Genomic DNA, 222,594 nt, shown 5'->3' with positions numbered 1-222,594 from the left:
CTATAGGGTGTCTGGAACGTTGGAAGAGTTTGTTTTGATCATCCAACCTGGTTACTAATGGGTTAACTTTAAGAACGGACATTAACTCAAGGTGGGGAATCCTGGGCTCCTGAGTTGTCTCATCCATTTGCGGGTGAGTTATAGTCTTAATTCCAGACCGAGTTCTAGAGAAACCTGTTTAAAGAGTGAAATGGGGTTAGAGCTACAGTTGCATGAAAAGTTTTGAGAGCTGAGTTTTATACACTATCAGGTAGACGCGGGTAATCAACTATTCTAACAGTTTATGAAGCGGAAGCATGCGCAGTGTGGTGGCGTAGGGATAACACTTGGCATTCCAGACCCAGCTAGTCGTCTAGCCCTGGGATCTGCATCGTCAGAAGCTACAAAAATCAGATTCCGGGACCGGTAGGTAGGGAGGGGGCCTTTCGCAGTCGGGCGCGCTCCGCCCCGCGCTCCGTCCCGCCCCTTGCCCCGGCCCCGGCTTCCTCGTGACCCCCGCGCCCCGCCCCCCGGTCGGGAGCACCCCCGGCTGATTGGCCCTCCGCGGCGTATCCTCCGGCTGGCAGCCAGGCCGGCGTGTCACGTGGCCGAGCGGCGTCCGGGGCGCGGAGCTGCGGGCCGTTGGGCATGGACTCTCAGATCGCCGGGGCCCCGGCGCTGGGGGCGGCGGAGCCGCCGCCGGGTCTGCCGGTGCTGAGCACGCGGGAGGCGCCCCCCCGCTTGGGGGTGAGCGCGGCGCGGGTCCTGGGCGCGGCTACCACCTGCGGCCCGGGGCGGGAAGTTGCGGGGCTCGCGGGGCGGGCTGGGCGGGGGCCGCGGGGAGCCGGGGAAGCGCCTCGGACCCGCCTTCTGCAGCCCCGACGTTTGGGAGCGCGCCCGAGCTGGAAACGGCCGGGCTGTGGGGCGCGGCACCCCGAGGACGTGGGTGGGCGCGCCGGGCCGGGAGGGCTGGCTGTCGGCCGCAGGGCGCCTGTGCGTCCTTGCTAAATGGGAGGTGATGCTGCTGACCCAGAGCTGGAGACGCTGGGGGGCCTGGGCTGGGGCCAGGTGAGGGCAGCGAGGAGAGTGACTTTCCCTGAAGGGTCCGTGTCCCTTGGTGGGGATGCTCAGCTAAGCCTGCGCACCAGATGATGTCTCATGCGCTCTCGCCTTTTCTCTTCACTGAAACCAAAAGGCCGCGTTTGACGCAGGGTTCCAGAAACGTGTTTTCATTTGCGCGCCAGACAGCTCCTGGCTTTTCAGAGACCGTTATTACAGTCATCTGCCCTTGTTTACAGTCAGCAATCCGTGTTAGAGGGTGAGCTCCTTGAGGATAGGAACCCTCTGTTTACTGCTGTAAACCCGGCGCCTAGCATAGTGCCTGGCACCGTAGACGCACATATTAATTTGATGGAGGAATGGAATGCTTGTCTAAGCATCAAAGATATCATATCTTAACCATAATATGAAAAATGTAGTGATAAGCTTATAAGGAAAATTACTTTGGGGTGCGGGTAGGATAAAACTAATTTTGTCAGAGCAGAGCAGGAAGGTTTGTGCACTTTCTCTCCAAGATGAGACGATGGTGGTCCTGGCAAAGGTGTGGAGATGAGGAAATGCGGGGCAAATGGCTGAGAGCTTGGGTCCCTGAGCTGGGAGAGAGAACTATGCTGCACAGGTTGATGGAGCGTGAGGTGGAGGTGTGGATGCCACGGCGAATTTTGTGCTCCAGCAGTGGAGGCCTGTTGAGTTTTTCATCAGAGGAGTCATTAAGCGTGTAAGGCTGTGCAAGATGGGTGAGTGGGAAGTCAGTTAGGGAGCTCTTGCGGTGGAAGAGATGAGAGGTCCCACTACTGGTCAGCAGGAGTGACCAGGAGTTGTCGCTGACTACAGGAGATGGAAGTGACTCATTAAATCCAGGTAGGACTAGATCATGAACTAATTGGGGCAGATGCCAAACGCAGTTTAGATGTAGGGGCAAAGAAGGTGGATTTCAATTCAACAGATGTTATATTCCTGCTGTGTTTTCATAAATATTATCTCATTATAAACCTCCTGCAAGGTCAGAACAGTCACCCCCAATTTCCAGAGAAGGAAACCCAGGTGTGGTGGCTGAAGTGATGTGTCCAGGGTACACACTGAATGAATGGGATTGAAATCAGGTCTTCTCATGCAGGCTGTGAACATTTCTCATCCCACTTAGAAAGAGGTCTTAACAGGTGATAGGATTTCAGAAACTTTTGAGTGATGGGAGCAGAGAAGCATATGGGTGGCTATGGGAGAAGACAATTTCCCTTCAACAACTAAAGCTCTGTTGTCCCCATGTGTCAGTCAGGAGACAGAGAATTTGATAAAGGAGCTGTTAACTAGACAAAAAGTTAAGTAACTGAAAAGCTAAAAACAGGGAGGTAGCCACTGCGGGGAAACAGCGGAACAAAGGGGTGAGTTTGGAATGACTGAAATGTACAAGCTCAGAGGAGAGGCTTTGCAGGGAGCTGAAATTCCAACCTCTGAGGAGGGGGCACTGTCCCGGCTAGTGCTAGAGTCTCCGAGCTTGGAGGAGGGGTCCTGAGGCCCGAGACTGAGACTTCTCAAGACAGGGCTCGAGAGGAGGCTGGCTCTGCACGTGCTGGCAAACTGTGCACTGGATTCAGTGGCCACTCTAGGAAGACAGGCGATCCTGCTGGCAGGGGTGATGCTGACAGGAAGAGGAAGCAGCAAGGCCCAGTCGAACAGGGCACAGCAGAAATGTGGGTGGCAGAGTCCCTGCCCCAGCCTCACAAAGGAGGGTATGGAAGGGTGGGTGTGGGGCTGAAATACTGGCCGTACCCGAGATGTCCAAGTCCTGGGTAATTGTTTCTTCTTCCCGCAGGCTGCCTTTGCCCCAGCTGGCCGCTCCGGTCAGGAGAGAGAGACCGAGAAGGCTGCGGATCGACTAGGCGAGTAGGCAGCAGAGCCTGGGGTGGGTGTTGGGAGAGACCAAGGAGGTCTGTATTGTGAAAGCTTGTCATCTCCCAGAGGCCCTTTGCCTCAGTGGCATTTAAACTACCTGAAAACATAAACTGTGCCTGCCTTCTCATGTGAATGAAAAGAGCTGGTAATTAATGGCCTTATTTAAGGCAAAACATCTTATTGAAAGTAAATGATCAACCCTACTTCTAAAACTGGAAACAGAACAACAGTTTTTAATAAGTGCTCCGGCGGCTGAGGAACTCTGCACACTTGTTACTGCTGCCCTCTTAGTAAGTCTGCCAAAAATCTCCCGGGTGCACGACTGGCCCTCTCTGGTCTGCCAGTTATTTTAAGACCTCCTTCCTTTTGTCGATTTCTTAGCCAGCGGAGCACAGAGCATCCCTCATGATAGTCCTGCCCACGGTGAGGGCAGCCATTGTGAAGAGGAAGGCTTTGCTGTGGATGACGAGGATTCCGATGGGGAACCGAACCCCTGGGAGCTGTCAGAAGGGGTGTCCGGCTGTCCACCCAGGGAACAGGCTGCTGATCTTTTTAACGAGGACTGGGACTTGGAGTTGAAAGAAGATCTAGGGAATCCATATGGTAGGTGTGGGGTTTTGGGGGTCCTAGGCCAGGCTTCTGAGACCCTCCTACACATGAACCCCGAAACAGTTTGGAAGAGGGACCCACATCCATGAGCTTAGCCTGATAGCTCTCATAGGTCTGAAATTTCTGTGACATCTCCTCTTTCATATGGGGGGGAAAAAGTTACAGTTTTGCATTTTATTATATAATGTATTGGTCAGTTGTAACATTGAAACAGTGTTACCATCTCCAAATATCTTTGTGTGAATCGAGCGGCTGTAGACAGAAGTGCTCTGTTCACCAGTTGCTTCCTCTGCGCTGCTAGGAACCGGTGTCTGAGAAGCAGGACTGTGGGTGGCGTCAGAATGAAGGTGCTTGGGATTCTCCACGAAAGGAGGACTGTGTGTGTGTGTGTGTGTGTGTGTGTGTGTGTCTGTCTGTCTGTCTGTCTGTCTGTCTGTGTCTGTGTGCGTGTACGTGCATGTGTTTAAGCAAAGACAGTGCAAGTGTCTGTCCCGTAGACATTTTTGGCTCTCTCTTTTCACTCTCCCTCCTTCCTTTAATCTGTCTTTTAAAACTGCCTGCAGATGCTGACGACATCCAGGGCTGCCTTTCTCAAGAGGTCAGACCCTGGGTGTGCTGTGCCCCGCAAGGAGACATGATCTATGACCCCAGTTGGCACCATCCACCTCCACTGATACCCCATTATTCCAAGATGGTCTTTGAAACGGGACAGTTTGATGATGCCGAAGACTGAGGGCATAGCTTTTGCCTGGTGAGTGGGTGGGCCCTCCAGGTCAACGTCTCCTTTCTTTGAGGTGAGATGTCATATCTGAGGAAACATTCCCAGTGAATCCCGAGTCGGGCACACAGACTGGTGTTAAATAAGGCCCTCTGTCCCCCAGTTCTGTTGTTGTTGTTGTTTTTAATGAGCTCCTCCTTGGAATGTGTGAGTGTTTATGTCTGTGTCGGGAAGGAATGGTGTTCTTTATAAATAAAAGTAGAAAAAAAAAACCAGCCTGGTTTTGCCTACTTTTTTCCCCCCCTTTTTCATTAGAAACTTCTGAGCAAAGCCTCACTCCTTCATTTAAAGCCCCTCACTTACATTTTCAGGATTGATGTTGTCTGAGATGAAACTACTCTGTGAAAGAAAACGATACATTAGTTTTTGCCTCTTTAGATCCGGCCCTATTGACCAGAGATTGGAACCCAAGAGACACTGGTGACTTTGCGGCTGACTGCTATTCCTGGTGATGGAAAATTGACCATTTACTTAGTTAACAAGGACTTTCTGTAGGCTGGAAAATGAAATGGCAAATTAATTAAACCAGCAGTTGTACAGCCCTCAATTGGCATGAAAGGATTTTACACTCTACTTTCCTTTTAATCCTTACAATTACTTACGTGTCACTTAAATTTTTTTTTTAACCTCATTTGGGAGATGAGGAAAATAAGGCTCAAAATGTTTTGACCTCACCCAGATCACACAGCCAGGAAACAGCAGAAATGTGACCTGAACCCTCACATGACTCTGAAGTCTGTTCCCATGGTTGCCCGTGTGTGTGTGTGTGTGTGTGTGTGTGTGTGTGTGTGTGTGTGTGTGTGTGTGTGTGTGTGAGTGAGCCTGGACGTGGGACCTGGGGGCCACACCTCGGTGGGTCTGTGACACACCAGACCATGTCACCGTTGCCTCTTGGGCAGGTTGGGGATTGCTTCTTACCTCCCTGCCTCCGTATTGAAGCTGAATCAAGAAAAAGTTTCAGACCTGCAATCCACGGCAGTTGGATGAACAACTAACCGTTTAAGCTATTTTTCAGAGACCCCATAAAATGTGTGAATAAGGCAGCACCTTATGAGGGAGGGCAGTAGCTTTGGCCGTGAGGAGCCCTCATGGCCAAGGTTGTCCTAGGGAGAAAAACATGGTCCCTTCCGCTGTCCTTGCTGGAGAGACAGTCGTAGACCACATCCCCACACCACTCTTGCTTTACTCCTCCCGGTGCCATGGCTGATTAGACCACGAGTGTGTCGGACGCGAAAAGGGGAACTTGAGAAATTGAGCTAAGAAACACTGAGGGCTTGAGGAGCGTGGCAGGGCTGCCAAATAGAAAGGTGGTGTTATGGACAGGCTACGTGGGCCCATGTGCAATTGTGAGGCAGCTGAAACCGAGTAAAAGAAGTCATGAGGTGGGGAGATGACACCTAGGTCAGAGGGAGGGACGGAAGAAAGAGTAAGGAAAGTACACGTGCATGAGTATCTGAGCAAAGAAAATTTACAAGCTGCCGCTGCTGGGATCCATGGAATGGTTGTGAATTTAGACTCTCCTGCTTTTCAAAAGTTACTCTTTGCAGTTCCTCCCGGTTCTTTGCAGCAATATTCTGTTAGAGTTAAAGACATCAGAATGGCTTTCACAGCCAAAAGTTGTGTGTGTCAGGAGAACAAGAAAAGTGGGGAGGGGCTAGTCAATTGTTCTGATTTAGGTAGCGTTCTGGTGCCCCTCCTAGGATGGATCAAACAGAGAAGGATGGAGATGGGTAACTCCCCAGGCTGTGAACACTGGTTCACAGCCTGGGGAGTTAAGTGGGGTGAAGTGCAAGTAAGAAAAAGAAAGTAGAGATGTGGAAAAATACTAATGATATAATAAGTGAAAATATAGACTATAAAACCACTCTGATAATATTGGAAACATGAAAAAATGGCATATGTAAGTGATAAGGATTAATATGGACAAATGGAAAGAATTTGATGAGACGGTGGAGGTGTTGGCAGTTTGCTTGTATATTTTTGTTATTTTAATATAGATTTTGCAATGAGGTATTTAAAGACAAGCTGTTATCCTAAAACAGAGTTGCCTCCTCTGCCTAGTCTTCCCCATTCTCTCTGACAAATACCCAACACTTGCCTCCCTTTGCTGCAATCACCGGCTTACGGGTCCACCTCCCTCCTTAGGGTGAGTGCTCCTTGAAGGCGGGACCACATCTTACTCCTCAGCACCCCTGTTTCGTTGGAGCCCAGCATGAAAACATTCAGTAAATACTGGCACAAAGTCAGTCTTCTTCAGCCATGATGCAGTATTTGCCCAGGCTGTGTTTAGGGTTGACTGACAACATCCCAAGCTGGTGATGAAAGAACAAGGTAGGGACTTCCCTGGAGGTCCAGGGGTTATGACTCCATGCTTCCATTGCAGGGGGCACAGTTTTGATCCCTGGTTGGGGAACTAAGATCCCGCGTGCCGCACGGCATGGCCAAAAATTAAAATAATTACCTCAGAAGGAGCCCATTCATTGCTGGCTAGTGCTACTTGTTGGAAGAGTCTCTCTTGTATGGAGTTGGAGTCTACCCATTTGGTGGTCGTGGTCTGCTCTGTGGTCCTGACACTCTTTCCAGTGTAGGAAATGAGCACTCTTATCCTCTCTCTGGCTTTTCCTTTTCTAGGCCGTTGTAAACATGTGTCTGGAATCAGGGGGCGGGGGGAGGGGGAAGGAGGGGGAAGGGGAAGGGAGAGGGGACTGTTTGGGGGATTTTTGAGGTTTTGGCAGGCGTTGCAGCGTTGAGAGAGGTTGAACTTGTTCAGCGAGGGCTTGTGGAATAGAAGAGGGCCAAGGACAGCGCCCTGGGGAGAGTTAGCGATTTACAGGGTAAACGGAAGAATCGGATCCCAAGGGCAGGCTGTGGCAGAGGAGGAGGAAAACCAGGTGAGTGTAGGCACCACTCAAGCCAAATCTAAGGAGAAGAGAGTTTTAAGGAAGAGGGAGTGGCCATCTCTTCTAGAGAGACGCAAAGTAAGATGCAGGCTGAAAAGGTATTTTGGGATGTGGGGATCAGAAAGTGCTCAGAGAATGTATTGACCTGGGGCAGGTGCAGGGATGCGGACAGGGCATTGCAGGCTAACACATGTTGGGGGATGCACCTGAGCCTTTGGTGCTAGTGTTTCTCTTGGCTGGGGGGCAGTGGTGACTTCCGGCCAGCTTCTCTCAGAATGCACAAGCCAGGCTGGAAGAGGCAGCCATGGGACAGAAAAGGAGGGACCAGGGAAAGGGACAGAAGTGGGCAGAGGCTGCTGGAGAAATAGAGGCACAAAGGGACTGTTCGGAGCGACAGAAGAGAAACTCTTATTCTGGCGTTTCTTTCAGACAATATCATTTACCAGGAAAGAAACCACAGCCGACCACTTTAAAAATCTTGGGTGATGGAAAAGAGAGGAAAAACGTGTTTACCGTGTGGCTGGATGACATTTCAGATATACCCTCATTTCTCTCCTGCCCTCTCTCCATGCAAGCAGGCTCATTGCCTTAGTGGAGGCATGTGACAGAGTCGAAAACAGCCAAGAAATGTTTTTAGTTTTGGTTTTACAAAAAGGGATTTTTAAATTAAAAAAAAAATTTTTTTGGTAAGGAGGCAAGGGAGTTTGGGGCCAACAGACTATGAATCTTGTAGACATTTGGGAAGAAAGAATTTTCCCCAGGCCAAAAAAAAAAAAAAAAAAAAAAAAATCCCTGGGCTATGAGAAGGAAGATGGAGAGAAGAGAGAGAGAGATCTGGAGACGCTAAGAGCAGATGGAATGATGAGCTCTGCTTCTTGGTGTGTCACTGGGGAGTTAGGTCCCCAGAGACTGATAGATGTTGGTTCTTCTAGGCGGTCAGGACCATCTGGCAAAAGGTGCCCAGGCCTTGATCATGCAGAGAACCTGATGGACCCAGAGGGGCCGTGGGACAAGGAGGACCCGTGAAGATGGATATTGGATGACGTCATGCACTGCTTGAGGAAGTGAGAACCCCAGAAGGCCCAGATGGAAGCTCGGGGTCGGAAATTGGGATGGTCAGAGAGACAACAGTTTTGCTTCTTGAACCCCCAAGATGCAGGAGATGCAGAGTTAACAGAAGCCTAGATGAGAACGACTTACTGCTGGGGGCAGGGGACCAGGCCATCAGGTAGGTAGAGAATGGCGTATTGAAAGTATCATCATGGGTTGATTCATATCAGAGTGCTGATAATTTTTTCTTCGTTTTTATTTTCTATCTGGATGAAAAACTTGCCATTTTTGTACTGTGGCAGAACAAACAGAATTGTGCCATTCACAATTTGTATAAGTGGTTTTGTGTATTATTATTTTTTTAAGTTACAAATGCATTGGAAATTTCCTGGGTACTCTTTTTTTTTAAATTTTATTTATTTTTATTTTTGGCTGCGTTGGGTCTTTGTTGCTGCGCACGGGCTTTAGCTGCGGCGAGCGGGGGCTACTCTTCGTTGTGGTGCACAGGCTTCTCATTGCGGTGGCTTCTCGTTGTGGAGCACGGGCTCTAGGCGCGTGGACTTCAGTAGTTGTGGCACGTGGGCTCAGTAGCTGTGGCACATGGGCTTACTTGCTCCCCGGCATGTGGGACCTTCCCGGACCAAGGCTCGAACCCGTGTCCCCAGCATTGGCAGGCGGATTCTTAACAACTGCGCCACCAGGGAAGTCCCAGTTTTGTGTATTTTTGATGGCTCTGGCGTGTTTCTGTCTGTTATAGCTTTCTTCCCTTTGGGAAGGTCTGGGGGAATGTACCCTTTCACCCCACCCCTAAATTAGTTTGGTGCTGTTTATAGTGGGGACAGTTTGGTCATCCTGAGACCCCAGGGCGGGGATGGTAGATGGTGCTTCCCCTAGCTTTCTCTCAGATGCCTGGATGGCAGGGTGGGTTGACTGTGAAGGCTGCAGGGACCATTCTCTTTATATAAAGAAGCAGCTGGCTGGACTCTGCAAGGCTCCAGTGCCCTGAGGAAATCTGAGACTGTCTTCCAGGGAGACGGAAGCACACTCACTGGCTAAGTAAATATCTTGGCGCTGCACTGCCCTTGGTTTTCCGGAGTTTGCATTCTTGGGCCCAGCTTTTCACAGGATGGTTGGAATATGGAGAAAGAGGAAAAAACACAAAAAACACAAAAAACAACTCAATACTCTGGCTGCAGCCCATCTGGATTCTGCGTCCCAGTTCTCCCAGAGCAGATTCCCCACCCAAATAGCAGAACACTGGATCTGGAGCATTCTGTGTGAGCGTGCACACGTGTGTGTGTGAGTGTGGCAGGCCCAGGAGAAGTTGGAGGGTGTAACAGGAGGGCAAGCAGCACGGCTGGCTCCCACTTTGTTGACTTAGCGAGTCTGGCTGCAAAGCCAAGGCCTTTGGAAAGAACGGCCTCCCAGCTTCCGGCAGTTTCTGTTGTGCTGGTTCCAGGACTGAGCTAGATCCTGCAGGTGCTGATGGGCAGGAGGAGAGTTCAGCTGGGCTCCAGGGCACCAAGGTTTGGAGAGTTCCACCAGGATTTGTGCTTGCTGCGGGCCTGGGGAATAAAACACAGCCACAGGGCTTCCCTGGTGGCACAGTGGATGAGGGTCCGCCTGCCGATGCAGGGGATGCGGGTTCGTGCCCCGGTCCGGGAGGATCTCACATGCTGCGGAGTGGCTGGGCCCGTGAGCCATGGCCGCTTAGCCTGTGCATCCGGAGCCTGTGCTCCGCAGTGGGAGAGGCCACAGCAGTGAGAGGCCCATGTACCGCAAAAAAAAAAAAAAACACACCAAAACAAAAAAACAAACAGCCACAGTTTCAGAAGGAGATATTTCTCTCCAACTTACAGGATTCTCTGGTCCTCCCCTTTGAGTCAGAGAGAGAAATTTCCCCAGGAGGCATGCTCCCATTTTCTGACCATTGCAAGGTACAGTTTGGCTTTCCTTTTTTTCTTTTTCTTCCCCCCCACCCCGTTTTCTGGTGAGGTGATTTTGATTTCAAAAGCCATTTCCTCTGACAGCTTCTCATTAGCTGTTGAACAAATGTGGCAGATATAAGTCAGAGCCATGTGTTTGGCAACTCAAGGCAGGCACCTGAATTTCTCCTGGCTGCCGCCTGTAGCGTTATTCCATTCGTCCAGCAGGTGGCAGTAAAGACCCATCGCCGCTCTGTCTCCTGCGTGACCCACGGGGAGGGAAGAGTGAGGGGCCCTGGAGGAGATGCTGAGCTTGCTCAGGGTTACCTTCCTGTCATTGGGCTTCCTACTGGTTGGCAAGCTCACCTGTGAATTCATGGCAGGATTTACTCCTGATTTTATAGATGGGTTTTCTCAGAAAGTTACTGTGAAATTTAGGGTAAGAGTCCTCATTATCCCCCTCTCCCCTCCCCCAGCACCTACCCCAGAGTCTGGCATATAGTAAGTGCTTAATGTACACTTGCTGTGTAGATTTGATCTTTAGTCGTCAGTTTATTTCTGAACACCTGCTATATACTACGTACTCAGGATGGACCTGGTTCCTGCTTTCAGGGAGCTCAGAGTCTAGGGGGAAGTTGATGACACATAAATGGACCCTTACGTTAGCACAGGAGAGCTACAAAAGCCCAGGGTATGGTGGGAACCCAGAAGAAGGGACCCCTCAAAGCAGACAGCCTAGAAGCTGAGTCCTGGAGGACTTGGCCAGGAAGTGGGATGGGGGATCACCCAGGCAGAGGGAGCTGTGTGTGCAAAGGCCCCCGGGTGTGAGAGGTCTTGTGTGTTTGGGGACATGGTGAGGGATGGTCAGGTAAGCAAGAGTCCTTGGAAGCTATGCCAAGGGGCTTTCAGGGTTCTTAGCAGGAACGTGTCCTGGGCAGATTTTCACTTTCGGAAGAACTTTCCAGTTCCTGGCGGAGACCGGTGGGAGGAGGCTGAGACTCAAGCCAGGGAGGTCAGTCTGGGGGCTGTAATCTGGTAAGAGAGGATGGGGACCTAAACTAGGGTGACAGCTATGGAGATGGAGGGGAACGAACAGATTGGGACTCTTTATAGAAGTGGGGACAGATTGGCTGTAAGGGTAGAGCAAGAGACAGGAAAGAGTCTGGGAGGAGCTTGAGGTCTGTCCTGGCTTGGGCAACCAGGTGGATGAAACAGCCTCTTACGAATGAATGATCTTTAGATTCATCTTTAGATTCAAGACCTTTCACAGCCAGTATTGTAAGAGGAATGTGCTCCCTGTTCCGGACGTTCAGCTTTGCTCTCAGGGTTTGGAGGACTCCCCAGGGCTGTGTAGCCCTCCACCTTGCACTTCACCTGTGAAGCTCACACGTCCAGGGCACCCTCTGTCTTTCCTATGCTCGGATAGCAGATGCTCAGGAGATGAAACCTTCTTGCCCATGGTGTGTGGGGTGGACACTCTGACTGCCTCCCTGACACCCGTTGCCCTCCTCTTGATGATCACCCCTTTCTCGTGTCTCTCATGGACCTTGGGGAAAGCTAACCCCACCCCCGGGTGTGGGGGTGGGGCATGGGGGTCAGGTCGAAGTTGACCTGTATATCTCATCTTCTGTATGAGTCTCCTAGGCCTGCTTAACAAATAACCAGGACTCGGTGGCTTAAGACCACAGAAACTTATCTTCTCGCAGGTCTGGAGTCCAGAAGTTCAAAATCAGGTTATCGGCAGGGCTGTGCCCCCCCCAGAGGCTCTAGGGGAGATTCTGTTCCTTAACCCCTTCAGCTTCCGGTGGCTGCCGGAGTCCTTGGCTTGTAGCTGCTCAGCCCAGGCGCTGCCTCGCCTTCACAAGCCTCTCCTATTCTCTTCTGTCTCTTGTAAGGATACTTGTCATCGGATGTAGGGCCTACCTGGGTTATCCAGGATGATCTCATCACAAGATCCTTAACTTAATTGCATCTACAAACACCATTTTTCCAAATAAGGTCACATTCACAGGTCCAGGGATCAGGAGAGAGACATATCTTTTGGGGGGCTGCCATTCAACCCTCTACAGCCTCTGTGGTTGGCAAGACAATGAAATTGGGACCATGATGACATCATTGAGCCCCTATGGGCCAACCCCGGAAGCCTGCCTGCTCCAGGACTTGCAGTTATGTCATTCAATAAATCCTCCTTATTGCTTTGACGTGACTTTCCCCCGTCTCCTGCTGCTGAATGCCTCCTGACGGATATATGTGCCCATTGGAGTCCTGCATGCAGGCAGTTGGGTGTGGGGAGGGATCACAGCGATTGGAATTCTCCTCTGCTGGGCTCTATTGTTGACACTCTGTGTGACCTTGGGCAGACCACAGGCTCCCTGACCATCGGTTTGAATGCATAAATGGGGCCCTTGTCCCTGCGAAAGGCTCTTCAAAATGGAAGCCACTGTGGTTTCTGTTGTTATGGCCTCTGCATTCCAAGAAAGACGTAATAGAACTGGAAAGGGGCCAAACAATGGAGTGATGAAGGGCTTTTTACCATCAGGGCAAGCTCCACAGTGAGAATTCTCCAGCCGGGAAAGATGGAGGCTGAGGAGGGGACAGAACTAAAGTCCTTTGTATGATAAGGCATGTCCACAAGGCGGAACACACTTGTTCCTCAAATCCCAGAGTCCTTAGAAGTCTAGGGGGGGTACTTCTGAAACTCTGAGGAGTTGTTTCAGGGCAAATGATAGGAAGCGCTCTTTTCAACGGTGGGAAGGTGGACTGGAGGCATGCGGGCAGCGCGGTGTCCTGCGCGCGGCATTGGGGAGACCTGGGTTCCACTCCTGGCCCCAGTGGTGTGATGGGGAGCAATCCTCCTTTCTCCCTGAGTCTCAGAGTGCTCGCTGGTAAATTGAGGGGCAATAAACCTGGCAATAAGCCAGGAGTGAACTTCTACAGACTCACCACTGCTCTCCCCAACCCCCAGCGTTGACACCCCTGAGATCAGCTTCCTGCTTGTTACCAGTTTCTATCGTGGGCTCACTGCAGAACCCCTGTGCATGCATGAGATCTTCTCTCCTCTCCCTTACTCCGAACCACGGAAGCAATTCTCTCCTACCTTTCCTACATCATCTATTTCGCCCTCCTTACCACTCTCATTTCTCCCATCTGAAAACAACCCTCCCGTAATCCCACTTCTCTCTCTAGCTCCTGCCCACTTTCTCAGCCCTACTCTGCAGCAAAACACCTTGCAAGAATTGTCTGTACTTGTCTCTTTTGCTCAATGAATCTTTACAAAATGAACACACTCATGTAACTACCATCTAGGTTTTCGAAAAAAAAGGAGTATTGTCAGTACCTCAGAAGCCCTGTCCTCCTCCCCATCACTTACCCCTCTCTGCACCCCAAAATAACAACTATCCCGATTTATAACACCAGAGATGAGTTTTATCTTTTTTTTTTTTTTTTTTTTTTTGCGGTACGGGGGCCCCTCACTGTTGTGGCCTCTCCCGTTGCAGAGCACAGGCTCCGGACGCGCAGGCTCAGCGGCCATGGCTCACGGGCCCAGCCGCTCCGCGGCATGTGGGATCTTCCCAGACCGGGGCACGAACCCGTGTCCCCTGCATCGGCAGGCGGACTCTGAACCACTGCGCCACCAGGGAAGCCCGAGTTTTATCTTTCTTATCTTATTGCAGTAAAATACTTAAATTTATCATCTTAAACATTTCAAAGCATACAATTCAGTGGCATTTAGTACACTCACAGTGTTGTGCAACCATCCCCAGGACCTAGTTTCAGAACATTTTCATCACTTCAAAAGGAAACCCCACACCTATTAGCAGTCATTCCCCATCCCCGCTTCTCCTCAGCCCCTGGCAACCACGAATCTGCTTTATGTCTCTATGGACCTGCCAATTCTGGACATTTCATATAAATGGAATCACACAATATATGGCCTTTTGTGTCTGGTGTCTCTCACTTAGCAAAATGTTTTCAAGGTTCATCCGTGTTGTAGCATGTGTCAGTACTTCATTCCTTCTTTACGGCTGAATAACATTCCATTGTATTTCTACAACACACTTCTGTATCCATTCATCAGTTGATGGACATTTGGGTTGTTTCCACCTTTTGGCGATCACGAATAGTGCTGCTATGAACATTCATGTACAGATTTTTGTTTGAACACCAATTTTCTCTGTTTTCAAACTTTAAAATTGGCCACATGATTCATATTCTTTTTTAAAAAATTAATTAATTATTTTAAATTGAAGTATAGTTTACTTACAATGTTTCAGGTGTATAGCAAAGTGATCCAGTTATATGGATGTATTCTTTTTCAGATTCTTTTCCATTATAGGTTATTACAGGATACTGAATATAGTTCCCTGTGCTATACAGTAGGTCCTTGTTGTTCATCTATTTTATATTGTAGTGTGTATCTGTTAATCCCAAACTCCTACTTTGTCCCTTCCCCCGCTTTTCCTCTTTGGTAACCATTTGTTTGTTTTCTATGCCTGTGAATCTATTTCTGTTTTATAAATAAGTTCATTTGTATCATTTTTTTTAGATTCCACATATAAATGATATCATATGATATTTGTCTTTCTCTATCTGCCTTACTTCACTTAGCTGCAAATGGCATTATTTCATTCTCTTTTTATGGCTGAGTAGTATTCCGTTGTACATGTATACCCCATTTTCTTCTTTTTTTTTTTTTTTTGCTGTACGCGGGCCTTTCACTGCTGTGGCCTCTCCCGTTGCGGAGCACAGGCTCCGGACGCGCAGGCTCAGCGGCCATGGCTCACGGGCCCAGCCGCTCCGCGGCATGTGGGATCTTCCCGGACCGGGGCACGAACCCGTGTCCCCTGCATCGGCAGGCAGACTCTCAACCACTGCGCCACCAGGGAAGCCCCCACATTTTCTTTATCCATTCGTCTGTCGATGGGCATTTAGGTTGCTTCCACGTCTTGGCTATTGTAAATAGTGCTGCTATGAATATTGGGACGCATGTATCTTTTCAAATTAGAGTTTTCATTTTTTCCAGATATATGCCCAGGAGTGGGTTTGCTGGGTCAGATTCATCTTCTTTTTCTGTCTGACTTTGTACTTTGTGGAGATTATATTCTCTAATGAGAGATTCATCCACATTCTCTCCGGTTTCCTGCTTTCCCTTCCCTTCTGTTCTTTACTTCCGGCTTCAATTACTGCATAGCAGTAGCTCGCTCATTCGCATTGCTCGATAAAATGTCATTATGTGAATATATCACTTTTATCTAATCTATTGTTGATGGGTCATGTCCAGTTCTGGGTTGTTGCAAAGAATGCTGTTAGGAACGTTCTCGTTCATGTCTTTTGGTGAACACATGTAGAGATTTGCTATCGGACATATACCTGGGAATGGAATCACCGGGTCATAGATGCTGCCAAAGGGTTTTCCAAGGTTGTTGCAATTTTCACTCCCCCACAAGCGTGTGAAAGTTTTACTTGCTCCACAGCTTCACTAACACGTGACATTTCCACCCGAATGTTTAATAGGTATCTCAAACCCAGTAAGTCCCAAACTTAACTCTTACGTTCTCCTATAAACCTGCTCCCTCTTTAGTCGATGGCAACTTTGTCCTTCCAGTTGCTCAGGCCAGAAGCCTTGGAGTCACCACGATCTTCCCTTTTTTGATACCTTACATCCAACACATCCAAAATATGACCTCATCCTTTATCCTGCTGCCATCCTTGCTGGAGCCATCATTTCTCACCTAGATTCCTGGAATGTCTTCCTGTGTGGTGTTCCAGCTTCCATTCCACGTATGAGCACAGCAACTGCCAGGGTGATCTCTTTAAAAAAAATTGTGGTAAAATATACATACCATAAAAGTTACCATTTTAACGTGTATGGTTCAGTGGCGTTAAGTACGTTCACGTTGTGGTGCTGCCATCACCACAGGGTGATCCCTGTAGTGCATGAGGTTGACCATTTTCATCCTCTGCTGAAACTCCTTCAATGGACCCATACTCTGGAGGAAGAGTCCAAGGTCTTATAACAGCATGCCAGCCAGGCCTTGGCCCACCTGGTCTCCTGTTATTCCTGTGATTTCATCTCCTTCTACTTCTCCTTGGCTCTCTCTACCCCAGCCCCTTGGGCCTTCTCGTGTTCCTGGAACAAGCCTGGCATGACTCTGCCTTAGGGCCTTTGAGTTGGCGATCACCTCTGCCTGCCCGGAATGCTCTGTCCCAGAGAGTCTACGGCTGACTCTCTTGCCTCCCTCACCGCCCCACCCCCGCCACCCCCCAGGATCTTGCTCAATCAGCTTGAGGATTTTTGCCCACTATCTCTGAATTTACATATAAGAGCTGGGACTTCCCTGGCGGTCCAGTGGTTAAGACTCTGCGCTTCCAGTGCAGGGGGCACGGGTTCAATCCCTGGTCGGGGAACTAAGATCCCACGTGCTGTGCGGTGCAGCCGAAAAAAAAAAGGAGTTATTAAAAAAAAAAAATATATATATATATATATATATATATATATATATATATATATATATATATAAAAGAGCTGGCTTTGTGGTTAAAGAATTCTCACGGTAAAGGTGTTTTTTTTTGTTTGTTTTCCTTCCCACCTGCTTCCAATGTTTAACATGGGCAATTTTCCTTGCTCCTCTGGGGGGAAAAGGAGTTTATTTCTCGCCCACTCTTGTACTGAAGATGGGGCCCAGCCTTATGGGAAGCTCTCCATTTAATTCTTCACCTTGACCGGGCCGGGGTTTGTCTCCTTGTTCCACGCACTCTATAAGGCCTTGAAAACCAGTGCTCAAGATCACGTGGGTTTGACACAGGTCCTCAGGGAGAAAGCCAGCTTCTACATTCTCTCCGGTTTCCTGCTTTCCCTTCCTCTTTGGCCTCTGACTATTCTTAACCCTTTATGCCAGCTCAGTTGGTTTAAAGGCATTTAAAGCACTGAAAATGTTTTGTCCAGCCTTTTGACTGTTTCAGCAGGAAGTAGTTTGGGGTGTCTAGTCGGCTCTGTGGCCAGAATCAGAAGTCTGTTCTACGTCAGCTTTAGGGAGACAGCACATTGTAGGAGAAAAGACTGGGGTTCAGGAATCCTTGGTCCCAGTCCTAGCCCTGCCTTCAAACTAGCTGTGATTTTAGACCAGTCACATCACACGGACCCCCGGGCCTCAGCTTCTCACCTGATAAAATAAGGGCTTAGGGGCGGGTGGCCTCAAAGATTCTGTGCTTCCACATTAACTGACAGACCATCTCTGTTTTGGTGGCGCTCATGACTGAGAGGGGAGAAAGCTCCCCGTTCAGGTGGCCTTTCTGTGTGCTCTCAATGATCTGCCAGGCCCTGGGTCTGGTTTGGGAGAGGAGATGACAAATGTGGAATGCCAGTGGTAAGAAATATGAAATGAAGGGCAATTTATCAATTCCCCAGAGACTGGGGGAGGGGCATGGAGGAGGGAAGAGACTGACATCGCACACGGGAAAAGGGCCACGGATGCTGGGTGGGTAGTGGAGACAAGAGTATGGACATGGTGAGTCTGTGGGTGAGGATCTGCCCTTGTGCTGGTAACTTGGGTCCCCAAAAGAAGGTCCTGAAGACAGAGGCTTAGGGCTTGGCCAACACCCCCCCTTCCCCTTTCCTCCTTCCCAATCAATACATTGTTTAGTCTGGAGAGTTTTTTGGACTTCTATTAAATGAAACCACACCGTATATATTATATTGTGATTTCCCATATTTGTTTAACATTGTGTTTATGGGATTCACTCATGAAGTTATAGCATATTTATTTTTATGGCCATGTAGTATTCCCTTGTATGAATAGAGAATAATATATATTTTTTAATTTTTATTTTATTTATTTATTTATTTTTGCGGTACGTGGGCCCCTCACTGCTGTGGCCTCCCCCGTTGCAGAGCACAGGCTCCGGGCACGCAGGCTCAGCAGCCATGGCTCACAGGCCCAGCTGCTCCGCGGCATGTGGGATCCTCCCGGACCAGGGCATGAACCCGTGTCCCCTGCATTGGCAGGCGGACTCTCAACCACCGCGCCACCAGGGAAGCCCTATTTTTATTTTTTAATTAAAGTTTAGTTGATTTACAAAGTGTTACTTTCTGCTGTACAGCAAAGTGACTCAGTTATGCACATATATACATTCTTTTTTATGTTCTTTTCCGTTATGGTTTATCCCAGGATATTGAATATAGTTCCCTGTGCTATACAGTAGGACCTTGTTGTGTATCCATCTTATATGTAATAGTTTGCATCTACTAACCGCAACTCCCAGTTCATCCCTCCCCCACCCACCTCCCCCTTAGCAACCACAAGTCTGTTCTTGAATAGAGAATGTATGTATATTAACCCATTCTCATGTGCACGGGTGTTTGGGCTGTTTGCAGCTTTTGTTTCTTATGAGCAGTGCTGCTATGAACATCCTGGGGGCCCATGTGGTGGAAGAGATTCTCCAGATGCATTATGACAAGTAGAACTACCTGGTCGTAGAGTGTGTGTGTACTGGGTAATGCCAACCTATCTTCCAAATACTTGGGTCCACTACTCCTCCCAGCAGTCTATCAGTGTTCCTAACACTCTGTATCCTCAGAGCTCTCCTCAGTGCTGGTCTGTCCACTCAGCTGTGTCCACATCTCAGAGGCCCCTTGGTCTCACTTGGCCTCTGGCCTGAGTCCCTCTGGTTTGGTCCCCCCTCCCTCCACCCCCAGGCTGACCTGAACTTCCTGTTTCCCAGAGAGTTGGAGCCCTGGCTCATATTGTTGGCTCAGCCTCTGGGTCCAGGCCTAGGGCCCTCTGGCTCCTGGGGGTCAAGGAGGCTAGACATCACTTTCTCTTGCCAAGCCAGGTGGCCCTGGAATTTTCCACCGTGGAGGAGGTGGTGTTGTCTCCCCACACCTCCCAGAACCAGGAAACCTTAAAGACAGCTTCAAGGGCTTTTCTTGAGGCCCTTGGGCAGATTAGCACCAGCCTTGTCAGCGCTGGCAGGAGGACGTGACATGTGTGCTGGCTGCAGGCCAGGCCACACGGATGTCTGTGCACAGCGCCAGCTCATGCAGCCGGGGTCCTCAGGTGTGCAGTGTGTGTCAGAGGCGGCCCTGCCCAGCGGGGGAGCCCCGGGAGCCTACCTCCTCCTGTTGCATTCACCTTCCTGCCAGGTGCTTCCTTTTCGACAGTGGCTGCACCAGGGCTGGTGCCCTGCGTCCTGGGCTCGGAGGGTTTGGGTTTTTCCTTGTTGTGGGAAGGCACGACAGTGTCATGGTTCCCAACACGGGCCAACTTGGGTTAGAATCCCGGTTCTGGGACCTCCCTGGCGGTCCAGTGGTTAAGACTTTGCGCTTCCACTGCAGGGGGCGTGGGTTCGATCCTTGGTTGGGGTACTAAGATCCCATATGCCCTGCAGCGCTGCCAAAAAATATATTTAAAAAAAAATGATTCTACCTCTTACCAGCTGTACTGGTGACTTAACCTCCCTCAGCCACAAATGAGGATACCAACTACATCTACAGTGTTATTAAATGAGAGAATGTGTGTAAAGCATTAGTACTGTCCCTGGCATACCCTGGACCCTGAGAACTGTTTTGGGTAGTTATTGTGACAATATAATGGTGGAAAGAACTGAGTTTAAAGCTAGAAGGATGTGGGTTTGAATCCTGATGCTGTCACCTCTTGCTTGTGTCATTTAGCCAGTCTGAGCCTCAGTTTTCCCCATCTGCAAAATGGTATATAATAAAAATTTCTACTTCACTGAAGTCATTGAACTAAAATGTGTAAAGAGCTTGGCAGAAAGTAGTTGCGTAATAAATATCAGTGACCATTATTATTACATGAGAGGAAGGAGTTTTATTTTCAGTTAAGGGAATTAGAGACATGATAACATAGAGAGACATTATTTCCTGTGGAACAGCCCAGACTTCAAATTTTTACATATTTGAAAATATATTATTAAAAATACATTATAAACATTTTGGAAAAGAGAAAAGGAGAAAAATATCAAGAATTCCTCCAAGGTCCCACCACCTGAACATAAGCACCGTGACCATGTTGGTGTAAAACTCTTCTGGGATTTTTTCACACGTATTTTATGAAGCAGTTGTAATAGTAGGATATACACTTTTCTGTATTCTTTTTCCTTCACTTAACGCTGTATCATAAACATTTCCCCATGTTGCTACACGTTATTCGTAATTGTAATTTTTTATGATTGCATACCATTCTTAATTAAGACCTTTATGTGTAAACGTCTCCGGTATTTCAGGTTTTTTCCTTAAGATTCCGGAAGTCAAATTACTGGGTCACGGGGCATAAACACTCTGTATAGCTTCAGATTCATGTAGCCAAGTTGCTTTCCAGAAAGATGGTATCAATTTGAATGCAGTAATGTCTGAAAAAGCTCATCCAACTGCATGTCCATTGGTACTGGGTATTATAAATACAGTTTTCTTGAGACTGATTTATGAACTAGGTCTTGTCTTTATCAGCAGCAGTGGCCAAGCCCAAAAAAGTGAAAAGGAGTCAATAAACCACAGCAAACTTCATTAATGCAGAATCATGGAGTTGAAAAGTTAATACCTCTTGTCTCACCTGATTTTACCTTCTGCATTTAGACTATAAAGATGGATGGATACTATATTTTAATTTAACACAATTTTTTAAAGTTTATTTTTTTCTGTTATAAGAGTAAAAGGTGATTATTAAACACATTTTGGACACGACAGAAAAAGTTGAAAGATAAATCGCTCTTAGTTTCAAGGGTAACATTTTAGTACATTTCCTTATTTTCTTCTAAACATGTTTCTCTTTTCACATAACTGAATATACTCTATGAATAATTTTAATTTCTTTTTTTGCTTGTTATAATATAGATATTTATTTATATAACTGTAAACATATATAGACATCCTTTTTTAGCCTATGTATTGTATTATTTTTATTGTCTTTTTTTTTTTGAAAAGGAAATACATACTCATGATTTTAAAAAATTCGAATAGGGCAGTGTGTACAATAAAAAGTCTCTTTCCCACCCTTGACCTCAGTCATCCTCTCCAGAGGAACCATTGTCATAATTTTCTTGTGTATCCAGAGAAATTCTATGCATATTCAAACATAAATGGGCTTTCTACACAAATAATAGAGTGTCAGACATACTAGTTTGCACCTTGCTTTCTTTCTGTTTCACTTAATGTATCTTGGAAGTCATCCCACAAAAGCACATATGATCTTGACGTGGTCTTTTTAATGGCTGATAAAATATATTTCATGGAAGTACCATAATATATTATCCAGTCTCCTACTGAAGCCTATTCCTTTCTTTAGTTCCTATAGACAATGTTTCAGGCAACAGTGCTGCCCTTCATGCACGTGTCAGTAACATCTGTAGGATAAATTTGTAGCAGTGAAATTTTCCTAGGGCAGCTGATGCATTTTAAAATGTACACCCGTTAAATTTTGATAGACACCATCAGATTGCCTTCTATAGGACTTGTACCCAATTAAACTCTACCCAGTAACATATAAAAGTTCCCGTTTCGGGGCTTCCCTGGTGGTGCAGTGATTAAGAATCCTCCTGCCAATGCAGGGGACACGGGTTTGAGCCCTGGTCTGGGAAGATCCCACATGCCGCGAAGCAGCTAAGCTCGTGCAGCACAACTACTGAGCCTGCACGCTAGAGTCTGTGAGCCACAACTACTGAGCCTTCGTGCCACAACTAGTGAAGTGTGCACGCCTAGAGCCTGTGCTCCGCAACAAGAGAAGCCACCGCAATGAGAGGCCCGCGCACCGCAACTAGGAGTAGCCCCCACTCTCCACAACTAGAGAAAGCCTGCACGCAGCAAGGAAGACCCAACACAGCCAAAAATAAATTAAAAAAAAAAAAAAAAGGTTCCTGTTTCCGGGCTTCCCTGGTGGCGCAGTGATTAAGAATCCGCCTGCCAATGCAGGGGACATGGGTTTGAGCCCTTGCCCGGGAAGATCCCACATGCCGCAGAGCAACCTAAGCCCGTGTGCCGCAACTACTGAGCCTGTGCTCTAGAGCCCGTGAGCCACAACTACTGAGCCCATGTGCCATAACTACTAAAGCCCGTGTGCCTAGAGCCCATGCTCCGCAACAAGAGAAGCCACAGTAATGAGAAGCCCACCCACCACAATGAAGAGTAGTCCTCGCTGGCCGCAACTAGAGAAAGCCTGTGCGCAACAATGAACACCCAATGCAGCAAAAATAAAAATTAAAAAAAAAAAGGGCTTCCCTGGTGGTGCAGTGGTTAAGAATCTGCCTGTCAATGCAGGGAACACGGGTTCGAGCCCTGGTCTGGGAAGATCCCACATGCCACGGAGCAACTAAGCCCGTGAACCACAACTACTGAGCCTGTGCTCTGGAGCCCACGAGCCACAACTACTGAAGCCCGTGTGCCACAACTACTGAAGCCCGTGCACCAGAGCCTGTGCTCCACAACAAGAGAGGCCACCGCGATGAGAAGCCCTCGCACCGCAACGAAGAGTAGCCCCCACTCGCCACAACTAGAGAAAGCCTGTATGCACAGCAACAAAGACCCAACGCAGCCAAAAAAATAAATTAAATAAATAAGTTAAAAAAAAAAAAAGTTCCTGTTTCTCCATACCATCACCAGCACAGAGTGTTGACAAACTGAAAGGTAAAAATTACACTTTTAACATAATTTTTTTTCCATGAGAAAGGCTGAATAATCTTCTTTTATAAATTTATTTATTTTATTTATTTTTATTTTTGGCTGCGTTGGGTCTTTATTGCTGTGCTCGGGCTTTCTCTAGTTGCGGCCAGCAGGGGCTACTCTTTGTTGCGGTGCGTGGGCTTCTCATTGCCATGGCTCCTCTTGTTACGGAGCACGGGCTCTAGGCTCGTGGGCTTCAGTAGTTGTGGCGTGTGGGCTCAGTAGTTGTGGCTCGCGGGCTCTAGAATGCAGGCTTAGTAGTTGTGGTGCACGGGCTCAGTTGCTCCATGGCATGCGTGATCCTCCTGGACTAGGGATTGAACCCATGTCCCCTGCATTGGCAGGTGGATTCTTAACCACTGTGCCACCAGGGAAGCCCTGAATAATCTTTCAAAGCCACTTATATTTTGTTTTCTGTGAACTGACTAGACTTCGTTTTTAATGACTGAGAAATATCCCATGGGGAGGATTTACCATAATGTATCTAACTGTTCCTTTATATTGTTTCTAAACTTTAACTGTTATAAATAATAAGCATAGTGAACATCTTTTTTGTATAAAGCGTCTTTAGCACTTTGTATTGTTTACTTGGAGTGGATTCTTGAAAATGAAATTTGTGGGTCAAAGGGTATTGGCATTTTAGAGACAGGATTGCCAAATTGCTCTTGGAAAGGCTTATACTAGTTTACAGTCCCACCAACAATGTACACGTGTGCCCAATTCACTTTTCCATTGCCAGCATTGGCTTGTTGTATTTAAAGATCCCCCAGGACGCAGCTTCTGCAGACTTATTTTGTACTCTAAACCAGTGTTAGCCTAACCTTTAAAGCCAGCAGACTTTCCTTCTTCGCATCACAGACCCCAGTACTTCCTGTCCAACTGAGGCTCAGCTTTGTTCTGGGAGGACTCACAGTTTCGCATCAGAGATGTCAGTGTCTATTTTCCTCTCTCTGTAAAACCCCACTGCCAAGTTTGTACAGATCACTGTAGTAGAAAAACATTCCCATTGTTCCAAGAAGAGCTCAAATGCTCCTCTCCTGGATTACCAATCAGAATAGGTTACCTATGGCCCCGGAGATGTAGGGCAGCACAGGATGCCGGGCTCTTTCTTGGGGGGCGGTGTCATCCGATTCATTCCTGCTGGGATGTGGCAAAGTCAGTGAATATGACACTGGGGAAGGTGCCCTGTGTGCTGGGTTCCATCAGCGCAGGTGTTACCTGGAAGAGTAGACATTTGTTTTTATCTGCTCAGTACCTCTTTCCTCTTCTGATAATAGGGGCTTCTCTTGCTATTGCAAACTGCTGTATCATGACCTAGCCCTGGCCTAGTGGAATCTCCTTTCCTCTTGGCCAGAGTGACCGACTCATGGGCAAACACTTGACCCAAGAAAGACCAGTCACAGTCCTTCCTGGAATTTGACCTATGGGTGCTGGGAGAACGAAGTTTGTTTGGTAAGCTGGGATGATTTAGGCTTAAGGCTGTGGTGGTCCTCTTCCCCTCCATGTGGAAAATTCTGTCTGCAGTAGAAGTCTGGGAATGTGGAGCTAAGGAAAGACCCACAGAGATGAGGCAGGAAACGTGGAAAGAGACTGTCTTCATGCCGGCTATTTGAGTGCTTGTCTGAAATGGATGACTCAGCCCTTGTCATCAGAAAGATTTATATTCAAACAAAAGTGGAATACTATTTTTACCTTTCAGTCTGTCAAAGATCAAAGACATGGTTAAGACTGTGCTGATGGTGGTATGGGGAAACAGGTTCTTTTATATGTTATTGGGTAGAGTTTAATCTGGTACAAGTCCTATAGAAGACCATCTGATGGTGTCTATCAAAATTTAAAGTGTACGTTTTAAAACACGTCAGCGGCCCTAGCAAAATTTCACTGCTAGGAATAGATCCTACCGATATTACTGACACATGTGCATGAAGGGCACTTACAATGCAAAAGTCTAGTTCACCTGGAGTGGTCAGAGAACTTGCACCTTTGAGGTGAGTGCAGGGAGTTCTGGAAAGAGAGAGCCAAGGGTTGGTACTAGAGGAAAATACCAGGCATCAGATTCAAACATTTCAGATGTTTGAGATGATAGTCAGGAGGGGGCAAGGTAGGGGTTGGTGGCTGGGAATATGAGAAGCAAGTCATTGTATAGATGTGGTCCATATATACAATGAATATTACTCAGCCGTTAAAAAGAATGAAATAATGCCATTTGCAGCAACATGGATAACCCTGGAGATTGTCATACTAAGTGAAATAAGTCAGACAGAGAAAGACAAATATCATATGATATTGCTTTTATGCAGAATCTAAAAAAAAGATACAAATGAACTTATTTACAAAGCAGAAACAGACTCACAGACTTAGAGAACAAACTTACGGTTACCAGGAGGGAAGGGTGCGGGGGAGGGATTTATTGGGTGTTTGGGATTGACATGTACACACTGCTATATTTAAAGTAGATAACCAACAAGAACCTACTGTAAAAAAGAAAAAGTAAAAAGAACCATAGATGAGGAAAAGGCCATTAAAATAAATAAAAATGGATGCAGAAGAGTATTAGAGTCTAACTGTTTTGGACTGGGAACAAGGATGTACTCATATTTTTTAACATAATATAGATGGAGCAAAGTCTTATGCAAACTCTATACTGATAAAACCATACTCTGAGAATCATATTCATTTATAAGTGCTGTAATTGAAGAGGGTGTTTGCCAATCCAAAGCACATAAAAGGAGAACAGGTTGGATCATTAAAGAGATTCAAAATGCTTTACATGTAAAATAACTGATATGATTGGAGCTATTTAGAAAAGATCAAGAAAGCAATTACAACTGTTTGAAAAGTTCTTTAGTAAATGTGATGTACAATAGGGATGCTTGTCAATTTCTGAGGAAAAAGTGGATTAAACTAGGACCAAAGAATGAATGTGAAAAAAAAAAAGAAGCGAGTCAGGAAGTACAAAGTCAAAGGTAAGAGAGTCGATTGCATCCATCTGGGCACAAGATAATCTTGAGCTATGCTGGCAGTGGACATGGTGAGGAAGAAAGCAAGAATTGCAAAGATAAGAATTGACAGGATTTAGTGACTGGCTGGCTAACTGTATTACAGTAGTCTGCTCGTGCTGTCGTAACAAAATACCACAGACTCGGTAGCTTAAACAACAGAAATGTATCTCCTCATAGCTCTGGAGGCTGGGAGTCCAAGATCAAGGTGTAGGTGGTATTAGTTTCTGGTGAGGCCTCTCTCCCCAGCTTGTACATGGTGCCTTCCTGCTCTGTGCTCTCATGGCCTTTTCTTTGTTTGTGTGCACAGGGAGAACTCTGGTGTTCTAACCCTTCTTATAAGGTCAGCAGTCCTATAGGATCAGGGCCCCACCCTCATGGCCTCATCTAACCTTAATTACCTCTTTAAAGGCCCTATCTCCAATACAGTTACACTGGGGGTCAGGGCTTCAACATACAAATTTTAGGCGGGGGGAACACAGTTCACTCCATAACACTAACTGAGTAGAAATAAGATTTTGGGATAGGATGATTCACTTAATTTGTTTGGGCGTATTTTTTCTGGGGCTTTAAAAAGAGATTTGTAATCAATAGGTACGTGTGAATGTAAAAATTCTGGTCCTTTCACTTATCCTTTTAAGCATTTCCTTGAATTGCTATGTATTGTTCATAACTATCATTTTTAGAGGCTACATTGCATTCCTGGTAGTACCCTAGTATTATTCCTGGTCTTAATCCTAACTAGTTTCCCTTGGCTGGCTAAACGTCTGCAAGCCCTATCCATCCTTTCTTTGCCAAGCTCATTGTAACCGTTCCTTTCTCCCTATGTGATGGCCAACACCCACCATAAGGCCACGTCATTGTGTGCCATGGGCTTCCTCACTGGTCCACTGGTCATCTTGTCATTGGTTGTGTCTACTGCATTCACCCAACACAGAGGAGACAAATGAATCTTAAGGCTGTTTGTCACTCCTCTACCTTACCATTAACTGGAAGAGAAAGTCCAAACTCCTTTAACTAGGCCTTAGAAGTCCTCCACATTCCAATATTAAGCTAACTTGGTTACTACTCACCCATGCTGTTTCTGTGTGTTTCTTTTCTAGAGTCTGATAGGCCCCTCACTATACTTCCAACATGCCCCATCACTCCCAGGTCATTAACTTTGCTTCATTTAGATGTCCTTCTTGATCATCTAGTTTTATCCAACTTGAGTTATCAAGACACATCTATGTGCATATTTGACTTTCCCAGTAGACCATGACTCACTTCTACAACTTTGGCACTGGCTTATGGCCCAATGTGTAGACCCAAGTTTCTCCAGATTCACCCAAGTTTCTCCAGATTCATATCCTAGCTCTGTCATGTACAAATTTTATGACCCTGGATAAGTCACTTAACATCAAGCCTCTGTTTCCTCATCTGTAAAATTGGGAAAATACTAGTACCCCATTCATCTGACTGTTGTGTATAACATGTATTGTACATGGTTATATGTAAAAGTCACCTCACCAGGTCCTGGGACATAAGTGCTTCATAAATCTTAGCTATTTTGATGATGATGACCACGATTAGCACTCTGGAAATATTTGTTGAATGAATTTCAGCTTTGCTATGAACAGACAGAAAGGAGAAATGGCTTTTCTGTCTCCTTTCTGTGATCCCCAGCCTCGTCTCTAGAACCTCCTGCAACCAACGCCCGTCTTCCAGCCCTGACTCAACATAGCCCCAGAGTGAGAGGCTTTGAATGCTTGTTTCCCTTTTGCAGCTTGAGTAGGTTTGACCTGAATGTCCACTAGCTTCCTCCCAGGAACAAGCTTCATGGAGTTTGATTGACGTTTCCAAACAGGACAGATATCCTGACTCACCTGGGCTGGCGCCCGCTGAGACAGTCTGCGGAAACCATAAATGGGTTCCTTGCCCACAGCCAGGACCACCGCAGTGCCTCTCATCAGGCCTGCTCCTAATGTCAGAGGATCCCATGACAAGAAGGCAAAAGGAGGCTCACATGCCATCTGTCCAAATATTTAAAAGTTGTGAATCAGGCCAACAAAGTGCTATATGCATTCCATCCTTCTACCTTGACAAACGCACCTTTTTAATGGCAAGATCAAAAAATACATATGTGTAAATGTGTATAAAACTATGTGTACAGCTATGTAATTCCTGTTACTGAAATTGGCAATGTAGTAAATATGACCGAATTTAATCATAATTGTTTCTGGATACCCTGTAGATGGGCCAGCGATGTTTGAATGAATATAATAAAATATTTAAAAATTAAAATAGTTTTTATATGTTTCCAAAGAGTTAATTTTGAGCATTTTAGAAGAAAAGTATGTTAAAATTAAAAAGTACCCATGAACCTCCCTCCCCATTTATTTAAATCTTTAATGTTTTTCAAAAGAGTTTTATAATTTTCTCCATAAAGCACTTACATAGTTTTTGTTAGATTTATTCATTTCAGTTTATATTTTTGCATGATTATCTTTTTAATAATTACTTTTTTATTTGTTACTGATTGTAGAAAGTCATTGACTTTTGTGTATTAATTTCTTATTCAGCCACCTTGCGGACTATTAAAACTGCTATAGATTTTTATGTTTTCCATGTAGCGATAATATATATGAATATTGAATGTTTGATTTATTGTTTTCAAATCCTTATACCTTTAGTTCTCTTTAATACAGTGCTGAATGAAAATGTTAGCAGACATTCTTTTTTTGGCCTCAAAGGGAAAACATTCAATGTTTCACATTAAATAGGATTTTTGTTGCCAGTTTTCTGTAGATACTCTTTAGGGGTTGAGGAAATTCTACTAGATTTCTAAGGATTTTTTTTATATTTATTTTTTTCATGAATGAATATTTAAATTTATCAAAAATTTTCCATTTACTGAGATGATCATGTCATTTTTCTCCTTAAATCTTTGAATTATATGAATTGGTCTTCGAACATTAAAACAGTCTTGGATTCCTGCAATAAGCTGAACTTGGTCAAGATTGTTTTATACGTTGCTGGAATTGTTTGCTGATTTTTTAAGAAGAGTTTTGTGTCTATGTTCGTCAGTGAAATTGTCTCATAATTTTTCTTTCGTGCACTGTTCATATCAGTTTTGGTATTAATTTTAGTATAAAATAAATTAGGGAGTGTTTCTTCCTTTACTATAATTTTAAAGAGTTAAAATTGGAGTTAAATATTGGAGTTATTGGGCTTCCCTGGTGGCGCAGTGGTTGAGAGTCCTCCTGCCGATGCAGTGGACACGGGTTCGTGCCCCGGTCCAGGAAGATCCCATATGCCGCAGAGTGGCTAGGCCTGTGAGCCATGGCCGCTTAGCCCGTGCGTCCGGAGCCTGTGCTCCGCAACGGGAGAGGCCACAACAGTGAGAGGCCCGCGTACCACAAAAAAAAAAAAAAAAAAAAAAAATTTGGAGTTATTTGTTCCTTGAATGATAGAAGTTACTAATAAAACCGTCTGGACCTGGCGTTTTCTTCGTGGTGAGATTTTAAACTACTGATTCAATTTCTTTCTTCTTTTTAAAAAATATTTATTATTTATTTATTTTAGCTGTGCCGGGTCTTAGTTGCGGCATGCGGGATCTTTTAGTTGCAGCATGCAGACTTCTTAGTTGCGGCATGCGTGCTTCTTAGTTGCAGCATGCATGCAGGATCTAGTTCCCTGACCAGGGATCGAACCCAGGCCCCCTGCATTGGGAGCACGGAATCTTACCACTGGGCCACCAGGGAAGTCCCTGATTCAATTTCTTTAATGGTTATAGGATTATTCAGATTTTAAATTTCTTCTTGTGTCAGCTTATTTTTCTAGGAATTTGTCCATATGTTTCTGTTTTCAAACTTATTGGCATAAAATTGTATATAATATTCTCCATCTTTTCAATCTATGTGGCACCTGCAGTTATATACCATTTTTCATTCCTAATATTATGCCTTCTGTTATTTTTTTCTTGATCAATTTTGACAGAGGTTTGTTAGTGTTATTAATCTTTTAAAATAACATAATTTTGGGACTTCCCTGGTGGTCCAGTGCTTAAGACTTTGTGCTTCCAATGCAAGGGGAGCAGGTTCAATCCCTGGCTGGGGAACTAAGATCCCACATGCCACGCAACTAAGATCCCGGATCCAATATGCCACACAGTGTGACCAAGAAAAAAGGAAAAAAACAACCCATACTTTTGGTTTTGTTGATCCTTCTGTGTATGTTTATTTTATATTTCATTATTCTCTGATCTTATTTATATAATTCCCTTTCTTCCAACTTTCTTTGGGTTTGTTCTACTATTAGTTTTTCTGTCTATTTTTAAAAACTCATTATGTAATAGAAACATAAAAGTATACATTTCCTACTAGCACAGTAATGCTTTAGGTAAACTCTGTAAGTTTTAACATGTAGTACTGTTGTTATTGTAGAATTCTAAGTATTTTTAAAATTTCCACTGATTTATTATTTAACCCATGACTTTAAAAAATACGCCTCTTAATTTCCAAACACGTTTATTCCCCCTAGTTTTCTGTTTGTAATTGAGTTCAAATTTAATTGTACTGTTGTCAGAAAAAGTGGTCTACAGGATATCAAACTTTTGAAATTTGTTAAGACCTGAATATAATTAAATTTCTTAAATGTTCCGTGCATTTCTGAAAAAATGTATACTCTAAAATAGTTGGGGGGACTTCCCTGGTAGTGCAGTGGTTAAGAATCTGCCTGCCAATGAAGGGGACACAGGTTCGATCCCTGGTCCAGGAAGATCCCACATGCCGCGGAGAAACTAAGCTGGTGCGCCACTACTGAAGCCCGCGCACCTAGAGCCCGTGCTCCGCAACAAGAGAAGTCACCTTAATGAGAAGCCCACGCACCGCAACAAAGAGTAGCCCCCGCTCGCTGCAATTAGAGAAAGCCCGCGCACAGCAACAAAGACCCAACACAGCCAAAAGAATAATAATAAAAATAAAATAGTTGGGTCCAGTGGTATACGTAACTTTAAAAAGTTAAACACCTTATGGATAAGAAAACTTCCAAACTGTTTTCTAGAGAGTTTGTACCATTTTACATTCTGACTGGCCTTGCATGTGAGTTCCAGTAGCTCCACATCCTTGCCGACATTTGGGATACTCAGTCTTCTTAATTTTAGCCATTCTAGTGGTGTATAGTGGGATCTAATTGTGGTTTTAGTTTGAGTTTCCCTGACGACCAATGATGTTGAGCATCTTTTCATCTTTTCATGTGTTTATTTGCCATCTGTATATCTTCTTTGATGAGGTGTCTATTCAAATCTTTTGCTGTTTTCTAACTCAATTGTTTGTCTTATTGAATTATGAGTTCTTTATATATTCTGAGTTTAAATTCTTTTTTTTTTTTTTTTTTTGCGTTACGCGGGCCTCTCACTGTTGTGGCCTCTCCCGCTGTAGAGCACAGGCTCCGGACGCGCAGGCTCAGCAGCCATGGCTCACGGGCCCAGCCGCTCCACCGGCATGTGGGATCTTCCCGGACTGGGGCACGAACCCGTGTCCCCTGCATCAGCAGGCGGACTCTCAACCACTGCGCCACCAGGGAAGCCCTAAATTCTATATATTATTATGTATAATATATCCTTCATAATATATTTAACATATTCTAGACACTGAACTTTAAAGAACTTCATCAAATGTATTTGTTGCAAATATTTTCTCCCAGTCTTACTTCCACTGTAGCCATGTGACTTGTTCCCATCAATGACATGTGAGTGGAAGTGACGTGTGATGCTTGTGGGTCACCTTTTAAGAAGCAATGAAGCTTTTCCACTTTTTTGTTTTCTTTCCACTTGCCATAAAGAGGCCCCAGGGGATGGTAGGGCCACAAGATGGAAGGAGCTTGGGTTCCTGTGTCACCACATGGAGAAAAGCTGCCTGTCCACCAGGAACACTGAGATTTACTGAGGTGAGAAATAAATTCCTACCATACTCTGGAGTTCATCTATTATAGCAACTAGTGTTCCTCTAACTAATATCTGCCTGCCTTGATTGAATTGGAGACTAAAAGTGAATTTCTAATCAGAATGATATATGTGCCTCCTCTTCAATTTTTGTGTCAAGACCGTCTGAAGCTATTTCCAAAATCTGTTCTTCTAGCCAGGTCAATTTATTTGTTATGGAATGATTGCTAATGTGGTTTGAGAAACTACTTAAGTGAACCTTTTATTAAGTCTTTCCAGTGTTTCTTTACAATGTTAAAATAATTTTGGTGAGTTCTTCACTTGAGTTCACAACCAGGTCCACAGTGGAAAGGTTTTCAGTATTGGTTGGTTGGTTGGTTGGGTCAATGAAGTTGCTTCCGGGGCTTTAGGAGGGCTGTGTCTGATACGGCCTCCATTTAGCGAGGGCTCCATGCCAAGCACTTTGCATGGTTTCTCTTTCAGGCCTCATAACACCATCAGGAGGTAGGAAGTATGACTCCTATTTTAAGAACAAGGAAATTGAGGCTCAGATGAAAGCAAGTCACTTGCTTAAGGCTGCACTGAGACTCGAACATGGGTGTGTCCAGCCCCAGACTTGCATTCTGCTGTCCTGGTGGGAATCAAACTGAACAGGAGGCCATAGATCCACCTTATTTTTCCCAGAGCACCCTATCCTGGGCTCCTTGCAGAGGGTCTCAGCCATCAGCCAGATTGTCCTCGTGACCAGGGCCTGGGGCTAGCTCAACAACCGGTTCCTTTTTCCTTTTGCGCTTCAACCTGCCACAGAGCCACAGGGATGTTATAGACCCTCAGCAGGGGGAGAACCTGTGTGTGCTCGTGTACATGTGCGCATGCATGTACACGTGTGCCAATGACCTGTGGAATCGTAGACAGCCATTAGCCTTCTCTCTTCCTACTCTCCCTCCCCTCTGCCACCATCCCAGCTCTTCACATCCACTGGAGAACGGATGCTTCCTACTCTGGGGGAAGCATGGCTGAGCATCCCAAGAGAAATCACAGTGTCAGTCTTGCTCTGGGCATTGCCAAGGAGGTTTCTGGAAATATGACTCCTATTTTAAAGCTAAGGAAATTGAGGCTCAGATGAAAGACGTTTCTGGAAGTCACTTTTGGGACTCGTCCAAACACTATGGTTACAACTAGGTCTAAAAATAAAATCCTGTAAAGAAGAAAAGAAATGGGATTATGAGTTTTTTCTTTAGTTTCAAATTTTTGTGTGATGTGGTTTTATTTTTATAATTACAAGTGATGAAAAATGCAATGAATTGCACAAGCTGTATGTTGCTTCTCCATGGGAGAAACACCTGCAGGCAGCTCAGCTTTGCTCCCTGCCTGGGTTTAAGTAGTAACACTGCATTGACAAGGAGGTTTTAGAAATTCTTTGTTATTGTGGTAAAATCTCTGGAACGTAAAATTTACCACTGTAACATTTTTAAGTGTACAGTTCAGTGGCATCAAGTACATTCACACTGTTGTGCAGCCATCGCCGCCATCCATTTCCAGAACGTTTTCATCATCCCAAACTGAAGCTCTGTGCCCATTAAATGCTAACTCCCCATTCCCTCCTCCTTCCGGCCCTTGGTAACCTCTATTCTACTTTTGGTCCCTGTGAACTTGACTATTCTAGGTACCTCATATAAGTGAAATCATATAGTATTTGTCCTTTTGTGTCTGGCTTATTTCACTTAGCATGATGTCTTCAAGGTTCATCTGTGTTACAGTGTATACTCGATTCTCCTTTTTTTTCGGCTTGAATAATATTCCATAGTATGTATGTACCACATTTTGCTTACCCATTCATCTGTTAATGGCCATTTGGGTTGTTTCTACCTTTTGGCTATTGTGAATAATGCTGCTGTATTATTGACCTGTGAGTGGAAGTGTATACACATGGGTGTATAAATACATGTTTGAGTCTCTACTTTGAATTCTTAGGCATGTATACCTAGAAGTGCTGTCAAGGAGGCTTTTAGTTTTTTAAATTTATTTATTTATTTATGCTTGCATTGGGTCGTGCGGGCTTTTTTCTACGCTTCATGGCGTGTGGGATCCTCCCGGACCAGGGATCGAACCCATGACGCCTGCCTCAGCAGGTGGATTCTTAACCACTGCACCACCAGGGAAGCCCCTCGAGGAGGTTTTTAGAACTCATTTTGAGGACTTTCCCAGGAAAGTAGTTTGGATTTCCTCAGCTATGGCCACTCTTTGTCCTTTGAATGTGGATTTTTAGAAATTTCTAGCAGTTTGGGAAGGCTTAAACATCGATTTAAAAATGCTTTATTAAAGCAAAGCTGAGAAGTAAGGACACGTGTCTGCCTTTCTTGGTGAAGGCTGAGAGGGGGTGAGGGCCTGCCCAGAGTTCAGAGTAGTAGTCACAGGGCCAGGGTTCAAGCTCAGATCTGTCTGAGCTCAAAGCTATGCCTGGTCTATTATCACGTTCTCCTGTGTGAAAGCAATTTGTTGGGCTGTCAAATTGGGGGATGCCATTTTGGATCAAAAAGGTATGATATGGAGACTAATTTTAAAATGTTCATTATATTTTCCAATCAAAAAGAAAAATAAATGATCAAGGTCTAAAATTTGGAACATAGAGAAAAGCAGAAAGAAAACAGTTACCCGTGGCTCTGCCACTGACTGTCAACTGTATCTCTCTGTACAACGTTTAATTGCATTTTCCCCACAGTTCAGATGGGCACGGTGTTTACTTGATCACGCCAGGCCGAGAAAAGACAAGCATTTAATAACCTTAACGAAGCTGAGCCTTTCATTTATAAAGGCTTGCATTGTCAGGAGATGGGAGGGGGCGTGGCAGCTGCGGAGAAGCAGTGCTTGGATCTCCCTACGAGAAAGAACTTGTGAAGTTCTTTCAGCTGCGAAGAATGAGCTTAGCTGATCGCCTCCAGCTGCAGCACTTAAGCCAGCTTCGCTCGTCCCTGGCGGCTCCCAAGCCAAAGACTGAGTGTGGCGGAGACACCGGCACCCACCATTTCTGCCCGTTGGGAGACCCCTCTAATGGGCAACTTTGCTTCACTCCCCACTGGGTTGCCCAAGACTTTGCATGATCTGCACTGTGGTCTGAGATGTTCCCGGCCCTATTTTTCTTCCTCTTGCATTTCTTTTCACAGGATAGGATCTGCATGGCCCTCTGAAGGCTTTCCCTGCCCAGTCCTGCCTCCTCAGCCTTTATCTTTCATAGTTATGGCCCTCCACCAAATCTTTCACTCCTAACGCCAGCTCTGCCTCTAAGTCCAGCATCTGCTTCCTCGACGACCCATATCGACATAGGTGGTGACAATGAGAAGTTCTATGCATGTTTCTGAGCTTTCAGTCATTCTACATAAAAGCCAAGCATAGGATTTCTACCTCAAGTAATGTTCGACACACCACCAACTTCGGACTTGACACAACACTTGAAAGTATAAGAATTGAGTTTACGACAAGATGGCCGCCACGTGCCTCGAGCCCCAGAGTCCGAGCTCAGCGGCCTGAGAGCCACGATCCCAGGAGCCTTAGATGCAACCTGAGGCGGATCAAGGAAGGGACCTGAGCAGGGGAGCGGGCCAGGTGAGGCTTAGGGGTGGTGGTGGTGGTGGTATATAGGGCTCTGCCCCTGGGGGCGGTGCTTCTCGGGTCGGGAGAGTGGTAGGGCTTAGGGAGGAGCCTGTGACGGTGGAGGGGCGGGGCCTGGGTAGAGGAGGAGCCTGAGGAGGGGTTTGGGCGGAACATCTGAGCTGGAGGTGGGTCCAGGGATTGAGTTTGTCTAATAAGGAGGCGGAGCCTTTAGAGGGCAGGGCCTCAGGAATTCTAGGGCTATTGAACTTGGGTGGAAGGTTGAGAAGGTGACCCTGAAAGACAAGGGTGTGGAGTTATGGTTGGGGCACGCACGTTGGGGTGGGGAGATAAAAGAAAAAAGAATTGAGTTTTCTGAGTATTTTCCTCAATTAAGTCTTATGTCTTAACATTTCAAGAAGCACAAAATGGTGGAAGAGTCTGTAAGAACTCTGAGAAATCATAGAGGAAAGACTAATGAAAGACGGGAGACGAAAGAGAAAGCAACATGGAAAGCACGTCCTATAGTAACAAAGATGGCCAGATAACACTGAAAAAAGAAGGGGATGATTGGAAACAAGACGACTGCTTTCTAGAAGTCATGGCGGTTAGTAATCAATAAAGTCTGATGAATGTGGAAAAACAGTCCACAGTAAAAATGCGTTACAGCTGAGTGTCTTGCAATGCAAGCGAGTGTGAATTAAGTGCTAAACACATAAATATATGAAAGTAGTTGTGTCTGTTGTAACTCACGCCACTACAGGAACTTTTAAGAGTTGCTAATAAAATAATAATGCATTTTATTTATCTGACTCTGTTTGGAAACACAACAGACCGTTTCCAGGTGGCCATGCAGCTTGCCTCCCATGATCGGGAAGGCCAGTCCAGAGCTGGAGTCACACCTTTCTTTCTCATGTGCCTGGTGAACAGCTCTTGCAGTAAACCGTGTCTCAGGCTGATGGAAGCATGTTTGTCCTGACTGCGTGTCTGAGGTCTTGCCTGTGAAACCTGCAGCTGCCCGGTAAGAGGCAGGGGCTCTGTCCTGTTCCTGTCATGAGTGCCCGGGGCTTGCGTCTAGGGCCTTAGGGACCACAGCCCTGGACATTCTCCTCCTCACTGGTGCGTTTACTTCCGTGACACAGAAAAACCCCACTCACACTCCCTCCTCCTCCCATACCCCAGTTCGCCCAAGAACTGCATCTTTGCTTAGCTTGGGGGTTCTCAACCTGGCTGCCCCATGCACTGACGCCCAGGCTGCATGCCTGACCATTGAACTCAGAACCTCTGGGGCTGGGGCCAGGTGGCAGCATTTTTAAAGCTCCCCAGGTGATAACAATGTGTGGCCAAGGTTAAGAATCACTGGCTTAGCTAAACCCATTTCCCTGGTGGAAGAAGACAGGAAGGGTACCCTTGCTACAACTTTGCCCCAGGCCCATTCACCGGCCACATCACTGCCCTTGAGGGCAGAGCCGGGTCCCCCTCGTCTTGCCCCATTCTTCAGTACCTGCCATAGTTCTTCACATGGAGCAGATGCACACAGCCTTGTCCTCAATGAAATAAAATTGAATTTCTTATGGAAGACACTTAGATTTAGTCCTCCCCACGTTCCCACCCAAACCCTCAAATGGGCCAGACAGATGCATGGAATGTGGGGTAAAAAACCCAGGGTCAAGATCTGTCTTTGATAGCAAATGGCCATGTAACCCTAATCGTGTTCCTAATCCATGAGGCTGAGAGTTTCCCTCTGAAAATGTGTATAACTTTTGCTCACTAATGCTCTTTTATTGGGGCCCTGGCATTGAGCTAAGACTTGACATGCATCATTTCCAATCCTCTCAATTACCCCGTAGGGTGTTACTTGCGGGAAAATAGACTCAACAAGCTAAACAAACTTGCTCGGGTCCCACAGCTAGTTACAGGAATCTGGATCTATTCTTGGTGATTAAGGGTGTGGGCTTTGGAATTACACTAGGTTCAAATCCCCGCTCCACCTCTTGCTAGCTGGCAGTCTTGGGTGGGTATTTAACCTCTCCAATCTTCAGTTTGAATTATAACCCTATGAACTCTCTGTCCTACTCCCCAAATCTCTTTGGGGCAGACTCCAGCTGGGTGGTAGTAGGGGGTCAGGAGAACAGTGTAAGTAGAGGGCTGCTGCAGCTGCCCAGTCCCAAACTGGGGAGTGAACTTCTACCCTTTTCCCGTCTGGAGTTTTCTCCAGGCAGAGATGCCAGGGAGGAACACGTGAGGCCATTGGGATGAGCACACACACAATTGATTAGTCACACAGACTTTGATCAACCTCAGTGGCAGAAGCAACAGGTACGGGCTGGACCCATATGTTGCCTTGAGTGTGTTGTTCAAGTTAATCCTTTATCATGCACGATTCAGATGATATCTCTCTTGACCTCAACTTATGGCACAAACTCCTCTCAATTTCCTCCCAGAACTTTCCTTAGGGTAGAGCCAGCTGGACTCTATGTGGCCCTGTCTGGGATGACTGTTTACTTTCTTCATACGTGGCTTTTCTCATTAGAACATCATGCCTGTAAGAGTGGGGGCCTGTTGCCAGGGGTACTGGATCTATGCCATTTTAGCCTGATCCTATTTGGTTACACTTCTCCTGTGTTCCAGACTCTTCTAGGCCCCTCGCTTTTGTGGTCCCCCCCAAACATAAACAGGCTGACGTTTCTCTCTTCTTATTTTCTCTGTTTCTCTACAGGTTCTTCTAGATCTTTGCACTGACTTCACTGAGTTCACTTTCTATTTCTGTTGGCTGATACCCTCTTCCTCCTCCAGTATAAATGACTCTCTGAGCAATGCAGTCACCCGTCACCCACCTCACCGTTTATTGTGAGGATTAATTGAGATAACGTGTGTAAGCACCCAGCATGTTGCAAATACTTATGCAAATTCTTATGCAAATTAGCCATAATTATGTAAACAACAGTCATCCTGTGTGGTATGAGCATTGATAACAGGAAGCACAAAGTACACTAAAAAATGCTCAGGAAACTGAGAAATGTTAAACAGTGACTGGTGACAACTACTGTGTGTCTGGGAGTCCAGCATCCCCACCTAATACCTTTACTTACTTATGCACTAAGTGTTTATTGAGATCAGGGGTGGCCATTGGTCATATTCACAGCTGCCCAGTGTCTTTTTTTTTTTTTTAGTTAACTTAAAAATTTTTTTAAAACTGTGGCAAAATACATATAAAATTTACCATCTTAACTGTTTTTTTTTTTTTTTTTTTTTGGCCGCACCGCGCAGGGATCTTAGTTTCCCGACCAGGGATCAAACTTGTGACCCCTGCAGTGGAAGCACGGAGTCTTAACCACTAGACAGCCAGGGAAGTCCCCATCTTAACCATTTTTAAGTGTACAGCTCAGTGGCATTGAGTACATTCACGTTGTTGTACAACCAGCACCACCATCCATCCACAGAACTCTTTTCATCTTGTGGGGCCCCATGTCTTTTGAACTGTCTTTGTGTGTCTGGGGAAATTCCTCTTCTGTCTTCCCAGTGGGGAAGTCAGAACCCACATTCCCACATGCCCTGGGACTGGGATGCAGGCCTGTGACCAGGCTCCACAAATCAGATGCGTCCATGCCGACCTTTTGCTTCAGATGGGAGCCACAGGAAGAAACAGGCTTGGGTGAAGCCGCCGCGTTTGCTGGTGTGGATGGCAGCAGAGGTGCCCAGCTTTTGGTGGCGACAGCTGCTGTGGTGGTGGTTCCCAGGGGTAGCGAGGTCAAGTTCCTGATGCAGAGGTGAAAACAGTGCTGGCTGCGGTAGTGGTTGCAGCAGGGCTGGTTCTTGTCGCTTAGAGTTTGGCATGCGTGGTCGTTTCCTTATCGGGCCATGGTTTGGGGTGTTACTTCTCGATGTTTTGTCTCAAGTCTACTCCTGAATAAATTTTCTTTTTCTGTTTAGCCAGCTGGGCAGTTAGAACCATGCCAGTCCCTTTCATCAGAAGGACTGCAGAGAACAGTGAGACCAAGGTTGCCCGAACCTTCTTGCTTTTGGATGCTGTTGGCAGAGCTGCCTGACCTTGGACTTCCTTCAGATGAACTGGTCGGGCCCCAGCTCTTTCGTTGTCTCTCTTTGACTTCAGTCCAGGCAGGGATGGCTCTGGGATGCAGTAGTTCCTCGTGATTGCTGCAGTACCTGGGAGAGGAGTCATTTTCAGGTCACTGCTGGGAAAGGGAGGCCCTGGTGGTCTGGCCCTGCCCGGGGGTTTGCTGTTGGTGATTTTTCTTCTTCATCCACAGAATGTTTTACCTGGACACGGGCTTACCACGAACTACTCCCTGTTATACTTTTCTGCTTGTTTTCCACACTGTTTCTCTGCAAGGCAAATTCCGTCAAGAGGCATATTTGAGGATGGGAGGGACCACCTCTTTCTATGGGGGAGTACAGAGAAAAAACATCATCCGAGATTCCCCACGGTTGCCCTGTGCCCCTCGGTGGTCTGATACCCTTGTGCCTCAGTTTTCCTCTCTGCAGGATTAGGCTTGGCTTCCCAGGTCCTCCACTGTGTGATTACTGAGGCCCTTCTCTGTGCCAGGATCATTCTGGAGACAAAAAGACGAGTAAGAGGTCTGGCTCTCAGGAACTCGCAGCCCAGCAGAAGTGAGCAAACAGGTCCAGGCCACAGCCAGTAGCTACTGAGAGAGGTCACTTTATCATTTAGCATCCATATTATTGTCCCTTTAGCTGCATCTTGCTGGTCTCCTCTCTGAGTATTTTCTGTGACCCTCTGGGGGGTGATTCCATGTTCCGTCTTGGTTGTCACTTGCCACCCCGGCGATTCTGGACAAGATACAGGTCAGAGGGCATGTCACAGAGCCTGGCATTCTTCTGCCCAGATTTTTTTTTGTCCTATACTCCTGCAGGTTCACGGAGGAGGAGAAATTTCTTCTCCTTTTAGGTGGGCACTGGCAGCCCTCGTGTTTATTTTATGTTGCAGGATGACTTCTTCCAGGGATGAGTGATGGGGGTGCGGATATCCATTCCTGGTAGGGGAGCAACTCCACTCCTTGCTTGGTGTGTTTCTGCACTGAGAGCACAACACGACTATACCTCCAAACCCAATGAGTCAGCTCCAGCCCCAGCGGCCTTGGTCTTGAATGACATCATGAGGGGGACATTGACAATTCAGCCCAGGTTCTTTTTACAGTCTCTTCTCTAGTTCTCAGTGAAGACTAGGCCTCAGTTTCTCATCTTCTGTGAGTGTTGCCTGCATAAGACCGTACAGCTTCCTAAGGATAAAAAATGGTTTCATTGCCCAGGACGGTCACATCCATGGCTAGTGCAAGAAGCTTTTCTCTCCTGGTCTGCAGGGTACCACTCTGCTTACACAGATTACCTTTCCCTGCATCTCATGGATTCGTTTGGTTCCCTGGCATCACGGCTGTCTCCACCATCTCCATAGCTACGGGAGTGTTTGCTTTATGTCTTCACGACTGTGAGACACAGAGTGGATTTGTCCTCAAATAAAAAGCTGTCTTCTCTAGAGGCGAATTCAACTCTGGTACAATTGAGACTTGCTTGAAGCTTTGAGAATATAGGCTCCCTCCTACTCTCAACTTCTGCCTTTCCTATTGAAATTTCAAGGATCTTGGGACTTTTAGCCAGCATTTAATCTCAGAGTATCCTGTGTTTTCCCTCTGTTATAGGTTGAATTGTCTTTCCCAAGATTCAGATGTTGAAGTCCCAACTCCAAATAAACTCAGAATGTGACTGCATTTGGAGACAGGGTCTTTAAAGAGGTGATTAAGTTAAATGAGATCATATGGGTGGGCCCTACCTCCATATGATTGTTGTCCTGATAAGAAGAGGCGATCAGGACACAGACACACACAGAAGGAAGAGTCTGTGAAGACACAGGGAGGAGATCGCCATCTACAAGCCAAGGAGTGAGGCTTCAGAAGGAAGCAACCCTGCCAACACCTTGATCTTGGACTTCCAGCCTCCACAGTTGTAAGAAAACAAATTTCTGTTGTTTAAGCCACCCAGTCTGTGGTGCTCTGTTATGGCAGCCCGAGCAGACTAATACACCCTCCCCCTTAGCAGTCTTTGCAAGAAGCCACTCTTCTTTTAATACAGAGCACACACTCCTCTGCACGTGGGCCATGAGGACTGGTTTGGAGAGTCTAGATGGGAGAACACCATGTCTGTACCATTTCTCTGTGCGCAAGGGCATCTTCATCAAGTGTGTTTCTTGCTTCAGGAGGGGCGTGGGAGGGCAGTGAGGACAGAAGGGGACACCATTCTAGCCAGCCACTCTGGCTATGGATAAGGCAGGGATATTTGTCTCTTTCATGTCTGCAAGGCAGGCCACCAAATCACACACTTTAAAGCTACACTGTCCAGTGTGGGAGCCACCAGCCATATGTGGCTATCAGGCACCTGAAATGTGGTTTGTCTGAATTGAGATGTGCTGTAAATAAAAAATACATAGACCTAGTTGAAAAAAATTGCAAAAACTCTTATTAATAATTTTTACATAGATTGAATATTGAAGTATATTTTGGATAGATTGAGTTAAATATATCTATAAAGTTAATTTCACCTGTTTCTTTTTAAAGTGGTTACTAGAAAATTTAAGATTACTTAGGGGCTTCCCTGGTGGCGCAGCGGTTGAGAGTCCGCCTGCCGATGCAAGGGATACGGGTTCGTGCCCCGGTCCGGGAAGATCCCACATGCCGCGGAGCGGCTGGGCCCGTGAGCCATGGCCGCTGGGCCTGCGCGTCCGGAGCCTGTGCTCCGCAACGGGAGAGGCCGCATACCGCAAAAAAAAAAAAAAAAAAAAAGGAAAAGATTACTTAGGTGGCTTGTTTCGTATTTCTAGTGGACAGTGCTGCTATAAAGAGGGCCTGGGCCCTGCCACCCAGCTAGTAGCCAGCTCTCCTGTGTTGTAATAAGCCATCACAACATATTTAGGGCATAGAGTAAAGAGGAGACTTGGCCCCGGCCCTTGAGGGGAATCTAAGTCTCCAGCCCCTGTTGCAGGAATACCCTGGTGAATGCCCAGCTTGTCTCTCATCCTCAGATGACCTCTAAGCCCTGACTGTTATACTTTTGTCCTTTTGTGTTGCCGTGATCATTAGCTACTTTCAGACCTCTGCCCCTGCCCCATGGCTGGTTAGTACTCTTACCTCACTCCCCCTTGGCTCGGGAATTTCAAGAACAGACTTTAAAATTTTTTTTTAGTTGAAGTATAGTTGATTTACAATGTTGTGTTAATTACTGCTGTATAGCAAAGTGACTCAGTTATACATATATATATATATACATTCTTTTTCATATTCTTTTCCCTTATGGTTTATCACAGGATATTGAATATAGTTCCCTGTGCTATACAAGAGGACCTTGTTTATTCATTCTATATATACCAGGTTGCATCTGCTAATCCCAAACTCCCCATCCATCCCTCTCCCTCCCCCTCCCCCTTGGCAACCACCGGTCTATTCTCTATGTCCGTGATTCTGTTTCTGTTTCATAGATAGATTCATTTGTGTCCTAGTTTAGATTTCACACATAAGTGATATCACATGGTATTTGTCTTTCTCTTTCTGATTGAGTTCACTTAGTAGGATAATCTCTAGTTGCATCCATGTTGCTGCAAATGGCATTATTTCATTCTTTTTAATGGCTGAGTAGTATTCCCTTGTATATTTGTACCACATCTTCTTTATCCATTCATCTGTCAATGGACATTTAGGTAGTTTCCATGTCTTGGCTATTGTGAATAGTGCTACTATGAACATGGAGGTGCATGTATCTTTTTGAATTATAGTTTTGTCTGGATATATGCCCAGGAGTGGGATTGCTGGATCATATGGTAGTTCTATTTTTAGCTTTCTGAGGAACCTCCGTACTGTTTTCCACAGTGACTGCACCAACTTACATTCCTACCAACAGTATAGGAGGCAAGAACAGACTTTTTAAAAAAAATTTTATTTATGATTTATTTATTTTTATTTTTGGCTGCGTTGGGTCTTCATTGCTGTGCACAGGCTTTTCTCCAGTTGCGGCGAGCGGGAGCTTCTCTTGTTGCGGAGCACGGGCTGTAGGCACGTGGGCTCAGCAGTTGTGGCTCATGGGCTCCAGAGCGCAGGCTCAGTAGTTGTGGCTCACGGGCTTAGTTGCTCCACGGCATGTGGGATCTTCCCGGACCAGGGCTCGAACCCATGTGCCCTGCATTGGCAGATGGATTCTTAACCACTGCGCCACCAGGGAAGTCCAAAAGCAGACTTCTGATTCCTTCTCCCTAGGCTCTCCTGAACCCAGGGCTGCCCCACACGCTCACGGCCCCCCGCCAACCCCAGCCACCTCCACTAGACTTCACCCAGGACTGACCCTGGAGGTCTGGACACAGGTCACCTGGTGTTCATTGAGCTCTTGTTCAGAGCACATGACGGTGGCCTCAGCCCTTGGGATCAGGAGAAAAGACCAGGAAAAAAGAAGTCCCCTTCTTTGGAAGAACTGTGGCCGATTTTGAACTCATCCCACAGGCATAGCATGGAGGGTCCCGCCTCCCCAACTAGACCCTGTTTGGCCACCTCCGGACCTTGCATATGAAGTTCTGCCAAACTATTGTTCAACACAGATAACAGCTTTTATGTGATGCATTTCTGAGGCCCAGGGGGAATGTTGTAGATACGGGGAATGTGTGAATTGATGAAATCGAATTAATTAAGAAATATAAATCAAGAAAATGTGGAAATAGCAGACAAAGGGAGGCCAGACTCTTTTGGTGGCCACTCTGGGGAGCCGTGGAGATGAGGGAGGCCTGGCGTCCCTTCAGACTCCTGTCTGTGACTTTCCAACTCCCAGACACTCTGCTCTGAGGCTGTGTGTCATGCCGTCTCATCTCTAGACCCTCCTAAACGTGCCTTCCTGTTCCTGCCTTTATACCTTTGCTCACACTGTCCCCCCCTCCTGGAATGCCTTACCATTCCATGTCTGCTCGTTCAGATATACAAGTCCTCCCTTTCAGTCTAAGTTCAAATACTACTTCTCCTTGAAGCATTTCCTGATTAGTAGCCAGAAATGGTATGTCCTTTTGGGGGACACCTTGTTTCTGATCACCTAGTGTCCCTTCCCTTTGGCCTTATATCGTGGTTTTTGCTTTCCACTTCTCTTCCTAGACTGGGGGGCTCCTGGGGGCAGGACTGTGCTTTAGCCCTCTCTCTGTCGCCTGGAGGGTCAAGCACACTGTCTGGCCCTGGTGCCTGCATTTTCATTTTAAATAGTTACCTCTATGATAGCAATTCCTGCTCTATGTGTATGTGTCTTTCTGCCCTGATAAACTATAGGTCTCCATTGAGTGTCTACCAGGTACAAGCTACTGGGGTTGCAAATAAACCAGCCACAGTCTCAGTCCTTCAAGAGAGCTCGGACTAGAGGTACAGACAAGTAATGGCCAGCATTGTTGTAAATGGGCCGGCAGATGTGCGTCTAGGGTTGGGGGTGGAACAAAGGGCAGAGGTCAATTTTACTCTTCAGCAGAACTTAGCTCAGAGCAGGTCTAGAAGAGCAAGGAGAGTTGTGAGAGGGTTGGATTCTTGGGGCAGGAACCGGAGATGGCCTGCAGGGTGAGGCGGACCACTCCATGTAGTTGGAGAAAAGATGGGGGTGTGTATCTTATCACCTTGTATCCCAATCCTTGCTGTGGAGCAGACAGGTAGAAAAGGTTGATGGACTCGTGGTCTGACCGACTGAATGAATGAACTCAGAGCTCTCTGTAGGTGGGGAAATACACTGACTCATTTATCGCTTTGTTAATTTGAGATGAGGTCTCGGGGTTCACGATATCTTGCCTCAATTTTTCCACATATGCCTCGTCCTAGAATCACCTGGGTTGCTTGTTATACAGGAAGTTCTTGGGTCCCTCTCCTAAAGATGCATGTTCAGTGGGTCCGGTGTGGGATTCAGAATCTCTGTTTCACAAGTATTCTAGGAAATCCTTACAATCGGGCAAGTTTGGGAGACTGCTACTAGTAAGAGTGACCTCGGTGCTTATTAAAAGGAAGGTAAGAATGACCTGGGTGTTTATTAAAAGTATTTCCTCCTGGAACCCACCCAGACTTCATGTAGAATCTTCAGGGCAGGATCTGGTTTGTTTAACAAGCCCCAGATGAGTCTCACTCTCACACACACCGGGGGACGCACTGCTTTAGCCCAGTGGGTCAACCCTGGCTGCTTAATAGAATCACCTGGGAGCTTTTCAAAAGTCTGGGGCAGGGCCCCCTATCTGTTCCTCTTAAAAGCTCTCAGGATAATTCTGGTAGGTACTTTGAGTGGAGAGCTGCGTTGAGGACCTCTGATTACGGCCCTCTGGCACCTAGTAGGTATGTCAGCCCAGGTGGGATTCTCAGCATCCCTCACGTCACCTCTTGCAGGTCAGTGTTTCTCACATCTAACTGTGCATTAGTCACCTGGGGGTGGAGGGTGTTTAAACTTCCGTTACCCAAACCAAGACCAATTAAATCAGAAGCCAACTGGGGGAGGAGGGGAGTGGAGAAGCTGGGCCTGGTTATTTTAAAAAGTCTTCCTAGATGTTTCTAATAGCAGGGGTGGGGCCTCTGGAGCACGTGTGGATGGGAAGCCGAGCAGTGCCGATGCATTCAGAGCTGAAGCAGTTGTAAACCTCCAGCAATATGTGGAAGAACAGCCTTTTTCACAGCCTCAGCCCTGAGAGTCAGGATTTAGCACACCTGCCCGGTTCAGTAAACCTGTGTTTCTGCTTTTAAAAACGGCTGCATGAGCCCTCCTTGCCAGAGGCTCTCCCTGGACCATCTTTTTTTGTTTGTTTGTTTGTGGTACGCAGGCCTCTCACTGCTGTGGCCTCTCCCGTTGCGGAGCACAGGCTCCGGACGCACAGGCTCAGCGGCCATGGCTCACGGGCCCAGCCGCTCCGCGGCATGTGGGATCCTCCCGGACCGGGGCACGAACCCGCGTCCCCTGCATCGGCAGGCGGACTCTCAACCACTGCGCCACCAGAGAAGCCCCTGGACCATCATTTCATTATTTATTCAGTATTTTCATAACTGATCCGTCAGCCCAACTGTAAAAGTGCCGAGGAGAAAACTTCGTTTTTAATGATTATGCATCCCTTTGGCTTTGTTACCATAATTTCTGGGGGAGCAACAATTACTTCGTGTCTGGCTGACCTGCCTCTGAGTGCAGCGTCCTTCCCGTTGGTTTAGAGGGGCCATCCTTCTCTGGGACTGTCGCCTACTGCGTGCTGAAGTCCGGCCTCTGCCTGGGATTTAGGACCTCAGGCGGAATGTCTGGTTGAGTTTGCTCATCCGTGCATTCTGTGAATCTCTATCGAGCACCTTCTGTGTGCTGGGCCCCGTACTGGGGGCTAGAGATACGTGTGGCAAATGTCTCTTTGGAGAGATGTACAAAAGCTAAAGAACTGAGAAGTGAGTGATTAGTTCTGGGGTGTGTGTGTGTTGGCCTGGGAAGCCTTCTCCGAGGAGGTGACATTTGCCCTGGGTGTTGAAGAATAAATAGGAGTCTTGCTGAAAAGGTTGCATAACCTTAGGGCAGGCATCAACCTGGCCAGATGATTAGAATCATCAGGGGATCCCAGGCTACACTCCAGACCGTCAAATAAGAACCTGATAAAGGAGGCAAGAATATACAGTGGAGAAAGGACAGCCTCTTCAATAAGTGGTGCTGGGAAAAGTGGACAGCTCCATGTAAAAGTATGAGATTAGAACACTCCCTAACACCATACACAAAAATAAGCTCAAAATGGATTAAAGACCTAAATGTAAGGCCAGAAACTATCAAACGCTTAGAGGAAAACATAGACAGAACACTCTATGACATAAATCACAGCAAGATCCTTTTTGACCCACCTCCTAGAGAAATGGAAATAAAAACAAAAATAAACAAATGGGACCTAATGAAACTTAAAAGCTTTTGCACAGCAAAGGAAACCATAAACAAGACCAAAAGACAACCCTCAGAATGGGAGAAAATATTTGCAAATGAAGCAACTGACAAAGGATTAATCGCCAAAATATACAAGCAGCACATGCAGCTCAATATGAAAAAAACAAACAACCCAATCCAAAAACGGGCAGAAGACCTAAATAGACATTTCTCCAAAGAAGATATACAGACTGCCAACAAACACATGAAAGAATGCTCAACATCACTAATCATTAGAGAAATGCAAATCAAAACTACAATGAGATATCATCTCACACCGGTCAGAATGGCCATCATCAAAAAATCTAGAAACAATAAATGCTGGAGAGGGTGTGGAGAAAAGGGAACCCTCTTGCTCTGTTGGTGGGAATGTAAATTGATACAGCCACTATGGAGAACAGTATGGAGGTTCCTTAAAAAACTACAAATAGAACTATGATACAACCCAGCAATCCCACTACTGGGCATATACCCAGAGAAAACCAAAATTCAAAAAGAGTCATGTACCACAATGTTCATTGCAGCTCTACTTACAATAGCCAGGAGATGGAAGCAACCTAAGTGTCCATCATCAGGTGAATGGATAAAGAAGATGTGGCACATATATACAATGGAATATTAGCCATAAAAAGAAACGAAATTGAGTTATTTGTAATGAGGTGGATGGACCTAGAGTCTGTCATACAGAGTGAAGTAAGTCAGAAAGAGAAAAACAAATACCGTATGCTAACGCATATATATGGAATCTAAGAAAAAAAAACGGTCATGAAGAATCTAGGGGTAAGACGGGAATAAAGACGCAGACCTACTAGAGAATGGACTTGAGGATATGGGGAGGGGGAAGGGTAAACTGTGACAAAGTGAGAGAGTGGCATGGACATATATACGCTACCAAACGTAAAATAGATGGCTGGTGTGAAGCAGCTGCATAGCACAGGGAGATCAGCTCTGTGCTTTGTGACCACCTAGAGGGGTGGGATAGGGAGGGTGGGAGGGAGGGAGATGCAAGAGGGAAGAGATATGGGAACATATGTGTATGTATAACTGATTCACTTTGTTATAAACCAGAAACTGACACACCATTGTAGAGCAATTATACTCCAATAAAGATGTTAAAAAAAAAAAAAAAAGAACCTCTGGGGGTGAGACCCAGGCATCAGTAATTTTTAAAGCTCCCCAGGTGATTTCAAAATGCAGCCAAGGCTGGAAACCATGCATTAAGGGGATGGGTAAAGGGGATGGAGGTGGAGGCCACCTAGGAATTAAAAAATAAATTAACATAGCCTTGAAGTTAACCTTCCAAAGGTGGTCAGTTCTTAAACTTCTCTCCAGCCTTTCCCAAGTGTTCCAGAGAAATGAAAGGTTGGGGGCTTTGGATCTTCTTTGGACATCAAATGTGTTCCTTAAAATGTGAGGATATATGTTATCTGTCACTTTCTGCTTTTAGTCTTTAACTGAAAAATTGAGACTACAGGAAAGTTCCATCCAACTTCCTATTATAGCTGTACAGCCAAGCAAATTGGTGCTTCCAGCCCTGTCCAAGGCAGGAGGAGGTGAGATACTAGTAGTTAGTACTGGTCATTTGGACAGAAATAACCCAGGAATGTAGAAAAAAACAGAGTAATTTAACATAACAAGTGCCAATCATACACCTGATGTGTGTCAGGCACTGTCATAAGTGCTGTGAGGATGCACCAGTGAAAGACATGGTCCTGTCCTCGGGGCAAGGAGACAGGCACATACAGGACCAGCCATCATACAATGTTGGTTTTGGTGTGTGCAGGTGGCTAAGAGCAAATGAAACACCATAGGGACCAGGGAAGGGAGGAATGACTAGGATGGAGGGTGGGGTTGGGCAGGGTGGTGGTTCAGGTTACGAATGGCAGACGTGGCTGACTGTCCATGAGAAATGTGTGCTTCCCATCCCACAGGGTAGAGCCCGGGGATGACATTTCCTCCTTGCATCCCAAGTGGCCACACCACTGTTCTTGCCGATAAAACGTGAAGCGCTTCCAGTCTGGAGCTTTTAAGGATGAGTGTGGCTTGTCTACTTGCTCCTTTCTTGGCTGGAAGAAGAGGATGCTGAAGGGAGAACCACCAGACAGCAGGAGCCTGGGTTCCTGAAATCACCCCAACGAGTAAAGGCACCTGCCAACCAAGAATACCTACCTCGGTCTGTTACTTGAGGGGAAAGTAAACTTCTATTACGGTAAGGCACTGACAGTTTGGGATTGTTAAGAGTTAGAATTACCCTAATGAATACGGAAGATTTAGTGGACAAAGTAGCATTTGAATTGGGCATTAAATAGCATGTAGGATTTGGCACTGAATCTGCCAGTGCCTTTATCTCGGACTTTGCAGCCTCCAGAGCTATGAGAAATACATTTCTGTTGCTTAAGTCATACAATCTATGGCATTTTTGTTATAGCAGCCTGAATGGACTGAGTACTTTTTAACCTTATTCTACAGATAGAGAAACTGAGGCTCAGCCCGCAATTTAGGTCAAAGTAGTTCATTGGATGTTTCCTGGGAAAATTTGGCTTCGATTCATGGTTCAGGAAAAAAAAATTGTATTTGGATTTTCATTTCAGGGTTCAGAGAATCGACTTGGTTCTTTCTCGTTGGGGTTCAAAATTTAGTTTGAATCCTTGGCCCTAGGGGTCTCTGGTTCTTCATAAGTATTTATTAATTTATTTATTTTTGGCTGTGTTGGGTCTTTGTTGCTGCGCGCGGGCTTTCTCTAGTTGCGGCGAGCGGGGGCTACTCTGCATTGCGGTGCGTGGGCCTCTCATCGCGGTGGCTTCTTTTGTTGCAGAGCACGGGCTCTAGGCACGCGGGCTTCGGTAGTTGTGGTGTGCGGGCTCAGTAGTTGTGGCTCGCGGGCTCTAGAGCGCAGGCTCAGTAGTTGTGGCGCACAGGCTTAGTTGCTCCGCAGCATGTGGGATCTTCCTGGACCAGGGCTCGAACCCATGTCTCCTGCATTGGCAGGCAGATCCTTAACCACTGCACCACCAGGGAAGCCCCTTCATAAGTATTTAAATAAGTTAAAAGCCATAAAATTGATGTGACAGATGTACTTGGGCATCCAGAGGTGGTGAGCTTTTTCTCTGACCTGTGGTTCTGGGTGGGTGGTGGCTGGTGTCCACCGAGATGGATGATGGCCGTGGGATGTGAACACTGAGTGATGACTAATATTAAAGTGGATATGGGTAAACAGAAATGAATTCTGCTTGGACTCATTTTTTTTTTTTTTTGCAGTACACGGGCCTCTCACTGTTGCAGCTTCTCCCGTTGCGGAGCACAGGCTCCGGACGCGCAGGCTCAGCGGCCATGGCTCACGGGCCCAGCCGCTCCACGGCATGTGGGATCTTCCCGGACCGGGGCACAAACCCGTGTCCCCTGCATCAGCAGGCGGACTCTCAACCACTGAGCCACCAGGGAAGCCCTGGACTCATTTTTATCAGGCAGGTTCCCGGGCAGAGTGATGGTCTGCAGACTGGGCCCCAGTGGGTGCTGGGTGGCCAACAGCTGTGTCTTCTCTGCTCTTCCCAGTCCCGGGGCGAGGGCTGTGCCAGGAGACGCTCCTTGGTCAGTCCCACCTAGGCACCTCCAAAGGTCTGACTCAGAAAGTGGGGAGAAATGCCAGAGGCGGAGCCAGGCACAGGCCCGGGCAGAAACGTGTGAGGCTGAGTGTTTATAACAGTGAGAAACTGGCCGTGACCCAAATGCTCAATGGTCAGAGGGGAAAGGGAGGGTGAGAGCATTCCAGCACCTACTCTGTGCCTCGTTGTGTGGAATCACAAGGCTACTGAGCTCTAATTTATGGATGAGAAACATAGTTGGGGGTGGCGGTGGGGCCTCTCCAAAAGGAGATCAAGCCTTCTTGTCTAGGGCAGCTTTGGCTAGAACACATCTCCAAAACGGCTTGCCCTGCTTTCCTTCACGTGCCAGGCCTGTTCTGAGAAATTTACAGGCTATTTTATTTAATCTTCAACAACCTCTAGAGAAGTAGACATGAACACCCCCATTTTTGGAGAAACTCGGGCTTTTTTTTTTAGGGAGACACTGAGGCTCAAAGATAAATGATTTTCTTAACGTCACATGTGTGAAGTGGCAGAGCCAGCATTTTTTTTTTTTTTTTTGCAGTACGCAGGCCTCTCCCTGTTGTGGTCTCTCCTGTTGCAGAGCACAGGCTCCGGACGCGCAGGCTCAGCGGCCATGGCTCACGGGCCCAGCCGCTCCGCGGCATGTGGGATCTTCCTGGACCGGGGCACGAACCCACGTCCCCTGCATCGGCAGGCGGACTCTCAACCACTGCGCCACCAGGGAAGCCCAGAGCCAGAATTTAAACTGAAATTTTGTAAAACTCCAAACCCTGGGCTCTGGCACCAGACTATACGGGTTCAGAGCCCAGGTCCTCCACTTACTAGATGTGTGTACCTAGGGAAATTCCTGAATCTCTTTCATCTTTGTAAAATGGGGGTGATAAAAATTCTTGCCTTTCGGGGCTGTTAGGAGGACCAAAGGAGTTAAGACAAGTATAACACGGTGTGCTGGGCACACTCGATAAGTCAGCTATTGTTATTTTTATCATTATTATTGCTACCACTTCTCTAAGACACTTATATGGCTCTAGGGATAATCTTTACATTGATGGAAACAGACCAGGATTGAATGCTTCCTCGTCTTAGAAGCCTTGGGCCAATGTGGTAACAACAGCCTTTGCACATTCCAAACTGGAGAAGTATCTAGAATAAAACTCCCAAACAGGACAGTGGAGGCTCTGTTTATCCAGGCCAGTGTTGACTTGGGGATCAGCGCAAAGGCGAGATGAGGGTGCTTGCTGATGAGACGATTGGGTCACATAGGTCTCGTGTCATCTCTGAAAGAAATGAGAGGGAAGTTGGACTTGACCTGGTGGGTCTTGAGAAAGAGCTCTGCTTGTGGTTTAAAATTGTGTCTCATTTTCATTTGTCCATTGCTTTGTGCTCTTTATGGCTGGTTTGATGAGGTCCTACTGAGAGGCGGGGGAATGAACTGGAGGTTTGAGCCCTGCATCCTTTCTCCTCCATTTCCCTGATGCTTCAGAATAATAACCCATTTCATGTAATAGTGGGTTCAGATGGCAGATTACAGACTCACGTATTGTAGAGGGACCCATCAGTGTGGCCACGGCTTGACCCTGGTAGAAGGCCGTAACCCTGATTGCAAAGACTTGAGCCTTCCAACTCAGTCAGGGGGTCCCTGCCTCCTCCCAACTCCTCTAAAATTTCCCCAGTGACAGGAAATCAGGATCTGTGTAGACACTCAGCTTGCACCAATGTCCAGTTTTCCTTCCCTCTGGGCACTCAGGAGACTATACATCAGTTGCACGGGGCCACATGGTTCTGGCCAATGGGCTGTGAGAGGAAAGGACACATGTCCCTTCTGGGCTGAGGCATCCAGGTGCATGGCAACTGAGGAGACCGTGTTACCTGTGGAGCAGCTCCAGGAGAGAGCAGCCTCCTTCCGCCTGGTCCCCAGTGCCTGAATGGGGCAGAGCCCTGCCACTCCCCAGTCCTCATGGGACAGGAACGTGAGTGAGAAAGAAACTTGTGTTGTGTGAAGCCACTGAGATTCTGGTTGTGTTTCCATAGCCTAACCCAGCCCACTTAACCAATCCAGGGTCCCTCCCCTGGAGGACAGCCTCAGGTGTTCCGGCTGTGCCTGGCCCAGGGATGCCTCTGCAAGGTGTGGCAAGAATCAGACGTGGTGTGCCTTTTGCTAGGCACACCGTGCCTCTGGGATTCTGCTTTGTGCCTCCACCGTGTCATACCTGGTGTTTGTCCTTGCCCTCTGCTCACTAGGGAAGCAATAACATTACCTTTCTTTGTTTTTTCCTTTTTCAAAATTATTATTATTATTTTTTGGCCACACTGCGCGGCATGCAGGATCTTAGCGCAGCATGTGGGATCCCCAACCAGTGATCAAACCTGTGCCCCTCACAGTGGAAGCGTGGAGTCTTAACCACTGGACCACCAGGGAAGTTCCTAAAAATTAATTTTCTATTTTTATCAAGGTAACATGGGTAGCTGGTTAAAAAATTAAAGCAGGCAGGATCACACCCTGCGCCTGAATCCAACTCTCTAGGGTCAACCTTTGTAAACTCTAAGTCTTCCTTTCGGCATTTTCTACCATATTTCTAAATAATCTGTTTATGATGCTATTGCTTTTTCCCCCAGTTTTACTGTGATATAGTGGCATACATCACTGTGTAAGTTTAAGGTGTGCACCATAATGGTTTGACTTAGATATATTATGAAATGTATACTCAATTACATTTTTTTCTATATTATCTACTGACCTCCTACTAAAAAAGATTTTGCTCTCTTTCCCCAACCTGGCAACTCCTCCTGCAACCACTTCTGCTCTCTTTATTCTCCTAACATAGTTATACTGTGATTTTTGGTTGAACCAATATCTGGTGTTTGCCTTACTGTGACAATGTAAATATCGTCCATGACTGAGTCACAAGAGGTGCAATGATTACAGCTTATTTCTTATACAGTATAGTAGAAACAATGTTATGTGTTCACCCCCTGTTTTCTATTCCTGAGAACACAGGAGATTACATTTCCCAGCCTCCTTTGTGTTCAGCTGGGACCACGTGACTATGTTCTGGCCAATGGAAATGCAAGGGGAATTGATTGATACAGCCCTTTCAGCCCCAGGCAGTCCAAGACCTTCTTCACACTCCAGGCAGCCTGAGTGAAGGGCACTGAAATGGTAGAGTTGCAAGAGGGAAGGAGGCTGGGTTCCTGAGTCACCACCTGGAGGAGAGCCGCCGACCAGCGTCAGCCTGTGATGCGGATGAGATATAGATCTTTCTGTCTGAAGCCACTGAGATTTTAAGATGGGTCTGTTACGGCAGCTACCATTAATACCTAATACTTTCAGCCATTTTTTTTTTATTGTTCTCCAGTTTGCTTAGGATCTTTTTAATCATCCTGATTCACTCCCAGACTCTCCCACAGAATTAAAAACCTCCTCTCAGTAAGGTCAAACCCCCAGGCTCTTCAATTGTGCTCTCTGCCTTTCCCCCCGCCCCCAACTAACCCTTGTGCCTAGTTGATGGGACTTCAGGCTTTTCTCTGCCTGACAGGGAGGAAGGAGGCTGGTTGGAAGGGGAAATAGGCTATATTTAAGGAGAGGTGGTCTCACTTAATGGTTAAGAGCTCAAAGTTTTCAAATTTAGTAGCTCTTTGACTTTGGGCAATTTTCTTTTTTTTTAAATTAATTTATTTATTTTTGGCTGAGTTGGGTCTTCGTTGCTGTGTGCAGGCTTTCTCTTGTTGTGGCGAGCAGGGGCTATTCTTCGTCATGGTGCAGAGCCCCACGTCGTTGTTGGAGCACGGGCTCTAGGCACACGGGCTTCAGTAGTTGTGGCACATGGGCTCAGTAGTTGTGGCTTGCAGGCTCTAGAGCGCAGGCTCAGTATTGTAGCGCACGGGCTTAGTTGCTCCACAGCATGTGGAATCTTCCTGGACCAGGGCTCGAACCCGTGTCCCCTGCATTGGCAGGTGGATTCTTAACCACTGTGCCACCAGGGATGTCATGGGCAATTTTCTTAACTTTTCTGGAACTTAGCATCCTCATCTGAAAAAATGGGGATAATTGTAACCTCAACGTCATAGGACTGTTGTGAGGATTAAATGAGATATTCTTGTAAAGTGCTCTCAGCAGGATTTCTGGCGTATTGCATGTGCTGATAAATGCTAGTTATTATTGTAATTAAGATGAAAAAGCTCTGGGGAATGACTGCACTCCCCAAGCGTCAGGGAATATAACGTGAGAGTGAGTTTTCTGCCTTGCTTCTGACTATAGGTAGCTGTTCCCCAACTCTAGAGACCATCAGAAGGACCAACTTGGGGAGGTGTGTCCCAAGGTGTGACAGCAGCCTCTCCAGGGATGGGGACCATGTGCCTGGAATCTTCCTTTATGTCCTCAGCATGGGCTGAGCTGGCCTGAGCTGGGACTCCCTGAAGGTCCTTGGCTTCCCCACTTCAGGTGCTCCCTCCCTCCACCCTCGGGCTACCGGGCAGTGCTGCTCAGTCTTCTTCCTTCCCTTTGATTGGAGATGGGTGCCAATTAGCTTCATAGCAAATATTTATTGAGTATCTGCTGCGTGCCAGGCACTGTGCTAGGCAATGGATTATAAGAGTTAACAAATAGAAAGACTTCGCCATTAAAGAGTTTAGAATTAAGTGGGAGAGGCACATGGTGAAGAAATGAATGTATAATTATACACTGTAGGCCAGGCTGGAAAGGAAAACATCGAGTCCTGGGAGGGAGTATCCAGGGTGACTTCACCCTTGGGGCAGTGAACTCTCGCAGTCGGCAGGGAAACTCATGCAGGATCTAAGAGACCACGAGAAGGAGTTTGTATTTTATTTTAATTGGAAAGCAGAGGAGCCCTGACTAGTTTAGAGCAGGGGATTGACACGATCAGATTTGTGTTTTAAAGAGGTCACTTTATCAACCACTTGCTCCGTGCCTCAACTATCATGGGAAACCACGGTTGGAGGAGCAGAAAGGGGAAGGGAAGGACCACGAGGGAGGATGAGACCTTAGTAATCTGACTGCGGTCGATTTCAGTTGCTGCATTTTTTGGTCCTATCCTGGATAGTGGGTGTCACCATGGCAACCTAAGTGGACGAATGTTTCAGGCTTTAACAAATGTCGATGGTTGTCAAATGTCAACCATGCAGGTCTGTGTCAACGCAATACAAATGTCTTCCCCACCAAACCTCCTCTCCCCACACACCCAGAGGCATTTCTGATTTTGAAGCTTAGTTGGTTTCTGTTTGTTGGAGAACTATGTCTTGTGAGGGCAAGCAATAATTAGACCTTGAGACTCCTTTCCCGCTTAACGCCCAGAAGAATGTTTGCATCAGACTAAACCAAACCCAACATGGTAGTGGGATAAACAGAGCCGGAAGTGCAAAGCCGAAGGCACTTTGATGCTAGTGCCTCTTTTATCAGAGGGGCACACAAATCCGGTCAGTAAGAAACATCTTCCCCGTCCACCTCCCAGGCACTGCAGCGTTCATGTTCCCTCCTTGGAGTTTCCATTATACCTTGAACATATCTGTATTACGGCTTTTATCACGCTTTACTCATCTGTTGGTTCATTCACCACATATTAAACGTCCAGTGGTCAGGTATTGTGCCAGGTGCTGGGGACAGAGTATCGAACAAGACAGGCCCCGTTTGCATGGACTTACATTGTAGTTGCGGTAGATGGACAATAGTCCAGCCAACAGAGTGCTGAGTAAGATCACTGCAGACAGTATTAGGTTCTCAAGCAATTAGAGGAGATTAGGCTTTAGTGGTTAGTAGTGAAGGACTCTTGCTATTTCTTGGATATGCTGCCTTCATTCCCTCATCAGTGCCTTTTGACTTGCTGTTCCCTCTCTGGAAGGTTCTCCTGCACTTTCCCACGGCGGCTTCCTTTGGCTCATTTTGGTCTCAGCTCAAAAGTCACCTCCTCCGAGAGGGCCCCTCTGACCACCCCAACCAGAGTAGCCCTTATTTATGCCTTTCATTGTTTGTGACCTGCCTCAGCCCACTAGAAGTACAAGCTCTCCTGCGGACAGGTTCTTAGATTTGTGGGCTGTTGGTTTCGGCCATGGTCTGGTCGGGAAAACAGACGCTACTCTCTGGATTCCACGTGTGAAGGAATTAAGATGGGGGGAGCCTTGGGTGGGGAGGGGGAAAGTGAGGGGTTCTCAAGAGCTCACCGGGAGGCCACTGTGAATTTTGAGAAATGCTGGAACTGGTTGTCAGTGATTTCAGTCTGCTGCAATAAGGAAAGTCGTTTTCAAGAGTCTGCCCAGAAGCTGCTGCGAATCTTAAAATCTTCCAGGAAGCCTCTGCTTGCTAGCTCACTTGCCGGCAAGTAGTGATTTGCAGGTACTTACCTGGAAGTTGCTGCAGACTTCACATCCATCATTTTGAATCCATCTCCATGACAGCCTAGAACCCAGAAACGTACAGGGGAGATTCTGGGAAATGTGGTTCTTGGCTTTCCCTTCGTAGAGCAGACTATGGAAGTGGGAGGCAATGTTGCCAAGTTGAAAACACAATCCGACATGCCATTGTATCTCCAGTCTCTAGAACAGTACTTGACACATAGCGGGTGCTCTGGTGGGAGTTGAATGATTGATAGAATCATCCTCAACTGGCTGACTCCAAAGCCCATGCAGTCCCATTCCAAAACCAGCTGAACAAGCTATGATCTTGACCCTGGAGCCCCGGCTGGAACTGCTGACCAGTAAGTCCCAGACAGGGTCTGTGCCACACGTATGCCCACAGAATTGTGCATATTAGGGACAGGAGCAGTGAGGGAGGCTGGAGTGCCCAGGGAGTTTATGAGAGGATAGGCTGAAAAAGGGACCTCCAACCCTCTGTGATCAGTCCTTCCTGGAGGTGGTGGCATCTCTCTCAATCACTAGATTGAGAGAGAAATACTGCTGCCCCAGGGTAGCCATCCCTGATGGCAGAGGAGATGCGTAGCCCTTGAGGGCCTGGGCATTTGGCCATGAGTAACCCCTCTGATGTTAAAAGATATGGGAAGTCTCTTGTTTTACCTTTTAAATTAATGTGAATTTTGTGTGCTCTCCTATAACGTGTATGATTGCTTTCATATGAAAATAAGCCTATTCTCCCCCGTTTTGGAGTCACACTGATGCTCCACGTGGTGTGTTGGATTTAGTAGGGGGTAGGGGTGGAAGCCGCAGGTGTACCAGGCCCCAGGACCAGCGACTGCGAGGCCTGGTGCAAAATGAAAATGTGGGGTCCCTTGTTCAAAAATTAGAATTTCAAGACTGTACCAGCAGAACATTTTTTCTTTTAAACATTTTTTCTTTCTTTAATGTTGTATCTATTTTGTTTATTTTGGGCTGCATTGGGTCTTTGTTGCTGCACGCAGGCTCCCTCTAGTTGCAGTGAGCGGGGGCTACTCCCCGTTGCAATGTGCGGGCTTCTCACTGCGGTGGCTTCTCTTGTTGCAGAGCACGGGCTCTAGGTGTGTGGGCTCAGTGGTTGTGGCACAGGGGCTCAGTAGTTGTGGCTCGCGGGCTGTAGCGCGCAGGCTCAGTAGTTATGGCGCACGGGCTTAGTTGCTCCGCAGCATGTGGGATCTTCCCGGGCCAGGGCTCGAACCCGGGTCTCCTGCATTGGCAGGTGGATTCTTAACCACTGCGCCACCAGGGAAGCCCCCCAGCAGAGCATTAAACCAAGTGTGGGGCCCTTCTGAGCACAAGCCCTGTGGGACTGGTAACAAATGACCACAAACTAAGTGGCTTAAAACAATACAGTAGGGGACTTCCCTGGCGGTCCAGTGGTTAAGACTCCATGCTTCCAATGCAGGGGGTGCGGGTTCGATCCATGCTGGGGAACTAAGATCCTACATGCCGTGAGGAGCGGCCAAAATAAAAACCCCAAAAAACAAATTAATTTTCTCCCAGTTCTGGAGGCCAGAAATCTGAAATGGGTCTCACTGGCTGAAATCAAGTTGTTGGCAGGACCACCCTTCCTCCTGAGGCTCTAGGGGAGGCTGGATTTCCTTGCCTCCTGCAACTTGTGAAGGCTGCCTGCGTGCCTTGGCTTGGGACCCCCTTCCTGACATCACTTCAACCTCTTGCTTCTGTTGTCACATCTCCTACTTCCTCTGTCGTCAAATCTTCGCCGCCCTCTTGTATGAAGATTGCATTTAGGGTCCGTGCTGGATAATCCAGGATAATCTCGAAATTATTAGTCACATCTGCAAAGTCCCTTATGCCATGGAAGGTAACATTCACAGGTTCTGGGGATTAAGACCTGGTTAACTTTTGGGGCCATTATTCTGCCGACCCTACATGCCCTTGAAGTGGGCCCTGCCAGGCTCACAGCTGAATCCTCTGGTTTGAAAGAGGCAGCCTTTTGAGGCTCAGAGCAGAAAGGCGAGTGGGACAGACGTGTGAAGGAGTCGGGGAAAGGATGCCTTCTTCACCTGGATCCTCCATGCTGGCCCCAGTGGGAGGAGGCTGTGTCCAGCGCCCAGGGGCGTCCAGAGGTTCATGGCTTTTGTGTCGCCCCCTGATTAGAGTTGCCAGATTTAGCAAATAGAATTGCAGGACCCACATCACGTGGGATCTTCCCACATCGGGGCTCAAACGCGTGTCCCCTGCATTGACAGGCGGATTTTTAACCACTGTGCCACCAGCGTATTTTATTTGGCTACCCTGTCCCTGATTCTTACAGCCACACTGTGTTGCCTTCCTCCAATGGCTGTGCTCAGTCTCAGCCTCTGGGGCTTTGGTGAGACCCCCATCGCTCTCCTTCTAGCAGGGTTTCAGGCGTGCGGCCAGAATAAGAGAAGCTGGGCCTGAGGGTTCACAGGCAGGAAGAGGGTTGACAGGGAGAGAGCCTCAGGGTGGCTGGGGAGGAGGCCTGGGTTTGTTGATCTTAAGGAAAACAGCAACACTTCCTTACTGGGAGGGCAGAGCATTTCCAAGGTGATTGCTAACTGCCCCCCACACCCTCACGAAGACGTTGTGTCCCAGCCCTGGAGGGCCATGGGCCTTGAGTCCCTGTGGCCCCCCGAGGGTCACAGGCAGCTCCTAAGTGCAGGATGCAGGGCTCATGGAATAAACACCACATTTCACTTCCTTTGCAAACATCGCACATCTGAGAAACTAATTTCCTTTTCTGAGACACGTCTTTCCCAGCTGTGCAGGCCCTGGGCAGGCTGGGGTCAGACAATAAAATAGAAGTGGTTGGGGCAGCAGGCTGGTGGAGTTAATGCCCCCCCAGTATTGCAGTCAGGAGGTCCCTGTGCTCTGTGAGGATGCGGATCTGTCCAAGTTCACTTCCCTGAGACGGACCACAGAGAAACAGACCACGTGGCTCTTGTTCTCCTATTGACAGTATTCCATAGACCCCAAGCTCTGATGATGATTGTAAGAAGCATTGTTATTTTATGTGCTGACAGCGAAAGAACGCTGCCAGCTATGTTATACTGTTAATTGAAACGTGCACCCCAATTTCAGAGTTGTGAAATTGTGAAAAGATGGGCATCTTAAGAATCAATGACATCGTGTTAGGTTTACTGTCAGCTCCAAGCTAGTGGAATGGAGCCATGGAATAAATAATCATAACAATGACAATGATTTATTTATTAATTATTGATAATGTCTGTGTTTGAGTCATGCGGCATCACTCTTCTCCTTAACAGTTAAGAAAAACTGGTTCCCAGTCAAACGTGCGCATGGTGGGTCTACTGAAGCCCCCACCCCATGTCTGGGTTTCTCTTCAGGACCTCCTGCTTTGATTTCCTTAATCCACTGAATCCTCCTCTGCCCCCCTCCCCCCCACCATGTACATAATTTCCACTTTTTAAAAAGACTGTGAGGGCTTCCCTGGTGGTGCAGTGGTTAAGAATCTACCTGTCAATGCAGGAGACACAGGTTTGATCCCTGGTCCAGGAAGATCCCACATGCCACGGAGCAACTAAGCCCGTGTGCCACAACTACTGAGCCTGTGCTCTAGAGCCCGTGAGCCACAACTACTGAAGCCCGCGCACCTAGAGCCCGTGCTCCGCAACAAGAGAAGCCACCGCAATGAGAAGCCCGCGCACCGCAACGAAGAGTAGCCCCCACTCGCTGCAACTAGAGAAAGCCCACGTGCAGCAAAGAAGACCCAACGCAGCCCAAAATAAATTAATTAATTAAAAAAAGAAAAGATTGTGATAAGATACACAGAAAATTTATCATTCGAACCATATTAAAGTGTACAGTTCAGTGGCATTTAGTACATTTCCACTGAATTCTTGCTCTCGCTACGTCTTTCTTCCAGAGCATGGTTTTTTTTCTCAGCCCTGTGTGGAGTTCACAGAAGAACCTAGTATTTTCCTCTTGATTCTCCAGGTCAGCCGCCAACACAGGCTGTGGGCTATTAGCCGATGATTACTGAAACCTTGAAGGAGTCAGAAGGGGTATAGCCCGCCCAGCCCAGCCTTAACTCTAACACGCTCTCTTCTTGCAGCCTCTGCGAGACATTGGCTGCCTCTTGGCCTCGAATCTGCCTCCCAAGGTGTTTCCCAGCTTTCTCTCCTCCCCTCCCTCTCAGTCTTTTCTGCCAGCTCCTTGCTGGGCTGCCAAACTCCTGACTTTATCACAAGGAGCCATTTTGCTCTCTCTTCTCCCTGACTTCCTTCCTACCATCCAGAGTTTGCACCTTTCACAGGTGTTCTCTATACAAAGACCGCCTGGCCCCAAGAGAGCTTATCTCCCCAGTCAGGGAGAAACCTGCCCAGCTGTCAGAGATTTGCCATCTCGCCGATTGCTTTAGATGCGGCCAGGCTGCTGTCTCTACACCTCGTAGAGCTCAGGCTCTGCAGCCGTGGGCAGACGCGTGCAAAGCCAAGTCCGTGTGGTAACTGTCATGCTCTGATAAGGGGGCACTCCGAGCCTTTTGGAGCAGAGAGGAGGGGGTCCTAACTCAGTGAAGGCGGCTGCTGCAGTATGTTATTGCCGAGTTCCCGTTTCTCCATCTGGTATTTGCTCCCAAAGTCCCTTCGGGAATCCCAGTTCCTGTTCTCACTCCATTTGGTTGGGGGCAGGCTGACCCCATCCCCAGGCTCCAGGGATGGACACATGCCCCCGGGCTGTCCGGCCCACTGGGACATTGCTGGCAAGAGTGACTTGTTCAGAGATAGGCGTGGGACCCAATCCAGGCCAGTGAAAGCAACCCTAGGCCTTGTCCTGGAACTACTGAGTCAGAGACACTCCCATGCTGCTGGGGCTGCTCACTGGTAGGCCAGGAGCCTGGAGATGCTGGTGGTAATCTGGTCGCCACATGGAGCGGGGCTGCTGGAGAGTGAAGACAAGTCGGGGGAAACCAGCATTAAGAACAGGAGAGCGATGACTGGATACCAGGTAGGAAAGCCGAACACGTCACTTTTCTGCATAATGAAGCTTGAGTTAGGCTTTTGTGGACTCTAAGAACCCTGATTAACAGTCCTGGAAGGCTGCAAAGCAGGGGGATGATGATTGCGTAGGGCTTTGAATGATAAGTAGGAGTTTCCGGGCAGCAAATGTGAAGAGCATGTTCTAGGCAGAGTGGGTAGCACGTGTGCAGGTGAGAAGGCAGGGACCGGGTGGTGGGTGGCGGCTGGATGACGGAAAGCCTTAAGTGTCATCCTCGGGGATTTAGACGTGGTCCCGGAGCTGGCTGCCGTGCTGGGGTTTTACTCCCACGAGCTTATGCTTCCCCATACTGCAGATGAAGGAACTGAGTCTAGGAGGTGCGAGGCAGAAAGTTTGCAGTTCAGTGACCCCACCGGGAGTGCCACACAGGTTACGAGGCTAAGCCCCTCGAGGGATGCAGAGAGGTTGGCCTTGGCATCCACGGGGCCGATAGGTCAGGCAATGAAGGGACAAGGAGCTGCCTTTGACCGGGTATGTGCTCAGACCCAGGCCCCCTTATGTGTCCTTCTAGCTTAGTTTTCTGAGACCATGGAGGGTGAGAGACTCAGGTGAGTAGGGATCGCCTGGGGGTTCTCGCCCTGGTTGCACTTGAGAATCCCCCTGAGGGGTGGGGAGTTAAACCTACAGGTACTGGGCCAGCACAGACCTGACTGTTGGTACGTTTCAAAGCCTTTTTAGGTGATTTTAATGGACATCAGGGTTAAGGGCCATTGGCCTGGGTCAGTGGTTCTCAATCACTCGGTGAGATTAATTAAGGGAAAGTTAAGAGGGTAGGGGAGAGAAAGAATACTCCCTGGGCTTCATTGATAGACTAGGTCCTGTGCTGGGTACCTGACAAGCAGTGTCTTGTTTAATCCTCCCTACAGCTTTGCCGTGATATCCCCATTTTACAGACGTGCTCACTGAGGCTTGGAGAGGTGTAGCAAACTGCCAAGGCCATAGAACTAGTCTGCAGGGGGGCTGGGTTTTCAACCCAGGCCTCTGTGACTCTGCACACACATGCTCCCTCCTGCCAGCTGCCTGGCATCCTGAGAGGTTGCCCAGTCCATCTGGGCAGGCCCCACCTAGGCTGAAGCCATTATGGGGTGCTCTTCCATAAGTGAGGGTCCCAGTCCTTGTGAACCGGGAAACAGGAGGAGGCGGCTGTGCTTGGAAGCCTGGCACCTACGTCCTCCTCTGCAATGCTGAGGGGCCTGGGCCAAGTCACTGCCTCTGTCTGGGCCACTGTGTTAGTCAGGGTTTTCCAGAGAAACAAGCAACAGGGTGTGTGTGTGTAAAGTGATTTATTACAAGGAGTTGGCTTATGTAATTATGGAGGCTGACAAGTCCTAAGATCTGCAGGTGAGTCGGTGAGCTAGAGAACCCAGGAGAACTGATGATATAGTTCCATTCTGAGCCTGAAGGCCGGAGAGCCAATGGTGTTGTTTCACTGAGAAAGCCTGCGGGCCTGAGGCCAAACTGATGTCTCTCTTTTTTTTTTAATTTTTATTGGAGTATAGTTGATTTACAATGTGTTAATTCTTCTGTACAGCAGCAAAGTGACTCATATATATATGTTTTTTCATATTCTTTTCCATTATGGTTTATCACTGGATACTGAATACAGTTCTCTGTGCTACACAATAGGACCTTGTTGTTTACCCATCCTATATATAATAGCTTGCATCTGCTAATCCCAAACTCCCAACCTTTTTCTCCCCTACCCCATCTCCCCCCTTGGCAACCACAAGTCTGTTCTCTACATCTGAGTCTGTTTTTGTTTATAGGTATGTTGATTTGTGTCATATTTTAGATTCCACGTGTTAAGTGGTGTGTGGTATTTGTCTTTCTCTTTCTGACTTGCTTAGTATGATAATCTCTGGGTCCATCCATGTTGCTTCAAATGGCATTATTTCACTGTGTTTTCTTATGGCTGAGTAATATTCCATTGAATGTATATACACCACATCTTCTTTATCCATTCATCTGTCGATGGACATTTAGGTTGCTTCCATGTCTTGGCTATCGTACATAGTGCTGCTATGAACATAGGGGTGCACGTATCTTTTCAAATTATAGTTTGGGTATATGCCCAGGAGTGATATTGCTGGATCATATGGTAGTTCTATTTTTAGGTTTTCAAGGAACCTTCATACCGTTTTTTCCATAGTGGCTACACCAATTTATATTCCCACCAGCAGAGTAGGAGGGCGCCCTTTCCTCCACACCCTCATGTTTCAGTTTGATTCCAAAAGCAAGAAAAAGCCAGTGTCCCAGTTTGATGGCAGTCAGGCCGGAGGAATTCCTCCTTACTCACAGACCACCAGGCTTTTTGTTCCGTTAGGGCCTTCAAGTGGTTGCGTGACGCCCACCCACATTAGGGAGGGCAATCTGCTTTGCCCAGTCCACAGATTCAAATGTTAACCTCATTCAAAAACACCCTGGCTGGAACATCTAGAATAACATTTGACTAAGATCTGGGCACCCTGTGGCCCAGTCAAATCGACACCTAAAATTAACAATTAAAGTTACTTGGGGAAAAGTAGAGGGGTTGGTAAGCTGGCAGCAGGTCAGTGCCCAGGCTGAGGGGTGCGTGTGAGTCATTTAACCTCTCCCAGCCTGGTACACATGGTCCTGGGGGAGTCACATGACGTTATTTTTCACAGCTGAAAGCCATTTGAGCTTCTTGCTGGCCATGGCTGTTCTCACTGGTACTACTAACCAGCTTGCAACCCTGTGCTCCACTTGGACTGTTCTGTTGGGACCCAGGACGGGTGTGAAATGAGGCCCAGACAAAGCTGGCCAGTTGGGGAGATAAGTGACAGTCTCCGCTTGCTCTTGGCTTCCCTTCCTGGCTGAGTGTGGCTGGGAGACAGCATGGGAGCTGGGGCTGGATCTGCCTTTAGAGCTTCCTGAACAGAGGAGAGTCTTGCCCTGCATGTGGGCTCTCACTCTGGCCAGGAACAATGGACTGGGGCCCAGTGTATCCGAGGACTGGAGGACGCCTGTGGCCCTGCCCTGGGGGAGGCCAGGTGCTGCCCGGAGGGTGACCTTTGCTGTGCGGGGTGGCTTGTGGGTGGAGGGGAATTAGTAACCCTCTGGCTACTTCTGTATAGGGTGTCCTAAGGTGCCCACCCCTGCCCTTAGATCCTGACTCCAGAACCTGCCTTTTCTTGCTGTTTGCTGCTACCATCTTTCTGAAGCTTTTCTGCTTATCCATAAACGACACTTTGACATTCAAGCTTTCTAAGGAAAGAGCTCCTCTTATCAGCGCAGACCTGTGTGTCCTTTATGCTTGCTCCCACACGCTCACTGGGTTTGACATGGTTTAGTTTCTTCAGTGCTGGGTCTGTGAGGATGAGAAAGAGGAGGAGTGGGTTGTGGGACCCACCCTCCAGATCGAAGGTGCTCCATGGGTGATGATCTGTGAAAGGCCTCAGGGTCCCTGCCAGGGGGCTGGCTGGTCTCTAGAGAGGCAGAGCGACCCTTAGAAGGGCCACATCCCTGGAAGTTGCTGCCTGGAGTGGGGGTAGGTGCAGAGGGAGCATGGGGGCGGAGACAAGGAGGCCCACGGCGGAGGGGTTGTTATAACAATTCTAACACCATACACTTGATAGTATTCCTACACCTCCTACACCTGCTGGGGATGCAAGCCGGAACCACGGGAGACGGTACGCAGCCTCCTCAGGAGAGCAGCAGGTGTTACATCTTAAATGGCTTTCACATTTTTTCTTTTTCTTTTTTTTTTTTTTTCGGCCATGTGGCATGCGGGATCTTAGTTCTCGGACCAGGGATCAAACCCAGAGGCCCTTGGCAGTGAAAGCACCAAGTCCTAACCACTGGACTGCCAGGGAATTCCTTTTCACGTTAAAATATTAAAAGAAAAAGAAAAAAGGTGGGGGGATTTCCCTGGTGGTCCAGTGGTTAACACTTGGCCTTCCAATGCAGGGGGTGCAGGTTCGATCCCTGGTTGGGATCTGCTTTGCTCAGTCCACAGATTCAAATGTTAACCTCATTCAAAAACACCCTGACTGGAACATCTAGACTAGACCCTGACTGCCCCACTGCCAAAAAACCAAACCATGAAGCAGGAACAATGTTGTGATGAATCCAATAAGGACTTTGGGAGCGGTCCACATCAAAAAAAAATCTTTAAAAAAAAAAAAAAAGGTGGGGCTTGACAATACATAAAGGCAATATTTTGCAGAAGTATTGGCGTGCCTGGTGTCTGAGGAGGTGGGGCAGGCACAGGGGCAGTGGGCAGAGAAGGCAGCTGGTGTGGTGGGGAGACTGCTTACCTTGAGCAAATAAATGAATAAGTTGAGGCTGATGGGGGCCAAGTTTCTTACAGTTGTGTGATTTGCAAACATGGAAAGGGGGATGTCTAGAAAGAACCCTGAGGTGTGACCTCACTGACATATGCATACTTATACACACATTAAAACCATGAATTTTATGTATGTATGTGCAGATTTATAGCTATATAAATAGTTATAGGTGTTTGTACCTGTATACGTGCATGCATTTCTTAGTTTGTAGATGGCCTAGAAGCGATAGCATTCTAATGTGGTGGTGAACACACCAAGCTCCCAGATCTTGGTTTCTAATCACCATTCTCCACTAATATGAACCAGGGCTTCTTGGAAAAGTGGCGGCTTCTAGAGATGGAGCAGGGAAAGGACAAGGTGAGTCTGGAACATCTTGTGCCAGAAAGGAAGGAAGTGCTCAAAGAATGATGACATAAAAAAAGGTTATAGGGATCAGCTAGAAAGGGGGTCTTATTGATCAAATCTGGGCAATTTGGACATCAACATTAATAATGATAGTACTGGATAAAACTTGTTGAATAAAATAGGAATCCATGAGACCATACTGATGTAGTTAAGTAAGTGAATAAATTAATAGGAGAGAAGGGTAAGCTCTTTCTTGCAAGAGATTGTCAATTAATGATGGAAATAGGAAAGAAAAATCCACATTAGGCAACCATCGCAGTGATAGCTGATTCAGGCTGGACTTGTCAATGATGCTGAGACTGGCAGGTGAATGTTTGAAGAACAGACTATGGGTGTAATGCTGCAGTGTATCTCCAGAAAATATTTACCAATTACAAAGGGAAAAATGGTGATTTTCTGGTAGAAAAACCTGGCAGACACCAACCTGAGCAAGTGATCAAAATGAACCTCACCAGGGCTGGGTAAGTTGACATCATGGGCCTCCTTAGATGAATGAAGCCTCATTTCTGTGCTATTCCTGCCAAGAATGCATGGCCTGAGTCTCATCACAAGGAAACAACAGTCAGCCTCAGGTCAGCAGTACCCTATAAAATGAAAGATCTACACTCTTTAAAAAAACAGCTGTCAAAGAAAGACACGAGGGTCTTCCCTGGTGGCGCAGTGGTTGAGAGACCACCTGCCGATGCAGGGGACACAGGTTCGTGCTCCGGTCCGGGAAGATCCCACATGCCGTGGAGCGGCTGGGCCCGTGAGCCATGGCTGCTGAGCCTGTGCATCCGGAGCCTGTGCTCCACAACGGGAGAGGCCACAGCAGTGAGAGGCCCGCGTACCACAAAAAAAAAAAAAAAAAAAGACCTGGAAAGAGAGGGGAAATGGTACAGTTTGGAGGAGACTGGAGAAACATGACAACTAAATGCAAGGTGTAGTCCTAGATTGGATCCTGGACCAGAAAGGGAAAAGGAAAAAGAAACATTGGGACAGTTGATGAAATGTGAATGGGGTGCAGATTGAATGGTGATGCTGTGCCAGTGTTGATTTCCCTATCGGGAAGGTTATGTTGCAGAGCGTTTTGCTTTTAGGACATATACTCTGGAGTATTTAGCGGTACTGAGACATCCTATCTGCAGCTTGCCCTCAAATGTTTCAGAAAAAGACTGATGATTGTAGATATTGTGTGTGTGTGTAAAGAAAGATTGTGTGCACACATGCGTGCAATAAAGCAAATGTGCAAAAACATTAACACTTGGGAAACCTGACTAAAAGGAATAGGGCAGTTCTTTTTATTTTTCTTACAGTTTTTCTGTAAATCTGAAATTACTTCAAAATAAATTATTTTTTAAAAGATAAACCCATTCATAGCCCAACCAATCCACAGGGAGCTATATAAAGTTTTAGAGCATTTCTTCCTGGTTTCTGTGGACTTTTATGTAGTTAAAATCATGTTCTATATACAGTTTTATATCCTACTGTATCATTTAACATGGTAACAAACATTTCCCTGTGTGTTTGTTATAAAGGGTCCATAAACATTGTTTTTAATGGCTACATAATGCCCCACTGAGAGGTTGTATCAAAAATTACCATTCTAGGGCTTCCCTGGTGGCGCAGTGGTTGGGAGTCCGCCTGCTGATGTAGGGGACGCGGGTTCGTGCCCCGGTCCGGGAGGATCCTGAGCGCCGCGGGGTGGCTGGGCCCGTGAGCCATGGCCGCTGGGCCTGCGCGTCCGGAGCCTGTGCTCCGCAGCAGGAGGGGCCCCGGCGGTGAGAGGCCCGTGTACCGCAAAAAAAAAAAAAAAAAAAAAAATTACCATTCTAACTATTGTTGGACAGTATTCAGGTTATTTCCTTTTTAAAAAATTACAAATCACACTGCAATGACTATCTTTGATAATAAAGCATTTTATGTTTGTCTTAGGATAGACTTCTAGGGATGGAATTATGAAAGGATGTGAATATCTTACGACGATTGGTACCAACTGCCGTGTTGCTTTTCAAAAGCACTGAGTAACATCATAATTCCCAACAGCAGTGAGTGAGCGCTAGTCCCCATACACCCTCCCCAGCATTTTAAAATTCTTTATTCTTTTGTTAGGTGGAGAGTGACGACATTGTTTCATTATGTTTTCCTCTGATTTCTAGAGACATTGCAAATTATACTATCGGTTTGTTCTTCACTCATGTCACCATGCTTTTCTTTGGCTCTTCTAGACTGGCCACTTCTCCAAGGACTGGGTCCAAGCGACCTTTGTATCTAGGGTAGAGCTCTTACCTCCTAGGATCGCTGGCCCCTGGTGCACGTCTGCCTCTCTCTGGAGCCTCGTGACTTCGAAGTTGCTCATGTGCCTGGCTCCTTCTCCTCGGGGACTGTTAGGGGAGCCGGGACTGTCTAGGTCAGCCCGTGCCCTTTCCCAATTAGTTCTTCTGGTTCCTTCCAGCTCCCAGGCCTGTGAGCAACTCTCACCCACTTTCATTTTACTAGACTTTTCCCCTCCTTTATCATTTTTGAAAAATAAAAATCGGATTATTGATTTTTTTCTCCCCATTATAAAAGCAATATAGAATCACTATAAAAGTTCAGATGTTACAGAAAGGTGTGAAAAGAGAAGACCAACCCCTCCACAGTCATATAACTCAGAGCTATCTGGCATTCATATTCGGAATTTTTAAACAATTTTTTTCTATGTATGTAGGTATAGACTAATTTTTTGTAAAAATGAGCTCACTTTTTAACAGTAAAAAAAAAAACCCTTTTAAGGTTTATTTTTAAAAGTTGGCAGTAGACCTCAGATTTACATATACAGTTTGCATTCAGTACTTTTTTGGGTAACACAAACCTGAACATGGCCAAGCATCTGTTAACTTTCGTGTTAAAAACAAATTTCTATTTGTAACGTGCAACATTCCTGAACCAGTGTAGAGACTTTGCTTGGAAGTTGCGTGTGCATGTGTGTGTTTAAGAAAACATAATTTAACAAGTGCTATCTTAAGCCTCGAAGACATGTTCTGAAACAGTAAGAAAGTTGGGAGGAAAACTTCAGGTCATATCTAGTCCTTAAAACTTTTAGGGATCAGCCTCCAATTACCACTGTGCCATGTTGATTACCAATCCATTCACCTAACTAAGCATTTGCATATGGCTTGAGCTATCCTTTTCATTTGTAAAATTATTGTTTTTACTGTAATTGTAGGTTTTGATTAATTTTAACATGGCAACATATTAACAAATCACTACTGATAACAGGCTTTTCGGTTTGCGCAGGATTATGAATTGTAAGTAAAATGAAACAGCATCTCCAGCTGACAGATGGATACCCAGGTCACACGATGTCTCTTAAAGTAAGCTTGTGACATTCCAACCAGGGAACTGTAGCAATGAGGAAACTGTTGACAAAGAACAACCAGGGAATATTTATCTCAGTACAGGCTGGAATCTGTACTTAAGAAAGTGGATGATTATATCTGAAGTAGTACAAATTGTAACCAGCAAGAATGTTTTCTCAGAGCTCCCAGTAGAATTAATCAGTCAGATGAAAAGGAAAGTATGGAATAGCCTTGTTCATTTAGGAAATTGTCCTAACAGCCAGTGCAAAGGTAGTAACTTCTGACCGAGAGTTTATGGGTCTTATAAGTCATTAACTTATAAACGCTTTTTAAAAATTATTTATTTATTTTTGTCTGTGTTGGGTCTTCATTGCTGTGTGCAGAGTTTCTCTCGTTGTGGCGAGCAGGGGCTATTCGTTGTGGTGCGTGGGCTTCTCATTGTGGTGGCTTCTCTTGTGGAGCATGGGCTCTAGGCGCACAGGCTTCAGTAGTTGTGGCATGTGGGCTCAGTAGTTGTGGCTTGCAGGCTCTAGAGCACAGGCTCAGTAGTTGTGGCGCACTGGCTTAGTTGCTCCGCGGCATGTGGGATCTTCCCGGACCAGGGATCGAATCCGTGTCCCCTGCATTGGCAGGTGGATTCTTAACCACTGTGCCACGAGGGAAGTCCCATAAGTCATTAACTTATAATGCTGACTTATAAAGGACATTGATGAGGATAAAAAGTTCTCTGTTAAGGCTTTAGACAGCTGGATCTCCAAAATCTAAGACCTGAAATCCAAATTAATGTTACAGTAAATAAACACATTAATTTTTGGCACATATGGAAGCTTGGGGTTTTAGAGAAATTCAGGTAATAATTTGAACAAGCTCTTCTGAAATTGAGAATAAAAACCCCTGTAAATAAGGAAAATAACTTGAGAAAATAGACATATAGTATTTATTAAATCTAATGCCCCAATTTCAAAATCCCTGAAATAGGATATAAAGTTTACCAAAAGTTAAAGATTGATGGATGCTAGTGAATTATAAAATACTCTCTAAAATGGTGATCGTCTTTTTACCTCATTCCTTGTGTGAGAATACTGAATAATCTTTTCCTTGCTCCAGCAAGGCAGATAGCTACCACCTGAGGGCTGGTTTGTTTGTGATAACTAGGACCGCAGAGGCCAGTTCTGTGAAGAATGAGCAGCCATATTTTATAGTTAATTTCAGACAATCCGCGCAAACACACGTGAGAAAGACGTGCTTCTTTGATTTCCTGTCCCTGCCTTTTCCAGTGTTTCTTTCTTGGCTGACTGTTGTCTTCCGGTTTCGTTTTGTTTTATAGCCTCCAATTAGCTTCTTACTGATTCCTTTTCACACTCGATTGGCACAAGTGTGGGCCCAATCTGGGCTGTATCTTGCCTGTAGGACTACCTCTGCAGACGTCCTCGGTGTGGTCACCCCCAGATTTCAGGGACAGTCTGATGGCCACCGCCCCACGTCACCAGAGGGACTTCGGCTCAGCGTGTGCTCGGCCATCCTGGTGGGCCAGTGGGACCAGTGGTCTCATTTTGTAGCTTGGTTGTGCTTATGTGAGCTTTTTCCCCTGGAAGAGTATCTTGCTCCATCCACTCTTAGTGCAAAGTAACGGAAGCCCAGGTTTGTTGGGTGCCAGGCATTCTGCTAAGTGCCCCCAGATGCAATATAATTAGTTACTCCTGTGAGGTAGGTGCTGTTATTATGATCCCCACCTTCCAGACTGAGAAACTGAGTCTCATAGAGGTTGATGTCCCCAGTGTTACATGTTAGTAAGTGTAGAGATGGGACTTGAGCCCAGGTCGGTCTGCACTCCCAGCCACTGAGCTAGGTGGCCTTTCCTTTGGGTGTGCGCCTTCTCAAGTTGCTTACACACCATCTCACACGCACACGATCTCTCTCACACACAGACACACACTCACACCGTCTCTTGTGCACATGCAGAACATCTCTCCTTCACCCTCACCACCTGTCGCCACCCCTCCATTTGTTGGCCACCTGCCCGATCTCTCATTCACCCCCCCCCCGTCTTCCTCTTTTATCCCGACACAATCTCTCTGCTGCCCCTACAATCTCTCTCTCTTACTCCCTCACATCTATTGCTCTCTTACTTTCCCACTCTCTCACCCCCTCTTACAATCTCTTTCACCCCAAATTTCTCTCTCACCCCACGATATCTTTCTTCCTCTGCCCACAATATGTCTCTCTCTCTGGCCCCTCTCCCCGCAATCTTTGTCTCTCTCTTCTCTTTCACCCCTGCAATCTCTCTCACCCCTACAGTATCTCTCTCTGTCACCCCTTCTACTCTCTCTCTCTCTCTCTCTCTCTCTCCTTCATACACATGCACCCCACCCACACTCCTATACCCACCCCAGCACCCACAGAATCCATCCATCTCTGTCGCGCACACACAGTCTCACTCACACAGAGAGTCTTTTTATTACTCTGGAATAATATTATATGTTTATGCTGTTTTGAGGCCTGCTTTTTTCACTAACTCACTTTAAGAAGGGCCAGGAAGGGACTTCCCTGGCAGTCCAGTGGTTAAGACTCTGAGCTTCCAATGCAGGGGGTATGGGTTTAACCTCTGGTCGGGAAACTAGGATCCCACATGCCGTGTGGTGTGGCCCAAAAAGTTAAAAATAAGAAAAGAAAAAAGAAGGGCCAAGAAGAACAAAACAGATTCTCTCCCATCCTGAGTCCCTCTCAGCAGAGCCTCCAGGCCTCCTTTCCCCCAGTGGAGCCTGGAGCCCAAGTCACAGTGGAAAGGCCTAGAGCACCGGCTCTGTGGTGACTCTGCAGGCCACAGGCTGGGCCTTGTGTGAGCCTGGATCTCGCTCCTGGGAGCCCCTGAAGGGGTGCTGGGGACTCACACCCTGATGAAGCCTCAGATGGGGCAGAGATGCGGAAGCCCCGGTGGACCCAGTGAACAGCTCTCCACAGTTTCTTCATTCCATGGAAGGGATTCCAACCATGCGCTTCATGGCCCTTTGTTTTTCCTTTCCCTGGAGTCAGTTTTCCTCCAGTTATTACGGGAATGAAAATCATTCTAGAAAATGAGAAAAGCAATGGGGGAAAAGCCCCAAAGCACCCATGCCGTACGAGAGCTGCCAACCATTCATCTCCAATGGCTGCTTCCTAGACCACAGAGATGCTGTACCGTCATTTACTCACCCATTTCCCCATTGTTGGTATGTCATTAGTTCCTTCAATCTATACCATGCTTTGTGTGCACAGATTTTAATGGCAATCTGGATTGTTTACTTACATATATTCTTAGAAGTGGAATTCTTAGAAGAGGATTCTTCTTAGAAGTAGCATTACTGGGTTAAGGGTTTTGAGACCTTCAACCAAATGCAATGTTTTGCTCTTGCATTTAAAAAGGACAAGCTTAATTTTTCAGAAGTGCAACTACTGGGCAAAACAAGAAAAGGTTATACTTCGTGCTGTTCGTAATTTTTATAAGAGTGGACCATAATTTTGGAAAATTACAGCCTGAACGGTGATGATGTTTATGGTATTTGCGTCACCAGCACATCTATACCTACCTGTGTCTGTCGCTGTTGATTCGTGGTGTGATATACACATGTATACACACACATACACACGCGCACGCACGATAGATGGATTTAGTTTGCTTGTATTTAGAATGTCAAATATTAGGTTGAATCATGTGAAATTCCATTTTCATAGATCAAAAACAGTTCCATATCAGTAATTTCACATGGTTCAGCTTAATATTAAATATCGTCCAAGTTCTGAATCCAAACTTACTTCTTCTTAGCCTATGCAAGCAATCTCCCTACCTCATGCCCAAGTACTCACATGTTGAAATATTATCTTATTGCATTTCTTTTATTTTGCACTTAAATTGCAAGTCGAGTATTAAGTCTTTTCAGTTTGTGTGTAAATGGGTCATTTTTATCACCAAGTTTCATTTAAGAAAGGCAAAGGAAGCATTAAAACTCTTTATGAAAAGGGAGTATTGGGTCTGATAGGGCTGAGAAATACCAGGTTTGGTGTTGGCCTTCTTAAAACAGGACCCATAACATTGTATTCTATACAAGGGTGCTGCTTGAAAGAATTTCAACATCGTAGTTACCAAGTCATCTTATAATTGTCAAGTCAGTCTCCCTACTGAGTTCCTTAAGGGTGTCTTAACAACAGCGGAGGGAAACCAACATTAGAAGTGCCCGTCTACCATGTGCCCATAGTAAGAGACATCATCTCATCTAATCCTCACAGCAACTCCGTGAGGAAGTAGGACTGGCCATGGTTTACAGACAAGGAAACTGAGGCGTAGAGAGGTAAGGATTCTTGCCCACGATTACATGGTCAATAGCAGAGCAGGAATTTGGACTAAGTTCTATGGAATTCTAAGGCAGAGTTGCCAGATAAAATACAAGATGCTCAGATAAGTTTGAGTTTCAGATAAACAGTGACTCTGAATGTTATAGTGTAAGTGTGCCCCAAACATTGCATGGGACATGTTTATACTAAAATGGGACTTCTTGTTTCTCTAAGTTTCGAAATCAACTGATTGTTCTGCATTATTGTTAAGTCTGGCAACCTTACTCTTTCCCCCTCTGTCACTTCCCTTGCTTTTCTTACTCAGAATGTTGCTCCCTAGATTTTTATTCCAAAAATGTCTTTCAGGCCCCAGTGTGAGTCACTGGAGAGGCAGCAAGAAGTAACAGAGAGCCTTTCACGGGGATTGTGAGGCCCTGGGGCCTGGCCCTGATCGTGGGAAAGACACACCTTCTGGAACAGTTTTCTCATTTGTGAACTGGAGAGTTGAACTACACCATCTCAAGGGTCAGAAAATATTTACTGGGCTCTGACCGTGTGCCAGGCACTGTTCTGGGCTCTTGGACTCCATCAAAAACCAAAACTGACAAAGTTCCCTGTCCTCAGAGAGCTAACATTCTAATGGGGGAGAGACAGACAATAAACAGGTAGTAATAATGCCGGCTACCCTTTTCTCAGGTAGTATTGGGTCAGGCCCGCTGCTGGGGACTTCACAGGCCTAGGCTCCTCTGGTGTCCCTTTGTGCCCACCCCATCGGACATCCAGGGCAGAGTGTGGTGCTGCCACACTGTGGTAGCCGGGGTGGGTCCAGGTTTTGTGAGGCTGGGGACTCTCTTTAAGAAAAGCATATAACATTACCAGACTCCTCCCAGGATCCTAGAAAGAGCCTGTGCAGGAGAGGCTGCGAAACGGAAGCTTCAATAGCGTCCCCGTAAATACGGCCCTGGGCTCAGTTGGTGATTGTTGAACGAACAAACAACCTTGTAACGTAGCTTCCCCATTTATGACTGTGGATACTGAGGTCCAGAAAGGTGCAGGGACTTGCTCAAGTTCATAGAGCCGGTAAGTGGCAGCGCTGGTGCTGATAGGGTTCAGTAGGGAGAGAACGTGGCAGTGGAAAGCTCCTAGGCTTTGGATCATGAAAGGCCTGGATTTAAATTTGACCCTTGTGTGGACTTGCTGGGTAACTTTGGCCAAGTGTCTTAACCTCTCTGTGCCTTTGTGTCCTCATCAGTAAAATGGAGAAAGCAGTACTGCTCCTGTAGGGTAGCTGGAGATGATCAATTAATGCTCATTTGGAGGAAGGATCATTCCCTGCTCGAGGGGAGGCCTGGGGCTCCACTAATGCTCCTGGGAGTGCCCCCGCCTGCCTTGGGACTTTGGAACCCACACTTAGGACCAATGGGGGTGGGATTGGCGCAGGCAGCCAAGAAGCACATTTTTGGAATGACTCATCTATAGCCTCCTTCCTGGAGGGTTCAGCCTGACGGGTTTCTCTCCAGAAGCCCCTGTTGGTGTGGGTAGGAGGGGAAGCACAGGAAGGGCCAGAGGTTCCTGCCAATGCTGGCTGTGTCCAACCCGGATATTTAGAGAAGAACTCAGGACAAATATCCATTAACAGTTTCTTTGAGTCTCACACAGGAGGGCAACTGGAGGGACAAGGAAGGGGAAACTACCATTGGTGAGCCCCCTACCACATTGCCAGAGTTTTATGTACAATTTGTAACAGTTACCAAAAACTTATATATATATATATATATATATATATATATATAAAATAACTTCTTGTGTGCACTGTGCTCAGTGTATTAACTCATTTAAACCTTACAACAGCCCGTTAAGGTAATAACTACCCCCATTTTTTGGATGAGGAAAACTGAGGCATAGAGAAGTTAAGTAATTTATTCTAGTTCATACACCTAGGGAAACAGGATTTAAAGCCAGGTGGTTTGGCTCCACAGTTTACGTGAGGGTGGCCCTTATAAAGTAAGTACTACATGCCCCTTTGACAGGTGAGAAAACTGAGGCTTGCCTGAGGACAAGCCTAGATCACACCGTAAGTAGCAGAGTTTGATTTCAAACCCAGGGCTATCGGACTCCAGAGCCCATGCATTTTCTATTCCGCCAAGGTGTCTGCCAGTCCAGGGCAGAGTTTGAACCTGTATCCCTCTGCTCTTGTGGGATGTCTGGGATTCATTTCCTGAGATGCTCAAGGTTAAATTCTGGTCTCACCTTGACCCTAGCCCAAATCTCCTTCATGCTAGCTTGTTGCAGCTCCCAATTTCTGTAGAAATCAGGCCAGGTAATGTCAGAGGTAGAATGTCGCTCGCTCTGTGTTAAGATTCTGACGGTGGGAAGTAAGATGGGGAGTGGTCCCTCAGCCTCCAGCTGTCCTAATTGTCAGGGGCTGTGTCCCCTTTGCTGCCATCTCCTCTGTTGAGTCCAGAGGAGGTGCTCAGTGATGCAAAGTGAATGAGCTGTGGGGACCGGGCCTTCCCAATGCTTCCTGCCTGTGACAGTGTTTGGATGGCTGGTGCCCTGGAGGACACAGACCTGGGTTTGAGTCCCCGTCTACCACCGTCTGGCTTGGTGACACCGCACAAGGCACTCTCTGAACCTCAGTTTAATAACAATTCCTACTTGAAAGGGTCATTTTGAGAACTAAATGAAATGGCACATGTGAAGAGCCCATCCAGCACCAGGCTTGGCATCTTATAGATCCTTAATACATATTCCCTCTCCCCTGCCCAGGGCCTGAGGGGCTCTCCTTTCTTGCCCTATCTGCCTCTTTTTCTTAAAAAAATTGTGGTAAAATATATATAACTCTATATAAGTTTGATAAACGTACCATTTGAACAACTTTAAAATATACAATTCAGTGGCATTGAGTACCCTCACTTGGTTGGGCGACCATCAACACCATCTATCGCCAGAACTTTTTCATCATCTCAAACCGAAACTCTGGACCCGTTAAACAGTATTTTCCCATGCCCCTCTCCCCTCAGCCCTTGGTAATCTCTATTCTTCTTTCTCCATGAATTTGCCTGTTCTAGGTACCTCGTAAATGGAGTTATACAATATTTATCCTTTTGTGTCTGGCTTATTTCACTTAGTATCATGTCTTCCAAGTTATCTGTGTTGTAGTGTGTGTCAGAATTTCCTTCCTTTTTAAAGCTGAATAATATTCTGTTGTATGTTTTTGCCACATTTTGTTTATCCATTCATCTGTCGACGGACCCTTGGGTTGCTTCCACATTTTGACTATTGTGAATAATGTTGCAGCGGACAGGGGTGAGCAAGTCTCCGTTTTAATCCCTGCTTTCAATTCTTTTCAGTATATACCCAGAAGTAGGCTTGCTGGACCATATGGTAATTCTATGTTTAATTTTTTTGATGCCCCTCCCTTCTTTTTTTTCTTTTCTCTTGTTAATCTGTCTTTTATTTTTTAATTGAAGTATAGTTAATTTACAATGTTGTGTTAGTTTCAAGTGTACAGCAAACTGATTCAGTTACACACATGCACACACACATTCTTTTTCAGATCCTTTTCCGTTATACTTTATTACAAGATATTGAATATAGTTCCCTGTGCTACACAGTAGGACCTTGTTGTTTATTTTATATATAGTAGTGTGCATCTGTTATCCCAAACTCCTAATTTATCCCTCCCTCACGCCTTCCCCCTTTGGTAACCATAAATTTGTTTTCTATGTCTGTGAGTCTTTCTGTTTTGTAAATATAGTTCACTTGTATCATTTTTTTTTTTTTAGATTCCACATATAAGTGATGTCATTTCATACTTTCTCTGTCTGGTTTCACTTAGTATGATGATCTCTAGGTCCATCCATGTTGCTGCAAATGGCGTTCCTTCGTTCTTTTTTATGGCTGAGTAATATTCCATTGTATTCCACATCTTCTTTATCCATTCATCTGTCGACGGACATTTAGGTTGCTTCCATGTCTTTGATGCCCCTCCCTTCTTAAACATTCTCTCTCCCCCTCCCCTTCTCCTACCTAGCTCTTACCATTTGACCTTCATGCTGGGAAGTCCTCTTGGTGTGTTATTTCTTTTCGACCTGGTTTGACTTTGGTAAGGGGCAACTTGGGAAGCTTTGAGATACTACTAGCCACCGAGTCTGGCCTCTCTCTGTCTAGACCCCTCCTTGCCAGAGCTGGTCAGCTACTCTATGACCTGGAACCCATCTGGTTGGAACTGGTAAGCCGGTGGCTCTCAGAGCAGCCACACAGGCCCCAGAGAGACCCCTCTCTGAGGGTGGGGGAAGCAGGACTTTTCGTCTGACTACGCCTGCTTATTGCTGTGACTCAGGACAGGCTGTGGACCTCAGGGCATCTCTGAGCAGAGCCGCTCAAACCTGACAAGATCACCCAGCAGCTTCCCCCTCTACCTACCAGTTAGACTCAAAGGTGATTCTTCCATGAGACAGACTGGTGTCTGGGAAGAAACTTGGCCTTGGGAGTCAGAGACCTCACACTGAATCCCTACTCTGTCTCTTCCTTGTGTCACCCCTTGGCAAGCTACTCAAACTCCCTGAGCCTCGGTTTCCACATCTGTCAAATGGGAATAACAGTAGGCTGTACCTCGGTGGGCTGTCGTGGGCACTACGCACGTGCAGCTCTCGGCCCCACGGAAGGGCTACGGTTACCCTCCTTGGTGACAGCTCAGAAAGCTAGCAGGGACTGCTGCAGGCCAAAGACCCCTGCGCGAGTCCTGTTCACTGCTCTCCATCTCTGCCCCTTTCATCCTATGTCTGGTCTTTCCAGCGCTGAAATGGCTCTTCAAGTTATTTTAACAAGGAATAAAATATCTTCTGGGAAATCAGCAGAAGGATGGCCTTTGGAACACTCTCTGCATTGCATCTGTTCCTCAGGCTTGACCCAAGAATAACAGCTACACTATGCCAGCTTGACGGGCCTCTCTGGGCCTCTGGAAGGTCCTCCTGCTACTCTTGAGGTGTTTTCCAGCTCCTGATGCTTGCTCAAGCCTGGCGTGCGTGCGTGCATGTGTGTATCTGTGTGTCTGTGTGTGTGTGTGTCTGTGTGTCTGTGTGTGTGTGTGTAGGGGTAGAGCCTTGCCCATCTATCAGTTTTTTTTCTTTTAAGCCTCCCTGTTGATCCATGAGGAAGGCACAGATCTCTCTTGGAAGGTATTTTAAATGTAATGAATTTACTGAAAAAGATTGAGGGTGGGAATGGTGGCTGGAGGAGGGTTAACAGTCCAGATAGACCTGCTCTTGTGTCTCAGACTTGAGCACGGGCACACACCACCTGGGGATCTGATTCAGGAGGTCTGCGGTGAGGCCTGAGATTGTCTATTTCTGACCGGTGGTACCAATGCGGCTGGTCTGGGGTCCATTCCGTGAGCAGCTGTGCTAGGCCTGCTTGTTCTTCTAAGCTCTGTGGCCCCTGCGGTTTTCCACAGGTCGCTTGCCTCTGCTTTGTGCCCAGTCTCACACCACACCCTGGGCTCTTTTTCCCGAATTTCAATCCTTCCTCTCAACCTTTTCCTCACGCTATGCGGCCTGATTCAGGTTTCTGTAGCAACTACTCCCAAAGCTTGCCTCTGGCCCTCAGCTGGGTTTCCAAACTCAATTACTTTCTGAGAAATAAGGCTTTTTCATTTAATGATAATAAGAGCAATATTCACCCGTTACAGGAATCTTGGAAATTACTGAAAAATGTTTGGGAGCAAATGAAAAGTTATCCAGAATCCTGTAGGCCTAAGAGAATTATTGATGAGTTTTTTTTTTTAACCATTTTTAAAATTTACAATGTTGTGTTAGTTTCAGGTATACAGCACAGGGATTCAGTTATATATCTATTCTTTTTCAGATTCTTTTCCATTATAGATTATTATAAGATATTGACTATAGTATAGTTCCCTGTGCTGTATATTGATGAGGTTTTGATTCACACCTTTCAGTCCCCTTTTTTTCTTGTGCATCTCTATATGTTAAAACTTAACTGAAATAATACAAAAGAAAGAAATTCGGACATTGCTATAGGCTCCTTTCCTGTTTTATGACTGGTTCTTTGAAAACATACAAAAATGACTCAATAACCCCTAGATACTGACAATTGCTATTGTTTGAGTCCTTAAGATGTGAGGCCATGGGGTAAATACCTGTTCGTTGTCTCAGTAAAATAATCCATCATTTGTTTAACTGGTTTTCTGTATAAATAATACTGTGATGAACATCTCTGTGCATACATTTTAGTCTAGCTTTCTGATTATTTCTTTAGATCTGGAGTTGGCAAACTTTTGGTAAAGGGACAGATAATAACTATTTTAGGTTTGGTGGGCCATATAGTCTCTGCCATAACTACTCAACTCTCCGTTGTAGCACAAAAGCAACCATAAACTCTAAACAAATGAGTGTGGATGTGTTCCAATACAATTTTATTTACAAAAACAGGTGGCTGGTTGGATGTGGTCCACAGACCATAGTTTGCCAACCTTCCTTTAGACTAGAATCAGTCAAGGGTGTGCAAATTTTTTTTCAATAAAAGGCAAAAAATGGATTTAGTTGTACCCAATAGTTTCTGTCACTGCTGTTTCTTCTCCCCTCCCTCTCCCTCCCCCTCCCTCCCCCTCCCCCTCCCCCCCTCCTCCCTCCCCCTCCCCCCCTCCCCCTCCCCCTCCCCCTCCCCCCCCCCCCTCCCCCCTCCCCCTCCCCCTCCCTCCCCCCTCCCCCCTCCCCCTCCCCCCCCCCCCCCCCCCCCTCCCCCCTCCCCCCTCCCCCTCCCCCCTCCCCCCTCCCCCTCCCCCTTCCCCCTCCCCCCCTCCCCCCCCTCCCCCCTCCCCCCCCCCCCCCCTCTCCCCCCTCCCCCCCCTCCCCCCCCCTCCCCCCCTCCCCCCCCTCCCCCCTCCCCCCCCTCCCCCTCCCCCCCCCCTCCCCCCTCCCCCCCCCCCTCCTCCCCTCCAGTCCCCCCCCCCTCCCCCCCTGCCCCCCCCCCTCCCTCCCCCCTCCCCCCCTCCCCCCCTCCCCCCCTCCCCCCCCTCCCCCCCCTCCCCCCCTCCCCCCCTCCCCCTCCCCCCCCTCCCCCCTCCCCCCCTCCCTCCCCCCCCTCCCCACCCCCTCCCTCTTCTCTCCTCTGTTGTGGCCTCTTCCATTGCAGAGCACAGGCTCTGGACGCGCAGGCTCAGCGGCCATGACTCACGGGCCCAGCCGCTCCGCGGCATGTGGGATCCTCCCGGACCGGGGCACGAACCCGCGTCCCCTGCATCGGCAGGCGGACTCTCAACCACTGCGCCACCAGGGAAGCCCCCTCCTCCTTTTTTCTTCTCTCTTTTTCCTCATTCTCCTTCCAACCTCTTAAGAATGTAAAAACCATTCTTAGCTTGTAGACCATACAAAAGCAGGCCTTTGTTGACCCCTGGACTAGATAAATGGATGTTGAATTCCTGATTCGGAAAGTATGAATGTTGAACAGTCTCTTGATGAATGTGGCCTGGTTGCTTTCCAGAATGGTGGCAGTTCCAATCTAAACACCCCCATTGGCCGAGCAGGAAACTGTCCATCCTATTCTACCCTCGCTGCATCGAGAAGTTTTTTACTCAATCTTTGCTAATTCAGTAGATGAGAATATCTCCTAATTCACACTTGCTTTGATTACTAATAGGTTGAGCATTTTTCCTCTGAATTATTCATTTGTATTTCCCATTCTGTAAATTTGGTTTTTTTGGTGGTCTTTGTCTTTTTATTTGGGATCTTATTGTTTTTCTTTATAATTTTTGCATGACTTCTCGACAAAGAGAGGATTTGAAGTGTTGTCCTGTTTGCTACAATGATTTTCCCCATTGTTTTCCTTTGCCTTTTCATTGTATGTATTATTATTTTGATGGCTAGAAGTGCTTAATTTTCATTTCTCTTTTCCTTTGTGAGTTCCATTTCCTCTTTGAAACTTTCTCTTTTGGTTTTCTGAATGTCAGCTATCCCACTTTGCCCTCAGCCTCCTGATATCCCATAAACAGTTCAGGAACCCTGTGGAGAAATGTGTAAATTATAAACGCTTTCATCTGAGTCTCACAGAAAATCTGATGAACAGTGGTTTAAGCCAGTGGTTCTCAAATTTTAGCACATCAGAATCACCGGGGGACTTGGTAAAACTGATTGCAGGGCCTGCCTATAGAATTTCAGGTTCTTATAGGTCTGGGGTGGGGCCTGAGAATGTGCATTTCTAACACATTCCCATATGGTGCTGATGCTGCTGGCCTGGGGCCCACTTTGAGAACCACTGGCTTAAACAATTGAGAGATTCAGTTACCTCGTAGAACAAAGAGTCCAGAAGAGTGTGGTCCCAGGGCTGGTTTAACAGCTCAGTGATGTCAGGTTCTAGGCCGTGTCTTTACTTTCTATTGGTCTTTTCCTCAGGATTGCAAGATGGCTGCCATAGCTCCAGGCATTTCATATTTAACACCAGCATTCCAATCAGGAAGAAGGGGGAACATGGGAAAAAACTTTCCTTTTGACAATGTTTGGCACCTTGCCACTTTGGCTATATGTAGGCAAACATCTAGTAAGAAGAGAAGGTAGATTTGGGGTAGGAGATAGTCTCTGTCTTAAGTGCTTCCCTGCATTGGGTGGAAAAGTGCATAGTTCAGGCCCTTGGACCCTCAGCTGCAGGCCCAGTGAACTGTACTCTGTCTGGGTGTCTTTAGGGACCCAGAGTCAGGTCAGCTTGGCCTCCAAACTGGTTCTGATCTTGGCTTCACTGAAGTCATTGGACTCCTGCCTTGTTTCTGATACAGAGGCTGAACTGGCCCCTTGTTCTGGTATTTGGATGCTTTCTTGCCTGAATTCTTTGCTAAATAATTGGCCTGGCTCTCTCTAAGTTGGAAACCCTGCTTGCTTCTGCCAGTTCTTCTCCTAGTCAGGAGTCCTAGCTCCAAATTCCAATCTGGGACTGTGGAGCCTTACTACCTTTTGACAGGTCTCCCAAGTACCACCTGCCCGGATTCCCTGAAACACCCCATAGCCCGGCTGTCAAAGATCCTGAGAGCAGGGGACCCAAGACTCTGAAGGCTTGCACGGATTGACTGGCTGATACATTTTGCCTGTTGATCCAACTTTCTCTTATTGTCTATAGCTGGTGTTTGAATTATTCCCAACCTTCCTTGGAGGCCAGGGCTGGCTCCACTAGCACCACTGAGAGTGGAAACTGTGGGCAGGAAGTTCCTACATCAGACAATAGGAAATACCAAAAACTCAGAGGAGTGGGCTAAGGCAGTATCTGTAAGAAAATGCCAAGGTCCTGATGGAGGGGAGAATGAGGTAATCCTAACTCCAGAGGAGTCAAAGATGGCTTTTCTATTAAGACCCAAACTGGTTTAAACAAGATAACTAATTGGGAAGTCCAGGGGTAAGGCTGGCTTCAAGCATGGCTCATTGCGTGGGTTCAAATGGTATCACTAGAATCCAGTTATTCCCATCTTACAGTCTGGTTTCCTCTGGGTTAATTTCTTTCTTCAACTGGCTCTGCCCTCGTGTCACAAGATGGCTGCCAACAGCTCTGGGGGCTACATCCTTCCCATTTTCTTTCCAGAAGAGAAAGAGAAAATCAAAAGTCTCAGAACTGAGCTTTGGTAGCCCTGATTGGCCTGATATGGGTCACTGTCCTTCCCTGAAAGCAACCGCTAGGGTCAGGGAAATGTGAGGTATGGATAAATTAGGGGTTGAGTCACAGGAGTCAACCCTAGATGGGAGGGTAGAATCAATCCCACCCAAACCACATGGCCGAAAATGGGGCGAGAGTGCCCTCAAAGGATATTCAGGGGCACTGAAGTGGGGGAAGGTGGGAGTGGATGTGGAGAGGCAACCTACAGATGTTCATTCTAATTGGAGGTTGAACTTCCGGGGTGGGGGTCACAGCTGAAGACTTAAGGTGATGCCAGGGTCTTAAAGCATGCAAGGATTAAGGGATGGAGAGGAAGAGGTGCTTGACTGACCTCCAGGGAGGGCGTGTATGACAGGGTCAGGCTGCTTAAAGGGCCAGGAACAGGTGGGCACCTGGCTGTGGTCCTTCTCCTCTCCTGTGTCTGCCCCAGTTTAGTCTGTAGGTCCAGTTCCAGGTCAGCAAGTTCCACATCTCAGCACCTCCCAGACTGCCCATCCTGCTGCAGTTAACTCTTCCAGGCCTGGGTTGAGATTGACTTCTTCCTACTCAAAGAACACATGATTCAATCAAACAGTATGCTTATTCTTTTGGCAATTATTGCCAAAAGAATAAGCATTGCCATTCCGGACAATGCCTCCTTCAAAAGCCCTTTGGGTTTACTGCCCTCATTATTCTCTGTAACTGAAATATAATTTGTCAGCCCCATGTGATATATTTCAGCTTGAGTGTAGTCCCAGAAAAAAAGTTTGTGGCCACAGATGCGTTTGAATGTTTTCTATCTTCAGAAGACAAAACTAACATAAAGCTAGTATTTTGTCCACACGGGGCCAGATCGAGTATCCGAGTTACAAATCGGTGTTCCCTCAGGTGCCTGCTGATCCGTACTGTCTCTGCTACCTTCATGGTCTTGGTCCCTTTTTTTGTCCCTAATTATCATGGTCACCACTGTGTTTAGTCTTGAGAGCCTCCTATATCCTTTTGGAATCAATCAGAGAAAATTCAAGGGAAGTAAATAAATAACATGTGATTTGTTTTCCCTTATGTATTGGTTTTCTCAGCAGGGAAGGGGAAAATGTATAATTCAGACATAAACTTTGTCTGATTAAGATCAAATGAGGTTCTCTTACTTGTTCTCTTTTCTCTTTGCTCCTGCTTCTGCCTCCCTCCTCCCTCCCTCCCCTCCTTCCATATTGAGAGAGCGTTTGATCCTTTTACCGAGGGGTAGGAGAAACGTTGGGAGCGCAGAAGTGGCTGGTGGAACATGCCTGCTTCTCAACTTCCTCTGGGGTGGAAATTCATTTAAAACTTGCAGTTTCCAAAGTGACTGCCAAAGCCACAGCATTGGGCGGTGGGGCGGGGGGCACTGAGAGTCTCAAAAGACAGGCTGGAGCCAGGCAGTGGGGGTGGGGAGTGGACACGCCTTGCAGAGACCATCTTTTGAAAACATCCCCAAGGTGTGACAGAGAGTATCCATCTGAACTGATAGGAGTCCAGACCCCCGACTGCAGCCTTGAGTGGGTCTCAGCTTCCATCCTGTCACTGTCTCTACTAAAACCCACAGAAGTTTCCTATTTCCTTCTTCACTAAACCCAACCTCCTCTTCCTGACTTGTAAAACTCTCCATAACCTGGGTGCATCCTTCAACTCTATCACCACCCAACCTGACTCTTTGCTTTAGTTCTCTTACCTCCCAAGACACACAGAGTTTACGTCATTGGGTTTGAGCAGAAGATCTGAACTTGAGTTCTCAGTCTACTTCTTACTGCCCTAGGATCTAGGGCAAGTCATGTGACCACTCTGCACCTTGGGTTCTCTTTAGGAAATGGAACCAGTGGCTATTTACTGAGTCCTGGAAGCTCTGCATCCATTTCCACCCATACTATCTCTTTGGTAGCCATACCCTAATTTTCCTCTGGAAACATCTCTGCCCCATTTTTAGTCCATGAACCTCTGGGTGGAGTTAGTTCTGCTCCCTGTGTCAGGAGTAGAACCCACGATCCAGCGCAAAGCTGAGCAGTGTATCCCAAGTTTCCATGCCCCCTCATTGCCTCATGGGTGGGCAGGCGACCTAAGCTGGTCCAACCACAGTGAATCGCAGGAATTTTGCCGAGACCCAGACACTTGCTCTTTTCGTCTGAATTTGAATCTGGAAGGATGTGGTTGCAGCAGCCTGAGCTTGAGAATCAAGCCTGAAAAGGAGCCACCCTGGGGCTTCCCTGGTGGCGCAGTGGTTGAGAGTCCGCCTGCCGATGCAGGGGACGCGGGTTCGTGCCCCGGTCTGGGAGGATCCCACATGCCGCGGAGCGGCTGGGCCCGTGAGCCATGGCCGCTGAGCCTGTGCGTCCGGAGCCTGTGCTCCGCAACGGGAGAGGCCACAGCAGTGAGAGGCCCGCGTACCGCACAAAAAATAAAAATAAATAAATGAATGAATGAATGGAGCCAGCCTTAGGGGTAGAGCTGAGCTTGGCGAGGAAAGAAACCTGGTCCCTGTTAGTGCTGGAGGACTGTTTTCCCATCTGGAATGGCCACTGCTTGGCTTTCTCCTCCCCTCTCTCTGTCCAAAGCCTTCCTGATGTTTCCTACCCCCCTTCCTTTCTTCTCTTCTTCCCCCACCCTTCTTTTGATTTGCCAAGAAAATCATGGTAAAATACACATAACATGAAATTTACCAATTTACCATTTTTAAGTGTACAGGTAAGTAGAATTAAGTACATTCACATTGTTGTGCAACCAATTTCCAGAACTTTTTCATGTTGCAAATCTGAAACTCTGTACCCATTAAACAACTCCCCATTTCCCCATCCCCCAGTCCCTGGCAGCCACCATTCCACTTTCTGTCTCTATGAGTTTGGCTCCTCTAGTATATACTACCCCATATAAGTGGAACCAGACAACATTTGTCCTTTTATGTCTGGCTTATTTCAGTTAGTACAGTGTCTTCAAGTTTCATCCATGTTGTAGTGTGTCAGAATTCTCTTCCTTTTTAAGGCTGAATAATATTCCACTGAATGGATATACCACATTTTGTTTATCCATTCATCCGTCAATGGATATTCAGGTTGTTTCCATGTTTTAGCTATTGTGAATAATGCTGCTATGAACGTGGGTATACAAATATCTCTTCAAGACCCTGCTTTCAGTTCTTTGGGTGTATACCCAGAAGTGGAATTGCTGCATCACATGGGGTTACCGATTTTACTTTTTGGAAGAACTGTCATATTTCCCACAGTGGGTGAACCATTTTATTGATACATTCCCACCCACAATGCACAGGGTTGCAATTTCTCCACATCCTTGTCAACACCCTTCCCAGACTTCTTAGCCAGCACGAAGTTGCCTCCCCTGGGACTCTGATCACTGATCCCCAAAGCCTTCCTTTGTACCTACCACCCAGAATACCAGGGATGCTACACAATTCAACTCTAGGTTATCTGTGGGCCTCTGTGGTTTCTAGACTTTTTAGGTCTTTCTAAGCAGAGCAAGACCTTCCTTGAGGTTCAGCATCTATGAACCCCTGGTTTATGGGACTGTTGTTTGCAGAGATTTTGTTTTTCAAGCATCTAATTGTGTCTGGCACACAGAAGTCAGGTAGGGCCGTGAAAACAGCGTGGGGTTTAGATTCCAATCCTGGCGCTGCCCTGGATAGCTGTGTGACCTTGGCAAGTCACCCATGTTCTCTCAGCTTCTGTTCTTCAGCTCTAACATGAGGCTGCATTATTTCCCACACAGGCCGGTGTATTTATTGAAATAACTGGTGCAGAGGCGCTAGGGCTATGGGAGTTCCCTCATGTGCCTTCCCAAAGCTGGTAGAGGCAAGTGTCACACAAGTGAGATACAGAGATCCTTGAGAGTCTGATACATTGGGTTTTGGAATATTTGCGGATAATTGGCATTCCTAGACAACTCCCGAGTTTGTTTCAGCCAATGGTACTGATCCAGGGGAGACCCAAGCTCCTAGTAAATGACTAAATAATTCAGCCAAGTTTTATCTTGACGTGACAATTGATACATCCAAATCCAACTCAAGTCCCACTGCAAATATCGCCTCCTCCAGGAAGCCCTCCTTAACCCCACAGCACCTGGACACATCTCCACGTTAGCTTGATTGGCTTATTTCCTTGATGGGACGTGTCAGCCAGGATCCTCTTGTGCACTGAAGGCAGCACATACTAGATGCTTAGTAAGCGTTTGTTGAATGAATGAACGACTGAATGATTAAGTTTCAATCTCATACAGGGAGGCTAAAGAAACAACCTGGAAGATTGTAGCAGGAGAGACACCCAGAAGGGAGCCTGGAGAGTCTACAGCAGACGCCCAGGATAATCGAAAGGCGCCCTGATTTCTCCGCTCAAATTCCAGCTCCCGAGATTACACAGCATAGCCAGTGGGCACGTGGGCTTGGAGTTAGATGTGGGTTCAACTCCTGTCTCTGCCACCTACTAACTGAATGACTTTAAGCAAATTACTTAGCCTCGCTGAGCCATCAGCGCGCAGCTCAGTTAGCTCTCGTTATGCCTTTGCTCAAGCCCCCACCTTCCCCGCCTGGCCCTTTGGGGCTGGCCTCTTCTCCAGGCTGCCTGCCATTTACACATCTGAGAAATATGCAGGCCAATGGAAACACACATCCTCCAATCTGCCCGCTCCTCACACAGGGGATTAAAATCTGTCTCATCTTCCCAGTTTGGAATGCTGAGTATTTGGTCAAGGATTCAGCTCCCCCTTTTTATGAGGCTCTAAGAAAACCCAAATTAAACCCTGATTTGTTTTTAAAGATCAGAATCCTTAATTTTTCAGCATTTGGCTCATTTTCCTTACAGGCTTAGAAAGCAACATTAAACAGATTCTGTTTCTTAGCACACTCTGCTTTTTCTTTGCTGTGTGTTAGAGGGGTTGGACAAAGCCCTCGAGATTTCCCGTAGTGCTTGCCGGGTGACCCTGGCCAAGCCTCCTTACTTCCCTGGCCTTCAGTTGTCATCTGTGGAATGAGGGGGCTAAGCCCCAAGGCTTGTGCACTCCTTGAGGGATCACTTAAAACTCCTGTATTTCAGATGGAGGCCCAGAGAGGGGAAGGGACTTACCAAAGGGCACACAGCTATTTAACATGCAGAACCAGCTCAGGGGTTCTGGTTTCTAGGTGAGCCCTCTACTTCCCTAGTAACTTCATTTTCTCTAAGAAAGAAATATGGGGCTGTCAACAACTCCTGCACAATTTCCAAGCGCCCTGCCTTTCTGGGTAGTGTTCAGTAGATTTCAGGATGACGTTGGTGTTTTCAGAGCTATTCAAAGCGAGGAAGGAAGAAAAACCCAGAAGTGGGGAAGTCAGGATGTGTTGGCGTGTTCTGTGCTTCATTATTAGACATACCGAAAAGAAAAATGTTCAGTTTAAACCAAAGTGATGTGCAAACCAGCAGCCATCATGATGTTTCCCCAGCTTCGGATAACTGCCCAATGTGGTGACACACTTTTCCAGTTTGCCTTGGACTGAAGGGTTTCTGAGATGTGGGACTTTCAGTGCTAAAGCCTGGAAAGTCCCAGGCAAACCAGGCTGACTTGGATGAATTGACCACTCTACTGGCTGGCTAGTCGGCAAAGAGAAAGACCTTCTAGTAGGGCGCTTTGGCTGGTCTGAGTAACGGGTCTGCCACTCCTATGCCATATGCAGCTTTGAGAGGGCCAAGCCCTCCAAGCCTCAATGTTCTCATCTGATAGTTGGGTTTAAATGAGAGAATTAATTTAAATTGCCTACTTCAGTAACTGGCACAGAGCCATCACCCACTGAATGTTAAGCCTCTTCCTTCTAGGTGGGGAAAAAAACTCAGCTTTATTTTCTTTTTTCTTGGTAATCATTGTGAGGGTTTTTTTTTTCCCAGCTTTATTGAGGTATACTTGACGAATATAATCGTAAGGTATTTAAAGTGTACATCAAAAAAAATTAAGCGTACATCATGGTGATATGATGTACGTATACGTTATGAGAGGATTCCCACCATTAATGAATACATCCATCACCTCACGTGTTTATCTTTTTTTGTATGAGAAAGGTTTTTTCTTTTTTAAATTCCAAGCATGTGGAACAAGAGGTTACAGATGATGTGTTTTAGGACGGATTTTACAAAATCATGTCGTATTTTCTCCAGGGTTGAGTATATTTGGGTAAATCACCACATGTCTTGTTGAATTCTTGGGCAAAACAACCATATTGTCCCTTCTTTGTCTTAAAATGTTTGGGAAAGTCGTGGATCAGCTTTGGCGTGTGAGAGGGAGCAGTGGCGTCCGGCCCTAAGCAGCTTGGCTGGTACAGTGAACAGAGAATGGTAATCGGCGCGAGACCTGGGGTAAAATCCCGTCTCTGCCCCGCTTTGACTGCCACGCTTGTCCTCCTCTGTATCAGGTAAACGGCCATCTGCACTTGGCGAGGTTTTCATGTGGCCTCTGTGAGAGCTGACGCTTGGTATCTCCTGGGAGCTTGTGAATATTTTAGTCCTGTCTTCTTGGGTTCCTGTCGTGGAGGCTCAGAGGGTCTCAGGGTCTTCCCTGTGCCATTCGAGGCTGGGTTAAAACAGGACTTGGAGTGCGTGTGTTGTCTGGGACGGGAAGCCAACTCTCACGGTAGAGAACAGATGATTTCCCCTCGGTCATCTGGAGATAAAGCCCAGACCTTTGGCTCCAGAGCCTAGGAACAACCAGGTCACTCTGTTGGCAGCTGGGTCCTGGATTTCAGTCCATCTAAATCAGTAAAGAAAAGGTCAGAGGCCCTGAAGATCAGGGTCAGCCATCCCACTGACCTCCCTGGCAGGTTGTTTCGGGACTGTTTCACATCTGAGAGCTCTTTATCTTCATTTCTTCCCAAGCCCGCAGTTGGGAGCTGTGGATGTCTGCAGGTTGTTTGGAGGGCCCAGGGGTTGCCCCTCTGGCCTCTTCTCTTACCCTGCCAGCTTTGAGAGGCAGCAGGGTAGCTTAATAAATGGTTCATCAGCAGCTGTGGTCCTGTGAATGTAGCCATCCCACTATGGCTGGACACTTAGGTGACTTCTGTTATAAGTAACATTGTGATGAACACGGAAAATGGGCCCAGGTAACCCTCAGGGAAGTTGGCAAAGAGCGAGGCCATGCTTGCTCTACAGATGAGATCTCCCAAGAAGGAAAGTTGAACGATGTAAAGCAAATTTGAAACCATTTTGAAGGAAGTCTTCCTAAAATATATTCACCTTCCCCTGCCTTAGCCAACAGAGCATACTGATGAGACCCTTTCTCTGGCATGGGGATCAATATTAGAGCCCTCAGTTATTACCCTACAGCACTGTGATTGCTGGTGCCTTTGATATGAAAAGTACTTCTGGAGTCAGGGGCCGAGAAGCAAGCAAAATCTCCTAACTCCACGCAAGGTGTGGCAGGAGTGACAAGCCCTACGTGCTTCAGCACAAGGTGGAAATAAACTTCAGCTCTGGCTCGGTGTCAGCAACCCCACACAACCCAGAGAGGGACAGTCTGTGATGCTGGCATCTTCTCTAGTCATTTTGGTTGTTATATTTTCAGCTTAGTAAATGCGATTATTCTGTTTGGTTCTTTTGCAAATCTGCCATGTCACTGTTTATAATGTCTAGTTTGGGGCCAGTCTTTTCAAGTTTGCTTTTACCTCTTTGAACATAGCAGGCATAGTTATTTTACGGTCCTGTCTTATTAATGCCAGGATCCAGGCTCCCTGTTGGTTTGTATCTCTTGTCTATTTTTTCTACCGGTTTTCACTCATGGTGTCTTGTCTCCTGTGCACTTGGTTATCTTTGTGTGAAGGATACGGGGTCGGAAGAAATTATTTGTAGAATGATGAATGATGGTCTTCCTCTGAAGAGGATTTTAAATTTCTTTGGCAGGTGCCTGGGGGCTCTAGAATCTGAGATAAACTTGATCTATGTTTGGGACTTGAGATTCCTGAGTTCCTCAAACGTCTTGAAGCAGGTGGTGGTCCTTGCAAGAGCTACTGGTCCACCCTTAGCTGGAGGATGTAGCCTTGTGGGATTTGTAAATTTTTCTACTTTTTTTCTCTACTTTCCAAAATTCTACATACTAATTATAGACATTGTTTTAAATTAGAACAAATAATCATGCAAACAAAAATAATGAGAGAGGCCATTCAGTCTCGGAGTTTCTACATGGGGAAGTGCCCAATTCTAGAGGAGATCCCGGTTATCTGAGTGTCAGTAGATAGACATGGTGGATTAGCACTGGCCCGAAGAAAGCAAAGATGCTAAATGAATTCCATACCTACTTAATTCCAGAATAGAAACCACGGAGGTCGCAGCCCCCTGCTCCCACTTGGTGACCTCAAGGCTTCCACCAAAGTACTTGTGTACATGGCATAAGTCTCCTCCCCTTTCCTCTCCACAAAGTCGCACAAGTAGCAGACACCACTGCTCAATCACAACACTTGATTTTGATCTTCCACGTGTTAGCAAAAACTTTAAATAGACCGATAATATGCAATACTTTGAATGGACTAGATTTTACTTGATTGGTCTCCTAATGCTTGATATTTAGCTGCTTACATTTCCCCCTTATTACAAAATACTTATAATGAAGATCTTTGTGTCTAGCTCTTTTTTTTTTTTTTTTTTTTTTTGCGGTACTCGGGCCTCTCACTGTTGTGGCCTCTCCTGTTGCGGAGCACAGGCTCCGGATGTGCAGGTGCAGCGGCCATGGCTCACGGGGCCAGCCGCTCCGCGGCATGTGGGATCTTCCCGGACCGGGGCACGAACCCGTGTCCCCTGCATCAGCAGGCGGACTCTCAACCACTGAGCCACCAGGGAAGCCCTGTGTCTAGCTCTTTGACAGCATTTTGAATGATTTCTTTGGCGGTAGATTCCTAACAATGGATCACAAGATATGAACATTTGTCAGGTTTTTGATATATATTGCCAAATTACTTTCTAGAAAGTGTATTCCAATTAATACACCCACCAGGAGCATAGAGATCCTGCTATATTCCTTGCCACCACCAGATATATAATTAAAATAATTTGGGGGCTAATTTGGTAAAGGAAAAATGATAGCCTTTTGTTATTTAATTTGCATTTTGCACTATCTCTTTAATACAATTCTCCTTTTGGTGAAATTACTTTTTATGCACGTAGCACCTCTTTGACAGACACAACTTTTAAAATGGGAGCAATTACTCCAGTGTCTAAGATTTCTCATTTTAGCATTTATTGGAAAAATATGTACACTGCATACTGCGCTATGTCAATACACCTACTGAGTCCTTCACAGCATCTTTCTTGGGTACCAGCTGCGTTCTCTCTATGAGCAAGGGGTGAAATCCCAAAGCAAGGAGAGTGCACTTGAAACCGGGACGATGATGTAATAAGTGGAAAAAGGCAGAATCAGAACAGTATAATATGATTCCATTATGTTTCTAAAAAGTCATATATGCATTTAAAACAATTTTTAAAAAATTTATTTGGCTGTGTTGGGTCTTCATTGCTGTGCGCAGGCTTTCTCTAGTTGCAGTGAGCAGGGGCTACTGTTGGTTGTGGTGCACGGGCTTCTCATTGCGGTGGCTTCTCTTGTGGAGCACGGGCTCTAGGCTTGCAGGCTTCAGTAGTTGCAGCACACAGGCTCAGTAGTTGTGGCTCACGGGCTCTAGAGCGCAGGCTCAGTAGTTGTGGCACACGGGCTTAGTTGCTCCGTGGCATGTGGGATCTTTCCGGACCAGGGCTTGAACCCATGTCCCCTGCATTGGCAGGCAGATTCTTAACTACCGCGCCACCAGGGAAGGCCCTAAAACAGTTTTTATTGACGTTTAGTTGATTTACAATGTTTAAGGTGTACAGCACAGTGATTCAGTTATAGATACATACATATATATATTCTTTTTCAGACTCTTTTCCATTATAGGTTATTACCAGCTATTAAATACAGTTCACTGTGCTATACAGTAGGTCCTTGTTGTTTATTTTATATATAGTAGTGTATATCTGTTAATCCCAAATTCCTAATTTATCCCTCCCCTCCCTTTCCCCTTTGGTAAGCATTAGTTTGTCTTCTGTGTCTGTGAGTTTATTTCTGTTTTGTAAATAAGTTTATTTGTATCATTTTTTTTAGATTCCACATATAAGTGATATCATATGATATGTCTTTCTTTGTCTGACTTCACTTAGTATGAATCTCTAGGTCCATCCATGTTGCTGCAAATGGTATTATTTCATTCTTTTTTATGGCTGAGTAGTATTCCGTTGGATGTATGTACCACATCTTCTTTATCCATTCATCTGTCAATGGACATTTAGGTTGCTTCCCTATGTTGGCTATTGTAAATAGTGCTGCAGTGAACATTGGGGTGTAAGTCATATGTGCATTTTACAAAGCAACTGGAAGGACATAGCTCAAACCACTAACCGTGGTTTTCTATGTGGATTAGGATTTTGTGGGAATTTGACACTTTTATCATATAGCTTTTGTAGTACTTGATTTTTTAAAATAATGAGCAATTGTTTTTTTTCTGTTAATTGTTTTTTTTCTCTTATAATCAGATAAAATAATAAAGGTATTTCTATTTTGAAAAAAAATAAGCTTGTTTTAGCAACCAGTTATGGATGAAAAAATTGCCATCCTGTCTTGATATCTCTGGGTCCCTCTTCTTCTCTCTCCCTTTGTAAATATATGTATAAATATAGAAAGATATTTGTATATATTTAAATTTTAATATTTTATATTATATGTTTATATATATTTTAAACCTAAGTCTAGAAAAAGAACCACTTGCGGCATTGATGCTTCTGCTCTGTGTAGCTCACGGGGACGACGGTGGTATCTGTCACTACAACTTCCGCACAGGGCAGATCAGAGCTGTTGCGTATATTGCAACTTGTGCCTGATTTTGAAACCAGTTTTTAGATGAGATCGAAAGAGAAAGTCACACTGTATGGAAGGCCGATTACCCCTCAGGACAACTTCTTGAGGCAGGTACTCCTGTCCTGGTATTTCGAGGAGAAACTGAGGCTCCAGAGGGTGAATTAACTTGGTCAGCAAGGCCTAGAAGCAAGCTGTGGAGTCAGGATTCAGATCCAAGCATGACTGCCTCCGAAGATTGCCCGCTTGACTACTGCACACGTGACTCCGTTAGGGGAAGCCAGAGGTTCTAAGGCCCTGCTCCCTGGAGCCAACACACGTGAAGGAGAAGTGGGGCCCGGCACGGCCCTTTTGGTTATGATGCCCAGAGACACATTCCAATCCCTTCCTGTAGTGGAAAGACATTGTAGGATATACACGCAGGGGCCCACGAGCCCCCCCAGACATGCCTCGGGGAAAGGAGCGCTGCAGGGGGTTTCCCAGCCAAGGCGCCTCTAGAGATTCAGCTCTAGGATTTCATGGGACTGATGCCACCCGCTACTCGCCAGGTGTCTGCTCCTCTCTATGCTGTCAGCTGGCCCCCTCGCCCTCTGCTCCGTTGGCTCTAAAAGTGTGGTCACTGTGTCACTTGCATCGTACTCCCCTGGTTTGCTGGTTTAAATCGGATTCCTGCCCACGCCTCTGAACCAGATTTTCTAAGGTTGTCTGCTGGTTAATTTTATGTGTCAACTTGGCTGGGCCATGGGGTGCCCAGATGTCTGGTTAAATTCTATTTCTGGGTGTGTCTGTGAGGGTGTTTCTGGACAAGATTCACATTTCTTTTAAACGTTTTAAGCATTTTAGTATTTATTGATTATTGATTGATTGATTATTTATTTATTTTGGCTGAGCCGGGTCTTAGTTGCAGCGTGCGGACTTCTTAGTTGCGGCGTGCGGACTTCTTAGTTGCAGCGTGTGGACTTCTTAGTTGCGGCGTGCGGACTTCTTAGTTGCGGCGTGCAGACTTCTTAGTTGCGGCGTGTGGACTTCTTAGTTGCAGCATGCATGTGGGATCTAGTTCCCCGACCAGGGATGGAACTCGGGCCCCCTGCATTGGGAGTGCGGAGTCTTACCCACTGGGCCACCAGGGAAGTCCCAAGATTAGCATTTGAATTAGTGGATTGAGTAAAGCAAACAGCCCTCCCCAGGGTGGGTGAGCAGCTTCATCTTAGCCCTTCAGGGGATCTCAGTTCATATTTTCAGAGAGGGAGCCTGATTTGTTCAGCTCATGTTTCTACCCCAGGCCCTGTTGCTGCTACTTTCTGGCTGCCCGGCTCTGAATCACGTGCCGGTCTCTTGACCATTAGCTGCAGGGTGGGGTCACATGGTGTAAAACTCGCTGCCTGTTGGGTCAGGCACTGTGACTGACATCTGAATGTCAGCCTTTAGACTTTATAAGAAATGTAACTTTATTTTTCAGTTGTGTGGCTTAATGTATTTTGTCCATCCTCAAGCTGCTGGTATAGAGGGGGCTCCAGACACCAGAGCACATGCGCAAATACGGGCTGGGGAAGCTGAAGGGGGAGTCTGAGGGGGAAACCAGAGGCCTGGCGGTCCTGGGGGCTCTGGGTGCAGGTCAGCTTGGCCACACCTCCCTTAGTCCAGCCCTGCCTCACCCCCCCAGCTGGTTCCACTTCCCTGAGTGGGTGGGTCTTAATCAGAACTTCTTGAGGGCTGTTTCAAGGCAGGTCAAATGGTGCTAAGTCACCTCGCCCCAGCATTTTCCTTGAATTCCTTTTCACCCTTGTACTTGTCGCAGAGCTTTGCCTAAGGATCGGTGTGGGTGGGGGTGGCCCGGCCCGTCGTTGGCTGCCCTGGACCCCGCAGCCTCCTCTCCTGGCAGGTGCCTTGGAACCAGAGAAGTTCCAGAAAGTCCCCGAGAGTCCAGGCTGGGCTCGGCCCCACCAGCCGTCAGAGCCCCAGCTCTCACCTCTGGCTTTGCGGCCTGGCTGCCTGCGATCTGGCTGAATGGAAAAGCCAGAGGCAGCCTGGGAAAGTGAGAAGGACTCTGGTTTTGGCATTAGAAGGTACGGGTTTGAGACTTGGGTCTGTTTACTCCTGGCTGTGTGGGGTCGTGGAAAGAGCAGGCTTTGGAGGGAGGTTTTGCGTGAGGCTTGGGTTTCACTCTACACCCTTTGCCCAGGTCGGGACACCCTTAACAAGCCCCAGGCCATCCCCAGAGTGCCTACACTGGGCCACCCTCCTGCCAGTCCAGCCCATCTGGTCAAGGCTCCTGTCCCTGTCCTGGTGCATGTCCAGGAGTCTGCTGGTGTCCCCGAAGGACAGCTGTGGCTGGCATGCCTCTTTGGCCCTTCAGAGCAGTGTGGGGACAATGCAGCTATCTTGTGACTGAGAGTAAAACTCCAGCTCTAAGGATGGCAGGAACACAGACTGAGTCCAGGTCCTCGGTGACAACCTGGAACAGCACCGTTTATCTCTGGACATCTCACGTGGAAGAAATGACCCTGAATGTGCTGAAGCCCACGGCGGCTGGGGTTTTTGCTACTTGTAGCCAAGTGGGTGGAATCCTGACTGTTGGGGGAGGGCAGTGCCCCTCCCTGCCAGTAACGGGGTCGGGGGGCAGGTGGGGTCATCAGGACCCTCTGATACAAAACCTCAGCCTCCACTGAGACCCAGGAACCTACACCACTTAGGGGTGGGGAAGCTTTTTTTTTTTTTTTTTTTTTTTTTTTGCGGTACGCGGGCCTCTCACTGTTGCGGTCTCTCCCGTTGCGGAGCACAGGCTCCGGACGTGCAGGCACAGCGGCCATGGCTCACGGGCCCAGCTGCTCCGCGGCATGTGGGATCTTCCCGGACCGGGGCATGAACCCGTGTCCCCTAGCATCGGCAGGCAGACTTTCAACCACTGCGCCACCAGGGAAGCTTTTTTTTTTAAGCCTCTCGCTGCCTTGGATCGCTGGTGGGAGGGAGCAGACCACGGCAGCCTGGGAAAGTGGGAAAGGGGCTGGTCTGCCATCAAAAGGTCTGGGTTTGAAGCCAGGCTCTGTTAATTCCTGCCTCAGGTTGCCATTGGCTCTGTGCTTGGGGCAGGGTAGGCCCTGCAGGTTGGGTCAAGGGCCCCAGCTACGGGGCAGGGGAGGGCATGGAATGGTCACAGACCAATTAGGACAGAAGTTCAGAGGAGTGAGATTGCAACCTTTGTATCAAAGAAGGCTTCCTGGAGGAGGGGCCCTTGAAGGATGTACCTGATTTGCTTGGGGAGGAGATCAGAGCAGCAGGGAGGACTACAAGCCTCTTGGGATGACATCTTCTCATTCTGACTTGTGCACGTCTCTGCTGGACTGCCTTTGCCCACACCTGTCTCCTCTCCATTTGCCTGTTTCCCCACCAGCCAGCCAATGAGCTCTGGGAGGGGAGGAACCATGTCTTCATCTCAGTTGCCTGGCAAGAGGAATTTCTGGACTCCTGCTGGGGGAAAGGACTATAGGAAATATGAGACCCTAGGTGCAGGGTGGGTGTCTCCAGGCCAGGAGAAGGCAGCGAGCTGGTGGGTCTGGGGGTGCAGCCCATGCAGAGGGGTCCGGGAGGGCAGGTTGGAAAGAGAAGTCTTTAAACTGTGCTTCCTGGTGACATTCAGGCCAATTCCAGGACCCTTCCCTGAGAAGACTAGGGGTATCTTCTTTTCGTTTTGGCACTGGCATTGACAGGCGAGAGCACGCTTCCCACTGACCACAGGCTCTCTTCACTTGGCCTTGAGCTAGAGAACTTGGGAATGAATTAGCTGAGAGCATAATGTCTCCCATTTCCCAGGAGCTCATCTCATCTCCGGGGATCCCAGAGATGCATTAAGTTTGCTCCTTGATCTCTGCAACTCTGAGGGGCACGTGTGCTGGAGTGCAGTGAGAAGTGACGTGAGTGCAGGAGGCTTGGGTTCCTGTCCTGGCTCCACCACTGACCAGCTAGGTGGCTTTGGGCTGGTCTCTGCCTTTCTTGGGGCCCACTTTCCCTCCTGGGTTTGGATGACCTGCCAGCTCGGGCATTCTAACTCTTGTACCCTTGTGGTTCCTAATCCTGGCCACCAGATTATGGGGCCCCGAGGCCGTGGAAGGAGGCTGCCATCTTACTTGGGAGCTCTTGACACTTCCATCTCCCAAGATGGTGAAGAGGATGGAAGTGTTAATAATAGCTGGCATGCATCGTCAAAAAATCTAGAAACAATAAATGGTGGAGAGGGTGTGGAGAAAACGGAACCCTCCTGCACTGTCGGTGGGAATGTAAATTGATACAGCCACTATGGAGGACAGTATGGAGGTTCCTTAAAAAAGTAAAAATAGGGCTTCCCTGGTGGCGCAGTGGTTGAGAGTCCGCCTGCCGATGCAGGGGACACGGGTTCGTGCCCCGGTCCGGGAGGATCTCACATGCCGCGGAGCAGCTGGGCCCGTGAGCCATGGCCGCTGAGCCTGCGCGTCCGGAGCCTGTGCTCCGCAACGGGAGAGGCCACAACAGTGAGAGGCCCACATACAGCAAAAAAAAAAAAAAAAAAAAAAAAAGTAAAAATAGAATTACCATATGATCCAGCAATCCCACTACTGGGCATATACTCTGAGAAAAACCATAATTCAAAAGGAGTCATGAACCACAGTGTTCATTGCAGCTCTATTTACAATAGCCAGGACATGGAAGCAACCCAAGTGTCCATCGACAGATGAATGGATAAGGAAGACGTGGCACATATATACAACGGAATATTACTCAGCCATAAAAGGAAATGAAATTGAGTTATTTGTAGTGAGGTGGATGGACCTAGAATCTGTCATACAGAGTGAAGTAAGTCAGAAAGAGAAAAACAAATACCGTATGCTAATGCATATATATGGAATCTAAAAAAAAAAAGGTTCTGAAGAAACTAGGGGCAGAACAGGAATAAAGACGCAGATGTAGAGAATGGACTTGAGGACACGGGGAGGGGGAAGGGTAAGCTGGGATGAAGTGAGAGAGTGGCATGCACATATATACACTCCCAAATGTAAAATAGATAGCTAGTGGGAAACAGCTGCATAGCGCAGGGAGATCAGCTAAATGCTTTGTGACCACCTAGAGGGGTGGGATAGGGAGGGTGGGAGGGAGGCTCAAGAGGGAGGAGATATCTGCATACATATAGCTGATTCACTTTGTTGTACAGCAGACACTAATACAACGTTGTAGAGCAATTATCCTCCAATAAAGTTGTAAAAAATAAATAAATGAAATGGAAAAAAAAGGAAAAAAGTAACTGACATTTACTGAACACAGACATTGTGCAAACGGCCTTACATGCATCATCTCACTTAATTGCCACAAAAGCCCTGTGATTAATCAAGCTCCCGCCGCCTGGACACATAAAGGAATGCGTTATTTATAGTATTATGAATTGGATATCCGCCCACGTTTTGCTAGGTGGGATGACTTTACAGAGATGGAGGAGTAAAGGTCTGGCTCCTTTAAGAAGCAAGGTGGTGGGAAGGAGTTCAGATGGAGGGAGGGGCCTTGAGTGAGTGGGATGGGAACTGTGGGGTGGAGATAGGGTGGGGCTGGGGCTGGAGGGGGGGCCCTGAAATTGCTGTGTCCCTGGCGCCAGGGCATGGTACCCAGCTTCCTCCCACCATGGGCTCCCAGTGAGATGACCGAGGCCGAGAGCATCAGTTCAGGTTTGATTTGCCCCGGGCTCTGCCGGGGAAACCACTAGCTTCTGACACCAGCCCTCAGGACTGATTTTGGGTCTAGCTTGTGGGTGAGCTGTAATTATGTCCATTATACCTGTCTTGAATGATTCACAGATGGCAGGGGCTTACGTAGAAGCAATGTTCCTCTTAATTTTTTTTTCTTTTAATTTATATTTTCCGGTGACTCACTGGAGTTGAGAGTACAGTCTCATTGACGGGAGAAGAAAAAGTGGGGAGAGAAAAAATGGAAAATGTCATCAGGTCCACTGGAGACAAATAAAATTGTCCAAACTATGTCCAGGTGATTCTGGGTTCATGTCCTATGGGTTCAAACCCACTGCCTGATCTCCGAGCCTCTTGACTCTCCCCCTTCCTGGAAATGGGAGACAGCACTGTAGCCCCAGGAGAGCAATCGAGGTACCACCCGATGCTGGAAAGTTTGTGCTTTGGACCAGAAGGATCTGGGTTTGACTCTCTGCTCTGATCCTAATGCTTGCTGTGTGACCCTGAGCCCTTTCGTTAACCTCTCTGAGCCTCCGTTTTTCTCACCTGCAAATTGGGAAAAAACAAAGCCAGCTTTGTAAATTGCTGGGAGGATGACATGAGGTTATATATATTAAGCGCCTGGCATATCATAGTGAGAATAACAGCAAATATTTATCAGCGATTATAATGCACCAGGCACTTTACGTGTGGTGTCTAAGTCCTTACAACAGTCCTCTGGGTGAGCACTATTCTTACCCTCAGTTTACAGGTGAGGAAACTGAGCTCAGAGAGGCTACACGATTTGCCAAGGTCACACAGCTAGTGAATGGCAGAGTTTGGGGGACTGGATCTCAGGCCTCGCTGACTTTAAAGCCACTGTAGGAAAGTAGACTTAACCCCCCAACCCCAGCTCTACTTATTCTCATAAGAAATGTCCTTGTCCTTCCTGTTCCTCAAAACAAACCTGCCTGAATTTGAGCCCCCCAATTTCTCTCTTCCTGGCCCCGCCAGCCTCTCAGACACCCTCATCGGAAGCTTGGGGTCATCTTTGGCCCCTCTGCTCCCCTGACCGTCACCGCCATGTTGTACTTGGTGGTACCATCCAAGCGGTGGCCCAGACCCAGATCTATTCGTCTTCAGTGGAGGTCTGTACTTTCCTTATCCTCCCCCCGCACTGAGTTCTTGCCACATCTCCCCCCTCCCAGAGTAGCCAATTTCCACCATCCCCTTGTTGCTGTCTTCCCTGCCTGCTTCAGGCATGTCACTCCCTCCCTGAAATCTTCACTGGCTCCCCAGTGCCCGCTATACTTAGTACCGGGCTAAGGAGCCGGTGCTGACTGTGTCACGTTCGACCAGTCCTTCCCACTCTCTGGTCCCAGTTTCCCCAGCTGTGGAATGAGACCCTACCAGGGTAGCCTTCCCTTCATACTCATAAAGAGACCAGATCAAAGCTAAGTTCCCACAAGGGAGGAAGGGCCCAGGTCTTGGCTGTGCTGCCCCCCTTTCCTGTGTCCTGGGGCTCCTTGGGGCACGGTGAAGACCACTGGGCTGGTGGTGAAGACCTTGGTGGTCTTTTGGGGGCCATGTGCTTGTATCCTGAGGCCTTCCCAGGGGGTCCTGAGACTAGAGTGTGTGCTGGGTCTCTGGCCCCTGCTGGCTGGGGTGCCTGAGGGGCTGGGGGCTCAGGACCTCCCTCCTACGCCTTACCCACTTTGGGGCAGTGTTGGGAGGAAGACCTGGGGAAGCTCTCCATGTCAGTTGGTCAGCCAACAGCCCGTCCAGCCCCAGACTCTTAGTTGCCGAGGCCAGGGCTGTCCGCTCGGCTCACAGGGACTGCCACCTACTTCTCCCACCTCCTGCCAAACAGACACGCTGGGGCTTGTCTACACTGCAGGAGGGGATCTCATCCAGGGCCTCTTGGCCACTTCCTGTTGACTTCCAGCTGGTGGACCATGAGGGGGGTTCCCTCCCTCCGCTTTCCCAGAAGAAATCTGGAATGTCCGCTCCACAAGGCAGGCCAGGCTCTGTGGGCCCTTGACCTCACACCAGAAGAAGAGAGAGGGCCGAGCCCGCTCCAGGACAGGCCACTTCCAAAAAGCGAGTTTTGCTCTGAGGCCCACAGCATGGGCCCTGGGATGGGGGAGGACCCTGAGTTGTTGGTGCCTCATGTGAGATGGGGCTGCTTCTGGTTCTGAGGGGTTGGCTTGTCCAACAGACAGGAGATGCCTCGTGAGGAGCCCTGGGCATTGGGTTCCTCCAACAAGTATTACTGGGCCCGAGACCACTGCAGGTGCTGGGGACAAAGTGGGGGACATGTCTTCCCCTCTCAAGGAGTTTACAATCCTATTGTGGAAACAGAAGCCATCATCCTGCGATTCATGGGAGTCTAAACAGGAAACGTTTTTATTTTTCCACAGTGCTTTCCATTATGCTAGGTTTAACCCCCCTTTCCTGTCCCTTGACATATTTTGGGTGCATTCCATAGCCTCCTGATCCCTTTAGGGGCTGGTAGTTTCCGGTGGCTGGGCAGGCGCTGCCTCCTCTCCCGGGTGTGGACATACCAGATTCTTAGCTCCTTTTTGTCTCAGTTTGGGACCTCAGCTCAGTTCTGGGACAGTTAAATCCTTCCCATGACCAGTGATAGGATGAAGTGCAGGGACCAGTGGGAGCAAAGAGTAGGGCACCCAGCCTGGCCTCGAGGGATCAGGAAAGGCTTCTGGGCAACCTCTCCCCACCATGGGCCGGAGTCAGATTCCCTCAGGGGACAGGGCTTCACTTCCCTGATGCTGTTCTCCCCTTCTACAAGTTTCCTGAGATCTCTGAGTCATTGTGAACTTGAGGGCAGGGGCCGCCTGTGTCCCCAGTGCCCATCAGGCATGTCAACCGTAGGCGAATGAATGAGCTGATTCCACTGAAGAATTTTGTTCTCCTGTGCTTTGGTGGATGGGGTCTCTTGGGACCCTAGAAGAGTTTGAACTCTTTGGAAGAATTTCTAGAAGGTGAGATGGCTCAGTCTGATCCAGGGACTGGCAGGCCATGAGCTGGGCTCTGCTCAGCCACGCGGGAGGCTTGTTTCTGGCTAGTCCCCTGCATCGTCTTCCTCCTGCTTGGCTGGAACCCCCTTCCCAAGCGTCCGCTTTCCTCTTCCACGACAGCCCATCAGAGGCCTCCCTCTGCGCTCCTCTCAGAACCCGGCTGTCAGTTCACGTAGCGCCTTCCACTCCCTCCAAGGTTATGCCTATGGGACTGTGTCCTTTCCGATGACATTCTGATCGCTGGTCTATTTATAACAGTGACTCACCCACCACCTCAACTTCTGCAGGAAGAGTTTGGCTTAGGAGCCAACTCCCCTGGAATGTAAAACAATCTGTGCTTGTAAATGATCACCATTTCATTTCCCTGAGACTGTGCACCCTTGGCCTCCTCTTGACCCTGTGGCCAGAGCTCTTAGTTATACCCCTGCCCCCCACCCTGCCCCGGTGCCACCGTCCCCTTTTGTTTATCAAAATTCCTGCCGACCTCACGACCTGCACAGCCGGGCAAGTTCCTCTTCACCATTAACCTTGAGACTGAGACTTCCTTGCTCTGCAGATGGGAAGGGCCCTGCTGGATGATTTCCCTTTGTTTTCCTAGTGTTTGCTTGTGAATGAGCTCCTGTTGGGATGGAGGCAGGGAGTGGATGAATCTGGGAGAGAGCCATGGGCTCCCACCCCTTGACCTGAGCCCGCCTTCTCTCCTGGGACTCCAGCCTCCACCGGGCACCCACAGATGCCCCTTGTACCCTGCTGCTCATGGCCTGTGCTGACTGTAAAGTGACTCCTGGCAGGAGAGGCGGTCATCGGTCAAAGCAGGTTCTACCTCTTCTCCAGCACCAGTCCAGGGCAGCCTCTCACCATCCCCTCCAGCAGGTATCTGCTGCCTCCTATGGTGGTTGAACTTGAAGGACACTTGCATGCACAGGCATTTGCAGTCAGGCTGGGGAGATGAGATGGCCCCTCCCTCCAGTCTGTCAGGAGTCACCCTTGTTGCCTCCGTCATAAAGAAAACATGGTAGAGACCCTCCATGGGGTCCCTCGGTTTCCTGTCCATGTCCCTACCCATAAGCATCGCGCATCCCCAGCCCTCCCAGACTGCAGCCATTTCTTCTTGGTGCTAGACAGGTCACTCTATCCCATGGCCCTCACCCTGGACTCCTCCTGTCACCCCATCATGGGTCGTTGATGATTGTCACTCAGTCCAGAGTTCTAGCTCTGTTCAACAATGAACAGTGAACATCTGTGTACTCATCACCCAATTTAGGAAAAAGACCATAACCATCACTTTTTTTTTTTTTTGCGGTACGCGGGCCTCTCACTGCTGTGGCCTCTCCCGTTGCGGAGCACAGGCTCCGAACGCGCAGGCTCAGCGGCCATGGCTCACGGGCCCAGCCGCTCCGCGGCATGTGGGATCTTCCCGGACCGGGGCACGAACCCGCGTCCCCTGCATCGGCAGGCGGACTCTCAACCACTGCGCCACCAGGAAAGCCCTATAACCGTCACTTTTAAAGTCCCTATGAGGCCCTCCTCATCCCATCCCCTTAGCTCCCTTCTCAGACGTAACCATTATCCTGAATTGTGTGTATGATTTTCTGGCTTTTCTTTATACTTATACCAAATATACTTGCTTCTTTAAACAATAGGTGGTTTAGTCTTGCTGGTTTTTTTTTTTAAACTTTATGTAAACGGAAACATAGTTTATGTTCTTCTGTGACCTGCTTTTTGTTGTTGCTGTTTAACATTTTATTCTGACATTATGTGTCCCCTGGAATTCATTTATTTTCACTAATGATTTTTATTCCGTTATGTGGATTTACCGTTATTTTGTCTATTCTGCTGCTGGTAGATGTAGTAGACATTTACTTATCCTTTCCCCTTCCTCACTCGTCTGACTTCTTCTCCTTTTCTTTTTTCCCCCGTTACAAGCAGTGCTCTGGTGAGGATCCCTGCCGGCCACACAGGCGAGACGCAGATGCCCTTCAGCTGAAGACCGCCGGGGGCACACCTGGCATGGAAATGCTGGGCCATAAGGTATGAGCATCTTCCCTGTTCCTAGATATCACTAATCTGCATTCCCATGCTCAGGGTATCCAAATTCCAGTTGTTCTGTGGTCTCACCAGCGCTCAGTATTCCCAGACTTCAAAATCTTTGTGCATCCAAAGGGTATGAAGTGCTGTCTTGTTTTCCTGACTGCTGGTGAGGTTGAGCGTACTTTCAGTTGTTTTCTCTTCTGTGAATTGCTGGTTCCTGTCTTTCGCCTATTCGATTTGCTGATTTTATTGATCTGTGGCGGTTCTTTATAGATTTTGAACATGAATCTCTTGGCAGGCAACGATCTTCTCCCAGGCTGTAGTTTGTCTTTTTTTGTTGGGGGGGGGGCGGGGCGAGGCATGGGAGGTTTTTAAAAAAATACAGCGAAATACACAAATCTTAATTGCTGCAGTTTGATGGATTTTGACAAATGCGTATAGCCGTGTAACGCACTCCTCTATCATGTCGTAGAAGATTTCCATCACCCCAGTAGGCTCTTTTGTGCTCCCTCCTGGGCAACCACTGCTTTGACTTCCTTTACCATATTGTATTAATTTTGTCTGATTTAGAACTTCATATAAATTAAATCATATAGTGTGTCTGGCTTCTTGCTCAGCATAATTTTTTTAAGATTCATCCATGTTGTTGTATAGATTTCTTTTTTATTGCTGAGAAGATTCCTATTGTATAAATATACTGCAATATGTTTATCCTTTCTCCTGTTGATGGACAGTATGGTTGTTTCAGTTTTTGGCTACCGTGAATAAAATGGCTATAAACATTCTTGTACCTGTCTTTTCGTGGACATATGTTTTCATTTCTCTGGGGTAAATACCTCAGAGGAGAATTGCTGGGGCATAGGGAAGGTGTATGTTTAACTTTATGAGAAGCGCTGTGTTTCATCTTTTAACTCTGTTAAGGGCATTGTCTGTCATCAGATTGAACAATCTTTTCCTTTATGGTTTATGCTTCCTTTAGAACTTTTTTTGAGGTCATAAAGGTTTTCTGCTATATTTTCTTCGGCAGGTTTTAAACTTTGCATTTGACATTTGGGTCTTGAATTCACCTGAAATTGATTTTTGTCTACCATGTGAGTTAAGAATCTCTTTTTCCCCCATTCCCCATTTCGGTAAGCAATATTTCCAACACTATTATTGACTGGAGAATCGCCCCCGATTGTAGCCCCAGTTGTAGGGCTCTGTCGTATATGAGATTTCCACATGGCTTTAGACTTGTATCTGAGCTCCATTCTGTGTCATTGGTTTATTTTTCTGTCCCTATGCCAATACCACACCGTGCTAATTACTGTAATTCATAAAATGTCCGGCTATCCGGTAGGGTAAGTCAGCCTACTTTGTTCTAGAAAATCAGCTTGTACTTAGGGTCTTTGCTCTACCCTTTAAACTTTCGGATCGACTTGTTAGATTGGAGGCATGTGTGTATCTGTGCACGCACACACACGCGCCGAGTTGAAATTTGGTTTGCATTTGCATTGTATTTATTGATGATTTGGAGAAAGGACCGCCATCTCTATGACGCTGAGTCTTCCTATTCATGAACAGTTTGTCTCTATTTTTTGCTTTCTTAAGGTCTTTTAATAAAGGTACATACTTTTCTCTGTAAAGCTCTTTGCATATTTTTTGTTGTATTAATTTTTGGTATCTTACAGTTTTTTGTTATTGTAAATGGAATTTTAAAAAAATTACATTTTAAATCATTTGTTGCTGATTGTAGGAGCCCTGCTCATTTTTGCACACTGATGGTTTAGCAAGCATTTTTCTGAAGCCTTTTATTTGTTCCTATGGTTTGGCAGTAGCTCTTTGTTGCATTTTCCATATGGGCAATCCTATAATCTGTAGAGAATACGTTTCATTTCTTCCTCTCAAATCTTTACAGCTGTAATTTTCTTTCTGACTCTGTGCACTGGCTAGGACCTCTAGAATAATGGTGAATAGAAGAGGAGATAATGGGCAGACTTGTCCTGATCCTGCCTTTAAAGGGATACTTTTAATATCTGCCCATGAAGTCTGATGTTCATTCCAAAGTGTTTGTAGATACACTTTAAGTTATAAAGTCCCCTTCAAATCTCAGTTTGCTAAGACTTTAAAAACTTATATCATAAATGGGTGTTAAATATTTTTCAAAGAATTTTTCTATGTATATTGAATAGTCATATAATTTCCCTCTTTGATCTGTGAATTATATAAACAGATTTTCTCATATTAAATCATCCTTTTATTCCTAGAGTAAACCTAGTTGGTTTAAGTTGGTGGTGGTGATTATTGTACATAATACTGTATTGAACGGCAAACATTTTAGGATTTTTGCACTTATGTTGAAAAGTGAGATTGTGCTGTAGTTTTCCTTTCTTATATTTTCCTTGTTTTTTGTTTTGTTTTGTTTTTTTTTTTTCAGTAATAAGGTTATACTTACCTCATAAAATAGTTGGGGGAAGTTTCTTTTCCTAGTCTTTGGAATAGTTTACGTGAGGTTGAATTGCCTGTTCCTCAGATATTTGATAGAACTAACTGGTACAATCATCTGAGCCAAGTTTTGGGTGTTTGCGTATATGTGTAGATATTTAAAACATAGATTCAGTTTATTTAATGATTATTTGTGTGTTCAGATTTTCTATTTCTCATTCAATAGTTTTGGTAAATTATTTTTTTTTCTGGGGAAATTTCCATTTTATCTAACTTTTTCAATTTACTGGCATAATCTCATTCATGGTATTTTCTTATTGTTTTAAAATTCTCTACTATATCTATAGTTATGTCCCTCTTTCATTCCTAATGTTATTTATTTGTGCCTTCTCATAGTTTGATTCATCAGTTCAGATGTTTGTCTATTTTATTGGTATTCTCAAAGAACCAAACTTGATTACCTCTTCTATTGTTTCTTTGTTTTGCATTTTGTTAATACCTCATCCTTTCTGATTTCTTTCTATTTTCTTTGGATTTACTTTGTTGCACTTTATATAACATCTTGAATTTTGTGCTTAATCCATAAAGTTTCCTTCTAACATGTGTTTTTATGGCTGTGACCTCTAAGTGCTGCTTGTAGCTACATCCCAAACTTTGATATGTAGAATTTTACTATCATTCAGCTCTAAATATTTTCTTTTTTAATTTCTTCTTTGATCCATTTGTTGTTCAGAAGTGTGTTTTTTACATTTCCCTAACATTAGTTAAGTTGTTGTGGTTTATTTAGATTCATCTGTAACTTTACCAATTCATTTGCTTACCATTGTTTTTTGCTTCTCATTCCTTTTCTGTATTTAATTTTCATCTTCTTGAAGTACATCCTTTAGTTCTTCCTTCAGCATGGGTATGTAATGGGAAACTCTCTTAGTTTAGTTTGAGCAAACATGTTTTTATCCCTGTAACATCTAGCTGGGTGTAGAATTCTCGGTTGAACTTTATTTTCTCTGAGTAATTTGAAGATATTTTTCCATTGTCTCCTGGTGTCTGTTGAGAAGTCTATTGCCATTCTACTTGTGTTTCCTTTTTAAGCAATCTGTACTTTCTCTGTGGTTGCAGTTTCACCAGGATATGTTCTTGTTTGCCCTGGGCAGTCGTCGTTTGTACCTGTTACCCTTGCATAACTGTTAATAGCACCTCTTTCATTCTCAAAAATGTCCTGTGTAGAATGATAAATTATGTAGTCACCTTAACTATAATGTATATAAGCATAGTTTCATTTATCCTTACCCTCTAAGGACTCATTGTGCTTCCTGTATCTAAAAATCCATCAATTCTGGTGAGTTGCTTAACCCTTTTCTCTTTTTAAAAGGCCTACATTAAAAACCTTTCATTTAAAATTGTATCTTAAGAAAAAAAAGTAATACATATATCATCAACTTAATATGTCCTTTTCTCCTCCGATTGTCTGATCTGCCTGTACCCCTTAAAGCCACCATAGCTATTATAATGTTCTAGATATTGTTACTGAGTCCAACTCTTACTACTTGCCACATGACAGGCCAATAAATTGAGAGACAAGTTGTTGGGGCCAGGAATAGTGACTTTATTTGGAAAGCCACCAGACCGAGAAGATGGTGGACACCGTCTTCTTTGAGTTAGATAGAATTCAGGCTTCTTTTATACTAAAAGGGGAGGGGGTGTGGTTGGTTGCTGCCAACTTCTTGGTGCCGGAATCCTTTGTTCTTGCAGCTGTCCATGTAGGTCCCTTCACAATGTTCCTATAAGCCTCCAACAAGACAAATCCTATTCTCTGTTCTGCGACTTTTTATCTCTATATGAATGGAAAAGTGTTATACCTTTAAAGGTCAGAGCCTTGAGAATGGGCTATCCTGTATATTTCAGGCTATAGGCAACATTCTTGTAGCAAAAGCAATACAATACAAAGGTTAAAGTAAAAGAAACAGATCCAGTAGGGAGTCAGATTTGTTCTTCGCTGTTACAATATTGCATATAATGGACCATTTTTGTGGCCTCAGTTCTGTGACACTTCCGCCATTTGTGTGTTTGCTTTTATTGTGTATCATACATAAAAGTGTATGTAAACCATACACCAAAGAATGATGTACCCAGCATACAGGTTGACAATTAGAACATTACCTAATACCTTATACGCTTCTTTTGTGCCTCTGTCAGGGGCATCGTGTCCCGCTTCCCACATAACCACTATTCTGACTTTTATGTTGATGATTCCTTTGCTTTTCTGTAGCTTTTACCACACGTATATGTATTTTAAACAACTTTTTAGTTTTGCCTGCCTTTAAAGTTTATACAAGTGGGATCATACTGTACATATTCTTCTGTGACTTGTTTTTACCCCTTCAAATTTATGTTTTTGAAGTTAATTTGTGTTGATGAGTAGCTGTGTCGTTAATCCATTTCACTGCAGTGGAGTCTAACGATGGACTCATTGTTTGAATGTATCGCAATATATAAATCTAACCTACTCATTATGGACACCTGTGATGTTACCAATTTTTGGTGATTATGCACCTCTTTATATTCCTACTTTCTTTTTTTTTTAACATCTTTATTGGAGTATAATTGCTTTACAATGGTGTGTTAGTTTCTGCTTTATAACAAAGTGAATCAGTTATACATATACATATGTTCCCATATCTCTTCCCTCTTGCGTCTCCCTCCCTCCCACCCTCCCTATCCCACCCCTGTAGGTGGACACAAAGCACCGAGCTGATCTCCCTGTGCTATGCGGCTGCTTCCCACTAGCTATCTATTTTACATTTGGTAGTGTATATATGTCCATGCCACTCTCTCACTTTGTGCCAGCTTACCCTTCCCCCTCACCATGTCCTCAAGTCCATGCTCTAGTAGGTCTGTGTCTTTATTCCCGTCTTACCCCTAGGTTCTTCAGAACCTTTTTTTTTTTTTTTTAGATTCCATATGTATGTGTTAGCATACAGTATTCGTTTTTCTCTTTCTTACTTACTTCACTCTGTATTCCTACTTTCAATATGTTTCTTGTCCTTCACATACTCACTAACCCTTGGTATTGTCAGTGCTTTAATTTTTGCCAAATTGGTGTAAGTGTGGAATGGTATGGCACTGTGTGTGTGTGTGTGTGTGTGTTTAAACTTTTAATTTAGGCATTGTGATTTTAACCTGCACTTCCTTTATTCTCAATTATGTTGACCATGTTCTCATGTTTATCAGACATTTGTCTTTCTCTTAGTGGAATTCCTGTTTTTGCCTTTCATCTGTTTTCTTTGGGGTTATTTTCCTTATTCTTATCGATTTATAAGCATTCTTTTTTTTTTTTTTTTTTATGCAGTACGCGGGCCTCTCAGTGTTGTGGCCTCTCCCGTCGCGGAGCACAGGCTCCGGACGCGCAGGCTCAGTGGCCATGGCTCACGGGCCCAGCCACTCCGCGGCATGTGGGATCTTCCCGGACCGGGGCTCGAACCCGTGTCCCCTGCATCAGCAGGCGGACTCTCAACCACTGTGCCACCAGGGAAGCCCCTATAAGCATTCTTTACATGTTCTGGAAATTAATCCTTCGTCATATGTGTTGCAATTTTCACCTCCAAGTTGGTGGCTTGTTTTTTCTCATTCTTTCTGAAGTCCTCTGAAAAACCAGAAGTTCTTAATGTATCTATTTTGTTGTTTTTTTTAAAAAGATGAGTGTATACAAATATACCTTATTTAAGAACTTCTTCTCTACCCGGAGGACCAAAAAGTGTTTTATATTGTGTCCTAATTTTTGTTATAGTTTTATCATTCGTATTTGTATTTAATCTACCTGTATTTAATCTACCCTGAATTGATTTTTATGTAGGACATGAAGAAGGAATTAATTTTTTCTGTATGGATAACCAATTGTGTCGGTATCATTTGTTATGGTCCATCCTTTTCCTTGTAAATCTATAACATCTTTTCTGCTATAAATCCAGTTTCCATATATGCCTGTGTGTTCCTGGGCTCTCTCTTCTGTTTCATCGGACTGTTTGTCTACTCCCGTACCAATACCACACTATTTTGATTAGCTTTCTCTTGATATCTGGTAGGACAAATCCTTTCCTCTTGTTCTTATTCAAGAATGACTTAGGTTTTCATGGTCCTGTAGTCGTCCATACAGATTTTGGAATTAGCTTTTTAGTTTCCGTGAAACTCTCTACGATGGACTTGGTTCAATGTCATCAATGCTCCATCAAATGGCTTGGCCGGTCCCTGTGGAAAGCTGTATTCAGGGCTCAGTGTTTGTCTTTTGGTCAGCAGGCTGGACTCTCAACACGGGCTGTAGCCACATCAGCCATGGTGAGTGGGGGTCTCTATTGCTGAGCTCACGTATCACCTGAATTGCTTCCACCATGGCCATTTTGTCCATGAGCACCTTGACCAAGGGAAGAAGTGCTGGGGGGGGGGTGGGGTGGGGAAGGCTGACTGATGTCCATAGAATGGGTTTTCTTCTCCGCTGATGCTGGAGCCCTCTTCTGCTGAGCAACCCCACATAAATACGCTCATTTGAAGAGATGTATCCACTCACACCCCTTATATCTTTGTCACCAACTTTCCCATCTTATTATTTCAAAGTCCCTGTCCATCCAGCCAAACTATTAGCCTGTGTCTGTGAATCAGCATGATATCTGTACTCTGGCCCGGTGTGGGAAAGGGGAGGTAGGGTAGACTGGGAGAAGCCACTGATAGTCGGACAGTCTGAGAAACCACCATGTCTTGCCACTATGACTGTGAAGTAAGAGTTTGTGGAAAGGCCGTGAACTGCTACTTTTGCACAACCTCAGAGTGGTAGCTCGTAGGGAAATTTTGAAGCTGTGTCTGACCACCACAAACTTCTGAAAAAATGCTAATATTTCAGTTATTTCACCTTGCAACTCTTCTACTTTCCAATCTTGTTCAGGTTTCTCTTATTGGCAAACTAACCTGGAGCCATACTGGGAAGTGATTTTCTGACTTATAAGAAGTGATGATGGTGGTTGCAAGTTGACAACAGACCATCCATCCCAGTGGTATATATCTATGTGGTTTGCAGTCATTTCCATGTATAGGTAAGGGATCACTAGCCATCCTGGCTTGGGAATGGCTTCCAGGGATAATAAATACTACTGCCCACTGTGTCAGTTCACCTGGGCTTGTGGCGTAAGGTACAGGGGCCAGATGTTGTAGTATAACAGGTCTTATGATGTTCAGGATTGGAAGTATATGAATACTGAAGGAGAAATAAGGTTTGAAATGCACGATGCCAGAAGCTAATCTGTTCAAAAGTATGATAGAGGGGGCTTCCCTGGTGGCGCAGTGGTTGAGAGTCTGCCTGCCGATGCAGGGGACACGGGTTCGTGCCCCAGTCCGGGAAGAGCCCACATGCCGCGGAGCGGCTGGGCCCGTGAGCCATGGCCACTGAGCCTGCGCGTCCGGAGCCTGTGCTCCGCAACGGGAGAGGCCACGGCAGTGAGAGGCCCGTGTACTGCAAAAAAAAAAAAAAAAAAGTATGATAGAGACGTTTGCCAGTTAATGTTAAAAAGCTCATCACATTTACGTTTAAACCAATCAGTTTCTCTTTGTTTATCCTTTAAATGATTAGTCTCAAAGTGACATTGCAACTTATAACAATATAATACTGTTCAAAAATATTCTGTTGCATAAGAAGCAATAAGGTAAATTATTAACAGAGGTACCTTCCAGTGTAGCAATCATCTCTTCAGCTGGATTTAACTTGCTGTTTAACTCATCCACTGGGGTTTTTAAAAATAAATTTATCTATCTATTTATTTATTTTTGGCTGTGTTGGGTCTTCACTGCTGCACGTGGGCTTTCTCTAGTTGCGGAGGGCGGGGGCTACTCTTTGTTGTGGTGTATGGGCTTCTCACCAGGGTGGCTTCTCTTGTTGCAGAGCACAGGCTCTAGGCACACTGGCTCAGTAGCTGTGGCTCACTGACTGTAGAGCACAGGCTCAGTAGTTGTGGCACACGGGCTTATTTGCTCCGCGGCATGTGGGACCTTCCCGGACCAGGGCTCGAACCCGTGTCCCCTGCATTGGCAGGCGGATTCTCAACCACTGCGCCACCAGGGAAGTCCCCATTGGGTTTTTAATTTTGGGGACTTTCTGTATTTCTCTAATAGTTCAAGTTGGATATTTTCCAAAATTTGCTTGTTTTTTTAAAGCTATCGTTCTCTTTCCTTTTTAAAATTCCTTCATGTTGTTAATTATTTAAGATTTACTTATTTTGTATTCTGTATGTTGTTTGTTCTAATGGTTAAAGTCTTGGTGGTGGCCGTGGGGGGGATCAAATCCTGTTGCTTATTTTGTCTCATTCTTGCTCACTCATCTTGTAATTTGGATTACGAGCTCATCTACAGCAGCACTCTATCTGTGGGAATCATGTGCAGCCTTGGTTGACAGTGTGATTTCCCAAGCAGTTTCATGTTTGTTACTGTCAGGAATCCTAGGGGTATCACTGTCCTGAGACTAATGTTACCATGTTACTTTACCAGTCTGGGAGTTTCTGGACTGCAGGGGTAGGGTTCTTCCCACACAGCTACAGCGTTAACTCAAAACCTTATTCCTTTGATATTTAGTTGCTTCTCAATTTCTTGATGATTCCTTGATGATTTCCTTTCTTACTGGAGAGCTTAGCTCTGCTTTTCAAAGGATGTCTGTTATACTTTATCCACAGTATGTAAGTGTTTATTAGTGGAAGGGTTTACAGTTTATCTAGCAAATTACATTTCTAACATTGTAAGCCTTACTATTTGTTTTTGTTAATTGTTGTGTCCCTTTTGCCTATCATAATGCCTGGAAAAAAAGATATTGAATAAACATTCTTTTCTTTTCTTCTTTGTGTCTCCTGGTAACTGAGATCCTTAAGCCTTTACTCTTCCCTTAGTGCTCAGCACAGAGCCTGGCACACAGCAGACACTCAAGAAATGTTTGTAGAATGAATTGGGGAGGATAAATTTTACAGATGAGGACTCTGAGACCAGAGACATGAAGTAACCTAAGTCTCTGGCAGTTCAATGCTGGTCAAGGTGATTTCTAGGTGGTATCATTCATTCACATATTTGTGTTTTCTATAAATTATCCATTCCTGGAGTTATAAGAAGGCAGAAGAAGAAGTCCTCTGGTCCTGCCCTATGGATCTTATTTTATTGGAGAGTATGATCCTCCCACTCCCTTCTCCAGGGTTCAGGACATCAATATCTCAGCCTAAGAGCTGCAAGTCTGATGATTCTGGAGGGCTTCTTGGTGGTGGTAGCTTGAGACTGTGGGAAAGGAAGCGGGGAAGCTGGAGAGGGTGGCCAGCAAGGAAAATGGAAATGCTCTGTGTGCTTCTGTGGCCCATGTGCCATTGTTGATTTCCATTCTCTCCTTTCTTTGGTTTTTTTTTTGTTGTTAAATTTGAACTCTTGGTAAGAGGCCAGTTGCCTTAGCTAAAAATGACTAGCTTGATTTATTCTTCTTAGTGTCAAGGAATAACAAACCTTGCCCTAACACGAGCCCTCCCTGGCTGTCCCCTGGGCAGCATGGGGGTGGCTGTGGAGAGACCTCCAAGCTGGGAGTCCAGAGCCCTCGGTTCCTGGCCCAGCATCACCACTGTGTGACCTGGGGCAACTCACTTGCTCTCTCTGAACTCAGTTTTGTGATCTGAAACTTGAGAGGATGATCTTTAAGGGCCTCTGCAGCTGTGACATCATGAGGTTACAAAATCAAGCAAGGTACTGATAAGGGCTTAGGTGCTACATTACTGGTCTGTGTATTAGCGATAACCTCTGCTCAGGCCTGATAACATCAAGTTGGTTGATCAGGCAAACATCGGGGGAGGGGGCTTGACATTAGTGCCAGGAGTTTAGAGTCAAGGGCCCTATCTCCTAGGATGTAGGTGACCTCTTGTGGAGACCTCAAACAAAACTGAGCTTCTGTAGTTAGGAAGAACTGGAGACAGAGATTCGTAGCACTGTCCCAAATGAGGGAAATAGTGAAGTAGGTCTGTCCGTGTCAACAGACTATGATGTGACCATTATGAATGACATTTTCAAAGACTTTCTAATAATACAGCCAAGTGCTTATGCTATAATGGTAAGTGAAAACGCAGGTCACAAATTTACAGATCTAGAATAAACAAAGCCAGATACAAATGCAGAAAAGAGGCTGGAGGTGGAATAACAGGTGATTTCTCTCTCTCTGGGGAGGCAGTTTTGCTCTACTTATGGCATTTTTAATATTTCCTACAGTGAGACTGTATCACTCTTATAATGGTAAACAAACTGTATTAAAATAATATTTTAAAGAGTGTTCCATTTTGTGCTGTAGGGAGATGGGAGACCTGGTTGACCCCATGTTCACATCTGGACCCACCAGGGACATTGGCGCTGGAGGGTGTCCAGGGAAGGGTGTTGGTGATGATGGGGGAATTGCACAGCTGCCTGCAGGGAGCAGCTGTCAAACAGAGGCTGTGTTGCCTAGAAAAATTAGAAAAATAAGGATGGGGTCATGGTCATGCCTGAGACAGTCCCAGGGAAAAGGAATTAGACACTGTCAGAGGGGATGCAGAGGTCAGAAGCAGCACGACTGCGGGAAACCCCAAGCTTGCCAGGACCCAGCTTTGGGCTTAATAGAAGTAAGAATAGCTGGCTTTGGGAACTGTCCAAGCTTAGCGCCAACAGCCTTGGGAGGTGGTGAGGGCTTCCTCATGGGGAGGGTTGAAGAGGCTGCTGCCCACGGTCAGTGACACTGCGGTGAGCTTTCCTGCAGTGCTGGGAGACTGGAGAAGAGGAGCTCAAAGTCCTCTTCCATCTGTTAAGGGAGAAGGAGAAAGTTGGAAGGAGAGAAATAATTACCATCATGGTCAGGAGAGGGGACCTCCCAGGTGGGTTCAAGTCCTGGATCTACTAATTATCTGTGTGATCTTGGGTTAAGTTACTGAACCTCTTTTGTATCTCAGTTTTCTCATCTGCAAAATGGACATAAAGTCAGGGTCGCTGTGATAAATGAATGAGAGAGTGTATAGAGGGCTTGGTGCAGGGCCTTGTATACAGTAAGAACTCAGTAAATGAGATGGATGGCAGTGGGTTATTTTTCGGGCCTCCTGCAACTTGCTCAGCGCCCAAGTCACTCACTTTCTCACGTGTCAGGCGTATCATGTTTGGAATCAGCCTCTGTGGGTCAAAAGCCATATTCTGTATTTGGCTGAACTAATTTTATCCCAGATTATTTCTGACAAGAGTCAACATTCTTCCCTCTCCCGCCTCCGAATCCCCTCAAAGGTACACATTCTCCAGGCAGGCTGCTCTCTGAGCTTGGTTTCCTTGGCCTCCCTCCCCGCATCGGTACCCAGAACGTAATAACGAACCCCACCTCCCAGCCGGGAGCTGGGTGCCCAGGAATTCCGACCCCACTCGGCCAGGTCTGTTTGCCAGCGCATCTGTTTCTAATCAGCGCGGTGAGACGCATTCTTTCTGCCGGGCGTGCAGGCCTGGAGCCTGGGGACTGCGCTAATTGATTGCTAAACGGATCCTGTCATTTCCAAAAGGGGCCTCCAGACTTGCCCTTTACTCTGCCCCTGCTCCCCATGGGCTGAAGAGCTTAGGAATTAACTCGTCCGCTGCTTTTGCAAGAGAGGCAATGACGATCTTGAAGCTCAATCGTAGGACTTCAGCAGAAGCCTTAGAAAAGCCCCTGCTCTCTGTTAAGAGATTTTCAGCTTAAAAAGCACTTCCACGAACACGATCCCATTTCATTCTCCCAGCAGCTCGGTGGAGTCAGCCCAACTGCTTTGGACAGATGAGGAAATCAAGGTTCAGGGTGTGAGTGGAGTGGCCCCAGGTGACACAGACTTCGTGGCAGGGACGAGAGTGTCTTGAACCTGACTCATCCTGGGTCCGGGTTCTTCCCCAAAGCTTGGCCCATCAGTGGCATGTGGCCAGGGCTCGCCATTGAGTTTGCTAGGGAGAAAAGGGACAGCACAGGGTCTACTGACCGGGCTGCCTGGGGCGTCAGGATGCCCAGAAGTGCTGTGGGGTGTGCCTGGCTGTCCTGTCATAGGAGAGCACCAGGATGGGGGAGAGGCCACTCATGTTCAGAGGTGAAGGGCAGCTACCCCAGCCCCTCTCCCAGCTACTAGTAGCCACCTCTTATCGCAGCGCCCATGCCTCAAGGGCCCTGGGCTTCCCCGGCACTTGCAAGAGAATAAGTCACCGTTCGTGTCCTTGTCTGTCTCCCCAGCTTGGAGGCAGGGATCGTTGTCCTTCTGTCTCTAAATCTCCTGGAACAGTGTGCTCGTAGTAGGTGGTCAATATATGAATGTAGAACGAATGACTCATCCTGGACTTTTCCCTCTGATCTCATTCTCCTTGGGCTCTTGGCAGAGTTGATCAGTGAGGGTGAGATGAAAACCTGCTCTTAGCAGAGCGGTTGAGCAGTCTGGTGCCTTGGTGCCTGACAGAATCCCCAAGCTTCAGTTTCCGTATCTACCAAGTGGCGGTGATTCCATGTGTGTCCACCCGGCGCTGGTTGGAAGACCAGTTGAGATACTGCAAGTTTGAATGCTACCCTCATGTAAATGGTGGGGGTGTGTGTGTGTTGTTTTAATCGTTAATGGATTCTGGGCTGCACTCTCCTCCAGAAGCTTCTTTACTGGCCTGCACTGCCAAAAGAGCTTATTGTAGAATCGGGGTGCAGAGAAGTTCCATCAGTCTGTAAAAACTATGTTTGAGCCCTTAAAGTCAGTCTTGGTTCAGACTAAGTGCCTCATATAGGCAGAAACGAGAAACGGATGTCCTCAGTCCCGTGGCCTGGATCCCGGGTCCCCACCGCCTCTGCGTCCTCTCCTATATCCTCATGCTCTCCCCATACATCGCTTAAGACTCTGGTTACAAGATCAAAGAGAACTACGCTCAGCTCCTGGATCTCCGTCTTCCTTGCTGTGTGACTTTGGGGAAATCATTTAACCTCTCTGATCTTACCATGTGTAAGATGGGGACAATAGCACATCTTACAGGATTGTTGAAAAGAATGACTGAAATAATGAACAAAAATAAGCTTAACAGTGGGTGGCATGTGTTAACTGTCCCATGAATGTGAGCTGTTTCTGTCATGCTGGACCGAGCTCTCCGTTCCCTGTCTCTTCTCCCTCAGGCACGCAGACCTCTGCCATCTGATTCCCCAAGGACACGGCTCTTGCCATGGCCTCTTGTGCTTCCCGATTGCAAAATCCAAAGGCCTCTTCATTCCAACCCTCTGGGGGGCCTCTCTGCAGCATTTGGCACCATGGCCTACTCCTCCCTGAAAAACTCTCCTCCTTAATTTCTGGCTACAATACCCGCTTGGTTCTCCTCGTACTTCGCCGGTCATTTCTGCCCTGTCTTTTCCACGCAGTCTTCTTTCTCGGCCACAATCCTAAAGCCTGCTCTTCCCTGCAGTCCTGTGTGTGTTCTTCTCAGTCCTCAGTCACCAGAGTTTATAGGTAGAGAAAACACAGTCCCTTCCCACAAGAGCTCAGAGTCTGACAGTAGCCTGCTAACTGCCATTGAGGACCGGCAGGGGTGAAGTTCTGTGCTTAGCGCTTCTGATATTATCCCCATTGACACTTGCAGAGTTAGATGGATCGGGGCTGGAACCGCAGCCCCACCTCGTCAGACGCTGGGGTGGCAGCAGCAGATACTCTCTGGTTCCTCTCGCCAGTGGGGAAGGAGCTGGTAAGCAGGTCTAGGCTGGGCTCTCCATGCCAGGGCCTGGGGATGGTGTGGGGTGAGCCTGCCCATGGGGCTGCAGAGCCCCAAGCTCCAGGCCAGGCACAGAGAGAAAAGGCTGGGGATTCAGAGTTGCAAAACTAGCATCTGATCTGCTTTGCCATTTTCTTGCTGTGTGACCCTGGGAAAATCGCTTTACCTCTCTGAACCTCAGAGGTATCAGTGAGGCCCAGCACATAAAAGCATGTATTAGTAAACAATACGATGCTTGGCAAATTACTGTCATTCTTAAAGCACTTTAAGGCACATTATCCAATTGGATCCTGACAGAGAAGTGACTTGCCTGAGGGTCCAGCTGAGCTGGAAACCCATCGGATCTTCTGATTTCAGTGGGGACACCATTTGCTCAGTTCCTCAAGGTGGGAGGTGTACCTGCTCGTACCAGGCTCTTCATGTTTGCTGTTGAATTTGCTTTTGGCAGAAATCCTGGCAACAGTACGATCATGTCCGTTTTATAAAAGAGAAAAATCGAGGCCCCGAGAGGTTAAATGACGTGCCAGGGTCCACACAAGCAGCGGTGGGAACCAGGTGCTGCCCCAGAGCTGTGCTCCTTCCACCCGGGACCCTGCAGCTCCATCCGCCCATTCAACAGCCTCCAACCCATCCGAGGTCTGGTTTCCTGAATGCACCTGCTTCCCGGAACGCGGCTTAACCGGCCGGGTCCAGGTATTCATCTGCCCATCACCCACAATCAGTAGCTGTAAACAAATGAACGTTTTGTGGCACCCTGTTTCCCAGAACTTGCTCGCCCCTGGGGGAACTGGGCCTGTAAAATCATGTCAGGTGCGATTTATTGAGCACATTGTCCGCTGTGCTAAGCGAATGGACGTGGATTGTCTCACTTAATGCTGACCTCAGGTGGTAGATGCTATTTTTACCCCACAGTTACAGATAAAGAAACTGAGGCCAGAGGGGACACGGCTAGTAAGTGGTGGAGCCAGGATTTGAACCCAGGCAGTCGGGTTCCACAGCCTGAGCTCCTAAGCCAACATCACAGGGGGGAGGATCAGAGGGGCTCTGGGGCACCTCCCAACTCTGTGATTGGCTGGGTCTTCTCCCCCTTCCCCACCCCCACCTCTCCAGCTGGCCTCTTTCCCTAGTTCTGGAACCTTCTTTCCCTCTCCACTTGGTGACACTGCAGGAGATGCTGGCAGAGCCCAGGTGGCCACATCTGTGCCTGGTCTGTGCCCGTGCCCAGGCTCCTCCTCAGTCTAAGGCAGAGTTGGCTAGGAATTTATGTTAACACGTCAAAGCTTTATTCTGCTCTCTGAAACTTCTCTTCCTTTGCCTTGCACTGTTTATTGAAATTGTTCATAGGATACTGTTAAAGATGAAAACAAAAGTCAATAGAAAAATATTTATGGGCCCCGGTGGGACCGCTGCCACGTAATGGTGTTTGAAAATGGTTCTCTGGGGTTCACGGTGTGCTCCAGGATGCTGAGGACGGGGGAGCAGGGATCCACTTCTTGGCCGAGTCCTGCAGTTTTACACCCTGCTTCCCAAGGATTCAATCTGACGATTCTTCCCCCTTGTGGAGAGCTGTGCTCAGGGGCCGGTTCCAAAAGTCCTTCCCTAATTTATTCCTTCCTACATGCTCTGTATTTAGCATAAAGTCTTCATCATTTCTGGCGTGTGGATGACGCTTCCCAGCTTCCAATGTAGATGCAAGGTTTTCCTCTACTAGATATTTCTGTCATAAACTGTGAAAGGAATTAAAAGTATGTCTCAAACAGCTATCTTCCCCGAACTTTAAACTGCAGGCTTCTCAAAGGAACTGTGTTGATTATTGTTTTTTCCTCCAACATGTGTCCCAAAGTGGTCCAAGGGGACCCAGAGGACCTGCGCAAGGTTCAGAGCACAGAGTGGTACCCCGGGACCGGAGCTCAGAGGTGCCAGGAGGGTGAGGGCGGAGGCTCAGCACCTGGCCTAAGCAGGTAGAGGAGGGGGAAGGGAGGGCTGCCGAGGTGGAATCACGGGCCTGCAGGTGGTGTCATGAGGTTCAGACAGGTGAGCTGGTGGGGGCGAGAGGTGAGTCAATACCAGGCAGGACGGTGAGGCCTGTGCCGGGCTTCAGAGGCCTCCTTACTGGTGGGCGCAGAGGCCCCGCCAGGGCTGGTGACTGCTGCCAGGGACCAGGCCAAGCACCTGAATTCGTCGACCAGAAACCCTGGTGGAATGAAGTGTGTGATACAGAGGCAAAAACAAGCCAGCGCAGTCTTGGGGATGCAGAAGCTTCCAGGGCGAGGAAAGGGAGAGAAGAGCTCTACCCTGATCTGTTACAAGGTTGCATTCAGTCCTGAACAGCACATTTTTAATATTAAACGAAACATTAATTTTAGGAATAAGAATTACATTCACAAGGTTCAAATATAAAAATAAAACACACAAATAGGTAAACAGTGAAAAGTCTCCCACTTCCCCTCTCCACCCTCAGTCCCCTCTGTAGCTATTGTCATTAGCTTCTTCAATAGTCTCTGGATTTATTTAAAGCTTATATAAGAGACTATAAATATATATTTCTTGTATAAATGTCTCCCCTTTATATACTAAAGTTGGAATAGTGTACATGTTGTCCTGCACTTCCTTCTTTATCCTTTTTACAACTGGGCGGCGTATATTAACATCATCACCCACACCGTCAGCTAACATTTTGCATCTGTGACCAGAACTGTGATAAGCTGTTTCTTTGCAGGGTCTGAATCCCCGCTGAATCCTCACAGCAATCTTATTTGGTAGGTACTTTTTTTATCCCTATAGTGTAGCTGAGGAAACTAAAGAGAGGAGAAGTTGAAGGCTTTGACTCGCATTTTCCAGCACTTGAGCGGCAGAACCAGGATTTGAACCTGGGAAATTGGATTCCAAAGCCCTTGCTTCCCATCACTACCTTGAAGTTCTGACAGGCGCATGGCTGGCCCTCTCCTGGGCGGCAGGTCGGTCCCTAACATTGGTGGAGCCCAGAGCAAAAGTGGTAGTTGATGTTCATGTGCCGTGCATCAAAATGGTTAAAAGCTATAAATCAATAATCAAAATAATCAGAAGTTGTAAATCAAAACTACTTATATATAATATGAAGAGCTAACTTAACGATAACTAAATAGTCATATAAAATACCCATCATTCAAATACATCTTCATAACAGTAAGTTCAAAATATAATTGACACAATTAAAAATCAATAGAAAAAATCAATAGCAGATTATTTTTGATGACTAAATATAATGACTCTGTGGATGGGCCAGCAATATTTGGATGAATAATAAAATAAAAACATGCATAATTTGCTGATTACATATCTATTTTCATACCATTAATTTTCTTGCCTTTCTTTTTAGCAAAATTTAGCTGATAATATTTTCACATAATTTGTGTTCTATTGATAGTAGTAATCTACTCCAAAAAGTAAAGTGTAGTTGTATTCCAAATGTATGACATTTAAATATATTTTCATCAAATTATGTAAATTAAGGTAAATGTAAAAAATTAAAACCAATTTATTTTATTTTATTTATTTATTTTTTTGCGGTACGCGGGCCTCTCACTGTTGTGGCCTCTCCCGTTGTGGAGCACAGGCTCCGGACGCGCAGGCTCAGCGGCCATGGCTTACAACCACTGCGCCACCAGGGAAACCCAAAACCAATTTATTTTGTTTTCAAAATCTTTTTATCTTCTAAATCAGAGGTCAACAAACTGAGGCCCATGGGCTGGATGCCTGTATTCATAAATAAAGTTTTATTGAAACACTAATTTACATATTGTCCAATAGCTGCCTTTTTTTCTCCCCCCTATAACACCATAGTTGAGTAGTTTATAACAGGGACCAAATGGCCTGCAAAGCCAAAAACTTTTACTCTCTTGGCCCTTTGAAAAAACGTTTGCTGACCAGTGTCTAAATCATTTAAAATTATCTATTAAAAAAAAGAAGGGCTTCCCTGGTGGCACAGTGGTTGAGAGTCCGCCTGCCGATGCAGGGGACACGGGTTCGTGCCTCGGTCTGGGAAGATCCCACATGCCGCGGAGCGGCTGGGCCCGTGAGCCATGGCCGCTGAGCCTGCGCGTCCGGAGCCTGTGCTCCGCAACGGGAGAGGCCCCAATAGTGAGAGGCCACAACAGGGAGAGGCCTGCATACCGCAAAAAACAAACAAACAAACAAAAAGGGACAGAGGGGGACTTCCCTGGTGGCGCAGCGTTTGCGAGTCTGCCTGCCAATGCAGGGGACATGGGTTTGATCCCTGGTCCAGGAAGATGCCACATGCCGCGGAGCAACTAAGCCCATGTGCCATAAGTACTGAGCCTGTGCTCTAGAGCCCGTGAGCCACAACTACTGAGCCTGTGTGCCAAAACTACTGAAGCCCATGCGCCTAGAGCCCGTGCTCTGCAACTGGAGAAGCCACCGCAGTGAGAAACCCTTGCACTGCAAAGAAGAGTAGCCCCTGCTCGCTGCAACTAGAGAAAGCCCGCGCGCAGTGCTGAAGACCCAACGCAGCCTAAAATAAATACATTTATTTTAAAAAATAAAAATAAAGGGACATAGGGACTTCCCTGGCGGTCCAGTTGTTGAGACTTCACTTTCCGATGCAGGGGATGCAGGTTTGATCCCTGGTTGAGGAGCTGGGATCCCACATGCCTGGGGGCCAAAAAAACCCAAAACATAGAACAGAGGCAGTGTTGTAACAAATTCAAGAAAGACTTTAAAAATGGTCCACATCAAAAAATCTTTAAAGAAAAAGAAATAAAATAAAGGGACAACAACCATATTACAATATATAAGTGTATCAAAGTAGCATGATTATACCTTAACCTTACACGATGTTCTCCCATTAAAAAAAAAAGGTAAAATGAAAATTTTAATATCAAAATATTAAATACAATTATTTAAATAAAGCTGAAACTATATTTTTGGCGAATTGAATTAAATCTTAATATTTGTATTAAAAACCTTTTGCAGTTCTGAAGTTCAATGTCTGTCCAATTGACAAAGTAAAGAATTGGCATTGATCTTCATGCATAGTATGTCTAGACCTAGATATGTTCAAATTTAAGATTAATATGAATTGTTTAATATTGCAAAGTGTTTCTTAGCCATTCTTGTGCAACTCTTGGGAATTCCATAGTAATTCACGAATAGTTCTACCACCACTACTTGAGAACACAAACAGAAGCAAGAAAACTACTCAACACTCTTGGAAAATGACACATTGAATGCAAGGATGCATTTCTGCCATCTGAGAGGAAAGATTCCATAAGTTATTTAATTTGTCTTTTCCCTGACCCAAGTATTTCTGTTCCTTGTATCCTCTGCACAGTGTCCAACCTTGGCAGTGGTAAAACCCACAGACCTTCATGGTATGCAAGGGTAAAACAGGACAAGAGCAGTGTGGAAGCATTTCCTAGGGCTGGAGGGCGTCAGGCGTGTAGGGCTGGAGCTGTGCTGTGCCAGGGCTGAGGGCCAGATCCCGAGTGACACAGGCGCTCAAGTGTTTGTTAGTAAGCATCTTTATTCCGGGTGCATTTGTCATAGGCAAGCCCAAGTCAGGGGCCCTTCTTGCCCGTGTAAGGTTGATTCTGGTAGCAGGAGCAGCCTTCGGGTAATGGTGGGCAGGACTGCAGGACTGGGGATGTTTACCCTGGGGAAGAAAATATCCCTTTTTTCTCTGCCTTGTCTTTACCCCTTTATCTCTCCTTTCCCCTCTTCTTTGTTCTTCTTTCCCCCCCCCCCTTATGTCCCTGAAGGGGTGTCATGGAGACACTCATCCCATGCTGTTGTAGAAAGTTGGAACTGGACCAGGGAGTGGGCATTACATGGAGGGGACTTCTGACTCAATGCGAGTAAGGGGGCTCTAACAGTGAGGCTTGCCTAACACTAGATTGGGCAGCTGGCAGAGGAGGTGAGCTCCCTGCCCCCGCAGGTGCCTGGTCATGGGTTCATGGTACAAAAGGATTTCTGCATTGGGTAGGGAGTTGGGCTAGAGAAAGAGTCTTCGATTCTGATCCTCCTAGGGAGCCCCCATTCCAGTCTCTGGAATATCATCTCTTCCAGTCTTAATCTGGTTGCTAAATGATGGGTAGGAGTGAGGATGGTGGCCACAGGGAGATCAAGACTCGCAGGTTAGCCAGCTGCAGACGAAAATAGCCAACTGCATCCTTGGTGTGACCAGACTGTGGAGGACTGAGGTTCCTAGCAATGTCCTGGGTAGAATTTGTCCCAGCCTCCCATCTCTGCCCCATATCCTGAGAAGCCATTTGCTTTCGCAATCAGATCTGCTCCCAGTATTAAAGATCTGAAGCTCCTTGATAGGAGGCAGCCTGAGGCTATGGGGAGAGAACCTGCCTCAGAGTCAAAGGGATGGGTGCAAATCCCAGTTCTGCCACTTACTAGCTCTGTGAACCTGGACAAGGAGATTGTATTCTTTGAGATTCAGTTTCCTCTTCTGCCAATGGAAATAGTAACAGCCCTATCTACCATACAAGGTTGTTGGCAGGGGCAAAGGGGAGAATGGATCTGAACATGGTTTGTCGGTCAAAGGATATCTTTCCACTCCCCCACGGGCTAACCAACATAAGAGCCTGTGCCTGTCCTATTTTAGAGGGCTCTCAGAATAGGTGGGAAGCAGGCCCCCTCTCACTAAGAGAAACAAAAGTGGAAGATGCTCTTCTCCTCCACTCCCCAGCTCATAGGGAGTGCCAATGACGTAGACTCAACTCTGTGCTCTTGCCTGGGTTCTGGAATTCTGAAGGAGTGACACAAAGACCCCTTGTCCTACCAGGGAGAGATAGAGGTTTCTTATGTAGTGGTGGTAATCGAGGGGTCTGGAGTCCAGTGTTGGTGACATCTGGAATGGCAGCTATGAATGTCTAACCACAGCAGCACCAATGATGTGTACAGTACATGGTCAGGTGCCTTCACAGTATTCATTTCTTCCTTCCTCCTTCTTAAAAGAGCCACGATTTTATGCAGGCATCATTCCTACACCAGGTGGTTCATGCGCCTTGAGGAAAGCTGATCCCAACCCAACTTTAGGGATGGAGCTGACTGGTCTAAATTTAAGAAATCTCATCTCTCTTAACGGGGGGTAATTTCAGAACTCCAGAATAAGCCAATCAATTCCTCTAACCATGGTTATTAGTCAGGGCTAGGCACATGAGTTAGGTTGGACCAATCAGACTAAACGGAAGGACTTCAATTCCAAGACTAGGGAAGAGGCTCATTGGACTTGAACACCTAGAACACTGCCAGCCAAAAGAAGCCCCTTGTGTGTGCCTTTGCCATTAACAACCTGCTCCCTCCTCCCAGAAATAACTACCATTGTGACTTCTCTCACTTCATTTGATTTTAACACCATGTATTCATCCCTAAACGGTTTCAATATATTTTGCATATTTTTGACATATATAAATTTTTAAAGAAATTGAATTACACTAAATGTAAGTTTCATGTTGTTAAATATAGCTGTAGTTTTTTCATTTTCATGTCTGTATAGTACTCTGTTTATGAATAGTTTATAATTCATTGATATGGAGGTTTAACGTATCTGATTAACAAGAACCCTGCTGTGGACTTTCATTGTTCATGAAAGTTCTCTTGGTACAGATATGCATGAGTTTCTCTGGGTATGCTTGTATTCAGCCTTACCAGAAAATGCCAAATTGTTCACCCATGTGGTTGCACCAACTTATATGTCTTGTAAGAGAGTTCCTGTAGCTCTACATCCTCCCTAAACGCTTGGTAGTGTCAGAACTTGATTGTCAGTGTGGTATATATGTGGTAATATCTCTGTGTGGTTTCAATTTGCATTTTCCTGATTCTTAATGAGATTGAGCACTTTTCACGTGTTTATGAGCCATTTGTATTTCCTCTTTTATGAAATGCCTAGAAAAAATTTTGCCGATTTTTCTATTGGGTTGTCTGTTATAGACACAGTTTTTTGTTATGGTCATTAATTTTTCCTTTTTATTGTGTTAAAATACCCATAACACAAAACTTACCATCTTAACCATTTTTAAGTGTGCGGTTCAGTGGTATTAAATACATTCACATTGCTGTGCAGCCGTCACCATCGTGCACACCCGTAACTCTTTCATCTTATAAATCTGAGACTCTTACCTGGTAAACAGTAACTCCCCATTCTTCGCTCCCTCCCAGTCCCTGGTAACCACTGTTATTTATATAGCTTTGATATTACTTTTTTGGATCAGTTCTACGAGTTGCAAATATCTTCTTTCACTCTGTGAATTGTCTTTTTTGTTCTTTTAAGAACAGAAGTTCTTAATTTTAACATAATTGAGATTATTAATGTTTTGTTTTATGACCCGTGCTTTTTGTATGTTTAAGAATTTCTTTTCTACCCTGCCATCTTGAAGATATTATCCTATAGCATCTTCTAAAATTGTTGTCTCTGACATTTAAAAATCAATTCCACCTAGAATTGTGTGTGGTGTGAGGTAGGGGTCCAATTTTCACCCCCTAATCCCCACTGAAGAATGCTCAGCTGTCCCAGCACCATTTATTGCAAAGTCTGCTCTTTCTCTCATGCTCTGCAAGTCACCTCAAGTGTCCATGTAAGCACAAGCTTATTTCTGGGCTCTCTCTTCTGTTCCATTGGTCTATTGGTCTATCCCTGAGCGAACACCACCCTGTCTTAATTACTGCAGATGTACAATAATCTTTATATTTCATCAACCAAATTCTCCCACACTGTGGGAAAATTTTTAAGAATGTCTTGATTATTCTTAGTCCTTTGCATTTCCATATAAAGTTTAGAATTAGCTCATCAAATTCCACAAAAGGAAAAAAGCAGCTGGGGTTTTTAATGGGATTGCAATGAATCTATAAATCAAACTAGGGAGACTGTTGAGTTTGTCAGCCCACAAACATGATGCGTTTCTGCTTTTACTGAAGTCTTTTAAAATATAGCAATATTGAAGTAAGACTGACATACAATAAACTGCACATATTTTAAGTGTATGATGTGATATGTTTTGACATCTGTGTACACCCATGAAACCAACACTACAAGCAAGATAATGAACAAATCCCTCAGCCCCGAAACTTTCTTCATTTCTATTGGTGATCCTTCCTCCCCACCCCTTCCCACCCTCCCCTCCACAATGTTGAGTTGCTTTTTATGTGCTTATTTTCCATCTGTATATCTTCTTTGGTGAAGTGTCTGTTCAAATCATTTGCTCATTTTAACTTACTGTTGAGTTTTGAGAATTATTTTTATTCTGGATACAACGTTTTTTTTATCAGATATTTGCTTTGCAAATATTTTTTCCCCAGTCCGTTGTTTGTCATTTCATTTTCTTAACAGTATCTTTTGAAGAGCCAAGATTTTCATTTTAATGAAGTCCAGTTCATCAGTCTGCTCTTTTATGGATTGTGCTTCTGTTGTCACATCTAAGAACTCTTTGCCAGGCTTCCCTGGTGGCGCAGTGGTTGAGAATCCGCCTGCCATTGCAGGGGACACGGGTTCGAGCCCTGGTCCGGGAAGATCCCACATGCCACGGAGTAACTAAGCCTGTGCACCACAACTGCTGAGCCTGTGCTCTAGAGCCCGTGAGCCACAACTACTGAGCCCGTGTGCCTAGAGCCCGTGCTCCACAGCGAGAGAAGCCACTGCAATGAGAAGCCCGCGCACCGCAATGAAGAGTAGCCCCAGCTCGCCGCAACTAGAGAAAGCCCGCGTGCCGCAACAGAGACCCAACACAGTCAAAAATAAATAAATAAATTTATTTTAAAAAAAAGAAATCTTTGCCTAACCCTAGGTTGCAAAGGTTTTCTCGTGTGTTTTCTTTTTGTAGTTTTAGGATTTACATTTAGGTCTATGATTAATTTTGAGTTAACCTTCATATATGATCCAAGGTATGGCTCAAACATGGTATATTTTTCCTCTTATTGAAGCCTTTTTAAATATCTCAATACAGATTTATAATTATACCACAGAAAGACTGTGCAACTTTTGATGATTTTATTCTCCACAATTAATATTTCTTTGATGCTCTTGTAAATAGTATATTTTAAAAACATTTTTCTCTACTTTTGGTGGCTGGTGTACAAAAACATGAGTGACTTCACATATACTGATGTCGTATCTAGCAATATTGTCAAACTTATTAATTTTAATAATTCATCTGTAGATCCCTTTAGACTTTCTATGTGCAAAATTTGTATTTGCAAATTACGACAGTTTTGTTTTTCCTTTCCAATTCTTTTATTTCTTTTTTGCATAAAATTTATATTTTCTAGGTGAATTGAGCTTTTTACTATTATGAAGCAACCCTCTTTAGATTTTGTAATGTCTTTAACTTAATGTCTATTTTGTCTGATAGTAATAAAATGACTATAATAATTTAGTATACCAAAACTTTCTTAGGGTAGTGTTTACGTGGTTTATCTTTTTCCATCCTTTTGCATTCACCTTTAATGTATACTTCTGTGTCTTTTGTAAATAGCACATCGTTGGATTTTCTCATTTATTTCTTTATTGGCCGCACTGCATGGCATGTAGAACTTCCCCGACCAGGGGTTGAACCCATGCCCCCTGCAGTGGAAGTGCGGAGTCTTAACCACTGGACCACCAGGGAAGCCCGGATTTTTCTTTTTAATGCATGTTGATAATCTTTATCTTTCTTTTTTTAAAAATTTATTTTTGGCTGCGTTGGGTCTTCCTTTCTTCCTTTGCTTGCTGCGCGTGGGCTTTCTCTAGATGAGGCAAGCGGGGGCTACTCTTCGTTGCAGTGTGCAGGCTTCTCATTGCTGGGGCTTCTCTTGTTGTGGAGGTTAAGGCAAGGATGTAGACACCAGCTCTTTGTGTACTGGAATCAGGTGGGGGGGCGGGTCAAGGTGAGGCTGTGCGGGCTTCTGTAGTTGTGGCACGAGGGCTCAGTAGTTGTGGCTCGCGGGCTCTAGAGCACAGGCTCTGTAGTTGTGGCGCACAGGCTTAGTTGCTCCACCGCATGTGGGATCTTCCCGGACCAGGGATTGAACCCGTGTCCCCTGCATTGGCAGGCGAATTCTTAACCACTGCGCCACCAGGGAAGTCCCCGATAATCTTTTAACTGGAGTAATTACATATTTAATATAATATATATCTTTTGGTTTAAATTTACCTCCTTTCTTTTGCTTTCTCTTTGTCCTGCCTGTTCCATGTTGTTTTTCTTTCCTTTCTGGCCTTCTTTTGGAATAATTATATCTATAAAAAACTTAATTCCACTTTTTAAAAACCTCTTTTTCCATTATTTTAATGATTACTCTGGAAGGTACAACATGCATTCTTAACATATAAAGGTCAAAAGTTAATCAAAATCTTTTCTTTCCTCCCAAACAATATAAGATCCTTAAATCAGTTAGACACCATTAACTCCCTTCCAGTATAGATCGTTGCCATGTACGTTTACTCTATACTGTTTGTGTGTGTTGTTCAACCTGAGGTAACCGTAGGAGTCTAGTCAATAAAACAGAAATTATGCTAGGTATGTCAAGTAGAAGATTTAATGGGGAAATTTGGTTATAAAATTGTTGGAAGGCCTGGAGGAGCAAAACTGGGGTAGAGTGGGGAGAGATAAGTTGGGAGATTGGGGTTAACATATACACACTACCACATATAAAGTAAGCAACAAGGACCTACTGTATAGCACAGGGAACTATATTCAGTAGCTTATAATAACCTGTAATGGAAAAGAATCCAAAAAAGAATAGATCTGTGTGTGTGTGTGTATATATATATATATGTGAATCACTTTGCTGTACACCTGAAACTAACACCACTTTGTAAATCAACTATACTTCAATTTAAAAAACCCATAAAAACTTGGCCCTTCTGCCCCCCAACCATGAGAGAGGGGACAGTGGGCCCTGCTCTCCCATAAGAGTTGAAATCCAGGCCTCTGCTCCTTGCTTCCAGTCGAGCACTCGAGGACCTTGTAGTTACAGCCTCTGCCCAGTGTTCCCTGCCCACTGCTGTGTGCTTCCCCTCCTTAACTGGCTAAAGGCCTCCATGCCCCTTTCTCCTGAGCACGTCTGTCTCCTGCTGAGCTAGAGATGCGAGGCTGCAACACAGAAGAGCCACTTTTGCCCCCCACCTCCCATCTCTTCTCCCACGGCCTCCCTCCTTCATTCTGCTCCCGGAGTACAGTACTGATAGGCAGCGGCTCAGCTGGCTCCAGCAGAGAATGGACAAGCCACCCTCTGCTTCCGCGGACACAGGAATTCATAGCCTGAAGGAACTCAAAGCAGCTCAGTTGGCCCCCAGAGAAGCCACCGCCCCAGGCGTGGGCGAAGATGTAGACACCAGCTCTTTGTGTACTGGAATCAGGTGGGGGGGCGGGTGAAGGTGAGGCTGGTAGTTGAGAGGAACTTGCTCTCCGTTTATGCCCTCTGGTGGGACACGCTTGCTGCTGGACCAGTGAGCAGGCAAGTCCTCGGTGCTCGGGTGGCTGCAGCCCAGCTACCCAGGACAGAGTGAAGCCACCTCCTCCACACCCATCCTGAGACTCCTCCCCAAACCTCCATGGAAACTCAACCCCATCTCTATTTTGCATCTTAGCCAGCTGGAGACCACACTTGCTTTCTTTTTTAAACATTTCTTTTATTAAAAGTTATTTGTTTTGGGCTTCCCTGGCGGCGCAGTGGTTGAGAGTCCGCCTGCCAATGCAGGGAACACGGGTTCATGCCCCGGTCCGGGAGGATCCCATGTGCTGCGGAGCGGCTGGGCCCGTGAGCCATGGCCGCTGAGCCTGCGCGTCTGGAGCCTGTGCTCCGCAGCGGTAGAGGCCACAACGGTGAGAGGCCCTCGTACCGCAAAAAAAAAAAAAAAAAAAGTTGTTTGTTTTAATTACTTAATACACAAATACAAGTCCAAATAGTACAGATAAATTCCCCCTTGACCACCACTCCAATTTCACTTTCCTCTCCAGAGATAACAGAGATTCTATTATCAGTTTGGTGTTTATCTCCCCAAATCCTTTTTTATGACTTTATATACATGAATATGAATATATTATTGTTTTGTCTAATTTGTTAAATATAAATGATATACTGTATGTATTGTTTTACAATCTGTTTTTTTAAAAATCAGTTTTAGAGATCACTCCCATCAGTGTTAATTATCTTCTATCCACATTCTTTTTTTTTTTTAATATTTATTTATTTATTTATTTGGTTGTGCTAGGTCTTAGTTGTGGCACGCTGGGCTCCTTAATTGTGGCATGTGAACTCTTAGTTGTGGCATGCATGTGGGATCTAGTTCCCTGACCAGGGATCGAACCCTGGCCCCCTGCATTGGGAGCGTGGAGTCTTATCCACTGCGCCACCAGGGAAGTTCCTATCGGCATTCTTTTTAAAAAAAATTGTGGTGTAATTGACATACAACATTATATTAGTTTCAGGTGTACAACATAATAATTCAATATTTGTCTATATTGGGAAATGGTCACCACAATAAGTCTAGTTACCATCTGTCACCATACGTAGTTACCGTTTTTTTTCGTGGTAATGAGAGCTACTAAGATCTACTCTCAGCAACTTTCAATGTATAATACAGTATAATTATAGTCACCCTGCTGTACATTAGATCTCCATGACTTGTTTTATAACTGGAAGTTTGTACCTTTTGACCCCCCTTCAACCGCTTTGCTTACTCCCCCATCCCCCCACTTCCGGCAACTACCGATCTGTTCTCTGTATCTATGAATTCGTTTGTTTACTTTAGATTACACATGTAAATGAGATCATAAGGTATTTGCCTTTCTCTGTTTGACTTATTTCACTTAGCATAATGCCCTCAAGGTCTATTCACCTTGTCATGAATGGCAAGATTTCCTTCTTTTCTGTGGCTGAATAATATTCCATTGTGTGTGTGTATGTATACATATATATATGTAAGCCACATTTTCTCTTCTTTTTTTTTTTTTTTTTTTTTTTTTTTTTGAGGTACGCGGGCCTCTCACCGTTGTGGCCTCTCCCGTCGCGGAGCACAGGCTCCGGACGCACAGGCTCAGTGGCCATGGCTCACGGGCCCAGCCGCTCCGCGGCATGTGGGATCTTCCCGGACCGGGGCACGAACCCGTGTCCCCTGCATCAGCAGGCGGACTCTCAACCACTGCGCCACCAGGGAAGCCCAAGCCACATTTTCTTTATCCATTCATCCATTGATGGACTCTTAGGTTGTTTCCATATCTTGTAAATAATGCTGCAATGAACACAGGGGTACAATATCTTTGTGAGTTAGTGTCTCTGTTTTCTTTGGTTAAATAGCCAGGAGTAGAATTGCTGGATCATATCGTAGTTCTATTTTTAATTTTATGAGGAACATTTATACTGTCCTCATTTTTTTAATAGTTCAGAGAATTCCTTGGAAAGGGTGAGGCTGTTATAGTCCGTGTAATGTTTCCTTTATTGATGGGCAGGTGGGCAGTTCCCAGTGCTGCCTGGCCACCAGGAATGCTGCTGTGAGCACCCCTGGGTGTACTTCTCTGAGGTCGAGATTGCCTTCTACCCCCGCTTTGCCTCGTACCCTTGCCTTCCTCCCCTTCCTTCACCAGCTCTGAGGCTGGTCAAATTTGCAGCCACATCCAATGACAAAGGCTTTGGTGCTTCCTTCATAGATCAAAGTCTTGGTCAATTCTGGGCTTCAGAATCTCCCACCTCACAAAAGTCAGTCAGCAAAGTTCTGGAGCCCTCTGTCAGGGGACAGTGTCCAGAGCCCTAGCCCCTGATCCCTTCTCTGGCTGGATTCCCAAGGATGCCAGGCCGTTTTTTCTGGGGTGGTGTGCAGTACTGCAATACCAGAGCCGGACTGTGTGATTTGGACCAGCACAGCCAGCCACATGACTGGGGACTTCTCCCTGACTGTAGTTTACATGCGTCGCTCTCCTATCAGAGTATATCTTTTGCTGCTCAAGTCTGATAAATTTCCATTACTCTCATAAAAGGAGGTTGGAGTTATCACTTCCACTTTTAGCAGCTGAGGGGAGTTGGCTCACAGTGTCTGGGGTGAAGGATGTGGGAGGGTAAGTCAGACACGAGAACCAGGACGTTATCTCTCAGCAGCTGAGCCAGGAATGAGAGGAAGGACCATATTCCTTAGAAAAGAATCTTCTACCAGTCAAGTAATTGGGACTGTTGGTCAGGAAGTTGCCCAAAGATGGGAGTATCTTCCAGCTGCTGTCCACTAGGGTGGGTTGCCCCCCTACATTCTCTGCAGGGGGACACTCCATTCACATGACCGACGTCACAGGGTCTGCTTCAGTGGGGAAAACATTGAACTTTGAGTCTGGAGATGTGGGCCTGAATCCATGTGACCGTGAGTAGCTTCCTCAACCTCTCCAAGCCTCAGTTTCCACATCTGTAAAATGGGGAAAGTAACACCTACTCCCAAAAGGGTTGCTGGAACAGTCAAATGAGATCACTTAGGCAAAAAAAAAAAAAAAAAAAAAACCTAGCAGAGTGTCTGTGTGTCATACAATGGAACTGGAACCTGATTCATCTGTAACACAGCCAATATGAGGTCACGCTGGAAGGATGGGTGTGCCAGGGGACTAGTGAGAAATACTGTCCAAGGGAGGGAAGGGCCCTGCGTCCAGAGCCCTGGGTTTGTCCTGCTTCCTTTGTTGTAGTTCAAGGCTCACCAGGCAGCCTCTGGTTGCTCATTTGCTTTCCTATTGACCTTGGTCTGGGCCTCAGGACAGGAGCCGCCTCCTGGGTATTAGGCAAGTTCTCATTGGTTGTTTTTTGTTTTTCAAATTATTTATTTTCATTAGGTTCTTGTTGGTTATCTATTTTAAATATAGCAGTGTGTACATGTCAATCCCAGATTCCCAATCTATCCTCCCTCCCCCCCCCCCCCCCCCCCCCCCCCCCCGCCCTGCCCATAACCATAAGTTCATTTTTATGGCTGTTGATTGCTCATCTTAACTCTGCAGTCTCATTAGCCTCTTTTCACTAGTGAGAAAACAGAAGCTCAGAGACGCTAGGGGGCTTGCTCAAGGGCACTCTGGGGGAAGCAGGGAATCCAGGATCTGTCCGACCCCAGCATCCCGTGTCCTCCATACCACACTTCGTCCCAGCACCACGGCTTTGACCCTGGAAAGGCGTGCCTCCACTGTAGGCTTCTGAATGTGCAGTGGAGACTTAACCCTGGGGTCTTTTTCCCCACGCCCCTCCTTCTAGCCTGAACTCCACCTCCACCCGCTAGGGACTTGAGAAAAAGCAAGCTCCTGAATTTCCCAGACCTTGAGCCCGTGTGACTCAGCAGCCCCGAAGGAATGGGCCCCTGAGCTCCACCTGTCACCCACAGACATTGCTTCACACGGATAGTCTTTCTTTCTTTCTTTTTTTTTTTTTAATTATTTTTGGCTGCCTTGGGTCTTCCTTGCCGCGCTCGGGCTTTCTCTCTAGTTGTGGCAAGCGGAGGCTACTCTTCGTTGCGGTGCGCGGGCTTCTCATTGCGGTGGCTTCTCTTGTTGTGGAGCACGGACTCTAGGCGCACGGGCTTCAGTAGTTGTGGCACACAGGCTCAGTAGCTGTGGCTCACGGGCTCTAGAACGCAGGCTCAGTCATTGTGGCACACGGGCTTAGTTGCTCTATGGCATGTGGGATCTGCCCAGACCAGCGATCAAACCCGTGTCCCCTGCATTGGCAGGCGGATTCTTAACTGCTGCTCCACCAGGGAAGTCCCCAATAGTCTTTCTTAACAGATATGAACCCTGCCAGCTGACGGGGTTGGGAGCCTGCCAGCTCAGCCGCTGCTGGAGGGCGGATGGCAGCCAAGCCCACTGCTGGGGTCTGTGTAGCTGCTCTACAAGTAGGGTGACCAGCTTGTCCCCACTTTCCCAGGGAAGCTCTCAGTCCCAGGAAAATCCAAAGGGCTGGTCCCCTCCCTGCAAGTCCAAAGCACAGTCTGCATGGATAGAGATGGTGGACAGGCCAAGGGACCTGTCCCATTTTTGCCCTGTGGGTTCACCCTCTGACCTGGACGCTTGGCGGGAAAGGGCACCTCACCTCACTCCAGAGAGCCATTAGTGGACTCAGAACATGCAGCCCTCAGGGCTGCCAAGCTCAGCTCGCACCCGTGTGGCAGGGTCCACAGGGCCAAGGGAATAACTGTTTTAGGGAAAAGTCAGGCTGGATTTTTTTCAACTTTCTTTTCCTTTTCACTGACTATCCACTCTGCCTCCTTGGCCAGTGTTCTGCCCACTTCTGTCTGGCCCTCCTGCCTGTGTTCCCCTTTGGCACCAAGAGGTCACCTCTGGCCTGGCTCTTACAAGCGCTGCGTTTCCTGGCGAGCACGTGGTTGGGGCTTGCGGGGACAGCATGACCTTGGTCCTGCTCCTTCAGCCTCCAACACTCAGAAGCTCCGTACGTGGGACATTGAGGGTCACGCCAAGGGACGGCCAGCGGGAGAAGTCACTCTCACTGGCCACTGCTGGACTTCAAAGGGACAATGGAAGACACTTTGTTCCCCGGAGATGGCGAGCAGCCTAGGAGCTGCTGTCAGGGTCTGACTCTGGGTGGTTGTCGTAGGAAGCAGGATAACAGCCCCCAAAGATGTTCACCTCCTAATTCCCAGAACGGGGAATATGTTACCTTACATGGTAAAATGGACTTTGCAGGTGTGATAAAGCTAAGGATCTTGACACGGGGAGATTATCCTGGATTAGCTGGGTGGGCTCAGTATCATCACAGGGGTCCCTGTAAGGAGACAGGTCAGAGAGAGGAGGCAGTGACGTGACAACAGAGGCAAAGATCGGAGTAAGGGATTGCCAGCAGCCTCTAGACGCTGGAAGAGTCAAGGAACAGATTTCCCCTGGAGCCTCCGGAAGGAACCAGCTCTGCTAAAGCCTTGATTAGAGCCCCCAAGACTCATTTCGCGCTTCTGGCCTCCAGAACTGAAAGATAGTTTGTGTTGTTTTAATCCACTAAGTCTGTGGCGATTTGTCACAGCAGCCGCGCACAGTATGGTTCAAGGGATGTACAGTCACTGCTGCAGAGGTTCCCAGAGCACAGGGGCCTCCGTTCGCTCAGTGAGGTGGGGTGCGGATCAGCTTAGCGCAGAGCCTGGAGCACACAACCGGTGCTCAGTGAAAGGACCCTCCTGGCCTCGTTCCCATCCTGTTGGAGAGGAACAGGTTGGTGCCCTGAAAGGGAACAGGTCTGACTTCTGATCTAGGTCCTCGCTACTCAGAGTTGGTCCACAGACCAGCAGCGCCAGCACCACTTGGAAGGTCATTTCAACTTTAGAATCTCAGGCTCCAGCCCAGACACGCTGAGTCAGAATCTACAGTTTTACAAGACCCCCGGATGGTCCTCACGCACAACAGTGCTTGAAAAGCGCTGACCCTGAGAGGTCCCTGAATCCTCAGATCATCAGTGAGGCAGGTACAGCTCTTACCACCATTAGGCAGAACAAACAGAGAGGCTGAGTGAATTGTTAAGGCACACACAGCTGGACTCAAACACTGGCATGTCTGACTCCGGCATTGGTATCCTTGCCAGTACCCAGCAAGTCGTGAGGTAGAAATGGTCCAGGAGCATCACCTCTGAGACCCTCGCTTCCTGCCCCTTCTTGCCCATCCCTGAGTCACGCCCATCTTCATCCTCCCACTCCTCTCTCTACTCACCTTTTGTCCTCCCTTCCTACCCCCGTTCCTCTTCATTTCCTTCTTTCCTTCCTTCCTCACTCACTGAGCACTCCTCTGAGCCAAGCCCTGGTATATAGTACAAGGCCCTTCTTTCAAGGGACACACCCCAGCGATTCCCATACCTGGTTTAACATGACAAGCACCTGGAGCTTCAACTTAAATTTCTGACGTCTGGCCCCACCCCAGAGTCCCTGAGTCAAACTCTCATGGGGTGGGGCCTGAGCTTGAATATTTTGAAATCACTCCTGCGGTGATTCAGATGCAGCAGATCCACAGATAAGGACCGAGAGGAAGTATTAGGTACATTGGTATACAAAGAAAAGGGGGCAGTCAACCCTGGTGAGTGGGGCAAGGAGTGTCCACTGATAGAATCAGGAGGACTTCACAGAGGAGCTGACTGAAATGGGTTTTGAGGGATGCATAGGAGTTTCCCGGGAGGACAGGGTTTGGATTTTTTTTTTTTTTTGTAAAGAAAACAGTTTTTGCAAAGGCATGGAGACAGGAAATAGTGACATATTCAGGAAACTGTAAGTAATTTAGTGTGGCTGAAGGGTCTTGAGGTCAAAAGGAGGGTCTGGATTTAACCTGCAGAGGTGAGGTGTCCAGACTGAGATACTCTCTCCAGGGGGCACCTTCTCTGAGCCAGCGGATGTTACCTGCTCTAAGAATTCTGACATTTTCTCTTCCTATTACTATTATTATTATTATTCCTTTCCCTCGCACTCCCACCCTCTGTTGGCATCACTAGTTTCTCCATCTGGGTTAAACCCAAGCTGTTCATTCCTCTTATTTGCACAGTGTCACAGGTGTGGTCAAGTGTGTCTTCATTTCCACTTTTTATTCTCACAATCATGGAACTGGTCTACTCTCTTAACCTGTGAGAAAACTGAGGCTCAGAAGGGGAAAGTGATGAAAAGGGTCCCTCAGAAAACCTGGGGTGAAGCCCAGACTGGAGCCAGGATGTCTACTGTTGGCTGATAACGACCTTGTGCACTTGCATTTTAAGGCCAGCCTTCTGTGTCTTTGCTAGAGGAATGAATCAGGAAGCAACCTCAGGCTTTGGAGAGGTGGGGCAGGTGAGGGCTTTCACCTGCCCTGCGTCTCATAAACAATGTGACTTCTTGGCCTGTGGGCCAGTGGGTGGGGGGAACTGCTCCCAGCTAGGGCTACCTGGAGGGCTCAGCCCACCTCATTCGGAGTCACTCCACTCTGAGCGTGAAATAGTACTGTGTCAGGTGTGTGGGAGGCCTGGCGAGGCCAGCGAAGGCCTGTAAAGGGGCCTGTCACGGCCTCACGGGGCCCTGCGGAGCCCTACAGCCAACAGTGCCAACCTTTGCCAGTGAGCTTCGACCTCAACCACGGTGTCTCCATGCCTTCTCTCCTAGCAACTCAGCGGCCCCATCTGTCTCTACCTTTCCCCAGATGACCCTTTTGGTCCCTTCATCATCGTTTTTAGTTTCTCTACACACTTTCCCCACATTTTTTCAATTGCCGCAATCCCAAAGGGACCTTGTACTCTGCCAACATCTAAGACCAGAGCAAGTGGAGCCAGGGAAGGTCATCCAATCCTGAGCCCGCACGATAGCACGGCATTTCCCAAGGGGACCGGGCGCACTGATACCATGATGGGTAATACAGATGGTTCGAATCCCAGCCCTGCCTCTAAGCTGTGGAACCTGGAATTGGCTACTTTCATTTTCTTCTCTTTTTCAAATGGGGCCAATACCACCACCCACTCCCCTGGAGGAAGCTGGGCTCTCCCATGTTTATCCGCCCACCCCTGTCCAGTGCCTGGGATGTTCTAGGCATGAAAAAAATGTGGGCTCCTACCCTGCTCGCATTCTGAAGAACTGCATTCACCCCCAGCCAGCTGCTTTCTGTGAAGCTTGCAGAACTTCTAATAATCTGCTTTTAGTGACATAATATCCAGCACTGGTACTTAGACAAAAGCCGTGTGACTGTGATCATCCCCCTTCCTCTCTGAGCCTCTGTTTGTTCATCTGTAAAATGGGGACTGAGTTTTTGGAAGACCTGGATACGACTGACTGACAGCTGTCATCCCTTATATGAATGACCCTGCTTCCAGGCCACAGTGACCCATCCTGGCCAGTCGGAGTCCTTCCCTGGCAACTACTGAGCTGGGTCCAGCCAGCAGGAGACCTTTCTTCTGTGGGCAAAGCTGTAAGGGCAGGGGCCTGAAAAGGCTGCTTAGAGGCCATTTTCCTGCGCTGCATGGGAAGCTGGGTCTGTGGTAGAGGATCAGCTCCACAAACTGAGGAGCAGCCTGAAAAGCAGAGAGAAATCCTGAAGCCATTTGCGTTCCTGGCTCCAGTCGGATGTGAGGCGGGCTCTACCCCTGCCTTCTTACACTTTGCCCTTGATGGTTATTTTCTGGAAACTTTCCAGAATCGCTTCACCTGTTTGCTTAATCTAGTTCAAATTGTGGCTTTGTCTCTTGTACCCAAAGGAAATGACTAATCAGGTTTGTGACATCAACCCCATTTTCAGGTGACGAAACTGAGGTTCAGGGAACCTCCGAAGCTGAGGCTTGCCTGGAGTCACTCGGGAAGTAGAAGCAGAACTGGGATTTGGACTTGGGACCACTGGAGCCCAAAGCCAGGCCCTTCCATCTGGTCCACACTGTCTCCTGTGAGCCACATCTGGCTCCCGGGAGAAGCACCTCTGTTTCTGTATCAGCAGGAGTCTGTCAGGAAGACAGAAATCATGCCAGGATTTCAACAGGGGAAATTTAATACAAGGATTTGGTTACATAGAGCAGAAAAAGAAATGAGGGAAACCCAGAGAAAAGAACTATAGAAAGCAGCTCTCACCTTCGGCCAGTGTGGGGAGGGACAAAAGGGAAGAGGCTGGCGTACCAGAATCTGGGAGCTTGGAGGGGCCCCTGGAGCTGGAGCTCAAATACTGAGGAGGGGTGCACCCAGCTCTGTGGGTGCTGCTGAGCTGGTGCAGCAGGACTGGTTCTGAGGTGCTGGGCCCAGAGTCTGGGCTTTGGGCTCCTTCTCTGTACGTTGTATGAACGAGGGAACAGGCTTCCTACGGTGTACGAGGCCAGCTCTAGGGTGCTGGAGGAATACCCGTGCCCTGCCCCAGCTTCCCGCCATGCTTTGTCCAAGTCTTCTGCAGAGGCTCGGTGAGCCTGGGCAGCTGACAAGGTGACATCCACGGAGAGTTAGCCACTCCCTGGCCAGGGGGCAGGGGCAGGATTCACTGTGGCCACAGGCACCTCCCTATCCTCTCTGGAGGATACCTTTTCACAGGTGCATCTGCTCAGACACAGGGACTGACAAACCCCCTCCTTGGGGCCCCATCCCTGGCCTGGCACATCGGGCCCCGTCATTCGCTGGGCTAGACTCCGAGGCCTGGGAATCCTCTGGGTTCAGCAGCTGTTGGGCCCCTGAGGCTGCTTGAAGCCGTCACACTCTGTTCCCTGTCTAGCTTTCTCCTCCTGCCCACTCACTTTTCTTGTCTGATGTAGAAGAAAGAGGATGGGATTTGGACATTAGTCATACTTTACTCCACCACTTCCTGACTGGCAAGCTACTTGTACTCTCATGAAATATAAAAACTTTGCAACTTTATGGGTCCGTTAACCATGACCCCACCCTAGTTGTCCTGTATATCACATCTACACACACTACAAACCCACAATTTATTGTTATATTGTTGCTTGAAACAGTCACATGCATTTTAAGAAAAGGGAAACAATGTTTTATATTTACCCATAATTTGGTTCTTTGTTCACTCCTGATAAATCTGTTTCCATCTGCTATTGTTTCCCTTCCATCTGAAGAACTTCCTTTAGCATTTCTTTTTTTAAAAAATTTATTTATTTATTTTTGGCTGCGTTGGGTCTTCATTGCTGCACACGAGCTTTCTCTAGTTGCGGCTAGCGGTGGTTACTCTTCGTTGTAGTGCACAGGCTTCTCATTGCGGTGGCTTCTCTTGTGGAGCATGGGCTCTAGGCACGTGGGTTTCAGTAGTTGTGGCGCGTGGGCTCAGTAGTTGTGGTTCGTGGGCTCTAGAGCACAGGCTCAGTAGTTGTGGCTCATGGGCTTAGTTGCTCTGCAGCATGTGGGATCTTCCCAGACCAGGGCTCGAACCCGTGTCCCCTGAATTAGCAGGTGGATCCTTAACTGCTGTGGGCCATTCTTAATTCCCTGTGCCACCAGGGAAGTCTTGGCATTTCTTTTGAGTGAGTCTGCTGGTGGGGAATCCTCTTGTTTTCCATTTATCTGAAAATGTCTTTGTTTCACTTTCATTTTTGAAAGGTATTTTCGCTGGATATAAAATTCTGAGTTGACATGTTTTCTTCCCCAGTGCTTTAAAGGTGTTGTTCCACTGGGTACCACTGCCTTCTGGCCTCCATTCTTTTTGATGAAAAGTCAGTGAAATTTTATATATATATATATATACATATATATATATGTGTGAGTGTGTGTGTGTGTCATTGCTTCATTTCTTCTCTGTATGAAATACGTTGGTTTTTTTCACTGGCTGTTTTCAAAATTTTCTCCTTGTGTTTTTTCTTTCTTTCTTTTTTCTTTTTTTGTAGCTTGATTATATGACTAAAGGTTGTTTGGTAGTTTGATTATATGTCTATAGGTATGCATTTTGTATTTATTCTGCTGGGGAAGGGATACTGTTGTCAAGATAAGCAGATAGAGGGTGCAGAGGCAAGGAGGGGGAAGAGAAAGCACTGGTGGCAAAAGGAGAGAGACAGTAGCTTGCCTTGCTGATTGGCCCGCTGAAAGAGGACTTGTGAAGCACCGTGAGTGAGAAGCAGAAAGACCTTGCTCTTTCCTAACTGGGAGACCTTGAATGAGGTAACAAGTTCTCTGAGCTTCAATTTCCTCATCCGTAAAACTGGAATAATCTTGGCCTCAGGAGATAGACACCAGGTTTAAATCCTAGCTCTACCTCTTATGAACTGTGTGGGCAATTTATCTCACCTCCCTGGGCCTAGTTTCCTCATCATGGTGATTATACTTGCAGTAGCCACCTCATACAGATGGTGGAGGGTAGGAAGAGTTAACATCTGTAAAGAACTCAGGTCAGTGTCTGAGACATAAGTGCTCTCTAAGTGTCTGTTACCTTAAAAGACTGTTGTGAGATTTTGAAAAGATGACGCACTTAGTAGAGGCTCAAAAGGAGTTTCCTTCTCTCCCTGAGCCAGACCTAGGCCGAGCGTTGCAACATCTATCTGAACCTCTTCCCTAAGGCTGAATCCAGGATAAAGTCCCCTGTGGTGTACCAGAATGAGCCAGAGATGCTGGACTGTGCCACTGGCCACAAGGTTGCTCTTGGGCAAAGAAGGTGGCCTCTGGGCCTCCGTTTCCCTAACTGAAAGGAAGAACTTCTTGCTGGGAGGACCACGTGAAAAGATGGTCATAAAAATGTTTTGGAGATAGTAAAACTCCTAGAGTTGGGATGTATTTCTAGCGTTTTTCCCCGGGTGCCTGTCGGCTTTCGTGCATACCTGAAGGGCCTCCAGTCTCTCCTCTCTCTTTCTGGGAGGAGAAGAGAATCCTTCCAGGTGCTTATCAACAACAGCATCAGACACTTGAGGCCTCCACGCCTGGAGTGGAGGGGCCTGGGACCCACTGCTGAGCCGCCTCCCAGGGCAGTAGCACGAGAAGCTCTAGGCAGAAGTGAGAAGGCCTCATGCCATGGTTTGTGGAACACTTTGAGATACAGGTGTAAGTAGAGTAGCATTTGGCACCAATGTCGTTCAAAGGTTTTGGTGAAATAGCTCTTGCAGTTTTTATTTGCAGCCTGTTCTCTGCCTGGGATTCATGAAGGACTCAGACTCACCCCTCCCCTCTGACCTCTGATCCCTGTGTTTCCCTGAGCAGACTTGGGTGGGCCTGCCTCTTTTATCTGTATTGGATGCAGTCTCTCTTTGGGTAGAGTCCTGGACAGGCCTGTCCTACTGGTTTATCAGATATGACCAGGAGGGTCTACCCTGCAGCAGAAACATAGCCCAGGCTGAAGCTGGGCCCCTATTCTGCTGGAATGAAGAGGAGGGACACAGCCAGTGATGAGCCTGACACAGTCATAGGTGGTTGGCGTATGAAACACACGCACGTAAAAAGAAGCCCTGAAAACCTGGAGATACAGGAAAACCATTCTAAAGAACACTGCCATGAATATCTTTGTGTTCATAAACTTCTCTGGATTTCATATGTTTTCCTTAATTTAGATCCTGAAGTGTGGGATGACTGGGTCAAAACCTGAGCATTTTTAAGCTCTTGGTAGGTACAACATAACTGCTTTTCCCCCAGTCCCGTGCAGTTTGCACTCCACCAGCAGTGTATGAGCGTGGCATCTTCTCACCTCAGCACCGCTATTAAGCCTTATAACTTTTAAAATTTATTGTTACTTTCAATAGATGAAAATGGTATCTCATTCTCATTTACACAGTCGTTCTAGCAAATCTTCATTCTGCCCCTGATTGAATTGTACCCTCTTCACCCTTTTTACCATGTGACTATGAGTAGAAGTGACAGCCAGGAAGATGCTGCAGGGAGAGCCTGTGTCTTGGTAATACTTGTCCCCGGTGCCAAGGCAGGTTGGGGGTCTGCACGATATCCACCTTGGCTTTCATGGTGGTGTTGAAGAGGATAAGTGGGCCATGGAAGAGAGAAAGGCCATTGAACAGCTCACATAATTTTATCTTTTATGTTTATTTTTCTCTTCTCTGGTTTCCAGCTTGATTTTTCTCTCTATATTATTAGCGTTAAGTCAGTAAAGAGAAGAGCTATTTAACTTAGTGAGGTTTAGGTTAAACCTTGGAAGGAACTTTCAGGTAATCTAGTTAAAGGTCCTTAAGTTTTGAAACGTGATACAGGAGTACTCTTGATGAATAATTAGTTATTTAAGTGATTTTAAAGGAAACAACTGTATCAAGCATTCAACTCAATCATGTTACCTGTTCATTTGGAATCGCATACATTGATATATACATACATTTTTCATTATTATAAACAGCAGAGATCTCTGCATTGTAGTATTTTTTTTAACTTATTTTACCAAATAAACTCACAATGATAGCAATAATAGTGGAGCCTTTAGAACTCACACTCACATACAACATCTCAAGTCAACTCTGGGCAGGGGCTGGTTCGGACCTCATTACCCTGAATTTAAAGATGGGGAAACTGAGAACAGAGAGCTTTAGTGACTTCCCAGGGACCCCAGCAAGGAAGAGTTAGAGTTGGGACTTGGACCCTAGTTTTCTCATTCTGAGTTCAGTGGGTTTTGGGGAACCTACTCCATGGAGGTGCTTCACCTTGTCTATTTAGTCATTGATCTAACCATTTGTAAGAAGATGGATGGTTGAGGCACAGTCCCCTCTGGAGGCAGGGGAGCGACTGGGTGTCCTTTAAGAGATGATAACCGTGAAGAAGCCAAACTCAGTCCATGGAGGAATCTCCGAACCCTCAGGCCCGAGGATCTCTGTCCAGGCAGAGGACTCATCTTCCTCTCTCCGCTTCCCTCTGCTTCTGCCTAGTCCCTCTTCCTACAATATGATCTTCAGTATCACTACTTAGGTTCATTGTTCAATAAACAGTTGAGTGCTAAATGCCTCGCCTTCAAGATACTGGGGATCTAAAAAAGAATAAGGCAGGAGCTTCGACTGTAGATGCTCAGAGTGAAGGAGGCAAACTAAGTCAGTTAGGGCTCTTTGCGAATGACCAAAACCCCAGTTCACGCTGGACTGAAACAAAGGGGAATGCACAGGCGCGGGCAAGCTGCAGGTGCAGCTCAAGTTCTCTCCCCACCTCTTCTTTCACACTCTGTAGGGGATCCATTTTCATGCAGTAGGTGGAGGAAGGAGGGGAGAGCATTCCAGACTGGAGAAGCTGTAAGGAAGCCAGTGTGGCTTGAATGCAGAGAACAGGATGGTGAGAGGCATGGGAGGTGCAGGTAGGCAGATGGATCCCGTGGGGTTGTGCTCCCTGTGGTGGGAGAGTGACATGATCACATCTGCATGCTTAAAAGATCAATGGCTATAAAGGGTAGAGAGGAATTCCAGAGCATGTGGGGACGCCATCACAGAGCTCCAGGGAAGTGATGGCAGTGTCCTCACTACAGGGTAAAGCAGGAGACAGAGTGAGCAGCGCTTGAGAGATATTAAGGCCGTGAAAACAAGATGGGATGATGGATTGAATGTTGTGAATGAAGGGAAGGAGGTGACAACAATGGCTTTAAGTTTTCTGGTTTGCTGAATTGGATGGGTGGTGGTGTCTTCATTGAGCTGGTGATGGTGGGAAGAGAACCAGACTAGTGGGGGAAGAGTTTGATTCTTGAAATAACGGCTTTGGGGCACCTGTGAAACATCCAGTTGGAGATGTTGAGTTTTTCCCTTTTCTTTCCTTCTTTCTCTCTCTTTTCTTTCTTTCTTTTTTTCTCTCTCTCTCTCTCTCTGCTTTGCTCAAAAATGGACCAACATGGCACTCCAACCTTTTTTAGCTCAGGTACCCCACAGTGACTCTAAATTTAAATTTTTGAGAAAGACTGAATCTGATTGGTCATTGGCCAACCAATAGATTGGTTCCCCCTGGGTAAGGTGATTAGCTCTCCTCCAATCAGATATGGCTGGAAAGGAGTGGTGAGTCACTTGGTATAAACTTGGTCACTTAAGGCTGCCCTTTCAGCACAGGCTAAGGGAGAGGAAGGACACTTCCTAGAGCAGCACTGCAGACAGGCACTCCCAAATACAATGACCACAGCTTTAAAATGAGTCAACTAGGTAGTCTGTTAAGGGTCCTTTAGCTCTCAACGTTTTGTGGGCCTACTGCCATCTGTGGACAAAAAGGACTGATGATCAGACAGCTGCCCACTGTGTGGGGCTCCATCTTGGCTCCAGACACTGAGAAATGCATCCCTCTCCCTTCTCCCCATGAGCGTGGCACGGCACAGGTTTTCTGGCCTTTGCAGGTGAGAAATCCCAGTTCTCAGCTCTTACTGGAATTCACTGGCTTCTACCCTTGGGAGGACAACAGAGGGAAAGCCGATTCCTGGGCAGGTGAGCTAACTTGTGGCTTTCCCCAGTGACTGAGCCAATGGGTGACATCATCCCAGGTCTGTGCTCAGCACACCTGGGCTTTATCATTTCTGGGTTCCCACCCCACCCATTGCTCCTGTTTCCCAGAGACTTGGAGTCATGGGCTGCCTGACTCCTCAGTACTTCCCACCTTCAGTCTTAGCCCAGTCAGAGAGATTTAGAGGGTCCATCGCTGTGGTTCAGGAATCTCAGCACCTTTTTAGCGTGGCTGCCAGGCTCTAGTGTCACAGCATCTGCCTTCTTCCTGGGACTGAGCCCCCTGGGCACCCTAGTTCCCAAGCCCGGATTGCTGTCCTCTTTCCATTGTTGCCCTGCCCCTGCCCCTCCAAATAAGACCTGCTGTCTCCTTTACTGACCTCTGAGTAAAGATGGCAGCCCAGCCTCATGTGCTAACATTTGCTGCGTTTCCCTTCGACGATATTCTGATTTATAGTAAGAAATATCGATTTGGTCTTCCTTTTGTTTCTGGAAGAGAGCTTCTAGAACACTTGGAATTTCCTAAATGCTAAGAGTGGCAAAGTGTCTTATTACGTTAATGAGATGATTTCTGGCTGCACCTAAGGATGGGGGTTTGTTGCCAGCATCCCTATCCCTTGGGTTAGAAATGCACATTCTTAGCCCCACCTGAGTCAGAAACTCTGGGCGGGACCTGGCAATCAGTCTTTTAACCAGCCTTCCAGGTAATTCTGATGTGTGCGCTTGAGCCTAAGAAGCACTGTGCTAAACTGCACTGGGACGTGAGCTGTGAATGGAGTCTGGTCAGCAGGCGATGGCCTCCTCCCTCCCGGAAAAATCAGGTCCTGTTACCCTTTGACTGGATACGTTGCTTTCCCAGTTTCATCACACCGGAGGTCCCTTGAACACTTATTTATTCCTTCTCAGTTTCCAAAAGACCCTAGGTCGCCTTTGTCCCCCTTAGTGGCTCAGATTCCAGCAGGTTGATTAGGGCAACACAGTTTGGATCATTGGTTTCCAGAGCCAGGTGAGGCCTCCAGGATGCACTAACTTGTCCCGAGCAAAGCTTCTCAGCGGAAGATAATGCCACCTTAGAAAAAATTCTTGTCGCCTCTCCAATTTACAGAAATTGGATCACAGAACCTATAGTGTTTTGCCCAGAGTCACACAGCAGAGTGCAAAGCTGGCCCCAGGACCAAGTCTGCTGGCTTCCGGGCCAGCATTCTTTCTACTATACCAGGGTTTCTAGAATTTTAATGTGCACATAAGTCCCTGGGGAGCTTGCTAAAATGCAGATTCTGATTCAGTGGGTCTGAGGTGGGGCCCAAGACTCTGCATTCTAACACGTGCCCAGGGGATGCAGGCCTGCTGGTCCAGGACCATGCCTTGAGTACCAAGGTTCTACACCACACTGTTCATCACTCATCCCTCCTCCCAGATTGGTTTTTGAGAAACTTCCAGCCTAGAAGAGCCAACTCTTGCAGAAGAGAAATGATCCCTTACTTGTGGTCGTGAAAAGAAAGCAGTAGAATTGGTGGGGTTTGAGGAGCTGGAAAATCCCTTTGTGTCTCCCTAAGTTCTACTTTCAGCCAACAGTGCTAGAAGATCTGTTGATTCTGGGCCTCTTCCCAAGTTGGAATCCACTGACATGCCTCTCTACCCACTGTTCTGAACAGCCTCCACCCGCAAGATGCCGCAGTCCCTGTAGCAGGTCTCCCAGGCCCAGCACCACAGGAAGCGCTCACCATGGCAACAGACAGTCCCAGCGCCAAGTGCATTCATTAGAAGAACTGGAAAGAAAACAGCCCAGCTCTTCCTGACCCGACTTTTCCAGGGGGTGGGGGGCGACTCTCAGGACTGGGAAAGAGTCTCCCCAACCCAAACCCCAAATAAAGAGCCCAGGGCCACTGCTAGAATCTTAGTAAGAGGAGGAATTTTAAGGCTTAACCTGAGCTTATCATTTTCCAGATGATGCCGGGGAGGGCATGTGACTCACCCAAAGCCACACTGCCAGTTAAGAGCAGGCTGGGGTGAGAACCTGGTCTCTGGGCTCCCAGCACAGCCTCTATCCCCCTGAAGGAAACTCCCTGAAGGTCAGTGCCATGGACTAAATTGTATCCCCCTTCATATGTTGAAGCCCTAACCACCCCCGACCCCGCCAATATGACTGTATCTAGAGACAGGGTCTTTAGGAGGTAATTAAGGTTAAATAAGGTCATAAGGGTGGGACCCTAATCCGATAGGACTGTGGCCTTATAAGAAGAAGAAGAGAGAGATATTTCTGTCTCTACCTCCCTCTACCATGTGAGGATACAGTGAGAAGGCAGCCGTCTGCAAACCCGGAAGAGAGCCCTCAGTAGAACCCGACCACACGGGAACCTTGATCTTGGGCTCCCAGCCTCCAGAACAGTGAGAAAATAAATTTCTATTGTTTGAGCCACTCCAGCTGACTAAGACAGCCTTTGAGTTGCTCACATTCTCATTTAGCATCCCCAGAGGAACCTGGCTCTGATGTCCTTCAGGGTGCCTCTAGAACTTGTTATAACAAACCCCTCTTCTCCCTGGCCTGCTGGCAAGTGAACTGGCTTTCTCCACCCTCAGCAGTGAATCTGTTTGGCTTCACTGTGTGTGTTAGGTTGGCCCAGGCAGGTGAAAGCAGGTTGCACTGGTGTAGATGACAGCGTGGGTCAAGGGGTCTGAAGGCATAACAGGGAGGGGATGAGAGCCTTGGTTTGACATTTTCTCCAGCATCTGCACTCGGCTCTCCACACGGTCCCACTTTAACCTTCACCTTCCCCAGACCCCGAGCTCCAGCCTCGCCCAGTGTCTCGTGATGTCCCGAATGTCCAGCTCTTCTTGCCTCCATGCCTTCACTGCCTAGAATGCTCCTTCCTTCTTGTTCCCCTGGCAAACCCTCAGCCACCCTCAGACTTAACCCAGTGATCTTCTCCTCCATGAAGCCTCTTTCACCAACACTCCTTGACCCCCATTCCCTTGTAAACAAGCAAACACACACACAACAAAGAAATACATACATTCATGTGTGTGCCTGCGTGTGCGCACACACACAGACCTTGGTTGTGAACAATGGAAACCAACTCTCGCTAATTGAAACAGAAAAGGGCTTTATTAAAAGAATATTGGATCAGGGCTTCCCTGGTGGCACAGTGGTTGGGAGTCCGCCTGCCGATGCAGGGGACGTGGGTTCGTGGCCCGGTCCGGGAAGATCCCACATGCCGCGGAGCGGCTGGGCCCGTGAGCCATGGCCGCTGAGCCTGTGCGTCCGGAGCCTGTGCTCCGCAACGGGAGAGGCCACAACAGTGAGAGGCCCGTGTACCGCAAAAAAAAAAAAAAAAAAAAAAGAATATTGGATCATCTCCAGAATGACCAGAGAATTGGGAACCCAGGCTCCAGGCTAGGGCACCTCGGAACCAGGCATGGGACACTGTGGGCACTGCAGCTTATATTGTCAACACTGCTAACGGTGGCCCCTGGCACTGCTGCCACCATCTCCACGACCAGAGCCCCGATTCAGACTCTGGGCCAGTGGATTGGCAGCGCCTGGGTCACATGCCTGCATCCTGGTCTAGAGGGAGGTGGGCTCCATGCGTCACCAAGACCTGTGGGGGGCAGGAGGTGGAATTCCCCAAATTATAGAAGAAGGGTTAGTTGCTGGGTGCCCAAAAATCATAACAAATGGTTCCTAGATGTAGAATATTCATATATATATATATATATATATATATATATAAAGTTTATCATTCATGGTGGTTATGCTCTGTAAGTTGCTATGAACACTGAATTAACAAATGCTAGGGACTTCCCTGGCAGTCCAGTGGTTAGGACTCTGTGCTTCCACTGCAGGGGGCATGGGTTCAATCCTTGGTTGTGGAACTAGGATCCCACAGGCCGCGTGGAGTGGCCAAAATTATATATATATATATATATATATATATATACACACACACACACACACACACATTATATTTATTTAGTATATATTTGTTATATATATATTTATATATATACTATATTTATATATATATATAAATATAAACAAATGCTGAACCATTGCTCCAGGGGGAAGTACAGGCTTAGGTGCCTGTACACCTCTGGTGACATTTTTGCTAACTGATTAATACATAATCTTATCCTATGCATGTTTCTGTTTAAAGACACCTTATTTAATATATACTGTTGATTCACTCACGTTGAACTCACGGACCACAGCTCTATAACTGATGCCTGAGAGAAGCTGATCTAACACATATTTTCTCCGTAAGGCCCAGCACAGCCTTCTTGCTCTTAGAATCACTACAAGCACTTCAACACTATGCTTGGGGGCCAGTTTCACAGTTTAAACTGTGAAATCACCCAAAAAAAGCACAAAAATGCAGAAAGCGTGTCACTAAATAGACCGTGAAAAGGACACATGCTTATAGCATGAGACTTGAAACACGAAGACGGAGCGTCACCTCGTTCACCCTCACTCGGGGCACGTTGGGGAGCTTGAATGTGTTGCCTCTTCACCTTTCCACAAATGAGTGACGGCACCACCGATATCGATTCGAAAGTTATTGACAAATTTTAGCAAATGGGCAAATTTGAAAATACAGAACCTGTGAACAATGAGGACTGACTATCGAATTATAGTTTGATTATATCTCTATGTTTTATTTTATTCATTTATTTTTTTAACATCTTTATTGGAGTATAATTTCTTTACAATGGTGTGTTAGTTTCTGCTTTATAACAAAGTGAATCAGCTCTACATATACATATATCCCCATATCTCTTCCCTCTTGCGTCTCCCTCCCACCCTCCCTATCCCACCCCTCTAGGTGGACACAAAGCACCGAGTTGATCTCCCTGTGCTATGCAGCTGCTTCCCACTAGCTATCTGTTTTACGTTTGGTAGTGTATATATGTCCATGCCACTCTCTCACTTCATCCCAGCTTACTCTTCCCCCTCCCTGTGTCCTCAAGTCCATTCTCTATGTCTGTGTCTTTATTCCTGTCCTCCTAGGTTCTTCAGAACCTTTTTTTTTTTTTTTTAGATTCCATTTATATGTGTTAGCATACGGTATTTGTTTTTGTCTTTCTGACTTACTTCACTCTGTATGACAGACTCTAGGTCCATCCACCTCACTACAAATAACTCAGTTTCGTTTCTTTTTATGCCTGAGTAATATTCCATTGTATATATGTGCCACATCTTCTTATATCTATATATTTTATACTTATAAATACAATTATATATAATTTTTCCACATGTATTTCCACATCTATAAATCTTTTCTAAAAATTTTTATTGAAATAGTATAAATATTATATTATTATAATTTTAAATATTATATTGAAATTAATATTAATTTGAATATTATATTGAAATATAAATTGTAAAATATACTTTTATAATTTTTATTGAAATATCATTGAATATAGTTGTGTTAGTTTCAGATGTACAGCAAAGTGCTTCAGTTTATACATATATATATATAAATATATACTTTTTTTACATTCTCTTCTATTATAGGTTATTACAAGATATTGAGTATAGTCCTCTGTGCTATACAGTAGATCCTTGTTGGTTATCTATTTTACATATAGTAGTGTGTATATTTTAATCCCAAACTCCTAATTTATCCCTCCCCCCTTCCCCTTTGGTAACCATAATTTTGTTTTCTATGTCTGTGGGTCCATTTCTCTCTTGTAAACAAGTTCATTTGTATCATTTTTTAAGATTCCACATATAAGCGATATCATATGGTATTTGTCTTTGTCTTACTCAGTGTGATAACCTCTAGGTCCATCCATGTTGCTGCAAATGGCATTATTCCATTCTTTTTTATGGCTGAGTAATATTCCATAGTATATATATGTCACATCTTCTTTATCCATTCAGCTGTCAATGGATATTTAGGTGACTTCCATATCTTGACTATTGTAAATAAGTGCTGCTATGAACATAGGCGTGCATGTATCTTTTCAAATTATAATTTTGGGGCTTCCCTGGTGGCGCAGTGGTTGAGAGTCTGCCTGCTGGCGCGGGGATACAGGTTCGTGCCCTGGTCCGGGAAGATCCCACATGCCGCGGAGCGGCTGGGCCCGTGAGCCATGGCCGCTGAGCCTGCGCGTCCGGAGCCTGTGCTCCGCAGTGGGAGAGGCCACAGCGGTGAGAGGCCTGCGTATCACAAAAAAAAAAAAAAAGGTCAATATAAATTATAATTTTGTCTAGATATATACCCAGGAGTGGGATTGCAGGATCATATGGTAGCTCTATTTTTAGTTATTTAAGAAACCTCCATACTGTTCTCCATACCGGCTGCACCAGTTTACATTCCCACCAACATTGTAGGAGGGCTCCTTTTTCTCCACACCCTCTCCAGCATTTATCATTTGTAGACTGTTTGATGTTGGCCATTCTGACTGGTGTGAGGTTCACACCTACACATCTTGTTGCAGTGAGGTTTCTTACCCATTGAGGATTTCTGGTTTCTTTTCAGGGGACGGTGGCTATCTACCAGGACAGCAGTCACTATGGAACATTGTCCAGTTAGATTTGTACTTGAACCTATAGCAAGGCAGTAAGCTTGAAAGCCAGGCACTGTGGAGAGCAGTAGTTTTTCTCCATTCCTCTGGCCCATGAAGCATCTAGCAGGGAGGACCCCATCATCACTTTCTCTTTGGGCAGGTGGACTCCAGGGTCACTGCTCTGGGGCAGAGAAAATAACAAGCCTTGATAGAACCTCTTCCAGTCCCAAGGGGTTTTGTTAAGAATGAAGGGTCCCCTGTTTGGAATAAGAAACGTGCAAATAGGTATGGGGACCCTAAGAACATCAAGCAAATGGCCATTTATCCAGCGTTTAAATCTGTAGGATGGAATCTATTTCATTGCTAAGTTTGAGCTGGCCTGGCTCCCTAGGAGGCTCACAAGAAAGGCACATCAGTTACAGAGAAATAAGTGATGTTTTCTGCATAAATCTGAGTATAGCATGAGTATATGTTCAGTCCTGCTACACATTAACCCAACAAACATTTGGATGTTTGAGCACCTACTTAGTGCCAAGCACTGTGCTAGCTGCTGGAGATGTATCAGTAAGCGGAGTAAATGGTAAAGGTGAGATTTGCATCTTGTTCTTAAAGGAACCTTCTGCCCTGGCATAGCTGGAAGGTGGAGGTCAAGTCAAGCTGAAGGGAGATCAAACCTGGCTCGTTTGGGCATTCGCTCTGGGGACAGCTCTGCACTGGCATCATGGGGCCACGAAAGGGAGCAGAGCTATCGCTGCCCTGTAGGTGCTCGTGGTTATAAGAGGATGGCGTGGATGAAAAAAGGTCCTGATACACGTATGAAGGTGTAGAAAGGACGCAGACAGCACAGCAAGGTATCATGGGGTTTCAAGGGACAGAGTGCTCACTTGTGACTAAGGATGGGGTGGGAGGCAGGCCAGACAGACTTCCTGGAGGAAGAGTCCTCGGGATGGTCTTCGAGGTTCAGGGTCTTGGGGAGTATGAGCTGTAAGGAAGCACAATAAGAAAGCTTTAACATCAGCTAAAGCTTTCCTGCTTTGGGCTGCAGCCTATCTTTAAAACAAGAGGGAGGCTCAGACATCTCTGGTTTTAAATCCTGTCTGCCAGGAGCGGCCTTTATTTGGGAGAGCACCCAGCCACAGCTTCTGGGCAAGAAGGGGCTCAGAGACTGGCAGGCTCGAGGGTGTAGGACCATGGGGTGTAAGACCACTGGGCCACCAGTTCACTGAGGCTATTCTATGTTTTCCCAGGTGTGTTGCCCAACTAGCTGAAAGATTTGTTCCTCATAAGTGAATTGAAAAAAATCCTCTTTCCTGGTTACAGCGGTATGGACTGTCCCTTACCAATGACATTTGCTCCTATTAGCCCTGTGGTCTCCAGCCAGGGGCCTGCACTGTGGACCAAAGCAATCTGTTTGCACAGGACTCTGCCTGCCTACAACCTTTGCTGGGCACGGGGAGGGGAAGGTGGGGGAAGATGAAGGGTCCAAGACAGAGTCTTGCTATGCCAAGGGATCTTGTATCCTTAGGAACAGAAAACACACCAAAAAAGGGAGAAAAATGCCAAAGATAACAAAGTAAAAGAAAAAAAATTTTTTTGTAGGGCTAAGAAAAAAAGCCTCTTGTTGGAGGAAATCAGATTGTTGAATAAATGTGTGATTCCAAAGCCCTTGAGTCCCTGGAAGCCAGCGAGCTGTGTCCACAGAGGCACCCACTAGGAATGGATCGGAAGGCATTGCTCACCCCTTGGACCATCATGTTAGAGTTCTAGGCCAGATGGGTGGGGTGCAGATAGAGGGGAGGTTGCACTGGCTTGGGATGGTTTGCATAACTATTTCCAGCTATTAGCTCATTTAATTGTCACAACAGCTCCTGGGAGGTAGGACGGTCAGCAACAGTTACTCTGTTTATTTGATAATTAAGCAGATGTTCAAAGAGGTGCAATGACCCATCCGAATGCTGGCTAGCAAATTCCAAAGCCAGGACTTGCTGTCAGGTTATCTGATGCCCCAGCTGGGTGGGGACGTGAACTGAGTTGCAGCATCCCCGGTTCTTCAGATACACTCTGTGATTTCAGTGTGAGTGCCATGATTCCTATTTACAGATGACAAATAAGGCTCAGAGGGGTGAGCTGTCGTGCCCCTGGGGCCTCTGCTAGCGCATTCCCAGAAGCTGGCCTGCCCATAAGGGGGCCGAGGGCCACGGGGTATGTGACCGTTGGCACTCTGGGCAGAGCCGAGGAGCCTGGAGCACATGGGCTGGGCCGCAGGGAAGGGCAGGCTATTTGGGGTGGAGTCAGGCCAGTTTGACTGCAAGTGTCATGTCACTCTGCCCTGAAAGCTTGGCAATGTCACTCCGCATTCCGGCACCCCATTCCTGACACCTCGCCCCGCTGCAGGCCTCCGTCAGCCAAGTCCCGCTGAGCTGAGCTCTGGGACTTAAAAGGTGGTGGGAGTCTGTTCCCCCCAGGCTTCTGCTCTGCCCAGCCTGTCTTCTCATCCTCACCCTGGCGGCAGCCTGGGCAAGGACCGTGGGCACCGGGCTGCACGTCTATCCTAATCACATCGCTGCCCCAGTGGTGACTTTTTTTTTTTTTTAATTAAAACCAAAAGTCCACAGAAGGAGCAAAGTCAAATCGAGCCCCTGCTGGGCACCTGGCTTTGGTGACACAGTGACATGGTCCTTGCCTTCAAGGAGTTTAGAGTCTCCCACCTGAAGTACTGGCTTAGAGAACACTTAGAAATGCCTGGGGGCATCTGGGTTGTCCCAGTGACTGGGGGCACAGAGGGAGCCGGGGTGTTAAATATCCTATAGCACACAGGATAGTCCTTCACGACGAGGACACCTCCCGCCCTCAGCCCCAGCAGCACCCTTGATCATCCAGAGAAAGACCGGCAGGAGATCAATTGAAAGTTTGACATTTCCCCCCATTTTGCAGATGTGAACCCTGAAGCTTAGGAAGGTTAAGGCACTAGAACTGAATCCGCTTACACCAGACTCCGCCTCTCTTATGCTGCTGGGTAAAATGGGGCGATGATTGTACCAACCTCTTCAGGAGATCACCAGGCTCTTGGGCAAACACAGCCTCAGAGCACCAATCCCCAAGCAAACGGGAGGAATTATCCGTGGCCTCGGAAAACTTGGGAAGACTCTAGGATGACTGTCTGGGAGGCGCAGGGCAGGCTGGGTGTAGCTTTGGGGGAGGGAGGAAAGGAGGGAAGTGGGTCTCTGGACATTTTCTGTGTTTCTTAAAGCAGCAGCTCCCAGAATCCTGCTGGAGGCTCACTGGGGCAGAGGAAAGTCCCAGTGGTCCACCCACCCCAGGATTAGCCCACCTCCAAAAGAACAATAGGAAAAGTCAGAATTCCTTCCTAGCTGACCCCGCCCAACAGTGGACCTTGGAGAATCACAGCCTGCTATTCCCGCAGTCCAGGATTTCAGGTGATCAAGGGCAGGTGCGAGGAAGAAGGGGAGTGAGGGGGAAGGAGGGAGGACCCGCTCCCGTTCCTAAGCCTCTGCTCCACTGCGCTGCCCTGTCCTGGGAGGATGCTCTTTGGTACCCTTCAGACACCAGCTCCTCCCTGGGCATCTGGCCATCCCAGGAGCCTAAGTAGGAACAGTCTATAGAAGTTCTTAGGTTCAAGACGTTGAACCTGATCAAACTCCTGGACGGTGCACCCAGTCAAACCGGGTGTCCTGGGTGGAGCTGCTTCCTGGCGGGGCTGATTGAACTGCACAGTGGGGTGGACTCAACCCTGGGCTGGCAGCGAGGCCGTGGGGATCTGCCGCTACATGCTGTGTGACCTTGGGCAGAGCACTTAACCTCCCTGGAACTAAGGGAGGATAGACTGTCATTCATTCATCCTCCCTGCCTTCCCTCCTTATAGTATTTTTTTATGAGGTATTTTTAGCATCAGAATAACAAACACCCCATGCCCACTTCCCAGTTCTGCCAATTTTTTACATTTTACCATATTTGCTTCAGACTTTAAAAAAAGAATAACCTCACAGATACACTTAAAGATCCTCGAGACCCCTCCCTGATGTCACTTCCCTCCCTACCACCCTTCTGCCCTCTCCAGAGGAGACCACTATCCTGAATTTGTTGTTTATCTTTCTACACCTGTTTGGTACTTTAAACATATGTGTGCCTCCATCCACCCCCATGACTAATAGGGATGCCTGCCTCACTCTGCCCCACCTAAGGACTTTAGGATCAAATTGTTCAGGGGGTGGGGCAGAGAAGGAAAAGGAGAAGAGGAAGAGAAAGGCTTTCTTATTGATTTTAAAAGCTATATATTAAAGGCATGGACCCTTTGTGAATCACATATATTGTATTTATTTTTCCTAGTTTGATATTTGCCTTTTCATTTTAATTTGTTAATTTTTAGTCAAAATAACTTCTTCTTCATTTCAATTTGTACATGTTTATTACAGAAGAATGAGAAAATACAGAGAAGCAATAAAAACCACAGTCAACCACATTTAAATCATCCAGAGACAAGCCCATCTTAGTGTTATCTTCCCAGACACTTTTCTGTAATTCCTTTTCATTTTTGCATTGTTCGTATTTTCCTTAGGGTTAATAATATGTATTAAGTATTTACAATATGCAGCTTGAGAGTGAAGGGTATAGATATATAGCCTTTGTCCTTGCTTTCCAGGAATATGTCCTCTAGTATAGGAAACATCTTTTAAGACAATTATAATAAAATGCAAAATAGCAATAATTATGAAAAATAGAATTTGAAGAGATTTCTGGATTATTGGGCAAGACCTCTGTACTGTCTCATGAACTCCCAAGGGCAAAATTAATGATAATCAATATGGTACTAAAATTATTAACAGTTGTTCTACTGAGAGGTTACCCTTGGGGAAGTAGTCATAGGGTTTTTCTATCCCTTTGTAAACAAACATTGGATTAACATTTTAGAAATGGTTATTTTCACTTGACGATATATCACACAGATCTGTTCACCATGACCGTCTATGTTGATTGACATCACCATTTGAAATGGCTGGAGATGTTCCACTGTATGGATATATACCAATTTCTTTTATTTTATTGATTTCCTATTGTTAGATACTTCGGTTGTTTTTGTTTTGTAATTGTGTCTCAGCAGTCTTATACTTTTATGTAGAGAAGCCTATCACTATATTCTTTTGTGTTTTTTTTTTCTTTGATATCAAGCTTAGAAAGCCTTTCCCTAGCCTGGGATGCATTAATTTAACACATATTTATAAAGTCCCAACCAGGCACCAGGTTTGGTTCTAGGTACTTTGGATCTATCAATGAACAAAACAGGTGAAATTCCCAGTTCTCCTGGAGCTGACAGTTTGTGTGGGGAGGGGGTGTGTGTAGGGAAGTGGGGGGCACGTAATATACAATAAACCTAATAAATAAGTAAATTGTGTATTAGAAAGTGATGAATGATATTGGGAAAAAAAGGTGGAGCAGGGTTAAGTGTATAAGTGGTGCTGGGGAGGGGAAAAGAGGGGGGACTAGCCAGATATAGGGCAGTCATGTCTTTCAGGCTTTGTAACCAGGGTGTACGCTGAAAGCCACACACAGAAGGAGCCCCTGCCACTCTATCTCTTATTCAGTACAACAAAGTCGGTCTTTCTTCCGTTACGGGGATGGATCAGGGTTTCTTTGGTTGCGCTCTGGAGAAAGGCGTTGGCTTACACCAAGGCCACACTGTGAGACTACATGTGCCTTTACATTTTGGAATCACACTCGGCTCAACAAGATGCTAGCTCTGTACTTGTCACTCAGGGTCTGAGAGCAGCTGAGGGGGGGCAGACAGCTGTCCCTGGCTCCCCCCCACCCCATCACACGATCCCAGTGGTTTACCAAGTGGAAGAGAAATCAAAGTGCCCTGTGCTACTTAAAATTGTTTCTCTGCCCATATCTGTACCTGCATCTTCTACATCTTCATTCACATTTTACATATAACTCAATCTATTAGGAATTCATTTTAGAATGTGATACTATGGTACGGTCCTAACTTAACTTTTTTCCCCAGAGTGTTAACAACGTTGAGAAATTCTTCCTTTCCCTGTTGATCTAAAGTATCCCTTTATTGTGTTCTGACTTGAATACTTAAGGGCACACCACTGAACACCTGCTTCAAAAGGTGACACTAATTCCTGAATCACTGAAAGGTGAAACAGTCGTTTCTGCAGATGTCCAGCCTCCCTTGACTTTGCATGATTGTACTATTAATCAGGCTCACATTTTTCCATTTGCCAACGAAGTTACCTTGAGTGACTTGCAGATTCTTTGCTGAAAGTCAGATGTAGCAGTATAATAATAAAAAAAGTTTCATATTTATTGGATGCTTTCTCCAGACCAGGCTCTTTTTCTAAGTCCTTTATATTTAACTTAATTTAAATCTCAACACAAGTCTCTGAAGCATTATTTTACAGTTGGGGAAATTGAGGCTAGAAAGGTCATATAGCTAACTTGAGGTCCCACAGTGTCACCCTGAATATGCATTTGAACCCCAACAGTCTGTGCTGTTAATCACAGTGTGTGGCCTCACTGTAGGAGCAGAGGTTTGGGGGAGCAGGGACAAAGTGGTCATATGGAGAAAATGCTCATATTCATATATTCGTCATACTTGGTAAGTGCTTCCTACATCCAGGCTCTGTGTTAGACCCAGATTACAAAAAAGCCAGGTTTGTGGGGCTCTGGGTAAGCAGAGTGCACACCTGGGGTGAACATGCTCACACTCATTTACACACAGAGTGTCATCAGTAGCTCTGGGAGAAATGCCAGGTACAATGTTGGCTGTGAACACATTTCATTGACCACAGACCTTGATACCATCTACTTCTCTGGGTACTTACTAATCCTTCACCCTTCTAACTTCTGAACCAGCACTCACCCTGAAGTGTCCCTGTCCACAGCACAGCCACAAATACCACCAAGAGCTCCTTCTCTGAAGAGGATTCCTTCACCACCTTACAAATCTGCTTTTTATGTCTTCCTGCCCAATCGGTAGACCTTTTATTTCCTTTTCTTGTCTTATTGCATTAGCTAGGACTTCCAGTACAATGTTAAAAAGAAGTGGCGAGAGGGGACATCCTTGCCTTGTACCTGATTTTAGTGGGAAAGCTTCAAGTTTCTCACCATTAAGTATGATGTTAGCTGTAGGTTTTTTGTAGATGTTCTTTATCAGGTTGAGGAAGTTCTCTCTTCCTAGTTTACTCACAGATTTTATCATGCATGAATGTTGGATGTTGTCACAACTTGCTTTTCAAAGATGATATCTCATGATATATTTTGTTGTCAATAAATGCATATTTATATCATCTTAAATAAGTGTAATATTCCATTTATATGGCTATACTGGCAAATATTTAAACACCCCTCTACTGTTGAATTTTTAGGTTGTTTCTGCTGATGTTGTTTTTGAGGTATACAGGCTGATAAAGGCAATACTAAGTAAGGACTGGTATACATCATTTCAGAGCCTTCCATTCAAGAGGGCTGGGGGAAAGGAGAACCAGCAGTGAAGAGAAGCAGAGGCCTGAGTCAAGAAAAGACAGGTGTGGAGGATGGGTGGAACCAGGAAATACTGCCCTCATCTAGCATTTGCTTCCCTCTCTCTTTATACCCAGCCATGGGCTAGTCTGGTCCATGCCTCCAACTTGCTTCTACTCCTGGGACCCTGATCAGGAGGGAAGGGAAACCCATATGCTGTCAGGTGCCAAAGTGCAGGATCCCTGCCCAGCTGCTAGCATGTCTTCTTGTCCAAAGCCTGCTTGGGTGAGCTTACATTGCCATACGAGAAGGCTGAAGGCTGTCTGTGGAGGTCAGGAGTGCTAGTGACCGGGTAGTCCTGGCTCTTCATCTTCTCAACACGTGGTAGCATTTGCTTTCCCACTGCCTTCAAAGTTAAGCTTGGCCGTGAGACTTGCACTGTCGGTCCAGGATGACAGCTTTCAGAGCCAATACACGGCTTACCATGTTCTCTTTCCTCCTGTCACAGCAACCAGCGATGCTCCAAAGGGGGCTGCTCCCTCAGCCTGGGTCCCAGAATGTCCTCCAAGCAGGGTAGAGTTTCCACCTGACATGCCATGACTCACAGCCCGAGTGAGAAATGGGCCTTGTTGCTGAAGTGGCTGACTTGGAGTCCTATTGTTATTCAGCATGACCTATCCTCTCCTCACTGATACTGTGTCTTCCCAGTCAAACCTTAGGCCCCCCAATTAGGGTAACTTCCCATTTACAATAAACTCCTCATTCTTCTAGAAAATTCTGAACCATATCAAATTTATAAAAATCTCAACATGCACCCTACATGAACTATGTCTAAAGTGTCCAATCTGATCCGTTCTAAATTTATGAAATGAAACCATTTGGTGAGACTTGTTCTCGCTGATTCACTGGAGACTCCAAGTGTTCATGACATGGAAATATCCACAATTTGTTTCTTTCTTTGGATCTTGGACAGGGACATACATTGACTGGACCCTCCCTTTATGAAATGATGATTATATGTCCTTGTCTTTTTTTTTAAACATCTTTATTGGAGTAAAATTGCTTTACGATGGTGTGTTAGTTTCTGCTTTATAACAAAGTGAATCAGCTATACGTATACATATATCCCCATATCTCTTCCCTCTTGCGTCTCCCTCCCACCCCAATCCCACCCCTCTAGGTGGTCACAAAGCACCTAGCTGATCTCCCTGTGCTATGTGGGTGCTTCCCACTAGCTATCTATTTTACATTTGGTAGTGTGTATAAGTCCATGCCGCTCTCTCACTTCGTCCCAGCTTACCCTTCCCGCTCCCCGTGTCCTCAAGTCCATTCTCTACGTCTGCATCTTTATTACTGTCCTGCCCCTAGGTTCTTCATAACCTTTTTTTTTTTAAGATTCCATATATGTGTGTTAGCATAAGGTATTTGTTTTTCTCTTTCTTACTTACTTCACTCTGTATTATGTCCTTGTCTTCTGTCCTCTGGCTCCTCTCTCCAGTCCTCTGATTTCTCACAAACTGTGTTGACTCGTGTGCAATCACAACTGCAAGTTTTCACAGTTTCTTCATTCATCTTGGGCTTTAATTCCCCATCTTTGTGATGTCTGTCCTGTCTTTTCCAGTTTGAAGATTATTCTCCTGGATGAAGACAGAAGCAAGTTAAAAGCTGAGTCGTTCTGCTTTCTCTCCATCATCTGTTTATATTACATCAAAATCCCCAAGTCCTGGCCTAGCCTTGACTTTTTTTTTTCCCCTTTCTCTGAACAGACCTTAAAAAAATCTTTGTGTTTTCTTTAACACATTTCACAGGCTTCAGCTCATTCTGGATTGATTTCTCTTTCCTAACACTGTTTGCTCCTGAATATTCTTTAGAAGTTACTTTATTAAACTTAAATAAAATTGTTGCTAAAATAACAACAAATATCCAAGATAAAATTGCTCATAATTATGTAACCTAATCCAACCAATGATTTTTTCCCATACTTTAATACTTATCTTTCTGCATATTTTATTTTTAAATATTGGTGGCAATATCTGTAACAAACATTTAAAAATTTTGAAATATAACATAATACATAAAGTGAAAAAAAAAATCTGTATCTCAGTGGATTATTGTAAACACCAGTTTAACCACAGCCCTCCCCCAGGTCAAGAAATAGATCACTTCTAGCATCGCAGAAGCTTCCGTCATACGTCCTCCCAATCACTACCTCTCCCTCTCCATGTAATTAACCACAATCTTGATATTAATCTCTTCCTTGCTTTTCTTCATGGGGTTAACTCACTAAGTATGTGCTCCTAAATTCTAGTTTAGTTTTGCCTGTTTTTTGAACCTTATATAATTAAAGTATGTGTTCCTTTGTGATAGCTTATTTTGTTCAATATTACATTTGTGAGATTCATCCATGTTGCTGCATGTGACCCTTTTGTTCATATGTTGTCCAGACATACCAAACTGTATCTATCCGTTCCATTTTTGATGGTCATTTGGATTGTTTTTAATTTGGGGCTTATGTGAATGATGCTGCTATGAACATTCTAACATGCATCCCTTGGTGAACACATGCACACATTTCTATTGAGTAAATAACTAGGAAAGAACTCGGGTTGGAGGCTGTGTGGATGTTCTGTTTTAGTGGCTAATGCCAGTTTTCCAAAGTGGTAATATCAATTTGTATTGCAATCAGTAGCGTATGAGAGTGACCATTGCCCTCTATCCTTTTCAACACTTGTTATTGTTGCTGTTTAATGTTAGCCATTCTGGCAAGTGTGTATGGTATTACAGTATGCTTTATTTTGCATTTCTTTGATTAATAATAAAGTTGAGCATCTTTTCATTTGTTTATTAACCATTTGGATATATCTTTTGTAAAGTGCTTTTTCAAATTCCTTGCCTAATTTCTTTTTGGTTGTTTACATTTTTCTTATTGATTTGAAAGAATTTTTGAAATAAATATTATCTGTGTGAGCCCTTTGTGGTTATATGTGCTGCAAATATCTTCTCTCACTTGTGGCTTGTCCTTTTATTCTCTTAATGTCTTTTGATGATCAGAAGTTCTTAATTTTAATGTAGGCAAATTTAGCAGTTGTTTCCTTTATGACTGGTACTTCCTTTGACCTATTTTTAACAGTTTTTCTCTCCATGAGGTCTTGAAGAACTTTACCTCTATTATCTAGAAGGATCCTGTCCTTCCTTGTTTTGTTTTGTTTCCTTCCCTCCCTTCCCCCCCTTTCCTCCCTTCCTCCCTTCCTTCCTTCTTTTCCTTCCACATTTATCTCATGTTTTTCGTTTCACATAAATAGAATTATACAGTATGTATTCTTGCTTTGAAAGAATATATAGTGTTGTCCAACACTATTTATTGAAAAGACTGCCATTTCCCTGCTGATCTGCAGCGCTACCTTTATCAAACATCACACGGATATATATACCCCTGCGTTTGTTTCTGAGCTTCTTACTCTATTACATGTATTAATTTGTCCTTACACCACACTGTCTTAAATGCTGTATTTTAATTTATTTTTAAAAAATTTATTTTATTGATTTTATTTTTGGCTGCATTGGGTCTTTGTTGCCACGTGCAGTCTTTTCTCTAGTTGCGGCGAGCAGGGGCTGCTCTTCGTTGCGGTGCGCGAACTTCTCATTGCGGTGGCTTCTCTTGTTGCGGAGCACAGGCTCTAGGCTCACAGGCTTCAGTTGTTGTGGCTCCCGGGCTCTAGAGCGCAGGCTCAGTAGTTGTGGCGCACGGGCTTAGTTGCTCCGCGGCATGTGGGATCTTCCCAGACCAGGGCTCGAACCCGTGTCCTCTGTATTGGAAGGCGGATTCTTAACCACTGCGCCAGCAGGGAAGCCCAAATGCTGTATTTTTATAATATTTTTTGATGTTAGATAGAAAAGGTCATCCCATCTTGTTCTTCTCACTCAGGAATGGCTTGATCCATTGTATTTTCAGATACTTTATTTATTTATTTATTTTTATTTATTTTTGCGGTACGCGGGCCTCTCACTGTTGTGGCCTCTCCCGTTGCGGAGCACAGGCTCCGGACATGCAGGCTCAGCGGCCATGGCTCACAGGCCCAGCCGCTCCGCAGCATGTGGGATCTTCCCGGACCGGGGCACGAACCCGTGTCCCCTGCATCGGCAGGCGGACTCTCAACCACTGTGCCACCAGGGAAGCCCCTCATATACATTTTTTTAAATGTCACACTCCACAAAAATGTTGGGATTATAATTGAGATTGCATTGAATCTATAGAATAATTTGGGTACAGTAGACATCTTTACAACATTGTCTTCCGGTTGGTGGACATGGTATGCTCCTTCATTTATTTTGATCCTCTTTGCCATTTTTCTTATTGTTTGAAGGTTCACTTTGCAACATATTAGATTTATTCTTAGGTATTTTATGGTTTTATGCTATTGGAAATGGTATATTTTTATTACATTTTATTTTTTTTCTGATATATAGAAATGCAAATAATTCTTGTATATAGACCTTGTTTCTAGTGCCTTACTAAGCTAATTAATTCTCAAAATTTATCTGTGACTCTTGGATTTTCTATACATCATATATCATGTTACAATGCAAATGACAATTTTATTTCTTCCTGTTCAACCCTTTAATGTCTAACTGCACTAGATTAATACAATGTTGAATAAAATTGGTGATAGCAAACAACCTTATTTTGTTACTGATCTCAAAGGAAAATCTTTCAACATTTCACCATTATATATCAAGATTACTATCAGTTTTTTAGAGATGGTCTTCTCAAGTGAAGAAAGTTCCCTTCCATTTCTAGTTTGCTGAGAGTCATGAATGGGGTTTAAATTTATCAAAATATTTTCCTGTATCTACTGAGATAATAATATGGTTTTCATCCTTTATTCTGTCAATAGGATAAAATGCATTGATTGATTTTTCTAATATTAATTCAATTTTGCATTCCTAGAATAAACCCAACTTGGTCATTTACCAATAGGCTTGGAAATATTTTGTTTACAATTTTTTATCTGGTTCACAAATGAGATTGACCTATAATCTTCCTTTTTCCAAATGTTCCAGCTAGAATTTGTTGTCAATGTCATGCTGGCTTCACAAAATAAGTGGGGGAATAGTATCTCTTATTCTCTAGAAGAGTTTGCAAGATTCGAATGATTTCTTCCTTAGGTGTTTTACAGAATTTGTCAGTAAAGCTATCTGCAGTTTTCTTCGCTGGGAAATTTCAAATGATGGATTGAATGTGTCTTCCATGAGTATTCAGGTTTTCTGTTTCTTCTTGTGTTGCTTTTTGTAAGCCATGTTTCACAAGGCATTTGTTCATCTCATCTAATTTTTCAAATTTATTGGCATAAAGTTGTTTACAGTATTTTCTTCTTGTCTTTTCAATAACTGTGAAATCTATGGTGAGATTCCCATTTTCACTGCTGACATTCACTATTTATGCCTTTTCTATCTTTTTCTCTATTATCAGTCTTTTTTTTTTTTTGCGGTACGCGGGCCTGTCACTGTTGTGGCCTCTCGAGGCTCTGTGGCATGTGGGATCTTCCCGGACCGGGGCACGAACCCGCGTCCCCTGCATCGGCAGGCGGACTCTCAACCACTGTGCCACCAGGGAAGCCCCTCTATTATCAGTCTTGCTTGGGGTTTATCAGTTGCATTTATTCTTTCAGACACAACTCTTCACTTTTTTGATACTCTTTAGTACTTGTTTGTTTTCTAAATTTCATTTAATTTTTGCCCTTTATTATTTTGTTCCTTCTATTTTCTTTGAGTTTAATTTGCTGTTCTTTTGTTAGCATCTTGAGATGAAAGCTTAATTTTGTTTTTTTCAGTCTCTTCTAATATATGCATTTAATTTAAAGTTCTCAATTTCCCTCTAAGCATGTCTTTAGGTGTATCCCACAACTTTTGATATGTAGTATTTTTGTATTATTTAATTCAAAATATTTAAAAATTTCCAGTATGATTTCTTTTTTTAATTCATGTGTTAGTTATGAGTGTATTTCTTAATTTCCAAACATATTAGGATTTTCTATTTATCTTTTTTATATTGATTTCAGTTTAATTGCATTATGATCATAGAACAAATATTCTCTGGACTTCAGCTTTTTCAAAGTTCTTAAGATTTGCTTTATGGCCAGCATATGGATAATTTTGTAAATGTTTGGCATATGCTTTAAAAGATTATATTGACTGTCATTATTAGGTACAGTGTTTTATTCAATATATATTTCCATTAAGTCAATTTTACTGATCATATTATTCAAATCTTTGTCTGGATTTTTTAAACATTAACCAGGAGTTGTGTTTTAAAAATTTCCACTCTGTGGAATTTTCTGTTTCTCCTTATATCTTTAATTTTTGCTTCCATATACTTAAGGCAGTAGTGTTAGGTGAATAGAAATTTTGAATTTTTATATCTTTTTGGTGAATTGAACCTTTTATAGTTATGAAATAGTCCCATTTACCTCTAGTAATTCTTTTGGCCTTAAAGTCTTTTGAAAGATACTAATGTAGCAACACCAGCTTCCTTTTGGTCAGTGTTTCATAATAGAACTTTTCCCATATTTTTACTTTCAACCTTTCTGTGTCTTTGTGTATTGGATATGCTTCTGGTAAACAATAGACAATTGTTTATTTTTTTATCTAATCTGACAATAATTGAAGCATTTACTTTATTTATATTTTTTGCAATTAGTGATATATTTGGTTTTAAGCTACCATCTAACTTAGTGTTTTCTATATGTTTCTCCTGTTCCATGTTTTTTTTTAAACCTGTCCTTCATTAACCCCTTTCAGGTTGATTGAGAATTTTATTATCCATCCCCTCTTAGCTCAGAAGTTATAAACTCTTTTTTTTATTACTTTAAAGGTTATGCTAAAGATAAACAATATGCACCCTTATCAAAAATCAAATGTTAATTGGCACTTGTCCTTGCTTCCTGGACAATGCAAAGACGTTAGAACACTTTTGCTGTTATTTATCCTGCTCTGTTTTATATGCTAATTGTTGTCATATATTTTAATTTTCTCCCTATATTTATATCCCAGCCCATATAACTAATGTTAATGATATGCTGTGGATCCATCTGTATCTTTCTCCATGCTTATAGTAACACAAACATGTACATACAGCGATTCTATCTTTGGTTTTTATAAAACTGAGGTTATGTTAGATACATTTTTGCTGAAACTTGTTTTACTCACATAAATACCATCACTGATTTTTAAAGTCAATAGGTGCATATCTAATTTAGCTCTTTTTTTATTGAAGTATAGTTGATGTTGTATTAATTACTGCTGTACAGCAAAGTGATTCAGTTATACATATATATACATTCTTTTTTAAATTTTCTTTTCCATTATGGTTTATCATAGGATATTGAATAAGTCCCCTGTGCTACACAGTTGGACCTTGTTGTTTATCCATCCTATATATAAAAGCTTACATCTGCTAACCCCAACCTCCTACTCCATCCTTCTCCCAACCCCCTCCCCCTTGGCAGCCACCGGTCTGTTCTCTATGTCCATGATTCTGTTTCTGTTTCATAGATAGGTTCATTTGCATCATATTTTAGATTCCACATATAAGTGATAACATAAGGTATTTGTCTTTCTCTTTCTGACTTCACTTAGTAGGATAATCTCTAGTTGCATCCATGTTGCTGCAAATGGCATTATTTCATTCTTTTTTATGGCTGAGTAGTATTCCATTGTATATACGTACAACAACATCTTTATCCATTCATCTGTTGATGGACATTTAGGTTGCTCCTATGTCTTGGCCATTGTGAACAGTGCTGCTATGAACATAGGGGTGCATGTATCTTTTTGTAATTCAGCTTTTATATAACTAAAGATTATTTCATACTGTAGACCTACCATAATTTATCCAGTCACTCCACTATTATAGAAATAAAGTTATATTTAGCCTTTATCACTACAAGCATTGCTATAGCAAATAGCTTTGTACACATGAGTTGAGATATTGGTGCTTTTATTTCTATAGGATAGATACCTAGATATGAGATTGCTCGATCATAGGTTAAGTGTATATCTTTTCTTTTTCCTAAAAAAAAATATATCAAAAGAAAAGGCTTCTTTTAAAATAGCAACAAAATTAAATGCCTGAGATTAAGCTTGACCTAAATGAGGAAAATTTTTTAAACTTTAAAACACTATTGATGGACAATAGCAATTGCAATGACATATTCTTATGTCTTATGAGAAGACTCATATCTTTAAGATGACAATCCTCCTCAAATTAGTTGTATATAATTATATTTCCATGTATAATATTATACAATTATATAAAGTTTATAAATTCAATGCATATGAAAGAAAAATACTGACAAGATTTTTTTAACCAGACAAGCCGATTCTGAAAGCTCATATGAAAAAATAGACAAGCAAGAAGAGCCAGGAAAACTATGAAAAAGGAGAACAGTGAGTAGGAATATCCAGTATTCCTACTGGATATTTTAATATAATTCAAAGCCTTAATTATAAAAACAGTATGGCACTAGCTTGTGAACAGACAGACATACCTAGAGAACAAAACAGGAGGTCCAAAGGAAAAACCTAATTCATATGAGAATTTAGTATAAAATAAAGGAGGCATTGCAAATGAGTGGGGGAAAGATGACTTTGCAATAAATGGTATTGGGAGCAACAAATAACCACCTGGAAAAAAAGTTAGGTTGGATATATACCTCATACTTTATGTTAGGCTAAAGTTTAAATAAACTAAAGTTGGGATCTTACAAATAAATTTTTAATCCATAAAAGAAATAGAAGAAAACATGGGCAAACTCCTTTGTTACCTTGAAACAGGGAAGGCCTTTCTAATTATAACTCAATTTCCAGAAGCCATAGAAGAAAATATTTTATGAAAGTCATTAAACAAACAGTAACAAGAACAAACTCTGGGGAATCTTGAAAACAGCAAAAGAGAAATGACTTATTACATACAAGGAAGCTTCAGTAAGACTGATAATTGATTTCTCATCCAAAACAGTTGAAACCAGAAGGAGTGGAATGACATAGTCAAAGTACTGGAATAAAAAGCCAGTCAATTGGGAATTCTATATCCAGCAAAACTAACCTGTAATAGAGAAATAAAGACATTCCCAGATAAACAGCGACTAAGAATTCACCACGAGTCGACCCACCCTTACAAGAAATACTAAAAGGAGTCCTTCAGGCCGAAATGACAGGAGGGTGTACAGTAACTCAGATACACATGAAGAAACAAAGAATACTTGTATAAGTAACTACACAGATAAATATAAAAGACAGTATCAATATATTTTTGTTTGTAACTTTCCCCTCCCATTTCATTTAACAGACAGCATGGAACAATAATTATAACTCTGTGGTGATAGGCATACAACGTATAACGATGTCATTCGTATGACAATAACAGCACAAAAGTGGGTGAGGAAATGGATCTATGTAGGAACAAAGTTTTTATATACTATGAAAGTCAAGTTGGTGTTAATTTAAACTAGATTGTTATAAATTAAAATATTAATTATAATCCCCACGGTAAACAACTTTGAGAAAATAACTCAAAAAATATAGTAAAGGAAGTGACAAGGGAATTAAATGGTAGAAAATATATATTTAACAAAAAAGCAGTAACAGAAGAATAGATTTATAAAAAAGACATAAGGTACATAAAAAAAAACAAATAGCAAAATGGTAGTTATAAACCTTACCCTATCAATAATTAAATTAAATATCAACACATCAAACACTCTAGTCAAAAGGCAGAGGTGGTAGAACGGATAAAAAACCATTATTCAACTATATGCTGTCTATAAGGAGCACATTTTTATTCAAAGACACAAAAAGCTTGCAAGAAAAAGGATGAAAAAAGTAATAGAATGGAAAACAGTAACAAAAAAGAAATGGAATGGCTGTACTAATATCAAAAAAAGACTTTAAGACAAAAATTGTTACTAGATACAAATAAATGTATTTTACAATAATAGAAGGGCCAATCTATCAAGAAACATAACAATATGTACATAAACATATGTGCACCTAACAGTAGAGCTCCAAAATACACGAAGCAAAAATCTGGCAGAATTGAAAAATTCAAAATTCAACACTATTTGGAGACTTCATTTCCAACTTTCAATAATGGATAGAACAACTAGATAGCACATCAACAAGGAAACAGAAGACTTGAACAACACTATAAAACAAGTAGATCTAACAGATATCTATAGAACAATCCACCCAACAACAGCTGAATACACATTCTTCTCAAGTGCACGTGAAATATTCTCCAGGATAGATCATATGTTAGGCCATAAAAGAAGTTTCAATAAATTTAGGTCTTGAAGTCATTACAAAGTATGCTCTCCAACCACAAGGGAATGAAATTAGAAATTAGTAATAGAAGAAAAATTGGGAACTTCACAAATATGTGGAAATGAACACAGTCCTAAATAACCAATGAGTCAAAGAAGAAATCTCAAGAGAAATTAGAAAATACTTTGAGATGACTGAAAATGAAAACACAGCATGCCAAAATTTATAGAATTCAGTGAAAGCAGTTCTTAGAGGGAAACTTATAGCTGTAAACACCTATATTAAAAAAAGAAGAAAGCTCTTCAATCAAAATATTACAAAAGAAGATTTTATTTGTCAACTAAAAAGTATATATTAACATCAAGTTCAAAATGTACACAAGGTTATCATGATATAAAAATTGCCCACCCATCCCTGTTTTCCAAAACACGTTTTCCTTCCCCTTAGATGACTGACCACTGTTGCCAGTGTCTCACATATTTTTTCAGAGAGCGCATATGTAAAAACATGGTATGTGGAGTGTGTGTGTTTTAATTTTACTAGATCACCTTCCAAAAAGGCTCTAGCAATTGACATTCTTACCAGCAGATATATAAGAGTGCCAGTTCTCCTCATCCTTACCAAGATTGAACATTATCATCTGGGGCTTTGTTTTGCCAATCTGATAGTATCTCTCTCTGTTGTTTTCATTTCCATTTCCTTGGCTTCTGGAGAACATGAATATCATTTTTAAAATATATTTATTAGCCATTTGAGCTCCTCTTCTAGGAATTGCCTATTTACATCCATCTATTTCTATCAGAGTATTTTTCTTTTCTTAATCAATTTTTGGAGCTCTTGAGATGTTATGGATTTAACCCTTTATGTGTCATATGTATTGAAAATAGTTTCCATAGAGTGTTATCATTGACTTTGTTTATGATTTTTTAAACACGTACAAAATTTAATTTTGCATTGTCAAATATAATATACCCTTTTCTTTACAACATTCAGATTTCCTATCTTGTTAGAATTATACAGTGTTTAAATTTTCTAATTTAAAAATTATATTTTCAATTAAAACTTTAATACAACTTGGAATTTAATTTTTCTTAATATAGTGAGAAGGAGTTCTTTTTTGATTTCTTCCAGATGGGTAGCCAGTTGTCCCAGCACCATTTATTAAATAAACCATCCTTTCCCCACCAAATTGAAACACCAGCTTTGACATACATTAAGTTCCCATATATTTGGTTTTGTTACTAGACTCTATTCTCTTCCACTGACCTATTGGTCTAGCCCTAGGCTGTACTGTTTTGATTACAGTACTTTTGAATATATGGTAAGGCAAGTCTCCCCTCACTACTCTTCATCTTCATTATTTGGTTGGCACTATTCTGAAACATTTATTCTTTATATTTACTTTAAAATCACTTTCTCCTTCCCTCTTCAAAAACTGTTGGAGGTATCTTTGGAATTACAATAAATTTATAAATTATTATTTTTCTTTTTGGCTGCATTGGGTCTTAGTTGCGGCACGTGGGATAATTCGTTGCAGCGCGGAGGCTTCTCTCTAGTTGTGGTGTGTGGGTTTTCTCTCTCTAGTTGTGGTGCAAGGGCTTAGTTGCCCTGCGGCATGTGGGATCTTAGTTCCCCGACCAGTGATGGAACCTGCGTCCCCTGCATTGGAGGGCGGATTCTTTACCACTGGGCCACCAGGGAAGTCCCATTGACTTGTCAAATTCTTAAAGGGTTATTAAAAAATCTTCAACCATATGTAAATTTTTATCAAATTTTCTCAGTATTTTAGAAATTTTTGCCTTATATATTTACCTATTTTGTTTAGTACATAAATGTTTATGTTTACTCTGTAAATAATATTTTTCTTATCATTACTTAATGTTCCTATTTGACCAATTTGTTTGTTTTTTTAATTAATTAATTAATTTTTGTCTGCATTGGTTCTTCATTGCTGTGCGGGCTTTCTCTAGTTGTTGCAAGTGGAGGCTACTCTTCATTGCGGTGTGCAGGCTTCTCATTGCGGTGGCTTCTCGTTGTGGAGCACGGGCTCTAGGCGCGCAGGCTTCAGTAGTTGTGGCATGCAGGCTTCAGTAATTGTGGCTTGCAGGCTCTAGAGCACAGGCTCAGTAGTTATGGCACACGGGCTTAGCTGCTCCGCGGCATGTGGGATCTTCCCAGACCAGGGCTTGAACCCGTGTCCCCTGCATTGACAGGTGGATTCTTAACCACAGCGCCACCAGGGAAGTCCCCCAATTTAATGTTTTTGATCTTAAATTCCACTTTAACTCATATTAACATTGCCACTTCTACTTTATTTTTCTCTCATCCCTTTATTTTCTATCCCCTTTTACCGTTTTACTTTAAGTGTACTCATGTATATTTTATTTTATAAATTTACTTTGGCTGTCTTTTATTCCTACCAATTTTATTTTATGCCTGCTCTTCACTTCACTTTTTGCTATTTATTTTCTCTTCTTTTTCTTTTTTCTCATTTTAATCAAATTAGCAGCTTGGAAGATCAATGAGTAGAAACAGCTCACACAACAGGAGAAAAATAGACCCAGAATTTCTACAGTTCTTTCCTGCGTATCAGTTGGGAACATGCCTGTCCTCCCAACTTTTGTGTGTATCCTTAAAATATCTGAGTTCATTGAAAGTTTCCCAAGATGGCCATACTGGATTCTTTAAATGGTTCTCTTTTCTTTGCCCCTGGGAATATCCATGCTTGTATGTAGAAGTTGTTTCACACATTCCTCCACATGTTTTGTAATCCTTCCTAAAGTTAGGGCAGGGTTGTACTTCCTACTCTCTTCTGTAATCATAAATTTTGACACTTTGGACCCCAAAAGTGGGGAAGAAGAGGAGAGAGATAGGATAAGAAGTCAAGTTATAACTGCTCCCCCAAGAAGAGTGCAGGAAAGGGGTCATGGACACAGGCACCTGGAGTGTGAGCCTGACTTTGCCAAGCACTGCTTCTTTGGGGGCTATTATAAGTTCCCAAATGACATGTTCCTTTTGAGAGACAGTAAAGCAGAAAGGAAGAGCATTAGAGTTGGAATCGGCTCCATCTGGGTTCTAGCTCCGCCTCCTTCTGGCCTGTACAGCCTCAGGTGAGCCACATTACTTCTCCAGGTCTTGGTTTTTTCATCTGTTAAGGTGGATTTTTATTATTTCCAAATACCCCCTGCCCCTCTCTCAGAGGACTATACATCTCCAGCCCACTGCCATCAGATCTGGCTATGTGACTTGCTTTGGTCAATGATGTGTGAGCTGAATTGACGTGTATTAGTTCTAGGCAGAAGCTTTGAGAGCCAGTGTACTTCACAATGACCAGCTTATTTTCCTGTGGCCAGAATGGTGTTCCACAGTAGTCTGGGGCCCTGCAGAGCTACTTTAAAGCTGCTGTTGAGGTGGAGGGTTATGTGTGAAGACATTGATTAGGATTAGATTAAACTGTTTATTTTTTTAAATCACAAAGTAACAATGGCTTAAATAAGACAGTTTATTCTTTCACATTTTTACTTTTTTTTTTTTTTTTGCAGTACATGGGCCTCTCACTCTTGCGGCCTCTCCCGTTGCGGAGCACAGGCTCCAGACGTGCAGGCTCAGCGGCCATGGCTCACAGGCCTAGCCGCTCCGCGGCATGTGGGATCCTCCCAGACCGGGGCACGAACCCATGTCCCCTGCATTGGCAGGCGGACTCTTAACCACTGTGCCACCAGGGAAGCCCCACATTTTTACTTCTTTTACAAAATTCAGAAGTAGCTAGCCTAGAGCTGGTATGATGATATCACAGGTTATCAGGGATGTAGTTTCCCTCCAGTTCTCTGCTCTGACATTACTAGGATGTGGTCCTTGTATTCATAACTCAAAATGGCTGCTAGAGCTCCAGCCATTGCATCTGTGTTTCGAGTAGTGGAATGCAGGTAGGGGACGGGGGAGGAAATTCCCCTTTCATTTTAATAAGACTAGAGGTCATGTACAACATATCCATTTATTTCTGACTGGCCAGGATGTAGTCACATGACTGTACATAGCTGAAAAGGGGAATTTGAAAAGAGTCTTTTTTTTTTTTCCAGGCAGCAGTATGCCCAGCTAAAAATAAGATTTCTATTAACAAAGGAGGAAGAGGGGAAAGGATGATGATGTGGACAATTGGTAGGTTCTGCTGCAGAGGGAGCTGAGACCTTAGAGTTCTGAATTCTTTCCGTTTTAACCAGAGCTTGCTTCTATCTGCTTAAAAAGTTGGTGTCACTGTAAGATTTAAACATAAGAACTCTGTATTTTAAAGATGAAGCATCAAAACCACAGTGCCCAAGCAGGTGTCCCTAGCTTATAGAACAAGTGAACAGAAAAAATATAGAGCCACCAATATACCTCCACCTCCTTTGTGGGCCTGGGACTGGAGCCAAGGAGGCAGGGTCCAGACTCACGGTTTCCATCTCCTGGAGAACATATTGTGAGAGCAGGACTTGTCCTCTGTGAGGTGAATCCAAACCTCTCAAGCCAGGAAGGAAAGGCTAAGCCAAGGCCTAGAAGATAAATGGTGGGATTGTGTATTAGTTAGGGTGGGCTAAGCTGCAGAACAAAGATGCCAAACATTCAGTCACTTAACCAAGAAAAGGCTTCTGCCCTTCACATAAAAGTCTGAAGTAAGGCCTTAGGTCAGTTGTGGCTCTTTGCCATGCTGTGGGGTCCATTGGTTAGTGTGAGGTCAAAGGAAAAAGCATTTTAAAAATATATATTGTACTATGGAAGATTTCAAACATCTACAAAAGAGGGAATGGTATCATGAAGCACTCTCAGAGAAATCTAGACTCTCTTTCCCCTTCCATCTCTCTTTCCCCTTCCACCTCTCTTAAAAGGTAACCATTCAAAAAAATTTTTGGTTATCATCCCAATTAAAAATACTCTCTGGGCTTCCCTGGTGGCGCAGTGGTTAAGAATCCGCCTGGCAATGCAGGAGACACGGGTTCGAGCCCTGGTCCGGGAAGATCCCACATGCCGCGGAGCAACTAAGCCCGTGAGCCACAACTACTGAACCCGTGTGCCACAACAACTGAAGCCCGCGTGCCTAGAGCCCGTGCTCCACAACTAGAGAAGCCACTGCAATGAGAAGCCCATGCACCGCAATGAAGAGTAGCCCCCACTCGCCACAACTAGAGAAAGCCCTCATGCAGCAACAAAGATCCAACACAGCCAAAAATAAATTTAAAAAAACATACTGTTTGTTTGCACTTGTATGCATGCTCTCTCCCTCCTTTCTTGAATAAATGGCTATATACTAAACATACTTTTCTTCACCTTTCCTTTATTTTTGAGAGAGAGAGGAAGGGAAGCCTTTGTTCCAAATAGCTTGTCTGTTAGTAGTTGTCAGGAGTATCCCATGTGAAACAGGCAAAAGTACTGAATGTTCCTGACTCCTGTATTCAAATCACACTTTACATACCATTAACTCATTCTGTTTGTGTGTGTTTCCAATTTAGAATCCCCCCTGCTTTTTTTTTTTACTTTTTAACATTTTTTTTATTGAAGCAAAGTTGGTTTACGATGTTGTGTTAGTTTCAGGTATACAGCAAAGTGATTCAGTTTTATATATACACACACACACACATAAATATATAATTTTTCAGATTCTTTTCCGTTATAGGTTATTATAAGATATTGAATATAGTTCCCTGGGCTATACAGTAGGTCCTTGTTGTTTATTTTATATATAGTAGTATGTATCTGTCAATCCCAAACTAATTTATCCCTCCCTCCACACACCCCTTTCCCCTTTGGTAACCATATGTTTGTTTTCTGTCTGTGAGTCTATTTCTGTTTTGTAAATAAGTTCATTTGTATCACTCTTCTAGATCCCACATATTAGTGATATCATAAGATATCTGTCTTTCTCTGTCTGACTTACTTCACTTAATATGATAACCTCTAGATCCATCCATGTTGCTGCAAATGGCATTATTTCATTCTTTGTATGGCTGAGTAATATTCCATTGTATATATATATATATGCCACATCTTCTTTATCCATTCATCTGTCAACGGACATTTAGGTTGCTTCCATGTCTTGGCTATTGTAAATAGTGCTTCTGTGAACATTGGGGTGCATGTATCTTTTCGAATTAGAATTTTCATCTTTTCTGGGTATATGTCCAGGAGTAGGATTGCTGGATCATACGGCAACTCTATGTTTAGTTTTTTAAGGAACCTCCATACTGTTCTCTGTAGTGGCTGTATCAATTTACACTCCCACCAACAGTGTAGAAGCCTTCCTTTTCTCCACACCCTCTCCAGCATTTGTTATTTGTAGACTTTCTGATGATGGCCCTTCTGATCAGTGTGAGGTGATACCTCATTGTAGTTTTGACTTGCATTTCTCTAATAATTAATGATGTTGTGCATCTTTTCATGTGTTCTCCACCTTTCTTCACTTAACATTTTATCTGGGAGGTCCCCCCAAAGCAGTATTAGCGAAATAGTCCTCACCATCTTAGCAGCTGCTTGGAACTCCATTGCACGGATGGACCACAGTTTATTCAACCAGTCCCCAACTGATGGGCATTTGGGTTGTTTCCAGCGTTTTACTACCACAAGTCATGCTGCAACGAATAGCTTTGTGCATGTAGCTTTTGTATTTTGCCATTGTGGTTTTGGGACAGATTCCTAGAAGTGGGATTGCTAGGTCAAAGGTAAATGCATATGTAATTTTTCCTAGATACTGCCCAATTCCCTCCTAGAGTAGGTATACCATTTCGCATTCCTGCCAGCAATATATGAACACACCCAGAACAAACATTACTCTCCCAATGTTATGTTTTATAGATGGAAGAACAGAGATACAGGGGCATTAAATAACGTGTGCAGGTCATTGGACCCAGCCAAGAAGTGTTTCCCCAGTGGATAAGATGTATAGCATTAGCCTGGGAAGACCTCACTCTCTACCCTTTGGGTAGAGGGCTTAGAGAGGTTAACCCCTCCATAACCAGCATCCTGGCCTCTGGTGACTGTCACAGTCTCCAGTAGTTACATTCCAGTTCCGGAAAAGCTCTGTGTGTTTCCCACCTTTGGGGCTGTACCTCAGGGACCTCTCAGGATGGGGTGTCATCCTACCAGGGTGACCCCTGTTAGAAGCAGCTTTTCCTTCCTGTCCCATGTGAGTCATCACTGAGCCACCACCAGACTGGAGCTCATGCTTCTTTCTCTCCTAATTAGAGCATCTATTTTCATGCTCAAATGTGATAGATGCATGAAAAGGAGGAACAAATGTGCCTGGAGATCAACTGCTTCTCGGGAGACAGAGTCATTTAAGAGAGCACTTAAAATTTTTAATTTTTTTAATAAAATGACTCAGCATCCCTCCGAATGCACTGAGAGAGAGCAGCTCATGCCACCAAGGAGAAGGCAAAAGGGAGGCACAGGAAGCTTCACACGCAGAACCCAGTACATCCTTCACACCGGTAACCTTCACACAACCCTTTTCTTTTCCTCAATATGATTTTTCTTATTGGAGTACAGTTGATCTACAATGTTGTGTTAGTTTCAGGTGTACAACGAAGTGAATCAATTATACATATACATATATTCATTCTTTTTCAGATTCTTTTCTCATATAGGTTATCACAGAATACTGAGTAGAGTTCCCTGCGCTATACAGTAGGTCCTTGTTGGTTATCTGTCTTAGATATAGTAGTGTGTGTGTTTAAACATGATTTTCATAGCCAGCATGTAAGCTTGTGAAACCTGCTCATTCGAGTCTGTGTCACCAGTTCCTAGTCACACAACCCTTTTTAAAAAAAATTAATTAATTTTATTTATTTATTTTGGGCTGCATTGGGTTTCTGTTGCTGCGCACGGGCTTTCTCTAGTTGCGGCAAGCGGGGGCTGCTGTTCGTTGCGGTGCGCGGGCTTCTCATTATGGTGGCTTCTGTTGTCGTGGAGCACGGGCTCTAGGAGCGTGGGCTTCAGTAGTTGTGGCATGTGGGCTCAGTAGTTGTGGCTCGTGGGCTCTAGAGCGCAGGCTCTGTAGTTGTGGCGCACGGGCTTAGCTGCTCTGCGGCATGTGGGATCCTCCTGGACCAGGGATTGAAGCCATGTCCCCTGCATTGGCAGGTGGATTCTTAACCACTGTGCTACCAGGGAAGCCCTCACACAAGCCTTTGATGTGGGTATTATTACCTCTTTTTCACGGGGAATGCAACTGAGGCTCAGAGAGGCTAAATGAGTTCCCAGAACTCACCCAGCTGGTAAATGGCAGAGGTTGTTCAGATCTAGCCGCTCTGGCACTGTGTTTTTTCCAGTGCATTCATCTCCTCTCCAGTAGAAGATCCAGACTGTACACAGGAAAAGTTGCAGAACTGCTTCATTCAGGGGTAAGAGCCCTCTCTCTTTGGAAAACTTTCACTAGCCTTCCTCTGGGTCCATCCACCTCCTGGTTCATCCACATTCTCTTCCAAGGAGATGGCATCTAGTGCCATGGCTATTATCCATCGGGTTGTGTTCAGCTGCAAGTAACAGAGATCTCAGCCAAGTCTGGTTTAGATCGTTGGGTAGAGTTCTTGTCCCACAAAACTGTGAGGCAGGTAGGCTTCAGAGACTAAACGTCAGAACTTGTACCTTTTTCCCCCCTCATGTCTTCTCTTCTACCTTCCATTGTGTCAATCTTACCATCATCCTGGCCCTCCCGTCCCCTTACTCCTGCCCCTTGGTTGCAAAATGGCTGCAACAACCTCCAGATTCTTCATGTTCAGGGAGAGAAAGGAGGTTTCTTCCAGAGTATTCTTGAAAGGACCAGAAAGCCTTAACGCTTGTCTTTAGTTTCATTGCCTCAGATAGGGTCCAGTGGCCATTCCAGACTGGTTACATGGCCAGGGGATGGGATGCATTGCTGCTTAGACTTGAGCTTCATGTCCCACTCCTAGTGCAGGGATGGAGTTATTCCCCCAGGCACATGGCAGACGTGGACACCAGAGCATAAATTAGGGTAGTTATCATGAAAAAGCATATGGATATTGGACAAGCAATCCTGATGTCTACCACAACTCCCAAATCCATACCTCTACCCTGACCTCTGAGTTCCAAACTACTAAATCTGGTTGCCTATGTAGTATCTCCACTTGAATGTCTAATATGCACCTCAAGGGTAACATGGCCAAAATGGATCTCCTCATTCACTTCCTGCCATCTATTTCTCCCTCAGTCTTCTCTATCTCAGTAAATGCATAAACTATTCACCTGGCTGTTTAAGCCCAAAATGCATTAATCTCTTACCACTCTCCCTTTCATGCAGCAAGCTCTAGCCACACTGGCATTCTTTTTGTTCCTAGAATTGTTCCCACCTCAGGACCTTTGCACATGCTCTGCCTGATATGCTCTCAACTTAGAACTTTACATGGCAAGCTGTTTCTTGTCATTCAGGCCTTTATTCAGTATCACCTTTCCTGGCTACCCCATCCAAATTAGGCACCCACCCTGTCTTCCCCCGGCCCCCATCACTGTCTATCACGTCACCCTGTTTTAGCTTCTTCTTAGAACTTATCACTATGTGAAATAATCTTGTTCATTCATTTTGTTTGCTTGTTTATTGTCTGTCCCTCCTCTAGAATGAAAGATCCATGCCAGCAAAGACCTTGCCTGTCTTGTTCACCTCTGTGTCCAGTGGATCTATGCAAATATCTATCCTATGTGATACCTATGTGCATATCTACATGCACACTGCTCCCTGGGGTTGTACAACATAGCAGCCCCAACTGTATCCTAGAACCTAGAATATGCCAGTACATGGTAAATGCTTGATAAGCGTAAATATATAATTGGATAGATGAACAGGTGGCTGAGTAGAGGGATGAGTGGAGAGATGGGTGGATGGGTGGATAAGTGGATGGGTATCCTTAATTATAATCCTGCGTGAGAGTAGAAAGACTATGTGTCCAATAGGTTCTTGTTGGGCCAGAGATGTTCTCAGAACACCATTTATTGCCTTCCCTCTACCATTTCATTCTTCTAGCTTTGAAACCCCTAACGATTTCAGTTATCCATTCCTACAATCCCTTGTGATTCCCAATCCAATAGTGCATTTTGACCCAGACACCTCACCCCCAACCCAGGCAGGCCACTTGCTGCTCATGCCTCTGCCTTAAAAAGTGTCAAAGAAATAGCACCCTAGAACTAAAATAATAACTATTATTATAATAACTAACATCTGTATAGCACTTTACAGGTTGCAAATATTATTTGCATAGATTATCTCAATTATTCATCACAATAAATCTGGTTCCATTATCATTATTATTATGTCACTGAGGTTCAGAGGAAACCTTAAAGATAATCTAGTCCAGAGATAGCAAACCCTTGACACACAAGCCAACACCCTCTCACCTGCACCCATGGCAGACATCACTAATCTATTGAGGTACTCCTTCCTATTTAGCCCAATCTCAACCCTGGAATCCTTCTCAATATTGCAACCCACGCAGCCACCTCCAGTCAATCAGACTGACACACATGACAGAGAGAGTTTTCCCAGTGGGCTGGTCCATGGCCCTCATTTTGCATGTGCGGAAACGGGACTAGAGATGCTACTCAGTGAGTTAGTGGCAAAGCCAGCTCTAGAACCCTGGGCTCTCGGCCTGTATGTAGTCGGAGGTCTTCCCAATGGCCCCTGCACGTGGCTCAAAGTGATCAAGATTCTGATTTAACTGAGCATTGGGCTTTTAAAAGCCCAATTACAGGAGACTGTAATTTGCAGCCAAGGTTAAAAATTACTCAAATGTTGTCCATCTATAACAGCGCTGGTCATATTTTCCTGATGTTAAAAATTACCTGCAGCCACTTGTTAAATGTCTAATGAGCATTTGTAAACGTACAGGTCTCTCTCTGGGAGAATCTGACTCAGGTCTGGCCTGGGGCCTAGGTCTGGCCTAGGAATCTGCATTTTATAAGCATCCTGGGTGACTCTGATCATCTGGGAAGTTGGGCCATGCAGCTCTGAACAGGCTTAGTTGGGACTCTTTTTGGTAAACCCAAGAATGAGGCCAGTCAGCTCCTGAGTGTCAGGAGGCAAGGAGTGACCTGGGCTTTGGCTCTCTAAACAGTTGCAAAGACTTCTGTCCATTTAGCAAGCGGTTGCCTGTCTTTTTAAGTCTCCAGTCTAGATTATTATGTAATCCATCTCAAGCATTTATAAGAATAATATTGCCCTCATGCCTGACTTATGTAGGAAAAGGGACAGCAAGGAGAAAGACAAAGTAGAACACGGAAGTAAGAATGAAATGAAAATTATTTATCCATTTTAGACAAGCAATTTTCTCTAATGTTCTGTTCTCTTGTTTGGTTGTCCTTCTGAGAGCTCAAGGCCCTTTTAAGGTGGGGCAAATCCGGGGGTGGTTCTTGAGGCAGACGATTAGCCTTGGATGGCTGGGAAGGTGGGGTAGGCTTCACCGGGATCGGGGCCCTGGAGGAACCAAGTGTTCAGTGACAACATGTGGGCCAGGAGACCCCATTGCACACCACCTGGCCCTGAGGGGTGGGACAACACACAAGTGCTGAGATTTCCCCAAGTGTCAGACACTGAGCTGGGTTCCTTTCACCCACAGGAAAATCCTGCAAAGTACTGTTAATATCTCCATTTTACAGATGAGTAAACTGAGGTTCAGGGAGATGGCAGTGTTTTGGGCTTCACCTGGGAACTTCTCACTCTAGAAGGGAAAAAACAGCATTTAACCCAATTCCCAGTACTACCAGGAAGAGTCAGGCACACTGGAATATCAGGGTGAGAATATGCTTGGGACTTTAAAAATGGAAACTAGAGTCTTTTTTTTTTTTTCAACCATACATATTAATGGAAAGACGTAGCCTGGAGGATTACAAATAGCAGAATCTCTACCTAAATTTATTTGTCCTTGAGCTAATGCTAAAGTGGGTGACAAATCCAGAGCATGAAAGAAATGGGTCTGGAATTAAGAACAAGGTACAAAAATGCACCAAAAGCCTTGAATATGTGCACACCTCTGACCCAGCAATTTCACCTCTAGGAACTTATCCTCCCAAAATAGCCGAGTAAGTGGGCCAAGAAGTATTTATAAGGCAACGTTGTTTACACTTTTGACAAACTAGAAACAGCGTTAATTGTCAGACACTAGACTTAATAACAATATAGCACATTCGCAGAGGCAAATACCATATAACCATGAAAAATAGTGATGCAGATGGAGATCTGTTAAGACAGAAAGTGGTTCATCACACATTTGCTGCGGGAGAAAAAAGCCTTTGTTGGAATAGTATGTATGATTGTGGTGTTAAAATAAAGAAAAAATATTCCAGTGACGATAAGTGATCTGATATCTATATCAGATATAAACCAAAACTTCAGCAGTGGATGATTGGATTATTATGTCTATATAATGGGATTAGCGATCGTTTTTTAAATATAAATTTATTTATTTTTGGCTGCCTTGGGGCTTCGCTGCTGCGCGTGGGCTTAGTTGTGCCTTGGGGCTTCGCTGCTGCGCGTGGGCTTTCTCTAGTTGTGGCGAGCGGGGGCTACTCTTCGTTGCGGTGCACGGGCTTCGCATTGCGGTGGCTTCTCTTGTTGCAGAGCTCTAGGCGCACAGCCTTCAGTAGTTGTGGCACGCGGGCTCAGTAGTTGTGGCGCACGGGCTTAGTTGCTCCGCGGCAGGTCAGATCCTCCCGGACCAGGGCTTGAACCCATGTCCCCTGCATTGACAGGTGAATTCTTAACCACTGCGCCACCAGTCAAGTCCCTAGCAATCATTTTTACTTGCTTCTTTTTTTTCCCCATTTATCCAAACAGGCTGAATAGTTATACCTCGCTCTATTTGTTTCCAGTTTTATTGAGATATAATTGACGTACAGCACCATATAAGATTAAGGGGTACAACATAATGACTGGACTTGCATATATTGTGAAATGATTACCACAATAATCATTACTACAATAATCACTATACATTTGGTTAATATTCATCATCTCATATAGATTTTTTTAAAAGAAAAAGAAAAAAATGTTTTTTTTTCCTTGTGATGAGAACTCTTAGGATTTACTTCCTTAACTTTCAAACATACCATATAGCAGTGTTAACTGTAGTCATCATGCTATACATTACCTCCCCAGTACTTATCCTATAACTGGAAGTTTGTACCTTTTGACTACCTTTATCCAATCCCCCCATCCCTCACCTCTGGTAACCACAAATCTGATCTCTTTTCCCATGAGTTTGGGTTTTTGTTTGTTTGTTTTTTTAGATTCCAAATATAAATGAGATCATAGCGTATTTGTCTTTCTTTGTCTGACATTTCATTTAGGATAATGCCCTCAAAGTCCATCCATGTTGTCACAGATGGCAGGATTTCCTTCTTCTTTATGACTGAATAATATTCCATTGTGTATATACACACAACTTCTTTACCCATTTGTCCATCAGTGGACACTTAGGTTGTTTCCTGCCTCCTTCTTTCCTTCTTCCCTTCCTCCCTCCCTCCCTTCCTTCCCTTCTTTTCCTTCCTTCCCTTCCTTCCCTTCTTTCTTTCTTACTATTTTTTTCCTAATTTTTTCTCTTCAGAGAACATGTGTCAATTGCATACTTAAGTGGAAGTGAAGTCCACTTTCAAAGGAGGATACTCCCAAGTTCCTGCATAACTGACCCCTGTCCGTGGTTTCTCCAGAAACTTCAGAACTGAGCCACGTGGAGGGGGCTTATTAATGCCACCAGTGAGGGGGAAGTAGCGGACAGACCTGGGGGTGGGCAGGGGGTAGGGGACATCAGTATCAGGGGACCTGGCCAGATCATGAGCTCATAAACAGCCATGAACCCACCTCACAGATACACCCAGCTTACAAGCCACACGGGCAGGTTACATCATGCCCTTCAAGCTGGTCCCTGGCTGGTTTGTGGCATGTGGAGCTGGGCACTTGCCACACCCTCTGTCCCCCACCACATATCTATGTGGGTCAGCTGAGCTTTGTGGAAGCTGAGAAGCCTCCTGGGAAGAAACACATGAACCTTGAACCACATACACAGCTGGAGTCATTCATACTGAGAATGACTGGCCACCCTGGAGATGACGAGCTGAGTGGAATGTGCGGGTCCCTGAAAAGAATTCGTGAAGAGGGGAGGGGCCTCCCACGGAGGGAGCCCCACTTAGAAACGGGCCTCAGATGCTCCTGTGGATGAACTGGCAGCTGCTCCAGGCTGAGGCGGGTCTGTGCTCAGGGCAGAAAGCATGTGCGCGTGTGTGACACTCGGGACCCAGGAGAAGAGCAAACTACTGCTGTTCCTTGGAGGTTGCCAACGTTTCCTGCTGAACAAGCAGAGACCTCCAGACCTTGGGGCCTCTCGGGGAAGCGCACGTGCAGACTGTGCCCAGCAGAGGTGGCTGTCTCAGAGTCATCAAGGAAGCAGCGGTGGCCCAGCGGAAGGGGCAGAGGACAGGCATGGTGGCCTGGGATGAACGTGAGTGGCCATCTGTCTGTGGTAGTTGGTTGCAGTATTCATTTCCTATTGCTACTGTGGCAAACTACCACAAACTTGGTAGCTTAAAACAAATTTATTCTCTTAGAATTCTGGAGACCAGAAGTCCTAAAGCCAAGGTGTTGGCAGGACTGCATTCCTTCTGGAGGCTCTGGGGCAGAATCCATTTGCTTGCCTTTTCCGACGTCTAGAGGTTGCCTGCATGCCTTGGGTCTCGGCCTCTTCCTCAAATCACTTCGACCTCTGCCTTCTATCCTCTGCTTCTGTCATTGCATCATCTTCTGGGACTCTGACCCTTCTGCTTCCCTCTTACAAGGACCCCTGTGATTGCATTGGGCTCACCCAGATGATCCCAGATAACCTCCTCATTTTAGGATCCTTAATTTAATCACATCTGCACATCCTCTTTTGCCACAAAAAGTAATGTATTCCCAGGTTCTTGAGATTAGGATGTGGACATCTTTCGGGGGCCACTATTAAACCTAGCACATAACCCAAGAGGGCAGGCCGGACGTCTTCTCGGGGGCTCTCAAAAAGCTGTGAGGGCTTAGCACTGCTGGGAGTAGAGTTTAGGGCTTGGAGTTAGCAGGCTTTGGGCATTCACACGAAGTGGTTGTTCAGCCTCACAGGGTAGTGAAGCTTGGGGACACTTATGGGTCAATACAAATGGGGAAACTGAGGCCCAAGGGGAGCTAAGGATCTGTCAAAAGTTGCTGGGCTAGTTCTCCAGCTTCCCTCCATGCTGTCTGTTTCACTCAACTGACATTAGAGAAAGGGGTGCTGTCGTCTGTGGTTGCTCTTGTTTAAAGCAGAGAACAAAGTCTACCAGGTTCGGTGGGGGTGAGAGTGCTTTGCCAGGGCCTGGAGCCCTCGAGCGTGAGCAACCCGCAGAGACTTGCTGGGCCTCTGTGCTCTTTGAACGGCTGTCCCCTCACTGGGGCTTTCCATCCGGGGAGGGTGGAGAGGGGCCAGTGCCGCCTCAGGGAGTGATGGCAAAGGGCTGGTTCCCCTGAGGCTGCCTGGCCGCTGTGGTTACCTCTGGCTCTTTCCACAAGGAGGAAGCTCTCCTCCGGCCCCAGATTTAGAATGTGGGGTGAGTTCTGGGGATGAAGGGAAAGCATTCGGAACCCAGCCAGCAAGAAGGCATTTCTCTCTCTGTCTCTGACCCTCTGGAGAACCCACAGGTATGTGTGCCTTGGTGGTGAGGGGAAGGGGGAAACGAGGCTATGTGCTTTAATTTTTTTTTCTTTCTTTCTATTTTATTTTATTTTTAGGCTGCGCGAGGTCTTAGTTGCAGCATGCGGGATCTTTAGTTGTGGCACGTGGGAATCTTTAGTTGTAGCATGCGGGATCTAGTTCCCTGCGCGGAGTCTTAACCACTGGACCAACAGGGAAGTAAGTCCCTTTCTTTCTATTCTTGAGTCGGCCAGCTCTCAGTGAATTTGTTAGAAAGAACCACTAATAACAGAACATTGGGGTTTTAGTCCCGCCCCTGCTTCTCTCCCAGCATATGACTCTAGATGTGTCATGTGACTTCTCTAGGCCTCAGTTTACCCATCTGTAGCATCAAGGGTCAAACGGGATGATCTCCAAGGTGCCTTCAGATTCATCCAGCTTATGCTCGAATGCTTATGACAGCTCGCATCCCCGCCAGTCGCCCCACTTCTTCCTTGTACTCCTGGGCTCTCGAGCCCAGCTGGTCGCTAGAATCAAATCCCTACCACCACCATCACACTCTTTTGGCTCTCCACGGTGCCCAAGCAGCTGGCCTGGGGCCCGGCCCCCAGCAAACCAGGCTCCCTGAACAAGTAGGGAATGAATCAAAGGAAGAGGCCCCAGGCAAAGGGGCCTGCGTCGCACTCCCTGCGCCCAGGGATGGGCAGGCCCTGGTTCTTGCTGTCTTCTGCAGAGAACTGCAGAATCCCAGGAAACCAGTTGTTAAGGAGCCAGTGGCCGGCTACCAAGTTAGACAATGAGCGCTTGGGCTTTTCTACCACTGTTTACCTTGTGTTAAGTACATGAAAGTGATGTCATTTCTGCACCCATCCAGCTGGCGCAGCCGACGGGGGCTTATCAGGGGCTCCTCCCCTCCCCATTCCGGCCACCCCAACCCTCATCATTAGGGGGTGGGCCGGGGGGGGTGGGCATCGGGGCCAGTCAACTGCCCCATGTCATCGCTCTCTCCCAGCCCCGCATCTCTCTCCCTCCCCCTCCCAAGTTCATCCACTCTCATCTCTCACCAGGAAGGCTGTGCTGGTGTCTCACTGGTCTACCTGCTACCAGCCTGTCTCATCCAACCTCTTCAACCCCCAAGGCCAGAGGGAGCTTACTAAACAGCACCCTGCCTGGAACCCCTGGCTGCCTAGTTTTGCGTCCAGAGGAACGTTTAGCCTCACCCCTGGCCCTAGAGAGCTGCCCACCCATCCAGCCTCCCGCTACTTCCCCACCACACCCCGGGCTCCAGCCTCAGACCTTCAACCAGCCAGAGGTTCTTCCACATTCTGGAAGGTTTACCTCCTTTTCTTCCCCAAGGGCTTCGCCCCTGGGGACCCCTCTTCCCTTCACCCTCGTTCCTCCTCAGGCTCAGAGTACATCTCCGAACCAACCCTCTCCCCTCCACCCCCAGCCCTCTTCCCTCCTATGCGTCCTCGCTGCATCCTGCTTGGGAGAAAAAAGTCAGCGACATTCAGAGACTGTCAGAGGCTGCAAAGTTTGCAAGACACAGAAAAGGCCCTGAGGTTTGCTGATCACCTTAGGAGGAGATGTGTGTGGGGTGAAAGGAAGGGTGAGAACTTTGGCTGGGGAGGTAGATGAGGCATTCGGGGCCAGGAAGGGCCCTTCTTGCCTCTGGCGTCAAGGCAGTGAGAATCCACCTCCTGTTGACCCTGATCCCCTCTACCTGGCCCCTCCCTCCATCCCGGCCTGGCTTTGGGACAAGGGCCTGAGCCCTTCAACGAAGCCCTCACGGCAGCTTCAAGCATCCTCGGGGTGCAGTGCGCATTGGGCCAGTGAGGATGGCCGGCAGGCGGTCACGGCAGCCCCAGAGAGTGGCCAGATCTGGGCCTCGGGAAGGAACCAAGGATGGGGGAGGCCCCGTGGGATACCAAGGAGGGCATGACGGCTCCTCGCTCGTTCTCTGAGGGTGAGAGCAGATTTGCTGTAGCCACTGCGGCCCTTGGCTGGTTTCCTCTGAAGCAGCCCCAGTAGGCTCAGTTGGAAGGGTCTCCTGTTCCGGAAATTGGTTCCCACCAGAGGACGTGATCAGAGATGCAAGCTCAGCGGAGGACAAAGTAAATAAACCCCGTAGATGGTGCTCCACAAAGAGATGGCGAGGGCTTCCCTGGTGGCGCTGGCAGCGCAGGGGACACAGGTTTGATCCCTGCTCCGGGAAGATCCCACATGCCGCGGAGCACCTAAGCCTATGGGCCACAACTACTGAGTCTGCGCCCTAGAGCCCAAGAGCCACAACTACTGAGCTCGTGTGCCATAACTACTGAAGCCTAGAGTCCGTGCTCCGTAACAAGAGAAGCCACAGCAATGAGAAGTCTGCGCACCCCAACCAAGAGTAGCCCCCGCTCGCCGCAACTAGAGAAAGCCCGCGCACAGCAACAAAGACCCAATGCAGCCAAAAAATTAATTAATTAAAAAATAATAAAATAAAGAGATGGTGACAAATAACAGCCAATGTGAGCTCGTCCACTCCTCACAGCACCCTCTGACAGGGCACTGTAGCTTCCCTTTTGCACATTTTGTACACTTAGTACACATTTGTGCACACGCTTAAAGCCAGGCAAGTACCCTAACTACCCTGAACCTCAGTTTTGACTTCTGTTAAATGGGCTTATGAATACCTATGTTACAAGGCTTTGTGAGACTGAACGAGGGAATATAGGCGACAGGGCTCAGCTCGTAGTAGGGGATCAAATCTTAGCTTCCTAGGAATAAGGAGCCATCCTGGCCACGGGGCAAGATGGTAGCTAAGGGCGGGCAGGGGTCTTTGACCGATGAAGCAAGTTGGGACTCCAATATGGGAAGATTAGGATGAGTTCTCTGAGGCCAAACTTCAGGATGCCTGGCCTCTGGGTACTCCCTTCCCCTGGCCTCTTCCCACCCTGCCCACCCTTCCAGGCCCAGCCACCCCGTGTCCACCGCCTCCTGTCACTTGGCTTGTGGGACATGCGGACCCTTGGGCTCATGTCCTGGCCCATCCCAGCCTGGACCATTCTGGAGTGGAAGAGCTAGTCCGGTTGACTCCTCGTCTGGAAACCCCCGAGGCAGGGGGCGGGGGTGGTGAGGCCTGGTTTCATCCTGGTTCTAGAATCACTGTTCCCATTCCCCTGACTTGCCAGCCATGGCCACTTCCTCCCCCCAGGCTAGGCCAGCAGTTGCGCTGCCTATAAATAGAAGAGTGAGATTCCTCATGGCCCAGTGAATGGGCCGACATCCTGCCTCTGCCTGACTGAGCCCTGAGTCACAGGCCCCCACTGGAGGCCCGTCCCAGGCGGACCAGGCTCGCACCGGGCTGACACGGCCCCAGAGGAAGCACTGGGCAGTGGAGGGTCCCTGGGGAGGCTGACAGAGGCTTAGAGAATCGCGGCTGGCATTTCCTCCCGGTGAGGCCGCCCGGGGCTCGGCACACTGGCTGGCTCACCGGGGAGCGTGTGCATGGCGTGTGCCAGGGAGGGGGGTACCGGCTTTGGGAAGCCCAGCAGCCTCTGCATCCTCGTCCGCGAGGGTCACGGGCCGGGGGATTCCCTGAGAGCCTCGTCTGTGCTCACAGCACTCTTGCTCTGGCTTTGCTCGTTTCAAAGCCAGAATGAAACCCACACAGAGACAGGCACACCCAAAAATCGATGGGAAGGCTGGCAAACAGGCCTGGGCACGGGTAAGAACCAAGAGAACTCCGGACGGCCAAGTGGCCAGAAGGGCAGGCGCGGACTGGGGTCAGGGATGTGGGGCCGGGGGCGGCGGGGGGGGCTCCCGCCCTCTTTGTCACTCTGCCCAAGAGTCAGAGGGGAGGAGGCTCTGACCGGCTGCCCTGGGGTCCTGCGTCCACCCTGTGGCTAGGGCAGGATGGAGGGCCCCGGGTCACAATCTGATTTCTGGAATGTGGTTTTGGTTTCTTGTCTATTTCTCTCTCCTCCCCTAGATCCACTAGGTTACACGCTGCGTGAGGACAAGGCAGGGCAGTGTTCGCTCACCACTCTGCACCCGCCACACACTTGTCACATGAACGCTTGTCTACCCACTCACACTCATACACATACTGTCCTCCGCAGACTCACTTGCACGTGCATTCACACACACACACACACACACACACACACACACACTTGCTCCCCTCCACGGGCCTCTTCAATAACTAGGGAAGCTTGAGCAGCCCCTCATCCACTGTCACCTCCACATCTCTCTTTCGGGACTTCCCTGGTGGTCCAGTGGTTAGGACTCCGCGCTCCCAGTGCAGGGGGCATGGGTTCGATCCCTGGTCGGGGACCTAAGATCTCACATGCCACGCAGCGCGGCCAAAAAAAAACAAGAAAAAAACCAAAAAAAACACCCACAAGTCTCTCTTTCACCCGGCTGACCCCCGGGGAAAAAATCCCAGCTGGGGAATTGCAACCTCTGCAGTTTGGACCCATGAGTTCTTCCTAGGAAGAGTGAGACATTCTTCTGATTCATACACAGGCATCCAGTGATTTCTGCTTCCAGAGGGGCCGGGGGGGAAAAATGTCCTTCTGCCCCCATTTGAAAATCCTTGCTGGTTCCCTGTTGTCCACAAGTTGATGTGCTATCTCCATGGCATGGTTTTCCAGGGGCCACAGGCAACTCCTGCCCTTCGCCAAACACTCCATGCTCCTTCATCCCTCTGTGCCGTGCACGGGCTGATCCTGCCACCTAGAATGTTCTCGGCTCCCCCCCTTCCCAGCCCCCGTCACTTGCTCAATTTGCAAACTCCTAGTTGTATTTCAAGACCCAAATATCATCTCTCTGTAAGACTACAAATCACATTAAGTCTCTGCCCCTCCCTTCCTCAGTTTGTCCTGAATTCTCCAGAAACACAGAACTATGGGCTTGGCGAGGTCCTTAGAGACCCACAGTAGTTTGCAACCCAGGAATGGTTGGAAATGTGCGGGGCGTTTTCTGGTTGCCACAGCAACAGGGACTGCTGTGGGCATTTAATGGCCGGGGCCGGGAATGCAAACTAGGAAGAATTGTCCATCCCAAAGGTCGATAGCAGCCCACTGAGAAACACGGAGCAGCCTCTTTTTTGATGGGGAACCCAAGGCCAAGAGAGGGAAAGCGTCTTGTCGAGGTCATGCAGTACATTGGGCACTAAGATGGTCAGCACCAAATTCCTTGGGGGACCACTCCCGGGTGGTGGGCCTGAGAGTGGCCCTCTAACCCTCCAGGTCCTCAGGTCCTGGCCCGGCCACACTCCTGGCACCAGGGATGTCATAGGATGTACGTCGGGGAATGACCCCCACCTCCCACCAGCTGCTGCACCTTCTGCCTGTGCCGGTGGACGGATGGCCCGATATGCCTGAGGATGTGCCTGGAATATGAAACTAGTATCCCCCGGGGAGGACAGAGCTGGGCTTGCGGGCTGGGGCCAGGGTTCTACAAGTAGAGTGTCTGACTCCGTGAGCTTATCTAAACACCAAGAAACCTACCCTTTAGGTCTGAGCCTGGGCACAAGTGACTGCAACATTCCAGGGTTCAGCCTGGCCATGGGAGGCAGGCAGGGAGAGGCAGGACCTGGTGTCCCCTTTGTTAGCCCCCAGCCCTGCTCCGAGAAGGCATGGCCATCCTTCCCCGCTCCCCCACCCTCAGCCCAGCCACCCCTGACCCTTCCCATAGGCTGGAGGGACTTTTTAAAAACTGAAAAGTATGCACAAAACCAGAGACAATAAATCACTCAGCTGTGACAGTCATCAACCCATGGCCCATCTTACCTCATCCAGACCCGCCTCCCCCATCCACATCCCTCTTCCTGCATCACTTCGAAGCAGATCCCAGGCATGACATCACCTCATCCATAAACACATCAGTGTGTCTATCTAAAATGACCCTTCCTTACAAATAAACTAAACATAATCATAACACCATGCTCACACCCCCAAAATTAATAATAATTCCTAATATTACCAGTGTTCACATTTTCAGTTTTGACATAATTATCTTTTTACAGATTGCTTAAATTTTGATCCAAATAAAGTTTCTACATTACAATTGGTCAGTATGTCTTTTGAGTCTCTTTGGGCCTCATGTTTTGTTGTATTGATTGGAAGAAACTAGTTGGTTATCTTGTTGCATTTCACTCCATCTGGACATTGCTGACTGCTGCTCTTCGGTGCAGTCGATGTGTTCCTCTATCCTTTGTCCTGTAAATTGTTAGAAGCAGAGGTTTGATCAGATTCAAGCTTGGTTTCCTTTTTTTGTTTTTAATTTATTTATTTAACTTATTTATTTTTGGCTGTGTTGGGTCCTCGTTGCTGCGTGTGGGCTTTCTCTAGTTGTGGCGAGCCGGGGCTACTCTTCGTTGTGGTGCGCGGGCTTCTCATTGCAGTGGCTTCTCTTGTTGCGGAGCACGGGCTCTAGGCGCACGGGCTTCAGTAGTTGTGGCACGTGGGCTCAGTAGTTGTGGCTCGCGGGCTCTAGCGCGCAGGCTCAGTAGTTGTGGCGCACAGGTTTAGTTGCCAAGTTTGGTTTCTTTATTCTTTTTCTGCCAAGAATACCTCATTAGGTGGTGTTGAGATCTTCTGTCAGGAGGTCCATGGTGTCAGATTCTCTTTTGTGATGTTAGCTGCCATTCAAACAATTAATTTGTTAGGGACTGCAAAATGATATTATATTTTATTCCTTCTGCTTTTATTAGCTGGAATCTGTCTATGGAAGAAACTCTTTTCTATTAATTAGTTACATAGTGATTCTGTTTGAAAGGGACTTCTAAAGTTTATCCACTCCCTCAGACTCTGGGGTAAGTGGTTCAGAGAGGGCAAATCCCTCCTGAAAGGACACACAGCAAATTGGTAGCAGGACTAGAATTCAAACCCAGGTCTGCTGCATCATGTGTGGCACTGGTCTGGAGGCAGGGTGGTGGAGCAGAGAAGGTTTGGGTCTGGGAATCAGTGACCTGGACTTGAATCCAGGACCTGCCATTTATAAGCAGTGGGACCTTGGGCAGATCGTTCAGCCCTGATGCTCTCATCAGGATAATCCCTCCTCCCTCATGCAGCCCAAGGCTCACCAACTTTTCAGCCCCTGTGTAAGAAGCAGCAGGCCAGCCTGACATCCCCACTTCGGCACATTCACAACCCATCACTCAGGTCCATGGCCTATCGCTTTAATTTTTTGTGGCTACTTCAAGACCTGCCTAAGTACCCCGCCTTTCCTCCCAAGGGAAGGTGCCCAACGAGAGTGCTTCTCAGATCGCTCAGGCCTCTAGCAGCACAGCCGTGAGCTCAGGACTAACCACATAATTGTGGGACCTTTTGTTCAAAAATTATTTAGAATTTCAAAACAACAACAGGAAAGCATCAAACCAAGCACAGGGCCCTTCTGAACACAGGCCCTGAAACTGGCAGAGAGGAAGCTTTGTCCCAGCGGCCGGAAGGTACATCTCATCCAATTCAATAAAATGTGACCAAACCCAAACGCCAATGCAACTAGCTGCAGTTAAAAGGAGGTGTTTACAGTAAATGGACAGTTAACAATTACAGTCCTGTAAATGCTATTCCAAGGCTTTTAATCTTTTGAGTCAACCTGTGGACAAAGCAGTAAAGGCTTGATTGTGGAGCAGAAGAGGATGTGAATGTCAATAACAGGAACAATGTAAAAAACTTAAGAGTTTACGGAGGTGGGGTGTGAACTGGCAGAGGAGAGGGTAGGGAAGTTGTCGACTTTTCTTTGAAGATAGCTAATCGGGTTAGTTCCAACTTAGCTTAAAACCAAAATCCACTCTTTAGCGTGGTTTTATTATCTGGTCTGCAGAAGAATACCAGAAGATTATCCAAATGCCTAAAATAACTTAAATGTACCAAATTGTCAACATACAACCCCAGTAGAAGCTCCCCGAAGGCCGGCAAAGCATTGTTCATTTTGCATCTTTCCCTGGTTCCCTCGACATGCGAGACCTTAGTTCCCTGACCAGGGATCGAACCCGTGCCCCCTGCAGTGGAAACACAGAGTCCTAACAATTGGACCACCAGGGAAGTCCCTCTGTCATCTTACATAGGTACAATAAAAAGAAAAAAATAACAATGTTTTTCTTCCTTGTGACTCTTAGGATCTAATCTTTTATTATTATTTTTAAAGTTGAAGTACAGTTGATTTACAATATTGTGTTAAGGATCTGCTCTCTTAACAACTTTCAAATATACCATACAGCAGTGTTAGCTATAGCCATCATGTTGTATATTACATCCCTAGTTCTTATTTGTCTTATAATTGGAAGTTTGTACTTTGGACTGGCTTCATCCAGTTCCTCCTCCCCTCAGCTCCCACCCACCCCCTACCCCCACCTCTGGTAACAAATCTCATCTTTTTTTCCTCTGAGTTTGGCTTTTTGTTTATTTTCATTTTGTTTTAGATTTGCACATATAAGTGATATCATATAGTATTAGTCTTTCTGCCTGACCTATTTCACCTAGCATATTGCCCTCAAGGTCTACTCATGTTGTCAAAATGGCAGGATTTCCCTCTTTATGGCTGAATACTATTCCATTGCATGCATATGTGTGTGTGTGTGTGTGTGTGTGTGTGTGTGTGTATACCACAACATCTTTATTCGTTCGTCTGTCAATGGACGCTTAGGTTGTTTGCATGTCTTGGCTGTTGTAAATAATGCTGCTCTGAACATGGGTGTACAGGTATCTCTTTGACATAGTGTTTTCATTTCCTTCAGATATATTCCCAGAAGTGGAATTGCTGGATCATATGGTAGTTCTGTCTTTAAGTTTTTTGAGGAATCTCCACAGTTTTCCATGATAGCTGCACCAATTTGCATTCTCACCAACAGTGCACAGGGGTTCCCTTTCTCCACATCCTTGCCAGCATTTGTTCTCTCTTGTCTTTGGATGATAGTCATTCTAACAGGTGTGAGGTGACATCGTGGTTTTGATTTTCATTTCCCTAATGATTAGTGATTTTGAACATCATTTCATGTACCTGTTGGCCACTCATCTATCTTCTTTGAAAAATGTTTATTCAGGTCCTTTGCCTGTTTTTGAATTGTATTATCATCCTCACCATCATCATTATTACTATTTTGCTATTGAGTTGTAGGAGCTCTTTATATATTTTGGATATTAAACCCTTATCAGATATATGGTTTGCAAATATTTTTCCCATTTCATAGGTTTCACTTTATTGACCTTTTGCTGTGAGAAGCTTTTTAGTTAGATGTCGTCCCAGCTGTTTATTTTGTTGCTTGTGCTTTAGGCGTCATATCCAAAAACATAACTGCCGAGACCCACGTCAAGGAGCTTTTTTCCTATGTTTTCTTCTAAGAGTTTTATGGTTTCCAGTCTTACATTTAAGTGTTCAATTCACTTTGAGTTAATTTTTGTGACTGGTTTAAGACAGTGGTCCATAATGTACACTTCGAATAAAGATATTTTAAACTGTATATATGAATGAAGAAAGGGATGAATGAGGCCCTAGAAAGGACACTGTGAAAACAAGAGATCAGTTTGCAAGACAGACTCCTGGCAGACACCCCAGTGGGTTCAGATGTCAGCCAAGGACAAGCAGAGAGGGCAAAACGTGAACCTGGGCCTGGGAGCCAGGTGGCAATGGACCAACTTCATTTTTCCACTTAGTGGATGTCTAGTAATCACCTACCCTGTGCAGACACCAGGCACCTGGGGTATATCAGCAGCGAACATGAATCCCCCGCCCTGGGGAGCTGATATCTAGGGTAGTATAACGTATGGAGAGCAGCAGTGGCCCCTGGGGGAACGTGGCCTATGCATCCCCAAGACTGCTTCCTCCTGGGAGTGTGTTTGTAATAATATTAGTTGCAATAACAGCAGCGATCGTTTATAAAGAACCTATGGTTATCAGTCAAGACCATTTCAGTTTTCACAACTTGAACTGGCTTACGCAACCAAGAAGGAAACTTTTTGTATATGTATTAATTTCTAAAAATACCAGGGGTTACCTAGCTGCTGGCACGGTGGATCCCAGAACTCCAAGGGCGACACCAGGTGTCTGTGTCCTGCTCCACCTCTCGGCTTTGCTTTCTTCCGCCGTCACTGCACTAACTTCCTTCTCAAATGTCCAAATAGTAAAAATAGCCTCAATAGTAAAAATAGCTCCAGGCTAAGGATCTCAGCAAACAGCAAGCATCTCTTTCCTTATTCCAGACATTTCAGGGCACTGTTGCAGGGACCGGTTTGACTTAGGTGTTATGCCCAGGTCTGAGCCAATATTTGTGGTCAATACTGAGATGTGCTGGTTGGCCTGGGTCTGGTGGCAGGTGTGGGAATGGGGTGGGATGGGGGACAGCCTCAGTTTGCCCCGTAGGGACTGAGAATGGAGGACGGGTGCTTCCCGAGAGAGAGCAGGACAGGCAGCCTCAATGATGCCCTTCCCTGACCTTGCAGCAGGCACAAAGCAAGGGTCGGTTAGGCATCCCAACAGTCCCAGGTAGTGAGACCATTCTTATCCCCATTGTACAGATGGGGAAGCTAGCTCAGACAGGTTGAGGACCTTGCCAGCCTCACACACCTAGCAAGTGGAGGGTAAGGAGTGTGGATTCTTTTGTACCAGACAGAGGTTACCGGGGGAGGCCACAGCCTCTGACATAACAGCATGGAGTCAGAGACGATCTGGCTGATTACACCTAGTGAATGGAGGGGGAGAGAGAAAGGAGAATAATCTGTGATGAATGTGGCACCATGCTTGCCCCCCATCCAGTCCCCAACCCCATGGCCGTGACATGTCGTGCATCTATTCTCTTGTTCAACATTCACTGAGGCCGTGAAGTGCAGTCCCAGGAGCCAGGCTACAGAGTTCTCTAGAAAGCGCGGCCCTCGCCGAGGGATTAAGTGCTGATACTTGAACTTGGAAGTGGAATTCCAGTGGCAAAAGTGAGGGAAAAGAGAAAAGGAGGTCGGGAAGAATGGGAAGCAATGCAAGGGGATGTATAACCACACTGCTGTACAACAAACCACAGGTGGGAAATGTGCCTCAAGTGGTCCAAGGGACAGAGGATGAAGGAATTTATCCTCATCTCATCTCCTACTGTTACCGAACTCAGGTCTGGCTGCTCGCTGCCAGAAATCAACACCCGAGAAGCAGTTGTTGGTAGAAAGGAAAGTCGCTTTTAATCAGAATGCCGGCAATCTGGGGAGATGGGGGACCAGTGTCCCCCCCAAAGATTCTGCTCGGCCATAGAAGTTTTTAAGGGGAAACAGGGAAGTAATCTCAGTTCATCACTGAGGTGGGGGTCAGAGTCGTCACCATCCCGCACGGTGTGCAGGCTTGTCGACTCGTGATTTTTCTTTAGACGCTATCTTGTTCACACAGTTTGCTCGTGGGATTACTGCAGGGGAAGCTGGGAAAGAGATCTGGTCATCTATTAATTACTTATCCTTCATTTCTACTTCTTTGATCTACAGAAAGAACCAGAAAGTTAGGCAAGGTTTTGTGTGATCAAAGCCTAGAGTCTGTCATACAGAGTGAAGTAAGTCAGAAAGAGAAAAACAAATACCGTATGCTAACACATATATATGGAATCTAAGAAAAAAAAAGTCATGAAGAACCTAGGGGTAAGACGGGAATAAAGACACAAACCTACTAGAGCATGGACTTGAGGATACGGGGAGGGGGAAGGGTAAGCTGGGACAAAGTGAGAGAGTGGCATGGACATATATACACTACCAAACGTAAAACAGATAGCTAGTGGGAAGCAGCCGCATAGCACAGGGAGATCAGCTCGGTGCTTTGTGACCACCTACAGGGGTGGGTGGGATAGGGAGGGTGGGAGACACAAGAGGGAAGAGATATGGGAACATATGTATATATGTATAACTGATTCACTTTGTTATAAAGCAGAAACTAACACACCATTATAAAGCAATTAGACTCCAATAAAGATGTTAAAAAAAAAAAGATCTGAAAGGTGTGCCAGGTTACTGGCAAGACAAAAGGGCCTCCTGCAGAGAGCTCTTTCCTGCCCAAAGCTGCTTACACTACCGCTCCAAGTTCATCCCTCCCTCCCAGTGTATGGCTCGCGTCCTCCAGCCCCCTTACCCTGGGATGTGGCCTGGGAGGGGTCAGTTTCACTTGTGAGACAGCCATAGCTGAGGCAGAGCAAGCAGCCAGGAGTCTGGTGGACAGAGGAGCTGTAGAGGCACACGAGACCCACATGCCAGTAAAACGGGGACAACAGTACCTCCCCTAGGGTAATGCATGTAAAGCACTTACTAGTGTCTGGCCCCCAGGAGGCGAGCTGGACCGATGGTTGAATTTGCCTGGGGGGGGTGGTCCTTGAGGGGAGCTTCACCGAAGGGTGCGGTCCTGGCTGAGCTGTATTAGCCGGGACTCCTTCTGTGGCAAGCTGGCTCAAATGAAGCAAAGGATGTACTGGACCGCAGAACTGTGGGACCCAGAGGTGCCTCTGGCTTCAGCGCATTTGGACCCAGGGGTGACTCTGAGTCCCAAGGGAAATGACCCACATTGACCCACAACATGAGCATCTGACCTCCAGGGACCTGACCAGAGAGGAGACTGAACGAAGCTCTAGGACAAAGGCAGGTCAGTGGTTGCCTGGGGTCAGGAGAACTGACCCTAAGGGGGAATGAGGGAACTTGAAATGTTCCACAGCTCGACTGTGGTGGTAGTTACAAGGCTGTACACATTTGAAAAAACTTATGAATTAGACACTTAAAGTGGGTGGATACCTCAAAGTTGATTTCTTAAGTGAGACCAAAGAAAAACATAGCTTTATTACGACCCTTTCTATGACAGAAATCCAACTCAGGATAGTTTTAGGAAAAAAGAAATGCACTCATTGGCTCATATAATCAGGTTAGTCCAGAGGTGTGTTAGCTTCAGGCATGGCTGGATCCAGGGGCTTACTGAGGTCTGGGGACAGCATACTTTCTCTACCACTTGGCTCCGTCCTCAAGTGGAGAGCAGGAGTTCCATCAACGTGGCAACTCCCATGAAAAGTGAATGCCTCTTTTCCCATAGTTGCTGCAAACGTCCCAAGAGGGAGTCTCAGTGTCCAGCTTGGGACACACGCCTGCCTCTAAAGCCAGTGGATGGGGAGTGGCCCCATGTGAATCCCAGGAGGTGGGGAGAAGTCATCCCCTGAAGGAAACAAAGAAGAAAGGGCTGTGGACCTTGGGTCGGGAAAGCGGACAGGTGGTTATCACATCTCTCCGTACCCAGGGGGTGGTGTTATCACCCATTCCTACCTCCAGACATCTCTGCAGAGGCCAGGCCATCAGGGACAGGCCCCAAACTCATTCAAGACCCAAGGCTGCTTTTCTGCGATGTCACAGGCTCTGTGTTGGTTAGATACAACAGTCAAAACAGAAAGCGAGCAGCTAATCTCTTCCCCACCAGCCAAGGCAAACAGAAAGCCCTTCCGGCCTGTGCTGGGCTGTCTGTCTGCACCCCAAGGAGGCTGGCGGAGGAGGGAGGAGCTCTGGCCCAGAGGGAACTCCTTGGAGCTGATGGCATCCGGACTTGTAAGATGAACCCCAAGGAGGGGAAGGATGGCTCCCTGGGCCTCGGTGGGGCCAGACCAGAGAGGCACACAGGGCAAAGGGGCAAGGAGGACAGCTTCTCAGTCCAGAACCACCATCCTAACAGGGCAGGAGGGCCAGAGAGAGGACTGAAGAAAAGGTCATCTTTGTAGAGATCATGGACAGAAGACACTGTCCAACGCCTGGAGACCTACACTCACTTCCTGAGCAATGCACTGCAACCAGCATGGAATGAGCATGTTCTCCAGGTCAGACACCTCCCCGGGTTCTCTGATGAAGTGGCCTCCTGGAAGGGGAGGGACAGGGAGCCACAACATCCTACCTGTTCAGAATATGCCTAGAAAGTGGACATACGCCTACAGGGCACTATTATGTCCATTAAACAAACAAGGCAACAGGCTTGGAGGGGAGGGGGCTTTACCCAAGGCCCCGGCTAAGTGGCTGCCCCTGACCTGGCTCCTGGGCAAACGCCCACCAACTCCAGGCACTCAAAGCTCTGCCCTCATCCTGACTGCTCTAGGCTTTCAGTTGAGCTGAGGTTATTTCTGACCCAGGTAAGCAAGGTAGCTTAGGGCCAGCTCCCCAAAGAATATGGGCAGAGAAGCCTGAGCCTAGGGCCCTCACCCCATCTCCCACCGAGCTGCTGGCCGAGTCTGCCTGCCCAACCATCCTGTCTTCTGCAGAGCAGGTTAAATGCACGTCATTGCCAAGAGCGTGTACTCGGCCGCAAAGAGCTGGTGGGGAGCAAGGTGAGAGCTCAGGCCCAGCAAGGGAAGGTGGTGTGGACAGAGCTCAGGACCTCCCTGCCAAAGGAAGCCCGTGGGCCAGGCCCAGAGCTGCTGGGCCCTGGGAGAGGGGCATTCTCAGCTCCCAGCTCCTGTCTCTGCTGTCATGTCCAGGCCCTCCAGCCCTGCGGACCGGCCCAGGAACAGTGACACTTTCTAGAGCCAACAGTGTGCCTGCCCGCTAGTTCCCTGCACTGGCAGCCTGCCCAGGCCCTGGGAGTCCAGCTCTGCAGGAATGAGGGAGGCACCCCCAGCAGGGGTCCTGACCCTGAGGGCCGCCAGCTCGGAGCAGGGCCCCGATGAGCAAAGCCCCATGCGGGCTGTGCTGCTTCCTGGATGCCTCTGTCCAGGTAAGGAGCAGGGACCGCTAGGCCTGTGCCACCCACCAGCTGTGTGACCTGAGCCACACCTCTTGCGTGTTCTGCAAAAGGGGCTAAACCCTGCCCTGCCCAGAGCTGGGATTGGCACGGCAGGCTGATGGGGGTGGGCCGTGGGTCCAGGCTGGCCATGTACATACTCAGCATCAGGGAGACGAAGGGACGATCACCCAGCCTCCCAGTGGGACAGGGGCACCCACCCAGTTCAGGACACTGTGATGACCGTATATTGTTATAACTAAATATGCTAATTATAAATGGCAACTTTAGAAAGAGCACTAGCCTTGGGAGTCAGAAGCTGCAGACCTACACCCCAGCTCTGCTGCGTCCTAGACGTGTGTCCTTCAGGAAGTCTCCTGATCTCCTTAGCCTCGGTCCTCCATCTGTAAAATGAGGATCAAAAGGTGACTGAGCAGCAGAGAACATAATGGAAGTGAAAGTCTGCCAGCTGCAGATGGTCCCATCTCCTCCAACAGGCTCTGAAGGCAGAGCTGGAGGAAATCTCTTCCGTCACTAACTGGTGGGTATGGACCTGGACAGTTCTCTGGCCGCTTAACAGAATAACCCGAGGAACAGAAGAAAAACAAAAGGTACCAAGGCCTGGGCCCCTCCCCACACCCAGCAATTCAGATCCAATTGCTCCTGGGGGGGCAGGGTGGCACTGAATTTTTTTTTTTGTAAGTTCATTTATATATTTATCTTGGGCTGTGTTGGGTCTTTGTTGCCGCACGTGGGCTTTTAGTGGCAGCGAGCGGGGGCTACTGCGTTGTGGTGCTCGGGCTTCTCACTGCGGTGGCTTCTCTTGTTGTGGAGCACGGGCTCTAGGCGCGTGGGCTTAGCTGCTCCACGGCATGTGGGATTTTCCCAGACCAGGGCTCGAACCCGTGTCCCCTGCATGGGCAGGCGGATTTTTAACCACTGCACCACCAGGGAAGTCCTGAAATTTTTTTTTAACGTTAAGGGATTCTTCCGTGTGCCGGGAGTCAGGAAGCAAAGAGCAGCCCACTTAGAACGCAATCAGGGCACAGCCCACGTTTCTGTGTTGCTGCTGTCTGGCCGAGCAGCTTGTGGGATCTTATTTCCCTGACCAGGGACTGAACCCGTGCCCCTCCCGCAGAGGAAGCATGGAGTCCTAACCACTGCACCGGCCAGGCAAGTCCCAGAGCCCACATTTCTAGCATCCTCCCCAGCAACTTCACCAGTCTCGGTTTAGAGACCGAGTGCTGCCCCAATACCTCCCAACGAGCTTGCTAGCTGCAGGTAAGTTTTGGCGCACCCTGGCCCACTTGGCAAAAAGAAAATCAGAGACTTTCTGCCTCCCAAGGGCCCAGGGCCATCGCTCAGATGGGTTACGAGCTTCACCACTTTTGGAAGCCCCAAATCCTGCTAAGTGGGTGAGGGTATACATGCAAAGAGAAAAAAAATGCTGGAAGGATCTATTTCATTAGCAGACATGATCTCTAGGTATGGGTATCTATAAACCTTCTGGGTTTCTGAAATGCTCTCCAGTAATCAGTTTGATTTCCTATGCATTATCTTTTTTTTTTTTTTTTTTGCAGATGTTTTGGGGTAAAGAATGAGGAACACGCTCAGGAACAAGGAGGTTTGCGGGGATGGAAGAGCTGGGCAGACGGGCCTCAGGGAGGGACAACTGATTTCAGGTTAGCAAATGCTTAGCTGTGAGAGAGGATGGGATATGTTCTATCGCCCGGGTGTCCACTGTGGGATGTGAGAAGCTCATTTCACGAGAGCCCCGCCCATGTTTTACCCAGAAGGAATAAACATCACTCCCCCTGCCCTCATCCCCCCTATCCCGTACTGACCTTTACCTTGGAGCCGTCCCTTCCCCTGGGCAGAAGAATACTGAGCAAACTCGGCCCCTTAAACACTGTCTCTGGGAGCTGGGATGGCGGCACAGTGGGGACCGCAGGAGCCCAAGGAGCAGGGGGCTCGGCTGGCCAAGGAGGGAGGATCGTGGCCGTCAGGGTCCCACCAACGGCCATCTTCTCGCGTGACAAGAGCTTTTGCGTTGGCACCTGGGGGGAAACCTTAGAAATACCTCGAGGATGACCTTCCTCTGCTGACTGGGAGGCTGACAGGACCCAGGGTGGACCACGGGAGCAGGTACCATCCTTACTGCCTGTCCACCTCCCCGTCCGCCCATCCACAGGCTGGCCACCTGTCCAGCCTCTGCCAGAGAGGACGATGTTGTGGGATCTGGTGACATGCGGGATGGTGTTAAGGGGGGGGGCGTGTCACCAATTGGTATTTCGGCTTGACAGTCCCATGGGACCCCCACACCTCCACCCATAAAAGCCTTGGCTCAGCAGAAGTATCCGTGGGTGGGGCACCTGCTGAGCATGGTGGAAACCCAGGAGGTGAGAGAGGAGTAGAGACCACCTGGGCGAGAGAAAGCAGGCTCTAGGGTCACAGCTGGGGGGGAAGACCTCGATCCCCTGCAGGCGGCTCTGCAGAACGGCCAGCTCACTGGGTCTCAGCGCGTGGACCGAGGCTCCTTCCGTTTTAAAACCCAGTGTTGCCCTGGACACAGCTGACCCCGAAGCTACCCTTCCTTGGGCTGGACACGTGCAGCTGGGCTCTACGGAACCCTCCCCGCACACAAACCGGGGAGACCCTGCATTCTCCTGGGCTCCAATCGGCACAGGAATGTCTCGAGGCCCGGGCCTCCCCAAAGAAGAAATTATAAGAGTACATGCAAATCGATGCACCGACCAACAAAATGTTTTAATAATCAGTAAGTTCCCCTTCACTCTCATTTCAGGACGATGGGGGAGGACACGCCAGTCGAACCCCAGGTAGCCCTTCCCACCCCGGAGCAGCCGGGTGGGCTGGGGCCACTGCCTGATGCACACTGCAAGAACAATAAGGATTTTTAGGGGCATTATGACTGAGTCAGAAAACACAGCTGCCCCTGAAAGTCCCTCATTTTTCTTGCTGTCCTTGAGCACTCTCCAGGTGAGTAAGGAGTCGACTGGCCGGCCCAGGTGAGCCAAGGAGATGGTGGCCCACGGGAAGCTCTGTGGCAGGTGGGGTAGCTGCGGGGTCTCCACGGTGGCATGATTGTCTCCAATGCTCGGCCTGGACTGTGGCCGGATTCACTGCCCCCCCGCCCCGCCCCGCCCCGTACCCCGAGGCATGCCCAGGAGTGACCAGCCTCTGTTCCAACTCAGAACCCCGTGCCTTCTGCCCGCAGGGAGCCTGGGGCTAGAATCCTGGTGGAATCCCAAGTGGCGAGGGGCCCCAAGAACTAGGCAAAGCAGGAAGACCCGGAGGAAGGGCCATCTGGCCCTCGTCTTCACGTGCGGGGTGTGGACCCGTCTTGCAGGTACTGAGCTCGAGAGGCTGAGTGACGGTCACAGGCTGTCGTGACACAGGAATAGTAGAGACTCCCCACCCCCTGCCCGCAAACAGCCTGTCATGGGCAAAGGGCAGTGCGGGCTTCTGGTTTGTCCCGATGGCGTTCAGGTTCAAATCAGCGAGCTGCCCACTCTGCTGGAAGAGACTGGGGGTAGGGTGAGGGGATGGCCAGAAAGCGGCCAGCGAGAAAAAACAGGAGGGGCCGCTGGCTGATTATTTTTTCTTACAGGAGGAAGAAAGGGGCTCTGGAATCAGAGCTTGGTTTAAGGTCCTCCTTTATGAGGGATCCCTCGTGCCCCCAGACTCAGGTGAGCCTCCAGGGCGGCAGAGGCTCAGCTCCGAGCATCAGGGCGCCCCGACCAGGAAGGCCCCAGCAGGCCACTCCCACAGACCCTGGGCCTTTGACTCCTCAGAATGCCACCCATCAGCCGGTAACCGTCCCCTGAAGCCGTCCCCTGAAGCGAGGCCATCCCACCCAGGGCCCCAGCTCAGCTGGAATCTGCCCAGCTGGCTGCTGGGAGCCTGCCCCACCCAGCCTGCCACTGCACCCACTCCTCAGGGAGGGGCCTGGTCACCACTCCTGCCGTGTGTGCAGGCCTCTCAGAAGAAGGGGGACCCGCTGCAGTGAAAAGCGCATCCCACAGGAGACACACCTGGTGCCGCTACCTGCTTACTTTGCTTCTCTGTGCCTCCACTTGCACATCAGCAAATAGGAAGCAGCAGCCCCTTTGCAGGGCGACCTGAGGACTGAAGAAGCATACAGAGCGGTTGGTCGGCTCCCAACAAAAGTGTCCTCCCCTCTCCAAGCAGTTTCCCCCTTGCCCTCAGACCCCAAGAGCTGGGCCAGGCTCCCTGGGAGACTCCAAGGACTCAGACCATGGAGAATTCTTCCTTCTCAGAGGGCAACTGGGACCAGTGTGAGGGCACAGGCCTTGCTGCTCCCTGGGCACTAACGCTGCACCCTCTCCCCACACCCCGGGGTCCTGCCTTGTTCAGACAAAGAGCACGTGTGCCCAGAACCCCGGCTGCCCGACTACAGCCTCAGCCCCCTCAAAGCTATGTTCCAGCAGCTGTCACCGTGCTGCAACCTTCTGCCTTAACCAAGACCACGGCCGTATACTCCACCAGCAAAACCCAAACTCTCCCCACACGCTACGAGCGGAGCCGTCTGAACCATTCAGCAACATGACCGCCTCCTAAGAAAGCCCCAGCCCTGGTCCGCACAGCCTCTGCATGAGCGGGTCTCGCTGCCTGGGGTGCCCCAGCCCCAATGCAGTGGAACAGGAGGAAGGTGAGACCCAGTTCACCACCGACTAGCCAAGAACCTTGGACAAGCTCCTTAACCCCGCTGTGCTCCAAGATCATGGTAACTACCTATTTCATGGGGTTGCTGGGAGGAGTAGATGAGTCCATTCCTGGATAAAGAAGATGTGGCACATAGATACAATGGAATATTACTCAGCCAGAAAAAGGAACGAAACTGGGTCATTTGTAGAGACGTGGATGGACCCAGAGTCTGTCATACAGAGTGGAGTAAGTCAGAAACAGAAAAACAAATATCGTATATTAACGCATATATGTGGACTCTAGAAAAATGGTACAGATGACTTATTTGCAAAGCAGAAATAGAGACACAGATGTAGAGAACAAATGTATGGATACCCAGGCGGTGGTGTGAATTGGGATTGACATACATACCCTACTACGTATAAAATAGATAACTAATGAGAACCTACTGTATAGCACAGGGAACTCTACTCAATGCTCTGTGGTGACCTAAATGGGAAGGAAATCCAAAAAAGGGGACATATGGAAAAATAAATGAGTCCATTCCCATAAAGGCTTACAGCTGTGCCTGGCAACAAGCATTCCGTCAGAGTTAGCGATCATTACTTTGCCCTGCTTTGTGTTTCAAGACTCAGCTCACCTTTTCTGGGTGACCGCAGCCCCTCCCTGGGCTAGAGCCCCTTCTTTCTCCCTGCTCCCCCTGACTCCACACTCATCACGCTGCTTTACCTATTGGCCACCGGCAGCACGGCCCTGGAACCACCAACATCACATGCACTTATTAACAACGCTGACCCCAGGACCCCTAGGTCAACCGAGGGGCTCTGGAGTCTGCGCTGCTAACAGGCTCCCTGGGTGGTTCACAAGGACACCCAAGTATGAGAAGCAGTGCCTGGCCCCAGAGCTCAATAACAAGATGATTGGCCCCGGGCGGCGGCCAGAGGATCCCCCAGGCCGTGCCAGGTGTGCGATGGGGACCCACCCGAGCCTGGCTCTGACAGCAGAGCTAACCAACACCAAACACACCAGCCCCTAGAGCCATTCCTCGGGGCCTCCCTAAGCCCTCGCCCTGTGCTGAACACACCCTGATGACGTTGGGGCTGCCCCCTTCTGCTGGGGGCTGAGAAGCCATCGAGTCTTCCAAGGGAGCTGCAGAGCAAGGAGGCTGCACTCTAAACTCAGAGTCCCTAAAATAGCCAGCAGCCCACAAAACCATGAGGGAAGGAAAAGAAAGGCCAACGACCAGAGACATCAGCCTTGTTCGGAGTCTGCTTACGAAAGAAAACCATACAGCGGTTCCACCCGGACTAGGGAAGGAGGTGGCTGAGCAGAGAGCAGCAGTCCCAGAATGTCCTGGGGGCGCCCCTGCTACAGAGAAGCAGCTGGACACAGCCAGGGCCTGCAGCAGGGGCTGGCCGGGGGGGCGGGGGGGGGGGGCCTGCAGAAGCCGGGCTTAGGGACGCTGCTGCTCCCGGCGCTCAGCTTAGGGGCGTGAGCTCGGCAAGGTGCTGCCCTCTGTCCAGCCACCCCACCCCGGGCCAGCCCACCGTGGGGTGGAGCCACAGGGCTCGGCTGGATTTGCGCCTCCACCGCAGTGGAAAGCCTTCTTGGACTCGCTGGCCTCATCCACCCTTGCTGGCCGCTCCAGGGCTGGGATGAACACAGCCAGGAGACCTGAAACTCAGCCATCAGAGCCCCTGGGTTTACGTTCACCCATGTCCCTCTGCCAGAAATTCTTTGGCTGAGAACACCTCCTAAACGCTCACGCTCACCCCCCCTCAGCTCCCACCACGCCCCACAAACTCCAGCCCTGCCTGGCCTGCCGCTGACAGCCAGCCTGCCCCGAGGTTGGCTCAGCCCCCAAAAAACTCATCAGTGGGTGAAGGCCCGAGCGATGTGCCTTCGGCAAGGCTAGACCGGAGCCCAAACACGTTCGTCCACACAAACAACCCACTCCCACGAACCAGGCCGGTCCAGGGAGGGCAGCGCCTCCCTCTTGGCCATGTGTCCAGAACATGGGAGGAGCCGATGCCAGGGGTGGGCACTGCCTTTATCTCTTTAGTAAAGAGACTCCACTGGGGCAGGGAAACAAGCAGACCAGGCCTGCAGACAGCAGGGCTAACAGAATGGGGAAGGGTCTACGTTTAGGATGCGTTCATCTTCCTCATAGGAGTCAGCCGACTGTGGGCCCACAGGCCAGACCCACCCACCCACCATCCTTACAGTTTTATCAGAACACAGGCACTCACCCGTTTATGTATTATCTATGGCCGCTTTCACACTCCAACAGCAGAGCAGAAGAGTTGCAACATAGGCCCCACGGCCCTCAAAGGCTAAAATATTTACTCTTTGGCCTTCACGGACAAAGCTGGCTGCCCCTTGCTTCTGATCAGTATTCGCTCAGCACCTAGGAGGCACCAGGCACCCGGCTGGGTACCGAGGATACCACGGTGAGCCCCCTTATACCCCAAACCTTCAGCCCCTACACGGCTCAGAATTTTTCAGGTAACGTGGTGCACAGGCCGCATACTATGCCATAGGGCGTCCCCCGGAATTACGCACAGTAATGTCTCTGCCGTGAAAGCCATGAAGAGTCACTCTCCCCAAGAGAAACATAGACTCTAATAGTCTCATTTCGGGTCAGGATTCCCCAGGAAATTCACTATCAACACAGCTTTTGGTTTTCAGAGTTTTCTGGAGTTCAGAATTTTGAATAAAGGACTGCGGGGCTTGGGACTTCCCTGGTGGTCCAGTGGGTAAGACTGCACGCTCCCAACGCAGGGGGCTCGGGTTCGATCCCTGGTCAGGGAACTAGATCCCGCGTGCCTGCCGCAACTGAGACCCAGAGCAGTGATCCATCAATCAGTCAATCAATGATCACGGGCTTGCACCGGCAACTGTCACAAAGTGCAAACGCTGGGTCCAGACTTCACTTCTTGGTCTTGGTTGGAGGTCCCAACTCCTGCAGGCTACCGACCCCCAGGCCACCAGGCACAGAAACCACGCACAAAGCACACAGAAAATACGAACTGAAGGAACTCAGACCACCAGAACTTTTTCTCCAAAGAACAGCTACTAACATAACTGCTGAAGAATGTAGGGGGGAAAAAAAAATAGTATTTAAGCCCAAACTTCATCTGCCTGCTCCATTGGCAGGAGCAGAGAGAGGCTGACATAAATGAGTAACTTCTCCAACTCCATCGACTTGGGACAAGGAAAATAAAACTGTTTTCTTGTCACTGTTGCTGCCTGGTGCACAGGCACATTAGGTGTTTCGGGGGGGAGCAGGTGAGTGAGGGGTGGCCAAAACTGAAAACCAGTGATTTTTTCCCCCTGGTGTACCTCCCTGTGGCCAAAGTTTCACTGGAAATCTAAAATAACTGATCCCATCACCAATTCCTAACAGCTAAGTAGAAAAATGTACTAATTAGAGAAGCCGGTTTCAGGTGTTCTATATATATTCCTTTTGGGGGTGGGGGGGAACCGAAAAACAATTTTATGTGTTATAAATATATAACAATAGCACTTTTTCCAAAAAGTCTGAAGTATAAGATTGAAAAAAAACTAGACCTCACATCTTGATAGTAGTGACACTGAAAGAATATTTTAATATGCAATATCTATAAATAGACGAACCAGTTCTTCTGCATTAAAGGATGATATCTGAAAAGATACTTATTTCAGCAATAACTGTCATCAGATGTCCTGGAGTTACATGGATTTTCCCCCTTTTTCATGCAACACAGTTTTAATGAAAGGTCCTACCCTATTTCTTAATAGAGCACACCTACGAATGGACTCTCAGAAATTTCCTCATCGCCTGAGATTTCTAAACCTCTAATTGGGAAAGAAGTTCTGGACACCACTGGTGATCTCTACCAACACCCCAGCCCTGGGCAGATTTCTAGGTGGGATTTTTACTCCGTGAGTGATTGGGAGACGTTCTTAGTCATTGCCTGACACAAGGTCTGGGGTTAGAAGGTAAGAGGGGATGGTTGCATGGAGAGGGGGCCTGCAGGTGAGAGCGCCATCCATATGCAAATGCATGGAAGATGGTGCCTCCGGGGGGCCGTGGGCGGGGCCAAGCAAAGCCTTCCAACAAACCGAAAGCCGCCGGGACCTCCAGGACTATATTTAGTCAGGGCTGACTGCCCCAACAGGGGGGGCTTGGGCGAGGCAGAGGACACCTGCACACACCAGCGCCTGCAGCCCTGCCATCGAGGTGGAGACGTGCTGGGACACCACGACTCCCGGTGCAGAGGCCACAGGCATCCTCTCTGGCATTTCCTTCAGCCCTCCGCCGGGCACGTGCCACCCATCTGACTGCCAGATATGGTCAGCGACAAGGGAGGGACCATGCTGGGCACGCTGGGCTGCGGCCACACTGGCCAGGCGAGTTAGTTTCACTTTCTGTTTTTGTTTTTGTTTTTTTTTCCCTGGGTCGCTTCTCACCCTGATGGGAGAAAATGTCCTTGAAATGCCAAGCGAGAAAAATCCTCAAAAATGTTCCTTGTTGCCTTTTTTTTTGTTTTTTCCCCTCTCTGAGGACACTGTTTCCCTCTGAAGCCTGGGTAACAGCCTTTGGTGAAAACCCCAACTATGTAACTTCAGTCCCCGGGGCTGCTGAGCCCTAATATGATTACACATCTAAATGCAATAAATGGGGCAAAGTGGTATTATTTTTCTGGGAAAAACCAACATCATAAAAGGGTCTTTATTGAATCAAGGGCCCGTGAACTGTTCTCTTGCCTAATTATGGCTCCCAAGTGAACTGGGCTGGGCTTCCAGGGAGGACTCCTCATAGCTCCCCGGCCCAAAGGGCAATGGGATATTTGTCACGACTTGTCTAATTACAACAAAATTCACCGAAAGGACAAAAGGGAGGATGCCAGGGTAGGCTGGCCGCAGCCCCCTCCCTCCCCACCTCGGGCTCTGGAAACAGGGGGAGCTGGTTCTCGGGGCCCTACTTCTATTTTAAGGAGTGCCCCTCGCTGCTCCACCTTCACCCCTTGTGTTCAAAGTCAGGATCCTGGACCCTGCCCGTTTCCACTGTCAAAGCTTAAGTGGTTTTCCAGCATCTCAACACTGCCCCCTCTATCCCCAGCTCTACAAAAAAGGCCCATTGTCGAAATGTGATATTTTAACATTCAGCGATTTGGCCAAGGTTCGCATGCACCCAGACCTGGGCGACAATGAACGCCTGCTATCACCAGACATGGGAGGAGAGGCAGGGCAGGGGGAGAGGGAGAGAGACGCAGCCCAGGGCGGCGGGAGAACCCTCCACACTCACCAGCTGGGAGCAAGTGGTCTGGTTGACTTTTCCCAGATATACAGTGGTCTGGCCAGGCAAGTTGGAGACCAACATTTGCTTATACGCAAGTCCTGGTTCCAAGTATCTGTTTAATCGCCCTCTTGGTTCCAAGAGCAAAGACACATTTTTTTTTTAACTTTTTCCCCCCCCCATGTTGTTAAGCTCACCGCAGCAGGCTCCAGAGGAAAGGATTCAAGAGAACGTTATCCCGACTCTCCCACTAGTAAGGGATGAAATCCACCCACTCCTGGAAGAGTCGGTGACTTTGCCCCACAGCCACCCCTCTTAGGTTGTACCGGGCATACCTCCCCGTAGAAACAGGAAACGCCCCCCCTCTAGCCCCATCCGTACTGCTTTTCTTCCAATGTTTTCTCCCCAGATGTTAAGGCAGTAAGGAGGCTCACCAGGCTCAGGGTGTGCACTTCCTTGACCTCACTGGGCTTTCTTCGCTGGCCCCAAAGGCCCTGGGGTGAGCTACGGTGTCGCTTAACAACAGGTACCATGTACTCCCCCGCCGTCCCCCCAAACCACCCGGCATTTCACACCGGCCTTCTCATGTGACCCCTGTATCACACTACACAGTGGGCATGTATCATCACAGATGGGGAAACAGGCTCAAAAAGGCATGTCACGGGTCCAAGGTCACCCAGCTAGTCCACGGGGGAGCCTGCAAAGCCGACGCCCTTTCCCCAATGCCAGCCTTCGGCCTCCTGGAAAGCCAGGAGCCAGCAGCATATAAACAGCAATGCAAGTGACTTGTTTTCAAAAGGGTGCGGGAGGAGGTCTACCTTACGGTGGACGAGGAGACAGAGAATGGAAAAACCCGAATTTAAGCCTCAGTCACCAAGAAGCAGCCAGCGTTCTGCCTTGAACCCCACACACCCCAGGGCAGAAATCCAGTGAGAGGAAGCGCGTTTCATGAGAATGAACCACCAAGTCCTCACAGACTCATCCAACTTTCCCAGCTGCACATCTCTGAGTCCTTCCCCCACCCCTCCCGCCCCTCCCAACCCCAGGCCTGGGTCCCAGCCCGGTGCCCTCCTCTGCGCCTCGGGGCTCCGAAACTTAGAAGGATGTTAAGCCCACAAGGGGTGTGCACGCTATTTGGGCCAGCCGCCCACCTGACAGAGAAGGGGGCTCTCGGGCCCAGAGTGGCAGAGCTGAGATTAAAATCAGGCAATGGTTGGTCTACACAGCACCTCCTTCCCCAGTCCTCCTGGGCAGCAAACACAGGGGTCTGGCCACAGGGCAATTTCAAAATTCCCCAGAGCGTGCCAGAGGGAGGAGGGAGGGAGCTGCACAGTGGGTGAGAAGTCACCTGCTGCTCCGCGTCCCAGGAAACCCTGCCCACTGCCCCGGGCTCTAAAGCACTGAAGAGATTATGGTCCATCTCAACCTCTAGTTCGAAATGCAAAATAAAAACATCACTAAGCCATAAAAAAGGATAAGGAAGTCCAACGAAATCCTGATTTTTCTTTCCCATGGTGACTACTCTGCAGATATTACTTTTTGTAACATCCAAGTATTTCCTTTCCCTCGCCCAGCCCTTCGATTCCGTACCCTGCTTGACTGGTCCCACTAGAGTGCATTTGTCTTGCCAGCTGGGTCAACGAGTGAGCGGGCCAAGAGCAGCTGTGGCAATTCGCCTTTCATGGGGACCTTCCATGAAACGTGGAGTCTTGGGACCTTTCAGGCTGGACGCACGGCAGGGCAGATGTGCGAGGTAGCCACTTCTGCGCACCCAGGGTTCCTTGAAGCAACGGGGCTAATCCAGACCCACCCACCTCCTGTTCCACAGCTCGCTGGCTCCTACCCTACCCGGGAGGCCCTACTGCACCCAGAAGGCCAGGCTTCCTGCTCCTTCGGCCCCAGAGGCAGCTGTGTGATCCTGGGGGAGCCTTTCCCCTCGGAGTCGCAGCCTCAGCTCTAACAAGAGGACTCACAATACCCTTCATCTGTGCTCAGAGCTGGGGTACAAATCGGAGTGGGCAGCAACGGGCCACGCCCATCTTACCCACAGTTGTAACCCCAGCCTGGCACGCTCCCTGCCACATGGATGGTGGACAATAGACTCGGACCGGGGAAGGGGTTCCCAGGCATCATCCCGCTTTAGGATTACAAAGCTGCTGTTCCCAGTGGGTTAAATAACTTGCCCAAGGCCCACCCGTGCTTATTGAAAATAAGAGGGCGGAGGAGATGAGGACAGCCAGTCGAAGGTCTACTGGTGTGTTCCAGGCACGGTGCCTGCAGTTTTCATTTAAGCCTCACCAAAGCGTTACAAGGGAGGTCTCAGACCCCTTGTCCACAAGAGAAGAAATGGGCACAGAGAAGTTACCTGTCAAAGGCCACCCAGCTGGCAAGTGGCAGCTAGGACTCCAACTTGAACACATCTGGACCCCAAATCCGCCTTCATGGCGCTCACACTGGGCTACTTCGAGAAAAACCCTTCATGGACCCCAGATGGATCCCCTGTTTCTGAGACAACTCTTCCCTGGACTTGTCCCAGATTAGGAGCGCTGTTCTTTTGTGTAAAAGAACTGAGACAGGCCAAATATTTACCATCCCGCGCAGAGCCCGAAACTGGCCTGACAGCAGAATCAACTCCATGCAGGAGTGAAGGCCAAGCTGTCGCTACAGAAAGTAAGGGACAGAATCCTGACCGTTGCTGAGGGTTCAGACAGCTTGGCTTTGGGCAGAGGAACCTAGGGAGGCAGCTCAGAGGCCGTTCCTCCCAACTGCCACCAGAGAAACCCTGGAGGGATTTCTAAGTAGCAGAATTTCCTGAGTTGCTAGGACTTGGGGGTGGAGGGGAAAGGGTCGGCTTCTCCCGGTGCTCCTTTGTCAATGCAATCGTGCTGAACAAAAATTGATCTCTAATCTTTCACAGGTTGGGATATTATTTTTCTAAAAAAAAAGAAAAGAAAAAAAGCGAAATGGGCAAGGTTAATTATTCACCAGGTTGCAATTTACTTAAGAGTTAAGGGAATGCACGTTTCCTCCCAGTAGGTAGGACCATGAGTCCAGCTGGATTTCACGAGTCTTCCGTGCGTCTCCCTGGGGGTCTGGCTAAAATCCTACGCTCCCACCAGCTTCCCACCTTGCATATAGCTGCTTTCTGAAGACGGCTCCAGGGCAAACAAGTCTGCCGTTCAAGCCACTCCCCCCCGCGAAGCTTCTAGGTACCCAGCTTAGAGGGGTGGATTGGGGTTGGGGTGGGTGGGGGGGCGGGAGGAGGCATCTGCTTCAGGAATTATGAGGATTCAAAAGGGGCGGCGAAATCAAAAAGCTCGCAGCTAAAACACAATTCCTAAATACCACAGCCTAAATCACAGCACAAATCAGCTGCTGGAGGCCAGGCCAGCCCACGGCATAGCCGACTCCATTACATCCTGCAAAGGAAAAGCCTAACCATTCACTCCCACCCCCACCCAAAGAAATGAAGCCCCGAGGCATTTCCTAAAAATCCCTAAAACTCTGGGCAGCCCCTGAGAACCGGGCACAGCCTGAGGGAAAACTGCCGCTACCTGGGCCAGGCCAGGGGAGGCCTGGGGCGCTGCCCGGCTCCTTTTCCCTTATTCCCAGTGATTTCTGCCCCTCGTCCCCTCCAGGGTGGTTGCAAAGCTTTTCTGCACCTCACTGCTCCAGACCAGTCCTGCCGATGTTTTATGACCACGCAAAATTCTGGAGATTTCCACTTCATTTAATTTAAGGTACTGATCCCCAAGGCCGGGAGAGGCATGGGTTCAAAGGGAGAACTCAGTACTCTGACTCAGTGCTCTGAACAGAGCGTTTTCCTTAATTAGGGCAAAGCCTCCAGCTGAAACTCCCACCAGTCCACTCCGAGACGATTATGCCTCAGAACTGATCAAGATGCCTGTACATTTAGATACTTGGCCAAATAAACTCTTCTCTCCCACAGTTCTGACGTCTGCACAGTCCACTGGTTAGAGCCAGCAGGACAAAGCTCACACGGAAAAAATGCCGGCCAACTGCAGTTTGGGGCTATGCCCACTCCTGGGCTCACGGGCCCAACCCTGCCTCGGTGATCCCACAGCCCATGGGGCTCCCCTCCATTCACGCCCCCTCACGGCCACCAAAACAGGGACACAGATGTGGTAGGTACCCTGTGAGGTCTCCTCTACACGGACCCGCATAAGTTGGAGAAGCCTCTAGAAGAAGCTTCCACAACTTCGAGAGAGGTGGGCCAACCTGGCTGGGCTGGTTTCTCCCTCTCCCTCCTCCCTGCTTCTAGAAACCTCTCCTGTTTTCCAAAGCCAGGAAGAAGGGGACCCAAAGTGCCCTATTTTGTCAACTGGTCCTTCGCACAGCTCAGGTCACCTCACTGCCAAGACAGCCAAAACACAACACAAACAAACAAAAGTAAAAAGTTCCAACGCCAGGCAGACCGGAGGTTTCAGGGGTTAGTGTGGGTTTTTTCTTTTGCAGGAGGAAGGTAGAAGCAAAGTTACTGAATAAATGGTTTAAGAAGGGAATCTCAGCATAAAACATTCAGGAGACTCAGGGTGGGTCAGCATTATGCCGCAAATGTCAGGGAACAAAAGGCTAGCCATTAGGAACACACCCACAAAGACGCATCTTTAAAGAAATGGTGGTGGGGCGCAGGGAGAGGGGCAAAACCTCCACATCCCGGCCCATATTCCCAGGGACAACTCTAGACCTCGGGCGGTCCTCACCACTCCCAAGCTCACGGCTGCGGCTCTGGAACGCGCAGCAGGGCAGGGCCTGGTAGACGAATAGGCTCCGCCGGTTAGGAAGAGGGGCTCCGTCTCTCCCTTTCCTCCAGGTCGGCCCCGGCGGGGATCCGGCTCCACCCGGAGAACAAGAACCGCAAGCGGTGACCAACTCGAATTTCCGAGTGCGTTCCCATTGCTCCTGCCAAGCCCAGGGATCCCTCGAACCTCCGCACAGAGTCCGCGGCGAGCGTGCCTTGCCACCCCATCTCCAGTGTGGACCCCGAGAGGTGCGGCCCGGCCGGGGTCCCTGTCCCTGCCTGGGCGCCTACCTCTCAACCGCCCGGGAGAAAACGGTGAGGGGCGAGGAGGAGCCGTCGGTCCCGGGGGCCGAGAACTGGGACTTTGTAGGCCAGTTGAACCGACACCCTCATCTCGCCCGCAAAGACCCAGCTCTCAGCTCCCGCGCGTCTCGGATTCGGGCTGCGGCCCCGACGGGCTTCCTGGGACTGGATCCGACTGCCCGCTTTCCAGGCACTCTGCTCATCCGAGATTCTGGGTTTTCCCCAAGCGGCGTCCCCCAAAGGCGGCATCCTGCTCGCCCGACCTCGACCCGAGGGCTCCGAGACCAGCCCCCGAAGGGTTACACGACACCTAGCGCGCGGCGGCGTCCGGGCCGCCGGGGTGCAGGCCGAGACACTGAGCTGGGGTGGGGGAGGCACGGGAACCTAGCCTTCCCCCATCCTCCAACCCCCCCGGTCGAGCGCAAGAGTTACACGCCGAGAAACTTCGCCGCGATCCCACGCCGCGCTCGCGAGGCCCAGCTCCGCGCCGCCTGGGTTACCTGCGCTCAGATCCGCCGGGCGCAGGGCCGGCCGGGCCGCTCGCACCGCAGGCCTCGCCCTCCCGCGCCGCCGAGCCCGCGCCCCAGCCGGGGGTCGTGGGGAGCAGCCGCCAGCCGGACCCGGCGCCCCGACGTCCCGGGCGCCCCGCGTGCGCCGGGCCGGCGGCCGGGGCCTCGCTCAACCCGTCCTGGACCTGGGGGCAGCTGCCGCCACCTCCCCGAGGAGCACGGGCCGGGCACAGCGGGGAAAGGAGTGGGGCGGCGAGACCCCTCGAAAGTTAGGGGAGTTCCTCCCGCTCGCAGCGCAGCCCGAGCTGGCTCCACGTGCTGGTGACACATCAGGAAGGCTGCGCGCCCCACGGCTCCCGGCGGGCGGACACGGCCAGCGCCCGCCCGCACCGCCTCCCGGAGCCGGGCGGACGCGCCCCGCCCCGGCCCCCCCTCCGCCCGCCCCTCGGCGCCCCCGCCCCCGCCCCGGGCCGCGGAGCCCTCTCCAGCCTGCGGCACCCGCGGGAGGACACCGGGCGGGGTGGGGGCCGCACCGGCGCCCCTTTCCCTGGTCGTCCGAGCTGCCCCGGGGATCGAATCCGGCCGCGGGCTGCCAGACTCGACAGTCTCAAGTGCCTTCCTCCCAGTCACGCAGCCCTTCCCGCCCCCGAGCTCCAGTAATTTTCCCTTTTCCTCCTCTGACCGGTCGGAGCCGCAGCCAGCGCTTCCTCCCGCGAAGGCCGGCGCCGAGAGCCCCCTGCCGGCCGCTCTGCTCCCAGGCCGCGTCGCCGGCCCGGCGAAGCGCTCCTGCGGCCGGCCTCAACCTCCCCACCTGGAACCTGGGGCCGGCCAGGCCCTTCTCGTTCGCAAACCAACGAGAAAATAAATGTAAGGCGCCAGGCGGAGGGCCGTGCAGCACAGTTTTTGAAATGTTAATTTTGTGTTTTCCTCTCCCCCTTCCAGTTGTCTGCTTACCCACTTCTCTCTTCCTGGTTGTGCTTTCTGAAAACCCGAGTTCCTTTAGGGGGACTGTAGGGAGGAAGGATGGTACAGAAAAGCTTCGAGGCCGAGGGAGAGCTTTCGCAAGGTTGGAGAGGGATCCGAGTTCGGTAGAATCCCTTCTGGTGGGGACCTAGTGCCTCACTCTCTCTCTCTCTCTGGAGACGCCGGGACGGGGGGGGGGAGTAACCACATGCCTCATCTTGAGACCAGTCTGGAGCATCCAAAAGCCAGGATCCCCACCCTCAAGATGGCCAGGACTCCAGGGACCACGGCAGAGGGAGGGATGGGTAAACGCGAATAACGACTGAGATGGAGTTGCCCTGCCTCTCTTCGGATGGAGCCTTGGAGTCAGGTTCAATTTAAATAATGAGACATACCTGCTTGTGGCCACACATAGATATTGGCTATGTTCCTCTCTTCTGTTTCCTGGCCTCACCGATCCAAATCGTGCCTTAAGACTTCACTGTGGTGAGGGCTGAGTGCTTTATCTGTTCAGTTTGCCAGCTGGCCCCACACCCCACATGACGACGGCAGGGCAGACAGATGTGCAGGACCAGGTGCTCCCAGGAGAGCAGCTCTGGGAGGGATGGAGGGCAGATGGCAGCCAGGCACTGCAGTGGTGCCCAGTGCCGGGGGCAGGGCGGGCCTCTGGCCCCAAGCCTCTGTAATCCCCATTTTGTGGGAGCCCAGGATTAGAAGGGAAGAAAGAGGAAGATGCCCTGACATTGCTGGTGATGCTGCCGGTGCTGGCAGGGGTCTGGGGTTCATGCTCTGCTTTCTCTTCCCCTTTTATTACTGTCTCTAAATCTGACAAACCCTTTGGATCTCTGAGACTTGAGGAGCCTGGAGGAGCCGGTGTCCTGGGGGGATGAAAGTGCAGGGATGTAATGGGTTTACCCCAGCGCTGATCCCAGAGAAGCCCGCAGAAGATTAAGATTTGCTCCCTGAGCTTGAAATCTCCCTGCTACCCCCTGACCACATCAAAGGACATGGCCGTAGGGGGCACCTAATCCCATCAATGGAATCAAAGCTGGACAAGAAAGGAAATCTGCAAACTTGGTGCAGCGTCAGGACACAGCTCACAAGAGAAAAGATAGATACACCAGGGCTCTGGCCTCCTCCACCGGGGTTACATCCCAGGAAAGGTCCCGAGCCAGTCCGCAAGCAGACAGGGCCTGTTCTTTGCTTCTTGAGGTGGCCACTGTGGGAAGGTCAACCACAAGAATTCAGAAAACTGGGCAGTGGGGCTGGGCCTGCCTCCAGGGCAGAACGGGACCCTGAAAGGGTTGGGACGCCTCTGTGTCTCTCAGTTCTGTTAGCTCCCAGCTTTCAGAGAATGCTTTCACAAAGACGCTCCTTACCACTCGTGTTCCCAAAGCGTGGTGCGCATGTGTGAGATGGTTTTAGGCTAAAAATATGTCATACATATTTTCAAAAATAAATTTCAAGAATATTGTGGTTACGATGAGGTTAAAATGAGCTAACTCAAAGAGCAGTATTTAGTAAATCATAACACAAGTGGTATTCTGCTATGGCAAAAGTGAGGGCAGTGGCCCGCAAATTACTAATTAGAAAAACACTCTTTAGGATCATCTTTAGAGAAACACTGCCTTAGAACGGTGGTTTTCAAACATTCAGTCATGCCCCATGGTAGGAAATTTATCTATATATGTATATAAAATGTTTTATGAAACAATTCTTATACACGCAAATATATTTGATGCAATCCTGTTCTGTTCCATGAAAAAAAAAATGCTGCTTGCAAGCTATTAAATTTATTTCATGATCCACTCATGGGTTACCTCCTGCAGTTTGAAAAACCCTGCCTTAGAGAATATTAACATGTGATGATGATGGTAGCTCTCAGTCAGTGAGAAATTTTTCAGTGCCAAGACCCTGTGCGAAGAGCTTCTCCTTACACTCTCACAATGACCCTAGGTCAGAGGTATTATTATTGCCTACATTCTACACGTGGAATTACTTGCCAGGGTCACTCGGCCAGTAAGTGCAGGCCGAGAGCAGCCCCTCTCCACTCTGGTCTAGTGCACTTCCCACCAGCTCACTCCGAGTAATTCACACCACGTTTGCCCTTCCCACAATGTATCCATCCCTCCAAGTCTGCCCTGTGGCTCCTGCCCTGTTTCCCCCCATCCACAAACGACCTACAGGAGGCAGGCTCCTTAACAAGCTGACCTCAGAGCCCCTGAGATGGGGGTGGGGGGTGTGGTGTGACAAGGACAATCTAAATGTCCCGGCCTCCCTGCTGCACACATCCATCTCTGTGGCTGGGAGGGATCCACCTGCCTTGGGGACAAAATCCCATAGATCGGGAGACACTGACCTTTCTCTCTGGCTCCCCTCACTCTAGATTCTTCCCTAGGCCTTCCCTGGCTACTCTATTTGAAACTGCAGGCTCTTTTTCCATCACTTTGTACCCCCAACCCAGCATTTTTCTCCTTCCATAGCCCTCATCCCCTCTAATGTGCCACATCTTTTACTCACTTGCATATAGGGCCTGTCTCCCTGCTGCTGATCCTTGCCTCCGACTCCCAGGATGTAAGCTCCACAGGGGTAGGACTTTTTGTTTCATTTGTACACTACTGTATCCCTGTACGCATAATGCAGTCTCAGCCAGAACATGCTGAATGCCTTTCAGTCCTGCATACACTGCCCTGAGAGCTCAGTTTTTGCCATTACTGGATGGGCTTGGCTGCCCCCAACCCTCCCCCCTCCAGGGCCCCACCCACCCAGGGCTGAGACACACACACAGAGGCACAGACACACTCTAACACCTGTTGATTTCACCCTTTTCCTCTCAGAGGATGACCACGTTCCCCCCCAAGGCGGGAGGGCCACAATCACCGCGGCCTCCAATGCGCAAACTGTGCAAGGTACTTAATATCAACCCCATGTTACAGTCCTGATTCTCTGCTAATAACGAACACGTGCCATCTCTCTAGCAAGGCATCAAGTGGTGTGACATGGCAGGGCGGGAATGAGAACCCCGATTTTACTGATACGGAAACGGGGCTTGGGGAGGTGAAATGATTTACCCAAGGTCACTCTGTATCGAGCTCTTTGCCCTCAACGGCCTCCTCCGGACCCTCCAGACTATCAGATGCCACGATTGTGCACCTTCTACAGTCACGGTTGTGCTGGGTTCTTTAGAGCTTCCTGCCATCAGTCAGAAAGAGCTCGGACAGAAGACACGGGGATCCTGGTGACCGGAGGGAGAGAAGGACTGCAAATAAAATATCTTGTATGTGAATATGGAATTCATGGGGCTGATTTTCTCAGCAGATTTTGCTCAGGTGGCAATGTACATGGCTTTTGTTTCTCTCGGCCCAGATGGCTTGGACAGAAGGAGAGCCCCAGAGCTTGGGGGAAGACAGGTTTTGGCATGAAATCTTTACAGCAGAAAAGCCACTACTGGGATCACAGATTCTGTCAACATCTGAGCCCATTTCACCTCCTCACTCTTGTGCAAACTCTGCTAAGTTCTCTGCCTGGGGCCTCCGTTTGTCATTGGCAAAACTGGGATGGGATTTTCTCTGTGATTTCTCCCAGCTTCTCCTCTC

General features: G+C 46.9%; 1 protein-coding gene and 1 long non-coding RNA gene across 17 annotated transcripts; one reads left to right on the top strand and one right to left on the bottom strand.

Annotated features, from left to right (window-relative positions):
• The first annotated feature begins 570 nt into the window (after positions 1-570).
• On the top strand, positions 571-211,376 carry COPRS (coordinator of PRMT5 and differentiation stimulator). Of its 16 annotated transcripts, XR_012328807.1 has the most exons (16): positions 571-726; positions 2,852-2,918; positions 3,313-3,534; positions 4,104-4,291; positions 8,151-8,446; positions 31,686-35,388; positions 35,793-35,980; positions 41,052-41,355; positions 49,260-49,537; positions 105,827-105,928; positions 201,460-201,601; positions 202,253-202,488; positions 202,992-203,105; positions 204,075-204,176; positions 205,298-205,861; positions 206,123-211,376. XR_012328807.1 is itself a non-coding variant. In XM_019927073.3 (5 exons), exons 1-4 carry the CDS (start codon positions 628-630, stop codon positions 4,271-4,273), a joined length of 558 nt encoding a protein of 185 aa, XP_019782632.1. In that variant the 5' UTR covers positions 571-627; the 3' UTR covers positions 4,274-4,291; positions 4,697-4,837. The 16 variants fall into 16 exon arrangements, 1 of the variants encoding a protein (XP_019782632.1); XR_004523851.2 differs by having other exon boundaries at positions 31,686-31,790; positions 34,950-35,388; positions 202,253-204,176; XR_012328800.1 differs by having other exon boundaries at positions 31,686-31,790; positions 34,508-35,388; positions 202,253-204,176.
• Positions 184,632-219,140, bottom strand: LOC141277417 (uncharacterized). The gene is made up of 3 exons (XR_012328811.1): positions 218,990-219,140; positions 185,807-202,898; positions 184,632-184,858 (listed from the first exon to the last, which is right to left on the bottom strand). It is a non-coding gene; the product is annotated as an uncharacterized lncRNA (long non-coding RNA).
• Between the last annotated feature and the right edge of the window lie 3,454 nt (positions 219,141-222,594).

The sequence above is a fragment of the Tursiops truncatus genome, chromosome 20, assembly GCF_011762595.2.
Source record: "Tursiops truncatus isolate mTurTru1 chromosome 20, mTurTru1.mat.Y, whole genome shotgun sequence".
Lineage (NCBI taxonomy): Eukaryota > Metazoa > Chordata > Mammalia > Artiodactyla > Delphinidae > Tursiops > Tursiops truncatus.
Note: the sequence above shows the minus strand (reverse complement) of the source record. Positions and strands in the feature narration are given on the sequence as shown.

Excerpts from the sequence above, each read along its gene's own strand:
- COPRS (XM_019927073.3), top strand. The coding sequence starts at position 628 with ATGGACTCTCAGATCGCCGGGGCCCCGGCGCTGGGGGCGGCGGAGCCG. Across the intron at positions 2,919-3,312 it reads GAAGGCTGCGGATCGACTAG|CCAGCGGAGCACAGAGCATC; the intron begins GCGAGTAGGCAG and ends TCGATTTCTTAG. Across the intron at positions 3,535-4,103 it reads AGATCTAGGGAATCCATATG|ATGCTGACGACATCCAGGGC; the intron begins GTAGGTGTGGGG and ends AACTGCCTGCAG.